Consider the following 288358-nt stretch of genomic DNA (forward strand, 5'->3'; position numbering starts at 1 on the left):
CCTGAAGGAAAACCAATTACACTAGACAGCCTTTCATACTAATTTCTAATTGAATAGTAAAATATTTGAGTTGTGATTACAACAGAATTACTATCCCTGAAACCTTCAGGTGTGTATCTATTAAAAGCACTTTCTTGCTGCAGGCATTTTCGTAAAATAGTATCAGCAAAGAACTCCTACAGTGAATGCATCCATGCATCTGTTAGTACTGTTGGTTTCACTCAGGAAAACTGTCTCCTCACACCACGGATTCAGACAGCATCTCTGATAGAAGGACTGCAGGCCTGATGTAACATCAGTGCACAAAATGCTGTACACAGAAATTGCTAGAAATATAAATGTTAAATTGGCAATGTATTATAAAAATACTGGTAGATCTCTAGCTGATATGATTTAGCTCTTAGAGAACTCACTATGGACTTCTATATTAAGGTGACACCAAGAAAATGCTAACATTTCAGTAATTTTTAAAGTTCTTTTTATCCTCTTTGGTATTTGTAACTGTAGTGAGCTTCAGTGTATCCAGCTCCAGCTTCTGTCAGGATTAAAAAGCTCCACAAAGCTCATTACAATTACGTGTATCAGTAAAGACTACAGTAACATCCATGCTAAAAAAGAAGTTATAAATTCCCTAGTGAGAGAGGTTAAACTGAAACCTTCAGCTCAAGGTCTTATTATGTACTATTACTCAGATAAACTCATCTGAGTATATCTGAATATATATTGTTGGAATGCTCAGTAATTAGAAACTTTTTAATAATTTTTACTCTTAAGAAGGGGGAAGAAAGACAGAGAAACTTTGATGTTCATCCACATGGGATTTCATAACTCTAATGGATCGATTTGGACCACTGTAATGACCCAGCGATACTGCATGACGTTTTGGTATGTCAGCTTTCGTAGAACAGCTTTTCCACACCTGTTCTTTATGTTACTGCCCACCTGATTTTTGGAATGAAAGCCTACTTCTGGACCCAAGTTACTTCCAAGGCGGTTGGATCTAAGCAACAGGTGGTTAGTGTCTGCCTCTGACCATCACAACTTGCTTTAAGGTTCTCTTTTCCCCTTTGGTCCTGTTCTTTAGATATAGGTTTATTTAGCTGTAGTAACCAAAACATTCTGCAAACAAAACTCTCACCTTCCAGATCACCTCAGTAGTTTATTTATACCTTTCTCTTAAATTTTCTATTTTGTACTGAGAGTAATTTGACACATAGTTTGCATCATAATTATAGAAAAGTCCAAATAGTTGTTTCCCTTTTTGATTATTATTTGTGTGTTTGTTAAGCAATCAAAATTATTCTAGGAGTCAGAAACATAAAAAAGACACAAACCCTTCCTCAGGGTAATCAGTGTGAGACACTTACAGAAAGAACCATTGACAGAGCAAAACCAGATCATTTATGATCTAATATGAAGCAAATCACCTTGATCTTTAATCTGAAAAATCAGAAATTTATATCAGATTTTTCAGCATATTATTGGACAAAATTCAATAAACTGAATCTTAGAAAATTACTTTTCAGTTCTGTCTGTTCCAAATCAAACTCTTACACAAGTGTTGGGTTATGATTCAAATGTTGTCATCTATAAGCAGAATTTCAGCTACATCTTATAAGGTTTTCTGATATCTCTTGTTATAGCTTTCCTGTTCACATACTCATTTTCTGATTTTTTTGGCAAAGCCATACTGTATTTTCTTTTTCCCCAATGAAATTAACATTGCATATGCTGCCATCATATTTGAAAATTTCTTGTGTGACCTTTTGTTATCTAGGTATATCTTACCTGCTTATATTTAAACTCCCTGAAGCAATGGTAAAGAATATCAGCCTCTTGCTCCTTTTCTTGAAGCAGACTGAGTCATCAATATCTTTTTTATATTTAATATATTAGCATAAATATCAATCATCCATTCCAGTTTTGGTAAAAGAACACTAATAATTGTCAAGAATTAAATGATTGCTTTATTCTTACAAATACCAAGAAGGTTCAAACCATCCGAGGTCCAAAATTGTTGTGTAGAAAAAAGGTTCTTTAATGTAAATTCCAGTACTCCAAAGAATGACATTCTGGGGTTTTTTCCATCACAGAAGACTGCCTGAAATGAATGACAGTTGCACTTAAGGTGACTTAGGTCTATAGTAGCTTGACTTAAGTGTCTCTAGTGAATAAGTTGACCAAGACTTCTGCCTTGTACTTTGAAAAGCAGGTGAATACAGAATTATCTCACTTCTGCATGCAGGTGTGCCAAGACAGTCTGTTAGATGACTGCATTACCTAAGCTATTAATATACTGGTAGATAACTGGAATTGGAAAGGCATAGGTTCTGACTGCTGTCCTGTGTAATTTCCGGTTTAAACAAATCACAAAATTGTGAGGGAGGAAAAGCAAAGAAATGGTGACATGAAGGCCAAAATTTCATATGAGACTTAAGTGTGTGGTTAGCCAGCCAGATCTGCTAGTCTTGGTTGTGTAGGTATCAGCCTGTTATCAAGTGGTAGTAACAGTTTGAGTGGTGTCCAGGGATAGGGCTTCAGTACTTCCCTTACGAATAGCAAACAGGTAATGGTCTGCACAAACCAGTTACTGACAAACACAACTGACCCACTGACTTCACACTGGATGTCCCAAACATGAAGGACACAACACACAAAAAGCCCCTAAAACTTTATTAAATATATACATACAATGAGTATTACTGCCTGTCTATGAGAACTTTTTATAATATTTTTGCCATCACACTTGAGGACAGTGAACACCAGAAATAGTAGGGGGTTGGTTGTTAGTGGCCTTGGGTGGTGTATCTGTTCAGCCTCAGCATTGCACTGGACACATGCTATGCCTGGAAAGCTATGGTAGAAAGCCCTCTATCAAATCCAGCTTTCAGGCATTCAAGGTGAATTTTGGAGCTGTGTGAATGAGCTCAAGCCTGTTTGGACACAGACGCATTTCCTCTCTAAATCCTGCAGTTCTGCCCTGTGCTGCCGGGAGCTAGGGTGTGACCTGACTGAATCTGGCACTTTCATATGTTTGCATCTTTTAGTGAAATTTATTTATTCCTTCCAATCAGTTTTTAAGAGAAAGTGTGAGAAGGGAGGAAAACACTGTGAATGGCTCTTCCAGTCCAAAAAAAGGAGGAAGACTGTATTTAAGTTTGGCCATGCTTAGAGCATCTCTAAGTGGATTACCTTAGACCTTGCTGATTGAGAAATGAAATGCTAGATCCAGCCCCAGGGCATTTCTGCCTTTGAATGTGTTTTTGTTATAGTTCATGGGTCAAACTCCTCTGAACACAAAGCTCCCAGGTTTCCCTGTCTTACATTAGTCCAATAGCTTTTTCTGTTCTGAACATAAATCTCTCCTTACCCATAACTCCAAATGTCCTCTAACATTTATAATGACAGATGTGCCACTACTCAGCAGCTTCCATATGTCCTTCCTCTCTCCTGGCAGGGCTCCCTTATGTCCCCCCCGTCTCCTGGCACAGCTCTGCTTTCAAGAGTTAGTATTCCTTTCACTTTTCTGTTTGTCATTTCCATTTCTCTCATCATTAATAAACATCTGTTGTTCAGGTTCTGTGATGCCCCATTAATCATCCAACTAAAGTTACCAGGTACAATTTTTTTTACTTAGATCAATTCTTTCCCCACTTTCTCTTGTGCTGTCACTTTGCGTTTGAAAAATACCTGCTATCTATAGATTATTCTAACCAAAGATTTTCTGCACTTTCATCAAATTGGAAGGTATGCAAGTATTAATGAAATACATAAGAAAGTTCTACCAGCCTTCACATTCATGACCTGAAGAAAATTCAGTTGGAAACCAAAAGATGTAGATTTAAAAGCTTTTAGAAATATTCTTCCAGGAGAAAAGTTGAAATGTAGTGAACAAGAACAGAATAATTTGTTTCCCTATTCTTGGTCTTCAGTCTGAAAGAAATTACTTCATTGAATTACAGACAGTTCTTTGTTCCTTTAGAAAATATCAGTTGTAGGCTTCCCATAGTATTAAAATTTAAAAAGGTCAGTTCCAAACAGGTGAATGATCTAATTCACCTAAGAATCTATAGTCTAATTTCGTACTTGTCTAGTACATAGTTTGATCCTGAATTGGAATTCCCTTTATCTGTCTGAATCTGCTTTGACTTCAATGGTAAAATGTCAGAAGCTGCCCCATTTTCATTAAAAATGTTTAAAATATGAGTAGATGAGTATAACATGCTAAGAATACTGTATTTAAATAATTTTTTTGTTTACCTACATCTGTTGGCGTCTTTCAGAGTTGGAGATACACAACTGCTTTTAGTAGTCAATCAAAGCATGTTAAAAATGCCTATAATGAAATATTTTATATCTCCAAGCTATTTAAGTCAAATCCAAAAGATTATGGTAATTACTTAAATTGTAGAAATAGTTAGGCTGTAGTCATTTTTGAGAATAATAGTTGTGCCCTGTTAATTTCTGAATACTAGTACTCAGCTGGTATTCCTGGTAAGAAACAAAAAAATGCTTAAAACTTTTTCTCATAAATTTCCATTTTTCAGTTGAACTGGAAGTCAAAACAATGTGCAAGGTTCATGCATTTTGTAGCCTTTTGAGTAATAAAGTGTAGTCCTTCCTTCCCATTTATTGACTTATTTACTATTAAAAGAATATATAGATGCCTTTATGAGCTAAATTTAATACAGATCAATTCTGTGTGCTGAATAAAGCTCAAATGTTATGCTGTCACCAGGAATATAATCTGCTCATGTGTGCCTGAACGTCCTTTCCCTAAGCATGAGTGCTCACAACTTGCAGCACCAACAAATTAATAGTCTGCAGTGCCTGTTCAAAGGGGAAGTCGAGACACATGAGTCACTTTCTATTGATTCAGGGATTGGGACTGCTAAATTGCTACCAATAAAGTAATTACCTAAAAACCTAGCAATCATGCTCTAAAATTTATCACTGTCTTTATGTAGCAAAACATCGCTTTTAAAAGACAGAAGAAAATTAATTCAAAATCTAGTGATGTTAAGATGGCAGTATGAAAGCCCTTTGAAATAATACATTATATAGGAAGAAGATATATTCATAATAGGTAAAAAGACTGTAATTTTTATGTATTTTATCTAAAATCACTAGGGAGAAAGGATTTAAAATATTGATTCATCTGTAGTATTATAAATCATATTACGATTCAAGAAAAAAACTTAAATTGGATCAATCCCAGACACAGTGTACTATTTAGTAAAGGTAAAATAGAGTCATCATTGACAAAATTTGTGGTTACTTAAATAATGTTTCTAATTTATCAGAAATGGTTGTGGGTTAATGAGGTGACAGTCAGATCTATTGTGTTATTTTTACCACTCCCACTCTACCGCAGAGGAAGCCCATGTCATTTCTCCTTCCTTTAACTGTCTTACAGCTATCTTACTGTTAGGGGTAGCAGAATAAGCCTGTAGGATCCTGCCATGATGTGACTACAAAATGACTTGCTCTTTCAGGCCACTATATTAACAAGGTGTCCTTCAGTTACTGATGTTATTTTGCTGCTTTGTTTTCTTGCTTCCCAATCTTACTGTATTTCTATAGAAGCAGAACTTGAAGGCCCACAGATACCTGCTGGAGATGTAATCCAACAGTTTAACCATGAAAGAAGCATCGCTTATATACATGATTTTATAGTGTTAATGCTTACTTTCAAACAGAATAGCATTCTCCTGAAGTTATTAAATGCAAAATCTCCCTCCTCAAATTAATCTCTAAGTAGGATGTACATCATCTGCTATTATGAAGGTTTTCAGATATTTGTGGTAGTTCCGTTGCCCCAGTAGTAAAACACCATTATGTCCTTGATACATTATCTTGTCTAGGGAAAAAATAGTCACAAAAGAATATGAGAATCAACCCCTAGTTTATGTTGAAAGGCCCTCTACACCACCATCCCCGCAAATGTAGCTCTGGGCTTATTCTTTCCCTCATCCCAAATATTATGTTGAGCCTTGCACAGGGTACCTTTGCCCTTCCTAAGGCTAAAAATTCCTCAGGGATATTTCTTCAGCCACCTTTCCATCTCCCCTGGCAGCCCCTCTCTGAGTTCCTTTGGCTGTAGCTCTGTGCGCTCTCTTGCTCTGAACCCCATCTCTAACCGTATTTAGGTTATCATACCCTAGGGGATCCCTCTCCCTCCAGAAACCAAATATTCTCCACTGGAGAGTTCTAGCATCAGCCCTTGGCTGTTTGTACATCATTGTTTTCAGTGCCCAGCCATGTATGTAACTCCAAGCACTCCCTCCCTTTAACTCTTATTCTCACCCTAGGCTGAGCCATAGGGAGCCAGGGACCTTTGTTTCATCCAGAAACACAGAACTAGTTATTTAAAAATTCCCAATTTCCTTTGACAGCATTTCTCTATCACTATTTCTTTTGTAGCTCTGGGCTTTCACTTTTTCTCAACCCTAAGCTGAGACACACAAGACACCCTTTGTCTTCCTCACTGCTTCCCAAAGAAGGGTCATTCTTGTGTACTTCGTTTTCCTCTCACAGCCCCTCTCTGGCTATTTTACATATGTAGCTGGGGGCTTTTTCTTTCTCTCACCACCTAATTGTAGGCTGAGGCATTGGTCAAATTCCCTGCTCCATCCAGGGACTAAACCAGCAGCAGCTCTAATGCTCCATAGCTTCTGGAGATCTTAATGGAGTATTTCGCAGTAAGCTTGTTTATGCATGTCTGTGTATAATGCATCAGTGTTACTAGAACAATGTGATAAAACCATGAATAATTCAGGGTATTTGCTATTAAGACAGTACTAAGAAAACAAAAAGATCTTACTATACTTTGGGGAGCTGAAAGTCTTTGTACATTTTTCCTACATGTCCCCCTGCCTCTTTTCGTTGTTGTTCAGCCTGCATTGTTAGAGAAACTCCCACTAAGATTCACCCTGCGCAAAAGCACGGTAATTCATTAGTGAAAGCTGTATTAATGGGAGCATGAATGGGAAGAGGGGTATGGAAACCTGTTAGATGTGACAAGTGACTACACATTACACATTGCTCCTACGTCTGCATCTTATGTTTGTATCACGTGTTGTCTTTGCTGTGTTGTTCATGACACTAGTAGCACAAAACGACAAAAATGTTAGTGAATTCTGTTGGGTTGGCCCCAATGTAGGAGCTGCCCCTTGATCCTGGGCAGAGAGACTGGATTTTACTTTTTGTATCACTGCTGTTTATGTAGGTTGTGTTTAAACCTGTCTCCCACTTCACCCCCAATACCTGCAGTTTGCCATTAAGATTGAACCAAGATACTTAGAAAACCTTACAGGGAAGGCTGGAAATATGTTTCATTCTCTAGAACAATTTCTTGTAAGGAGTTGACGTTGGACAGTCTTTGCCTTAGGTGAATGCTCTAGCCACAGTGACATTCATTTCTACAAGAGACTGTATTCTGAAAAATCTTGCCATTGCTTTTTATTTAGCTGGGAAGAAGGGCTTTAAGACCTGCACAGAGATAGAAATAACCAAGACATGCCCAGAAAATGGCAAGACTTAAGACATGTCCTCAGCACTGATATTGGCTGCCTCAGCTGAGGTATATGCACAGGGCACTTAGGGTTATGGAGTGCACTTGGGGAGCCAGGGGCCAAAATCACTCTACTAAATTAGGTTTCAAAGTTAAGAGCACAAACACTTTACATTCCATAAATTCTGAATCACCAAATGAAGGTGATCCAGAAATGCTTCTCTCTTTCCATTAACACACTGGAAGACTTTAATGATTATGCTTTTAACTCTGATATGCTTTAGGTGTGTGAGCCTAGAAGCCTGTCTCGTTGTAGAAAACCCTGTATAAAGTACTCAATAATAATTTATTTTTTTTAATAGGAAAAATTTTTTGTTGTTCTGTTGTTAAGAAAAAAATTACAATGGTAAGGAATTACTTCAAGATATAGTTGTTTTGAACTTCTCGTGCTTTAAAAATCATTAGCTAAGCTACTATGAATACAGTATTTTTCATAGGATTTCTGTGTAAAGAATGAGTTTTGAGGATGAAACATAACTTCCAGACATTTCCAAGAACTTCTGAAATGAAGAATTATATAGTGCTGAAAAATTGTACATTCACTCAAGAAGGTTTCTTTCAGGGAACATGGAATTTCTTCTGGGGGATGAAATGCCTATACTGACTAAACACTAAAACTTAAAAACACGGTTCTTTCTCTAGAGATCTGGGTCTAAACCCAAATTTATATAATCAGGTTAAAATGAGCTCAATCAACCTATTAAAAAAGCTCTGTTATTAAGACACCAAAAATAAATGGTCAGATTTTTCAATGCCTTTTCTGTCAAGTACAGAAGAGTGCTAGACCACTACCCTTGCACTTTGTTGAGACATAAAAGTTGTGGGTTGCTATACCTCTGGGCAGGAAGGAAATATATTTTTATTAAAATATAAAAATTATATTTAATATATATTATATTATTATTCATTATGTAATAATACAATATAATATGATAAATATTATTATTTTTGTATTATGTTATATTTATAATTTAAAAATTATGACAAATGATAAGTGACTATTGTATAAAGGGAGCTGCACTATCATCATTTAATGAAAAAAAAAATAATACCTGGTGCTATTTTTGTAGGGTTCATGTTCAGGCAACATGTTGGATTGGCCTAAGAGAGCCTTATGCATCTAAATATTGTATGATTCAATGGTTCTGCGATGACTGAGGTGGACCTGGGGAGGTGCAGAAGTATAACTTTGGACTCCTGGGGAACTGTAATGTAAAAAAAAAAAATATATATATATATATATATATAAATTCAACAGGGTTCTTTTGCTTGGGTACTCTGTCTAGGTCACTGAATACAGAAATGCTAGATTTCAGTCCTGAAGGGTATTTGGTATCTCTTAAGGTATTTTTTTTTTTTTATTGTTTTGTGACATGACAAAGTGTTAAGTACCAAAATAACCTGAATTGTCTTAATTTCTGCTGAAAGGTAATTACTCTGCTTGTGACTCTCAGGTGAGCTATGCAGAAATTACATAACAGCTTATATGGCTGATCAATGTAGCTGGTTTTCATCCTTTTGATTTTGGTTGGAGAAACAGTAAAGTGTGCACACACACACATGCAAAAAGAGGTTTCCTTAAATTTTAAAATCCTGGTCCCTTGGTTCCAGATCTAACTGATATAACTGGATAACACCTGAAAGAAGTGAAGAGAAGAGGACAAGTAAGGTATGATAGGACATGTCTGCGTTTGTGCAATAAATTTTATATGAATGAATTGCAGCAGAATCCTCACAGGGAACTCAAATCATCACCCCACGGACTGGGAAAGAGAATTCTCTATTCAATAGACAGAGGAACTAGGAACTCTTATGAAATCAAAAGCATTTCCATCACAATCTTTCCCCACCAGCTGTGCACAGGCTCATATGCATGTTTACACTCTTCTCATATATATGCATTAAAATCCAAAATCAATTCACAGATGTTACAATAATTACAGGGAATGACATGAGTTAGAGAATATCAGTGGTGATTTTTAAGAGTCTGTGTATAGTTATTTCTCTTTGGGGCACACTTTATGATTACCTAAAATGCTTTCTAGCCCTATTTTCTATGATTCTACAGTTAAATGCTATTCAAAGTATGTTCTAAAAAAATACAGATTTGTATATGCTTATTTAGATAGCATCTGACAAGTAGAAAAATCTGTGGATAATAGTACTCAATCATGTCTGAATTGCCCTGGTACTTAATGCAATGAGTACAACTATACGCACATAAGTACACAACAATATGGCACAATAAGTATATACAAATTAATGTTTTCAGACAGCTACAAATTTATACTTAAGCTGTTTGTGGCTGATTGATTTTATATATAACTTGATATTGTATATAAGATTTAATGAAAAGATTGGGGCTTTTTAGCTTTTACATATTTCTAACGGAGTACTTTCGTATGTTACATTTTATAGTATGAAGATGAGTACAAAGCACTGTTGTTTTAGCACAGTAGATGATGTAAGTGGAGTAGACTTATGTTACACTTTTTATTTTAAACAGTTAATGACCTAAGTTGAAACTTTAAATGATATTTTAAAAGATCAAGAAGAATCAAGCAGACCTGATCTTAATGCAAACTAGATGTACTTCAGAGAGGTCACTGAATTAATTACATCTGATTGACACCATCGAAAAAGCAAGTTATAAACCAAATTTGTGGATGAATTAAGTTTCAAAACTGTGAAGTGAGGTTCCTATTCTGTATAAAGTACGTCTCTAATATCGGTGCACTACTGTACCTAGAGCTGCTGTTGGGATTTTAGTCCTCTGTTTCAATAAGAAAAAGATCACTTCATTTTCTAATATCTTGCAATTGGTCTGTCTTCATTATACTAATGTTAGTGTACTAAGCTAGGAAATATATGTTTAGTTTACCTTAATTATAATGATGAAAATCATATTAACAGTCACATATATTAAAGTATCTTTCTTCTATTTCTGAACTTTGTTTTGTGCTCTTGAAGGTCTCATACCTTGTGACTCTTGGGAAACACTAGGGAGTTTTAACCAGTCAGGTTTTCTCTTCTAATAATTCCTGAAAGTAATATGAAGAAGTTACTCAAATGAACTGTTGATACCCCAACATCATACTAGCAGATTTTATAATGCAGCACATTCAAATAAATCTGTATATTATTGAATAGACATTTATATAAACAATCTTAGTACAGAAGAAAAATATTATATATTCTCATAGCTTCTCAATGCTAGTGGAGATAATGAGTCAGTACATTGTAGTATCTCATTGCCTTGGGTAATTTTTATTTCATCTCTGGCACCGATTGTAAGTGAAATGAGCTTGTTGTTTACATGTGAAACCATAATGTCATTTTTTCTGTATTATACCAAAAAGGAGTAAATTCCCAGTGGGTCATTGCTATTTAAAATCCTTTTATCATCATTTTGACATAGAAATTAAAGTTGAAATTCTAACTGGTCTGATTCCTGAAATTCCTGAAGGGAAGCCTTAGCTACAATTTACACATTTCAAGGTATAATTTTCAGGCTTTGACCTCTAGAATGATTTATTTCCTCTGTTAACTGATGAGGCATTCAGATGTGATGAGCTAGGTAGCTAGGGATGGGCTCCAGACAGAGGAGAAAACCTGTGTGCCAATTCTCTTACAGCTACTCAAGACAAAATGCACAAAAATGTGCGTTTGACCTACTGTTTTCTGCAGAGCAGAAGGGCTTTAAGAAAGCACCTCTACCCCTCTGAGATCCCAAAATTACTCCTTAGAGTAGGCTTCTGCAGCCATTCTTACAAAAAGATGATCAGGGCTTTCACTTCAAAATGTGGCAAAAGGAAAGAATAGTGGTGCTGCTGTTATAATTTGCGGTTGAAGCACTTGTCAGACAGGAGGTAAACTTGGTTCCTATGTTTCCCTGCCTTCTCTCTTGGATGACACTGCTTAGCACACAGCTCTGAGGGTAAGGCATCTCCTCTGTAATTGATGGGTGTGAATCTGCTCAGGTTGTGGAGAATCTAAGACCAACATTTTCTGAATGGCATTTTAGTTATTAGGATGAGGTCTTTTGGAAAGTTAGTGACTACAACTGCTTTTTACGTTGTACTTACTTGTTAGGTGCTGAGTGAGGAAAAAAAAAAAAGGTCAGCATTTAGAAGGAGAAAGAACAAGGTATTTTCTGCATACTTGTACTTCTCCTCTCTGATCACTGTTGGATGGCAACTAAACCCAGTATATATTCAAACTTTGATCTGTATGCTAAAATATATTTCAGTGGTATTTGGCTGTTGAAACTGTAAACTAGCAGGAAATACCAAACACTGCTGGAAAACTTCAGAAATAAAAGATGCTCTAGAATATGAGAGCTAGCAGCAGATACCAGAATACTAAATGAAGCAAGTAAAATCAACAGTTTCAACAGGAGGTGCGGAATTGACTAAACCCTGTGAAAGAATCAGGGTTTATATTTGCACATTAAACCTTAAACTGAATCTGTTTTCAAATTTTAAGTTATTGCTTTTCACATCTTATAACTGAAGCCTTGGCTTGAACATCTCTCAATATAAGCCCTGAAAACAACCAACCTATTCACATTCAGGTGGGTCCTGGAGGTGGGTCCTGCAGCTAGTCCAAGGGGTATTTAATCTAGGCACTTTTGTTCTCAGACTGTTACTAGCTAATTTTGCTTTGAATTATCTCCTATTCCCTACCAAACTTATTTACAGAGTAACAGTTTTCAATCTTCCAGTACTTGTCCACCTCTTGACCCAGTCTCAAATGTCTATAAAAGCACTACAAAAGCAATCCCCTTTAAAAAAAAAAAAAAAAAAATCACCTTCTTTTAAACAAACAAAGGCTGGTTGGAAAACTCACAAGTCACTTTTGTGTCCCTCCTCCACATAGGTAACTCAACCATAACTGATTGTGAGGACCCCTTGTAACCACTAAACGGTCTGTTAACCTGGTATTAAATTGAAGAGCAGAGAGAAACGTTGCTAATACACTAACAGTATTCGTTAGGTACTTGTGAAATGAATTTTACAGGTTAGAATCAAGGCTGAACATCACAGTATTTGGTTAATTATATGTAAAAATAATTTATTAAAAAGCAGTTTCAAATGCAATCTCAGAAATTCAGTTTTGTTTTCTTTATAACATTAATACAGATACAAAAGTAGCCAGGAGTATGGAAATGGAGTGGATGCCTACTGGGCAGAGTCTTCTGTTTCTCTGAGTGGGAGACATGAACAGGAAAAATCAGGAGCTTCTACAATACATTGAAGTAGCTATAAACTATTTGAATGGTACGGAATGAATAGCTACAATCAAGTTCCACATACTTAAATACAGAATGCTTGGAAAAAGAAAATGAGTTATTTTTTACTGCTTTGGAAAAGTATGTTAGTATGGTTTCAAAGTAATAATAAGGATGATATGACCTTTCATTTAATCCTTTGTGATCAAATATTGGTTGTGCTGCAATGCAGTAAATTACAAGGGAATATCTGACTTGCTTTTAGCCAATAGTCCGGTGTAGAAGAAAAATAGCTTCTATGAATGTGGATGGGAAGGATCCAAGTACTCCTTCAGGTGTGCTGAGCCTTGATTACATTTACCCCGGATACCAAGCTTGCTCCCAGGAGCTCTGACGGTGAGAAAATGTTCATTCTCCTAGGTTCCTGATACTTCTCTTTTCCTTTCTCATAGACTGTCTTCAAGCAGTTTTCCCTCATCTTCTAGATTGCTCCTCCCTTCTGAGCAGTCTCTGTAGATGTACCTGTTCCTTAATATCCTCAGTGAGGAGGGGATACAACAGCTTTTTCTCTGTTATGTGGTTTGAGCTCCCATCATATGGATCCTTTGTTACATGATATCATGCCTTTCCTTTGACAGGACCTTGTTTTCAATGTATGGGATGGATGGTGCTGTCTCGCTGGGATGCCTTTCAGCCATATGGTTTGCTACGCTATTAACATGAATCCCTAATCTTCACTTACTGTCCTCTGCTTAAAGCAGCCTTAAATGCAGGATGAAATGGTCATGGGGAGTGGTAATGAAGGAGGTTCTTCCCTTTGCTCTATTAACTATAGATCCTGAGAGATATTTAGAAAACTTGGAAAGGTACAGCAGAAGAGGAAGAAGTGTGTCAGAATGAATAAGAATTGCCCACAGAACTGGATCTCTCTTGGTCTCTGCTGCAAAATTCTTTTTATCTGTAGCTACTGACCTCCTGTTTGTTATTTTCACCCTGAATTTTTCAGACAACCAGCTGAGCTAAAGGGAACTCTCTGAGGGCTGCTTAAAGAACCTAGTATGATATTTTCCTGTATGTCTCCTGTAGTGTCACTTGTTTTTCTCCTTGTATATCACTTTTATTCAGTCTCAAATCTTGGGTAGACAATGTTACTTGGGTAGAATTTGAACAATTTGTGTGCTTGCATTTTCCCTCAAATCTCACTTGTGTAGACTGAGGAGTTTCTTTGTGTGCTTGGTACTTTTCAGGTTGTGGTAGCCCTTTCTTATCGGAAGTGTTGGACGTATTGCAAATATGCTAAGACGAAATACAGGGAGCATGCACACAGCATGAATTACACTGGAGGAGGGGTGATTAACAGCGAGAAATGTCCACAGTGTGAATGTCATACAAATGTGCAGTAGATAGTCTCCGGGACAGTTGTTCCCTGAAAAATCCTCCTCCTTTACAAATGACTTTCTCTATCACTGTGCACAGTGTCAGTAGATCTAATTCTTCCAGGATATGATTATTTATAATATGTCTCGAGGTTACAAGCAGAAATGCTGAGGCACATCTGATTTTGAGTGCTGGCTGTTCATACTGCCCTCCTATATTTAGTCAGTACTTTATGGCACAATTTATGAAATGAACATTCTATGCATTTTTAGATTTGGTTTTAGTGCGGGAAATGACATTATTTAAGAACTTTTAGTATGGATCTTTTTATTGTTATTTCTAGGTAAGCTATTAGCCTGTGTTCTGGATAGGAATTTTCAGCATTAGTTGAAATGTTAAAATACCTGTTCACTGGCTGAAGGATGCATTCAGGTATGTGTGACCACTGCAGTCTTTCTCACAGCAAATCCTTGTCCACTTGATACTCTCCTAAGTCACAATGGCATCAGCTTTGGTGTTACGTGAATCAAAGATTTTTTTATTGTAACATAGCAGTTGCTGCTCTCATTTATTCTTATTTTCAGGAACTGAAAGCTGCTAAAAATTCTTTTGCATATAATACAGTACATTTAAATATTTAGCCTGTAAAGAGAAGATTTCTGCAGGCTAAAATCTGTTCAGAGAGGGTATGTCTACTGGGCTTTGTGAATCTTTTCAGTCTACAATGCTTTTCTCATTCCTTCTCCCTTCCATACTTCTTCACTACTTGAGAAAGATGCTAGTCTTTTGGATCTATGTTAAACCAATCTGAATCAGACTCCTTAGCAGAAGCCAAATGTCTCTGGGGCTGCAAAAGTAAGAGCTCTGCTTTTATCTTGCTCCCTTCCTGGAGTATTAAAATATGTCTGTCACGATACCTAGTGATCTTTTTTCTAATTTTTTTCTTTTTAGGTCAATACATATATTTGAGGCAGAACATATATCTTTCTGTGTTTTGTATGTGGAACAGAAATGCATTTGTCTTACTAATCCAAGACAGTATGTTTTGCATACTAGAGATTCAATTCTCTAACATTGTGGTAAATGCACCTGCAAGTTTTTCCTTGTCTATACAAGTGGGAGTTGGAAGAAGTAGGTTAATTCTTAGCTCAGCAGTAGAAATTCCTGTACAATTTTAATGAGCCAGTTAACTTATTGAGCTCCAGTTTCCAAATATGTAAAACAGAATATTACTAACTGCCCATCTCAGATTCACTAACAATTTTTAAAGGCCATGTGATTTGGAATTGTTTTTTTCCAAAAGTACGTGTGACTAACAAAGCCTTTTGGAGAATTTATTGCTAAGTTGAGCTGACCTTTCTCACCTTAGTTATGTCTGTATTAGCAACAGTTCTACCTACAAAAAATTTGCGGAGTGAAACAGCTGGCACTGAGGGCCTCATATCCAGATGAAAAGGGTTTCTTTTGGACTAGCTTTAGTTTGATCCTATGGAGTGAATCGTTGGAATGCACTGAGCTCCTCACATCTTCTCTAGTTTCAACTGAAAGAAAAGCATTTATTTGCTCCAAGACAACTCCACAGTGTAACCTACAAACTAGGTATGGGTGGTTAGTACATTCAAAAGTACAATGCTGATGCAAACTAAAACACTAATGTAATTGCACCCTTAGCCTCTTGCAGGAGAATCATATTCAAATACAGCAGGTTTTTTCTCTGTTCTTGATGAAATCACAGTATAAATTCTACCCTCTAATAAAAAGATCTGATCCAGGGTATTTAGTTCTTTCGGACCAGTCAGAGCAGTCATCTGTGATAGCTCCCAACAGTCCCTCTCCCTCAAATTCCCAGCCTTGCTCTGGCAACAGATACTTTCTCTAAATCTTTTTAATGACAATTTTGAAAGAATTTTTTCTAAGTATTTCCATTTTTCCAGACTCTGCTTTTCTCTCTCTTCACTCCCTTAATTAGGTCATTATGATGTAAGTAAAAATCTTGTGCAGGACAGAAGTTTTAGTTGCTTTATAGCTCTGTGAAATATATAGGTGAAAATTCTCCTTTGGAGAAGACTAATGAATAAAGAATAAAAATCACTGCAGCTGCTTTTTTGAACACAGGGAAAGCAGTAGATCTTTAGGCTCCAACCTGGTGAAAAAGAAACAGAGAAGGGCCTCATAACTCTCATAATCATAATAAAGGCTGGGAGTGAGGCAGGGAAGACGACCAGTGATAAAATCCAGAATATGTCATTTGCAGACAATGATTCCCCCTCATCTGTGAGACCATTTTGTGAATACTTCCATGGGGATAATGAGGTAGGAATATGATATCTCACAGAAAATTTATGAAAGAGCTCTTGTCACACACACATGGAAAGGAACTGAAAAGTATATTCACATATTTCAGTCTGCCTGTCTTGAGTACTGACTAGAGTATAAAAGTATTCATCAGATTGCACTTGGGGTTTCAAAGTAGTCCAGATCTTGTGTTTGAAAAGGACAAAAATGTGTATGTGAAACTATACAGAAAATTACACTAGTAAATTTATATTTTATATATTATATATTATAGATTTTTATAAACTTTAAATAAAATGTTCTCAGTGATTAATCTCTTTAACTCCAGTTCTACCTCAGCCTTGGCAGGGTGCACATTGGTTTTCAAACAGGATCCATTCTAGTATCATAATGCAGAACAAAGTAAATCTGTTCGGTTTTAAGTAAAAAGCCAGCAGAATGTTCATATATCTGACTAAATAAATAAGTCTTTAAAATATTATTCATACATATTCCAATAGATCAAATAATAATAATAAAAGGCTTAAAGGACAGATATTTGTGTACACATATATATTTTAGTAATAGCACTGAACCTGGTTTTACAAAACACAGTTATAAGCAGTTATTCTGTCACTAGTGAAAAAAAAATTGGCCATCATGCCTTGCTTACTTGTCAGGTGCAATTTTATAAAGTTTATATGTTTGGCGCATAAACATGCCAATGAAATCTTCATATATATTCCTGTTAGAGAAAACATATGTAAAATTATTAGCACAACTGCATGGGTTCTTTAGGGGTAAATTTAAAAGAGTCTTAATCCTTGCACACACCTGGAATGGAAGGATTATCCTAAGGGATTTTTTCAGTGCTTCACTTTTTCATTTATTCATTCTAATCACCTAAAACAACTGTAGAGAGTGCAAGGAACTGTTTGAAAATGAAACAGGCTGCTAATGAAGATTGCCATCATTCATGTAATGGAAGCTGAAGTTGATATCTCAAGATCAGTTGATATGAATATAAATTATTGCAGTATCAAGTTTATTCTACAGTCAGCATAATATGAAAAAAGAATACAAAAATTTCCAAGCTTCAATACTTACAACTAAATTAATTCCATATTTAAATATCCTTCTAAAGTAAGATAAAATATGCAAGATGTTTAAAAGTTAATTTTCACTTAATATGCTTTTCAGGAAGAGCTAATAAGACCAGCAGGTTCAAACTTTGGAAACCTTTTTTTTAAATGCAATTAGATTATCTTTCTTCTTATATCTATCTCTTTTTAATGATGAAAAATCCCTGCAATTTGCTAGGAATCTTCCAAAAAATCATAACTCTACAGGTTCGATGAAAAATTATTAATACTTTTTTGAGAGATTTGACTAAGAGTAAGTTTAGCCTAATAAAAGGAATACTCCTTTTGCCTGAAAGCTAGCAGTCTGTGACTGTTCCCAGCCCCCACTTTTGAGCTAAGATATTGCTGGATGTGCTGCTTCACCAAAAGCCGTCTCTCCACAGTGTTAGTTGTGGTGGCTAACAAACTCCCTATAGAAGTCCATCCCTTCCAGGCATGGGTACTTGGCTTTATCAACGTGTAAGTGATTGTTTAGAGTCCATTCTTCCCATGAATGCACACCTGGCTTTCTTAACATTAGAATGATTTTCCTTACCTCTTTCCTTCCTTTGAAGCTGCATGTAAGTGGGGTGTCTGCAATCACTTAGCAGAGAACAGGGGAGCAGAAGGGGGAACCCTGCCCAAATGATCTCTTGCCACGATCACAGCTAACAAAGCTGCTGTCTGGCCTGTCTCAAATTATACTTGTATTACTTCACACTAGGAGTCATAAGGTTATTTCACATCGTTTCTTTAATTTAACATATTAGGTGATACATATGTGGACATCACCTGTGTGAGTGGCTTTTTAATCTCTTCAACAAGCCACAGACAGATTTATTAGAAACCGAGCAGTTGATAGTATATATATGAATACCATTAATTCAGTAAAGATCCTGAAATGCCAAGTTGCTCAGGTATTTGAGCATTCCAGCTGAAGAGGTTTATACCGCTTTGCAAAAAGTTATGCATGTACATTTGCATGAAGAGCACAACTTTGCAAAAACCTACAAATATAAGATCTTCTTGATACATATTAGTGCAACTGCATTGTCTAGAAAAAGCCTAGAAAATGGAACTTTGGATGCAAACATTGTCATTTATACAGCTTTACAAAGAAGCTGGATTCCACACCTTGTTTCCCTTCCTAGCAGGAAAAATTTTGGCAAATTTTATTGAAAGGGTAAAATGAAAATCATAATTTAGGTTGAACTTGGGAAAACTACAGCCATGAGAAGGAATTCCACTAATTAAAATCTAAATTTTTATCTTCAGGATATAAATGTCACTGGATAAAATAAATGTGCTTGTATTTGTTCTTAATTTCTTTGTTGATAAGAAGTACAAAATATTTTAATTCCTGATATAACTGGGGTAACAAACAAAGTGCAAGGTGTGGGTTGTATTGAATATTTTATATTAATATCATTGTTGCTGGTTGTGTATTCATATTCATTATCTCAACAAACAGGTGGAGATAGTGGTTTTTACATATTCCATACAAATACTCTTTGCTTTAGGTGGCAGCTGTGTTGTTGTAAGAGGAGGAGAAGAAAGGTGATAGCTCAGAATTGTAAACCATTTCTGTATACAAACCAATTGTATACAAACCAGAGTGTACACTGAGAAAGAAGAAAGCAGAGTGAATGAATCTGAATCTGCCTCTGCTTGGCCAAAATGAGATCATCACTTATATGGGTAATTAAAATTGTAAGAGTCTAAGATCATTTATGACCAGTAACCCTTACAGATTAGGTTCATGGATTCCATTAACATATAAATTGTTTTGCTCTTATCCTTTTGTATGCAAAAAGTTTATTTTGCCTTTCCAGCAAATACATTGCTTTTGTGACTCCTAGGAGAAGGAATTAGCATTATACCTTAGCACTTAGATGTGGACAAAGACATCAAGGACATTTGCATGGTGCTCCCAACACTGAAATAAAAGAAGCAGGACCAGGAAGGGATTAAAGTCACTTAGCAACAGGTATTGGGTATCGCAGAAGTGATCCACAGAAATTAGGTCATGGGATCTGAAAGCTGACATGTGCCTTGGGAAGAAATATCAGATTCAGTATTTGCAGCATAGCTGAGGGCTCCGTCTGTCCTGAAATGCTGGATCCCTGATGCTGACTTCTGGGACAGGACTCCAGTGAAAGGCCCTGCTTGAGTTAAATCATATTGGGTTTTTTCTATTTGGAAAACTTACCGGAAAAACAGTGCTTAGCCTGAATGCTAGCCTCTGAACGCCACTACATATATATTTTCTACAGTCAGCTGCTAATCTTTGCTGTAGCTAAGGGGAAGGTAGATCTTGAATTGGTCAGTTGAAGTTTTCTCCATAACTGAATCCAGCTCAGGCACCCCATGGGATCTGTGACTTGGAGATTAAAATGCTGGTTTTCTAACTAACAGTGCTTTAAGGAATGAGGTGTGAGGGCTGATGTGGTAAGCTTTGGGGAAGTGTTGCTTCTGGTAGGTGCTAATGTTTTCTACAAGGAAAAAGTACTGAAAAACTTCTAAAAGTAACTCTGGGAAAATCCAGAAATGTCACATTTTGCCATTGATTTCAGTTAGGCTTTAGTCGGGTCCCAGGAAATGCAGCATTACAATAATTCTCAGATGCCTCACATGCCCGAAACACAGTTTCTGGTATCTTTTGCAGGTTTTAAGCAACTTATAGATTAGATTATATTTAATCAGTAATACTGGTACTGCCTCAGTGTTTTCAGTAGAGCAGGTTGACACAGTTTAGTCCCAAGTATGTTACCTCTTCAAATGAGAGGTACTGCTGAAACTTCAGCTTTATTTCAATACAGCATAAGTATATTGTCTTGATAAATTTACACTGATATAAGCAGATTGTGACATGAAATATATGATAAATTTCAATGTTGTCTTGCACATTTAGGCAACACTTTCCCCTTCCTCCTGCTTTTGGAAGCTTTCCTGGTCTAAGGCTGGAGGAATTGCTGTCCAGTTCTACCTGCAGAGGGTAGTAACACAGAACATGTCAAAGTCAGTGTTACAGTTCATAAGCAAGCATTAATGTAGGCTGAAATAATGGTAAACTAGGTTTCCAAGACTGATTGCAAATTTTGATCAACTTCAGAAGTGAGTTGCCCTTTTAGTGATTTGAATAGATGAAAGGTGGAAGTTACTTAATAAACTGGTCAATGAAAAAAGTTGATCAACCATAACAGTAATTAATTCTTATTGGTCAAAGGCTATTTTCATCAATGTACCCACTAATAGGTAGACATTTTCAGGCTTATTTTACATAAAATGAGATTCGATGATCATAACGGTCCCATCTAATCTTCCATAAATCAGTGGGTAGAACTGTTCTCTTAATCAATTTTGTAAGAAAGAATCTCAATATACTTACAAATAAAATGGCTTTTAATCAGAAAACAACATCTTCCAATGCAACTTTCATTTCTGATGATGTGAATTTCAGTTGTTGGTGAAAGCAATGTAATACAAGATAATTTACCGTCCCTTTCTCTAAGCCTTTTTCTCTGCATCCACATGGTTCTCAATGCATTTTCAGTTTTGCTTCAAATGGGTTTCAAGTTCTCTTTTCAATACACACAGAAGATGTTCTGACTTCTTTACTATTTGCCAGCAGTCTTTCAGTGAGAGATCAGAAATATCTGTGCTAATTGATATGTAAGAAACATTTAAACTTTCCTTCTTTCTGGAAGACTTTCTCTTGCTTTCTCTTCTCCATGTCATTTTGCTGCTTTATCACACTTATTTTAAAGTTCCTCTCTCCCCCATGCCTGAACTCTCAAGTATTTATTATACATTGTCTTCTTTTCATCCAGAATGTTTCAATTTATATACCTGAGCAAAAAAAAGAGAAAGAATTATAGGTCCCATTGCTGTTGCACTTACAAAGGGCTGGAAGTTCAATAGATGCAGAATCACAACCACAAAGCATGAAAGTGATTGACATCCTACTCCAGCCACAGTAAATAATTTCCATTTAAAATAATTAATGTAAGTTCCCCACTGAAAAATCCAAGTAAATGAACAGGAAGAAAATTAATTGAAGAAACAGTGGTAAAAGATAGAGTGATGGAAGAGATTAAAAAAAATATTTTAAAAAATTCTCTTTTGTACAGTCAGGGACAGAAGAGAACATTGGATTAAATGCACAGTGTTGAAGTATTTTATATACACATTAAGAATTCTGTCTGTAGAGGATTAAACCAAAAACATTTATACTACTAAAGTAAACACAAAAGACATAACTGAAGTTACTGTAAAAGAGAAACATGAACCTATTTGGAGGAGATCTGACTTATGGGTTTTGTTATTTGTTTTGTTCATTTTATTATTCTGCCTTCCAAGGAATGTTTCTACATCTTATTTAAATATTGCTTACTGTAAAATCATAAATAACTTTCACTTTATTACCTATCTTGCAGGTAATAATTCTATAATTCACTGGAAAGAATGGGTCATCAGTTTGTAAAGATTTTCTTCTTTGCAGAGACCAGAAAATCAAAGACCTAAAAGACCAAATACCAAAGTAAAATGATTTCTGAGTCTGGGATTTTGGGGTTTTGGGTGTGAATGCTGGGGGATGTAGTTCCAGTAATCAGTTAGTATCCGACTTGGATGTGAAATATAGGGCATCAAAGTTTATGTATGAATTCAGTAGTCATAAAAATAGCAGTCTGAATTTATGCACAGCTTTTAATAGATGCTACAGGACAAATATTCAGCTATTATAAATCAGCCATGCTTGCTTTGGAACAAAACACATGCCAAAGCTGCAAGAAAAGGGTTAATTTGGTCTTGCTGTGGAGGATCTACAAGCTCCTGTGAGTTCAGTAACATGGTTTGAATACCTGTGAACAAAATGATTCAGATAGTCAGCTGGCCAAAAAGGGTATCAGATGAAAAATTATTGAGAGCAATTAGTTTATCATATGGACCAAAGCTGAAAAAAATCCATAGTCTCAGTGAGACTGGGGGACAAAACCCATGTTCTAAACTGAACAGGAGCCTTGAAGTACCAGCACCACTGATGATGGGATGCTCAGCCAGAAATTAAATAATGGGGGAGGAAACTAAATATTTCTAAGCAAATAAGGGATTTGAAGACTCTATATATGAAGTTATGAACATGCTGAATTCCAGGATATAAGTTACAAATTGCATTACTTTCTGATCATCTGTGGAAAAAAGACATTTTTTTTCTATTGCCTCTAGCAAGAGGCAGATGGAAATGTTACCTCCAAGAATGAAACGGAAGGTGAGCAGAAATATTTATAACGAAAACATGAAAACCTCACATTTATTTTGCTGATGGCAGAATCACAACACAAGCAAGCAAGATATCAGTCAAATTCAAAGATACTATGAGTTACAAACATCTGAGCATTGCTGTTGACTTCAGTGGGTGCAACACACTTAACGGGGTTTGAAATGGAACAAGTGGCATGCACACCTTTCTGTTTTCTTTTCATTGCTGCTGTTTGAATCACTTACCAATGAATATCACATTACACAATATAAATGCATATTTTACATTATGAATACATCATCAGTGAATTTAGTCTCATAATACTATGACAAAATGTTTTCTGTATTCAAATGTACAAAAGAATTTTGGGATGATATAGAATAGTGTTGCCTAAATTGTTTTTAAAAGATGAGGTAGGAGGCTGGAAAAATCTCTTGCTTGTTCTTTAGGATTAAATAGATATAATTTACCCCATAATACATATTTTGACCTACTTTATATTTTTCAAGGTAGAGTTTCCTGCCTTTATATTCATATACTCTATTCTTATAGTAGCTTTTTATTGTATTTCAAAAGAGCATTTTCTTACCTTGTGATATTAAAGGCTTTTTGCAATACAAATACCTGCATGCCCCTAAAATACTTTAAGGGATTTACTAACTGTGAAAGCCTTATCTCTTGTTTTAAAGCTTATGTTTTGTGGGGTTTTTTTGTGCGCTACCTACATAAGACTAAATGCATATAGGTCTGATTTTATAGAATTTAATGGGGTAAAATCAGCATTTATATTTTTTTTTTAGCATACACTAAAATTATTTCTGCATTTGATGGTATCAACAGATTTGTTATATAAAACTGTTTTACTTACTCAAGTTCAGATGTCCCAGTTTGCTCATAACCAGGAATCTTTCTCTATGCTGTGAGACTCAAGAAGCCTGAAAGGAAAGCACCTGCTGCCATCCTAATTTTGAGAAAATTGTTTATCCTATTGGAACCTATTCTAAAATAAGAATTGTTGAGAAAAAAAGACTCATGAAATTTAGAGGAATGAAGCTGGATTAATTAGCATTGATAATATACAGCTGTGGGCTGGCTTCAGGGGCGGTAGGTTGGTTGATGTAGACAAGGTGCAGCTGTGGCTGGTTAAATTAAGAGGTTGGGCAGGCAATGAGGGGAGAGCAGCCGAGGGAGAGAGAGGAGGAAGAAGCAGCAAAGAGGGAGTGAGCATGCACGTGTCCTGGATGAGGAGAGACTAGGAGAAGGCAGCAGAGGGACTGGCATGAAGAGTACGTTGGTATGTGGTGGTAATAGACTTTGTTGCAGCTTTGTAGTTTGGAGAGTACTGTGGCAATGAAAAACTGCTCTCAGGTCCTTCAATGAACAGATCTCCATTTGCAGTGTTTATATGCTAGTATAACAACTTTTATCACAGGGGTCCTCAAACTTTTTAAGCAGGGGGCTGGCGCGTGGATGAAGGGGCAGGCAGTCATCTGCGGCTGCTTGGTTCCCCCCCACCCCCGGTGGGGGGGGTGGGGGGTTCTGTAAGTACCAGGGGCCTGATTGAGGGCCCTGGGGGGTTGTATCCGGCCCGTGGGCTGTAGTTTGAGGACCCCTGATCTAGAACCATGTTATTTTAGCAGTGCCAATAAAGCCACAGACTTGTGTGTAAAACCCTGTGTAAATCATTTTTTGCATGAGCAGGAAAGATTTTGAGGCTGAATTCATCATTTAGTTGGAAGTGTTTATGTCCTACAGAGGAGCAAGCATTATGGTTTAGTGGATAATATTTTATATTTGCAACGTTCTTGTGAAACCTTCCAGTGCTTGCTGCAAGAAACAGATTATGGGATAGGATTAGGGTCTAAGTTTATATTTGCAGGGAAAAAGGTAACTTGAAGCCGTAGTGGCTAAGTCATCTTTATACAGATTTAGACATTATGCCTCCTGTACGCTTCCATGTGTAGAGTCTGTATAGCTTTTGCGCCTGAATGGAAGTGAACCTTATCCTTAGAGCAAAGAACTGAATATGAGTGAATGTTCTGTATGTTAGAAATGCTGGCACGCTTTGACTGTGCTAACATGGATTCATTGGATTTGTAACCCCAGTTTCAAGAATTATTTGAGAACTAATGCAGTTAAATTCATGAATGGATTTTAAAGGGTCTATTTTGATTTTTAGTTATTACAGTGAAAATAAAAAAAACCCTTACCCTGTCCTTCATCCCTGAAGCACCACAAAGCCTGACTTTTTCTGTGCATGCAGGTGTGAAGGGAAGCAGCAGATGATAGTATTGGGTTACTATTTAGATAAAGTAGTAGAGGAGTAGGTGTGAACAATCTGTGTTTACTTCTACCTAATTCCAGTGTTTGACATAAGTACAGGTGGAAAGAGCTTCACTGGATGAACACATTTGATTGAGAAGGCAACAAGTCACTGTGGACTCCTTTTAATCTTTGCTGGCAATAGCATGGGTATAAAAGGAAAAAGGATAGACTTAATATTTGTTAAGTGCTAAAGAGGGCTGGCATGACTTCATCCTTCAAATAGCGAAAGACTGCTTTAAAGTAAATCTCCCAGTTTCAGTAGCAAATCATGTTTTTAAATTCTCTGATAATGGATATGGTGTTCACTGGGAAATATAAGCAAGCCAGTCTTCCAGCTGGCAATGTGAGTGGATACTTCTGCCTAAAAAGTCATATATTGGATATTTTATTGACAGATTATTTTTACATATCTAGTAAATCAATACTTAGCTCTGAAGTTTTGAGCTATTGTATCTAAACCTAATAATATACCCTAAGTAATAATAAAACTTCTTGAGGTCCTGAGCTTTGAAGATATTAAATGCAGTCTATCCTACCTTGTCCTTTGTAATTGTTAAGCAGACACAGATTCTTCTTGTTTGTTCTTAAATACCCAGATCAAACCCTCCAGCCCTTTAATGTTTTTTCCTCTTTTTCCTGAATTCCCTCCACAATTTGGAGTTAGTGAGATGCCCTGCCCCCTCTTTCCTACACCTACACACTTGATATAAAGCTATGGAAAACTTCAGTGTTCAAATGCTGGCTGTCCTTTCTTCATATCTTAAAGAACTGAAGTTGGTATGTGTTTTGTGATCCAATAGCCTTCCAAGATATTCTGATTTTATTTTGTTTGCTATCAAAAGTTAAAAATGGCAAACTGAATGATACAGTCCTATGCGTGTTTGCACTTGGTAAACGATACAGGAAAAATTTAATCCAAAATCATATTTTTTTTAATTGCAATGTCCACTGCTACCTGTCGAGAGATGAGTTTGTTGCTTTTTTTTATTTTCCTTTCATGTAAAAGAGCATTCATTGGAATGTTCTATTCACAAAGGTGAATTATAAAATTTTAATTTGGAAAATTTAATATACAAATATTTTACATTACAGTCTTCAAGTATTTCTTCCTTGCCTGACAACTGTCTTGATTCTGTAAATGGGTCTGAATTACAACCAAGCATCTGAACAGTTTCAGCCTGTGAAAAGTTGACAGGCATGCTTGAATTTTAATCTGTATGTCCTATATTTTTCCAGTGAGCTTCATCAAAGCTGAGATACCACCAGCACTCTTTCAAATATTAATAAGCTAATACAATTTGTGATAATTTCGTCAGTGTTTGCTTGCCTTAATGCCTAGTAGCTTCATAGTTCTAGAATTACATATTATGTGTCATCTGCAAAGGTAAGAGGACCAGATTTTCCCAACATGTGAAAATAAAAAGTTTTCTTGCTTAACAGTGAGCATAATTCTGCTTTAATACCTTATCAATGGACACTGATAATATACTGCATGGAAAATCTACCTATTTTGTTTGTGCTTTCTCCATAACATTTTTTCAAAGATCAGATAATTAAGAGGGGGGTGGTGGTGGTGGGATATTTTATCAACTCATTAAATAGGTACATTAGCTATCTAGATGAAGCTCCTTCTGTGGTCAGTGGACAGAACTCAGTGGTCCCAAAGAACAACTAAGCATCTTCCAAAGGCCAGTGTAATTGTTGTAAGTCTCCTAAGCGTGCCGGGCTCTTTGCATTGAGTTTAGAATAACAAGATGTTGAATTTAGACTAGATGTGTAACTTTCAGAGTTTGATTCTGAGAGATCAATCCCATCCTCAGTCTAATAAATGGAATCTCCTACAGTCAGATGACTGAAGTGGTACAAAAATCTATTTGAAGACTGTCACTGAGATTGGCAGAAATTATACAATGAAACAATTTACAAAATTAAAAAAAAATGTTTACAGATATGGTGTGACCACAACCATTTAACTTCGTCCTTCTAAGTGTCCTCCCATCCCCCTCTCTTCCCTAATCACATAAAGAAAATGTTTTGGTTTTTTTTTTCATAAGGAAAGTCTCATGCCTAGAGCAAAATAAATACAAACGCACAAGTTTTCAGCGTAAAGGTGCTCAATGCAACCAGTAACACACAGACAACAGAAAGCACAGACTAGTTGTTGAGTACATAGACACAATAGGGTGTTCTAGTTGGCCACCATATTTGTTATTCTATACACATTCACTGTAGAGTCATAAGAGCATAGCATTCAAAAGTCCATTTTTACCTATTACTATCTCATGGTAGATTAGATACAACTACCATCAGCTGACCATATTTTTCTCTTTAAATAAGAATTATTTTTCCAGAGGCTCTTCTAATCTGTTTATCACCATTCTATATGAATTCCTCACAAACAACAGCAAGTTTATGTTCATAATGTCGCTGAAATAAGAATAAAAATGTTAGCAGGAGCAGATGCTGACAAAGTGTAATTGACGTCAGTATGGAGACTTCTATGTAGTTCAAGGGGATGGTGAACCTGACAGACCTTATGAAGGGGACACTTTGAGTTACATGCTGAAGTACCACTGACTATTGCAATTTGACAATATTATTATACATGTGTATAAGCACTTCACTGAATGCAGATGCGTATCACAGAGGACTGGCAAAGATGTGACATTCCCAAATGAATATCTCAGTCACAGAGTCATTCTTCTTCCTGCTTTGTTTGTTAGCTCTCCAGTGCAAAGTTTAGGATTAAAAAACCTGACTCCTTTAACCCAAAAAATACTCTGTATGCTGGTAGAAACATTTTATCTGACTAAAAATATGAGTTCATCAGATGCTATTGCCATTAATTGTGGTCTGAATTGATATTAATCATTCACAATGCCATGACAAAACCTAACAGAACTTTTCTACCTTTTCAGTTGTGCTGGTTTTGTCTGGGATAGAGTTAATTTTCTTCACAGTAGCTAGCGTGGGGTATGTCTTGGATTGTGCTGAAAGCAGTGCTGATAACACAGGGGTGTTTTAGTTACTGCTGAGCAGCACTGACACAGAGCCGATGCTTTTTCTGCCCCTCATCCCCCGCCAGCAGCGAGCTGCCTCGGGGGGGGTGTTGGGAGGGGGCACAGCTAGGACAGCTGATTCCAGCTGACCAAAGGGATATTCCATATCATATGGCATCATGCTCAGCATACAAAGCTGGGGGAAGAAGAAGGAAGGAGAGGATGTTCAGAGTTAGAGCATTTTGTCTTCCCGAGTAACTGTTATGTGTGCTGGAACCCTGCCTCCCTGGAGATGGCTGAACACCTGCCTGCCCATGGGGAGTGGTGAATGAATTCCTTGTTTTGCTTTGCTTGTGTGTGAAGCTTTTGCTTTACCTATCATATCTCAACCCATGAGTTTTCTCACTTTTACTCTTTTGATTATCTTTCCTATCCCACCACGGGGGAAGTGAGCAAGCGGCTGTGTGGTGCTTTGTGGCCTAGTGGCTGGGGTTACACCACAACATCAGTTAACGCATGATGTGAAAGAAGCAACATTTCCTATTAATCCAAATAAATGTTGCTGAATAGAAAACTTTTATTTACACCTTCCCTTAATTAATCCATAACAGATCTTTAACTCTGGTTTGCATCTGAGCCCCATGTTCAGTTGTGAGGACAGGGAGAGGAGGATAATTGAGCTTTTAAAGCCCCGAAGGGACATCAGTGTGATGTGTTAACCTAGGATTAAAATATGCCAGCTATTGGAACCGAAATCATTGTATGACAGTCTTCACATGTGAGGCCTCATGTGAGTCATGGGGGATGCACAGATGTGGACAATAACTTGTAAGGTGGAGAAAAGGACAGGGAATATCCACCTGCTGTGGCCTGCAGGCACAAAACCAAGGTCAGTAGCTTCAGAAATTTTCAAACCATGAGTGTGGTAGAGACATTTGGTCCAAGAACCAGACTGTATCTGTTCCAAAATAACCCTGTGAAATATGTGAAATACAAGTATGAGGAATTTGAGCACACAGTGTTTTAATCCACCAATATGCTCCTTTTGCATTGATTGGTAGTGCATAACGTATTCACGGTGTAGGTTGAAGCCTGCAGGAAGACAGTGGATATGTGTTGGGGGAAAATTTAAAAGGTTGTGTCCTTTCTGAGTTTCACACAGTGTAGCCTGAGACTTACTTGCAGTTTCTCACCAGCAGCATGTCCATACAAACCATCACAATTTTAAAAAAGGCCTTCCTGTGCACTGAATTTTTAACTCATATCAAACTGCAGAGAAATAACAATGTCAGAATACAAACAGTTATTTTTCTAGAAGGCATAGATTTATCAATTAGAAATAGTTACTTTGTCAGCCAAATTTTGAAACTGGGTATTAATCTATGAATTAGCTGCCTGTTGTCTGAGACTATGTATCAGTATGCAAATATGCATATTGCTAATCGATCTTTGTAGTTAAATTTAGATGATTACTTAAGGAAAAACTGTCACTTTCATTTAGTTTCCCCAAAGTTTTTGTCAGGGCTTTTATGGATCTCAGTCACCCTCGAGTGTTACCCAAGGTACATGAATGACTAAGACCTTACACCTGAATTTTTTTAAGTGTTGTTTAAAAAAAAAAAAAAAAAGCTAAAATGCATTGAAGACATGATTAACAAAACAAACTTGACTAGTTTCCTCTTTCACGATCCATGCGGCCTTCTTTTGTTTCAAAGTTGTTCCTTGACTTGTTTTACGTAAAAATACGCGCTATTAATGAATAAGTATTTTATGTTAGGTACTGCTTAGTCTACGTTTTCCCTCAGAGACTTCAGGCAAATTTGGGGGTAAATTTTTGTGGTAGCCCTTCCTGAGAAAACAATGATGGGATTTTTTTAAAGCTAAATATTCTATTGTGATGAACTGGTTTTACCTCTATAAATGTTAAAGGACGACCCTTTCTGGTTTAGAAAAGATGAAGTCACAGTAAATGTTTTCATAAGTAATTGAACTTCATTTACCAGGTAGAAATGCACTGCAGCAGTGATATTTACCACATCAGTGATTACAAGGCAATTATAAAATCACATCAGCTTATTAAAATTTATGAGAAATGTTATACATATATGTGATTTTTTTTAAAAGTATCACTGTAGCTGATAATTTTACAAAGTATGCAGTGAGAAAATCAACAAGTTATGCTTCTAGTAAAACCAGGAACATTAAAATTCTTCAAAAAAATTGTTGCTTACATTTTTTGAGTGAGAAATCACAGGAAATAACGTGCAATTAAACTGGGTTTTTTCCCACTAAAGCTGTAGTAACAGGATCGCTTAAGATCAAGGCCTTCCCTGAAAATAGTTCTGCATATTTCACATTTCCTTTAACAGTTTTCTAGCTACCACAACAACAGCAACATATAGTGATATACTTGTCTTTCTGGATTAGACTAAAATTTCACCTTCTAAAGTGTGCATCTATTTAGGTAGGCTTTCTTAATAAATTACTTGGGCTTCTCCATGATGTTAGATAAACTAAAATTATTTATTACTTCAAGTGTGGTTTATTTAAAATCTATTCATGCTCACAGGAATGTTTCTACTTACCTACACTGGCTTAGGACTTCAGTTAGCAAAGTTTTTGTGGTATTGTGGTTGTTAGAGGTTGCCTTACAGGGGTGAGGCTGCTGCATCTCTGCTCCCTGGTCTAGTTCATAGCGAGTCTAAGCATATGAGCCTGTGATTTTGTTTAGTGACTGTGCTGAAAAAAAAAAATTATTGCTGAAATATGTTAAAAAAGAACAATATTCAAAGTATGTCTAAAAATATTCTGCTATGTTTCTGTAAATGCACAAGTCCTTAGCCAAAGGGCAGAAATATTAGCAGTATTATCTAGTCAATATCCAGTGTGCTATATTTAAGTTTGGAGTAATTGTAATTATTCACAATATGTGACAAATATTGTACAAATTTAAATAACTAGCAAATTGAAGGAAGTTGTTTCCTACTAAAATTTCAAAAGCAGAAACAGCAGCTAAACTAAATACAATATTCTTTGAGATGACTGCTCAGATCTAATACGTAGCTAATTCAATTTTCATACAAAATTAAATATTAACTAGAGAAATTAACATAGAAAGTTCAGGAAAAAAGAGGGTGACATCTAACGGTTTCTTTTAAACTTACTGTTAAAGTTGTTGTTCACCCAAGCGTTATAAAGGTGACACCTTGTGGTGAGAAATAATATTGCGCCGGTATTCCTTAGCCACTGGATGACTGATTTTAAACTGTCTTTTCCATAATACAAATAGAATAACGTTATAATTGAATCACAGATTTGGCCAGTAATCTTTCACTCTGAAAGATACTCATTATGCATCATATCAATACTGTTTTAGATTCAAAGTGTCTTAATTCAAAAAAATTAAGCAGTATTCAAGATGGCCTTTTTTTTTTAACCTTGCTTTGGTGCTTTTGTAATAGTTCTGCAATAATTTTATAATAATAATTTTTGTAAGAATTTTATATTTTTACAGTACTACGTAGATTTAAACACCGCTCCTCAGATTCAGCTGAATGTTACACTTGCCCCTGATTTAGATGAACACAGAAAACCTGAGAATCACATTAAATGCATCTTCTCTATATAGATACCATGTGCACAAATACGCCCCTCCAAGGCAATACAGAGCACAGATCATGTAACTACATTTGCAACACACCCAGGATAAAATTATATCTGTGTGTCTGCCACCTTCCTTTTTTGTTAATGCATAGTTATTACAGTGGCTAAAAGGATAGTTCGGTGGTCTTAAATGATGTTGGGAAAAAGGGTAGCCAAACTATTGCATGTTTAAAGCTGCTCTCCTAGGAAGTCATTACAGCTGCACGGTGCTGAGCCTGAACTGATATGAGTCAGCTCCTTCTTTTTCTACAAAATATGGTCATAACTTATTTAGTAACCCTATTTAGTAAGAAATCTAATTCTTCAGCCTTCTTATTCTAGCTTTCAATCCAGCTTCAGCAATACTGATGTTTACTACAGATAAACCTACACATAAGCCATCATCCCCTCACTTTGCAGTAGCTCACAGCCTACCCATCTAGGTCTTGCAGTGTCCCACAATTAGAATAGCCTCTGCCAAACCCCAACTATTCAATTAATTTTGAGTATTGGCAGGAGGGACCATGTAAGTTTGAAGTAATTTTTTCTTATTCCCTTTAATTTAACAGTATGCTTAAATATGTTGACATAATATTTGCCATTGAATGTATGTTTGCTGCCCTGCATAAGTTATAACAGCTATGAGTGAAGATGCATGTTCCAACTGCTTTCTCCTCATTAGGCTCAGAGATTAAAGAAGTTGAGGGCTAGTGTGAGAGAAAAGTTGTTAAAAATAATTTAACAAATGGGTGATGAATTTCCCGGAGTAGGTGGCCAGATACCAGCCAGAAAGGTATTAATATTAGTTAAAGCAGTAGTTACATGAATTCCATCTTAATCATAGAATCATATAATCATTTAGGTTAGAAAAGTCCTTTGAGATCATCAAGTCCAACTGTTAACCCAGGACTGACAAGTCCACCAATAAACCGTGTCCCTAAGCACAGCATCTATATGTTTTGTAAGTAACCCCAGGGCTGGTGATTCCACCACCTCCCTGCACAGCCTGTTCCAATGCTTGGCCACCCTTTCAGTGAAAAAATGTTTCTTAATATCCAATCTAAACCGCCCCTGGTATGAAATGGTTTACTCGGGAAACAACGTGGAATAATTTAATTTGAAATATTGCATGATATCCAGACATTTATTAAAGGAGTAACTAAATTGTGACAGAATAATAATCATGGTTCTTACATTAAAAGGCTTTGTTCCACTGGAAGAAAAGATAAGAACACTGTAACAACCTACTGAAGAAACAAGACAAAAATGGATGAAGAAAGATCTTTTAAGGTTTACATAATTTCAGGAAAGGATTGATAAGGTTTTTACTTATACCTGAGGACCTTTTGTGGTATTCCAGTGCCACATTTGGTTTTAATACATGATTCTGTAGTTCTGTTTGAGAAATAATATCAAGAATATTTATGTTGCAGCATTGCACAGATAGTAGAATTAGTAATGCTATAGTAGGTGTAGATACTGATGACTATTTTGGCAAAATTCAACATTAAATATCACTTAATCCAATGAGCAGACAAAATTACAGGATGATATGACTGCTTATGCATTCATACAAATTAATTACAATGGAACAGTAGATGAAAGAAGATCTTTAAATCTGTGACATAAATTTTGGTGAAGTGAAAACTTACAAAGTAGTCAATTGTATATATGGTCACTCTGTAAAGTCATATCAGTTACTGTTTGAATGAGGGATTAGGCAGGTACAAGGGACTGTACACGTGGCTGCTGTGGAGCAGCTGATATGCTGGATTTCAGTGCATAATTTATACTTTAAATTTAATTAAACCCATTCCATGAGATTTTCAGTTTCACAAGGCAATCTTTCATTCATCGAGGGAACTAATTAGTAGAATCAACCAGCTAAAAAAGCTATAAAAATTGATAAAAGTATGAGGAGTCAGCATCTCAAGCAAAGGTGGTGTGGAGAGACCTTGTATAACTGGAGTTTAACCTAATGAATTATCACCTGTCAAGTGCCAAACAAGCTGATAACCTACATGGAACAGGAAAAGGATGTGATCACAGAAAAAATACTAGCTCTCAGAGGTAAGGGTAATATAAGAATTGCCAAGACTCAAGCAGAATTACATCCTGCCAAGATACCAAAATAAAGTAAAACAGCTTTTCTATTTTATATTAAAACAAAGACAAGCTGTCCACACCCAGTACCAGAGGAGTCCTATTCCTGCTACCCAAGGAGTGTCAAAACAGGCAGGTGTTGTGTAGGACAAAACCAAGTCAGTCAAGTCAACTTCCTAACAGTTAATGGTAGTGAAGCATCAATTTCATTGTGAAGTTGCAAAATCTGGGATAGGGTTCAAGGCTGTTACCTTCTCTTTATCCTGTGAACAGGCTTAGTGCCTCAAATCCTTTCCAAGGAAAAAAAATCCAGCCACACATTTGGAGAAGAGCCAGCACATCCATGAAAGGAATTGTCTTCACACCTGCTACTGACCTTTGCTTATATGAACTCCTAGTCTATTTGAGAAAGACTTCTCTGATCCAATACAGAAATTGAGTAAACAGCACAATTTTCAAGAACACCTAGTGGCTGCTACCATGGGAGCAGAGGAGCAAAGCAGCATCAAATCTTGACCTCTTTGAAGGTCAGTAAGTAAACATGATATAGCACTGTCATGAGGCAGATCTTAAGGCATACTTTGTATTGACTTTAAGCATTTCACTGGTTCAGCAAGGATCTCATATCAAGCCTGGCCAACAGCGCAGCTGGCAGGCAGGAAGCTGTATGGAGTGGTTGTGCTGTGGATAATAGCAAGGGCGAACACATACACACACACACAAATCAAACAAACGTAAATTCCTGATAATGCAGGCACTTCTTATATTATTCCTTCATCATCACAAAAGCAGTCACCAGTATCCATTCTGTATAATGATCTTAACATTTCTACTGATGGCTCCAGAACGGAACAGGAAAATTAGAAGTGGACTAATGGCAATCACCACTTATAAAATAACACTCCCAAGAAGAACTGGAGAAGACATAAATAATACAATTGAGGAAACGAGTACAGAGCTTCAAAGTACAAGGTGGTGCACTGGCAGATCAGGGAGGAGCAGCCTTGCCATCAAAACCTCCTAGCTGAGCACAGCAGCTGTAAGCATCTCTGTGCACTAATTAGTCATGGAGTGACTACTGATGAGATGCACTACAAAAAGGAAAGCTTAGGTATTTCAAACAGGTGAAGTATTTAGCAGTGCCATGGAAAATCTAGTTTAAGTCAGACAGATTTAAATAGTCCAGGCCTGATGAAATTTATTGTAGGACCTCATCCATTCTCTAAATATCCTTTTAATGTAGTTAGAGGATATCTATGAGAATCTTTGCAGGCTGGGCAATGTATCAAAGACTGGAGACGTCATGTCCTCTTTAAAAAGTGAGTATGGTTGTGGCTAGGTAGAAGACAGAATGTTGGTGTTTGGATTCTAGCTGTTGAAAAAACACAAAATAACCAAAATTTATGAGCCTTAAGAATTCTACAGGTAACAGATCCATGTTACTTTTCATGTACAAATTATGACAACTAGCTACTTCTTGTTTTAGGCTAACATGTTTACTGGATAACTGAACTGAGTATCTTTTGGTTATTTTCTAGTCCAGGTAACAAATGTGGCTTTGGTGGTCATTTAGTGGTTTGTCAGACAAGTTATATTTTCTCTAGTTGAATAGAACTAGATATTCCACCTTAAAGAAACTGATAATCTTGAGCTAGCATCAGTGCTATTTGGGGCTCAGATGACAAACCCTTTTCACTGTAGTTTTTAAGAGGTTTCTCTGGAAAAATCTCACTTTTCTATTTTTCCCTATAGGCTGATTTCTATTTTAGGTTATCAGCTGTGAATCATGCCTCCCAGATGATTCCCAGCATCTGTGTACTGTCTGTTCATAGAACATAGCAGATGCTTGTTTAGACCCTTAGAGGTGTGCTGTTATATGTTCTGCTACCAGACTAGCATTAGAAACAGTCTTTAAATATAACATTTGTACTTGCTCCTGGGAAAAAATTTCCATCTACGTATGTGGTTCAGGCAGCTGGTATACATGTTGGTTTGAAGCTCAAGATGCTAGTAGGTCAGACTGGGGTTCTTCTGCATGATTTCCAGTAACTTCAAAGGAACATGGTTAGTCACTTGAGAAAAAAGGACATTGGAAAGTTTCGATTAAATGTATTTAAATTATTTTCTTGCAAGGCACTCTCTACTTTGTGCTTTTAGTCCTGGAGATTTTGGCTGCTAAATAAAATAAAGTGCGTGCTGCCGCATAAGTTCTTCCCCAAGATGTTTTTCAGAGAATTTATAAACAATTATTTTTCAAATCGGATTTTGACAAGAGTATCATAAAGATCTCTAAAAAAAAATATCTTGGAAAATGTGCATGTGTAGGTAGTTTAATTGTAATCCTTGTAAAATAGGGTAGGGAAGAGGAAAGAGTACTGTGAAACTCAAAATCCAACTGTAAACCACTAGTAATATCCAACCAAACAGAGAAGGAATTTGTCTGGTGCTTGATAGTACCTTCTCTGTATCTTAATCTTAATTTCCTAATTATTGCACTTGAGCATACCCTGTTTGGCATTAATCTGGCTCACCGGTGAGGCCTGCTGCCTTAAGTAGCACTGGGCTATTTGAGTCTGAGTCAACAGAGCTGTCAGTAGCTCAGCTGTCTGTCAAAACAAATAGAAATGTGATCAAAATCCACTGATTGCTTCTTTTCCTCCTCCCCAAGTGTATTAACTTAATTAAAATAATCACAACAGCTAGAATAAAGCTGTAAGTGTGCTGCATCTTGTTGAAATAGCATTTGCATTAACAAACTGTTAGGAGAGGAGGTTGCAAAGTAAAGCCCTGCCAAAATTGGCAAGTTTCAGCAGGAAGGCCTTAGCACAAGCCAACACTGAAAGTGTGCATTACGATATTGTTTTAAAATAATGCTTGCTGTTTTCGTGTTGTACTTGTTCATAGTTAAGTTGCCTCTTAACAAGCAGCTATTCTATAGTTCAGCTTATTAATTTTATAGCCCATGTTCCCATGCTTTATTTATCATACCTTATTCAACACATGCCTCTAAACCAGCTATTTTTAGCTTCCTTTTTTATGAACGACTTCACTAGAGAATGTGTGTTTTGTGAATGATCACATACAATGGTAAAGGAAGAGCATGTTTTATGACTGTGGATCAGACACAAGGCCATTAGTGTCAAATCTACTTGGTGAAGGAATACTTAACTTGTGTTGTCTAGGATGTGAATTTTTTCAGAGTACGTGTATTCTGTAAATCCAAAATGGAAATCTCTTTGGCTTCAGGTGGATTTCTAGTTTTTGAGCAATCCCGCAACTTAACTGTGAATGTTATTCGGGCAACATAGAATGAACACAACCTAGAACAGTCTAGTCTAAATAAAATGGCTGGTATCATGTGAGAACCACTCTCAGATGCAAACAGATTCCAAAACTGGCAGTAAAACACTTTAAACAATGGGTTTATTGCTCTTTTCCAGCAAACTCCCACCTCATAGGGGTGCTCTATACCAACTACTGCAACAAAAAAACTTAACTTTATTGCCAGAAAAGCTCCAGCCTATTCCTTCTCCAGAACAACTTTGACAATTTGTCTCACTCTGTTTACATTCACAATTCTGCTCTTTAAGTTTTAATGTGATATTACTGTATCAGCTAAGAACAGCTGAACAGCAATAGACCGTATCTTCCTTGCAGCTAAGCACACTCAGCTAAAATGGGTGATTTGGGTCTGCTTTTGTGTTCCCCACAGCTTTAAGTGTTTAATCCAGCTGCTGGTTAGCTGCATGTGTTTCCTTTTGTGATTGCATTTCTCACGCATTTTACACACATAGAATTTCATACCACATTACCATTGTTGTTGGAACAGAAATTTACTTTTTATGTGTACAAGACGGAACTCCAAACATTTGTGTTCCTTCCTCCAAAGCATAGTTGTTCCAGACTTCAAAGAAAAGTTCATCAGAATTTGCTTTGTTCCCTAAATTCTTCAAAATTACTGTTATTTTTGCAATAGCAAAAGAATCTCTGAAATAGCTTGGCCAGACAATGCAGAATACCTTCAAATAGTACTTGTCGGTAGCAGAAATCTAGCAAGTAAAGTACCAGCTGGCACTGATATTAAAGCTTGGTGACTGCGATGAACTCTTATAATGAAGAGACCTGAGAGAACCTTAATGGCAAACAGCAGTATCAGTCTGAACTGTAACTTTTCGATGTTACAGCTGGTATTCAGATCTCACCTGCTGATGGAAACACTTTCTAAACTAGGACCTTTGACAAGCCAATGGCAGCTGGTGAATTAACTCAGCCTCCTGTGTGTGTGGCCCTAAACTTTCAATATCTTACTGCTGTCATCAGTTTTGTAACTTTAGAAAAATACTATTGCCCAGAAAATAAGATAAAAAGGTAGGAGTTAGGAAAATTAATGAAAATCCATTACAGGAGACAGGTACAGCTGCGTGCTGCAATTCCCGTGCAAGCCTTGCTTAGGCAAGCTGCCCAAGGTAAAGGTTGCAAAATGGCAGTAGAGCTGCTCACCCCTTCGTAAAGCCCAAGAAAACATTTGTACTGAGCCATGAGTCACTTCAGCAGATTGGTGTCAGGGCCCCGATTTTCCCAACTTTCTTGGGGGGTTGGATGCCTGGGCTCAGGGTCAACTTAGAAATAGTGCAACTGAGCGCCTTGAGAGAAGGAGCAAGCAGGCACGTCCCTGGAGGCTTGCTCCAAGCTGCTGTGCTAGGAAGAGTGAGCTGGGGCTCCCTCCTCCTTTTCTTCGGGCTGCTGAGACACTGATGGTGGATCCCTGCCTGAGCTGTGCTGCAGGGGCGTTGTGCCTGTGCTGGAGCTTGGCCCTGCTGTGCCACCACACAGTGGGCGGTGGGACAGGCCCTGGCTGGCAAGACCCTGCCCTGTCAACGCTGCTTCATGTATGCACGTGCATCTTTGGGGGAAAGTGTAGGGTGGGAGGGGTGTCTGTCATTTTTCCAGAAAAGCCTTTAATACCATGGACACGCAAATCTCAGTGAGTATAAAACTTTTTGCAGTTCTTATTTTATTTCACAGTTCTGAAATCACATTATGATATTTCATACTAAGCCAGCTGTGCTTTCCAAGCACACTTGAAAAATAAGTTTTTTTGCTCCAGTTCCTTTAGGTGTTTCTATTGCACCAACTTTAATAATCATAACAGATTAACTCACTGCTGCAGAATTATCGGTAGGATATATTGCTGAACCTCTCCCAAAGCTGTAGAAGCTGTACAAATTAATCAGTTTTATCAGCTCATGGCTCAACTTCAGGCTGTTAATAGCTTCACTTTCTGGCATGTTTCCATGCTGTGGATGAAATTGTTTCTGTAGTATTCATATGGCTGGAAATGCTACAAATCCTATGCTACTATGTCCATGTTTCAGTAGTGTTGACTTCCACTCTACATATTGCCTTGTACTGTGATTATATCTCCTAATTCACAGACAATAATTCTAATGGTTTATGAAAAGCCAAAATGTCTGTATAAAAGAGCGTATTTGCTTACTTCCCCTTAAAAATAGATCCAGATTGTGTTCATGGGTACAGCTTGTGGACATCCTCAAGGACATCGCCCACAGGAGGAGGAATGTCTGGGAAGTGCCATTACAGAGAAAAATACACTGGTAGCTCTGCTCTGTTCTAGGGACTGAGCGGTGGTGAAACAGAAAGGGGAAGTAAAATTCAGTCATATAGAGAAAATTATCTTTGAAATTACCATTTCCTTTGAAAAAGGAAACAGTAGTTTCACAAGGAATTTTAAAGCTGTATCTTCTACAAAAGAAAATTAATATACCTTTCCTTGAAGAAGTGAATTTCCAACATATGTTTCTATCTTCAGTTCATCAAAAACACAGATGTAAGTGTAGAACTGTAAATTATCTTTTTTCTACTGAGATATTTCAGCCCTCTAGGAGTGCTTACAGGCAACAGGATTCATGTCACACTTTCAGAAGATCCCTTCCAGTTCTGTTTCCTTCAGGAAGTTTTACTCCCTTTTAAAGTAATGGAAGGTAACTTTATCAAACTGAAAATGAAATATTTGAAAAGTTCTTCTAAAGCTCCATCTTTAATTAATAGTGAGACATTCACCTCCTAGGATCTGGCATTACTTTGTAACCAAGAAATACTCTGCAAACCTGTAAGTTTCTCAAAGTTGTTTGTTATTTCTGTGACAAGTAGCTCTACTCTCTCTCTGTCTATATATATATATAAAAATATAAATAAATATTAAAAATAAAAATATAGTTGACTATTCCCAAGAGCTCTCAAAGTCTGGAATCACACTGACTCTAGATTATACACTGAAGCCAGCGCACTTTATGTAGTTTAACACAATATACTCAGATTATGTTGCAGTGACTTACAATAAAACGTTAAAATATTTTTGTGGATGTAAATATTATTCTGTTAATTCTTATACCTAAAGGTTAAAGTAGGTTCTGGCAATTTAGGATGGGACCACCTCACATAAATGAGCTGGGATAGAATGGAGAGCATATCTTCTGATCTAGAAAAGGACAAATATACCTTTTACGAAATGCATATAGAGCAAGGTATTTCTTTGGTGGCCTAAAAGGCTCTTTTAGCTCAGAAAGATTTCTGGCCAGGAGACACTGTGACTTCATGACTTCCCAAGTAATGTTGGAATTAGGATTCCAGAACATACTCTTTCAGGTACAAGAGTTGGAGCGAAATCACATTTTTCTGTGTATATGTAACATTGGGAACCTACTACAATACTCACCTGTGGTGTTCTCCCAGTAGCTGTTCAGTGGTTAACCACCCTCACTTGCAAAGACATTGGTTTTTTCCTCTGGATTTTCCTGTGTTCATCTGCAGTGAATTAAACTGAAGGACTGTCTAAGGACTCTTCTAGCTGCTCAGCTTGACATCCTTTAAAATAAACAGAGCTGCTTGAGGCTTTTTTTTGTTACATATCTTACGTCTTCTATTTTTTATGAGTAATTCTTTTAGTGCTTCTTTCGTCCGTCATCCTTACAACTGTAGCTTACTCAGAATCAGGGCTTTGAGCTCAGCTTAGCACCATAGCAGCTTCTCCTACAGGGTATGGGAGCATTGCAATTGCATGTTTCCAGCCTGTCAGCCCCATGGAACAGCCTTGGAGTGATGACCTCTTTTCCTTGGCAGTCACCTTTGCACCCCCTTCTGTTGTTATCATAGGGACTAGGGTCTAGGTGTGTTTCTGTGAACTGCTCTTGTTCTTCATGTGTCAAGATCTCTGGGGAAATACTCAGCTGTTCAGGCTGATGGCAGATAAGAGACTGAGTTGTGTCTCCTTTACCCGAGTCCTGCCTGGGGAATCTCATACTCTTTCTTTTATAGCGTAAGAACAGCCTCCATGCTCTGCTCCTGAATGCGCATGTTACCGTACTGAATTTTTCCCTCAATTGAACCTGTTTTCCTTGAACATTCGTGGAGTCAACAATTAAATTTATCAGCATTGGCTGAACTATTTTTGTCCTTGGCTCTTTAAAAATGTAAATAAATGTAAAATTAGTGCCAGAAAAGCATGATGAAAGAAAAACAGCCACTTGGTGATATTCCCTTTTTACACTGGATGCTGAGATCTATTTTTTACTCAGCTGTTAATCCCATTAGTATCTGCCTTGATGATTTTTATCAACTGAATTTATAATTTCATAAAAATGATACCAACTTAATTTGACAAGATCTATTTTTCCATCTACCCATGTTGATTAGCAGTAATTATATTATCCTCCTTTAGCTGCTTATTACTTGAATCCCATATCAGGCTTTACATAATTACAACAATCTCTTAATACTGGCAGCATGAGGCCTTTCACTGATGACACTTAGATTATCTTCCCCATGATAATGCAAGGTGGGGTTTTTTCCCCTCTAAATATATCAGATAGATACTTAAATATCTATTTATCCTGTTCACTAAACTGTTATGATAGTGTGAACATAATAATGAACTAAATAATACCCTATCTCATGTTCTATTTGGTGAAAGGTTTGACCAGGAGATTCAGAATTACTTTAGTCTGCGTTGTAACTTCCTTGGAAACTTTGGGGCTTTTCATACTCAAAAATCTTTCTACAAGATTTCAGTACGTTCTCCTTTTATTTATTTATTGTTTTCCTCCCCTAAAAAAGGAATACATTCTAGGCCTTATTCTTTATTCCTGAGGATTCTTACATTGTTGTATTGGAAGTTACAACCTGAAAGAGTTGATGACTAGATTTTATGTAGCTTTTATGCAAGCACGTATTACCTAAGGAACAAAAGAGCCCTGCCTACTGCAAGGACTACAGCTCAAACTGACCCTTCATGAATATTTTTCAGATACATCTCCCAAAAAACCCAACTGGCCTTAAAGCAGGGTAGTAAGAGGAGGAGGGGGATAGAGGCCATCTTGAATAACAATCATTGCTTTCTGTCTTTTTTTTTTCCTAAGAATTAGAGGTCTATTATAGTTTCATTATTGACCTTCACATGCATTCAGTAGCTAGACTGTACTTTGAAAATTTGATTTTATTTGTCAAAAAATGTCAGGTCCCTGGTATGTTTTGCCTACAAAATACAGTTCAGTGAACATAGCTGTATCAACTATATGTTTAAAACCAAGAATTACCTATATTTTCACACCTACCTTAGGGAGGAAAATATTTTTCTATAGTTTTTGGTAAGCAGACATCCATTTGTGGCATTCAAAATACCAAAAGTACACTGTTAGCATTACACTGTGTAAAAAACACAGTTGAAGAACAAATTCATAAATAAAAGAACAAAATCAACTTGATATTTTTATCCTCTATTTACTTATTGGTATTAATTTGGTCCAACAATTGTATTGTTTAATTTCTAATTAATAGTTTGCAATGGCCTAGGTCCTCAGATGACTGAAGAACTGATATTCGAGTAAATTTAAACTCTGCTTCTGATTGTCTTTTGCTATAATTTTAATTATACAATATGATCAGTTTTGCTTTGTTTATCATGTTCTTTCATTAATTTTAACTAATGAAGTTATAGCATTTTTAACAGTAAGAAGCCTTTGAACACAGTGGAAAATCAGCATCTACAGGAAAAATGAAAGTCTTTGCAAGGTTCAGAGGTTCTAATTAGAAGGTTGAATCTAATACATCTCTTTCCCTTAGTGATATTGGATTTCATACAAAATTTATAAGATCTGAAAGGCCAAAATAAACATAAACCGCTTAATACTGAGTCTATAGATTGATGTCCCTTGACTTTAAGAGTATCTAGATTTACTTGAATGTACATCAGTTTATCAGGAACTTTGCTGCTGTTTCTGGAATACTACTTTCTTTTTCTGGACAACAACTTTATTTAATGTTTTTTCAGCTAATATTTAATATCCTTTTCTAAGTAGTTCCTTCCCTTTGGAAGATTCTCCTGGAAACTGACCTTTTTTTTCTGAGGTAAGTCTAAAGTATGTGGTTAAAGGGAAGAAAGACATCCATACTTCTGTCATGTGGCTGTCATTGGTCAAGCTGCTACTGTTTTCTCAAATTAAGAAAATAAGTGGGGTTTTGTTACTGCTATCTGGTTGCTGTATTTTTATCTGGAGGAAATAAATGTAATCTTTTCTATCACATTTGTATTCAATAAGAACTTTTTTAGCATTCTGTATTTCCATGAAATCTTTGAGAGGTATGTGTGAACAGGAGTTTGGGGTGAAGGTGAGAAATGTGAGTGCTCTAAGATAGTGATGCATACTGATTTTGAACTGAGAATGACATATATTCATGTTTTAGTGGTTAAAATTCTTTGTTCTTTAGTGGTTTGTTGCCATAGGATATTAAGTTGATAGCTAAGTTTCTCAAATGCAAAGACAGAACTCCTGTCTGATTGTAGATGCAAAAGACCTACAATTATATGTATGAAGCAAAAATGTAGAGCATGTTACAAAGAAGGAGCTGTGGGTTAGATATTTAGCTACTGGTGGAGCACAGTGATTGACATCATGTAGGGACATGACCCTAGATAAAAAGCCCTATGTATGTATCTGATAACAGAGTGGTTTTATATTCTCTCAAATATTACTTGGAAAGTTTTTTTTATTTTTTGTGAAATTGTTTTCAGAAGATGGTGGGTAGGGGTGCTAATCTTTCTAAATTCTGAATCCAGAGTAGCACATCTGTCTGGGATGCTTCAAAAGGGAAAATAAAAAAAAAAAAAGTCTATGACTGCTGGAATGTTTCGTATAGAAAGAGAGCTATGTAGTATTTAACACTTCTTTGGTTTTTTTGGTTTTTTGGGGTTTTTTTCCATGAAAAACTTCTAAAGGGAAGATGACTGGTAGGAAGAAAAAATATTTATTGAACTTTTGTAATGGCTGTTAAAGTCCAATATTGCATTTTAAGCTAACTGTATGTCATTGAATAACCCATGAAGCATCTTGAATCATCCTTCATATGTACCTTAAACATCCATTTAGCAGGCTGGCAGAATTCAGTGTACAGTGAGGATTCATTCCCATAGCAAGTGTTTGAACACTGTATAAAGATGCAAGGTAACTGCTGCTGAGTCATAGTGGTTCATGCATCTTATTAAATTCCACTGCAATATAAAGCAAGTTCAACTGGCTAAGCAACAGCATCATACCATGGAAAAATATCTGTATGTCAATGATGATGTTAAACTTTCCTATGTGTAGAAGTAGGGCTTCTAGAGCATATCACTCACTCTTCACAAGCAGCAGAAGGTTGAGCTGCTCAGTGAATATTTTCCAATGTCAGTCTTGGCATCCAGGGTAATTGCGACAGTGCTGAGAGATTAGGAGTGTTCAAAACGGGAATATTCTGTTTATACTGCATAAGAGCGGGCAATCAGTGCTCCAGACACAAGCTTTAGTTTATGCCCTTAAATAACAGTAGCAATGAGCTAAGAGCAACACTGTAGGAGAGATATTGTATATGGATGGGATCGTTATCTGGAGAAGCGTTGTCACTGCAGTTTCCAGTAAAGATGCTGTGTTTTCAAAGGGAAAATTCCAGGAAGAAGAAATTTTTTTCATAGGTAACACATTTGTAATCTACAGCCAGTGTCATATGGTGACCTGCTTACAATTGTCTGCCTTGTAAACATGTATGTTTAAATGAAGCTCTCAGCTAGTTTTTGAGACTGGTTTGAACAAGAGAATTTGAAGATACGCAAAATAGGGCTGAAGTCATTGTTACCATTCAAAAGAGGCAGAGTTAGACTTGCTCATGGAATTTTCCATAAAGCAGGTTCTTTTCTGCATGAACAAGGAAACTTATTACCCTAACTGCTTTGTTCATTTATCTCAAAAGAGAAGAATTTTTTGTTGTTCAGAATAAAAATGTAATAGAATTGCTCGGCTTAGATAAGATTTGAAATCTAAAAGGCTTCCTTTCAACATTCAAAAATTAAAATAGCAATAAAAAAAATTCTTATGCCTGAGCAGCTATTCCCCTCATTGTTGAAGTTCTGCATTTTATTTCTTTCTACCAAATATAACACTCGTGCATTGAATTCCATCGTACTTTTTCTTAGGTTCTGTTTTTTTATTTGATGTTGTGCTTATAACCTTTCCTGTCTTAGTGTCATCTACTTTTTTCAGAGTGTATTCTTTATTATGTATTTTACAACATTAATGAAAGTGTTTAATAGAATTTGATCCTTGATTGTTTTCTCCTCTTGCTCCCTGTCAGATTCCATTTGCTTCATCGACTTAGTTTGTGTTTAGTTTCCTTCTCGCCACAGGGATTTTTTTCCAAGTCTATTAATAACCCCTAGGCAGTTCCTTTTCTGCTGGGGACTCTCCTCTTTTTCTGAGCCCTCCTGGCTAGCTTTACATTAACACTCTACAGTGGAAGCTCCTTGTTCCACTTTATTTAGTTACAGTCATTTTTTTTATAGGGTAAATAAAGCATTTTGCGACAAGCATTCAAGCTGGAAGATGACAAAGCTAAGGTTTTACTGTCAGCTTTTACTCTGTTTTAAAGCATATAGAGTATTATGCAATCCTGATATGCAAAACCATACTGTTGTTTTTGTATTGGTTCTGTAAAGTGCAATGCAGGCAAAATGTTCAGGGAAGAAAAATCTGTGCAGCGCAGATGTTATGGACCAAATGCTAAAGGACAGTTATGATGGCATGACAGACAGTATACATTAATTTATTCCATGAGTAGTAACCCACTTCCCTGAGGGAAATGTTGAATTGAATGATAATATTTGCCTGGCTATGTAAGAGGGTGTACAAAATATAGTGTAGTTCAGCTTTGTTTTTAGAGTGTTTAAACCTACAGGTTCACTAAGGTTTTTTTGGAACTCAGGAACACCATAAATGCAACATAGGACCAATGATCTTCTGCTCTAATTTGACAGTGGCTATATCTGTTGCTCCAGGAAAAATTTGCTGTGGTATGTTGTGATGACATGTCTCCCTAATGCAAAGCTGTAGGTGGTACAGTTCATGCTCCAAAGCATGCCCTAATCATGTTCTAGGCTATTATATTTTACCCTAATATAACTCCAGATGATATTCTTATTCATGTGGACATCTTAGGCCTGTGGAGCTTCATTGTTATCTCTGGCAGAGTCTTATTGTGGCAATTACATTTAGGGTTGTTTTTCTCTCTTCCCTCCCTCCTCAATCTTTCCCTTAAAAAAAAAAAAAACCCCACAACAACTCTTCTGAAATGCTCCCTTCTTACTATCTCCTGGGTCATGAGTACATAAAAGAAATAAAAATGCTAGTTTACTTCTTGCAGTCACTAAATTTTTCAAGCTTCTAAGCAACATCATGGGAGTGCAAGCAAATATGATTCCAGCTTGCACAGGCACATGGAGTTTGCCCAGGCTCCCACTTATTGTTAAAGACTGAGATCAAGCTCCACAGCATTACCACTATCCTGTGAACATCAAGCTTGGATGGACAATGAGTTATCAGAAATGAGCACTTGGTCTTCAAGTACCAAGTGTTTTCAGTGCATGGAAAATCAAATTATAGAATCTTTAGATCTCCATTTTCTCAGATGATAGTGTATTTCAGTTTGGTTTGGTTTGAAGGTAAGTCACAAAACTGCTCTCTTGTTTTACAGCTTTGGAGTTGCTGTAATTCTGGCTAACTAGTAAGACTTGGAAAGGGTTTGTAGTATTTAAGATCCATGAAATACTGGTGGCTAAATTGCAAATGTAGCTTACAAAGAGAAATCTGTTGCAGAAAATAGTTGGCTCCAATCCCATCATAATTTTGAGCATAGTAAAAGGAAGGCTGCAACAGATTTTGAAACCCCAACAGCATCAAATATGAGCACATGAAGTAAGTCAGAATTGTACTTAGCAGACTATGAAGATTATTGCAAGTGGAAAAAATTGCCAGAATAAGCCTTCTGCTTTGGTTTCCAACCTAATTTGAAAAATTTCTTTTAAAATTTTTTGTCTTAGAAGTTACATGCTAAGATGTAAATTATTTTTTTCAGAGAAAAGGGGAGAACTGCATGCTTTTGCTTTGATTTATTTTTTTCTTGATTCAAAGTATAAAATTCTTGTGGAAGATAAATTCACCTACTTTCATAATATGCAGACATTTATGGCAACATACCATACATGTACGTTTTTTCCTCTTGCACTTCATTTTGTAACAAGAAGCCCTACTGCAGCCCACAGGGGGACTTAGAGGCCTGTGGAGATAAGACATTTTTAAACTCCTTATTGCAGTATAATATTATCATGGCAGAGAGGGGGGAAAAAACTCAACAAAACCCCCAACAACCTTGCCATCCCATTGCATGCTATTGTTCTTTTTGTACTTTAAAATCATTGTAACAACATGTTCTTCATTCATTCAAAAATGTTTGAAGCATGTCATGAAAACATGTTCTCAAGGTGTCTTTGCCTGTTACATGTAATGTGTGTTTTCTCTGACTCAAGTGCCTAGAAGACTGTAAAAAATTATCTTTCAAAGAATCAGCATTTTATTTGGTGTCATTAAGACCCTGTCCTGGTTCACAGCTCAGAGCAGCTGAACTGCACTGCAAGTGAAAGCATGTTCTGAGAGCTATTCCCAGTATTGCATACATTAAAAAAATAATAATTTATAATCAAGTACTTATAGCTTGCACGGTAACAACATCAACCATCCTCACGGCTACTGGGGATTGCAGATGTATGGTAGTATAACCACATCCTGTCCTCTCATGTCTATGAGCAACTGTAATCTAGCAGAGAGAGTAAAATAAATAAATGGATTATTCTCTTGGGAAATATTTCTTTCCGAGTCAGCTTTGCAAATTTAGTCTCGGGTTTTATTTACAACTGCAGTTTTTGCCAGGATAACCCTTATCAATAGACCACCCTCCAAAGAAGGTGCAGATGTTTTCTCTGCAGATGTTAATGCTCATTGGAATGGTCAGTTACATAAATATCCTTCCTGCAACTTGTGGAACCACAGTAATGATCCTTATAATGACTTGCAGATGCTTCTAGATTATTTTGTCTGACCATAGGTGACAGAAACTCTTCTCTTCCTCTTAAGAATCTCCCCTTACCCAACACATTCCACTGCTGAGCACAATACTGGACCCCTATTTAAGAAAGATCTGAAGTTTTTTTCCATTTCTGACATTTGAGCCTGTACCAAGCTGTTAACAAACCTATTATAACTGAGGTAGCATTAATAAATTGTGATCATTTTCCAGAATTAATTCATCTAAAAACATACTAGTTCCTTGTATTTAATTTAATCTTCTTGCCTTTTTTTTAAATCTTTAAAAATTTCAGACTAATATTCTATATAATTTTTAAATAGAGCTCTTACTCACCTGTTACTTTTGGGTAACAGAATGTTCATTTGCTGAATGAGTCTTCATATCCCAGACATATTTATTTATCATCATAATGGACTAATATTATAAATGTATGTGTTGAGTTAAAAAAAAAAAATCTTAAAAGCTAGCAGTAGAAGAATAAACTAGAGGTAGGTAATGTCTACTAAACTTGGCCTCAGATTTTAAGACTGCAGTTCTTATCCTTTTTTTAGGGTGCTGGATATGGAAATTTAGCGTAGCCAAATGATATAGAAACATCTACTGAGTCTTCTGTGCTTTTGAAGATTATTTCCATTCATGACCAGAATAGTGTCAACAAACAAGTTGTTAAAATGTTTCTGTAGTTCAGAAATAGTTGACAGAAATTGATAAATTTTCACAGAAAAGGACTGAGTCACATAAACCAAACTGGATCATGTTTCAGCCAAAGCACGCGTGTTCCTGTCCCTCTGGATGTCCCAGTAATAACGCTTTTGTTTTCTGCTCCTCACATTTCTACACAAAACTGCTATGGTTGGCTCTTAAACAGAGCTTTAATGTCTTTTACACAGAGTTTGGTCCTGGCCCTGACCCAGGTAAGTAGAGATCAAAAAATATTTGCAGGTAAATATCAATGATCCAAGAGGCCCAGCTTGAATGCAGTGAAGAAGGCATTCAAAGAAAAGGTGAAAGTGGAATGATGGTATCATTACCATCAGTTTCTATAGTGCCTGTTGATCAGTAGTTCAAATGAATTTTAGTAATTAAAAGCAGTTGAAAGTAGAGCATTATTCGATGGAAGCATGAACAGCTACACAATGTGAAACAGAGAAAAATATGCACGTAAATGTGTCCCAGCCTGTTCAGAATAAAGTGAAAATGTTTAGCTACCTTGAGTTTAAACTAGGGAAAAAACCAAAAATGTAAATGCAAATGCTACCTCTGAAAACTTGTAATTGAAACACTAGGGTAATTAACTGAAAACCTACCTTTTCCATTTTTTCTGCAGAGTAAAACTTTAACTTGATATAGAAATATAAACTGTAGTATAGAGAATTATGATGTTACTACTATTTGGATGAACTATAGGTGCTAATCTATAAATTTTAAAATAAAGAAGCTATTTTGTATAAAACAGATTTGTATGGCAGATTTGTATGTTGGTTAAAAGAAGCAAAGGGTTAAAACATTACCCCAGCTAAATCTATTAAACATAAAATAGCTGGAATAGCTTTGACAAGCTCATTAAAATTAATATGAACATTTCAAAGGGACAGACTGGCTGTCATAAATTATTCAGGAAAAGAAATTATGCTGTTCAACAAAGCATGTATTTTTTATGAAAATATAAGCACAATTTTAACTAGTAGCTAATTTCCATTTCACCCTGAATTACTAGTTTTATCTTCTTGGGGTTTCATAATAAAATCAGTTACAGTAAACACACCATGTATTACACCATTGTGGATCACTTAACTTTATTACATTGTGTAGCCATGGCTACCAGTCACTGGGAAAGAAAAGAGACTTAAGGTTTGACAGCAGTTTATTGTCAGCCAGGATACCATAAATCATATTAATTTTATACCTTTTTAGACATGAACTGAGGTTCTTGGTTGCTTGTCAGGTTTAGGTGTGTGTATGTGAGTCTCTGCATGTACACAGTACGTAATGTGACAAGGAGTGGCAGGAGCCTACTTGTAAAATGAGGTGGATTGAGCAACTGGTATAAAGGATACGATGATAATTCCTGCCCAGTCTCTACCTGTCTGTATAATCGAGGGACACCAAAATGGACAGAGAATTTATCTCCTTCTTACTTCAGTTCTCCACTGTTGAAGACTGCTGTTATAAAAAATTTCATGAACTTTAAGAACTACATTTTATAATGCTTTAGGTATTTTCCCCAATTAATCCTGCTGGAAAGTTGTGATGGTTAGGAAAGTACCTCATTCCCAATCTGTATTTATGTTTATGTTCAGGAACAGGTATTGTGTTTTATCTAACTGAAAATATTTGTTCAGATTTTAATTTTCTCTGGGTAGATCGACTTTTAAAGTTTCCTTTTAAAATCCCTTCTCTTTTTCCATGATCTTTTAACTATTCCTTCTTTGCAGAAGGGCTCAGCAAAGATTCAGCACTTTAAGTTCATTCCTTTTGAATATACATGAACAGAACCGTGCACCATGCTGCAGAGGAAGTCTCCTCAACCTCTTCCAGACAGGCATTGACAGTTTGCTGCCCCCCTCAGAAATATTTTCTCAGTATATGCTGAGATTGTAGATACTTTGACATGACAACAATTAGAAAAAATGTGAAGCTCCTGATTAAAACTCACAGCACTTATACAGTACGTAACAAATGAATAAAAATACTCAAAAGCGAAGCCTAAAGGCAGAATAAACTGAGTAGAAATGGTTCAGTAAACCCACAGTAGATCTGCTCACTTTGCATGTGGAGTCGATGTAGTTGCCCCTTTTGCCCTTCCTTGTTTTTTTCTAAACCATTCAGGTCTATGCACAGCTCTTGGCAACAGTTGTTTCTGGAAGATTACAGAAGATGCCCCCATAGTTAAAAAAAATAATAATAGCGGAAGACCTTCACTGTTTTACTTGCAGACTGAGAAAAATCTAAGACTTTTAGGAGTTTCTGTATGTGTAAACAGAGGGATGAGCTAAAGTATTTTTGAAATCATTTGGATTTAGTTTTAGAAGTACTATAAAATCTTTCATTGTATCAGCTTAACACTTGACAGATGTTCTCAGAAAAACTTCCAGATTTTTTTGTAGCATCTTGTTTTCCCTGAGGAATGACATTTTGTCAAAACTCCATAAGAAAAAAAAAAACCAACACCAAACATGGAGAACATAAATTGGCTATCTCCATTAGTAACTATTCATTTACCTCGAAAAGGTTACTAGTTTTTAAAAATGTTTGAAAATATATGAAACACGAACCTCTTCTGATGATGAGTTTCTTCAGTACAGAATACTTCCCTCTTTCTTTCTAGAAACAAAATACTCCAAAATATTTTTTAACATTTGATTCTATACCACTTCAACCTTTTTTTTATTCCTTTCCTTAACTCCTCAGGCACAGGCATGGACCTTAACAAAGTATTACTCTTAACACTTAAAAGAAAGCATTCCTATTTCTGATTGCATTATATCTGCAGTTTAGATTGTTTGCATGCCTTCACCTCAAAATACTCTGCAAGGGAGTAACTCATGAAGAAACAAGTAAGTAATGCAATCTTTCAGGAATTTCTATTCCATTGTCTTACCGAAGTGAGTTATTATATGTTGCTTTCAAGTTTGAAGATACTAGAAATAATATCTTTGTAGAAGCTCTTCTGCATCGTCTGCTGGTGAAATTGGCACTTGCAGTAGAAAGCTGGCATTGAATAATAATAATCATGTCTGGAGTCCTTCCAGTTCTATTAAGTTCTTTCAGATTCTGATATGTAATTAGTCTGCTCTGGTTATAATCTGACCTAAGGCCAAAATTAAAATAGGTGATAACATTTCTGGAAGTGATAGTATCAAAACTGGACTCCAAAATAGCGTGCAATGATGATAAAGATTATGTATGGATTTTGAAATATTTTAACAAGTTGAAGAGCCACAATTTTTTCATTTGGAAAGCTACAGCACAAAAGTTCTTAATGGTAACAACGATGTGGTAGGTGCTCAATGGATAAAAAAGGTCAGTGAGATCTAGGCATCTAAGACCCTGCATATGGATTTGGAAAATCTTCCATCAGGGGTGTATATCCACTGTGACATAAAGAATTTATATATGTAATGGGGAGTTCAAAAGCATGTGAATTTTTTTGAAAGACTAAGAATAGGGTTACCATAGTAATGATGAAGGGTTGTGTTTCACTTTGGCTAGAGATAAGGACAAAGTCTTGCACTTGCATACTCTATAATAGAATAATTTTTCTTATATTTATCATACTTTCATTGTTCAGGGAGAAAGGATGAAACATGGACTCTACTTTTCTATTCTTGCAAGCTTTACTATGATTTATTACAATGTTACAGTAGATCACTAATTCATAATAAGTCTTTTGTTAACCTCTAATAGTATATGAGAAAATTGTTTTCATATGAGTCTATTAACAATGGGAGCTCTTCAAATTGCCAGAGTAGAAATGAATTTTTATTAAAATAAGATTTTAATTAAGTAATAGAAGTATTAAGGCAATATTTTTCAGTTCATCAGACTCTTGTAACGATACTGGGTGTTCCAAAAAGTGAATTGGGTTTTTGGGAGGGGGGTTTATTTTATTTTATTTTTATTTTTTTCTGTAGATTATGTTGTAATGAGTGAGAAAGGCTTTTGAGTGTTTCCTGGGAGAAAATGAAATACAATATGAAGAATCAAACATAAAGTTGCACTTTCTATTTTAGAATTTCTCTAGTAATGATTCTTATTTTAATCATAATAATGATTCTTCTTTTCTGAGGACAAAGCAAGTCTATACATAGGGAAACTTTCCATTAAATTTTTTTTCAGCTCCTTAAAGTTCATTGTGTATTATATGATTCAACTCAGTTTCAGATCAGCTGAAATAGGTGTGTTTGTGCTTTTCCAAACATCTATGTTGTGTAGAATTATTAGGAGACCTCCTAAGTATTTCTTTAGAGCATCATGCAAGGACCTTGTTTCTACTGCATAGCTAATGGATAGGCAAAGCCATTAGAGAATATATTCTAGCATCTTCATGAAAAAGGAGACTCTGAAGGAGCCTCAGAACAGACTGGTACCTGGTGTGCAGTATTCAGACATATGTTCAAGCCCTTCTACTTAGGACCAGAGGAACTGCAGATAATGCATTTCTTTGTTTGACAACTTTTCTGAGCTGAATCAGAGATGCTCAATGACTTTTTGTTGTGTCTTAAGGTAAAGTGTAGAGATTGTATGGAAAGAAAGGAGTGATTTTGGCTGGGCTATTTTATGCCAGGTTCCTGAGTGCCTCTGCCCTTTCAGGGGTTTAGCTCACTGCGCTTAAGACCAGCTCACTGAAATGAGTCGTTGAGAATTGCTGAAAAGACCCCTTACTGGCGTTCCCCCACAGCTCTGCATGTGAGCTCTCCTCCAATTCACTTGGGAGTTTTTCAGGTGAGACTCTTGTGCTTGGAGATTGCCACAGATAGTTATTTCTATGAAAACAGTACCTCTTCCAGGACTATTGAAAGGATAAAATAACTCATTTTTGCAAGGGGCTTGGGTGAGATATTGATTAAATGCCATCATAATTTTTTTTAATTAAACCCATCTGTTGTATTCAACAGCTTACTGATCCTGCTTACTGAGCTCTATCTCCCTAAGAGAATTTGTATGCTAAATGTTGAATATGCAGAGTTTGCTTTATACCTTTGCACTTTGTCAATCTCAGAGACAGTTGGCAACCCATTCTGTAACAACGCCACAAAAGGAATACATGTTTTTCTTGCTTTTCTGTTTAACTGTCCAGCGTTTAAATAATTAGCTTCTGTATTCAGTCTGCCAAATTACAGTTGTCTAGGTGATTTCTTTATGAGCAATTCACTTCCTATCTTAGCTCTCTTTCTGTTCAGTTGCCTTCAGTGTTTAGCAGAAATATACAACGTCACCTTTTATTTAGGTATAGAAAACATACCCATTCTAAGCAATAGTTTTGCTCTCAGTCCAGCCTATTTTTACAGCTAGTAACACAGCACAGAAGCAGATTTGTCCCATACAGACCTACTTCTTTCCTACCTTTTGATTGCAGTTCAGTGAGTCTAAATCTCACTGAGAGAACCCTTTCATTTAGGAAACAATATTTGATTGAATGAAAGGCAAATGACAGCTTTGATTCTAGATAAGAAATTGGATGTTCCACAGCAATAATTCAGTCATACCAGCCTGTGACTGATATTTGCTATTCGGAAAGAAGCAGAGTAGTCAGATATTCTTCCTTCCATAAGGCTTGAGAGCCACCTTAGTGATATCTCCCTGCTCCTCCCTTTTTGACAAGGTCTCTTTAGATTCTGCTACATCTTGATTTTGATTTACTTTAGCCATAAAAATCTACATTTTGGGGTCTCATTGCTGCTGCTGGCATTGCACTGTTGAACAGAAGGCCACATTTTGGTCTGAAACCTGTCTTGTTTGAAGGTTTTGATTACAGCCTATGAACTTTAGAGGGGGAAGAATCTCTTCTCTGAAAAACAAATTAGGATAAAAAATTGTATCTGTATACAAACCTGTTGGCTGAGACCTAACATGAAGAGAAACATCCCATATTCCCTTTTCCTGCCAGGAGTCCCTGGGTTCAGGGAGACCTAGTCAAAGAAGGTACTTAATGGTTGGACTCAATGATCTTAAAGGCCTTTTTCAACCTAAATGATTCTATGACTCTGTGGCCTTCCGGTAGAGCAAAAGAAACAAAGTGGGCAAGCATAAGCATGTTTGTTTTGCCTGTGTTGTGTATATAATTTTTTGTTAAAATGTGTGTTTTAAATATGTTTTTCTTTAGTGAGCTGAGAAAGTCTGTGCTCGATGCTACCCATGCCCTTCCAAGAGATGAAATAACAAAAAAGTGGGAACAAAAGCTGTGAAGGCTACCTAGAACAGCTAGCAGGGAAAGCCCCAGGACAAGGCAGAATTGGTGGGAGATGAGGAGGGAGAGGAACAGAGGAAAAGCACATCATCAGCAAGCGCTCAGTTTTAGTGGGCCACAGCAAGACTAGTTGCTAGTTTCAGACTGTAAGTGAAAGTTACTGCAAGAAGAGAAAAATAACTAGCAGGTCTAAAGGTTACCTCCTCAGAGGAGAACATGAATTTTTATATTAAAAACTGTTGTTAATTTTTTAATCTGCCTTATTAGTCTTTTCCCAAACTTAATAAACTATATGGTTTATTTAGTCTCTTGATTAGTGTTTGCTACTAATAAAAATGACCTTTTAACATAAGCAGAATTAATATATTTTTACCATCCAATTAATTTAAAAAATAATCTCAAATTCCTAGGAAGAGGAGGCTGAACACAGTTGTTCCCGTTGTATAATTGCTACTGAAATGCCCACAGTTCTTGCTGCTTTTCACTAATGTTAATGATAATGTATAGTGGAGTATCCAGGTCTTTATAAATGGCTTTAGTTTTTAGTAGTGTTTTATTCACATATTTTTCAGCATGTGAAATACAGGTTTTATGGTTTTGTTAGACACAGAGGCCATCTTGTGGCAGAATTTTGGTAGTTGTATTTTTAAAAAAAAGTATTTTAATACTTTTAATTTAGATATAAAAATGAAGTCCAGTTTGTGGCAATATATCCAGTACTATCTGTAGTGCCATCATGCATTGAAGCATGATCATAATATGCATACATTCTGATAGTATCTGCTGAGCCATCATTCCCAAAGAGAAGGCACTGATGACAAAAGATCTGAAGATGTGAAGATGTGTTAGAGCACTGTGAAAAGTGTGATAAAGTTTTCCACTAATAAGAAGCCAGTTTACATTCAAAGAACATCTTTATTTATAGAAAAAAAAATAAAAAAGGAAAGGATGGTTATATCACAGTGAAGTGGTCAAATTCCTCATATATTCTGTTTTACAATTAAAAAAGTATAATCCTACAGAATGAGACATTGCTGACTAGATAATTCAAACTAATCAATGTTATTCCTATTTATATTTTCTTTTGCAAGGCAATTTTCTCAATTTTAGTTGTGATTCAGGAATATTCAATATATGAAAATAAAATATCCAGACTAACAATATGTATCACAAGTAAGATTTGCCAGGAAGACATACAAGATTTCTAAATAGTCTAAATACTAATAAATTCTAGATTAATAACTTCTAGATTTAGATCAATAATTAAAATTTGTATTATATTATTAAGGGTGTATGTGGGGGGGTGTGTGTGTGTGAAAGGGGAAAATAATTGGTTCATTGAATCCAGAAGAATAACAGTAAAAAATAACTATGTACAGGTGGACTTGATGAAAGAGCTTCATCTATTGCACATTGTTGGAGCATGAGGGAAATTGCATGGATGTGACAGCTGCGTAATCACAAATTGATAGTTATGTACGTAAATACCAAGCAGTCAGCTTTCTCCCAGAACTGTGATTCACTAGCTCTTGCCAGCTACTTTGGGCCTTTAACAGAAAAGTCAGTTAAGTACTTAGAGAAATTCTGGGTGTGTTGTATGCAGTGAATTGCAATGTAGCAGCAAGTAACAGAAGACTGCAAATTAGCATATTATCTCAGCAGAAACACAGTTATAAAAGTCCAAACCTGCTATTGCTCTGACTTTAAAAAGTTAGGTTGGTCAAACTTGGCATTCTGGAAAGAAACTAATGTTTAGATGTTAAAACACATGGCTAAGGAATGGCACAAATACATCTGGTTTATTATCTGTACCCTCAATATAAGAACTCGGTATAACGAAAAAAATTTCAAAGCAATACATTCTAAAACTTACATGAAGAAATACTCGTTTTTCCACATTTAATGGTAACCTGAAAAAAACCCATGACCATGATAGATTAAAGTAAGGCAACATAACCGGGTAAATTCTGGAAACAGATTAGATCTTCATATGCAGACCAGTCTATAATTCTTCATACCTGTATTTTCAATGTCTCATTTTTCCACAGAAGAAATGTTTACTTTTACCAAGCAAGGACATTGCTATTATATTTGGAGTTGCAAAGTAACACATGAAATAAGCAGGTTTATCCCTGACTGGTATCACTGTCACTTGTGCATCCAAAGATATCACAGAAATATTCACACCTTTCAACAGGAAAGAAGATAAACTGGGCTGTTAGTTGCCAGTGATTCTGTCAAGTGAACACTTTATTTTGCCACTTAAACCTAAGTTCTTCTGAAAGATCACTTCTGCCACTCTTCCGCAAATAGTGAGACAGGAGCTGGTGTTTATCAGCTGACCTTGGAAGGGTCTTTTTCCAGCAGCAGAGCAGCTCATAGATCTGGTGTGTTAAATTATCAGGGCACTTCAGCCTAACAAGCTGAAGTACGCTCCGCCGAACAGGTAAGCACAAAGCAAGCAATGATGTATTATCTTCTGCAAGCTCTTCTGCAAGCCAATATAGCAAGTTGTCCCATATGGCCTCTGAAAGGTAAAAATAAATAGATTAAGAACATTATTCTTCTGCTATGTAATTCTTTCTTTTGCAAAGCTTTCTAAAGCTGAAGGTTTAGTGAATGAACACCCCAACTAATTATGTTTTGTTGTTTGTTTGGTTTTTTTTTTTTAACTTTAATGGAAATACCATCTCTTCTTGTTTCTAATTCAATTTTTGGTAACTGCACCACAACATGAAGTCAATTAAGAACAGATTCAGCAATAATCTTTTGGAACTGCATGGGAAAAGCTAGCAATAAAATAAAAGGGTTTGGGCAATTCCTATAACTGATAAATCAGTTATACTGAAGCTTTCCAGTATGAACTGAATCTCCTTATACAGAAAATTATACGTTGTTCAAGCACCCCACCACCATATTATCTTTATTTGAATTTCCCAGTGAGCAGATCACTTTCTTTTTTCCTTGAATACCTTTTAATACATTAACTACTTTGGTTCTTGAACATGGCATTTAAAAATGTCAGTTACAGCTGAAACATATCTTGGCATTTAAAAAAAAATAATAGCAAATATAACTATAATTTTTATTTATATTAATATTTTAGGTATGTGTTCTTACCTGGTGAATCAGAAGAAATTCTTTTTGTGCTTCTTGGACGGTTGATCAACTTTTCTTGCTATCAAAGATATTGTGTTGAGGAAAGCAAAATTACTAAATGAGTAAGGGATGAGGCATAGGATATGGGAGTGGATTGCAGTAAATCAGCATTTGAGATTGGCTCTTCCTACATAGCAGATTTGTGTCATTATTGAAAACCAATTAACACCATCAGCAGGCATAAATCAGTATACAGTTATTAAAATAATGAAACTAAGTCTGTTTATACCAAATGGATGTTTATTTAATCTTTTATTAAAATGCTTATAATTTATGCAATTTTACAAATGTTTGATCAGTAGCATTATGTCATGAGTGGTGTATAAATGTGAGCATACAGAAAATCTGTATGGAATCCTTGTATATGAAGTGGATTCTAATTTTGAATACTGCATTAACTTTGCCTTGCTGTCTCTGTGTTGTTACTATAATTGTGTGCATATCGTACTGTTTCAGGAAAAATGAGACTTTCTAGGTATACAGTAGTTTTTGTTAGGTCTAGAAATCTTACTGTTTATAGCCATAATTATTCATTTTACATATTTCAACTTTTAATTAAAAATCACTAAAGATCAGAATTCAAAAGACAAGCTCCATTAGAAAGTATAGAATTTTTCCTATTTCTTCCTCTAGGCACTGGATTATTAAATATAATAATCAATATAATATATGGATATATAATATAAATATTCAGAATACTTTGTCCTTTTTCCCTATGACTGAGAAAGAGAAAATTCTTGTGGGCTTTACTGTTGTTTCCTACTCCACATAGAATAAGAAATTACTTCCATAAGCACTGAGCACAAGAAGAGATTAATTTGACATTCAGCAACTCTTTTTGTTAAAAGTTGTAATTGTCCTCTTTTAGTGGCCATGTTACTTTCCTCATGCACATTCATGTTTATGGCTGTTTATGCACAGCTTTCTCTGTGAGGCTTGCTCCAGGTTTATTCACTGAGCTTCTGTTTTCCATTTATGAATTAAAAGCATGAAACTCTGACTGGATAAATTATTCTCCTTTTCCTGCTGGGCATAGTTTGCCAGAGCCTTGCTGAGCTTATCTTAAATAGTTTTATAACACAGACTTTATATATTGTTCAGTATTTGGAGTATTTCATATGTACTGAGCTACACATCCAAAAGATCGATATAATCATAACTGTTTCTTATTCACCTGTGAACTGAACACCTTTTCATCAGGCCTGCACATCTTGGTAGGGGGGCTCAGTGTGCACAGGACGCACACACACACTGCTTGGCAGTGCAGAACCATCCTGTGCTGTGCTCATCTTGAGAGCTGAATGTGCCTCGTCTTAAGTGCTTATGCAGCAATTCTGTCACTGGGCCCGCCCTAGTGTGAAGATAGCATAACACGGCTAAAAAAATCCCTCGAAATAAAGGGAATATAAAGCTTTTCCACAAGGGGGCATTATTTTCCTTCCAAGACAGATTTGTTTGGCTTCGTTTGATTATGCATTTATATTTAAATTTATATTCATTCATTAATGAGAATTTAGCTCCTCAAAGGTCTGTATGAGATTTTCAAAGTTATTCTAGATGAACTCTATTACCCATGCATTGACTTTAATCTGAACGACTTTATGGTACTTAATGCTAAAATAGTAGTAAAAAATGGTAAGAATTGAAAATGAGTATTGTCTAGAAATAGTGTAATAATATAAAATGCATTAGATCTAAAACATTAAATCGGCCTTGAAATATCAAATATCTCTGGTGAAGCACTAAATTCACCCATGGTTCAGCTGCACTGGCATGTGGTCCTACTGTTCTTGTTCACAGCAAAAGTAAAATACTCAGCAGTCAAAGCAGTTTTCTAGTCTGGAAGGTGCTTCAATTAGCTAAGTGACTGACTTTCTGAAGCAGAGGATCACATGTTATTTTGCTGTTAGACAGTCACTAGACATAAAGCTTCAGTAAAATAGTAATTTGATAATGCTTGTATGTATTACAACAATCTCTTTTTGCAAAGCATTCTGATTTCAGGCAGTAATACTGCGGTGCCCTGTCAAATGGACTTCTCAGACATGACCAGACTCTAGTAGCATATCAAACAGGACAGGCAGAAAAGGAGAAATGAACCTTTTAAACTCTTTAACGCAGTTTCATATCAATACAACTGCTTTGAAATCAGTAGAAATATTACTGATATGCACACACATACTTGACATCATAACCTAATTCACTGTATTTAACTTGTGTTGAAAATAACAGATTTGACCAGCCGGTGTTTTCCAATGCTAAGGAAATGAAAACTCCACAAATAGGAATCATTAGTGAAGATCAGCTTACTTCTGTACAAGTCATATTTAAACTAAAACCTGATGTGAAAGGTTACATACAATGTAAACAAACACTGCTTTGACCACTGTCAGAAATATATTTGTAAGAGAGTGGATAACGTGGACACGTACATATAAAAAGTGTCTATAATCTACATTGTTACTGTTTTCTCTCCACAATTCAAGGGAAATTTAGGTGGCAATTTTACAGAAAAAAGTGAAAATGTAGTCAGAATGGTTGCCTTAAAAAGATTCAATGTGTTTTGTCACAGCCAAAACCAGACATTGTGGATTCGTGGATGATGGTTCTAACTTTACCGGGGGGGGGGGGGGGGGGGGGGGGGCAGGGGGGAAGGCCAAAAAAGCACCAACAATTTCATTTCGCTAAGAAAATTTCTATTGTTACTGGCAACACTGAGTGTCTGACCTCGTGTATACTAAAACTAATCTGTTAACGTGGTTAAACTAAACTTAAGATATTTGTTAACTCAACAGCATAGTAGAAATATAAATAGTTGTTTCTGTTCTTGCCCTACATTTACTGCTGGTTTAGAGATTTTATTCCCATATGAAATGCTTCCCCCAGCATACTGGGAGCAACTGAGAAGTCCATCAACAATGCTACAACTTAGAGTCAACTATTAAGACATGAGCGTCTTACTGTGATGTAGAGGAATGCAGCTGGGTTAATTAGCATTGATAATATACAGCTGTGGGTTGGCTGATTTAGATAAGGTGCAGCTGTGGCTGGTTCTGTTAAGTGGTTGAGAGCCAATGAAGAGAGAGCAGCTGAGGAAGAAGCAAAAGAAGAGAGAACACATGCCCTGGATGAGGTGGGATGAGAAGGCAGTAGAGGGACTAGCATGAAGAGTATGCTGGTATGAGATGGTAAAAGACCTTGTTGCAGTTGGCTAGTTTGGAGAGCGCAGTGACAATTGGTGCCCTGTGTGAGGTCCTTCAGATTATGAGACTGAGTGTAATGGGCAGTGACAGCAGTGAGGCTGTGCTGGGGGATGTTTGAAACAGTAATGGCAGTGACTCAATGTAGCGGAGACAGGTGGGGATAGCCTGTGATCCAGATCACGTTGGGATAGGTGGGAAGAGCCTGGGGATCTGGATCAGATACCGGGAAAGGTGAGCCTTTGGGGTTAAAAAGAAGAAAGCCTGACTGCTGTGGAGTTAAGAGACTGAGGGTAATGGGTGATAGTGGTGGAGTACACGGCCAGACGTGGCAGTAGCCCACAGTGGTGGCGGGTCCAGAGCAGGTCTGGCCAGACAGTGGCGATGGCCGTGCCAGAGGAAGGCATGGGAGCAGTGCGGTGCAGCGTGCGGCTCCCACTGTTGCTGCTGTTGCTCAGCCTGGTGGTATTCTTGCCAGTGTTTATGTGCTCATTGAAGGTGTCTCCAGTTGAAGAAGAAATGGGCCACCACAAGGATGTTAAGAAGTTTTTCAGTACACAGAATGATGTGTTAGCACTGTATTCTAGATCTGCTGCTGCTGAAAGCTCACTCAGGTTACTGTCCAGTGTGACCCGAGAGGTGAAAGGACAAGGCACTATAAGTTCATCACAACCCCCCTCTGAAGAAAACAAAATCCCAGGTGCTAAGAAAGGTGATCAACCTGCAGAAGCTGAAAAGCCCAAGATAAAAGTGAAGAAGGAATTCAGGGACAAGTTGTCCAAACTGTACGAAAAGTTTATTTGTAAAAAGTTTGTGATGGTTGGTAAAAAACATGAGGTATGAAATATTAAAAAGAAAAAAAAAAAAGGGGGGGATTTGTAGAGGAGTTATAGAGGACTGTATGAAAAATTTATTTGTAAAAGGGTTGTAATGACTGTTAAAAACATAAGGTATGAAATCTTTAAAAAAAAAAAGAGGAAGTGTAGAGGAATGCAGCTGGGTTAATTAGCATTGATAATATACAACTGGGGGTTGGCTTCAGGGGTGGTGGGTTGGCCAATGTAGATAAGGTGCAGCTGTGGCTGGTTAAGTGGTTGGGAGTCAATGAAGAGAGAGCAGCCGAGGAAGAAGCAGAGGGAAAAAGAAGCAGAAGAAAAGAGAACACATGCCCTGGATGAGGCGAGATGAGAAGGCAGCAGAGAGACTGATATGAAGAGTATGCTGGTATGACATGGTAAAAAACCTTGTTGCAGCTTGGTAGTTTGGAGAGTACTGTGACAACTGGAATTCTGCAAGCAGCTGTGTCGGTGTGCACAATACTATAAACAACCCAGAATTATCAATGAGTCAGATATGAATGCTAAGAGTCATGTTTTGATATGCTTGAGAGATTTGTGGCAGCTTAATCATTGTACTGTAGCAGTATACATGTGATAGAAACTAGCAAAATTGAAGGATCATCACTTGAGTGTGTGTCTATGCACGTGAATTTGGTCAGATGTATTTGGTGCTTTGGCAATATATATTAATAGCATCAGCATATGACTAACTATGGACAGTGCCAGTCTCTGTTCATGTTATATGTACTTTACTATATATACTTGTACTTTAATGAAGTGGTAAATAGAAGTTGTGTTTCACAGATGGCTAGTGCAGTTGTATAATTAGGGCAGTAAATGTCTCCCTAACTGTGTTTTCTCACCCAGTTTTAACTATTTCCTTCCATTTCTTTTATTCATTAGAAAGCTCACCTAAATGTGAAAATATATCTGATTCATGTATATTGACCAAATCGTGGATAGTAAAACCAGGATAAAAGTTACGTTGATTTTTATTGTCAGTGCTTTCATCACTGTTAATAATTTTAGAACATACAATAAGATACATTAAGTAATTAGAATTTCCATTTCATTGCTCTGTCATTAAATTGCATCTGAATCATTGTGTTTAATAGATGGTTCTGCCTTTCAGTCAATTTCTTTTCTAACTCAAACACATTTTTAACTGCTGCAAATATCCTGGGAAAATAAGTTCATGTTCTGATTATTTCTATGTGTAAAAAGTACGTTATTTTATATTACTGGTTGCACCTGCACTTACCAACATCATTGTTCTTATATCCTGATAAAGGGGATATAACAGTCCCTTTTTCAGTTTCTCTATAATATTAATATGTGCATATGATATTTCCACTTCTGTCAAAACTGCCTGAAGCATTATCAATGTACTGTCTCTCCACCTAGAACCACTATGTGCTTCTGATACCTTTCCTTCCCTTTCTTTCAAATCCTCTTTCTGAGTTCTGTGGCCACAACTGAAGAGTACAGTCATGATGTGAGCGCCTCATAGATATATGGCATAGTCTTGTTTTCGGTTTTGTTCTCTAATAATTTGGAAGTTTCTGCTTATATTTTTATTCTCTGCTGAATGCTCTGGAAGTTTTCAGAAAGCAACATAATTAAGATTTTTAATTTTTTTTGAGTGGTAATAGGTAATTTAGAGTCTATCAGTATAAAATCACTTATTGAACCTAAATTACCTAGTTTATTTTCTAGTTCAATATTCTGTGATTCTTCAGATAGCTTTAGTACTCTGATGACATTTCATAATGTCATCAGACATTTCACTTAATTATTCAAAAATTTCTGATGAATATGTTAAGTGTGGATCTGTGTAGGACTTTGCTAGTAACCATCTTCCCTTGGGAAAACCAGCTGCTTTTTCCTACTTTCTCTTATCTTTCAGCCAGCAAACAAGCCGAAAGAGAACATTTTTTTTTTTGTTTTTAAAATTTCTGTGAGTTTGTTCAGTATGGAATTCTTTACTTGGCTAGAAGAAGGTATGAAGAGCAAAAGAGTGAACAATGTTGTTATTTTGTGTTAATGAGTGTTACATATCATTAGATAGTAGTGTGGGTGAAATTCCCTTTTGCCTTGTGTATTTATATACCAATAGTAAGCTATGTTGTATTTAACTTACTAATTAGTCATGAAAGTCTAATAATCAGCGTCATTGCTGTTTTATAATTCTTCAAAAAGATTAAAATTGAACTAGCTAAATTATTAATGAATATTTCTTCTCTATTAAAACCCCCTTAATTTAGGTATTATCAATTTTAAATTATTACACTGCATGGAAGGAAGATAAATCATAAAGTAGGGTTCATCAACTATAGCAAAATATAACATTTTTTGTACTAAGATGACTTGCAACATAGGGGAAGATTTTATTTTGATGCTGTTCTTCATTCTATAGATTAGTATTTCAGTCCATGTTGGAAAATACAAATCACATCATGAAAAAGTTATCAACATGCAAATGTTTTCAAGCATTTTGATTGCTTTTTTTCCTAATATTTGCATTTAATGAAGATTGTGACTCCTTTGAAATGGACCTCCTAAAATATATTTACCAGAAGCAAAAGAAAAATAATTTGCAAGATGCTGTGGCACTTCTTTTCTGAAGTGGTACAATAATTCTGTCTCTCTAAGCAGACCTTTTGTGCATCAGACTTAGGTGCTCTATGCTTGAACTGGTTCAGATGAAAGTAGAGCCACTACTCAAAAAATAGATGTAAAGAAAATATTCCCAAAGGCTATCACTATTTGTTCCTAGGGTATGATTTAATTTCTAATTTACCAGCAATAATCATGTTATATAGCTCTTTCGTTTATTTCCATTTACATGAGTAGGCTGGGTGCTATTGTGTAGCCACATATAATATATATCCTCACACACTTATACAGACTTCCCAGACTTCAGGATCTGGGCCTCACTGAAAAAAGAGGGAACGTGGCCTCAAATTTAGTAGGAGAAAAGGGGTAGTCAGAAATTTATGTCCTGAAAAGTCTGAATAGAACTTTTAAGGACTAACATGTATAGTAATAGACCATATATACCAACCCAAATCTAAGACACTTGATAAGTACCTTTGTCGTTTAATACAAATGTAGTTCAATCATTTAAGTCTTATTCTTCTTATGAGTAAGATTAAATCAAGTGGAACAACAGGATGGAAGCTAGGCAGGTGGATGGAAGAGGACTAGCTGATGCCTAGGGTATGCTGCAGATTTTTTTATATATATTTTTTTAAATCATCTCACTGGACCTCAAGAGTTTGTATTTCCCTCTCTGTGAATACTGCACTTGGAATGCTCACCCTGTGGAAAAGCAAAGTGTTTGAAAGCATGTGATTTTAAAAAAAAAAAACCCTTACATTTTATACAGAGATTGTCACCGAAAGAAATATCCTCTTAAGATCTGCAGTTGTTACTTATTCTTAATTTTTAATTGGGAGAATGGAGATGAGAGAGAAATCAAGAGGTATGCTTATGAAATAAAAGATGTATTTGCAGGTGACAGCTTAATGAAGGGTGAAGTCAATTAAAATCAAAAAGAGAGAGATGCTACTGCTTGTCACTGGATATTTAGACCAAGAGTTACGGTACATATTTTGATATTAAAATGTATGTAAATTTGATAGCAGTAGTCTAGTGGCAGAATTCTGTACAACATAGGGGGCTGATACCTAGGCAACTTTGAAAAGATTACAAAGAGATTTCATTGCAGGAATATTAAAGATTAATTTATGCAGCAATGGCTTTCACCAGAGATGGAGATAAATGCCCATGTGGCTGTATTGTGGAGCCTTATCAGGCGTGATAGGAGAAAGAAAAGTTACATGAACCATCTAATGCTTTTACGTTTTGCAATTCTGCATTCCCAAGACAACGATACAGGAAATATACACCTTGTGAAACTTAAGTCATAATTTCTTAGGGCCATACTATTTAGGGAGAGCAAAAGGATGAAAAACTTCTGCTAAACATTTCTTTTCCATCTTCATGCTTGATGAGGGTCCCTCCCACCTGCTAAGAGAAATTCTGAGATGTTTGTACATTGCTGATGGACCAGAACTGCTCCATCAGAGATCCGTGTGTATCTGTAAGACCTAAATCATACCAAAATCCTCTTGCCTAATAAATATGTGGTAAGGGAAAAAGGAAAAGATCTCTAACATTATCAAGTGAGAAACCCACCTTTGGTAATGTTAGTGCTAATTTACACAGCGGAGATTGGTGTCGATATTCACCATATGGCAATGGCTGTTCCCATTTCTTTGTTATCATCTCTCTGGTAATTTTATAAAACACTGCTGTTCCTTTGTAATGAGGTGAACTGTGGTTACCGAATTCATCCACTTCTTTAATTTGGAGCTCCAGCCTGGGTTTTCTTTGTGAATGAAAAATTAGCCTGTAGACTTTTCCAAAATCTTTTCCATTCTCTGGAGTCCATAAAAAAAAAAAATAAAAAAATTACACAGTATTTAGATGTGTGCATTTAAAGCAATTCATTAGGGTCAGTCAAATAGTTATTCACATAATTCAGCTGTTCTTTATCACTGTTATTATTTTACATTGAACATCTGATGTTCAAACATTCCTGCCAGTCTGCTTCAGTAGTTCAAATGTCTTTATAATTTCATGATTTTTCTAAGCCCTTGAATTGTTGGCATAAGGAATAAGCAGTGAAGGCTGTGCTACAAGTTGAAAAGTAAGGAACACTGAAGGGAATGAAGTATGTAACACAGAGAAATAAAAATAAAATGGTGTTGCGAATAGAATTACAAGTATATGCTTTCTGGTTATTCAGGGTGGATATGTGTCTATCTGTAATGACAAAATTAATTGAGGCAGAGATTTACGTGCAACTTTAGGCATTGTAGTTCCGTTTTAATTGATACATCTATATATGCTACCTTTGCATATATGAGCAGGCATTCCTTGGGGGCTGTAGACTTCTCTTTTTGAAGAATAATCCTTTCTTTAGGGTAAATGAAATTTTCAGTTGGAGACTTTATGTAAAAAATGTTCAGAGACCCAAATATATACTTACATGTTCTTTCCAAAACTGACAGAATAGTCTATACATAATTTGGGGTGAAAATGTTTTTGAGGCTTCTTACCTCTTTTCTCTTTAAGCAAATCCCTGAATGGCGGCACCCACTGCATGGAATTTTTGAGGCTGCTGATTGAAACAGCAGAACAACTCTATCATCACCTCAATTCATAGTGCAACTCGCAAAAAGAAACATTTTGCCCTGGATTTCAATGTTTGATCTTCCTCACCTTAAGTGAAATTACACAGATAAAATATCGGAGTGTTTCTTTTTTGTCTGGAATCTTTTTAATTGCTATCAAATGTTCTTTATGTTAAAAAGCCAATGATGGAAACCTGCCCTTTTGAAATAAGAGATAAAATATCAGCTGTTTCTGAGGACCAAGTTTCACAGAATGGCAGAGGTTGGAAGAGATCTCTGAAGATCATCTTGTTGAACCCCCTTGTTCAAAGCAGGGTCACCTAAAGCAGGTTGCTCGGGATCTTGTTAAACTAGTACATTTTATTTTTCAGTTGTAGCAGTTTCCCATGTAGTTCTATGCGCTTAATTACAAGAAATAAAACACTGAAATAACTAAATGTGCTGTGATCAACCACAATCTACTTACGCTCCCATACAGTATTTCTGAATAGCTGAGGTAATTGTTAGTGTTCACCCCCATGCATGAATTATTGCTTACCTGAAGCAAAAATATTTCCTCTAAATCTAAAATGAACCTGCTCTCCTTCTCTTAATGGGAACTGCTGCGTAGGTTCTGGGGGACCAAAGTAGCCCCCTTCATGGAGTTTTTGAAGTTCACCGGCCAGTTCTTTGGATGCAGATAGCAAAACTACTATTTTGTATGGGTTTTCTCTTTTCCGATACAGTATCACATTAGCCATTGTGCTACAAAGACCTTTTTCTAGAGCCTGAGCAAAGAGGAGAAGATATGTGTTTTCCAAGAGGAGCGAAAGGCGAATGACCACAAAGCTGTATTAAAGAAAATAAAAAAGCAAGAAAATAAATAGCTCTATCTGAAATAATTTTATCAACTGCTAACAGTTTATTATGCAAAATAATACCGGGCTCAGTGTCCAACAGACCTTTTGCTACCTCCTTTTTATTCTCATTTCCAAGATATGAAAGGATGGAAATTTGCCTGTTTCTGTAATGTAGAGTATATTGACTCTCTACCAATTAATTCAAATAACATGAATTTTAGATGAAAGTAAAGGAATATTTCCTAATAAGTTCCAAAAAATATTATGGTTTTGTAGTTAGAGAGCTAAATCACATTTTCAAAGTAAGATTAATATCTGCATATCCTCTTTCAGGTTTGGTATATATTACATTGTGTACAGTCTATAGGAAAAGATATTTAAACAAATTTATATTTTCTGTAGTTAAGAGTAATAACTAAATGAACTTATACTGCAAAGTGGAAGAAAGAGATGCTGGCAAGCTAATAATTAATAGTGGATGATGTCTTAACTCTACTGATTTCCATTGATCCATATTCTTGGAAGTAAATATTTTAGTAAATAGAATTGTATTAAATTATTTATACGTTACCTTTCTAAATGCTCATTTAGTTCAAATGATACCAGCCCATTCCGTGCATTCTGGACAATAACATCATCGAACACCTTCCACCCCTCTTCTTTGTTTCTGTGACCTAATAATTTCAAAGTATCACTGGGATTCTCCCCATTTTTTCTCACAGAAGCACCCACAGCCCTGGAAAGCCAAGGAATTACAGGAAAAAATATAATGAAAAATAGATCCTGCAGAAGGAGTTAACTTTTATTTGTAGCTCTGCTTTCCCTTCTGCTTTTCTTGATGACTACGTGTGTTTTTCCCACCTTGCTGAAAAATCTGCATCTGGAACTGTAAGGTGATGCAATTGCTAAGAGTGATCTGCCTCTGCCCCACAACTCCCCAATCCTCTACAAAGAGGGAAGAAAGGAAAAAAGACAGGTTTCTTTCTAAATGAATCTAGCTTAATCTATTATGTACGGTAATTATTATGGATTGGTTTTGAGCCATTCATCAAGATTTAGATTCTTTAGAAGTAGGTATTGGGGAGGAAGAACACCAACCCACCTTTTCTTCCAGAAGTAAATATTGTTCAATGATCCCAAAGGATTTTAGAAAATAAGACGTGACTGCTATCCACTATATCTTTCAAGAGAGAAAATAAAAGAATCTTCTCTTCAAATCAGGTGATTACTTTGATATCACACTCAGAATCAAGCAACTATGGCATGACATTCTCTGGCTAATTTATCCTAATAAATGAAACGTGAAGTGCTTTTTTACAGAAGTCCATAGCTCTTACACACACCTCTCGGGTTTTTTTTAAAACTGGATGTGAATAACCCATTCACCTCAAGCATACACCCTATGTACAATCAAAAAATGAAAATACTTCAGACAGGACAGCCTAAGCTTTTCTCAAGCATACAGCATCAGCCTATGCACAGAGGAAAATATTGACATCATTTCTAAGGAATTTGTATAGAAATAAGCAATAGAGTGATGGTCTTTTCATGAATGTGCTTTGATTGTGAGTCTGAAGTGCCTTTTAGACTGGCATTAAGAACAGACAGATGCTGCAAGGGTGCTGCCACGCTATTAAATGCTTCTGGTGCAGGAGATGAAATCTGAATCTCCTATAGACTAACGTGGGCAACCTTCCCAAACCTGAAGTTTGTGATTAAGATGGATGTCTAGTCTAAGAGACCAGCCTGAGCGTGGAGCTCTTAAAAGCATAATCTGAGAAGTTTTTCAGAAATGGAAGGCTAGAACATTGTCTGCCTTCTCCATCTGTACCGTGCTTATTTCCAAAAAAATCATAATCTTGGCATATAGATGAATTTTGAAAAAGATAAATGTTTAGCACAGTAGGATTAAGCTAAGTCTTTAATGATGTAAAGCAGAGGCACCACAGAGCTAGTCCCTACCAAGAAATCCCACTAAGCCTCCCTGAACCTGGAGTTGCCCATGGTAGCAGAACTGGAATGACAACAATCAAATGGTAAGTTCAGATCATTGTTTTTCCTGCACGAGATGGTAAAAATATCTTTAATTTTGCTGACTTTCAAAACAAATGAGGTCAGCTTTGGCCTTTTTTTCCACCAAAATTTTTAGAAGTCCCCATGTTTTAACGCTTTTAAAAACAAAAGGCCTAAGATTTAGAAACTTTGTAGTGAGTGCTTTGGGAAAATCTGGGACTTTATCTAATGCAGCACTTACCACAAAACTGACCTACTCCAAACCATTGTGCCATACGTTTTGATTCAGGTAGCCATTAGAATGTGTAGAAGTAGAGATCAGAAAATTCAAAGGCCAGGGTAGCCAAACCACCGACTTGTAAAATGATCACAGCAGCTTTGAGACATGATTATTCTCTGTGTTCAGTGTTTGGTTCTGGTGAAAGTGGCCGAATGTTTCTTGCTGAAGAAAATACAGGCATTTTTCATCCTGGCTTCTGCTAGAAATATAGTGGTCAGCATATTTGAAGATTATGCATCAAATGCTATGTGAATTTCTTGGTGAAGCTGTAGCATGAGAATTGTGCAGATTTGCTCTAACACTGTTTCTTAAGTATAGCAGACTATTAAGGAACTAATGTATTTTTAATACAAAAAAAATTTAATCAGAAGTTGGTAAAATTAATTAATTTTGATGTTTTGAAAATTTGTAGTGAAATTGTTCTTACCGAGGATGGCATACTGTAGCAACCCGTTTTACTGTGGCACTAATGGCTCTTGCATGTTCTGTCTCATCTTGCCTCTTTTTTTCTGGGTTTGGAGGACAGGGTAGAGTAATAGTGACAGATCTGTTGAACGGTTGGGCTGAAGGATGCTGGACATAAACCAGTGCACTAGTGGATACCACTGAGTGGTACATATCGTATCTTGCTTTCAATGCTGAAACCAATGATGGTTCAACTGGCTGAATCTAAATATGGAAAGCAATTGTTCAATAGTTTTTAAATTAATAAATCTTTTCATACATGCTTGTTCTTTTACAACTTGATTTCTCTTTTGGAATTGGATCAGACTATCACAGAAGCATTAAGCCCCTCTCTGTAACCCAAGGAACAACCCTACAAAAGTATCAACACTTTATACAATGCATAACCAAGTGCTTTAGAGTCATCAAAAACTGGAACCTTTGCTGACTTAAAAATTTTGATTGTTTTGTTCCTGCTTGGAGTTCAAGTTTTGAAACTCCTGGGCTTCCTCAGATTTTGATAATTTTCTAAGATTTTTTGAATCTGTATTTTTTTTCACTGTTAATTTTACCTTCTCCGTACCTTAGAATCGATGTTTTTGTGGAGTAAGGGAGAAACACAGTATAACTGAAGAAAATTTTGAAATTATTCTCAGCCTAAGATTAAGAGGTGACAAAACCTTCTGTTGTACTGCCTAGTACCAATAATGAAGGTCAGGTGAGAAAAATTGCTCCATTAGCTTGAACACTGGGCCAAGCAGTTGAAGTCTGGCGTTGATGCTTATGTCATTATTGAAAACAACTATATTTTCTGAAGTGTATCAAAGAAAGGTAGGTGGTTTTTCTTTTGAGGTAGAGATGTTGTTGACTACTGATGATATTATGTGGTTTAAACAAAGTTGGCAGGAAACCATTTGCTGTGTGTACAGGATGTGGAGCTGCAACCACTTTTCATAGACTGAATAATGGAACAGGTTGCCCTTTAACATTATTGGCATTCTTGCTTCAGAACTGATCAGATAACAGACTTATAGAACAAGTATTGCATATTTCAAGCTCACCTTTAACTGCATGGGTGCTGGAGAACTGAATGTTTCTGGATGGTAACAGAAAGAGATTCTACAATCCATGCTCAGCTTTTTTGAAAGTCCTACCTTTGGAACAGTAAATGTTTCTTTCTTTAAGCATGACAACACAGAAAAAACACCCAGCTGATAAATTTTCACTTCCGCAAATGTTTCCTGTGTAAAGTAAATGTGGAGTTAGAGTACACTGGAGGAAAAGGAAGCTGTGTTCCACAGCAGATAAACATTTTGAGAAGACAACAGTATTCACAGAGTAAGGTGTGAAATGAAAATAAACTGAATATTATTGCCACTTGGGTGCCCAGGTATCTGATGATCTCTAGTTATCATATGATGTCATTAATATTCCAGGGTATGACTGGGATAAAATGAAACAAGCTCGTAAACTGGGTGATGAATCTGTCCCAATGCAATTCTGCATTTGAAAAAAGAACCATCCTATGTTTCTTTGAGATGGAGTTTGGACTCATACATGCAGAATTTTGTTACTTCCCTGTGATCTGAATGCAAAATAATTCCCCTTAAGTTTTTACTTTTAACAAATACTGAATCATATTATACTTGATTGAAAAAGTCATGAACCATTACTCAGTCATTAGTATTGTGGGATTAAGAACTAGCCTTAACATTACAAGTGAAAAAAAAAAAAAAAAAAAGACCTTGTTAAATACTAGGTTTCAAAGATAATTAGTTCTTGAGAAACTAGGAACAAAAGCTCAGTTTAACCCCACGTAGTGGGCAATATGGCTTAATAATGACAACTTCACTTGTCTAACTCCACAGAGGCTTAAATGGGAACCTGGAATGATGTTTTTACAATGTGTAGATGAGAGGTTACCAACCTTATGTTTTCCTTGGTATCCCTCCAAAGAAATAGGAGTTAAGTAGTGTGATTGAAAGTTCACATCAGTCAACTTCACCATAATCTCCCGATAACTTCCTCTGAAGCATGAAGTAAATGGGATTGCAATGTTGATAGGGAAAGGGATTGTTTTCTCATAATCAGAGCATTCAATACTGATGACATTGCTGACCAGCTCCTCAGAATCATCCACCACCAAGGAACTAGTGTCATTGACTATCTTACACTTCAGATTCTCCAGAGCAGTTGATGGGGCTTTAATAAAACAAGCTACTTCACATTTACTTTTACCACTCTCTTCCACTAGAAATCTGCAGAAGAAGAATATAAAATATTATTCTTTGTATTTTGGGTGGGGTGGCATCTTGTATTTTTAATTAAATAATTTACTATAGCGATGTGCTACACTAGCATAAGCATATCATTCATAAAAATATATGTTTATGAATAGATGGGAAAATCATGAAAATGCTTATGTTGAGCTTGTTTCAGAACAGCTTACAAATTATTATAAAACTGACTAATTGGGGTAATTTCCTACTGATTTCCAACTGTTTGGGAGTTACTGACTTTACTGGGTGTGACTCAGTCCCTCACTGTCAAAAAAAATGCAATCAAATAGAAAGTTACAGTTTACTTTAGACCAAATGGAAGATCTTCATTGCATGCTTAAGTTGTAAACTGCTATCAAGTGCATGACCAGCAGCTGTTCAATACATGCATATTGAGTTTCTGGGCCGCAGATGTTGGTAAGTGTGCTAATAAGCAATATTTATGTACATCTGTTTCTGAAAAGAATACATGCTTACTCTTTGCTCATCCAGTGCCTAGATTTCTGTACTTCTGAATCATTCATAGAAAGATTCACAGCAGTAAGATCACATGTTTGTTCTGAAGCTGTGAAGGTAATTAGGTCATTCCTAATAATCTCATGATTTGTTTCCATTTTACTGTCTTCCATTTGCTTTGTGAGTCTACGTTCTTCACTTTTGACCTGTTCTGAAGAGTCTTTGACTACTGAATTTTTTTCCTGTTCAAGAAGTTTTGTGACAGCCCTGTCATAAATGTCTTCCGCTGTCCCAGATAGAATGCCTTCCCCACTGCTCGTATGAGCATCTTGAAAAGTTGATTCTGGCGACTTTTCAGTAACAGAGCTACCTCCATGACGTTTATCCTTTCCACTGCACTCTTTTTTCTCTGTAACAGAGCTCATTAGTAGTCTGTGTTCACTGTGTTCTTTTTTCATTGGAGGTTCGCTGCCAATGTCCTGTTCTTGAGCAGATATATTTTCAACTAATGATGCAACAATGTCTTTTACCACTGTTACAGTTTCACTTGGCTGGATTTGATTAATATTTTGATTTTCCATCTTGTTCAAGGAAGGAGTTCTTTGGCATTGCTGACTGGGACTAGAAGATGTTTGCACAGAGTCTGTTGCTTCTCCTTCAGAACAATGCACTGTTTCTCTAGAAGCATTTTGAGCAGTCTGGATCTGAGAATCATCTTCTCTGCAGTGAGCAGCATAAAGTTTATTTTCTGCCACTTGAAGATGTGAGACTGTATTGATCAAATAAGCCTTCACTTCATGCAGATAATCTACAGTTCCATTGTACTCTAAGGCAAAAAAATAGGTAAACAATTGAATTTTGCTAAGAAAGCTAGCCAAAAATGTGAAAGCTCTTACACACGTACCTAATGAATTCTGCCTAATTCTGTAGTGCAATTCAATACATGAAGCACAATTTATTTCCTGGCTTTCATTTAGTGTTTTTGCATTTATTGCTATTCAATTTGAGTCAATTTCTGAAGAACTGCATTGAATGACAAGTATTTTTGTGTCCTTGTCCAAGTACAACTGTGTATTTGTCAAAGTACTATTGTGGCAACTTTAATGACCACCTTTCTAATGATCAGACACCAGCTAAATGCTTAATGACAATCCATCTAAAGCATGAAATTTGGACATAATAGTCAAATCCATTTAGGAAGAGCTTAAAAATTAAACAATAATTATATATATTTCCTAAAATTGAATGCTACAAGATTCTAACACATGGATGTCTTAACAAAGCTGTCATGCATGGGCTCAATATTAAACATGCTCAGCAGCTTTGAATTTTTGCTACAGAGAATTGAGGATAATATCAAAACACCAGCACATATATAATACTGAAGTTCAGCAGTTTGTATCTGTACCTATTATAGGAATGGTGGAAGTTGCTTGCGCATATAACTGAAAACACTTGGTGAAGAATGATGCACAAAAAGCACACAATCACTATGTGCCATTCATGTAAGGTTTTATCTTTAACCTATTTTGTGATCCCTCGTTTTTTTTTATCTAACACCTTTCTTAGGAATCCTTCCAGATACTACCTTCAAGGATTTCAGATGCATCACTTTCAGCTCTCCCCTCACCATACACTGTCAATCTCTGAAACTGGACCCATGTCTTCATTAGTTATGTATATTTCAAACCCCTTGGAAAATTGCTTTTTTATTTCTGTTTGCTGCATGAGATCCAGGAAAGCTTTGTTTTGCAGGCTAAATCCAGTGAGGGTCAGTAGAAATAAGAAAATGGCACAGAAGGAAAACACAGTATACTGTTTCATCAATGTGTCATGTTATACGATCTGGACAGGCCCTTCACTTTTATCCCTATTTGCAACTGATTAATCTAAACCTACAAAGAGTACAGTTCAGAATAAAGGTTGGTGTGGTTTTTTTGGTTGAATTTAGTCTAAAAATTATTCCTTTGTAATGATTTCCCAGTTCCCAAATGGCTTGTTATTGGATTTTGACTACATTTGTGGGGGGAGCAATCACATTTTTAAAATATTTTTCCACTGGTAGTTCAAAAAACAACGTAAGTTTATTCTAAGGTACTGCTGTTTTGCCAGGGACACTTTTGCAATAGTGAGAAGAACTTCTAAATAGCTTAACAAGACTGAGAAATATGAAACAAAAGGACTGGAAATGACATAGGTTCATTTGCATAAGAGGTTGTAAAAGACCACTTCCCAGCTTCACTATAAAGCAAAGTTCAAGCTTCGGCAAAACTACCAAAATTAACCTGTTTCCTCCCTGAATTTTGCATTCTCTGAAAAAAAAACCGAAACAAAAAAAACCAACCCAAACCCAATCATACAGCTCTTTAAGCTTCCCTAAAATCGAATTTGAAGATAATGGGGTCATTCAGAACAATGGCCTTTTCCTGCACTGTGAATGTGACTTTTCTAATACTGCAGTGCTTAAAGCCAAGCAAAGACATGGCCTTGTAACTTCACACTACCCAAGGAAAGACACTTTTTGCATTCTGTTACAAGGTTAACCTCAAAATAAGCCTTCTTTTAAGTTACCACCACCACCACCATCTCTTTTCTAACACTTTGCTTTCTGTACTAAGATGGCAGCAGTCCTTATCACTTTTATTGTCATCTTTTTAACGTTGTTACTTGTAGAGGCCTGTAGACTCGATATGGGTCTGCTGGCAGGGTGCTGGCACAGGGGGCTGCAGGGGCAGGCTCCGTGGTGCATGCCCACGCTGCACACAGCTGGTTCCAGCCAGCTCCGCAATGGTCCTACTGCCTGCAGGACTGACTTGAGCCTGTCAGCAAAGCTGGTGCTGCCTCTGTGAGCAGATACTTAAGAAAGGGCAAGAATACTGAAGAACAGTGAGGACTGAGGAAAAAAAGTGCGAGAAACAGCCCTGTGAACACCCAAAGTCAGAGGAGAAGAAAGGGGAGGTGCTCCAGGCATGGAGCAGAGGTTCCCTTGCAGCCCACGGAGACCAGGCTGGAGCAGGTATCTGCTTTGCAGCCTGTGGAGACCCTCACTGGAGCAGGCAGGCATTCCCTGAAGGAACTGCAGCTCGTGGAGAGCCCAGCTTTTCCTGACAGGACCTGTGGGAAGGATCCACAGTGCTGCATGAAACAGTGTGAGGAGTGAGTGGCAGAGCAGAGCTGTTAGGGATTGATTGACTGCTGCCCCATTTCCCTGCTAGAGGAGGTAGGAACGAAGGAACAAAGGTGAGCCTGGAAAAAAAGGAGGGGTGGGGGAAAGGTGGGGTTTGAATTTTTTCCCTTTGTTTTTTACTATCCAGATCTATTTCAATTGGAAAGAAATGAAATTATTTTTTTTCCCCTAAGTCAAGTCTATTTTGTCCATGATGGTAATGGTAAGTGATTTTCCTGTATTTATATTGACCCATGAGGTTTCCCATCTTATTTTCTCCACCTGTCCTGTTGAGGAAGGGGAGTAAGTTGCTGGGTGGGCATCTAGTGTCTAGCCAAGATAAACCCACTGAAGTATAATATACATAAAACTTTGAAAAAAATCCTTTTCGTTAATTTTATTTTATATATATTTTTTTCCTCACATCATGAGAATTATGAGTCTCATATTGAACCTTATGTAACAGACTAAAAAACAGTGTGATATTCTCAAAATATGAATTTGGTTTAACAAATTACCAAGTACTGAAATACTAAAAAATCAAAAGTAAGGTCCCCCAGTATCATCACACAGTAGAACTTAGCATCCAGTATACCCAGTCCATTCTGCTTACAGGTAAGTCCCTCCATACTTGCCTGGACTTGCAGTCAATTCCTTGTATTTGTCGTGCAAAGCACTCAGCAACTGCCAGGTGTCTTGAATACTTGCCGTAACATTCTCCAGATGCTGGCTGAGAGATCTGCTCAGCTGTTTTGTTAAAGACATCAGTCTAAGTGTGTACTCCATGATACCCTCATTATCCAGATCACTTTTCAGAAGCACATCTCTCACTAGCGAGTTCAGTTGCCAATTTTTTTCCAGGAGCTGGCCTGATTTGTCTGCAGTTGTAATCTTACCTTCAGCCATTTCCATGCTATGTTCAGAATATACTACTATAATTTCTTTTCTGCTCAAATACTTCCACACAGTGTTGTCCTTGGTAAAGACTACTACACCATTTAGTTTTTGTAGCCAAAGAGCATTTTAAAAAGTACTGTATTCCATACACTGACAAATCAAAGTCTAGCCCAGAAACTCTGAGTTGATGTTGACTATTAAAAAGTTACTAGGTGACAGAGAGGAGTGGCTGTCCTGTAACTACAGGCAAGGATTGCCAAGAGATGCCTCTGCACACCATGTACCTTTAAGGGAGGTTATGTAAACCTGTTGCGTTGCAGTGACTTAGGAGCTCTGAGCTTCACTTCAGTGGCTGTAAATGATCAGCACCCATGAACTCAAGCTTAATTGTGAATTCATAATTACATAGTCACCAACAATGAGGAAATGGTTTCACTGCAAGCTAACATTAAATGCTGTAGGTCACTTGATGCCGTTTTCTGACAACCGTATTTCATTTCTTGTAAAGATATGTGAAATAGGTGGGACAGGTCCAAGATGCTGTGCAGTCTAGGTGATGTACTTGAGCTATACGTAGGTTTCAGCAAGACAAGAATTGACAAATGTAATTCTGTGATTAGCAAAAATAGTTATTAGTAATAGACATCTGAGGAAACTTGCAGTGTTTTCCAGGGTGTGTTTATATAATGGGAAGAAACTTAAACAAAAAATAGTAACAGCTAAAACTTCAAATACCTAATGACTGAAATTTTGTTTGATGTTTTGGAAATTGAAAAGCAAACATGAGAAAAACATAAGCTTACTACATTTAACTGTGGCATCAAGAATTGACTATATGTGGTTCACAGGCAAAAAGCACTGTGCTCAGGAGTAGCCCTGTGAAAACAGCGCTGCTTTCGCAAGGGCTCACAGCTATGTTCTCCTGGAGGCAGCTTGGGAGGAAGCAGGGCCAGTGCCTGACAGGGCTCCTGTGCTGTTCTTGTCTTCAGAGGGTGGCATTTGAGTGCTGATACCTCAGTGATATTATCTGTGATGATTTGCATTTCACCCAGCAAGTTCAGGGAAAAAAGTCTCAATACAACAGCGATGAAAACAAGTGGGGGAACATCACTGATATTCTCTTTGCACTGTGCCATGCTAGCAGGGGAAGACAGGCCTGCAACCCTCATCAGCAGAGTTCAGTACTGGGCTAAATCTGAAGTGTCACATACAGCAAAATATTTTATAGTTTAAGAAATGTACAACACAAATCGTTGGTACAGTGGCTTTCCTACTAAATATTCCTTTTTATGACCCATTATAACTATAATTAATGCAGCTTTAAATAGCAATTAAAATGGCACTGTGATACAAAAGCACACTGAAAATTGCATCTAAGCTTTGCAAGAATTAATAAGGTAATGTCAGCAGAGTGCTTTGAAGATGTAAAGCACTGTATAAATGTTAAAATAACAATGAAAGAGATAAAGTGTCTTTAATCAAACGTACGAGCTGAAACCAGCTGTAATTATTAAATTCAAAAGGAAAGTTCCTTTTGACTCATTACAGTTTGCATGACCACAAAGGAAGTGTACTGCACAGCTAACACAAAAAGATGTGTGAATCATTAACCTATTTACCAGTTCTGATGGTCCAGCATCTCCACATTTTCCCAAATTATTCCTAGTAAAAAAGGATGTCTGAAAAGAACATATACTTTCATGTACAGAAAGTAAAAAAGTCATCTTCCTACCCAAAATTTTTGGGATGCATAAGTGAAAAAAAAAAAGATAAGATAGGCAAAAAGGCATTATTATATATACACTGTATAGTATTGCATAGACTAGCTTCTTGATTTGAATCCATATTGTTCCCCTAACCATAGTATAGCTGGATTTATCAGCTATGGATCTTTGTCAGTGTATGTATTTGCTTAGATTACTGCAGACTAAATCAATCAGTGATGAGCAGATGTGAGTTATGAAAAAAGATATTAGTTTGAATAAAGGTAAAAGAAGATCTGATTTTTAAGAAGTAACTTTTGTGTATGTGAAATAGATAGTAATAAATGGACCTGTTATCAGAATATGCTGTTCATTGAATGTTGTAGAACTTATGAGAAGCTACTTGTGGTTTAACCCCAGCAGCCAAACAAGCATCCGTTACACAGTGGGATTGGGGGAGAATTGGAAAAGTGAGAAAACTCATGGGCTGAAATAAAGACAGTTTAAAAGGTAAAGCAAAACCCATGCATGCAAGCAAAGCAAAACAAGGAATTCATTCACCACTCCCCATGGGCAGGCAGGTGTTCAGCCATCTCCAGGGAGGCAGGGTTCCAGCACACATAACAGTTACTCGGGAAGACAAAATGCTCTAACTCTGAACATCCTCCCCTTCCTTCTTCTTCCCCCAGCTTTATATGTTGAGCATGATGCCATATGATATGGAATATCCCTTTGGTCAGCTGGAATCAGCTGTCCTAGCTGTGCCCCCTCCCAACAGCCCCCCCCCAAGCAGCTCGCTGCTGGTGGGGGATGAGGGGCAGAAAAAGCATCGGCTCTGTGTCAGTGCTGCTCAGCAGTAACGAAAACACCCCTGTGTTATCAGCACTGCTTTCAGCACAATCCAAGACATACCCTACGCTAGCTACTGTGAAGAAAATTAACTCTATCCCAGACAAAACCAGGACAGTACTACAATATACTGTTATAAACACAGTTTTAGAAAATATGACAAGAACTGCTCTATACTAATGTTCTTTGCCATAAGCAAACTGTTTTGTTTGGTTTGGTTTGGTTTTGTTGGGATTTTTTTTAAAAGTTATTTATCTAGCTCCTGCTTCAGCTAATACATGCTAACTGTATAAATTCTCTATGCATATTCAAAATCAGGCATTAGTTTCAAAAATACATGTCTAAAACATTCAGTAGGAGAAGAAAAACTGTTCTGACTTTTTAATGGGTAGTTGAAACTATTTCAAGCCTTAGAGATAAAAAAGTTTATATTGGTCTTATCTGTAAAAGTGAGTGAAAATGCAAAAAACCAAGCATTGTAAAACTGTGAAGTACTACATGGTATAAAGGTCTGCAATTATAGTGTGGTCTGTATGAGAATTTATTATAGAGGTAATTAGGTAAGCTGCATTCTTACTGAAACAGTTACTACACAAGTGCTGCTGTTGGGAGACATTTGAATTATGAACACATGATGATATCTCAGACCTTGTGACACAAAATGAGGCAGTAATGGCCACTCAAATTACAGTTGACTCTTCCAGCTTTTTTACTCTTTACTGGTAGTAAAGAGAATGTATATTTAGGTTGTCTGATGATCAACAGTTGAAGGCCTTTACGTTCAGCTATTCATATAGCAAAAACATAGCTTTTGTTAAACAAAGATAGGTCCCACACTATTTTAATTTCAGTCCCAGCACTGGGCTATGAAAACCTGCGATTTATGATATTTTGCTACTAATTTCTCCTTACTGGAAGAATAGTGATAAATTATGTAGAGTGGAATTTCTTAATCTTTGATGCTGTTTAGTGGATAGTCTTATGATTTAAGTCTTTGAGAACAATCAGACATTTTTTACTTGATGCAGGTTCTTGCCCAGAGAGATCCAATCGTAGCAGTAGCTTTCAGGGCCCTGCATGCACCCATGGGCCTTCATGGCTCAGACCAGCCTCCCCGGGTGAGTGCGGGTGACTAGCTGGGCCATGTTTGAAGCTTGCTGAACAATGCAGATTGTAAAAGTAAATGTTGCTGAAATTAGTAAAATACAAGCAGAAAACATGAAGGGGAAAGAAAGTAGAGAATGTAAGTAATTCAGAAATATTACAGAAAAGTTACTGTATATTCTCAGAAAATACACTCTATACTGTATTAATATATAACTTTCAGTACACTGAAGAAAATAAAACACTGTAATAGATCACATACATGAAAGAGGAAGTCCTTTCAATGCAATATGGTAATGAACCTAGTACAAAGGTTATGTAAATAGAATTTATATCATACAGCTAATGCTGGAGTTTTACAACCACTTTAAGCTCATACTTTTGTTAAGTTATATTCATCCTGGATTTGTTATCTGAGATGGTTTACTATGCAGCACACCAGCTACAAAGAGGAGGTTGAGACAGTAGAAATAATCAGACTTGTTAAGGACAATATTACTCCATTCTCCAGCAGAGTCAACTTTAACAGTGAACTTTAACAGTGAAACTATAGCTAGATCTTTCAGCTTTTACAACAAAATCCTGAGCAAAAGAAAAAAAAAACCACACACACACATAGATGCAAATAAAACCAGTTCTGGGATATTGTATCAGAAGAAACTCACAGATTTGGCCACTGCGGATCCCCAGCCTGACTGGAAATCCCTGTCTGAAATGTATCCTTTAACAGAGAAAGAATCAGGCTCATAGTGGTAAAATGAAGACATAAGCTATTATGTTTACCATTAAAGATGGATACCAGATAATTAGCTTTACAATAACAGACTAACAGGATAAAATGAGACATGGGTGTCCTACAACCTGATTGGCAAAATAGGGCCCTATGCCTGGGTAGGTAATATAATGTACAGAGAGGAAAATAAAAATAATTAAGAGACAATGTGTAAGAAAAAGAAATGCAAGAACAATTATGATAGATGTAAAATTGTAACTAGGATGTATCTTTTCCAGTCTTGGGTTGCTTAATTTATTTATTTATTTTGTGTAAAAGAACTAATAACAAAAGAGCTGTGTACTCATACTCAAAGCTTAGTTCTGCATTGAGCTTTGCCTTTCTGAAGAGTGATTCTACTCTTCAGGAAAGCTATATAAGAAAAAAAAAAGAAAAAAAACCAAAGTGGGAAATCGGCTCTGTGCTTGATTTTGTTTTAAAGCAATTCCTATTCCCAAGTTACTTTCACTTTTAACTATATTCTGTAACTATTCAAAAAGTCCTTAAGGGTTTTCATGTTTGTATTAAATAGTGGCCTTAGATGTAGGAGAAACGAAATACCAAATTTAGATAAATAGGGATCAAAGTATGCATTTAAATTATGTTACTATTTAGCAGATGTACCTGTTCTTTTCAGAGTACCTTAACACTGTTGCAAGGCTGGTAACAAAGGGAGTGGACTTTGGTCTGCCAGGAAAGGAGATTAGACTGTATGATGCAGGCCCAGTAAGTTTTATCTTTATACTTTGTGTATAATGCAAAGTTCAGTATGTGCCAATGAATGCATTTTGATGCATCTGGTGATCTTTTCATATTTGAAAATATGTGTAATGTTTTTTCTTCCTGTCTCTGGTATTCTAAGGGCCAAGTGAGAAAATAACAATAGTACAAGAAAAACAAAGAAAGTGCTATAGGTATACTGTGCCATAGAAATTGTATTATATACTCATGTGAATGGTTCATTTAGCGCTCTACCATAGTGACCAGTGCTGAATGTTTTGAAGAAAGACATAATCCCTTTGAAATATATGATTATGAAATAATATGGTTAGAAAAGGTATATCTCTCCTAGTGTAGTCACAGTACTTGACACTAAGACATCTTAAGTACGAATCAGTGTGCATGAACCTCATATTAGGAAAGACAAAGCTCCAGAGTGTAGGGGAGAACAAAGTCTGAGCCTGCACTAAAGCCCAGTGTGGGGCCACCTATGTACCTATATTCACTTAAATGCAGCACGGTGATCTTGGCCTGAATTTGCCATTATATTTATGTTAGCTTCTGTGGAGCTTTCAGATAACAAATGTTCAGAAAACAAGCCACGCTCAGCTATGCTGGAGTAAAGCTAAAACACAAAACATGATGCTAGCTTTTTGTTTTGTTTTGTTTTCATTTCTGAGTCTGATCTATGCCAAACCACCCAGGCACAGCCTTTGGTTAGCTTTGTGATCTGGGTGGGGGGTGTGGTGTGGAATAAAAGCAGCTTATATTCTGTGTTCTCTTTCAGTTTAATTGTTGATAACTATTTGTAAGTAGTTTGAATAACATTCCATGGGAAAAAATAATCTTCTATGTACCGATCAAAGACAAAGACATTGCAGACTAGGACTTTATGAGTCCTTATCTTTGGAATGGTAAAAGGAACTTCTAGCCCACCTAATCTGTCCTTTACTACTTGAGCATAGACATACAAAACAGTAGGAGTCTAGGGGAAGATAAAAATATCAATATGTACTCTCACATACATATACTATATTATCCTGTTTACATTCTTTTACAGGAGATTGTCTTGATTTAGCTGAGAACCTACTAGGCCTGAAATCAAGCTTGAACTGTAATATGCATTTCCTGTATCTCTCTTTTGTGAAAGAAATACAAACCACTTTGCCTGGTGCTTCTCTTACAATGGACAATGCCTTGCAGGCACAAGAGAAGTGAGCTTTGATGACAAATATGAAGAAAAAGTGGGCTTTCCATAGCCACTGAAATACCCTAATCAGTTTTCATTAATTTTTTTTCATGCTCATTTAGACCATCAATGCACTGTAGAAATGGCAATGAATGGTTTTAACGCATTAATTTAAACTAGAATTTGCTTTATTTTTATTTTTATTTCGTTTTAATTTTGTTCTGTATGCAAGAACTGTGAAGGCCTCCAGGATTCTGAACATTCATAAACAAGTGATAAGATTTGTATTGCAGTAGCTGAACAAGTATGTAATTCGAATTCCATACCGGTGTGCATAAAGCAAAAAGATTTAGTCAAGGTTTTAGTCTTGCATAGATTGTTTTCTTCTTTGTGCATACAAAATTGAATTATCTTGAATCAGGCCTTTGTGTGATGCATTGGCTTTCCAATTATTATGTAAGGAAACTACAAGATTACCACAGTGCCTCTGAAATGTCAGAAGCTTGATTAACTGTTTACCTGGAGAAGATCATAATTTCCACAGCTGTTGTGCTTTTTGTCTAATTTTATAAGATTAAGAAATAACCTAATTATTACCTTTGGGAAAAAAGTTATTCTTGAAAGAAAAATGCTTTTTGATGTGATCAGCAGTTATATTTTGTAGTTATTAAACATGATTGATGTTGTTTTAATGTTAGTGTTTAATTATAGAAGAAAAACTCTAGGCTTTTCTATCTAATATTGAAGTGACACTTATCTAATTGCATTTTTAATTACATTTTTAGAAGGGAAAGGCTGTAGAAACATGACATGGAAAGTATTGTTTTCACTTGATGGTATTTCTTTTCCTAATGACAAAGTACTAGTCTCAGTTATACTGCTGTCCTCAACAGAATTAAACCTTCATTGCTCTTAAGAGATACCCTTGGTACAAAGTAATCCTTGAAGGAACAATGAAATTTTCTGAGTAGAAGGTGGTGAAAAAGATAGTGAGAACAATAACTACCTGGATATAGAATGGTGTGGTGTGACTAATTTCAGCAGAGCTTGCAACATGACCTGAGTATTTGAATGAGATTTCTTAAATGGCAATCTAATTCAAAACTGTAGGCACAATACTTATGCCATCCTTTCTTTACCTAAAATAACTAAGGTTCCTGGTACTTCCAGTACCACCTGGTACTCCCCAGGTGGCTTGTCTACTTTTAACTTTCATTTTAGCAGTTTATGTTTGAGTCTGTTTCTCAATTTGTTATTTCGAAAAGAGACTGAAATCTAAGGAAACCTTACGTGAAATTGAATGTATGTAGTAAAACTTCAAAGACTTGGCAGTTCTCGGCTTCTAACCACTTAATAACTTTACAAGAAACTATTCAAGGACAGAACAGGTATCTTCATTATGAATTTTCTATTAAAGTATTAACTGTATATACAGTAAGTCTGCAGTTTGGTCCCTTTAATAGCATCAGAATCCTGGGGAGTAAGCCAGTTATCATGAGTTTCTTTCTTTGGTTGGGCAGAAAGCAACAAGGAAACGAGAAAACAGAAGAGAGATAATGCATTTCACCAGACCCAATAATAGTATGAAATTGTGTTGAACTTTATACAATTTTAACAGTGATTGTACTTTGGAAATTTTTTTCCTTTAGAAATAGTTCTGTGATGTCTATTATGTTTCATTACTTTCCATGCCAAATTTGCTCAAGTAACAAGTAAAATGAAAGAGGGAAGTGTCTGAGACAGTGACCTTTAGATTAATAGCAGCTTTAAATGTGTCATATGTGGTTTCTGTAGTATGCAAGCAAACCAAGGCTCTGTAGGTAAAACCTTAATGATGTGTGATTCATTACAATTCAATGAACTGTGCAAAAGATGAATATTGAAAAAATTTTGCACTTTGATGTGCAGGAAGGTTCCTCAGAGGGATTTATTTTCAAGTAAGTTTAAGAATGCTCCATTACACTTCTCAAAGACGAGAGGAAGTTATGCCAAAATAAATAGGTACCCTAAATGAGAGCAATAGCAAAGAAATAAAAAGGCACTTACCACATGATTTGAAGCTGTATTTGTATTCAAAAGCAACTTGAAAATATAATGAGAGAAGTACTGGGATAAGGTCCAACAGCAAGCATAGCACTCTGAAAATGAAAGTGTTAAAGTTACCCCTCTAGATTTTCTAGTGACAGATTTCTTGGAGAAACCCTAAGCAGCAGCTAGAATGAGAGACTAATGCCAGGTATTTTCTAATTTTTTTTTTCTTGGTTAGATGCCTTTCATTTGAAGCAAGAGCTTAACCCGTCTGCCTTGCTGAAATAAATTTGCTGTTTTCATTTCTAGGCTTGTGAACTCAGGTGAATCTTATACATAGGACGTGCTTTTACTTCCCCTTAAGCAATGAATTCGAACAAAGCAGTACTGCAGACAAAATTCTCAGGTTGTCTGCAGATTGAAATGCATATCAGTGTATGTGAAAGTGGGGGATCACCAATCCATAGGGCTGTATTAACAGGTTTGGGCGCTGGCTCAAGACAGGACATGGAAAAGGTTAGTCCAGGGAAGTACTGTATTGTGTGCTTTGACAAAAGGCAGTAGATAGACTCGTTCATTTCTAGGGATATATTTTGTATTGCCATCTTTGCAGACACCCTCTGAGAGTGAGGTCAAGTTCAATGTTTCTGACTCGCCCATCACCGCTATAAGAGAGGTGTTTTTAGAGCAAACATTACTATTGGTTTGTAAGTGTTTTTGTTCTCAGACATAGAATCTTAGTTAATCTAAACAGCTTTTTGCCTTTAGAGGATTTTGCACGTGCAGCTGAGTGCAACATACAACACATAAGCCAGAAAACTCACTCTGACTTATTTGTCACCAGAATTGGTAAAGAAAAATATGTCAGTATATTGCAAAAGTAATCAGTATCACCTTGTTACACCAGCTTTATGTGAGTTGTTTCAGAAGTCACATACCAAAATAACTTAAAGGGATTACCTCATGAGTCCATCAGTAGTTTTAAGGAAAACAGACTGCATTAAGGTCAAACATATACCCATTAAAGGAAATAAGATGGCAAAATCCACAGTCATGTTGTCATGCCTGTAAAGAAGAACACCAACTAGTATAACTAATATTAACTAGTAAAGTGGTAGTCTAAAAATACAAATCCATTATATGGTACAGGGAACTACCTTATGATGCTTCTCAGAAATCAGACTGACTGTTATACAATTACATTAAAACACTGGGTATGGGTCAAACTGGCTTACAGGACTCAGTAAAAATTTAAGTTGGTGTCCAATGAGACATACAAAAGTAACTGAGTTATAATGCATTGAGTAACTGGCTGAGAGGAATCCCAAGGTCACATAAACAGCTGATAGCAAATGCAAAACCTGAACCTAGATATCTCAGCTCTTGTGCTTATTCTTAACTACAGTCCTGTCATTTTTCAAAAGCTTTGCAGCATTTTTGTCTTACTCTGGGTGCAATATGTTCCCTCCTGCTAGAACTCTGCTTGTGAAAATCATAATGCATGATTTAATTTCCTAGGTTAGTTTTCCTGATTATTTTATTAACAAGAATATTGATGCTATACTATAACAAGAGTAGTAAACTTCCAAAGACATAAGGCCTAGACACTAACTTGCTGGTTGTCTGAGCTGCAGCTAACATTTCATTGCTTATAACGCTTCAAAAGCTTCAAAAACTAAATGCATTTTACCTTCTCAACACCTTGAGAAGATTGGTAGATGAATTTTATTACCTCTGCTTTAAAAAGAAGCAAATGAGACTGAAAGGACTGGAGAAGGCCATGTTTAGAACTTGGACCTCACTGCCTTGGACTGTGTTCAGTGGGAATATGTGCTATTTTTATTGCAGAGGGAAATTATCTCATTAAAATTCACAAATAAATTCTGTGTATTTTTAGATAGCTGACAAACTTCATGTAAATATCAAAGATAATTTTTAGGCCATCCATAAAGGAAGGAGTAGCAGTTGTTTCCCCCAGTTTATATTATCAGCTTGCTGTTTATGCAGCTAGTTTCAGAGTTCTTAAATACAGTAAATATGCAGCAAGTAGAACTTATTATATACATAAATATGAAGCAAGTAATTTTAAAGACATGCACATGCAAAAATTACAATATTTGAAAATTGGAAAATAACTGACTAGTTTGAGTCAGTTACATTACTGGCTTAGTGAAGAATAAAAAATGTGGCAAACATCTACTTTGATTTATGACAAACCACACTGATAGGGTGTGGAAATCTGAGGGAGATTTGTGTTCTAAGGATCAGTTCCTGTACAGTTTAGATTATATTATTCCATCATCAGTTAAACACAGACTTACATGGTTATTCTTATGGACTGATACTATTAAAAGTAATCAGGCCAATATCAATTACTGGAAAACAAGGTTATTTTAAGCGTTTTTGTAACCATAAAGCTGAGCTGGAAGGGAGTCTTACCGTGTTCACTATCAATGACCTTCTTGTATGGTCAAATGTATTTTAGGATACAACAGGCCTTAATGTCTTCCAAAAGTCTTGCAACTTCTTTTCATAATTACTTCCTAAACTTAAATTTTATCTTCACATACTAAAAAAAAGTTACCTACCTAACATTTTTTCATGATGGAAATTATCAGCTAATAAAATCTCTGCAGTTTTCAAGCCTGACAGCAGATTTTCAAAACTCAAGAATACAAACAAGTCATAGAATAGCCTGTGCCTTATGTCGTATTTGAATTACAGTAGAATTGGCAAGGTGCAATTTTTGTGAATTTTTGGTTGTTGGTTTTTTTTTTTTACCATAATGGTAGAAAGCCGTTGTTCCATGCTCTGGCAAAGAACTATATGCTGTAGATAAACGAGAGACTTGAGAGCATTCTTAGAATCTGGTAAATTATGCTACTTTATTTCTAACAAAACCAGCATATACATTTGCCCGATACTGATAGTGTAATTTAGACATACACAAAAAGACAAGAAAAACACCTAATGCCCCCCAAAACCCAACATGGGAATTTCTTGACAGAGAAGAGCTCAAGGGTACTAATCAATGACCATACCTGAAGTCTGGTAGGAAAAAGAAATTCAGCCCAGCAAAAACTGTGGTTTTGCATGGCAAAGTAAAGCTACAAAAGATGCGGGTCTTTTGTTGTTTACAGTATCTGAACCATTCAAATATTTTAAGTTACTGTGGTTAAAATTCCTTTTCTTAGTCAGCATTCATTGGCATTCTTACTGTTCTGAAAGGAAACTAGGCTTAGCTGGAACTCTTAGGCAAATCTGTGATTGGATGACTCTGTGAGTCACTGGGTTACAATCCAGAAAGGCTATGACCGAAAAGGGTGTTAGTAAACTGACTGAATCACATCTGTGCACTGACTTGGTTTGGAAACATATGGGTCCCTTTGCAAACAACTGGGAATGACACTGAGCCAGACTTAGCAAAAACATGAATAAAAAGTCAAGCAAGAACATATCAAATTTATTTAGGTTATCTAAAGAGATGAGACCAAAAGTTTGCACTGGAGCAGGACTTTTTTGCCACAAAATTTGCTTGCATAATGCAAGTGTAGGAGGTAAAATTAACTGGTTTTTTTGTGGGGTTTTTTGGTTGTTTTTTTTTGTGGTTTTTTTTTTTTTTTTGTACACTGGTATTTAGGCATGTAATAATTAGGACTTGCAGCAGGATTTTCAGATACACTGACGGAATTGGTTCTGTAATGCTGAACTTCAAACTTCTAATTGTTTTAACTGGGAGCTGGAGAGTGAAAAAGCTGTTTACGTTCAAAATCGTGATCCTGAAACCTCACTTTACTGCCATAGCACCAACAGGTTTTAACAGCCTTACTATTAGTCAGGCTATCTGGTATGGCAGTATTTAGCATGTGGCAAGCAGCAGAAAGAACCTAGGTATGCTTGCTCCTAAACGAGCACTTTAATTACCGGCCTCTTTTTCCTCAGTAAACCTTCACTGCTGCAAGAGCAGCAGGCCTCAGGCTTCTGCCCCGACAGCATGGGCTTCCTGGGCCAAGGACATGCGTCCTTGGATTTAAATAGAAAAAAATCAGGACTGACACATCAAGAAGATGTGTATGTACATTGATCGTGTATATGAAAGTACTTTTTGGTCTTATTTTGTGTAACAAAAAGCTAGCTTCAGTTGCATGACTGTAATTCACACATGTAGGTGAGTTCCTAGAAGCGGGGAAGTTACATACGTTGCTGACAGTTTAGTAATTCTTTGAATTATTTATTTTTTTAGAAAAGCTGGCAATCCCTCAGCAGCTGTGCCGCTACTGTTAAGGCAATGCCGCTCCTTCGCACCTGGCCTGACCTGCCCTGAGCACCGCTCCGGCTGGTGCCAGAGATGGCCGGGAGCAGCCCGCTACCACACAGCCCGCCGCTTCCTAGCCAGGGGGACGCCCGCCGCCACCCCAGCTCGGGCTGCCGGAGAGGGCGCGGGCGCCTGCGAAGCGATGCGCTGGGGCAGTGAGCACTCCCAGAGCCGAAGCCTGCGGCTGCGAGCGCGCTCCCTCCCGGCTCCTCCAGAAATATGCTGCCCGACGAGCACGCCCTGAGCACCCGCCCCGGCGCGGAGCGGCAGCGCGGAAGGGCGCGGGGCGGCGGGCGCTCCCGCCCGCGCCCAGGTGGGGCCGCCTCCTGAGGGAGCGCCGCGGGCGCGGCTTGCCGCGGAGCAGCGCGGGGGTGGGGTGGGGTGGGGTGGGGTGTGGAGGCAGGAAGGAAGGAAGGAAAGAGAAAGAAATCAAGAAAGTGAGTGAGCGGAGAGACGGAGGGGGAACAGAGAGCTGAAGCCAGGTAAAAGCCCTGCTCTTCCCCTGCTGCTGTCTCCCCGTCCCCGGCTGCCTTTGGCCGGAGGTAAGCCAGCCTCGGCAGGGTGCGGCGTTTGCCAGGTAGAGGGCGAGGGCTGCCGGCCTGCTGCCCTGTGCTCGGCGGCCTGCGCCGGCGGCTCCCCGGGCCGGGCCGGGCTGTGAGCGCGGAGCTGCTCCGTGGGCCGGGCTCTGGGGCCCCGGTGCCGCCGGCAGCGCAGACCGCGCCGCTGGGGAGCGGCTTTAAAGTTACCGGCGGGTGCGGGGCGAGGCGGAGCAGTGTGGTACAGGGCATGGTTCTGAAGGGCATCAGGTACCGAAGTTGTAATCTTACAAGAAATAGCTCGTAGGCAGGTGGAAAATACGGCGTGTATTAATTTTTTCCCCCTCCTTCCTGATTTCTTTTTAGCTTAAGTTATTTTAACGGTCTGTATGTAAATGTCATACTAAGGAACAGTGCTTTATTATTTATTTTTTATTTATTTATTATTTGTTATTGTGCATCTGTTTGTGAGTTGGTTTTGCAAAGTTGGACGCAAGCAGACTTCTTGTTAGCTGCCAGTATATTTTTGGATTTTTTTTTAGCAGAAAATGCAGGAAGTTCACTTTGAGAAAGCCAGAGAGCCACCGGGATGTCCTAGATATAAGAGACCAAGTGAAGGATACAGCGACCCAGTGTTACCAGAGCAACTGGCTAAAGTGCACTCAGCCAATGCCTCCTTCAGCATGCTTATTCATGGCGTGTAGCTCCTTATTCCAGCAACTCTGCAAGTGGTTCCACTGGAATTACTTGCAGTATGAGGTTTGACTCTGAGGTAGAGAAAGTGGCTGAAGTTTTCTCTGGGAGAGAAGTGTTCTGAAATAGAAACAACAGCAAAGAAACATTTGGGCAGAGGATGTGATTAAAGGTATTTCGTAAACCATGCTTAGTAACTTCCTTGCATGTGGAAGGGGAACAGTTCTATCAGAATTGTTGCAATCGGTTATCTTGCTCTGAGTTGACCCAAATGTTAATTCATTAAGTAACCACTTTAAAAAGGTCATTTGAGATTTTTTATTTTTTTTTTGAGAACACAGTCGATATGCTGACTGTGTTATGTAGATTTTTGTAAAGATCTTTTAATGATCTACAACCATTTCCTAGTCCTGTTGTAGTGAGGTTTTGTTTTGGGTTTGTTACCTGTTTATTTGGATCTTAATCTAGTATGTGCTTTAGCAGAAGCCTGGAGCAAGCCTGAACTTGCTTGTATTTGTTGAACTGACTGCTTAAAGTGTGATTATCTTTCCATATGCTTCTAAGGGTTTGACACTTTCTTCAGGCTAGTATCTGTAGTAATCTTAAAGGCAAAAAAAAGTCTCACTTGGGAGTTTCTATATTCAACTATATCCTACTGGTCATACAATTCATTATTAAAAGTTTAACTGCTTGCTTGCTTCAACATAGATTTGTCTGTATTCCAATCAGTGTTATCTTGAAGACTTTTCAACTTGAAAGTCACAGAATGGAAGAATCATAAAATCAATTGCTGTGTCTTTTCAGAATATTAGATGCAGGTACTTACCTTCCATGTGAAGGAAAGATCCAGAAAGTTATGTATGTTTTTCTGTGCCAGTGCTGTCGTTTTTCTTTGGTGCTGTTTAGCTGTCATTTTTAGCAAAACAGAACGAACTGTTATGCTGCTCTAAGTTGTTGTACCTCATTATCTAAGCTCCTCCCATAAGATGGGAAAAGAACATGAAAATCAGTTTGAGCAGCACTGTGAGAAACATAAACTTCTATGAAATAAGTTGGATAAGGCTTGGGATGTGCAAGAGAAATTGCACAATTCCCCTGCCAAAACTTATTTTCTTGGAAGAAAAGACCAGATTTTTCCCTTGTATTGTTTTTTTTTTTTTTCCACACAGCAATTTAGATGCTTTACCCATATTTCTGTAAGTTGAATGGTAAAGTGTCTTCCAAGAAGCCTGATATTTTTATTTTTTTTTGTCCAACTCCTATAGCATTTTCCTGTCTTTAGTAACTATGTTGAATGATGCCTTTTGTCTTGGTTACTCTATATTGGAGAATGTAATAATACAGCAAGAATCAATTTTATTTAGGCAAGACCAAATTCCCTTCATTTTTTTTTTTCTTTTCTGATATTTATTTTTGTCAAATGCTGTAGGAAAAAAATCTACTTTGCCTTGCTGCTGAGAGAAGTTTTGTTTTACAGGGTATATGCAACCAAGAGCACTAATATTGAATACTGTTGGTTATTTATACTTGTTACAGTACAAATATGGATGTGAAAGTGACTATATGTAGATAAATGTGTATATATCATATATATGCACTACATCTCTAATGCTGTACAAACATTCTTCAGGGTTTCTTATGATGTATTCCACAATTAAAACTGTGGAGGAAATTACATTGTTTTAAATTGATATTAATTACATTGAAATAGATTAATCTGTTGAATAAGGTGATCCTTGAATTCTGCTTTTCTACATACTTCTTGAGCTTAAGCCTTTAGTAAGGATAAAATATTGCAAGAAACGATTCAGTATTCTAGCCTGCAGTACAAATATTCACCAGTGTGATTTGTTTATTTGTTTAGCTGTTTGTTACTTGAATGTTTGAGTAGTCAAACCAAAACAGGTGTCAGTATAACCCTTTGTTCAGACCCACAAAAAATGTGTGACTGAACTTATGGTAGCTAACCAGCTGTATAGCTAGGCTAGACCTATAGCATGTCTTTATAAATCTTGATGTATGCATTGACAGCTTCTGCTGTAGATTACTACAGAAAATGAAAATGGCTTGGGCTTCAACTTCTACTAGTTATGGCATTTATGGTCAAAGTGTCTTTCCAGAGAGCAGTTTCTTCCTTTCTCAGTCTGCTACGTTTCATTTGCAAAATATGCTGCAAAAAGTAATGCTTCTTGCAAATTTGGAAACAAAGTTTGTTCTGTGCTAGGTAATCCTCTGCATTGTTATCCTCTGCATTGTTATGTGGTTTATACAGACATGGGTTAGGATCCAAACAGCTGATAATACATGGCTATTTGAGTTCCTGAGTAACAATGCTGGAGACGTTCCAGAATGAGCTGTGTAGGCAAAGGTATTGCATGTAGAAGAAACAGCATTTAGATACTGAAAAGTGTGTGTAGGTGTGTGTGTATATATATATATTTATATAAGAAAATATTTGTAAATATACAACTGAAAGCTACTTTCCTGTGTCTTTTTGGTTACTGCTGAAGATGGAGGGGTTGCGAGAAAGATACTGTCTGAGAATAAAACAATAATACCTCAGAGAAAAAGCCAGACACTACCATGAAACCCAGAACTGCCACAGAAGGTGGAAATGGCTGAGATAACCAATTGCTAACTCCAACTTTAAAACTCATAGATTGATACATCGAGATCTACAAACCATTGTAGAGGTTTTGTATACTTGAACATGTGGGTTGTTTGGGATTGTTTTTTTGGTTGTTCTGTTGGTTTTTGGTTTGGGGTTTGTTTTTTTTTTTGGGGGGGGGAGGTGTTCAATAATGGGTATGTGAAATACTATTTTCTGGCACAGACAGTGCCTGTGTGATACTTTTTGCCCACTTTAGTAATTTCTGTAGCAATTATTTCTCATTCTGTACTCATAGTACATATTGAACTTCTTAAGAGAGTATGTATTTGTATTTTTTAGGGTTTAGAGATGGGTGGAGGCCCTACGTTCAACTTCTATGTCTAGAGGCTCGTTGAAAAGCTTGAGAAAATGCTGATGTCTGAAGTTTTCAGAGGAACGATGAGTGCTTAGATAAGTATGTAGGTTGGGAAAGGACAACGTTAACTTTAAAAGCTGATTGTTAATCAGTCTAGCTCAATCCAAGGTGTTTTGAATTTAAATGACTTGAGAATCTTTTGAGAAGGGTTAACTCTAACAAAGCTGATCTTTCTTGAGAGGTTGCTATCTGACTGGCCTACAGAGTCGTCTCTAAAAATTGTATGTATTGTATGTATTCATTTATTTGTATGAACTTTTTGTTCAAGATAAGTCACTTCTCAGACTTGTGCAGTGATCAAAGCTGATAAAAATATTGCCCCAAAAATGAAGTTAAAGTGATTAGCAAGAATCCAAAGACATATTTTAAATAACAGAACATTTATAGTAAGCGTGCTGTGTTCGTTTTTACATTTCCAGGAAAATGTAGGTTTGTTCATCTTTTTTTTCTTATTGTTATGTCTCTCACACACATATATATATGGTGTAAGTATAGAGAGGTTTTTTCCCTGTTCTTGATTGCCACTTTCTGAAAACATGGTAGTAATAAAGATATTTACAAAATCTTAGAAGAAAAGACTTCTAATGATTGAGTTAGTTATTTAGTCATTTATTTCATAATAAAGTACAATTACTGATAGCAGTGATAACGGTTGTACTCCATTCAGTATATGATTTTAAATTTAATTGCATGTGGCTTTGGGGAATGAGGAGGGGCATAGTTTTGTTTATGATTACTTTTCTGAAAAACAACTTAGTTACTCAAAAGACATTGGTGAAATCTTACAGGAAGAGGTTTTATCCTTTATTGGAGGAACTTATATGGTACAAAAGTAATCAACCTTTTAAGCTTCAATTCTTAGATCATAAGTAGTACCCTTCTTGCCAGGAAATATTTTGAAAAATAAGTATCATTACCCACTACCGTGGATATATTCTGGATATATGATTTATTTTCTTTCTAATCGTTGTTTAAGTCTTAACCTCTTCTACTGAAGCGGTTCTTTCTTTTCCAGGCTGCTTAAGGCTAGTACCTGCATGCCAGGACAGCTGCTACAGTCAGCAGGATTGCCTAAGGCCAAATTACCCTTTATGTGGGAAGAGGGAGGTGAAGAAACCTGCTGACTGCAGCTGATCTTAAACCTTCTTTAAAGAAATGTGATTTCAGGCTGTCTCAAACACCTTCAGAATAGTACCTTCGTTGTCTGCTTTGGATTTTGTAAATTGTGAATTTGGATATGGCCCTGAAGAAAGAACTCGAGATAGGTGGTAGAAACTGGACAGTGCCAAGAGCTGAGTTGGGAAATATTGAGGAAGAACTGTCATCGGCAATTAAGATGCCAAATGTCCCTACTGTGGAGTCCAGAACTTTCCTATGGGGTTATGCTAGTTTGTGGCCAAGAGAACTGCTTCCTTGACAGAGCTGAGAAGCTCAGTAGTTACCTGTTTCCTGTTTGCCTTTGTGACACTTCTCTGAAGGGCCTGATCTTGCAAGGTGTATTTTGATCACCTCCATAGCTTTCTGACTGTAGCTTTTTAAACAATTAAGGCACTTCCCAATCCCCCCACCCTCTGCTCAGAAACTATTCTACCTTTGTAAACTATTTTGTTGGTTACTGCACTTTTTCAGTTGGATGTTCAGTTGAAGAGGGCTTCAATTCACAGTTCACATAGAATGCTTTAGCTAGTCATTTTCACTTTCTCCCACTGAAAACATGTTTCTGTGCTAAAAAGAGTTTAAGGCTCATAAGTTAAGGGAGTAGAAGCCCTGCGCTGTAGTTAATTGGTGCTGGCATGGGAACAGGATAGCTTTAGGTTCCAGCTCTGTCCTAGATTGCTTTTTCTCCCCCTTATATCCAAATACTGTGTAATAAGTGTGTGTGTAGATAAGTGGTTTATCTCTTAACTGTTCATGTTAATGTTAACTACTAGGATTATATATTTTAAGATTCTATTACTTATGCTGACTTAAGACTTTGATTTCTATATTCTCTTTATAGAGGCCTAGATAAAAGGATGGAGAAGTTATGCAGTTTATGCCCTTTGAAATTTTCATATATAAGCAATTTAAAAATATTACTGTCCAAATGACAGGGAGCCTTTCAGAATTTTGTCCAAGATTAATGTGAATTTAGATGGGATTTTTTTTAAAATTATCTTTTTCATTTTCATAGGTTTGCAGTCTTTAAAAAAAAACCAAACATCAGTTCAAACTGAAGGAACCTGAGGAAGTGTCTTGAAGAAACTGATGTTCTCCGTTGGCTGGCTGATACCAAGTTTAAAGGGCTTTGTTGCTAGTGAATATGTATGCATCCTGACTATATTTCTACTTGACTGTGGGGTGGAATATTCGGAATGAAGCTGCCATCATGTCATCCACAGACAATGGCACTGATATTGAAGAATTCTTGGTCCACATAAACTTGGGGCAGTACCTTCCTAACTTTAAAGAGTATGGCTATAACATTGTGACAGACTGCATGGGAATAAATAACAGTATACTTCAGCAAATGGGAGTGTTGCCTACAGGACATCGCAGAAGAATTCTTAAGCAATTAGACACCACTTTTTCAAAAATGCAAGGAGGTTCTCTTTTGTGTGAAAATCTAAAATTCAAAGATTTGAAAGGTTCAGAAAAGCAGCAATATTTGTCCTCAGATCAGGAGTCTCCAATAAGCAATTCAAGTATAGACAGGACTAGCTTGATACCTGCAACATTGTCAGAACAGCTTAATAAAGCTTACATTGGTAACAAAAGATTTGATCTTGCAGAACAAAACTTATTAGAGGCAAATGACGATCGCTTTAAAAATTCAGATTTTTCTAGTTTATACCAGAATTCAGACAGAATGCTAAAAGCTATCCATCAAATTGGATGTATTAAGATGAATACTCAGCCAGATACATCACTGGAAGAAGCTGCTGCATACCAAGCTGATGAGCGCTTGACTGGCTGTTTGGCATTTCATGATCCTCCTACTTCGTTTGCTCATTCATGTGAGACAAAATACAATGAAAACAAACATCTCATGTTTTCAGATGAGGATGATTTATCTGATAGTGAGCCAAATTCTCCATTCTTTAAGTTTAAAGGAGAAATGATAGACAATGACTTATATGGTTCTTATGCACAAAACTGCATGAAAGTATTTCCAAGAGCAACCCGGTCTTTTATATTAAGGCATCGGCCCGTACCAGAAATTCCAGAATCAAGTGAAGTTCAAGCTTCATCAAGGTAACTGTTCTTTCTTTCTCATAAAGAATTGTTATCATTGTAGAAATTATGGTTTGGGGTTTCTTGCAGGTTTTTTCTGTTTGGGTTTTTTTGTGGACTTTCAACGCATGTGCTGTAGATACACTGGATTTGGTATAAATGTTGCCAAATAAATTGAAGGAGGATAAGCTTCAATGCAAATGAAAAGCACCAATGAGATTATAAAGGGAAATTTTAGAACAATGTTTCCTTATAACCTCCCCAGTCATCCTTGCGTCGACTTATTTTCAAAGAAAGGAATCTTTATTGCTTTAGGTATAATACTTACTAAAAACAACTATATCAAGCATTTTTAAAACTTAATCTGTATGCTGTTAAGATGGGGAAGAATAGAAATACATAAATGTTACAAAACCAAGATTGAAAAATAACAAAAAGTTGTTGAATCTCTTCCAAACCAAAACATTGCTAATAATATTAATTAGATATAGTTCGTGTTTCTGATGAAATTCTGATCTGTCAGAGGGAAATGGTGACAAAATAGTGTTTTCAAGAGTGCTAAACCTTCACCCTTAAGAATAAAAATCTGTTTTTATGATGAGACAACAATAATTGTAAACCACCAGTATTCAGTTTGTATCTTATAAATTTTACAGCTGTATCTTTCAAGGGATGCTGTTCTTGGAAAATAAATATTTATTATTTTATATATGTAACTTATAAGAAAGATCTAGGAAGTTTTACAGACCTTCACATGTTAATGTAGTTTTATCTAAAAAGTGGGGCAAAATTTAGTAAATCCTTCTTGTCTGTTTTGTGTATTGTATGGTGTAGCCACCCTGTAAACAAAGAAAGATGCATCTGATATGATTGTATGGATGGGCATAACAAGATGATTACACAAGAATCTTAAGTTCTAGCCTTAAAACACATAAAATTTATATGTAAATATAAACAGTTGTTGTTTTGAATTAGAATAGGACATTTATTTTGTAGAGGAGTTAACTACATTATCCTGTAGGTCTATAGCAAGGACTTTCTTCAAGATGGGTCTTAGATTAATTTTTAAATTGGTTGTCATTTAACTGTTAAATCAGCAAATGAATGCAACCAGTTTGTCATATTAGGAGTTGGCTTTTGCTCGTGTTTTCATGATAACAAAACCTTAGCTTTTAATGATGTTGTAGTATAAAAATATTCTTGAGGCATTCCATCAGGAAAAAAGTGGAAAAAGGGAGGGGGGGTTGTACAGGAGAGATGCGAGAGGTGTTCAGAGTTTATGTAATCTTTGTAAGGATAGTTCTCTGCAGCATTGGTGAGGATAGTATTGGATAGAGTCCTATAAAGTTTGTTATGATAAATTGCACTGGAAAGTTTGAATTTGTTTCAAAATACTCATGTGGTGTGGGTGTGGATTTTTCTTCCTTCAAAATGGTTGAGTTCATAGCTTGAATCCACAAATTAGTGAGTAGCACTTACTGTCTTGAATAAGAATTAGTTGTTGTAGCTTGTCTTGCAGAGCTATGATGGAATGTAAAGGAAAAGGTCTGATGTTAGAACTTAACTCCAGGCCTATCTTAATACAAGTAATATTGTTTGAACATTAAAAATAATAGGCACAGAATGTGCAGTTGATCATAATATTACAGGTTATGTAAATGAAGAATGTCTCCCCACAGACTGATTTGTAATATTTTTGGTTCTGTTAACTATATAATCTTTTACCTGTCATGCTGGTTAAGTGTCTTAAACAGAGAAGAAAAATCAATGCAAAGGCATATGCAAAGTTTTGTCAGCGTAGTCATATCCAAATCATTAGGTTGCACTTTTTAAAGTAAAAAAATATTATTTTTTTTAAACCACTAGCTATGCCTGGAAGGGACATGTCTGAGAATGTTTTGTATTTAGCTTGTCTTTCATCTCCATATCTCAGCGGTTAGAAACATCGTTAGCGAGTTTATACATGCCCTAAATACAGAGTTTTCCCAGCATTTATGTTTCTTTTAGATTACTGAAAGAAGTCAGTACTAAACGTTGTAATACAATTGTCTGATTGAACAGATGGAGCGGCAAAGATTCTTTGCAACAATTAAGATATTTTGTATGCCTTAAAAATTGTTTAATCAGTGTGTTTTACGTTGCCAAAAAAAATTGTGCTTATTGAAACTTCAGTATAATCGTCTTTAAGCGAGGAGTAGCTTTACATTAAGTTTGGTAGAGTGATTATTGCTACTTCATATAATAAAGCTATTCCTGCTGAGCTGAAATGGGAATCTCATCCTAAAAGATAACAATAGTTACTAAAAGAGTACTATTAACGTCCTTTGAGAAACAGTCATCCAGTAGAGAGTATATGCTATATTTATAATCTTCCCACCATTGAAGTAAATCCTTCAAATCAGAGTCTATTAGTGATTGATATGTGACTGGGTCATTACCCACCATTTTGATTTGCAACCTCCAACTTATTTTCTTCATCTTTATGCTCCAGTTATAACAATATGGAGATCTCGAAGGACAAGTAGCAGTTTGTCTGAGCAAGGTCAAGGTTAAACCAGAACTTAAACTTCACAGAAACATTCTTGATAACCTTGCTGAGTATTTTTTTTTAGAGGCAAAGAACTAATGCAGAACTTTAAAATAGCAGCTTGCAGCATCTTTAACATCAGGAAAGATCATGTCTGCCTTACAGAGCTGCATAGACAAACATCCTCAACTGACTTTTATTGATAGACCATAGTTTCATCTGTATTACGTTTTGTGAAGGCTTTTCCATAGAGGCAGAGAAATCCTGCTGAAATCTGGGAAACTCAGTGTTTCTTTCTAGTCATTCATGGATATTAGTCTTCAAATTTTTATGCAAGGAAATTATTTTCTCATGATCTCCTATGTGCAATCTGGCACAAAAAGTTCACAGGGTGAGTCTCCTTATGTCCCTTACCAGTGCTGTGACCGTGTCACTTTTAGTTACTAATGGTGTGCTTGCCTTGCTTGCAATTGTATTTGCTTCCCTGTGCCTCACTTGTGCTCCTGGTTCTTGCCTGTAACAAAACACAGCTGATAAGACGTTATAGCATTTTAGGAGTTGGAAATATTTTGGTTTTCTTTCTTCTTTGAAGTATATGTGGCATCACTGTAGTACTGAGGGGTGCAAATATTTTTTTCTTTAAAAAAGTGACAATTACACAGTGTTCTTGATAGTGGTGTCATTGTGCAGATTTTAGTAGTGTTTTTGGGTTATCAGTATTGAAGCGATGCATAGTTATGTCAGATTCTTGTCAGCTAGACTTTTCCTTCTTATGATGAGCTCTCTGTTGACGCAGAATTGGTAAAGATGACTTGAAAGATGTTTAAAAGCACTAGAATTATTAAGGGGATTGCAAATCATATTCTAAAGTTAAAATAATCTGCATCCAAAACATCTTTATTAGACTGTCATCACCCTTTCTGAGACAGTGCATTCTGTATTTAGGTGAGAAATCTTAAATTTTTAATGTGGTTCGCCAGTCGTGTTGTGGAACAGAACAAGAGTTAAACACAGAGGGTTGGAAGTTTCATGGTCAGTCTTGATACTTTTGGTCTAAGTGACTTCTTCCATTTACAGGCTTCAGTAAAAGCTTCTGTAAGACAAAATAGTGAAAGTAATGCAGTGGATGGAGCTAACTATTGATGTGCCTTTAGTGCAAGATTGAAGATAATAAGCATAGAGAGAGTTTTATATGCTTTGGATCATGTCATTTAGCAGTCACTCAAGTGAAATAGCTACTGTTGCATCATTCAGAGCAGCAATCTGTTCAAAGAAAAAGCTTAAGCAGATTTATGGCGTGCTAAACCTGTTTGTTATACAAGATTGCTACGCAGAAAATTTCAGACTGATGAACTCTATATGCTTTAGGTTTTTTCATATCCCTCAACTTTGCTGTATTCTTCAGAAGTGGGATTGCTCTGATTGTTCGTTAACAGAAACAACTAGATCAAAAGTAATTCTGGAGAACGAGCTGCATTTGGGGGAAAATATAAATGAATGAAATGAATATTGATCCTTGTGCTGAGCAGGCACTATTTGTTTTCTGCAGCTGGCAGATCCTATGGTTGAAACTTCTTGCTTGGTGCTGATACTGTTTAGACTCTCTTTCTTAACATATAAATGGTAAGATTGCTAATGAGGTGCCCAAGCTGGTGCTGCTGTGTCCCTCTGCTTGGTGTTCTGTCACACAAAACAAGTGTTTCAGGAGAGAAAAGCTGCTCTTCTTTTCCTATGGTCAAGCATCACAACTAATTTACCTCTGCAAGCAGTCCATGAATCTGACAGCACGCTGGAGCGCTTTTGACATGTTTGCATTATGGGAGGGTTAGGTCTTCAGACAGACAGAAAAGAAAACATGCTTTGAATGAGCTTGAAAACAAAAGCCTTGTTCATTGAAAACACTCAGCAGATGAAGGTTTTGAAGCACTGACTGCTTGCAGTGACCTCTCTCCCTCACTTTATTTGTGAGGTGACAGCAGTATATTGAATAAAACAGCTCAGCTCAGTCCAGTGCAAAGCTCTTGCCTTTCCAGTTTCTCAGTCTTTAGCAGGACCAGTCACTGCCTCATCACACCCTTTCATCCTGTTTATTCTTAAGGAAAGGGTGGTGGGGAACAGTATGCTGCCCGAGCCACATCCGGTACCTCTTAATATATGAAAATAGTGGGTCTTAATCTCCACAGTTGTTACAAAGCAATAATTTAATTGAAATTATTATTATGTATTTGTAGAATTGGCACTCTTTGTGATTGGCAGACTGCTTGCACTAACCTTCCTTTAAAGAGCAAAATTAATGATCATCTTTATCTGAAGAGATATTACATTTTGGAAATGGTTAAGGAAAGTCAGAGATTGGTGTGGATAAAAGATTTTTTTTTTACATCTTATTTGCTTCCAGAGAAGTCTTCAGTATTTTTCTGTTTTTTCCATCCAGGTATTCAGTTTGTACAATAACTAACTAGCTGTTCTATTGAGCATTAACAAATTATTACAATTTTATAGCTTGTACTGTATGTTGTTTGTTATACATTGTCATTCAAGCAGATATTCAAAGTAAACTTGTTTCATTTACTTTATATCTTGAAGTAGTTTTTACTTGACTTAAGTTAGAATAGAACTTTGTTCTCAAAAAATGACAAAATTTTTATTTCTGGTTGTGAGGATAAAGACTAATTTGCTTATTAGCAGGTTTTCTTGCCATGTATACGTACATGTAGGTACATAACAAAAAAAGAATATACACATCCTGAAAAAATGTGAATTTTAAAAAGGCAAGTCTTTGTAAACTGATTTTTAATTTTTTTCTTTCCTTCTGACTTTATCTTCACTCTTTGCTGTTACCCTTGTCCTCTTTTAAATCAATCTACCCTAAAATGAAGTCAATGGCTCACTGATTTACATAAGAAAACTGTGATTTTAAAACTTCTTTGAGTCAAAGCTGCTTAGCTGTATCTCTAATTTGTTTCAATGCTATTAATACCCTTAAAAAAATCCCAACCTAACAACAAAAAATATGGTCTGTTTTGAAAAAGTTAGATATGTGGGTTTTTTTAATAAGCATATCAGGTTCTTTATGACTAGATTAGTACAAATGCATGAAGTTAGTTGGCTAATGGAGCTTCAAATGATGTAACTACATCAATTTTAGTAAGATGTATGAAGAAACACAGACTTTTAAAGTATTTGCTGTGTACTTTTTGTAATTATACCTCGGGAGAGTAACAAATCATGTATGACAGCTAGGCTATGATCCACCATCACTGGCCAAACTCACCCTGTGTTTTCTAAAACCAGGATTTTACAATATCATTGAGGAACTTAATTGATATAACCTGGAAACACTTGAAATGTCAAGTAACTATAAACAGTGCAGCTTCTGTGTTGAATTTAACCTAATAATTTGTTTGGTGCAGGTTAATGCATGGGTTAAAAATGATATGAAATAGTTCATAAATGTATGCGTTCTGTTGTAGAGGAACATCAGCCTGTAATATGGAGTAATTCAACTTGGACTTCATGGGACAGTATTTCTAAAGTTTTGAATATAGCTAATCTTAAAAGAATAAAATTTCTCAGTATGTCAAGTGGGGAAACAAAAATTAGGAGTATTGATATTTTTGGTAAAACATACTTATCTTTGGTTTTAAGGATGGAGGACCTGTTAGAAAAACTTCAGGGATCTTGTATGGCATTTATCAGTCACTGGATATTCTATAAGGATGCAGTAGGATCCATAGCACTTATTTCAAGCAGAGAAAATGAAATTAAGAGGAAAAATTACTAACTATTGATGTTAACTGGGGAAATCAGAGCTTGGCTGCAAACAGCTCTAATACAGACTCCTGGAGTAGTAAAGATGGGTTAGAAATTTACTAATTCAAGCATATTTGTTCCTGTGTTGTTATTCTAAAGGTACTGTCTCAGCTTGAAATCTCAATAATAACAAAACAACAACAATAATTGAAAAAAAATAATGTGATTTTTAGGAGCATGATGAGTGCCACTATACATGAAATTGCTGAAATAATTAAGGGCCAACACAACATCAAGAATAAAATAATTTTTCTGTTGTGTGTGGGGACACATTCTTATCTATCTACAAAACATGCAGTGGTAGTCACAGGCAGTTGCAGTACAATGTCTTTTGTGTCTCAGATTGAAAACTTTCTGGAAAAAAATTGACCTTAGAAAATCAAAACTTTACAGCAGTTTTTTTCAGTGCTTGAGAGCCTGTTTTATCTGGTTTCCCATGCCCAGGCTTCCTTTGAGCTTAATGTTAAATTAGACTTTCATAGTACATTCTTCTTTAAATATAGTCATTGATATCTGTGTGAAGGAGAAGGGAAGGTAAAGGGTAGGGAAGAATGTGGAATCTCCATGCTTCCCAGCAATCTAAATGTATCATAAGGTCAATTCAAAACCAACGCACACACACAGAAAAACCCCAAACTCAAGATGAGTGCTAGAATCAGAAAAGTATTTAGTGTGAGAAAGGGAGAAAACCTCATTTTTAGGTGACTTTTAAATTAAATCAGAAATTTTCTCAAGACTTAAAATTGATTGTTTCTATATTTGTATATAATTTTAATAGCCTAACTGCATAAGATAATTTTGCTCCATTTCTGGGAAATTTCATTTAATGTTTTTATTCTGTGCTATGTTTTATTCAAGTTCCCTTCAGAAAAGAAGAAATGTGGATCCTGTAAATATTTCTTGCACTGGGAAGCAAATTTCACGAGACAGTGAGTCAAACATGCTAATATTTACTTCTTGAATACTGAGGAAAAAACCTTAGACATGAAGGTGTCTGAAATTAGTATAGATTTGCTTATTTTAAGAAATATCGGTCATCTGGAAGGTCTGGGGGAAAAAAAGTAATAGCAGAGCATTTAAGCACTTCTGCATTTTTACTTACTTTCTGTTTATGAACAAATATAATGAAAATCATAAAATCTACTCTTTAAACCTAATTTATTTTAGTATACTTTTTTAGGCTACAGTATTTTGAGTTTTCTAAGATTAGATTCAGATTTCTTAAGCAGACTTAGCTTTTTCTTGAATGTTACAAGACATGTATTCCTGAATAAGGCTGCTTAATTTGTTAGTTAGTGCTCATAGCTTCAGGAAATAACAGAAAATTAATCGTATTAAATAGTTTACTGGAAGAGTGTAGAAGACTTTTGCAGTCAGTTGTAAACAAAAGTTCTTTCATGCTCTAGAGGTGTGTCTTGTTTGAAGTTATGCATATTAATTTCAAGTGAATACTTGATGGCAAAATGAACATTGTGCACAAATGAGTTTTCATGTGTTTTGGGTTAGTTGTTGTGTGGGGTATTTTTTGTTGGTTATTTTTTTTGTGTTGTTGGTTTTTGTTTAAGTCAGAATAAAAGGACACTTTGGAGCTATTGCTCCTAAGAGTGTGCAACAGAAGTTTTGGTTTTTTAGCTTGATGCAGGGTGGGAAAGAAGAAAAATGCCTGTATGCAAGTAATAGTCAAATTACATAGTAATAATAGTAGTAGTGTCTGACTAGGTAGTGACTGAATGGGAAAACTGTCTGAAGTTCAGCTAGAAATGGGAAATTGTTTCTTGTTCTTCAAAATTCCTTCTGAGAAGGATGGAGATGATTTCGTTAGTACTTTAATAGAGCATTGATGTATGACTCTTTTTTCCTTTAAGACACTTCCACAGAAGAAAAGCCACCTATCATCTCTCCATATGGGGAAACCTTTATTTGTGACAACCCTGAAGATGCTAAGGTAAGTTGAGAAGTCTGGTTATAAATGGTCTGTCTTATTTTCAGTCTTCATATTATGTATATTATATAGCCCTTAAGGTGTTTTTTTTCCTCTGCTTCTTCAGTTCCCAGTACCTTTTCTGTCTTGTTAGGTACATGCAAAAGGTTTATACTGTAAATATTTGTGGACTAGTGATTCTTCTCAACTTTGAGATACACTTTGTACTGTTCAATACTAAAAAGAAGTTGTGGCGTGTGTTGGTTAGGTTTGGTGGGGTTTTTTATTATTATTATTATTATTTTGCTATTTTAAACAACATAGGATAGGTAACTGACAGTTTTCTTTTTCTTTTTTCAAATGCCCAGAGCTGCCATATCAAATATAAAAGTCAGTTACAGGCAATTGCAGTCTACCTTGATGCCTTCCTTTTACCCTCTTAGGTACAATGGTGTATTGTAATACTTTGTGCCTAAATGAGGTTAAGTGGTGGATAACCATTAGAATTGACTAGTAAAGGTGTAAAATAGCTTTTTGCGCTTCTGATAATTGTGGATCAAGACTGGACAACTCTACACAGGCTTATGTATGTCCTATGAAAGAAGTTTACATGTTAACTTAGGTGATCTAATGGTCACTTTTGGCCATACCCTTTTTTAATTCCTGCATATGAAAGTTCTCGGGACTTCTGATATTTTTCATACATCCCTTAAACTTCCTGTATACCCAGAAAGTCACTTTTGTTGTAGGATTCTCTGAAGAGAACAGTTTTGTTGGGGTCAGTTATGAATGATGTGAATGCCGCAGATGGCATGTGGACAGACTTCTTGAATCATGGGGAGATCTGGGAGGTAAATTAGCTTAGTGAGGCATCTGCCACATGGTGTGAATCCCAGCTCCTACTTCTGTCTCAGAAGGATACAGACCAGAAATCGTTGGTTCTGTAATTGCTTATACTTGTCCCATCTGATCTCAATCCAGACAGTTAGAGAAAACAGTAAATTATTCTTAGTTTCTGTCCTAGTCTTTGCTTTAATGTTTCACTTTTATAACTATTGTAAACTGTTGACTAAAATGAAAGCAATACAGACTGCAATTCAGAAAGCAAAACAGATGCCTAGGATTTTAATATGGTAGGAGTTTTTCAGTAGAGAATAAGTGGTTCAAATTTCATCTTCTAATGGGAGTGGTTTTAGAAGCATAAAAATCTTCTCTGGTTTTGGTTCTTTCTTTCCTCTGGAAATATGTTTTGTACTTTTTTTTGTTGACTTTTTAATGAGGTACACGTAAATTCATGTTGTTTCTCCTTCTAGTTTTGGTTATCTGCACACAAAAGTGAATTTTGAGCTTTCGTTTTCTTTCCTTGTGTACAGTCTTGTCTGTGACAGTTGCCTCTGCCAATGTCTTTAAAAATTCAGAATTTTAACATCTTTGTACTTAGTTCAATGGCATAAGCAGGTTTTCTAGAAGTTTCCTAGCCTTGTTACTACTTAACATCATTCTGTACATATCATTGAAATACTTGGTTGGAAAAAAGCATACCCAGGGAGGTTGTTGACAATCTTTCTTATCTTAAAAAGGTACAAAATACAAAAATATCATGCTGTTAAACTGGGTTAACTGCTTCAAATGAAATTGCTATTTTTGCTGATTTTATAATCATGATTAATGCAGTAATTATAAAATACTTTTCCTGATCTGAAGGTTTGGATTTTAATTATCATTTTCATGTAAGTGAACTGGGTTTTGAGATATATTTATCACATGCCTGTTGGAAACGTCATAGTTAATTTTAGTTCCATTAGAATTTAATTGCAGACAAAGGTCATCAAGAAGAACCATAAAACAAAGATGCTAAGATACATTTCACTTTCAGATTTTTTTCAGTAGTTATCAAGTATCCTGGGAACAAATAAAAGAAAGTTTACAGAATGCTGTAAAGTAGCTGAGATTTTAGGGCTTGTAACTGCTGCTTTATTTTAAAAGAAACCTCAAATGAGAATATAGTTTGTCTATAAACAAGAAAAATTAGCAAATTGTTATATTGACTGAAGTTTGTTCTAAGGGCTTATATACTATTACCCTTCTTCCTGTTTCATTGGTGTAAAAAAGAGAAGGCTTCTATAGGCTATTATAAAGGGATCGTCTGTAGAAATAGGTAGCAAGTCACTACAGACTGGAGGTAAGTAAGCATGAGAAAATAGTGAATTAAGGCTATAAAGAAAATATGTCTTTGAGTTGGGTTAAGAAGAAAGAACTAGAAGCAGAAACCTCTAAAGGGCAACCTGAAGAAGGAGCGTTTTTGTAAAGTATTGATTTTAAAATAACACAAATAAACCCCCAAATGTTTTAGACCTAATTTATTGTTGTGTCCAACTGAAGAATCTAGTATATTAGAATTCCTTCACAGAAAAACTGCATTGTAATGAGTTTAGACCTCCAGAGTAAAGGATTTGCTTTGTTTCTTGCTGTTGGCAGTCAGACTAAATTAAACATGCATATTGAGTTCATTAAGCTATGTGAGCTCCTAAGCATTGTTCTGCTGTGGAATGCTGGCCAGATTGCAAATCTTACCACTTTAAAATACTAAGGGTTCTTATTTTAGGAGGAGTTTATCTTTATGGACCTGTATAAAATTGTATTGCCAAACCGTAATTCAAGAATCAACCTGAGAACTGTGACATTAGCTTTAGTAGAAGACTAAGGTAGCATCTCTTAAAGGAAGATGCTTGTCCTGAATGGCGTTGAGTCTTTGTTTAATGTAGCTTCAGTCCTGATACTCTTCATGAAGCTCATGTTTTAGCATTCAGGTTTCCTGACTTGCTGTTGTGATCAGCAGGGCTACCTGTTACAAAAAGCTAAAACCAAAAATGTATCTCAATAACTTCCTGATTGAAAGTAGAGGATTTTTATACAGGGTTGCAAGTAGACAGTTCCATCTGTCTGGGATCCAGAAGCCAATTTCCCTTCTTAATGGTAGGTGCTTCCTGTCCAAAGAACAGTACATATTTGAGACAGTTTCTGTGTCATACATATATACACACCTATCTTTTAAGAAATACTTCTGTCTATAAAGATATCTGCAGGAGAAAAATGCTGCTGCTAACTTCTTTTGCATAATACCTTAGAGATCCCAGGAGGTGGAAGATGGGAGTTTTGTCTCATCTTGAATCTGAGCATCTTGCAGAGTAATTCTATAAACAACACACTGGAAATTCTTAGGATTTAATTTGGGTGAAATATACGTCTTTATGAGCAAATAGAACTCCCTGTCCCCAAAACCTGTCTTCATTTGTAGACTTCTAAATTTTAAAATCTACTGGCAATAGCAATGCATTTCTTGATTATTGCTTAGAAGTTCTCAGGCTCCCTGAATTCACTTGCCCAAATGTTGAAGATTGCTGAGCACAAGCAGGACATAGAACTATTATCATAAAGGTTCACGGGAGAGAGGAAGAGGTACTACCACATAGCTTCAGTGGGCATGGTTTGCAGTTGCATCTTGGTAAACAAATGAAGATAAAGGATATTGACCATTTTTAGTCTGAAGATGCTTCCTGGGTGATATTAGCCTCCTGACTGTTGCATAGAAGTGGGACACTGCCATTTCCCCTCTTTTGTGAGACTCAATCAATCCAAGCATTAGATAAGCAGTGGACAGGTTGCTTTTAAGTTTTCCATTTAGTTTGTTTGCAGATGTTTTGTTTTATAATGATTTTTTTTTTCTAATCCTTCATGCTACAACATTGTTAAGTGTGGTGTGTGGGTGGTGGCTGATCTTGGGTGAGTTTTTTTATTTGTTTGGGGTTTTTTTGGTTTGTGTTGTTTTTTTTTTTTTTTTATATGGATCTGGCTGGCAGAGGAAGGCAGACTGCTCACCTAGGTTTATTCTAGCAGCAAACTGTGATTTCCACAATTTGTACTGCAGTGTACAGCTTTGGGCTATGTGCCTTTTTTTTTTTTTAAGCTGGCCTTTTCCTGTTGCCAAGTTACAGCCTTCAAATACAAGATGAGGCACTGCTCTTCAGAAAACAAATAGCCACTGTTGCAAAAGTTTTTCCACTTTTTTCTGCTATCCTTCATGACATACACATCAAAGCCTGAATGAGTAATTTAAAAAGCTTCCATCAGAAAACACAAAGATGTTAATTTCACGTTGTTGGTTGTTTTTTTAAGGAAGAGAGAAAAGTATCAAGAAGCTTGGTATGCAGTATGACTGTCAGATCAAGTTTAGGAAGTGTGAAATGTAATGTTCTTGAACAGTGTTAACCTTGACATTTTGTATGCTGCAAGCAGTTTGTGATAAAGATTTCTAAACAAACACTAATAAATGTGCCTTTTAGGAAGAAGAGCTTGGCAAGAAAATGTGAGATATTTGGTGTGGTTGAGTTTAGTGTTACTGCAGGAATTTGAATTTACCATTATTTTATTTTTAGTATGCTCTGAAGGCTGTACAATTAATTCAGAGAAACATTGATATGAAAGATAGGCTACTAGTGGCAAGTCATAAATGGTATGCTTAACCTGCATGCAACATGTGGCTTTTGAGCTTAGAAAATTTCAGGGTAAAATATTCAGTTGTGCTTCAAGAAACATCAGAGCACTACTATTTCTATGCACTGAATTTCTTCATTTATTTGTTTATATCAGCTATTTTGGACTGTGCTCAAATGTTTTATCTATTATTATTAAAAATGGAAATACCAAAATTAACATTTCTTAGAATACTCTTGAAAACATGATCTTCCAAATGCACATTTGAAAATGCAGCAAAGAAAAGCTTTACTAGTTACGCTGTTGTTTGTGTGTGATTTATGTCTACGGTAGTTTAAACATCACTTACTACTTCAATACAAACGTTGATTATAATGTATTTCTTTTCTAGGAACTCCATGGAAATGAATTCCTGGCTTCTGAAAATAAATTGGATCTAGGAACAAATGAGGAGTATTCTTACAAGAATCTATGGTATTGAATACGAGTTATAGAGATATTCAAAATGCAAAGAGGAAACAATTATTTACTGATGTCACAAGTAGACCTCTATCTCTGAAGGCACAACCGTGACTGCATTTATTTATTTTTTTTTTCCCTATTTGAGCCTTTACCCCATGCTGTAGGAGGCGATGTTTGGCTCTGTGGCTGTCCCGAGACTTATGAAGGTTTAAGGCTCTTGTGTATTTAGAAGATGTCCCTCTTTTCCCCAGTCAGAACAAAGATGAAATAAGTTTTAGTTTTGTATGTCTGCTAGCTAACCATGCCTGAATACTCTCATACTCTACCTGCTTATTAGAAAAAAAAGCACAACCAAACGCAAACCTAAAACCCATTCTCTAGCCCTCTCATGAGGTAGTGGCTAGTGGTTTGATGAAACGGGAGCTAACGTGCTCTTTAACTCTCCTCTCTGTACTTGGCTTCTATTGAGGTGGGAGATGGAAGAGAGGTAATATTGCAAGTCCTCCAAAATATTAAAAAGAGTGAGGCTAGTTTTCTGCAGAGGGAGAATTAATTTTAAACTTCTATTCAGGCTTCTAAAGGAAGCAGCAAGTGTTACCTTGCTACTACTCCTGTTGAATGGAGAAAGTAGGATTCAGTATGGTCATAGTTACAAGATACATTGTCTTTAGCATGTCTGTGGTTATCAGAATGATTAAACAAGTTATAAACATGTTTATAATATCTTACCAATATTTGTTCTAATTAATAATTTTATATAGTTGTGCATTGTAGCAATATATGAAGAGTAAAATGCAATTTTTCTTTCTAGTTCCTTTAACAATCAGGAAGAGAAGACAAAGGAATTTGCAAAAAATGAATCACTGTCTCGGGAAAAGAAAGTAGTATCACCAGAAGAATCTGAAAGTGAATCTGTGTATTCTTTTGTGGAACAATGTTCTTTGCCTTTAAAGAAAAAGAAAAATAAAGCAAAAACATACTCAGCATCTTGTAGTAAGATACAATGTGGAGATTCAGATCGCTTGGTCAGTGAACAAATGCATTTTCAGCAATTTGATGGAGATCAAACTGTGATTGGAAATGAATCAATAACACCTTATGCTTGTTTTTATGGACCATCAGTAACGAAGGTTAAAGCAGGATGGCTGGATAAATTATCCCCTCAAGGGTATGGTATTTGCAGTGATTACTGTGTAATTGTGAGGATATATGTTTGCATGAGAGATGTTAAGTTCGTATTTGGTCACAGCTTACTATTAGTGGTGAGAAAGTGAACTAGTTTTGTTGCATAGGGCTTTTCTGAATTCTTAAGTTTTTAATGATGTTATCTATTCTAAAGTTTACTTTGGAGGTGCACTCAGGAAAAATATTTTTATTAAAAGTGTTCATCACCACTCATGAACTGCAGCAGAAAAATACGAAAAAAATTCCAATATGTACATTTTTGCTGATTTTCTGTGGGCCACAAGGTTAGTGAAAAGAAATTCTGATTCTGAAATACAACTTCACCAATATGTCCATGGATGTATAAATTAATAATTAGTGTGACTGGAGATCCTGTTGGTTTCAGAATTGTGTGTATAAATTGAGCTTTGGCTTTAGAAATGCATCTAGGCTGAATTTTCTCCTGGTTTAGTTTATTGACATGCTGAAGTTTGATGGGAGGAATCTAAGTCCAAGTCTTTCTTTAAGATTTGAAATAATGAAGAGATGAATACTATAGAGAACAGACTGTCTGCCACATTTGTAGGTAAAAGAAAATTAAAAATCCTTATGTTTAATTTCTGTTATTTTCAAAAGGTTTTAAAATTGTTTTATTTTAATCTACTTTAAATTCCAGGTTGTCTTAGGTTGTTTTAAAGAGCACTCTATTATTAGATCTTCCCTTCATAAATACTTGCAAACTGATGAAATTCTTCTTTCTCCTTAATAAACTGACTAAACTATTCTTCATTTTAAATTGTTCTGAATTCATTTTTGTATTGAAAGTGGCACAATTTTACTTTTAAAGTCTATTTCTGATCTTCACTATAACATCTAGAAATCAAACCTGTTAAACTTGTTAGCGCTGTAATACATCTAGTTTAATGTACTTCTAAGCCTTAGTACTTCAGTGTTCTTTGTTCTTAAGAATCTATGTTTAGCTACACTAAAAGGTGGTATTAAACTGTTTGGCCTTTCCTTTCATAATTTGTGGCTATAATAATCCATCACTACTCATCAACTAGTACAGCAATTAATTTTTTATTTCAATTTAGTGAAAAAGTTATAGAATTAAATTGGTTGAGAATACAGTCTGGTTTGAGCTCACTGGAAGGAGCTCTGTTGTATAGCAATTCCCCCCCCCCCCCTTTTTTTTTTTTTATTGTTCCTTTTTAAGAGTTCTGATTTAGGAACTTTTAATGTCTTTGGTTTTGGCTTCATTTGTGTTAATACAGTGATACATTGTTGAAGCTGAATAATAAGAAGGAATCAACCTATTTTGCCATCATGGAATCTTAATCTGCTCAAACATTTTTTTTTTTAATTTTTTTTTTCAAAGTTTCATTCACATTTATGGATTGCCATTTTTTACTTTTTCTAAAGAATCAAATAATAATTACACACAGAATCAAAAGACTTTTCCCCAGCATAACATGCATTTATATATCTATCTTTTTCAGAATTGTTAGTGTATTGGCTTCTCAGAGAGCTGCAGTTAGCTTTAACTTTTGTTTTATTTCACTTCTAGGACTTTTTTTAAACAGCACTTCCAGCAATTAGCTAACAGAGTGATAAAAAGTATAGTTCTTATTTCCAGTTGACTCACGCTATTTGAAGGAATAGAGTTGTGAACAAAGTGTGAATGCTTTAGATAAAGTACTGTATGAGAGTATATTATTTGAAAAAAGATGAGTCAACCACAAGGTTGATACTGATAGGACTGAATAGAACAGTTGCAGCAGGGTCATTAGCTTTGAGTCACTGATACTCCTTGGCTAAATTTCAAGGACTTCTTCCTAAGCGTGGTTTAAGGAATGCTGCATTTTTTGAGAAATGGTACTGTAAGAGAACCAAATATCTGAAGGTGTAAAGAAAGCAACCAAAAGAAAAAAAAATCTTTTTCATTCCTTAAAGCACTGTAATTTCTTATTTCAGTCCCTGCCAATTGGATGTTTCTTTCTGTTCTACTCCCTGTTAGCTGTGTGCGCGCACACCCATCCCCCCACCTTGCCTTGCCTTGCCTCTTCTCCTCCTTACAGAGCTCTCATTTACACCTGGCACTTCATATCTGCTCAGGGGAATGAGTATATACTATTTTCTTAAATTGCTACAAATCATGCATTTCAAGTACAGCTCCTCTTTTTAGTTCACTCTAAATGGTAAAGCCATTCAGTTTACTCACACTGTACATGGTGCTTAGGTTCACATTTTCTTCCCTGCATCATCTTGAAGTTTATTGACATTTTAATGGAAAATAGATTTTACATTGGCCTTTCCAGGTTATGAAAAATGATGATTTATTGTAGTCATATAATACAAGTTAATTAAGCCAGAGCTGCTATTTGATTAAAGTTTTGATAAACTATCACAGTCTACTAATCCTAAAGCAGAACACTCATTTAGCAGGAAAGGAAATAATGTTGGGAAAAGAGATGTTAGAGTGGGGTCTTGCTCTTGCTTAATTAACTTGTTTAACAGATTTTAGAACTGAAACTTTTATAGATGATAACTAATAGGCTGTCAACATTTTAAATGAGTATAATGGACTACTTCAGGTTCATGTAAAAATAATTTTTTAGGAGGTCCTTATAAAGCATGAGTTAACAGCAAACTGAAATAATCAAATGAGCCTCTCATTAATGATGTTCAGTTCATAACACAGACTGAAAATGAAATTTGATGTACTTGAGTGGTTTGGTGTGACTGTGATTTATTCATTGGCCAGGGAAGAGAGTTTTTGGGAGGTGTTGACTGGAGACACCATAACCTGTAAACAGAGGTGTTCTTCTTATAAACGTGGCAATGAAATGGTTATTTTAGTTTTTCAGTTTCTTTTTTGGAAAGTACCTTACAAAGCTTGTAATGCTTGAAGTATGCTCAGTGTTCAGAATATTCCTTTGTCTCCAACAAAAATAGTCAGTTCTCATCCTTGTTAATTTCAAGCAAAATTATACTATTGAAAGTTGTTTTTTTCCTCTGTCACTTCAGACGTGATCTAGAGCATACGGGGAGGCAATAGAGAAAAAGAAAACTGAATTGATTAATAATATGAAGATACCAATTTATAAAAGAAGTCTAGAAATACTGCACTTCTTGTTTCCAGATCTTTTTATTATATAAGAAATCAGCGTTCTCCTTTTGGAAAGAAATGATAGGGCTAAAATTTATTTTAATTTTCAAAATTTTTAAGCTGAAACACAGGAAGCTAAATATGATTTGACCTTTCTGTAACTTGTGCTTGGGACATTCTTAAAAGCCAGTGTTAGTTTGTGTTTATTATTTTAATTGTATTAATTTTTGTTTTACAGCAAACGTGTGTTTCAGAAGCGCTGGGTTAAGTTCGATGGAGACAGCATTTCGTATTACAATAATGAAAAGGTAAGTGACATGTTTTGTTCATGTTTGTGATGAAATGCATTTGTGTTAATACACACATTACCCTGAAGAAATTCAGAAATAAATGAATATTCATCTTGAATTAATTTTCAATTGCAAAGTACTAGGATGAGACATTATTAAATATTTTAAGGTGTCCTTGAGATCTTCATGTATTTTTGATGCTCTTGCTTTCTAAAAGGGCTTATATTCCTGACCTTTTCAGATAAGATATCATTAGCTCTTCTTACTTTATGGAAAGTGATGCTGCTGCATTCTGCAAAACAGAACAGGATCATGCAAAACACATTTAAGAGATGCAGTGTTATTTTGGTGGTCACAAAGTGTCTTGTCATAGGAACCCAGCATGTTTGGTTCCTGAGAGACATTAAATGTGGTATGAAAGTCCTTTTAAAAATCAACCCCCCACACACTTGTTTACTCGTTAAAATGTCTCTTTCCTGTTTGTCTTCTAGGAATAATCATATATCATTGGACTAGGTTATGTTTGAATGGGTCTTTTTAAAATCAGCATAGTACTACCATGTCAGTGGCTGTTCTTTGTTTCTGTACCTAGGGATTAAATCTTACTGAAACATTTGTGGACTCATGAGTTGTTTTGATTAAAGTAGTTCCCTTCTGATGTGTGATACAAAAATGGATTTTTAAATTGTGTTTTTCAACAAAATATGTATTCCTTTAGTGAAATTGAGATCTTAAAAAGACTTATTTGGCCTTTTGATACTATTTTTTCACAATAGAAACTACATTGGTGGTTTGTGTGTTTTTGGGGTTTTTTTGAGACCTATCTTTAAACACGTTTGTTGGGGTTTTTTTACCTTTTTTTTTATTATTTAATGCTGCAAAGCATTTCCTGTTGAAGCTTAACATTACATTAGGAACAAAATACAGTGTTAGGTAAAAGCTCCTGAGCAGTATATGCTGGGTGGTAGTAATCAATAAGTGGCCTGTAGATGCTTTATGATAATATGCACACTCTTAGCTCTATTTCAGCAGAAGATGAGGAGGGTAGAATTGAAGTAGGAAAAGACTAACTATTTCCTGAGGGGCCAGAGAAATTAAGAAGAACCTCAAAAAATTATTTACGTTGATCTGTATGCCTACTGATTAAGAACATGAAACAATTTGTTTTTACTTTTGTACTTTGCTTCACTCACAGTAGAAGACATGATTTTGTAGATGAAGGGAACAATACACTAACGTTTGGATTGCACTGACAAAAAATGTTAGCCCTTTGTGGTATTCATCCCAGGGTTTCAGAGGAGCAGAAAAGCAGGGTTAGTCATTAAGAAATACTTGAAAAATACAGTGTTTGGGATTTGCTTAACACTGTCTGTAGCATAATTAGGGAAAGAAATGCTAATAGAGAATTTTAAATCTTTTATCTGCACTGGGTTTGTTTTTTTTTTTTCCTTGAAGGCCACTGAAAAAGTTACTTGGAGGTCAGTTACTCTAGAATAGTACTTGTTATACATTTGCCTGTCATTGGAGATTCCAGAGATCTTCCCCTCTGCTCAGGGGAATATTTAGTGTTAGCTGATGCATAGGAAGCTACCAACTCTGCATCATCTGTTTAAAAGGTCTTTGTAACAGGTTAGCCTATCAGGAGCTTGCAAATGTCTTGGTCTGAAGGGTTTTTGGCTCACTTTTCCTGGAATCTGAGTACAAAATCTCACTGCTGGGATTGAAAGGGATGTTGGTTGGTCTGTGTGTGTATACAGTTTGACCAAATCTGGGTGTTTGACTTATTCACTTGGTGAGCCATGTACGCTAAGAACTTTGTGTGTCTGAGAACTGTGAGGCCTGAAGAAAATTTTTGGAACTGAGGCTTTGGTGAAACTCAGGACTAACCTGTAGATAGGAGGAAAACATAGTTGACTACCAATAGCTGTCAGTGCACAGTGGGATTGTGTTGGGTGAGCAGTGGTGTTACTGGGGAACTGAGTTTTTAGTACAGTGGTGGCTGCTGGATCACTACTCCCACAACCAGAGTATTCATATTGCCTGCTGGATGGATACCAGCATGGTCCTGCTGTTGCTTGTGTGTTGTTACCTTGACGTTGTGAGCAACTATTTGCAGAACTATCAAGACCTGCATGCAGCTCAGGAGCTGGTTCTGGTAAGACAAGGATAGTTACACAGTTCATTGCAAGGCAGCAGGTCCCTCCTAGTTACGTGGCTGGCTATATATATATATATTTAAATGGGGAAGTTGTTGTTTTAACTTTAGATCTTAATGGCAAGTTCCGTCTATTCTAGTGTGTTTATCCAAGGATGTTCTTACAAAGGCAAGCATGTTATAAAGAATTTGTTACACTTTTGGTTTCACATATCAGTTAAAAGTTCTCAAAAGGAAACCAATCCATACTTGGGTATTTTTATGATTATTACAAGCAGAGGAGGGTAGACTCTGTGAAATGAAACTGTTTATTTTACCCAGAAACTATAACAATATTAAATAGCTCTGTTTGTCATTCAAATTAGGAACTTGAGAGAGGAGTGAGATTCTCAAGAAAGGGAAGTGTGTGCTACAAGGCTAATGAAGAGTGAAACAAGTGGAGGATGGGGTGGGAAGACACAGAGGGCCGTATTCCGGAAAATGTGTATCTTGCCCATTTAAACGCTCTCTAAATGATTTAAACCTTAATTTTCTAAATATTTCTGTAACCTTGATCTAGTTGCATGTCAGCTTCTAAGCAACAGGGATCTTTACTTTGTATCTGCGTGTATGACAAAAAGTTTTCTGCAAACAGCATCTGACGTAGGAATGGTTTTTGTTTTAATCTGTGATTCTGCTAATTTCTTCTATGTTCATGTCCTGAGTAAGTTGATGTGGTCAGAGCAATATCTCGTGTGGTTTTGTCTTAACAGAATGTGGTTAACTGAAGTGAAAGGAAACCAAAGAGGGGAAGGTAGAACTGGAGAATTATTTTCAGCTACCCTGTAGGCACAGTGTTTGTTTCGAATTTCTTTCTACTTTTGGCAGGAGCGCACTGGTGCTCTAACATGTGCTTTATAGTAAGGCAAAAACTGCTGGTTATGTTGAAAGTTTTTATTTAAAAACATCTTAGGGTCACTGACAAATATGTTAGTGATTTAGGAAAAAGTCTTCGCTTTTCCTGTGGAAAACTTTGATATTTTGCTGTGTGATGTTGTGTATGTGCATAACAGACAACAAAATTTACTGCCAAACAGGTGAATCATTGTCATTCTTGAAATAGGTAAAATTTAATCTGTTGTGGAAGGAAAGCCAAAGCAGTGCGCTGGGAATGTTGGAAAACAAAACAGTGTTTTCCAGAATCTTTTAGTCCAATTCTAAAACACAACTATCAAGGAGTGATATTGGGCTGCATTTGAAAATAAAAGTTTTCATCAAAGCACTCAATATATATAAAAAATGTTTTTCTTTCCTCATGAGGAAGTTGTTCTGTCAGATTTTTTTGCAGCCCTAAAGCTAATGTACATATCTTAGTGACAGGAGTATCTGTAAGGTTCTTGGCTGTGTTTGTGTTTGTTTTCTGTATTATTCAATAATTCACCTAATTTCTAGTCTGGAGTGTTCCAAAGAGAGAAACTGTATCTTGATCAACAAGAGTTTTTTCACAGTAGGGATTATTTCTTGCATGCAAAAGGGAAGCTGCTGCAGAGGAAAGATTGAGAAATTGTTATGGTTTAAACTGTATTTGAAAATATGTATCCTTGAAGAACAAAGCTTTAAAAAGCATGATTGTTTAAATAGCAAAATCAAAATTATGCTGAGCTTAGAAGGAAACTAACTCTTATAGCAAATAAAATAGCTGTGACTTCCAGCAGTCTGAATTACTCTTACATTACCAAAAACAGCCAGTAGATGCCTGCAAACACCGTAATATAATTATATCTGAACACCTTTAGAAATACTATATGCAATATTTGCTTTGCCATTGTGAAGGATCAGTAGTCAACATAATATCCAACTTTATTAAAAAAATGTAAAATCTCTTCTAACAAATATAGCCACAAAGAAAATGGGTGTGCAATGCTAAGATATTTCTGAGTAACAGAGCAGTTCTTGGGTGTAATTGTAGTAATTTCATGTTTGCTTCAGCTGTATTTCAATATTTCTATTTGCTTAACTGCATTCACTGATGTATATTAGTCCCTAGAAGCGAAACAACATTGAGTGTGGATTTGGTGAAAATCAGTAGTATATTAACCTCAATAAACAGAAAAATGATCCTGTGTATCCTTCGTGCTTAGCATTCACAGTGGTTCCTTAAATTATTGTATAAAGTCTGTTATAATAATTTATAGTTTTGGAGGAAAGTTATTGCAGTACAAATTCTTTATGGGGAGCTCACCTTTGGACTATTACTGCATCTGGATCATAAATCTTAGCAGTATATCTGAATTGTCTTGGTCAGAAAACCAATTAATCAAAGCTTAGTGGGGACAGGAGCAGCAGCGTTAACTCTGGAATCCAGGAATTGTGCAGAAGTATTTCCAAGGTATTACATGTCTGCGGGAGCTTTCCTTTCCCTGTTCATCACTCCCCCACCCCCCAAATACTTATGTTAATTAGGTTAAAATACAAGAGACTTGGAAAAAGTACTTGCAGCAATTCCTTTTTCCTATTTTGCTTTAGTGTTCAGTTCAGTTGTCCTGATTCCTAGTTGCAAATCAGCAATTTTGGGGAAAATTTTGGATTACTGGTGATAAAATCAGTGAATTTACTTTTCTTATTGGCTAGCCACTGAAGGAGTGTGGGAGGAACGGAAAAATTCTTTGGAATTTTGTGCCAGGAGCAGGCACAATTTTTTTCCCTTGTCTGTTTCTATTCTACAAGTATAATAGTTACAGTTTTTTGAATTATGGTTCCGTGAAGATAGTCCATGTAATTTACTTTGGCATAAACTTGTAAATTTAGGAGAGTGTGATATTTTGCAATATTAGTGTCATGAGACAAATTATGAAGTGGTATCTCAAATATATGCATTCTATCTCACCATGGGACTTAACTCTATTTTAGAAGGATGCAGGTGTGCATAGACCCAGAACAGTGAATTTTGTGATGTGTAGGTCATGGTTTTCTAATTAATGCAGTTTTATTAATAGTGTGGTGAAATTTTAGGAGCACAGCCAGTGTATGTGAACTTCCTAAACATCATGGCAAGTAGTATTACCTCAGAGACATTTAACATTCCATGAGAGTTATTAACTATTTCTATGGCATTTTTATTATAGGAAGTGTTCTCAAAGGGAATAATACTGCTCTCTGCTATAGCAACAGTAAGAATTCACGGGGAGAATAAATTTGAAGTTGTCACATCCCATAGGACTTTTGTCTTCCGTGTGGATAAAGAAGGTAAGTAGAACATGTGTAATTCTAATGATTGTCAAAAAGCCATGTAATCACTGCTGATAAATTATGTTTGTGAAATATAACTTGTTACATTACCTGAAATATTTCTGGAATCCAGCTGTTTTGGGCTGATAAAGTGAAATTGGAGATAACTGTAAGCTTTGTAAGAACAACTGAAATTGTTAAGGAATAGTTTTTAAAAATATCAAAATGAGAATACTATTTTCCAACTCTTCTGCCTCCTCCCCCATCCTTCCCAAAGATGAATTTTTCTGGATGTTCCTCAGGTCTCACTAGCAGCTCTTATAGCCTGTATGCTCTCAGCCGTCTGCTCCGAGTCACTATTTGATATAAAATTGACAAAGAGCAAAATGAAGTTGATAGCTTGAATGTAATGCTGTGATCAAAGGAAATCTAGGTTTTTCTGTCTGTCTTTGTTTGCTGCCTTATGTGATATTTTCAGCCATATATTGATAGAGAATACAAATGAAAATTGTAGTAGGGAAATTAGTATGCCTTCTAATCTAATGCTTTATCAACCTACAGCTGTAATATGTGGAACCAATCAATGTCAGTGCATGTGTATAACTTATTTATGGAAACAATCAAATAAATAGAATACCTAGGAAAAAAAGATAGGCAATATGTATTTACAGAGGTACATGCCAGACCCGTTATAGCTAAGGGTCTGTCAGCATTTCCATTATCAAATCCCATTTTTATGGGTTATAGCTTGGTTGTAAATGTTTGCTGCAGGCTGTAACAGTAGTGCAGCATCAGTGAACAAATCCTTCTTATCAGGTTTGGCTCAAATCATTTCAGGCACTTTTATGCTCTTAGCTGACTTAAAAAGTATGTCTATTTTTATTATTTTTGCCTTTCTTTTCCAATTTTTTTTGGGGGGGGAGGGGTACCAATTGGAACATAGCCATCTTAGTGCAATACATTTTGTAGGGCTGTAATTTGCTTTATGGACCATTGACTTTGAATACTATAAAAATGTTAACAGCTTATACTGACTTATGAAATATATTCAGAGCAACCACTTTTTATACCTAAAATTGAGTTTTTATTTAGTATGTAACTATCTTTGGACATAGTGGCCTGAGCTGGATGTTGTATTCATAGTAAATTATGTAAATAACCCTGCTTGCTTTCTGTTATGTGCACAAACTGTTACTTGATACTACTCCTTCTGTGGATTTGTGGTTGGGAACTGTTCTGGGACTATTTGAAGGGTACTTACTTCTTTTCAAAGACCTTGGAATCAAGACTTTTATAAATATTTCATCCTGTGGACCTTATTTATTAACTTTTCTTTCTGTCTGCTGGAGTATCAAAATAAAGAATGCTATCAGTCTTCATTGGCCTGTGTCCCTTGGTACCAAAGTTGGTGTATATATATATTATATATCTAATTATATATCTAATATATAATCAGTGGATTGTAGTGCTTGTCTTGTTTACTTTCACTGCTCTGATTTATTGTTTTTTGGTATATCAAAATACACTATTTTTGGATTGATTTAAGTATCTGGAGGGAAAAACTATATAACGCTTTGGAAAGTTTGGGGGCATTTCAGGGCAAAAAATTGGTAGTTACGGGATAGCGATGAAATAGAGCATAATCTGCTCAGATGCAGTGAGATTTTGCTTAATTGAAGTGGAATACCATTAAAAAAAACCTTCTAGAGTAATTTGATGCCCTCAACTATACTAAAATATTCCAGTGGTCTTTTCACTTTTCAATGTACTTTCAAGGAGTGTGTTTTAAAAAAAAACTTCTAAGGGGAGCACTTGGATTGCCTTCCGTGTGCTAGTCTGTCAGGCTGCTATCTTCCTTTTCTTCAGACTATTTTCTGATGCTTAAATTTGTGTATTTGTTCTTTCTTGTTACACACATGACATTTATGAAGCAAGCACATTACTGATTTAATGGTGCTCTTTGCAGTGTTTGGCACTGATTGTGTCAACTTTACGTACACTGTGGATAGACCTTTTCTCCCCCCACCCCCCAGTATGTTTTACAGCCTGAACCTTCCAAATCAAAGAGTTGAAATATTCACGATGTTCCAATTGCGTGGGGCAAGTCTAATGCATTCAGAGTATTCAGCATTAAAATATATTGATCATAGTCTGGTGAAATATCTGAACAGTGAATGAGACAGTGGAAATTTATTACTTCACCTACCTGTGTTCGTGTATTTGTGAGATGTTAAATTAATAATGAATGCAATGATATTCAAACATGCATTTTCTTGATTATTCAGTACCCTTGACAATATCAAGCTTAACCACTACACCTTAATGGAATAGATTGTAAATTTCAAAATGTTGTTCCTTAAAAGCATGGCCAAACATAGAAAATGGCATTGGTGATGGCTTACTTCTTCAGTGACAGATGATATTTAGGCTCCCAGGTTTTTGCTTACATAACTTCTGTATTTCCCATTGATCTGGCTTCCAGAAGGTATAACATGCCACCTGTCTACCACCTCAGTCTTTAAGCTGTCTGGAATTAAGCATCTTAGAACTAGTAGTCACATTTTTAAGAATCTTGATAATCAGTTTGTCTAACTTCTGTTTGTTGATTGTTGGGAGTTAATTGAATGGCTGTCTTTGCTAACACATCCACTGACATGGTCTGTCATGTTATTTTTATGTACACCTCCTCTTCAAGGTGGATGTTCTCTCTGATAGCTATACCATCAACCAGCATAGCATAGTAGGAAGAACAGGAAAGCCAATGAGTGGAGAAGAATGAAGTTGCTGCTTAACCGTATGTCTTTGTCTCATTTTTTTCTTGTTTAGAAGAAAGGAATGCCTGGGTTAATACAATGCTCAATGCCTTGAAATCACAGTCTGATAATAACTCTCAGTCTCGAACTTCTGTCACCCCTGAGAAAAGTGGCTATCTTGAGCTGAAAGGATACAAAGCCAAAATTTTTATTCTACTTCAGGGGAATACTGTGTGGATCTGCAAAAATGAGCAGGTAAATTTTTCATATGCTTTTTGTGAATGAACGCTTATAAAGATGGTTTAACTAGTGAGTTGGAAATTGATGGCTCTGTGAATAGGTGAATTTCAATAGAAATGCATATCTCTTTTTATGTAGTACTTTATTGCTGCAATTCTCAAAGGCTTCAAAAAGCAGGTGAAGTATCATTATGTTGATTGTACAGTGGAAAAAATGAATATATAGTGAGGTGAAGTGAAAAGCCCTGAGTGTCACAACAGGTTAGTGGCAGGGCTGGGATTAATTCACTCTTAAAACATGTGCTATAAGCACTTTACTAAATCAGAAGGCTTATTTTGTGCATTGGTTTCACTGTCCTATAATACAGTCATCTGGAAAGTTTGCTATGCAGAAGTAGATTGTGTTATTTAAGTGATATTTCAGCTAAATGCTCAAAACTGATGTTTTTTGTGTTTTGAAGAACCTAGATAGGGCTGTTTCTCTTGTGCACTGTAAAATTTTAAACAAATCCAGTAGTAAAAAACATGAAGTAGGGCTATCATTTCAGGTCCCAAAATCTGAGGCTTTTTGTTATGTTTTGGGCATGACTATAGTATGGTATAAAGTAGTTGGCTGTGTGTTGTGGTTTAACCCCAGCTGGCAACAAAGCACTTTTGTAATCAACTTTATTCTCACCCTAAATCCAAAACCACAGCACTGCACCAGCTACTAGGAAGGAAGTTAACTCTGTCACAGCTGAAACCAGGACACTGTGGAACTCTTTAGGATGCTGTAGATGGGGGTAAATGGGGATAATGGGGTTCAGTGAATGAGTGAATGACTCTGTGAGCTAGTGGAAGAAAATATCTATTGCAGGACATTAAATGGAAGGTGGTGTTTCTGCCTGAGGAAACTGAGGAGCCATGATTAGCTGGAACCTGGGAGGGCATTTGGGGGAGGTGGTGTTATGTGCTTGCCTTGTTCTCATTTTCCCTCAGATCTGCATACAGACAAACTCCTCTTTCAAATGTGAATGGTGTCTCAGTAAGACTTGTCATTTTGGAGTTGTTCTCACTTCCTCTCCTGTTATCCTCTTTAAGTGTGAAATTATTTAGATGGGCTTGAGGGACCACATAATGTTCAATAGTAGATGTTACTATTCTTTCCCAGAGTATGTCAGGAAATTTGAGACTCAGAAAGACCTTTGTTTTTTCTTTTCACTTACTGTATTCCAAGGAAGTTTTACTTGTCAGGCACATTCTTTGAGGTCACTCAACAACCAACTAACCAAAAACATTGTATTGAGTTTGAATGGCAAGGTTTTGAGGGGTGGGAGGGAGGAGGGCTACAAGGGTGGCTTCTATGAGAAGCTGCCAGAAGCTTCACGTATGTCTGATGGAGCCAATGCCAGCCAGCTTTAAGACGGATCTGCCACTGACCAGGGCAGAGTCGCTTAGCAACGGTGGTAGCACCTCTGGAATAGCATATTTAAGAAGGGGGTGGGGGGTGGAGGTGTGGTGGGGGGGTGGGGGTGGTGGGTGGTGGAAATCCTGTACAACAGCAACTGCAGCTGGAGAGAGGAGCATATGTGAGAGAAACAACTCAGCAGACAGCAAAAGTCAGTGAAGAAACAGGGGGAGGAGGTGCTCCAGGTGCCAGTGCTCTGTAGGGTTCCCCGGCAGCCCATGCTGAAGCCCATGGTGAGGCAGGCTGTACCCCTGCAGCCCATGGAGGTTAACAATGGAGCAGATATCCACCTGCAGGCCGGGGAGGACCCCATGCCAAAGCAGGTGGATGCCTGAAGGAGGCTGTAATCCCACAGGAAGCCCATGCTGGAGTAGACTGCTGGCAGGGCCTGTGGATCTGTGGAGAGAGGAGCCCAGGCTTGAGCACGTTTGCTGGTAGGACTTGTGACCCCATGTGGGACCCACACCAGAGCAGTTCAAGAACAACTGTAGCCTGTGGGAAGGACTCACATTAGAGAAGTTCGTGAAGGACTGTCTCCTGTGGAAGGGACCCCACACTGGAGCAAGGGAAGAGTTTGAGGAGTCCTCCCACTGAGCAGGAAGGATTGACAGAAAACTTGTAATGAACTGACTGCAGCCTCCATTCCCCAGTACTGCTGTGGGGGGAGAAGGTAGAGAAAACTGGAAGTGAAGTTAAGCCTGGGAAGAAGGGAGGGGTGGTGTGAAGATGTTTTTAAGATTTGGTTTTATTTTCATTACCTTACTTTGACTTGATTGGTAATAAATTAATTTCCTAAGGTCAAGTCTGTTTTGCCCATGATGGTAATTGGTGAGTGATCTCTGCCTGCCCTTATCTCGACCTATGAGCCTTTCATTATATTTGGTCTCTCCTGTCCAGCTGAGGAGGGGAGCGACAGAGCAGCTTTGGTGGGCACCTGGTGTTTAGCCAGGGTCAAATGTGACGCAGTTTGTGGATTTATGCTGATTTGTAGCTATAACAAAACTCCAGAAATGATTTTGACATGTAGTATTTTACCAGAAGTGTATTGGCTACATGTATTTCAATTTAAGCCTGCAGCATGTGTTTTGCTGAATGAGCACCATGGAGAGAAGCTGGTTTTCATAGTTGAGCGTAGTACTCTTCAACTATACTGAAATTCTCAGTCTTGATTACTGTAACAAATAGGTGACCTGCCAATTTGTTTATTTAAGTAAAGATTAGAGCTAGAGGTCTTTAAGGAGGAACAAACCCAAAAGACAAATGCCATCCCCCCACCCTGAGACCCTGTACTTCACTGAGGTTCTTTCATGTCATTCCAGTAGAAAGAATGAAGTCAACCAACTTAGTTTACAGTCTCTGCCTGTGGGATCACCCACACTGTGTTACAGTGCTCAATGTTACTGTTCTGTTATGGGGTTTCTAGGTATTTCATCAGTGGGAATCCCTGGAATGGGTTTTCATCAATGAGAGTCCTGTCTTTGTGGAAGCAGTTTGTAATGAGCTGCTTTTACCTTCAGAATCAATACTGTATTCATCTTACGCCCCTGAATACATTTTAATGCTCCCTTATGGCTTTTCTGAGCTTCTTGATTAAGGGACAAATGTGGTACTTCAATGAGATATACACACTTGTGGAGGAATTTCTCTTCCAGTGATAGGTCATCTGAAACTAGCTAAGTCCCTCTTGAGTGTCTTTGTACCAGGCATCCATTTCTTGCTTTCTTTCTTACTCTACCTGCATGTAACTATTGGGAGCATTTCTCTTGCTTCAAGTACTCCTTTGATCTTTCTCTGTTGATGTGGGACACCCCCAGCTATGCCCACTGTGCTGAGTCAGTTTTCCTGACTGTGTATGTTGATACAAAACTGTTCCAGAGCCCTTCACTTTTCAATTATGAATATCTAAGATAATCAACTGCTCTCCCCCCTCCCCCCCCCCCCCCCCCCAAGTAAATTTCCTTTCTTACAGTTTTTTTTAGATTATTATTTTGTGTGTGCACGGGTGTGTTGGTTCTATTGCTTGTGCAGCTGTATGGCAAGTTGCATCGGCTCTGCCCTTTCAACATCATTGATTTCAGATTTGCTTTAGCTGATCACGAAAGCACACCCTTACATAGCCTTTCGAAAAGATATTTATTCCCTTCTGCTACATGGATGCTCTGCAGAGATCACGGACTGCTGTGCAGCAGAAGGCAAACCAGAATCAAGCCCTGAAACAGAATGAAGGTTAGATATGCTGCAGCCTGTCAGCTCCTTCTGTGTGTATGAATATTACAAACAATGGTGCAAACCCAGCTTCTTCCCAAAGCTTATTTACTTAAAACCAAAAATATCAAATGGTCCTAAGAGGTTTCATTTTAGATCTTCCATTTGAACGATGTCTCTTTAGGTGATTTCTGGCTATTTGGGATTTGAAAGAAATAGCTTCTGTCATTAAGCTTTCATAGTCTGTAATTCTTCTCTTGGTACCTCTTGTGTTTTATTTTCAAGCTGAAAACCGAATTATTTTTACCGCAGCACTGAAGAAAACCCCAGTAATACAGGGTTAATCCATTAGAGGGCTCTATTGCTCTAAAAATCTTTCCCATCGTAAGTTTGCACTTTAGCCAGTAATTACCAGGCAAATATGTCTAGGGCTGTCCTCAAATCCTGTTCATATTTGAATTCACATCCATACTAGAACGACTCCCAGAGAGACTTAGAGGGTTTAGTATAATTGCAGTGCTAAAAGACACCTATTTAGACTTCTTATAACGTCAAAATGAGATCAGATCAAGCTGATTCATTGATTTCTCTTAAACTTGATAAAGGAGAGTCCACTGTTACTTTAAAAGATTTTTCTTCATTCTCAGAAGTGGAGAGGATCCTAAGCCAAATGCCAAATCCTAACATAACCACCATGAACTTCTTGAAGTTTAGATTGAGATCAGAACATCATGTCTCCGGCCCATTTCTAGTTAAAAAGTGATTGGTTTAGCTTGAGCTTCTGGCAGTGATATAGTGCTATTATGAAACCATCAATTTCTTTGACTCTCCATGTAGTGTGAATTTCTTAAACTTCCTCTCTGGAGCAAAAGTGAAAAATAGATCGTACAGAATCAATTTGTTCAACCTGCAACTTGCTGAAATTCCCATTTCTATTTCAAAATCATTCGTGCTCAAATAAAAACATGTCATCTGATCCTTCCTGACAGCTTAAATGTTGGCTTGAAATGTCAGTCTGCTGTGATGGTGTCAGTGATAACCTCCCCTCTGTGGCCATCACAAGGGCTCTGACAGATGCTTGCCTGGTCTGCTAGAATATACCCTCTTCGTTAGGGTATATTTAAGATTCACTGGCATCTAATGTCAGGGAGGGCCTAGTTGTCACAGTGTTTGCACTAGAATTTGGCTTTGGTAGAGAGAATTCAGGATCCTCTTTGTTACTGCTTTGGGTGGTTTTGAGATAGATGCATCTAACTGGGATATTTGAGGAAACTTTGCCAAATATAAAGACTGGGAAATGGTATGTATGGCTGTGCACCATAATTATTTCTGACTTTTGTTCTCCATGCGTGACTCCAAGTTAAATCTTGAATAGTGACGAGTATTGTCTCTGTTATGTACAAGCAGTAGTATCCATTTCTTATTGAAAATCTCGTTTCATGTTGGCTCAATGCTCTTACTTATTTCAAAGGGGGTTTTGTTTTTTCAAAGACTGAAATGATTTGCTCTGTGGCAGATGGAAATGTTTATTCATGTTGAGTGAACTGGTAAGAGAGTGCCTAGTAATTTTCATTTCCTCTCTAATGCTAATGGTGCATTTAAAGCAGAACTGGACAACATGAAAAGATGTATTACAGGAAATTATATTAAAGACTTAGAAGATGGCAAAGGGTATGATAATGTAGAGAACCGATAAGAGGATAGATGGAAGGACAAGTCAAAGATGATGCTTGAGCTTGATGTTCTGAAGGAGAAGTGATGCGAATGTCAGTGGAGGGAAGTGGAAGGGATGTGTGCATTTATCTCTGTGTGCGTAAGAACAGAGATGTGTTCTTGTCTCTTAAGAAACACAGGCTCAAAGGGGAGTGAGTGCTTTGAGCAACATGATCTAGTAAAACATGTCCCTGTCCATGGAGGGGAATTGGACTAGATGATCTTTAAAAGTCCCTTCCAACCCAAACTGTTCTATGATTGTGTGAAATACAGTGCCAGAGATGATGTGGTTGGGATTCAGGGGCAGACTTAGAAGTCTGTGACTTTTTTGGTATGTAGAAATGGGAATTTATAATGAACCTTTGCAAGGGGATTGTTCATTAGGAACCGTTCAGTTTTTCCCTGGAGAAAATGTAATCCTGATTAATAATCGTGATCATGATGGAAGAGATAGAGAAACCCTTAAAAAAATTAAGTAAAGAATCTATTAAGTACAGTAGAAAGTGTCTAACAATGGAAGGTGGACAGAGAAGAATACTTAAATGAAGGTCTGAAGATGAGTAGTAATTGTCATGCTAAGGCAGCATGAGAAAGCCTTTTTAATGTATTTAGACTCTGTTGTATCATTGTGATAATATCTGTGAATAGGAAATGAGTCCAAGGTGATGGCAACAGCAATATGACAGAGGGGTTGAAGTGTTTGGGAGGGGAATTGAATGTAGGTTGAGTAGAAAGCAAATTAGTTGCTTAAAGATTTTGAGATCTAATGAGGAACCCTGAGCAAAACAACTGACTGTTTTGGAAAGGAAGACAGATGGAAAAAAGAGGCAGGGAATCAAAGGCAACAAAAGACAGTGGGAGGTGGAATGGGAAGACTTTTTGAGATAGTTGATAGGTGGTAAGTGAGAGGAAAGTGCCTGATAAGCACTCGGGTGGGGCAGTGGAAGGTGGAATTCCTGAGTATAAGAGAACAAGAAACTTTATCATCAGTGTCCTGTTCCCCATCTCCCATCCTTGCCCCACCCCACCACTCCGAGAACACTTGTCCTTTTGGAGATTTTATGGTGATAAGCTGTTTGTAATTATAACTGGGAAGCTCTCTAAAGAAAGAGTTCTCTACTCGATTGCTGGTGCAGACTAAGATCAAACACATTTACATGAATGAGCCTGGCCTGGAACACCTTAAATAGGTGGATGTGATACAAAAAGAAATGAATGTTTGTCCTCCTTTGTCCTTGTTTGGTTCATTTGGTATTTACTTCAGAATGATACAATTCTGTAGCAAGATGTTAAAAAACTAAAACAAAAGAACCCCAAAATATATTGGAGAAGGAAAGATTAATATGAGTAAGTGTTTTAAGATCAAATATACTGGTACACTGGTGGAAGCAAATGATCTAGTCTCTTTTAAGTACAGTAGATTAAGGTCATATTCCTAATTTTGCAGCACTCCTTGGCAAGAAATTAATTCCAATCTTCCACACTAAAAATCATGGCAAAGATCGATTGCTGTGCATGACATCAGAAACAATTAAACAGGAAATAACTCAAATTCTGTAAGAAAGCTTGAAAACTTGTTTTTTGCTTGCTGTTCAATACAAAATCAGCGATTGCAGGTACTTATGTTGAGTGGAGAAAAGGTTTGTTGTTGTTCTGACTGTTTCCTCAGTTTTAAACGAATTGCACATCTACTCCGAAAAAGATTAAAAAATGGATTTTAAAAAAGTAAGGTAGTTGAATCAGACAAGAAAAGTGTCAGTGACCACCTTTACAGGGAAGATCTACATTTTACATTCAAAAATAATGTTGTGGCACGTTGTTCTAGATTGTTGAAGATATTATTAAAAAGCATGGAAAAAAGCATTAACAGGAATTTTATCAAGTAAAAATTAAAAACGTAGGTTAAGCTCTTCTATGAGCAGTTAAACTTTGGCTCTATGAGGATTTTATATTTCTTGTTCATTTTTTTTAATGCTATTAAGATCTCATTGAGATGTAAGTACACCTAAAGCAATCATGAAACATGGCAGAAAGCCTAATGCTTCCACAATGATCTAAAGCTTCATGATTAATTTGATTTGGGGTGGAGGGTAGGGAAGGAGGAAGGGAAATGACAAGGTTACCAGCTTCTCAGTAATGCTCAGCCAAGCTTTCTGGATGAGTAATATGTATACAGCCAGTGACCTTGATTATGTAAAAATTAACAGTGAAGACAAGTAGTTTGAATATTATGAAGAAAAAAGATTTTCCAGAGTTTCACAGCATATGTGTAAGCAATTGAAGAAGGTTTTAATCTACTTGTCATACGGTTATAACACTGTTAATGCAGTATTGGGGAAATCCATTTTTCTCTATCGCTACTGGAATTACCTGAGAGCATTATCCTTCACTATGCATGTTACTGCATTTAAGAACTACTATCTTGGCCTCAGTCCCATGGTAAAATAATCTATTGGATGAAAAGCCCTATATATAGGAAGCAGAGCATCATTATGTGTACTTTACTTTATAATAGTAGACCAGGTCTGCATTTTTACTTTATAATAGTAGACCAGGTCTGCATTTTGTTTTTTTTAGTTTAAATCACATGAACAAGTTATTTCTGCATTCAGTGAGCCTGAAAGATTGTATAATCAGCATGTGTGCGTATATCTGTATGCATACACTTAAGTAAAGTTTTCTTTTTTCTGAGTGCAACAAGGTTTGAGATGACAAACTGAAAAAAAAAAGTGGTGGTTTGGTTTTTTTTTTTTCAAGAATACTTAGATCTTTCTACTTTCAATAGCTCAATATACTATGGAATTAAATGCAGCTAGAATGCTATTTTGGACCTAGTTGATTCCTGATTAATTGTAGACATATTGGTTGGTTCTCATACATGCTGAAAAACTACTCAGTAGCTCTGGTTTGTTTTTTCTCCTATAAATTGAGGGCAATGTAAAACATGTTTTTCCTGTTACTTCTATTCATTTGCTGCGTTTGGCTCAAAAGTAATTTTAAACATACCAGTGGCAACACTGATTACATTTTTTGCCTCAGCCTGTGTCCTTTACTTCAGGTATTAAACTAATTAGCACAGCTGAAATACTAATATTTTTGTAAAATTATAAAGCTGTTACAACAGTGAAGAGCAGAGCATTTTTGAGACAGTGTGGACAACATATCCTTGCTGAAGTGTTCATTCCACAAAGTTAAAGATAGGTACAAACATATGTTATGATAGTGTATGTGAATTCAATTTCTTAATTAATTACAAATACCATGATATGCCATTGCAAATTTTTAATTATTTAGCATATATCTTCTGCTATTGACTTGCCATTTTCTAAATCTGTTATAACTCAATTAACTAAATGCATTTTATTAATTTAATCTTTAATTGGTGTGACAGAGCTCAGACAAGCAATGTCACAAAAGGATATATTATTTTTTTTGGTACATTGTCTATATGATAAAGAGTTAAGTTGTATGGATATCCTTTTCTGAAAGCTAAACTTTAACAGAGAGGTGGGGCTATTCTTTTGTCCAGTTGGAAGTTGAAAAGCTAATCTATGACAATGATGATTAGATGGACACTGGCAGTTATATTATGATGATCAAAATGTTCTCCTTGGTTGCAATACTAAATGAAATCCTGCATGCACCAGCAGGAGACCAAAGAGTATTTGTGTCATCATTAATGTGCTTTATATCTAACACTGTAATGTCTAGACACCCAAGCACTTAAAAGCAGGTGATTGATCATAATGTATTAAGTTTTACAGTAGCTGAACAAGCTGGAAAAGCACAGTGTTCATAAAGAAAACCTGTTTTGGCATTCATGATCTCCAATGTTACTTTGTGGTGATTTTCAAGATTGGGTAGTCTTGTTACCGAAATCTCGGAATGAAGAACTTATCGACACCAATGTGATGTAGATAAGCAGACACTTCTTTATTGACAGCTGGGTGCGTGAGCGAGTCCTCTCGCTATCAATGCGCACCAAGTCGCAAAATTAAGACACCATATATAGAACTTATTCATACATATTCATTAAGTATTCATGCATAACCATGATGTTTCCTGTAGATCATTAACATATTCTCCTCCTATATCCGATTCTGCGCAGTAGAGCTTAGAAAGGTCTAGAAATGGGTCTGGGGTACGATTTGGGTAGGTGGTATATGAGTCGGTGGTCGCGATCTCCCCCTGCCGGAATTACCTTTTACTAAAGTTCACGGTTTCTTGGCAGGTAACCACAAGCTGTTCCAGTCGACTCTCCCCAGTTTCCATTCATCTCATATTCTGACATTTCAATACACCTTCTACATACAGAAGACTGGTCAAATACAAAGAAACCTTTCAAACCCTAAAGTTATTACCTAAGTTTTAACAATGGTTCTAGCCCATTCTTCTAGCTGTGGTACAGGATGTACAGAGGATCTCATAGCAGCTTTTACTGTGCAACGATAAGTTTCATTAAAATATATTTCTTAACCTTCTATATTTCTATTCTATAAAATAATTTTATAAAATCAAATAATCAAATAAAGTCAATCAATCTTAACTTATTAGCAAATCTATAACAGTCTCATTTCAGTCTCTGTTGGAGTTCATCAGGGTAAGGACCACTGGAATGTAAGATGCCCAGAATTTGTAGTTAATTCTCCCTTTTATTTTTTCACTTTATAGTCTTTCACCCCCCCATTTTTTTTGTTACAAGCAACTGATTGAACAGTGGACCCGTGCTCCAGAACTGTTGTCTTCTGCCCAGCATGCACTAGAGTTGTGAACAGTGTTGTTGCTGGCAGTGGAGAGAACAGATTGGAATTACTAATGGACTACTAAAATAATTAGGCCATTTGAGTTTTTATCAGTTATGCAAAGTGGGTGCTTTAAAATAAGCATTGTAAAGATGCTCCTTATAATACTGAGAACTTCAATATCATTGTAGCTTAAGTGACATTTTAATTTTTTGGACCTCAAATAAATTGTTTTTTTTGTTTTTTTCTGGTTTCTTTACGTTGTTTGGCACAGTATGACATTGTTCAGGTAATAAGAAGACATTATTTTCCTTACTCCACTGTTTTATATCTACAAATTTTATTCTAGACAAATGCACTATCCTTAAAGCAAACGGAAGGGACTTCATCTTTTACAACATAATAAGAATGTGGGGAGTACCCCAGTGTGCGGTCTTGGCAATAATTTCTGTCCCTGATAAATAAATTGCTAGGCCAACAAATTTGTACTTAATCAGCTCAAGCTGAATTATTGCCTCATGAAATACTGCAATGTCATTGTTATTAAATGAGATTATCCCTTTTAAATATTTTGCATGCAAAATACTACCTTGTAAGAGATGACATGTTTTAAAACTCATTCATTAAAAATCAATATCTTACAGATATTTCAAGAAAACTTCACTCAAAAGTTATTTCCATCTCAGCATGTAGGTCAGACCCGGGCTAGAGATCCACCAGAGTGATTAATGTCTAACACTTTTAAAGAAACGCTTGAACTATATGACTGAATTGTAGCATTACCTTCACTTAGTTGCCAAAACAATTGGCAATGGTGGAGGACCATGTAAACAGGGCTGGGCAGTGGTTGAAAAGGAAAATATATTCAATTCATAACAGAGGAGATGGAAAGGAATGATTCAGGAAATAAAAGATGAAAGTAATCTTGCTAGGTTTTTTTCAAGTGACACCTGGTGACATTAGTATGTTTTGAGCATTTCAAACAACTTGTAGTTGGTTGGGCTGGGTGTTTTTTTTTTTTTTCATCTTTTGTGGGGCCTTTATGTTGTACTTTTGCAATATTTCCAATAAAATTAGCTTTGAAAGAAAAAAAAACCCACAAGTTGAGCCAAAGAATGCAACGGCCAAGGAGTGTGTTTTACTCATGGAGATAAAACACTTTAATTATTGACTTTGACAATCCTTTTGGGGATTGTGATATCTAATATTTAATTGAGTATTACAGCTTTTGTCAATTTATTTGTTTAAGGTGAGTTAAGATACTAAAAAAAAAAAAAAAAAAAGGTAGGTAATGCTGGCCATTGGATATGACTCCCCTTTGATTATAGCACAATTATTGTCTCTTTCTCGTACCGTCCAATGTTTTCAAATTGTACAGGTTTCTATACTCCAAATCTAAGCAAAGAGGAGTCTATGTCCACTGTATTGCATTTGTCCACGTTTATACATGTCTACAGTCTTAAGTCCCGTATGCAGAGCTGTGTTAGAGATACATGAGTGTGGTTTGGAAAAGGTCTTGGAGCAGAGTGGCTTCATTGGTATAATTAATGTGGCTTTGTATACTGCTTCCTGTTCCACAATCAGCCCATCTGGCACTTGTTTGAGAGGCTCCGCAGGACATTGTGTGCTGATGAGAGGTGTGATGTTTTTTCCAGCCAAGGGCTGTAATTCCTTGCCATGGGGTCATAAAGAAGTTCAAAGGCAGATAAAATGACAGCAGTCAGCAACAGCAGCTCGGTTCCTGCAACACAGGAGTAATTGCAGCCCATTATTACAATTGACTGTCGTTTCTCTCCCCTGAAGGAACTGAGCAGCTGCCAATTTACTGGGCTGCAAGGAAACTGATGAGGCAGGAGATGGGGGTCATAACAAAAGTTGAAGAACTGATCAAGGCAAAATTCATTAGTTCTGAGTAGCCATAAGAGGAGACAGTGCTGACTGGTCATTACTGATACACAGGTGGGAGATGGATTCTGACTTCCAGGTTGGTTTGTTTCACCTTGCAGTTCTTTTTTTCACAAAGAAGTGAGGGCGGTTCTAGCATCTATTGTTTTAATTCCTTTAAAACAAACCACCCAGAAGAGGTGCCTTCTGGTTTTGTGTGATTTATCAAGAAAGAAATAATTTGCATAAAATATGCATAGACCCATAAGCTGTTTGTGTGTTTTCTGTGTGCTCTGTAATGTTCCTGTGGGTTAGGTATTTACAGGTTTCTCACTTTCTTTCTACAGCTAAAAAAGGATGATATATAATTAGGTTTGTCTTTTCCATTTTATTTAATGGCAATGTGCAGTTGGTAAAACTTAGAAGCCTGATTTGAGGATGATCTTGGGTACTTGGACTTGCTTATGGTAAATCTGTACAATTTTAGATGTGAAAGTTGTATGTCTTAATTAGTTTTCTCAGCAATATATGTTAATGCAGAAATAAAAGGGTTGCATCTACATAAAGCTCTGTTTTGAAGGCTCTATCTTTTTCTTACTTCTGTCACTGATGAGCTATGGAATATCAGAAACATATCTCTTAATATATGCAGGTGAAGTTGTACTGGAATTTTACAGGGAGAAATAAAAATAAAGGTTAATAGAGTGCACTGTAGGTACAAAAGTAGAGGATGTTATCTCATCACAGTTCTGCATGATTCTGTGGTGCTGACTGTTCAGGTCTTCTAATTGTGTGGCTCTTTCATCTGCAGAGCTATATTTCATTCTCCTATGCTACTTACAGATGTATTTTAAAATTAACCTTAAGAGGCATGTGCAGATTTTGTTCTAGCTGTTTGTCCTTCTAAATGGAAAAGTTAAAGATGCATTTGCAGTATATACAGGACAGTTTAGGAAAGCTGTTGCTTGTAGGGTCTAAACATAAATACCTGGGGTTAATCTCCAGCTCTGTGAATGTCAGTTGGAGCTTTGCCATTAATATGAGAGTTGCCTGTTTTTCATTTTAGTCCAGTATTTTGTTTCATTCCCGAATTCTTGTTCATCCTAGTTGCTTAAATGGCATGGCCGTGGTGGGTTAATATACCTTCTTCTAACTTCCATGTGTTTGCAGATTGCAGCTGCCCATTCTTGCAAATATAGGATTTTTTTGAGGATTTTCAATTCTCAAAAATCATTGTAGCATGTTACAAGCCTTCCCACCCACAATTGGTACAAAATGCTGCTGCTGGCTTTCTGAATATCCTGAAATTGAGCAATTTTATAATTCTAGTTCTAATTTACTGTTTGTAAGATTCTCTTTTACAGTGTTACCTTGATTAAGCCTTTGCAGTTTTGATGCAATTTCTCTGTAGTGAGATGCACCTGCATACCTTCAGTTATGAGCCAGAACAGGTTTTTCATAGCTGTGCTTTACCGTGACATGAAGCAGGTTCAGTTTGCTGGTGTCTAGGTCAGGATGTTGCTGTTAAATGAGCATGTGAGTCAGTGCTTCATATATATATATATATATTCATCACTTTCCATGTACACGTTGCCACTGTAGGTGCTGTTCTTTACTAACCTCTGATCTGAATGTAGTAGTATGTATATGTTTCAAAATAATTTTTATTTTTTATTGTTGTGTGATTTTTGAAGGCTGTTCTAACAGAACATTGAGGAAACAAATTTGTAAACTTGCAAAATGTCAGTGAAGCCTCTATTTGCTACATTAGAGTTTATTAATGGTTTTAGAATAACAGTTTCAGTAGCGATCAAAGCCTGTTGCTCACTCCAAGAATGTGCTGTGAAACAGTTAATATTGCTGTTGGCAAGTTTTGCTTTTTTAGTCTTTTGTTAAATTCAGATGGGAAAGATTTATTTCTTCCTTGTATAAGGAGATAGATAGGAGTGAAACCTGAGAAGTGAAAAGAATACAGCAGACAGGTGGAATCATTACTTTACAAGGGAGCCACGTTTCTGTAGCTTATTCTGGGTCCTACCAGACCTTCCTGTATTGTTTGTTTTGTGACAATGGGTAGCTCAGTCAAACAAACAAAAGATAAATGTAGAAACGTAAGCGGAGATAATTTGTTAATGATCATGTAAATTTGAGTGTTCTTTCTACCAACTAGTTCTTTAGTTAGTAACAGAGTATTAAGGTTATTTGAAAGGAGTATGTTGTGGGGTTTTTTTGTTGTTCTTTTTAGGATTGGGGATTTTTTATTTTTTTTTTTTACTTTCAATTTGTCATAGTATTTTCTTTAGAGTATTGTTGCTCTGTATTTATGCAAACAGTTCATAGTCTTCTGTTGGATGTTAGCCTTTGCTTCTCATTAGCAGAAAATAATTTCATTGTAAGCTTGAATTTACTTGATTGTTGTATAAGGTGTTTCTAGCTCATAATTTTGAGTTTTGGCAGACTGATATTAATAAAAAATTATAAAGACTGTTGTGTTAATTAAGACAAAGGTATTTAGATTCAGTAAGGCTATACTAATTCTAGACCCAATGCTGAAACATGAGCATAGTGTAGATGTTTTAGAGCTGGATTACCTTGTTTTATTTTTGACTATCACAAAAATACTTGAATAGCTTCTCTGTAATTGTATGGGGTCATTCTTTGAGTTGTGAATGCCTTTGGTTAAATTGTGTAGCTGTGATGGTTGCCCTTCTTAGCTTTAACTGTTAAATCAAAGCTAAAAAACCCACAACCCACTAAAAACTAATAGCAATGGCCTTTATATGAACTCATAATAAAATGTATTTATGATGGATTTACTAGTTCAGTAAACTAAGCATTTAATATTCTAACCATTTCATTATTTAAGTAGGGAAAAATAGATTGGTTATTTGTGAAGGGCATTGATTTGTGAAACTTTCTTTTACATATTTACTTTACTTTAATACTAACAATGTTTTCTTTATGTGGAATCACTACCTTCATGACATAAAGCCTATAGGCAAATATGAAAATGAATAGCTGCTAAGCAGTAGCTCTGTGTATGTCCATTAGTCTTTTTGCTGTATAAAAAATCAAAATACTTTCTGTGCATTCATCAGCTATTTTCATCTTTTTTTGTCTCATAAAGACACATTATTATGTGTGAATCTGAAGCCAGCGGAAGAAAATATTTTTCTTTAAAAACAAAAACACTGCCCCTCCAAAAAAACCCACCACCACCAAAAAAAAAAACCCAAACCAACCCAAACCAAAAACCCCACTCCACTCTATTTTTGGTTGATCTGAATGTAAGGAGGATGTCTTCCCGGGAGAGAAAATACTGAAATGACTGACTGGGTTAAGAAATATTCCTGCTTATCAAAAGCAACTGTGCAGCATTGCTGTTGTCGTGATATCAGCCCTCTCTTGGTCCAGGTGCAGAAGAATGTACGGCAAAACTGTTTGTGCTGCTGTCCCTTCACTGTTTTAGAATAAATATGACAGAAGTGGGAAGAATTCACTAATCATACTTCAGCCTCTTTAGGTTTCTGATTCTATGCGTTTGGTGGGAAGTTGCTGCTTTACACTGGTTTCTAGAAAATGCCTGTACTTCCATGGAGTCTAAGGCATGTTCTTCAAAGTTATTGGGCATGCATGTACACACTCAAAATATAGTTCTTCTACTAAATATGTATTTGTGTCTTTCACAAGAAGAAAATTTATTTTGCTAATTTGGTTTAGATGTTAAAAAGTTTCTGAATTTCAAATTTTAAACAAGTCTGAAATTTGATGGGGTTTAATGCCTCCTTTCTGCGAGGGTGTTTCGTAAATGCAAGAGAATTTATACCATCTGGCCAAAAGCTTTTGTGTGGGTCTGTACTTTCCTTAACTTAAATATTCCTCTGAAAATTGAAGATCATAATGTCACTTGTTAAAGTGAAACTTTTCATGTTTTTGTGAGCAGCAGGTGTCTAAACCCTAGCTGGAAAAAAGTACTGTTAGCACAATGCACAGCTTTTGATAATTAATTAAAACACTCCTAATAAGGTTTTATGTGTGTGTGTATTTTGCTGCAATCTGCATCATCTCAGAAGGGCCATTCAGTTTGGTAGCATCAAATCAAAACTGTTAGTTTTATTGACATCAACAGGGAAATCCTGTAGTGACCCAGTTATGATAAAATGGGGTATGTTTGGAATATAGGGTATTTGGAAAGCCATAGATGCGCCCCCCCCCCCCCCTTTTTTTTTTTTAAGATGTGAAAATGTCCATCATAGTTAATTCTATTTGGATGGCACTTTAAAAAGTGTTGAAACAGTATTTTTTCCTGTTTATTCCACTTTTTTCTTTTTTCTTTTGTTCCTGGGTTTTGGGTTTTTTTGGTAATTAATTGTCCCTTGTAAATATTTTGAATTTTGCAGATGACTTGGAGGTTAGTTTCATGAGTTTAAAAAAAAAAAAAAAAAAGCTTTGGAAAACTTTCTCCATCAGAAATTGTTACTTTTGCTAATCCTTGTTGAAAGAGAAATTATGAAATTTTTTTACTTGTGAAATATGATATCATAGAATTAAATTTTATTTTACTAAAGTAGGAGGTAGTAAATAAAATAAGAAGTTTTTATATATACAGTGAGGACTGATTGTTTTAGCACCTTCCTGTTTGCAGACAATAAGTAAAAAGCTTTGTGCTTGGTCAATGAAACTTTTTACTCGTCAATGTCATTTTTTGTTTTTCTTCACAGGCAAATTTGGAGGAAAACAGGAGCTCCATTATTTGGAGGTTTTCTTGGTTCATTAGGGGATCTTTGCCAGTGCGGGTATCATACCAGTTTTCTCTATTGTCCAGTGACAACTGTACAAAATGGTCTATGAAGTAGTTAATCAATTTTGCATGACCACTATTCTAAATTGTAAAATATCATAAAAATGCTCATAATCTGTCCTTACTCTAGGAGTCCAAACACTTTGCTAGCAGTTTGTCTAGACTAAGATGTGAATTCAGAAAACCGTAACTGTACATGGTACTTTTCAAATACACAGATCCTTCTAGTGTCCGGAGAACAGTTTTGATAAATCTTCCAAGAGAGTCTCTGTTGTGAAGCACTTCCAAGGAATAGTCCAGGTGGCTACTTAAAATTTTAATAGTAATATCTATGTTTAAAAATGTTCTTATATCATCAACAGGTGCTCTGGGTGCTCATTACAGGGGAAGTGTTTAAAACTGGTGAGTTTTAAATGGTGGCTGTAGTTGGCTATACCTGTTTCAGCTAAGTGGGGAAAAAATACCACAGGCAGGTGGAAGGGTTAAACAATAGAAGTGAGGAAAATTGCGGCATGGCCAGGTAATAATAGGTTTCACATATGTTAAAATGGCATCCCTTTGGGTTGAAAAATGTGTGAAGTGAGTAACAAGAAATGAACTCTGAAACGGAATGAATTTCCATGTATTACAAGTTTTGTATCTTAAGGAACACAATTGTCTGTTTTAATACAAGGCGATGTTATAAATGGCTATTGGAATAAGAGTAAAGGTGAAAACCTTGAATATAAGCTGTACTTGCTCATGACAGGCTTTGAATTTTATTTACATGTTTGTTTAGCTACACGATCTTTATGTCATCTCTTGATGTTTCATGAAGCAGCAGAAGATCATAGTCCAGGCAGGCTGCAGTTGCTGCAGCCTCGCTAGCTAATATGATGCTGATTTCGGAACGAGCTCCATGCTGCAGAGGAGCCTTGCTGGAAGGGCGTTACCATAATTGTTCAAATTGAAGCTTTGTCTGCATTTGTCTTTCATGTTGGGGGGTTGGCAACAAAGAGAGTAGTTTTGTCTCTTGCATGATATCCGTCAGGGTGTTTGGGAAGATAACAAGGCAGGTTTTGTATGTATTGTTACCACCTTGCTTTTGATGCTTGATTCTGTCTTGCATGCTTCAGATGTGAGACTGCTGCTTTCCTAGTATGTTGAGTGACAAGAAAAAGAATGCACGTGCAGGCAGAATGGAGTATGGCATGAGTCACACTTTCTGTGCTGCAGCTGAACTCTGAGTTGTAGAACAGTTGAAGAATTCAGTCCTTTCAGTATTTTTCTACAGCAGCAATGCAAATTACTATGGTACCTTTAAGTCTTGAACTCTGCTTTCCAGTAATAGCTTTAAACTGCTTTGTGTTTAAAAAGTACAGCTTTATGTAGAATTTCCTTACAGTGATTTAACAGCTCATGCAAATTGTTTCAGAAATAACAAAAAGGTTATTGGACCATCACTAGATGGCACACATACAAATTATTTGTAATGGCAAGATTTTTTTCTCCTTTCTGTTGTCATCTTTTTGCTTCATTGTTGAGGACTAAGAAATTGAAGCTTTTAATTTATGTATGTATGTGTTTGTAGCTATTGTCTTTGAACATTGCTTTCCAGATTGTATCATCTTGTCTTCGTTTACTGTGATGATACACTAAAGTCTTTCCTTCTGGGACTGGAGAGGAGGGGGTTGGGGTTAAGAGTCTGTGTCCTCTGCTCTGACTTACATTCCTTAAATCTTGTTAAGACCTGAAGTACTCAGTGGCTGCTATTATGTTGAATTTGACTGAAGCCAAGCATCTATCTAGAGTGAAAACTTACTTGGAGTTAGGTAGGGAGACAGATGCTCCTGTGATTATGTAAACTTCAGTTTTTGGGAGAACGTAGCTAAAAACTTGTGAAAATCTAGAGAAGATCTGTGCAAAATAACGTTACCACAATTACAGATGTGTGTACCCACACTAAAAATGGGAAAACTGGGCTTATTTCTAAACACTTAATTTCACACAATTAAAACATACAATTAAATATTGTGCAGTAGATGCTATAATGTGCTATTTTCTTCCACAGGATTACTACCTAATTCAGTGCATTGTTTATGTGGTAACTGATAATTTTAATTTCTTTTCACCGAGTAACCTGTGCCTTTTATTATTATACACTGTTGAAAAGTGCTTTACAGAATGAATCCTTCACCATTAGAGGAACGTTCTGTGAGGAAATGGTCAGCAGTTGCTGTATGTGGCTATTTGAGGAACAGGGATTATTTTTCATCAGCTCCTGTTAGGTAAAGGAGCACGATTCTCTCATATGACCACACAGTTCTGAGAAACAAAATGAATTATTCAAATATCTATATATTTTCCATTCTCTGTTTTCTCTCTCTTTTAGGAGGGTGGTTGGGAAGAAATATTTTTTTGTCAAACTATACCTGCTCAAAATACTGCTTTCATAGGTCTTGACTTAAATTCCAGCTGCTCAGCAGTTCTGCAAATCAAACCCTAGAGCAGAAAGGCAGGGAATGAAACAGGTACAGTGAAATGACTGTATGGTAAGGCTTTTGATTTCCACTGAGTAGAAACTGGCAAAGGCAAAGATAAGAGCTAACTCTCCAGAATAGTATTCGGTCACTTTAATTATGTGATCCTCCTTTTTTTAAATTTATTTTTATTTTGTATTTTGCAGCCTATACAGGAAGGGGGCTTTCATCTTCATGTGTTCTAGATCCATTCCATACAACAAACAAGGCATGGGCCTAATGGTGCATAATCAAGTGATTTAAAATTGTATTGATACTGCAAAATACACAGACATAGCTGCTGAAGTGAGGATGCTGAATTACTTCTGTAGTAAGTGAATAGAGAGATTTGTAATTTACATGAAAAGTAACATCTAAGGTTGTAACTACCTTAGAGTGTTGGTCAGGAATGCGGTTTTGAAACAAATCTTTTGGTTGTCCCCACTTTTTATGTATTGGCTTTCATGATAGAGCCATCTCAAAGTACATGTACTAGATCTTCTTATAATATAGGGATGTGGAGTGGGATGTGCTCCAGTAGTATAACCAATACACTCCACTACAAACAAGCCTACTGCATGGCACTGACTAGTTTGCTCTCTTCCTTCTTTTTAACCTCCAAATTTATGGATATCAGGTTGTCATTATAAAATGTTTTGCAATAATAGCCTGAATCATTTTCAAGTGGTTCTATTATAGAATGTAGGAGTTTTGCTTACCTAAGTAAAGAACCTAAAATTGATGATGTAACTACCTCACATATAACAGATGAGCACGAAGGTACAGATTTACCATGCACAGAAAATTTGAATTCTAGCATCTCTTTACTCATCCGTGCTTGAGTTGGCAAACTCCGTGTTCTTTTAACATCATTTTGTGTGTGTGTGTGATCATGTACTATATGCTTCACTACAGTTTCATTTTGAGATCTCATTAGGAAGACTGTAAGAGAGAGTATATATGTCTTCAACTTGTGGCAGTTTTTATTCCAATCTGTGATATGTAACTATCACCTAAAATCTGTATTACAAGATTTTAGGCTGTGATGAGGGATGTAAGTCTCTAAAGATTTGAAAATCATGATGAAAGGTGACTGGGGAGGCTAAGCCTAAGTATAGTTTAAAAGGAGAGGAAATCAATCTGAACTTTTGGAGAATTAGTATCATCAAAGCACTTTCCGCATTACTAGTCACTGTTTCTCAAACTCTAATAAATAAATATGTCTTAATTTTTCATTAACACGGAAACAAATTTTTCCCACCTTTCTGTTGCAGAAATTAGCCTTCTTTAATAAATAGCTGGAAAAGCTGAAGTATATACCTCCAATTAAGTTGGAAAGAAGAGAAACTATGATCGCTTTATCTGAAGGATTCTGGTTACTGGCTTTTAATCTCCCAGGAATTATTTGGTTGTTTGAAGGGAATCAAATACCATGGGGCTAGAATGATGGAAAAGTCTAAATCATGTTAAATTGTTAAGGGAATTCTCAGATCTCTCAGAAATAAGTCTTAGTATAATTGTCACAAACTGTTGTGGTAGTGTCCCCAAAGTAAACCTAAACAGCTATTGCAAGTAGCAAAGGTAAATTCAAGGAGACAGGTAAGGTAGTATTTTGGAACTCTGATCAGAGATACTGTGATTTAGGGTCAAGTACCTTCTGTGTATGGGCAGTAGGACAAGAGTAGTGTCATAAATATGGATGGATCTTTTGTAAATTAGTGGTAGGATGTAAGGAAAGATGAATGGTAAAAAAAAAAAAGTATGTGTGTATATATAAACACACATACATATACATACATATCTGTGTGTGTATATGTATGTGTGTATGTTAGTATATTCTTGTTGTATTAGCTTGTTCCTCTTACTATTATTGGAGCATTGTTATATGTGTGTGTGTGCATGCACACCCTTAAATACTGCATGACCTCAGGATCTGATAGCTAAGGACAGAAAAGCAAAGGGATCATGATCTCTTAATTCACAGGAAAGAAACTGATATGTGGTAAGAATGCTCAGCTGATGCAGCAATTTCCAAAAACACTATTCTTCCAGCATACACCAGTACTATTTCTGTATTTCACAGTTCTGTACTTTCTGTACTTCAAAATATACCACAAATATATACTTACACATGTATGTGTATGTAGAAATATATTCTCTTGAAATCATGGCAGCAATTTTCCTTTTTAATTGCTGTTGCTGTTATCCCCACATTCCTCCAGGAAGAAACTAAGAGGAAAATTACAGACTGATTTTTCTAATGTGAAACAGTTAGTTAACCTTTAAAATAAAACTTGGAATTTATTTCCCAGAATTTTTATGAGGGGTAAGGGTAAACTTATAATTGTGGGTGGTTGGTTTTTTTTTTTATCAACTTTGTATACTGTGGAAATAATATTACACAGCACATCTGAAGACACTATTATAACTGCTAAAACAGTGAAAGTTGAGGAACACAAGCAGCAGTTCTAGAACTCCTGTGTTCAGATAAATTTGGTTTGACTAAACCAACAAGAATGCTATCCCATCTGTTACTAGTGCAAAACTGAGTGGACGGGGAGAAAATAAGAAAGAAAAATGATTACATTTTCCAGGGAGAAGGAGAGTAGTTTTGTAGCAAAGGTGTGTTCATTAACTGAGTGCCACAAGATTAATCCTCTGATTATTTTTAAGTATTCCATAGAGAAAGATGCCTAGGCCAGTCTTTTTAAGACGATATAGCAAAAGTTATGTGTTCAGCAACTCTGAAAATTAGACTTGTTTAGATGTAGCTGCATGATTGGAAACATAATATAGTAGGTCAAAAGATAAAAAGAAATCAGAATCCTTTATTCATACATGTACTTAAGTTTTCCTTAACCTTGGTGTTTATTTCTGTCTGTAAAACAGTGGTAATGTATTAGGAAAGGTATGAGACTAATTTTGAAGCTCCTTGAATTTCATCCAGAATAAAATCGAAGAAAGGTTAGTAAAGCCTGTCTCAGGGTAGCTTTTGCCTATGAAAAGATAATATATAACAGAGAAAGCAATTTTGTACAGTAATAGCACTTTATAGATACACATTAAAGGTGTGTTTAAAAAAAATGTTATATGATTTCACAGTTTATATACAGATGACAGGTTTTCATAGGCTATGTCTTTTTCAGACAGGGGTGGTAATGACAGCAGGGCTCACACATTGTAATCATTCCTCCTTCAGGAAGGAACAGCAGCTTACCAAAAGCCTGTTCTCATCTTACAGTTAACTACTTTCCACTACTAGTATTTTTAGCCTTCAGTTAACTGTACTGTTTAGTGAATACTTTTTATTAAGTCTGTAAAGAATTGGTTTGTTTTAAAAAGGTCTTATTGTCAACCCATTTTTCAACTTTTCTTCAAATTTGTGAAGACAGTATAAATGTTGACATTTAAGACACATCTATATTTAAAAAAAAAACAAACAACAAACCAAACCCAACCAACTCTGTCTTCTCTGTGCATTTTTGAGTTGTAAACTTTTCTTTGTTTGTCAGAAAGTCTAACACAGTTTAATCTACCTGAAACAATGAGCTTTCACTCTGTAGAACCAAGATGATTCTTATTCTGAAAAGATACTGCTTGGTCTTGCTCTCAGTACATTTTGTGTAGTGCTTGAATGGCCCTATTGTCCTTTTGTGCACTCAAAGTGAATGAATTTATCTTTCGAAGTGGAGCATTTCTTTCTTCCCTGTACCAATTTCCACTTCTGTTTCTGAAGGAGAGAACAAGACTGCACTCCTGAAAGCATGTAATTCTGAACCTTTAAAATTAGATTCCAGTGTACCTGTCGCTCACAAAACTTGTTTTATGCCAAGTGTTGTACAGTTACCACAGAGTTGGTTTGGACTATTATGGAAATAACTTTAATGTACCAATGAAATTGGTTAATTTGCCACCATTTTCAGTTCTGAACAGTATATTCCTCACTTCTAATTTCTTGACCTTTCTGACATTCTTTACACTGAAATTCAGTACTGTAAGTTCTTATGCACTTGCTGAATTTAAAACAGAATAGTTACTATCTCATCAGTGAGATTGTTCATACGCTAGGTATGTGTGCAAATTTTGGAGGGTTGGTGCTCTAGCTAAAGGTAAAGACTTTCAATTTGATGCATTTAATTTCTAGAGTGCTTTCTTAGTTCTGCATTGTTAAGTTCAGTGCAATGAAGTTTGTGTCTCTCTTCACGGACATAAATGTGTGCGCTCTTTGGCCTGCAGGGTGCTTCCATGCAGCCTGCTCCCTTTTTGCTTTAAGGAAATTGGGTGCAGTTAGCTGTTTGAAGGCATAAAAAGGAAGAGAACTGAAGAGAATATCAGATAGACAATTTCAAGAAGGAACAGTATGGAATAGGTAGATGAGTGCAGTTTAATTATTGTTTTTCTCTAACATCATGTAATGAAATTCTCAGTTATCAGGCAAAAAGAACCCCAACGTACATCCACAAAATTAACTGCTTTTTTTGCACGTAGTATTTCGGAACTGTGTGAAGTAGGATGCTGCAGAGGCCTCAAAGCATGAATTTGTTTAAATTCCTTGAGGATGTGGCTGTCAATGAGTAAATATGAAGGCTTTGTTGCAGCTGTTCAGGGACCTTCTGTGCTGGAAGTCCATGGATTGCTGGAAGCTTATTTGCGAAGATGAGAATGTACCTTTTCTTATGTACATTCTTTTTATGACAGTTGCCAGTAGCAAATGCTTAAAGCGAAGCTACTGTACTAGGTGAACTTTTGATCTGGCTCAATATGGTAGTTATTATTTCAGCCATCTTCATTACTCATCATTTACCTTCAGTAAACTCTTCTGGATTGAAGAGTATATTGAACTCCTATATACCATGGCTTCTGGCAGTCATTCAGCTTTTATTTAATAAACAATGCGTTGCACTCTTGTTCATGTAGAAGTATAGTCTCATTACCTGTCCTTTAAAAATCAAGACTTCTTAAGGAAAACTATTTGAAATAATTAAAACCAACAAATGAAACATGCATCCAGTTTATATCTCAGATGGGCAAACCATTTAATTCCAGAAAGTTATAGTTTTTTTCTTGTTTTTATTTTGCTCGTTTGATTTAAGATACTGCTGTTAACAGAAACAAAAATTTAGTATATTTCTATCATGAGAATCATGAACAACCATAGGTTTAAGGAAGAATTGTATACATATTTCATTTTGTTAAAACAGTCTGTCTGAAGGCAGGCAAAACTGCTGCCAATTGGAAGGATTTAGATGTATAAACATCATTTAATAACTAAAACATGTTTTAAGCCAGATACCTCTGTAGTGTTTTGGATACACATTTCTGAAGCAATCTGTTTTTTTCTTTTATTAATAGTTAGAGTGTGCATTTTTTTTTCTCCTACCAATCAAATAAGGTCATTCTAGCAATTAGAAGCATAGTTTTTGGGCAAAAGTTAGTACAGGTTTATTTATCTATTAATGGATTAGGAGGAGCTTGCATGTTGTAGCCAAAATGTGTATTACTGACCTTGGATTTTTGGACCATGCTGATTTAATTTTCTATGCATGTTTGATTTTTGAATGATAAAATCCTGAACTTTTCTTGCTTTTCCCCTAGGATTTTAAGACAGGATTTGGTATCACTTTAATCCCTATGAACGTGGCAAATGTAAAACAAGTGGATCGGACTGCAAAGCAATCTTTTGAAATAATTACTCCTTATAAAACCTTTAGGTAAGAACTTTAACATTTACATTAAAAAAATGCAAATAACTAATGCACTGAAGAAATACTTTTACAGTGACTTATCTAGTTTGGATGGAAAGGTAGTGTTTTTATTAAGAATGCTCAGCATTTTATCTATGAAAAGGATTTTCTTCCCTTTGTTTAGCTGTGTGCTTCATCTGTTACCTTCCTGACTAGATATCCTATGCCCACAGATTCATATTTTTATGTAGCCTTGTTTGTTCATTCTGTGCAAAGGCAGAAAAAAAAAAGTCACTTTAACAACTTGACTCCATTTTAAAGAATAATGAAATGCAGGAGTGAAATAATGCTGCATCTATTTAATATTAAGCATTTTATTTGAAAAGAAAAGAATCACTAATATGCCATCCCTTGTAGAAATTCTCTATTGAAATCAGTAGAAAGTTTCACTTTGGCTGATGCTATGACTTGTAATGATTTTTAAGAAAATAAAAATAAAAGACTTTTAAGTGTTGTAGAGTTTCTTAAATTTAATCTCAGTAATGCCAAAGAAGAAACCACTTTTTTCTCCTGGGCTTGCTAAATGTTAGCAACGAATTTCCCATCAATCTCAGTTGACTAGAGTAGTAGGTAAATTAGCCTTGATCAGTGATTTGAATCTGTGGCTAGTTGATAGCTGGTTCTTTGACTTTCTCTAAGCCATATATCACCAAGTTGATGTTTGCTTATTATTACTTAGATTTTTCGAAAAGATCTATTTAAATGAAAAGCATTTTTGGCTGTTGTAGATAGCAATTTCGTTTTACTCCTCAGTAAGCCTCTGTGTTTCCTTAGGTCATTCTATGCTTTTGTTAAAATTCAGGCTTTAAGTTTCGTATGAGGTAATGTAAAAAGATTGAAAGTAACTTAGGAATGTAACTTGAACGTTATAAAAGCTATGTAGTTCATGCTAGTATTGGTTGTATTGAAAACTGAACACCGAAACGGAGTTTTCACTGACTAAAAATACAAAATAATACATTCCATCTTAGTATTTATATCTGTGTAGAGGAAGATTTTTTTTGACTGATATCTGGTGTAAATGTAATAAATAAGAGAGACTACAGACTATGTTTAATTGGGCTTTAAAATAAAGATCAATAACATGGAAAAGTCAATTGTTTCAGCTTTACAGCAGAGTCGGAAAGAGAGAAACAAGACTGGATTGAAACACTGCAGCAATCAATAGCAGAAACTCTGTCTGATTATGAAGTAGCTGAGAAGATTTGGTTCAATGAGTCCAACAGGAGCTGTGCTGACTGTAAAGCTCCCGGTCCTGACTGGGCATCCATCAATCTCTGTGTTGTCATTTGTAAGAAGTGTGCAGGTAGAGTAATTAATGACAGGCTGTGTGGGTTCTACAAAATGTCATATTTGCATACCTGTGTATGTCCTTTAATTGGCTTTTTTCACTTTTACAGCACCATCCTTGTGAAATTTTTGACAAACAAAAAGTGAACATAACATTTTATTTTTTTTTTCTTTAATACCAAGGTCATCCTTATTCTAAGGCACTTTCATGCTTAAATGACAGGTCTGTAAGGTGGTTGGTTTCCCTCAGATGAATAATCCTTCACGATGAGTGGAAATTAAGAAACACTAGCACTTCCTGGGAAATGGCTGGCTTTTGCAAGGCTGGATGCCAAAGGATAACAATTTTCAGTGTATAAATTTGGGATATTAATTCTGTTACATCAGGGCATATTTTACTGCCAATAGGGATAACTCTTTCAGATACTACTAAAAATCTAATTCTGGTATGTTTTATATTTAAATACGTGCTTAAGCAGTAGGTTCAAGGAAATAGCTTATAACTTCAGGCTTTCTTTCAAAACAAAACCTCCCAAAAGTATGCTACATCAGCCAGCCTACTTTATTTATTCATTATTATCAAATGCAATTCACTTCTTTTTTTCTTTTGATTTTTGGGGGGTTTGGTGCTTGTATATTCAATTGTAAAACCCAGTCTTTTTTAATAATAGCAGTTAGAATAAATCTGTCGTCTATTTTTTTTTTTGCTACCTCAGCAGAAGAGAAACCCAGTTTAAGTGCTTTAGTTAAATGAAAATACTCTTGAATTTTCAGGACAGCACAGATCTTTAGGACCAAGAGATTCAAAGGTCCGGAGTCTAAAAATGGATGCCAGCATTTGGAGCAATGAACTTATTGAGGTATATTGTGATATTCAAACTCTTTTTTTTTTTTTCCAATCTTGAAAACTACTGTATGAATAGGAGCTATTTATTTCTCTGTTCACAGGAAAGCTGAGCATGTAACTGCTAAATAACATGCTGCTGTTGTGGTAAACTTGATGTTTCCAGGAATAACCTACCTTTGTGTCATTCATTGGTTTTGATATCTGTACAATTTCCCTTTGTATTTCTCAAAGCATCTATTTTTTGGGGGGAAAAAAATAAAATGCTTTTGCAGAGCAATCATGATGGGGCAATATTGGGAAGAAGAAAAGAAAGGAGACTTCTGCCTACCAGTTTAGTTGCTTGGGGTGTTAGAAAGTGGTGGTGATAAAGAGGATCGAGTCACCAATGTTTTCTTTAAAACATATGCTAGTCTTCTCTAATCTTTTATTGGTATTTTCTAGTATGTATTGAAATATTACAACTGGTTAGTCTTGTAAAGCTTAGTTGATATTGATAGTAAATGATGACTACAGACTTTATTTTTCATTTATAGATGACCATAGACACTGACTGAGAGAGGCTTCTGTCTCCCGCAGGCAATTTCCTTTTCTTTAATAACTTCCTTTTTCAACTTTTAGCAGCTAAAAAATTATTTAGGGGCTAGCTTCATATCCTTTGTGCTATTTTGCTTATTTTTTTCTTGTACCTCATCCAGCTGTTTATTATCATTGGAAATAAAAGAGCAAACAGTTTTTGGGCAGGAAATCTTCCTCCAGATGAAGAGCTGCATATGGATGCCCCTGCAGAAAAAAGGATAGCATTCATTACACAAAAATATAAAGAGGGAAAATTCAGGAAAGTACCTTTTCCCTACAAAACCAAGGAACAGTTGAATAAGGTAATGCTAGAATGGGTAAGCCCATGCCATACCTTTTATATTCTATCGGATGTGTGCAATTTGTTCATTGTGTTAAACTGGTGAGAAATAAATTCAGAATACTGAGTGACGTTCTCACAGAGCTGAATAAGGGTTGTTTTGGAGCCTTTACAGGAGTAATTTCATGATTTTTTTTTTTAGTTCCTATTTTTTCCACTTTGTTTGTTTGTAAAAGTTTATGGTACCTGTATGGTGCCTGTAATAATGTCTTTCAGAGCTATTAATGCATGTGGATCTTTTTTTTTTTTTTTGTTCATTTCAAATGCACGCTGTAGAGATGCAAATTCCCAATTCACTTCTTTATTTTGATATCTTATATGTCTGAAATATAACACTCGAATACATTAGATGATTTAGTGTTATCAATGGTGAAAGCAGAAAATTAGTAAAACCTGTGTTTTACAGGTTTGATTTTTCTGAAGTCTGTGTTTTTTGTTGGGGAGGAGGGGAAGGGTGCCTGTCAATTACTCATTTAACTACTGGGAAAAAATATCAGACATAATGGTCAGATTCTCTGCAGAGACATGAAATTACCATGTAATAAGGTGGTCATTGCCAGTAATTCTAGAATGTTTACTGAACTGTCTGCCCTGTCATCTTGTGCCTACTAGATGCTTATATATTTCTTAGAGCAGCTGGATTTTAGAGTAGTACTCTTTTTGAGTTGAGTGGTTTCTGCTGTAATTTCAGAAAAACTCATTAATTAATTAAATAAATATGCATTTAATAATAGAATTTTTTATGGAATTGATTTCTGTAATTGTGTTAGCTACTTCTGGTATTATGGGTTTGGACCAACATTTTGAAAGAAAAAAACCCCAAGGTTAGTTATGTTCATCTGTCTTTGTGTATACAAACATGAAAGGGACTGATGTTTTATGATGTGTGTGGTGAGATCTTTAAAACTCAAGGATGATCAAGTATGAAGATACCCTAAAGAATAGCTGCCTTATTGACTGTGACCATTGTTTTGAAAAAACGCCTATGTGTTTCAGTTTGTTTCCTAGTAATGGAGTTTAAGGATCAAATCTTGTCCCTTTGGTTGAACTTTTGAGGTCCGAAATAGTAAGATTTTTTGTTTAGTAGTTTGGTGTGTGCAGGAAAACTGGGAATTCTTCACATAAATAACAAGTTTCCCCTCCAGTTTCATTAGTTCACGTTATCCTTCCCATATAAGACTTGTGGCAGCAACACCTTATGGGGCTTGGTTGATGGGCTTTTTTTTTTTTTGTTGTTGTTGTTGCCACTTTTATTTCTAGGTTCAGATCACACTTCATGATTCCTACTACTTCTCAATGTTTATGGTCTTTGAAAATGCATGGGAGCTATACTGGAGGTGAAAGAATTTGCATCTAAATTACACAAACTTGTTGCCAATAACTTTCTAATTCAGACAGACTTCTTATTTTCCCTCTGTGATAAGGCCCTGTGTGCTGCTGTAGTCAAACAAGATGTGCTAGAAACTCTGATGTTGCTGTTTAGTGGGGCTGATGCTATGTGTGCCACTGGAGACCCCGTTTACAGTACTCCATACTTACTAGCCAAGAAAGCTGGACAAAGACTGCAAATGGAATTCCTGTACCATAATAAGTTCTCAGGTAGGATACGTTATCTTTGTTTTCATCTTCTAATTTTTATTGAGCCAAGGGGAAGGAAGGAAGGAATTCAGAAGAAAAATTGGCATTAAGTTGAACAACAGTGGTGTAGTAGAGGGGGAGTTGTGATGTTCTTAATTGTATTTCAGCAGGCAGTGTATATAATTGTGTACAAGTTACTTTTTTTTTTTTTGCTCAGACATCAAGTTTAAGACTTAAAAAAAGCCAGTGGTAACCCACAGACCTCATACCCTTATTTATAACACGAAAGAAAAATGTCACCTGCTCTGCCAAAATTATCAGGCTTCTACCAGAAAAAAACGGCTATTAGCAGTTAACATGTATGTGAAGTATTTGTCTGGGGCTTTGCTTTTTCTTAAACATTATTTAAGTTGATATCTACCCCTACTGCGCACAGACCTACCTGTATTTTCACAAACCCTGCTCACAGAATAAAACCCATCTCTTGAACTTGTCATATGATCTATCCCAGCAAACTATCTGTTTTTCAGATCACAACTTCTGTTACAGCTTGTTGCAGTATGTGACTGTTACGAGGCTCTTGGGAACAGAAAACTATTCTTAAAAATACATAAATAAATACATTTTTGAGTATAGATGTGCCTGAGCTTAAATTTTAAAAGGACTGCACAATATCTGAAGTAGTCTGAGTGTGAAAGTTCACACACAGACTTACACAGGAAAAAATTAGCCATGCTATACTGCAGCCAACATTGTGGACATACTCCTGGACCAACTTTCCATTGCCTCATGCCATTCTGCAAAGTAACACCACATAGGCTGAACAACAAAAGTTTTAGTGGGAAATGCAGGAATGATTTAGAGCTCCTAGAGCAAGCCTGGTGCCTTCAGTTCTGCCTTAGCATTGCTTGGTCACAAGTAACAGGCACTAGATCTATAGGATGTGGAGCTTAGCCACTGTGCAAACACACACCTATGGGTTTTTTGCTGCTGTGCTCTCAAGTGGTCCTACAACTATAGAAAGATTTGCTTGTCTGTCTCTGTCTCTTCTACTTTTAGCCTTCTAGCCAGGGCAGCATCACAATGTGCTGGTGGCTAAATTTTGTTCTCTTCAGAGAAAGGGAGGTCATTGCAGGTTGACAGTGATTCTCCAAATCATTGTCTGTCTGCTGCCAAAGATGGTGGTAAACTTCTAGATCAGCCCTCAAGAGAAACAATTCCCTTCTGCTGAAGTATGTTATGTAAGGGATAAAAATAAAACCTTAGTACACCAGACAATGTTTTTTTTAGATTACATTGGCAAGCAGTGGTAGACAGTGCCAATGTTGTCACAAATATGAACCAAAGTTGTGTGTGTGTGTGATGGATATGTAAGTTTAATTATAAAAATAAATCAAACAGATGTATCTGTGTTGTAGTAAAGATATTGTAGAGAAACTACATAACTACAGATATGCGGTTAGAAAGATCAGTGGAGAAATGGTTATAACTAATATAACTGAAGTTCTGCGTGTTACTTAACCCTTTGTCTTTCAATAGATTTCCCAAACTACGATACTTGTTTTAAAAGTGAATTCTCTGAAGATTCTTCACATTCCATCTTTCTTTGTGAATTCCTATACAAAGTTTCTTCAAATACTGCTAAGCTTCTTACAGAGAAGAAGCTAAAAGAAGGTATTTCAATTGTACTTTATGCATTTGAATAATACATGAATTGTATGGTTTGAATGAATTTGATTCTTTTTAACTTCTTGCATTACTTTTTAAAAGATAAGATGTCTTTGATAATGACATATCCTCTTTTGATTCGGTAGACCTCTTTCAGATAAAGTACTTGATTGTCTTCATCTCTTTATTCAGTGGTTGATGGAGAAAGAAAACTGAAATACAGAAAAATTACTCAGTTAAGAACAGTTGTTGATAAATAAAAAAGTTTAAAATGCTTCTCACTGTAATTATATTTAGATGAATACTACTAACTGCCAAAAAGTATTTTCTATCTAAAATGCTAATATTCCAAAAATCATGTAGGAGTATCACTGACTTTTTAGTAAGAGTCCAAATGGTTAACAACTAGGATATTTCTCAAGCTAACAAATTTTAAAAAGTATTCAGAGTAGAAATGAACACTTCCAACAACTTTACCACAAATTGAGCTTTGTGGGATGAAAATAGTAGATATACATTGTCTTCTGTCATATTTTTATTTTGAGAGAGATATGTTATCATATAGTTTGCTTAGCTTTATTTTTTTCTTTTTTCTCCCCAGTTGTGTTCCTATATTTTTCTCCCATCTAAACAAACCACCGATGCAGATTTTTTAAATCTGGGATAATTTATGATTGAGTTTATTGCTCCTAAAATCTTCATATGGCATCCTGTGTTAGTATATACATAATTTTTGTATGATTATGTCCATAGTCTCATGGTGTATTCCTTTAAGATCCTTAGTGGACATTAAAGTATATTAAAGCACATAACTCCTATTTGAATGTGCTTTTGGAGAATCTGTATGTTAGTGTGGGTCCAAATTTTTGAGAGCATTGAGTCATTGAAAAAACTAATGCCTGATCACAGGCAATTCCCAGCAACTTGGCAGTTGTTATGTGACAGAGAACTGCAGCTGAACAGGACTTTCTTGAGGATTGTTCTGAAGCTGCACTGAGCTTATTCAGAAAAGGAAGGAGTAACTGCAAACCTCACTACTACTTGCTCTAAGCGCAGAGCTTGTCTTCTGTGCTGTGGGTATCTGTATCTATCTTCAGAAAAAAACCTCCAATTTAAACAAAACACAAAAAGACCCCAATAAGAGAAACAGCAGATGCAAGGCAATACTACTGATCTCTTCTAACATAATGGTATGTTAGAAGTGCAGTATGTTTGTAAATACCTGTATAGATTGAAGATTTAGCTATAAATGCTCACAGAATGTCTTCTGTAGTACTTTTTGGGGAGATGCAGTGAGAGTGAGCATCATTAGTAGAATGCCTTAAAATATTGATGAAGAAAGCCCTCCGACAAGAAGAAGCTGAATTGTGGCTGTCTTCCATCATAAGTTTTTAGTGGACAGAAATGAGTGCTTTGAAACCTTGTGGTCTATTGCTTAGCATTGCACTGAATACCTAGAGGAATATGCAGTAAATGGAAAGGAACCAGATTTCCCTGAGCTCAGGTTTTGGCCTCTGAAATTGTGATAGTGTAGAGTGTAGATGTTCTGCTGTTTGGTTTTTAAGGGGTGTGGTTTTGTTTTGGTTTTGCATTAATATTGAATTACCCACGTGTCTGTCAAGACTCACGTTTCTGGGATGGGTGCTTTACAGATACATAAGAAGATAGGTTTCCCTGCCCATTTGGAGTTCAAGAAGACAAATGGGACAAGAAAGGAAGATGTAATAATACCATCCTTTCAACAACAATAAAAAAACCCTGCGATTCTAAATTAGAAACAGCTCTTGCCTGAGGGGTCTAATATATCTCTGCCATGCGTGAGAAGTATTATGACAAAAGGTTTTTTTGCTGTTTAGAACATAAAACACATAACTTTTTTCCCTTCCGTATTTTTTCCCTATATCAAGAACTGTTTCTACCTTTATAAAGTCTCATTAACATGAAGTAATAATGAATATGTGTATTGCAGATTGTTTGGAATAGGTGGTAATATTTTTTTTTCTTCTTCTTATGGTCATTAGAAAATAATTTGATGGTTAGAGTTCTAACGTGTGGGAGATACAGTTTCAGTTCCATCCTCCACCTGTAAAGATACATATAAGAAGGTCACATTACCCAAAAAAGTGACCTAGCTGTTTAGTTCTAGAGAAGAGAAGTAAGCTTTCCTGTTGAAGCAGGTTCTGATTTGGCTGCAAACTAATTGAGTTCTTAGTCCAGAGAGGGAGCATCATTGTCTGACTGGGGATTACAGCACTTGTCTAAATTTTGGGCCCTGTCCCAAAGTACATTGGGCTTTTGATGTGCTGATTTCTTTTTTTTTTTTTTTAATGCTGTTTGTGGGAAGGGCTGAAAGCCAGAATCCTGTTAAGCTGTCTAACCATTACACTAGAGTTAAGTTCTTCCTCAGCGTTAGAGGCAGTTGTCAGCCTTGCCTATACTGCCAAGGCCTGAAAATTGAAGTGCTGTGTTTGTTGTCACAGAAGACTGTTATCCTTTTGTCAGCTGTGCTCTAATTGTAAAAGGACACTCAAGAAATCATTCAGTGCTGTGAGTTGAACTCAAATTTTGTAACAACCAGGTGGAACATTTTTCAGGTGGAATGGTTTTTCATTATGTCCATTTCAGATAATGCAGGAGAAAGTAAGCTAACTTTGTGTGGACTTCCCATTATAGCAGCACTAGTGGTTTCAGCAGGGGTGCATAACTTTTGAGGGAAGTTATTAATTAACAGCTGTTGATCAGCAGGAAGAGAACTCAAATGTTGGTGCTATTCTCATGTATTGGATCAAAAAGCAAAGATTAGAGGTTTAGTGGCTCAGGCTTGATTTTTTGCTTTTGTTTTTAGTGTAAAAGCTTTTATGGAGCCCTGTTAAAGGCCTTGACTTTCCAAAATCATCTTCAAGAATTGTAACAGTTTAATGAATATTGAAGCAGTCAGCTATTTTGTAGAATAGGCTTTGGGGGATGGGAGGGGGAAAGCTTGGGTACAAAAACTCCTAAACAGTTGCGGCCTCCAAGTTTAGTGCTTAACTCCTGCAAACATATACATTTTCAAACCCTGTATCTTAGGTTTATTTAACTATTTAGACAGAAAATAGAACTAGATAGCAAGTAACATGATACTAATAAATACTAATAAAGTAATGCCAAGATATTGATAAAACATGTATCAATCATATAGCCAGTAACAGAAAAACTAATTGGATGAAATATCAGATAACATACTAAGTATTGGCTAACTGCAACCGCAGTTTGGTTTTTTGTTTGATTTTGTATTTTTCCAGAGCTGTTTTACCAAACTCTCACAAACACTTCACTGGAATATTTGCGGCTATATAGGAAAATACAGGAATTTTTAAGACGGTAGAAATAGAGTATTTTCTCTTAGGACCTGCTTATCTGCAGTGGTGGGGATAGATGTACCTCAAATTACATTCTAAAAACTAGATGTAAGCTAGAATGAATGCATGAATATTTTGAGTAGCAAATAGTCATTAACAGGCGATGTCATGTTCTGTATTCATACTTTATGTTCCTAAGAGGGAGCAGACATTTGGTCTTACTTAAAAGTATTCTTTGCATATTTGCTCTGCAGATTTTTTTTCCCTTCACCTTGTATTTTTTTTTTTTTTTTGGCAAAGTATAGATGGCAATTACTAGATACTCCAGTATATCTGAATCAAAGTTACTTAAGTAGAGAATTCTTAACTAGGTAATTTACCCATGCTTAGCAACTGTAAATTGTAACATGTTGAAAGTACCCTTAAAAATTTAGCATCCTGTGAACTACAGTGTTGCTAAATGAATTTACCCTTGCCAAGTATGTATGTGAATAGCAACAAGAGAAATCACCAGTTCATTCTAATGTGAACATGCCATCCTGAAATGGTTATAGCTACATCCTGTCTACAAAGTGTCCATTTATGTTCCGCTGTATACAGGAATAAATCTGGTACAATTTCATTATTATCTGACACTTGGGCCAGCAGTAGGAAAGAATTGAGCTCAACCAGTAATATACCTGCGGAGGGTTGTTCTGTTAGTTTTTTGTTCTTCAGTTTGAAATCCTCTACTATTTTGGTAGTATATTTTAAAAAAATATAATAATAATGTTAAATAACACAACTTCTGGTAATATTTTTTTGTGTTTTCTAGTAGTCTGCAATGGATACAAGTTCTGGCATGTATGACATTGTTTTTTCTAGACTATTTGGAAGGCTTAAATTGTTTTTCTTGGTCTTGTGATGGTGGACACTCAAGCATTCCCAAACAATGCAAGACAGATTGACTTGGTTTTGGACACTAGTTCCAGTAACATGAAAGAAAGAGTAGCCCTTTCTTGTTACTGGATACTATGGTTCACTCACTCATTTTGCTAACAGCTCTTGTCAGAGTACATTGTTGTTGTAGCTTTCAGTGTTTCTAACTTTGTAGGGTGTTTTCTTTTTGCTTACTTAACTCTTTCCTGCTAAACATGTAACATGGTGGTGTGTGCTAGCTCTTCCCCAATTGAGTTACACAGCAAGTGAAGTAAAAGCCTTATACAATGCTAAAGTAAACTTACGAAAAGATTTAATATACTCATAAAGTAAAAATAAATGTGTTAAATATGAAATACTATTTTCTTAAATTACCATGTGCTAGAGTTTTGGTAGGTTAAGTAGTATCAGCACAGACATTGAATTCCTGGCCCACTGAAGTCAGTGAGACTGTGATTTCATCATAAATGTATTATTGTTACAACCAAGCTATTATCATTTGAGGCAAACTCTATGGGAAGAGGTAATTTTTATTATTATTATGCCAACTGACTTTTCTATTATTTCATTAATTGCAGATTGCAACAGAAGATGGTGCACTTTGGAAAGTGGCTTTCTGAGCTACTATGAAAATGACAAAACTACCACACCTAGCGGTATGATTGACATCAATGAAGTTATCTGTCTTGTAGTGCACAAGTCAGACCTCTTTTCAAACAGAGGGTAGGTTTCCAAATGAATATTTCAATAAATAAACTTGGCTATTTCAAAGATTTTTATTCTGCGCTTTTAGAGCTGTGAATTTGTTCCTGAATTTTGAATATGCAATTTAGTGGAAAAGAGCTGAATTATTTTATGTTGACATCAAGAAATAAGTGCCAAGTGGTATTTGGGGATTCTTTGATATATTTTTTTAATTTGTTTATAGTGATATAATGAAAATGTTAGGATAATTTAAAAGGGCAGCATAACTTAGATACATCTGTTTCTTATTAAAACGGTAATGCGTATTCTCAGTGCTTAAAATGTTACATGATGATAAACTGAACAATTAATACTTACATTTCTTTCTGGGATTGACCTCTGCCTCAAGCCAAAACTTCCTTTGTTTGCTCCTGATAATAATGCAGCAGATTGGAGTTCTCCACAATGCTTTCAGTTTTGGTCACAGATCTGTTGGTCTTTGAAATCCATTCTTTGTTCTGCAGCTCAGAACGACAGTGTAAGGGTTGAACATTGTGTTAGTTTGAAGATAACAACTTTTTTATGGTCTTGTTTGTCTTTTTTAACTCTCTTGAATCTCATTTGTACTTTAAAAAAAACAAATAGAGATTCACCTAAATCTGACTTGTGTACCAGTGATACTTGATTTCTTTAGGGCAACATTTTTGTTTAGACCATACTTTGGATCTGTCTAACAAATTCCATAACAATTCCCTTTAAAATTTCTTCGTGTGGGTGTAGGTAAAATAACAAGATCTTTCTACAGTATAATACTGTAATGCTTGTAGTTACAAAGCAAAAGTGTCTGCAAAGAAAACAGTCTGTACAATAAGATTCTGGAAAAGATAATGGGAAGAAAGGACTTTACAGGGCATTGAGAGAGGAGAAATCCTGAAACATGATGATGTCTCAACGTACTATAAAATACAGTGGAGATAGCCTTTGCTATTCTGCAGTAGCATAGCTTTGTGGTATCCAGAAAAAAAAAGAAAAATAGCACTTTCTTCTGTTATCGAATATAACCTATTGCTTTGCTACAGCTGCAAACAGTTCCACTTCAGGATAACACCAAAATTAAAAACATATTTGCTGAATAGTTCACTTTTAGGGATTGATTTATCTCCTGCTGTGCTTCACCTGCAATTGGGTGGTTTTATGAGAAACTTCCCTAAATCTGGTATTTCCTGTAGTGAAACAATCACTCCTTAAAATGTCTATTCCATTAGTCAGAATTAAGTATTTGCATATAATTTTCAAAATGGTTATTGAAAATGAGAGAACTGACTTATGTTCTGTTCTTCAGATTTAGACAAATCTCGGTCTCCAGCATTGAAAGTTAAAAGCATACTCCATCTATTTGGATTCTAGGGAGAGATTACAGATGAAATCACACTTTAAATTATCATTCACTAATTTAGAAGTTAAAGACTGATCCTAAGTCCAAGAAGGTACTGACTTTCCAAATTCCACGCCACTTTCAACTGATTTACTTTTTCTTCTATTATTATCGTTATTTGTCAGTTAAAAGTAGAAAAGCAGGGTCCATCTCTTTAAATAATGATACACTTTTTTCAAAGGAAAAAAACCAAGACCCTCCTCTCAAACTTTTAAGAAGTTCTTGAGCTACAGCAACTTGAAAGGGTAGTCATAAACATGACAGAATCAAACTCTTCTTGATAGTGGCAGGTGATACGTAGAGTGGCAGTGACCACATATTTCACCCTAGGAGGTTCAGGCTGGATGATAGGAAAAGCCTCTTCATTAAAGGGTGGTGGAGAACAGGAACAAGTGGCTGAGAGAAATAGTAGTCTCCATCCTTGAAGGTTTTCTAGGCTTTTCATTGCTGTTCTGATCTATAGTTAGTGATACTCTCACTTAGAGCAGGAGATTAAATCAAGTGACATCTAAAAGTCCCATTGAACCAACATTTCTATGATTTTGTGCTAACTTGTTTTCAACTTCCCATTCAATGAGTTGGTCTGCTTATATTAAAACTAAACTGAATGCTTTGTGTGAATCCAAAAAATATATTTGCTGAAATCACACGAACTTGAAAAAACCAAAAAAAATTTCCCTGTGATTTTTAATGAATATATGTAAACATTTTTTATTAATTTCAGAATTATTGAAAAAACTATTATGCAGTAGCATCAAAACATGTATTACTGACCTGAAAAGTACTTTATGTTGTGTTATAAAATACTCTGTTATTAGTCGGGTTGTACTTGTAAGATTGGAGGAGAAATGCAGATGGATTCCATTCCATAGGTATGAAAAAATAAGAGAGGGAAATGGGACTCTTGTGCCTACTGTTATGAAGTCTAAATACAGCTGGCTTTTTCCTCATGCTTCCTTTAGGGACATCTTTACTTTTGAAATCTACTTAATGTCAGAACGTGTTTTTCTGTTTGGAGCTGAAACTGCATATTCACAAAGAAAATGGACTTGGGCAATAGCTAAGGTAATACTGATAATTATTTTTTCCAGTTAGGCCAGGAACCTTTGCACAAAGAATAAAGTGTCATTGTTAGCTTCAAATCCTCTGAGAAGCCATTCTTGATGAATACTGATCCATCCTGTTTGTAAAGGTTTCTTGTGCAGCAGGAAGAAATAACTTCTGTGATTTAATGTTTGAAACAAAATAATAAAATAAAATGGAAAGGAAATTGAAGCGACATTTTCATGCCAACTTTAAGAATATATTAAAGGTGCTCTAGTATAAAGACATATATGAATTTATTTCAGCTAAATTGTTTATGGTTGCAATTCTATTATTTTACTTGCTCAAACAGAATTTGCAAAACAGTACTGTAATTTATACGGTACCAATTGCTAGTAGTCACATTACTAATTAAATCAGTTGTATTTCAAAAAGCAAAAATGTGTGAATTGTAGAGTATGAATGGAAAAAATGTTATACTTTTTTGTATTTTAAATTTAGTTTATATGAGATCATGAATGATCAATCTGAAAGTCTTGTATTTTTTTTACTGTGGCTTTCATCCTTGAATCTTATAGATTTGCAATATCTTGATTTGTTTTTTTTTAGGGGAAGAGGGTTTTTTTTCTTCATCTGACTCACCCCATTTTCTTTGGTAGCATTTTGTTCCCCCTGTGGCTGAATGCTTATTAGAGAGAAACTGTGACCTGATAGGCCAGCTGTACTACAAAGATTGCCATAACCTGGATCAGTGGAGAAAAGGCTGGTTTGCTATAGAGAAGTCGAGCCTTTATTTTTGTCTTGAGATGGAGAATGCTGAAGAAGATTCCATATATTTAAGGAGGCTGCAAGAACTAAGTAAGAATTTTACTTAACATCTATCAGGAAATAACTCTACAGAATCAATTCACTTCTAAGGACATTTCTATTACATTTTACAGACATAAACATCAGGGAGCTCAGTAACTATTCTTTTGCATCAGCCAGATGCCTTCCTGACTCTCCTCTAAATATAGAGTTGGTAAAGTTCTGTATTGGATTGTTCTTTTCCTACTTATTGGCACACACTAGAAAGACACCACCCTTTCCAGCTTCATAATGAACGAAGACAATTTTTGTTCCAGTTGCAGCAGTATCTTTTTTTACAAGAGTACTGAATTGAATAATGATATATAACCTTTTGGGATTATTGTCTCATATTTTTGACAGGGCAGAAATACTCACTGCAAAGTGTGTTCTTGAGATGATTGACAAGGCCTAGTTTTAAAATACTCAAAAATGGAAAAATTATAATTCTCTTGGAAAACTATTTCACAGACTAATAGACTTTTCTTTTTCTCTGGTACTAAAAATATTCTTTGCTTAATAGTATGATGTGGAAATATAAGAATATTATACAAATGGCCTATGACCAATTTTATATCATTGTTTGTAGTTATGCTCTGAATCCTCTTTAAGCATTTCTGCTCTACTTTTTTTATATATTGAACAAACCACTATCTTATGTAGGAAAGTAATAAAAAATCTCAAATTATTTTTAAAGTAACACAGAGAAGCTAATTTAGCTGTTTATTGATGATCCTCTTTCTAAATGCTGTCAGGTTGTGGACTGTTTTACAGGAAATTGCCTAAATGCCATTGGGCTTTCTACTATTTGTTTACTTCAACCTTACATTTGCTGTAAATAACTCTGTAAAGGTTATTTAATCAGCAATATTTTTATGCATCTAGCTATCATTTAACTTATGAATACTTTTTGATCTTGATTCAGCATTAGAAGGTTAGGGAGTAGGAGAACTGTTTCTATAATTGCTCTTACCATAATCATGTAAGCATTCAAAATTTGTGTGTATCTCAACTATAGAAATGAAACATACATCTAGCTTTTGGTTGCAAATTGGTTTTGCTTGGGTTTTGATTCTTAAATTTGATTATTTGTAAAATGAAGTTGTATTTCTTGAAAATATTATATAGCCATACTCTGATATCTTTTCTTTGATTTCTGGTTTCCCCAAAATAGATCTGATCCACTACTAAGCCTGAATCATATAACTGAAAGTTGCCGAATCTGAAAATGCCAAAAGATGGAAGTATAGTGACTTACCTGATATTTGACTCAGTAAATGTAAATGAGGCCAGGAGTATGTGTGATACAAAAACATTATACAACATGCATCAAAATGTGCCTATTAAGCTTCATTAATATTCAGGACTTTACTGTCTCTCGGAATTAATTGAGATAAGATGTGGATTATATGAGACCTAAGCTTTGAAAAAATAAGCTTTTCAGAATTTTGATTTAGTAAACAGGTCACATTATATTTACTGTTTTTAATATCGTGCACAGTATAGTCTTACAAGCGCTATTACTGAAAACTATCCAGATGTATTTTCTGTATTATGTATAATGTAGGTGTTTTGCAGAGTGCTTTTTTAGCAGGAATAGCGTAAGGCAACATCAAGAAGGGTGGCAATGAAATCTGCAGTGTAACATATAACTTTTGTTACATTTTTGTAACTATCTGTAGCCATTAGGGTGCAAGTAAATTAATGGATTAAAAACCCCCGCTTACTTCTGAATCATTATGTCATTTAAAACTTCTAAATACAAGTTTAATTTTAGTATAATAAAACGCTGTAGCATTTTTTCACATTCAAAAGTACCTGTTTAACTTTTCTTTATATCATTCTGTATTCTTTTTCTTGTCAATGTTGAGTGTATTTTGTGGAATTTTGTTTCTTATTGTCAAGAGCATTCTTTATTTGAAATGTTTAAGAATTCCATGTTCCTTTTGCCACTGAAGATCATTTTGAAAAAAACATATCTGTATGTGCATACATGTATGTTTGTCTATATTACGTGTGTCTGTGTAGATCACAATGTGTGTATGTTTTGTTTTCAGCAATCAGTAGTGTGATGCAAAATGGAGAGAAAATAGACGTCTTGCTGCTCGTTGAAAAAGGAAGGTAAGGTTCCCATCTGAATAAAGCTTTGATCTGCTTTTACATTGATGTCTTAGAATTCTTGCTGATCAGTCATGGAGCTTTTTCACTTGCGCTTGCTATAGAGAGAGTAAATTTGGAGACTTTTTAAAGGAGGGAAAGTCTTTATGTATTAATTACATTTTATGTCTGCGTCAGGAAATGCTAACAAGTACTGCTTAATTAAAAGCAGTTTTCCCACTGAGAAAGTTATTCCCAGTCAGATTAGCCTGCCAATAATGCTTTCTTCAAAAGGACCTAACTTTTTTTATCCTGTAAAGAAAGAGTACCTCTTTGGAACATTTACCACTTGCTTCTCAATTTTTTTTTGTCACTCTTATGTCCAAGAATTCTGTCTCTCAGTCTGCATAGGTCAGGACTGAAACGATATGTATGAGTACTCTGGGTAGTTTTATTGTACTGTCTGATCTCGGTTAACAACATACCAGCTAGAATAAAAGCATATTTGTGAATCATATTTCAGACGTGACCCATATTTGCTTCCAGCTAAATAATGTTCTGCTGACATGATTGCCAAATATAGTGATATGGAAGGTTGAAACCTGAAGTGAGGTAGGGTATTTCTGCTTCATATATGGGCACAAATTTAAAAATGAAGGTTAAATTATTGAAAATAATTCTTACTTTGTAATAGGTTGTTGGTTAGTTTGTGGTTTTTTTAATTCAGTGTTAGATTATTAGATAAATGTCTGTGTAAGAAGTGGTGCAGTGTTTACACAATCTTCTAAACAGCCAATAATAGGTTAATAAAGGAATATTGGTTTTCTTTTTGTTGGGGAAACAAAAAAAACACCACACAGATACCTTTGACATCTATTCAGAGTTGGAGAAATTCATTGTAGCTTGTGTGTTCTGAATTTTAACTCCCCCTAAGATACTGTTTAATTTCCAGGCTTCAATAAGATGATGCAGATTAGAAACAAACATTTTTCCTGTTGTGGTGGGGTTTTTTTGGGTTGTTGTTTTTTTTTTTTCCTGAAGCAGCATACTGAAAGATTCAGCATTAAGTAAGCTGCTTATACCAACCAGGGAACCAGAGGTACCCTATTCAAGGTGCAGTCCAATAGATGGATAGAAACTTTGCATCTAATTTCATAGGTAGCAGTGCTGAGCAACACTTCTAGTTCCAAGTCAGCTTTTATTATTTCTTTCATTATAATATTTCTTTCAAGTGAGGGTAAGTTTTCCCTGAATTGCTTTAGTAGTTTAATGGAATTTCTGAACTATTTGAGAATAATTTCAACAAGGGCACTGAGTGAATTATGGTGGCCATGAATATGTTTTAGTTTTTCTTCACTGAAGTCTGCCATAAAGAATTTAAATGCATAGTGTTTACATTATCTTTACCATTAAAAGCCATATGGGTACCTAAACTTTGGCATAGTGACTCTTTGCTAAGGATGTTACCTCACAAATATCCAGGTGTTCAGCACAGTTGCATGATATTGCATCTTGCAGTGCTAAGAAATTTAATGTGTGTCTGTGGAAAATGGTTAAGTATAAAATCACATTTATCTTTAGATTAAATGATCGTAAATGGAAACAAAACTAGAAATCCTCCTTTTGCTCCTCCAGACCTGAGATAAATGAATTTGATGTCATCAGCATCAACAAAATTATATATGATAGGTTCTATATTTTCCCATTTTGTCTGTTATTTTATAGCAGTGCGTGTCTAATGACAACATTGGCATAGATTAATCACTTGGAAGAGACCCTATATATACTTACCTATTGAAAACTTCACGTTAATTTGTTAGTCACTTAAAAGCTGAATAAACATTAAAATCCAGAAAAACAGTATTGTAAGAATGAAACAAAACAAGTAAGATTTTTCCAGAATTATGAAAAGATTTTTTTTGGGGGGGAGAAACCCCAAAGCAAAACAAAAACCCAAACCAAACATTCCTCTTTACATAAAGAAGTAAATGTGGCCAGTGTCATATAACAGCTTGCTAAATTTTGTTAGAAGAAACTATGAAAATACCTTGAGTATTTTCCTAATGAATCTCATACTGTTCTGTTGGTTTTGTTACTGACTTCAAACTAACTTCCTGTTACTTATAAATACTTAAGCCTTTTTTCCAAGTCTCGGTCATTGAGTTGTTTAATTAGGGAAAATCATACATTACATGTATCATATACCTTTCTCTTTGACACTTTTTCTGTTGACTGCTGTAAGCAGATGTTACAAACAGACAAAAACTTCAAGTCTTACTGCTCAAATAATTATAATGTTACAAATCTGTGAATTCTGGACTTCTAAAAAGTGCTTATTCAATGTATATGTATGTTAAATTCATGGGGTACATAAATATAACATTCATCTGATCCATAAGTACTCAGAGGAAGAGTTTACAATTGATTTTGGGCTGGAAGATGTAGATTCTTTCCAGCTTGTATAAAATACAAGAATTCAGACAGAATACTGCCAAAAGGCATGTGAGATTTGTCTGAAGCGTCTTAGATGTGAACACAATCCACTCCCACGCACCCCCTTCTTTTTTTCCCACCTCTTCCTCTACCCAGTTTTCTACTTGGCACCTTGCTATTAATTTATGCTCTATCTGACAAAGAAGGCTAACCGCTCTGAAATAAGTGGTAATCATACTATACATTGCAAAGTAATAGCACATCATGAGAGGTTGAACCAGGCTAAAACATTTTCAAAGCAACAAAACTGTTTCTCTTTTGAAGATTGTTGTTCTTGAAGCTCGCTCTACTTGCTACATTTTCACAATAATCCTAGCCTTTTTCTAACTCTAGATTATTATTTTTTTTTCAGGTCTCAAAGATATTTCATGTTTGTCTTTGGGTACCTTTGCTAAAGTAAATTAGAGAGGAACACACTCCCTTTTTTAGCACCTACTGAAATTTTATTGCACTCTGATCTCTTTTGGAATGTATGTCCAACATGTTAGAACTATCTGCAACCCATCTGGAAATCCTGACTTCTTACAACACTGTTTTCTTATGCCATAATCAGATGGTCATTTGCTTCCTTGTATGTTCCACTTCTGTAGTTAAAATGCTTCTTGCCTTCTTGCTAGAAGCCGTCTAGATTTCTATGTCTGACGCTTCCCTCTGTCACATAGATGTCCTCTTGTTTGTTCTGTATTAAGTTTGGGGTTTTTTCTCTCATTGATCTCTCCTATATATTTGTAAAATTCTTGAAATGACTGGTGATACTCTTGTTGCCATCCAAACAGAAATTACATAGCAGATAGGTGAAGGAGGTACTCCTGTGTAGTTCAACAGAGGGATCTGTACACTGAAGAGAGGAAAGGTGACTGAAAACAACTTTATACAGTAATTTTAAAATATATCTTCTATATATAAAATTTAACACAAAATTTCTAATGCCATGCTTTAAGGAAGAACATTTGTGCAGACCATTCATTATAAAATATTTCTTCTTTTCTGTAATCATTTAAGCTCCCTCTTAAGTGTCTGTGAATATTTTTGACCATAATGTAATCCAGATGGTGTTTTTTTCCCCTGTTACACTTCTTTTGTAGTTAGCTCTTTCTTATTATAGATAATAAACCTTCCCTACATAGTTGCACAATTTCTTTGTGCTGGTGATTCATTAATTACAATACTTTCTTCTTAGCCCTTTGATAACAGCAGTAAGATTTCTTGTAAAATGCAGTTATGAGCACAAAATTCAGAATCCAGAAATAATCTAAATGCAAGACTCATATGAGGGGAAGGACTTGTGCTTCCAATATTATGTGCTGGATGTGAGACCCTGAATATACTTTGAAAAAATATTGCTAACCTTTGTTATATATCTGTAATTATTAGTGGAATTTCCATGCTTTAGTTGCAGTTTGATTATTCATATATGATTTCATAGCAATGCATACCTTTTTAGTACCTCTGTTTTCAGACATGTAGATTATCAGAATCACTTGAAAATTGCTGGAGGGCACTGTGTTGTGCTAATGTCTGTTTCTCACCATTCCTCCCCCCAACCCTTACCACAGAATCACTTAGTATTGCTGCTTTCCCAGTGCAGTGTTGTGCAACAAAGCATACAGATGTGGTTAAGCTGGTAGGTTTTGCAAGATGGGTTAAAGATAAGCCTTTGCACTGTTGTGGATGAAGTGTGCTCACATAAGTTTGTCTGACTGCTGGTGCAGAAGGATGTGATGGTATTCCACAATAAAGCTGAAAAGTTAATAGTAGCTTCCTTGATGTTGAGACTAGGTGTTCTTGGACTGCTGCAGTCATTCATGCTAATTCAATTGCATCAATTCACTAAGGCAGAAATCTACATTGGCAGGCCTTCTTGTTTGAGTACTTAAATTATTAATTTCTTGCGTGTGACTCTATGTCATTTTAACAGAGCAAAACCTCACCATTATTCACCACATAGTCACTATTGCTAATTATTTGTTGTGAAGTGTGTGTTCTTTTATCGGTTTTTTGAACTGGAAGGTACAGAATTGATATTGTAGGAATGCATTTTGGTTCAGTCTGTGCAAAGTAGTTGTTAGTAGGCATGATAGGTAAATCTACTTTGTAAACATTGCAGTAAAAATTGTTTCAAGCATGTAACTTCTATAAGCTGAGAAGTATTCTTGACATTCAGTTGCTCAGTTTTATGGTGCATGGGATATCAGTACACTTCAGCCTGTGTTTATATGCTTAGTCTTAAATCCTTGCATTTATTATAAGTTCATATTTTGATAATAGCAAGTAGTTCAATGAGAAATACGTATATTTGTTATTGCTACTGTCTCTGAAAACTGTGTGGAAGAGATGATAACATTGATGTGAAAAGGAGAAGCTAGATCTGCAAAACTGTCTCTATTATTTGATGAAGTTATGTTGAAGATTTCTGCTGTGCTTTGAGGAAAGTTCTGCTTATCTGCTGGTAACTATTTCCCCTTTCCTTTTGATACAACCTTCCAGGTTCACAGAGATCAACAGTTTCCAAGTAGCAAAAAAATGTTCTTAAGTTTGGCTGAAAGTGTTAAAATTAGAAGGAATGCTTACACTTCTTATTCATACATTGTTGTATGTTTTTGTGATTTAAATGTATCCTAAGTGTGCGCTCTCTCTTTGACAAAAATACTGTGGTTTGAGATAAGCTTTCTAAGGCACTTCCACAGCAAACTGGCTGAATTTTGAACTGTGTCTGGTACTGCTTTCATTTCCTTTTCTTCCTTCTTTTATTCTATGATATTGTAGTAAATGCTGAAAGTGCTTCTTTGACTTATCTTTTTTTTTAGATGACTGCTCTAGAGACTTGACTGGGCAAAGTTAATAATTTTTTGGAGAACAATTAGTCGTCTTCCCTGAACAATCCAAATTCTGCAATTGCAGCAAGATTTTTCACATTTGAATTTTTTACCAGCAACTTCTCTTTCATCACTGTGTTGGTGCTATAGGACTGCTGCCTAAACAGATACCCCATTTTCTTTGTTAATTACTAAGTACCCTCTTCCTCTGAATTTAACTCAACAGCTTTTCAAATCTTAGAAAATAATGAGAACATCATCTCTTGGTAGTTCTGATACGTTTTTTTTTTCTATTGTGATACATTGAGGAGAAGATGGGAAGATCCATAGAATACAAAATGGTCTTTTTCACAGTTTACTTAATTCATATGTCACGTCAGGTGATTGACAGGCACGTGATTTAGACTTTCATATCTCTGTGAAAAAATACAGATAAGTTTAAATTAACTTTGAAGTTCAATTCACTACTATATATCCTCTATTCTCCTCTGGTACTGATTCACTGATATACAGCAGAGTTGCCCTTTCCTTGTTTAGAAGTAATAATATTTCCACTTTACAGTATGTTGCTTCCTGTTCATATCATAATTCTTTAGATAACAAAAAATAATGTGTTGAGGTTTCTATTTATCCTTTTGCATAATACCATAATGTGAATCTTGCTGTTCTGCAAGGAAAATGAAAACACAATAATATGCATATACGGGTGCATGTCTTGTGTTGGGAAGCAACATAAATCTTTTATAAATCATAGTCCTAAACTCTGCTGGTCTGTGAATAATAGTACTAACGGAACAGTGTTAACATGTGCTGTCAGACTCTTTTCAACTAATTTCAAACTGTTTCATTTCCTGTCATATATAGCTACAGTGATACCAGAGGATTTCAGGGTGATGTGCTGTTTGGGAGTCATTGGTTGAGAACCAGCCATGCAGGATATCTGTTCTGACAAGTCTTCAGAAAATATTTGAATGCATTGAATTAGGCACACTCATTTTGCTGTAAAAACTTGAGACCTTCACGCAAATTATTGGTGGCTCTTAATGAAAGAGAGAGGCTGACTGTTTCTATTAGCCAGGCTTGTGTGGTAGTTAATATGACTTTCAAAGTCATGAAGTAGAGGCTTTTTAAAAAGGGTCTTCGGAAAGATGACATATTTTAGTGTTTCCTATTCTGTTGCTGAATGGCTAAGTCTGTATGGTGGATCCTGAGAATACTTCAGATCCTGGGTCTGTGTGCATACATTGACTGCATACTCAATTTCTGTTGAGATATGAATGCTACAACAGAGATGTTTATAAAAGCAAAATTTAAAAATGCTAACAAAAAATACTGAAATTAAATATTCCATCATGATATAAAATGCTTTGGGTTTTTTCCTAAACAAAATAATCAAAGTTAATGTTTGCTTTTAAATTGATGAAAGTCTTTTCATAGAAGTCCAGTAGAACATTTTGACTTTTCCTACTAAGCAAATAAACTGTCATTAAAGAAAACGTATCCCTCATGTTTCTTTAGTGGAAGACAAAGAGTATATGTAGAAAAGTTTGCTTGCTATTTTAACACTTGAAACATTTGTTTATGACATATATGCATGTGGGTGGACATAAACCATTAAACCTTTCAATTTTGGAATTTTCTCTTAGAAGCTAACCTATCGGGGTTAAACAGGGGATTATTGTAACATATTTAAATAATAAAATCAGAACAGCACCATGCTTTTAGATAAACATGTAATTAAAGTGTTGCATTAACTTATTCTACCTCAAATCTTAGTTTTTTCATATGTTTCTTAGCTTTGTGATTTCCTGAGGGTGATCATTTCAATACATGTGAAGGGGGGAAGTTCAGTATGTCTCAGCTCCTCTACAGAAGGGAGGGTGCGTGGGTGGTTAAAAGTTGTCTCTGAGTCTGTTTTCTACTTAACTGTGACTTGGACTTATGAGTGCATGGTGTAGGAGCAAGACTGAAGAAGAGTAATGAAAGCAGCTGATTGACATTTTAAAAGGCCTGTTTGTGGATCTTCTTTCATTTATTGTGATACTGCTATTAAAGTGTAGTTGGAAAAAAAAAAAAAAAAAGTACTGTAACAATAGGTCACTACCACAGCTTGTATGTGGTGGAAAGTGCCTTGATATCTTAGTCTAAGTATTTCTAACTTTTTCCAGACATCTGCTATGTTGCTGTTGTACAATAACATCAGTTTTCTATTTCTTTCCTGCATTCAAAATATTTTTATACTTTTCAGAACGCTCTACATCCATGGCCATACAAAGCTGGATTTCATGGTCTGGTATAGTGCAATTGAAAAAGCAGCAGGCACAGATGGTAATGCATTACAAGACCAGCAGCTCAGCAAAAATGATGTTCCTATTATAGTGAACAGCTGTATAGCATTTGTTACACAGTATGGTAAGTATAGTGGATTTTATTAAACCTAAGATAATTTTTGTGTAATACCTAAGCCCCCACACCATCTGATCTTACTTGAATGGGTTTACATATTTCCTAAAGTAAAACCTTGTTAGCCTTGTTCTTTGATGTGATGGTGAAGTATCCTGTCACACATCTGAGTATTGGCAATTTGGGGAAATACAACTTGGTAGATGCCCTTTATAGACACCTTCCTATTTAAAAAATTGTTTTCCTGGTGTAGCACAGTCTTGGGGTCCAGTACCTCGGAGCAGAACACCTCAGTCCTGAAAATAAGCTATGTGAACGAGGAAAGGCTATGGCCTGGACTGGTCAGCCCATATTCAGGGAAACTGATGCTAACTGTGGAGCCATGTTCAGTCTTAAGGCTGCTGTTTTTTCAGTGTCATAGCCTAAGGGCATATAGTCAGTTACCATTTGTTTAAGTAAATTTTGCCAACATAACTTTCTATAGCATTAGATCATATGCAGACGATATCTGTCCTTTTAACTACTACAAATTCATCACTTTTACTTGTGAAATGCTAGATACATATCAACCCTGTACAAATCCGTCTTTGGGATAAATGTGTCTGCAACCTCTGTCAGTATGAGACCACCTAATTTATATTTCAGTGTTTGAAGTTTAAATAACTTTTGACAAACAATACATTATGGTAAATAGCTGTGTCTGGGTTACAACTATTGCCTAAAGCCAAGAAGAAAGAAGTTTTCCCTAAATTACTTTCTAATCATTAGTGTGAACTCTTAGAATAATTCATGTTGCTATTTCACGTGCTGAAATGTTGTTAAAGCAGGGTAGTTATGTCTGCCACTCAGAGCAATCATACGTGTATGTCCTAAATTAAAATTCCATTTCCTAATGTCTTTTAAATAAGTTAGATCTTTATTGAAAAATGTAGTTTTTTCAGGATCAGCACTACTGGGTGTTAAAATACTCATTTTAAAGCTGAAGAAATGAGTTAAAATACTCATTTGGAAGCTGAAGAAAAAAATATACATATTTTTGTGTCATCATGATAAAGTTTGTCTCTAGTTGTGGTCCATAGATGGCAGACACTCTCGGGCCCCACAGCGGTTCCTGACAGTAAAAACACAAAGGCAGTATCAAATGATAGTGCTTGTGGGCGTTACAGGAAAGGTGAATTGCAAGAACATAAAATGTGTTTTCATTTTTGAGAGAGTACTTAATTTGACAGGTACGTAAGAAAAGCAGGGTTTTATATAAATTGTGATTCTCTTTCAAAAAATGTGGGGAATGCAGGAAGCAGCTCTACCAAGAGAAACAACTGGACTGCAAATCTATGCCAAACTTCCACACCTTTAAAAAAAAAAAAATATATATTTTTGGCTACTTGTGCAGTAATTGAAGGTAGTTTTGACTGTGGTTTAGACTGTGAATCTTTTAAGTTGGCTTTGCACTTTAATGGTTTTAATTGCTAAATGCATGAATACTGGCTGTCTGATGTCTTCCTGAACATGAGAAAAACCACAAAAAAGACTAATTTCTACTAATCCTGAGGCTTTTGAGAATGAAGTGTTTCAGATTGTATAAATATAATACTTTACCGAGTCCTAAGTTGAGTTGATCAGTAGGGTAATAAAATAGCAGGAGGTTTGCTTATGAAAGCAGCAGTGTTTCATGTGTAATAAAATACCGTTCATAAAAAGCTTCTTTCCTTGACTGTATCTTTTGAAACTTTTGTTTTAGGAAGTCCTGAAGAGATCTGGGCACTTGAATTGCCTGTAAAGTATTCCTGAAATTGTGATCCCAGGCTTGCTTAAGACTATGATGTGCATTTTTGCAAAGAGATATGGCTGGGTGTAAGCAGACTTGGCAGTGTTTTTACTAACAAAGTGAGTGTGTGCAAAAGGTCAGAGAGATTTTAGTAGGAAATACAGTGTGTTTGACAGCCAGATATGCTTTCCATATAATAACATCTAGAATTTTTGAATTCTCAATTTGACATTTATTTATTTTTTTTCCGTCCTGTATTGCTGTAACAGGTTTAGGTAGCAAGCAGATCTACCTGAAGAATGGGGATTCTTCCAAAGTGGCTGAACTGCTGGAAAGTTTCAAAAAAGATGCAAGGAGCGTTAAACTAAGAGCAGGAAAACATCAGCTTGAAGATGTAACTGATGTGTTGAAAAGTTTTCTTTCTCAAATAGATGATGCGCTTCTCACAAAAGAACTTTATCCATTCTGGATCTCTGCATTAGGTAATGTATTAAAAAACACTTGATACAAGAAAGGTTGTATGTACATTTTCAGTATCAGATTTGAAGGGATTGTTAATTGCTTGCCCGATATTCACCTATGTTATTTGATAATTGGCAAAACAATTGTAGTGAGGAAAATAAATATGTTTAGTTTGGCTGCAATAGCTTATGTTAATCAGAGATTATTTTATCACCTTTAAGTGAACCATAATAATAATAACAACTAGTGATATTTCCTTAACAATGTGAGTAAATAGTAGACCAATGTTGCACTGTGTCGTAGTTGGATCAGCCAAGGTAATAAGTGATGATTAATATTTTATGGAAGCATTGGTGGTAGGATTCAAGAAATAGACATATGTTAGAGTAGGAAAAAGATAGTGTACTCTGTCTTTTGACCATATGTAGAAGTTTAGCTCAAAAGTGGTAAAATGTTGATGCTATCATCCACATGATAATTAAATGGCAGTCTTGCTGCTTAAATTCTTAAAATATCTTTTATGTACATCCACACAAAGTTATGTGTATTAACAACTGAAACTTGTTAACAGCTGTTACTTGTTTTTTGTTTCCTTAGAAATATTAATTTATTTTGAAAGAAAATTTAAATAATTTCATCCCAAACTGTAACCTGTGATGTCTTTAAAACATGAAGATGCATGTCTCTGTATGATTGAAAACAGATCCATGAAATCACTAATATGTTAATTAGTAATTCATTTTTTTTAGTGTTTTTTATAGTGTTCTTACAAAACAGCTATATTTCAATTTGTTTCTATTTTGCAGTATTTACAGTCTGCAAAAAACACTCCCTCATAAACCGTGCTATAAATTGCAGATGATGCATAGCAATTAAAGATGCATAGGAAAAGCTAAGATAGAACATTAATTTCTGTATTCATGCATTGAAATCATGCATATTTACTTTGTGGCAAGCTTAGTCTTTAAATAAGTTATTAAAAGCATATTCCTTTCTGCTTTTGCCTAAGTTCAAATTTGTGGAGATTGTTTTAATATAAACAACTGGAAGTCTGAGAAACTCAGGTATGAATATTACACATTTTTGACCTTTAACCTCAATTTCAACAAACCAGCAGAAAGAATATTAAGAATTTATTCACTTAACACAAGATTCCTCTCATGTTATCAGAAATCAGAAAAAGTTGTATCTGTAGCAGTTTAAATTTGTTAGCTCTTTTGTGAAAGAGAGTTAACTCTTGCTGTTAAGGTGTTAAGAGAGATTTAACTTGCTGATTTGTACATGGGGCTAAAATTCTGCTTCAGCTTTACAGCAGAGAATCATGTCTTGTTATAGTTAAGTGACAGTAGAAGTACTTGTGGGAAGACTAAAACACTGAAGAAGATAAGAGTATAAGATGTTTAAACTGGGTTTCTTGTTGTGTGTTGATTTTTCTTCTTCCAATTACTGAAGTAATCAAAACATAGTGCAGTAGTTAGTGGAGAGTGCTAGCAACCAGCTGGAATAGATGAGAGTTCTTTTGCTTTTTCTTTTCAGAAAATTGAGAGAAGCAAGGGATTAAGAAGAAAAAGCTGAATAAGTAAAGACAGAAAAGTTACATTAACTTTGCTCATGCCCTGAGCAGGATTGTGCTCTGTAGTGTCTATGCAGCATGGGGAGGCAGAGTGAACTTGAAGGTCGAGAGCTGTGGCTGTGTTTCAGATACTGTAATTCCCAAGACTGGAATTGCTATCATGGGCTTTGCCACTGCTGTGCTATGTAACTTTGTAGCACTTACCACCCCTTCCTGTTTCCTCTCCTCTTACCAGTCTTACGCATTTGGATCTTTAAACTACTTAGGGCCTTGCAACACTTTTTTCCAATAAAAGTTAAAGAGATGAAAAGATCTTTTCCTTTCTTATCTCTGGGAACGTTTCTTAGAAGTACATTTGTACTTGTGCACACACAGATGCATTCACACATATACATGCACAAACTACAGATTAAATATCCTCTGAGAGGAAATGGAATTGCTATCCTGAGATTTAGTCTTAAACTGTAGCAAATAGTGCTTGAATATAGAACTAGCCCTCTTTATTGCTGATGCTGTTTCACTAAACTGGTATAGACTTTGTTAATAGTATATCGTTAGTATTGCTTTTATGAAGAGGAGATTGACTGGGCAAATTGCAGTTGTAAATGACTAGAGCTGCCAATATAGTTAATGAGAATTGCTATTGGTTTTTTGTGTGCATTTTAATTAATGCTCAGTTATGATTATTTTCTGGCAGATACACAAAATGAAAAGGAACGTGTGAAGAAGTATGGAACTTTTATTCGGACACTTCCACCAGTCAGTAGGGCAACTTTGGCTGCTTTAATTGAACATCTTTACAGGTCAATACAAATGATGCACTGTAGCAGAGGAATTCTTGTAATGTGTTCTCAGCATAACTCTACCATGTAGCTTGTTACATTAACTAGTAAGCATCAAAAGCTTACCTAGTTGTGCTGATTAATTATATTTGATTCCCTATAATTTATAATGTGGTTTTTCTTTTGTTGTGTTTTTAGTAGTAGCTATCTGTAAATATCAATGGCATGGAGCAGCTTTACAGCAAGAGAGGGCTGCCAGTGTAGGGTGATTTTTGATGTAGTTTCTTTAGACAAACTCGTTTTACCCCAGTCTGCTAGTCTTCCAGAGGATTGTTTCAAATCATTCTTGAAATTACAAGATTTTTCAGGGAAAATGTCCTTCTTCACAATCTGTATTGTACATAATAACTTTGACAATTAGCTACCCTGTTTTTCATCAATGCTTCATTTTGCAACTGAGATAGTGGTAGAGAATATCCAAAATATAAACTTGTTTAAGCAGCAAAGGTCGTGTCTTATTCCTTGATCAAATAAGCAGCAGCAAATGTGAGAAAATGTGTGACTTGGATGATTCTGCAGTGTCATGGTTAAACAGTAATGGTCTATGTTATATTATCTATTGAAGAAGTCAAATTATATTCCTGGTAAATTGTAGTAGGTAGAGCATGTGTAGAATCGTTTCTTTGCAGGATATTGTGTTCGAACCTCACAATACATAACCATGTACATAGCAGATGTTCTTTTAAAAACTATTTAGATGTTTATTAAATTGATTGGTGCCATTATTGGGATAAATATTGTAGTAAGTGTCATGTTTAATTATGTCTCCAAACATATCCAGATTAGACGTAGTAGTATGATGTTATATCTGTTCTGAAAGTAGTTTGAATTTATGTTTATAACAGTGAAAATTCTGTGATACTTTAAAAGATCTGTGTCTAAAAGAGGACACATTATGTAAACAACAGAACTGATATGAAAACTTTACTATAGGTATAGAAACTAAGAAGGATCTCATTCCTTTCCACATTGTGTTTGATGTTAGATCATAAGTTTGTAGGATATACTTACATAACATAATATAGCAAATATTTAATGTTGGTGCAGCATCATCTTGAGTGCTATGTGCAGTTCTGGGCCCCACAGTTTAAGGATGTTCAGGTCCTTGAATGCATCCAGAGGAGGGCAACAAAGCGGGTGAAAGGGCTGGAAGGAGCATCCTGTGAGGAGCAGCTGAGGACTTTGGGCTTGTCTAGTTTGGAGCAAAGGAGGCTGAGGGGCAACCTCATTGCTCTCTACAGCTTCCCAAGGAGGGGAAATGGAGAGCAAGGTGCTGATCTCTTCTCCCTGGTATCTAATGATAGGATGCATGGGAATGGTTCAAAGCTGCATCCAGGGAGATTCAGATTTGATATTAGGAAACATTTCTTCACCGAGAGGGTGGCCAAACACTGGAACAGGCTTCCTAGATGGGTGGTCAGTGCCCCAGGCCTGGCAATGTTTAAGAGGCATTTGGACAGTGTCCTTAATAACATGCTTTAATTTTTGGTCAGACCTTAAGTGATTAGGCAGGCAGACTAGATGATTGTTGTAGGTCCCTTCCAACTGAACTATTCTATTCTATGCTATTTTTATTCTATTATAATTCTGGTATCGCTTGAGATACAGATAGAAAGTACAAGATTTCATTTTTGTAAGGAGTTGTGAGGTAAAGAATATAAAGAAGTATAAAAAAGAATAAATAATACTAGGTTTTTTTCATTGCATTTAATGTAGTTATTCTTTTGAAATGCACTCTGTATTCTTAAAAGGAGCCTCAGACAATTAAAGGAACAATGAAACACTCTAAATAGGTTTATTTTTTCCTTCAACAGGGTGCAAAAGTGTTCTGAAATCAACCATATGAACCCTCACAATCTCGCCATGGTGTTTTCCTCATGCTTATTTCAAACAAAAGGCCAAACTAGCGAAGAAGTCAATGTAATTGAAGATCTAATTAAAAATTATGTGCAACTTTTTGATGTAGGTATCTTTTATAGAAAAGTGTCCTAATTGCTGAGCTGTTAGAAATGCTAAAACATCAAAGTCTTGTTAAAGATGATCTTGCTATTAGTTACGCTATCTGAGGATTTGCAGGGCTTTTGAACATTCAGTTGACACTGTTCTTTGTCTGCTTTAAGTTTTATTTCCCAGCTAGTTTAGCCTGTGTAGGAAAGACTATTTATAGGCTTGCTGTGAGCTACTGTTTTCCAAAATGGTGCTCATTCTTCTTGCTGACACCAGCGTACCAATTTAAAGAAAATTTTAAGAATATGACTATTAAAAACAATACTCTATTCAAATTTTGTGGGCCTGATCAGAACTGAAGCATGGAAGAATTCTGTGTTCTCAGTCTCTGACCTGTGGTTATGGTAAAGACTAGAAGGGTTCCTTAGGCCTAGAAACAACATTAATTCCAACTGGATAGAAAAGATACTACTAGCAACAATTTGTATTAGCCATTTTGGTTTAGAGTTTACTGTGCCACTATAACATTGTTTGGCAATTTTTCATGGAGTCGTCTCTCTTCTATTATGTATTTGGTAAAGTTTATAGTAATGAGTCCCTTCAATGAAGTGTTGTTTCTGACTGATAGGACATTTTGCATAGCTGCTTCTATAATAATGTGATTAACAGTATTGTTAATTGTAACAAGGTATTACTGCTACATTATTATTTATGATTTACTACTGTTAGATGTAAACATTCCTCAATATTTATATTTGTATTTATATTAGTTTATTACATCAAATTAGTCTTTGCTATTTTATGTTGTAATTTTTATACTTGCTCCCTTATTAATTGATCAAAAATTATCTATTTTAAACAGATAAATGAAGACCAGGTCAAACAAATGGATATAGAGAATAGCTTTATTACTAGGTGGAAAGACACTCAAGTAAGTGGCAAGTATCAACTACTATGCAAACAATTTTAACAAGACTATTTTTTTGTTCATAGGTGTTTATACCTAGATTTCTAAATGTAAATTTCTAAGTTTGTATAGTGATCAGTGTCGTTAACTGCAGAACTGAGGAAAATGAAATTAAATAAAAGAGGAGGCATAAACTAATAAAGCAAAACAGTTCTGTGTAAAGCATGCTGTAGAATTATGTTCTGGCCTGAGTAACGGGATAACTTACATGTTGTTACATACTTTTACTATGCTTCATAAATTGTACTAGAAGGAAATGGTCAACATTTGCAAATGTGAAAGTGATGATCTATCTTTTTTAAATTTTAAACATGCATATTAAATACATTCAAGTGTATATTAATACTTCTATTTCATGAGCTTTGGGTATACATGGTCTCTTCTTCATTAGAGTTTCACCATCCCTTTGAGTTTAAAGCATCTGAATCTTTGGCCACATCCTGTTCTGTGACCATCTCTAGAACTGGAAAGCACAAATATTATTTGGAAAAGCTTCAGACACATACTAACAGTCAAACTGAACTTTGTGTTACACTATGAGAAAATTGAATATCTTAGGCCATTTATCATCTTGAGTTACAGTTTTACCTGTAATAACTTTTGAATAACTTCAGAGTGGTATGAAACAGCAAAGTGATAGCATGTTTTACTGTCTGAATGGAATCTGTGTACGTTCCTAATTAAAGCAAAAATTGCTAAATTTCATACTACAAAGGTGGTTTAATTAGAAGAACTAAAATGAAATGTAGGGAGCTTAAAAGCTTTTTCAGAAATCTAGAGCAGTGGAGGAGAAGCTTCCAGTGATTTTGAAGTTTACAGAGCTTTAGAAACTAATAGAAAGGTAGTAAAAAAAATCTGTAATGCTTTGTCTGTTGGATGCCTTTCCCCTTCTAGCAACAGCTTTGTGGTACCTTATAAGCCATCATTAAGAAGATAGGCTTTTGCAAATACATGCTGAAATTGCATGCTCTGTTAATTGCTATCTGGAGTCTTATTTTAAAGGAATCTCATATTCCTTTATTGTCTGGGCCAGAGTGGCATGTAGCTTTCTGACCATAATGACCTACTGTGAATGTGCATATAGAAGGTAGAATGTAGATTTCCTCCTTTTGGTGCCCAGTGGGGAGTGACCAAGTTACTGGGAAACTTTTTAAAGTTGATTTCTACTGTCTGTCTTGCAGAATGCAAACATCTGCCTTGGTAATGGCAAGAAAAACACCCCAAATTTGATATCTCTAAGAGCATTCTTCAAGGCAGAAGCTGAAGTATCTTTAATGGAATTTATTAATTCTGGGGTTCATGAAAAGGACCTTATTGAGATTAGAGAATAAAATTATGAAGCCTAAGATCCTGAAAATGGAGAGACTTTAAAATATTTTCTGTGGGTTTAGAACCAAAAAAATACTTGGTACAGCTGTTACACTATTAACAATTTCCAAGCAACTCTGGGAAGCTGTAATGATTAAATGTTTGTAATACCTTCTGGAAAAATTAGGGAGATATGAGTGGAGTTTCATGAGTAGAGAAAGAGATAGTGGAGACATTCTGATTAGATAGGGAGAAAAAAGTAGAAAGGAAACTGAAAGGCTGTTGATGTATTGAATAATATAGTAGCAACTGCTGGCCAAGTGGGTTTGTCTAAAACTGAAGAAAAATATAGAGAAGACCCAAATAAAGTGGTGGTTTTCTGTATTTTTCCACCCCAGATACCACTATGAGATCACCCTTATCAGGTGTATCTAACTTAGAAGGATGCCTGTTGAAGAAAGAGAGAAACTTTCTTTTGTTTCCCTTGGACTCTCCATGTTTTTGGGAGGTGGAGTTATAGCTGTTCCTTGGGCAGCCTGTTCTATTGCTTGACCACCTTTTCAGTGAAAACATTTTTCCTAAAATCGAATTTAAACCGTACCTTTTGTAACTTGAGGCCATTTCCTCTTGTCCTGTCACTTGCTACCTGGGAGAAGACGCCTACCCCCACCTGCCTACAGCCTCCTTTCAGGGAGCTGTAGAGAGCAATAAAGTCCCCCCTGAGCCTCCTCCAGACTAAACAACCCCATCTGCCTCAGTGGCTCATCATAAGACTTGTTCTCTAGATCCTTCGTCAGATTTGTTGCCCTTCTCTGGACATGCTGCAACACCTTTACATCCCTCTTGCAGTGAGGGGCTCAAAACCGAACACAGTATTTGAGGTGCAGCCTACCAGTGCAGAGTACAGGGGGACAATCACTGCCGTAGTCCTGCTGGCCACACTATTTCAGGTACAAACCAGGATGCTATTGACCTTCTTGGCCACCTGGACACACTGCTGGCTGATATTCAGCCAGCTGTCAGCCAGCACCCCCAGGTCCTTTTCCTCCAGGCAGCTTTTCAGCCACTCTTCCCCAGGCCTGTATGACTGTTTTGACCCCAGTGCAGGACCTGACACTTCTTGTTGAATCTCATACAATTGGCCTTGGCCAGCCAGCCAGCTTTTAACCCAGTATAGAATACACCCGTCCAAGCCATGAGCAGCCAGTGTCTCCAGGAGAATGCTGTGGGAGATGGTGTCAAAGGCTTTAATAAAGTCCAGGGTAGACAACATCCACAGCCTTTCCCTCATCCACTGGGCAGGTCATTTTGTTGTGGACATCACGTTTGTCAAGCAGGATCTGCCTTTCATAAACCCATGCTGGCTGGGCCTGATGCCCCAGTTGTCCTGCACATGCTGCTTGATGGTGCTCTGAACAACCTGTTCTATAACCTTCCCCAAGCACTGAAGTCAGGCTGAAATATCTGTGGTTTTAGTGTGGTACAGCTTTATTAGCTGCAGTGGAGTCTATTATTTCCTTTGTATCTGATTCTACCCCTTCACATTCCTTCCACAACTTTGCAATCACGTGGAATAATTTAAAGCCTATCTGTCTTGGATGGCACTGTCTTGGAAATGAGAATTCAAATCACTGGATTTAACAGTGGGCTCATTCAGAGTGTATCCTGAATGAGTTTAATGATTAGATGGGTTGAGGTGCTCGGCTTTACCGAGGTGGTACCAGTCCTAAGTAAAAAAGAAACTTTAGGAACCAGGAATGTTTTTATAGAAAAGGGTAATTTGTTGGGTACCCATGTATGTAGGTGATTGTTTTGAGGATTGCTGTTGTGAGATTAAACACAGAAAAATCTGTTAAGATCTTCAGCAATGCAAAAAGAGACTAATGTGCCCAAGCATTTCGGATTTCCATATGACCTGTTATATAAACAAAGGAAAAATGTATCAGAAATAACTGTGTACTAGAAAATTTCAATATGAAAAGGAGACAGAAAGAATTATTATTAATGAAAAAATATTGTAGTAAATTACCACCTTTTCCACTCTGTCCTAGAAATATATTACTATTAAGACCTATTCAGATATTTTGCTGTATATTATTTGTATTGTGTGGGCAAAATGGATTTGCACTATAAATTGTGTACTTTGGTGTATGGCTTTGTTCTTTAATATAGACTTGAATGGCATAAAAAGGAAAATAGTATACAGAATGATACAGATTCCCTGTTTACCAAAGAGGACGATGATCTCAACTTAAAGCTGTGGTTGATTTTCTTCTCCCTGTAAAGAAAATAAGCAGTGTAAAAGTCTTAGAACAAACTTGGTCATTGGGGCATTTTAAAATTGTATCTGAAGTGATTCCAGATTCCTACTTGGAAAACATTAATTCTTAATACTCAGTGCATGTACGCACAACCTGTTACAAGGAAAATGTTAACTGAGCTGCTGGATTTTATTAATTAATCTCTGTCAATACTGTATCTGAAAACATCATGAAATGCTGCATTTGAGTTATAAAATATTTTTGGATCTTATCAAATCATTGGTATATTCAGTCTGTACAGCACTTCCTGGAAAAGGAGCCACGAGAAGTCAAGATAGAAAATAATAACTCAGGAGATCTTTGTCTGGGAGCACTTGCTCCAGAGATAACAGCTTTTTTCGTTTTAGCTTTCTAAACAAGCAATGGACATGGAATCAAAACTTCTACTTTTTAATGATTGATAAATTGAAGTTTGAACTGCTTTTAAGGAATAGGGATGGACTGTATTCTCTCTGTTGTCAGCCTATTACCCCTTGAATATAACAATTGAGGAACTGATTCCTCAAGAGCCTGACTGTCATTTGTGGCAATTTGATTGTGACTATGAGCATTTTTCCCCTCTGAATTAAGCTGTGGAACATTTTTTGCCAGTTGCCAATTTTTCTGTAGCAGACATGATTAATGTAACTAGTGTTTCAGTTTGAAGATAAATTCTTCCTAAACTCCGTGTGCACATAACATGTAAAATGCATGGATGTCTAATGCCTGGAACCACTTTAATGCAGCAGGGAGTAATTCTGATCAAAGATGGTACACTTGCTGTTATTTCTAAGTATTTACTGCCTGAAGCCCACTGATTAAAAAAGTTTTTTCTAGGTGGTTGCAAGGATGTTTTGAAATTTTATATGTAATTTTCTCTCTGGAAGAATTCAACATTTCCCTAACTGTGCATGATGTTGCCAAAAGGTTTTGCTGGGGGAAAACATTAGAGCCAGACCTGAACTAACATGAAGTGCTTTTGTAAAAGATCAACCTTCCTCTTTGTTATATTTTACATTTATGACTTCTGTCATGAGTCTGAAGTGCATATTACTCATAATTTCGAAGACTGGATTGTATAGATGCCTACACTTTATATTTTACCAGGGTTATCCATATAAATGACATTTAAACCACTGCTGTTAAGTCCAGTCTAGCATGTGATGCACTCATTAACACTATGTAAAGAATAGCCAGACCTCAGCCAATTGTTACGAGCTGTATTTGCTGAACAGACCAGAAATGGGATAAACATTTTCAAAACAGAAACAGTGGTTAGTTGGAATGGTGTAGCTTTAACTTCATATCTTTCATTATTTCAGTGAAGGAAAAGGGTATGCTGAAACAGATTATTTTTCAGCTGCTCCCTCTCTCAGTAGCTACCATCATTCAGCCTGTAAGCGCCTTGCTAGACCATGCACATGGGAGACGTGCATATGCAGACCATGTAGCATGGAGACTGGACTTCAGGCTCATGCAGGAGAGGTAGCTCTTTGAGAACAGTTTTGGATGTGCTTCCATGACTATTAAAAGTGATGACATGGTGCGGACCGAGTGATGTAACAGCATAGGTAACTGGCAGCTTTGGCCTCAAGCAGCTACAATTAAGAATTGTGTGTAAGAATCCTTTCCATTTAACATCTGATAGTGTGACATTATTGCATCAAAACATGTGCACATTTTTTGTGGGAAAATCAGTGATGTGGGTGTTTAATACATTTGAGTATATAGGTTGCTATAGTACTATTATCACCAGGCTGGTGATGCAAAGTGTTCACAGAATAACTGAACCATATTTCTGCTTAAGGCCTGGAAGTTCTTATGTCTGAAACATTACTTAAGTTCCATTCCAGGTGGCACTTCATTAGCCGCTCTTCATTTTCTGTCCACCACATACTTACACCAGCTGTTTCTGTTTGCTGCTGTAATTTACATCACATTTTCTTTCTGTACAGTTGTTTACATGAGCCCAGTGGAAATCAAATGTCAGCTTCATTCTTATTTCCAACCCTTTTCTGTAATATCATCTGAAAAGCAAATTTTAAAACTAAATGAGCTTTTTTGAGTCTGTGCCACTATAATTAAGCAGCTTTCTTCAAAGTAGCTTTGTAATGTTTTTCCTCACAAATGTTTCCATTAGTTTTCTATTCTCAGAGGCTAAACTAACTTTTAAGTCACCATTTTTCAGAATGTTAATGCTCTTTATAATTGAGTGCTGACATTTATTTTTCTATAGAAATGTAGGTTTAGCTTCTTTAAATTAGTCAAAATGTGTCCCAAAGCTTGCCTGTTTCTATCATTTTCTCTATATCTTATTCTGTATATAATGCAGGTTTTTTACTTAACCTCTTCCTCTGTTTGTAGTAATGCATGAACAAGTAGCATCACTATGAATACTGTTCTCAAAATTAAGACACAAATTGTTTATTAATTCTTTATGTTGGCTTATTAATAAAAGGGTACACCTGAAAGGTCTAGTTTTCTGCCTTATTTTTTCTTCCTATGCTCTGATCATCACCGTGTGTTTAGTTTTAGAAAGTAGTTTTCGTACTGGGATGAATTACCGTCTTTTGAAGATGCTTATGATTATGCTGCAAGGGAATTAGAGCAGACAAAATGTGAGACATTTTTAACTGTAAAACAACTTCTCACATACAAAGAAAATTTTATTGCCATAGATGAGCAAATCTAGTAATGGAAAATACTAAATTCCTTCTCATGGATCAGCTTTTTCTCCCTGATCATAAAATATTGGATTCCAGTTTTTTTGTAAGTTTCATATTGTTAGACATTCTGAAATTATATTTGTTGGTATTGAATGTGTGAAACATATTATGTCATACATTCGCTTTATCACCTAATTATTCCATGTTAGCACTGTACACAAAGTTTAGATATCTCTCCAACAAATTTGAGGAGCTATACTTAACAAAGGTTGAGATCAAAAGCATTTATTTTGATTGTTTTTTAAAGTATGTAATGACAAGTTTTTGTTGTGATTAGTGATCACAAATACAGTCTGCATAATAATGGATTTTGATTATATGGATATGTACATTTGGCTATATGACTGAAATATTCTGTTACTTGTAATTTTTCCTCCCATTTATGATTAGCTCATTTTAGTTTGGGGTTCCTGTCCTGTCCTTTTTCATGATTTTAAATTGTATTCATCTTTTTTGGCTCTGAAGTGAGCCTGGCTACCATCTAAATCAACATTATGGTTCTGGCAGTTTGAGATACTAAGGTAAATTTATGTCTTAGATTTTGCAGTCTTAAATATAAATTTAAAATTTCCACTTATTACATCTCCCCAAGTTTTCCTGTCGTTGAAAGTATATTTGTAAAGTGTGTTCATTTCTTTTGATATGGTTCTCTTGTATTTAGTCAGGGTTTGGATTTTCCTCCTGAGTCTGTGAATAGTGTTTGTTTCCTTACACTAGTCAAATAAAAGCAAAGGTAGTGCAGGTTTTCCGATTAGAGTCAACATTTGGACTATTTTTGTAGATGAGTGGGGAAAAAAAAAATTGAGTTCAGTAGGTTCTAGCACATCTACTAGATAATGATTATACTTCTCATACTTAAAAGGATGTTTGAATATTTTTAAGAGTCTAATTTTGTTTTCATTGCTTTGTTTTAGGTTTCCCAGGCTGGAGATTTGCTTATTGAAGTTTATGTGGAAAGAAAGGAGCCAGACTGTAGTATTATAATCAGGGTTAGTGTATAAAAGTGCTACAGTGTTTTTACTAAGCATTTTCTCATGAAGTATATCAAATTTATTTTCATATGTTTTATATAATTATATAATGAAAGTATAAATTTATATGTATCACTATTCTTTTAAATATTTTTTCTTACTTTGCTCTCTTGCCTAAATTTTGTAAAAACTGATTATTATGCATTTTTAAGGAGAATGTTATCATGGAGTTTTATAGGGGAGATATCCTTCTTTGGTTTTACTGCAGTATACAGTGGTATAAATTCTTGCAGCTTTATGGGTGCAACACGCAAGAACATGAACAAGTACACAGTGATTGCTGGCATTATTTAATGGTTCAAAGCCATTTAAATGACCTTCCTCATGATTTTTCTTTTTGCCGGTGGCTATCAGCTATCCTTGAGTGCTAAGAAACCAAAGCTTGTTATTTACTATAATTGAGATTTTTCAGCCTTGTATCTGATAGTGTATTTTAAATGCACTCATCTCCATGTAGTAATGCTTTGTTGTTTGGAGGATGAGGAAAAAATAATCCATTTCTGTAGCGAGAAAGGATATTGTTAAGAAAGAAATAGAAAATTTAGGGCAATGCTTTTTTTTTTTTATGTTATACCTCTGTTTTCTTTTTGTTCTGATTAGCATATGATTCTCAAACACTTTTTTGTACATGTACATGGTATACATAGATACACGCATACATACACATAAGACATGCTTTTTTAAATAGGAATAAAAATGGGAGTGTGCACTGTTAAGATAGAAGAATCGTTTTTCTGTAATATTTACCTTTCCATACCCAAGAAAACATCTCAAGGCTTTTTCTTTTTTTATTTTCTCTCTAATTTTTAAAGGGTAGACAAAAGGCATTTCAAGTCACCAAGTTACCACTCAGCTAAAAATTACAGCTTAGAGTTTATGGAACAAAATATGGGAAGCATGCTACAGTCTGACAAATAATTTAGGTTTTCCAACTATATCTGCAGCTTTTTTTTTTTTCCTTTTTAAGTCAATTGCAGGGAGCAAGATTTTGAAAAAATAAATCAGAAATTAGTAATTGTAGTATATTGTTAGCTGACTCAATTTGTATTACAGGTATCACCTTTGATGGAAGCAGAAGAATTAACTAATGATGTCTTAGGAATTAAAAACATTACTCCCAACAAAGATGATATCTGGGCTGCTTTTGAAGTACTTGAAAATGGAGAACTAGGTTAGTGACACTTAATTTTATGCATGTTCATCAATATTTTTTTTTTATTTTTCAATATATAACATAATCAAAAGCTTAGTTAAAGAGTTACTGAAAATCTTATAGAAACAAAACAAAAATTAACCTTCATGCCATTGTTATACGTTTTGTTGCTGAGGCATCTGAGTGATTTCTTTCTATGCTTTGCCAGAAATAACGTGGAGAATTGTTTTAATATGCTTATAAATTGAGGGCTGAAAAACTGTTCTTTACTCTGCTTTGCAGTTCATGAGTGATCAGCTATGGAAAAGTAGGCCTTGCCAATCAGTGTCAAAGAAGAAACTCATTTTCATTAGAGAGTCAGCAGTTCATTTTATAAGGAATAATGTTTTTCAGACAATGAAATGAGAAAATGCATGTAATTTTTAGGGGAAAGGATCTTTTTTGTTATTATTTAGTCAATTATTTTATATGTATAAATGAAAAAGGCATAATCCTGTGTGTAATTATGTGTTTATGGCAAGAGACATTATGGTGTGTCTAGCAGAATCTTGAAACTTTTGTTTTAAATATGGTTCTGCTGCCAACAAGAACAAATGCCACATGATCACAATATTCATGAACTGTAAAGAGGTTTTAAACTTAGGAGTGCTTTTTTGCATGCTGGAGCTTGTGCTTTATTATTAGAGATACTTAAAATAACATAAATAATTGAGGGTTTTTTCAGTGAGTTAGTATTCAAAACACAACATTTTCATCTGATTGTTGAAGAATACATGGGGGACAAATACAGTTTTAGTAAAAGGCAATGTCTATTTGCACTTCATAGTAAGTTACTGCTTTTACTATTTTTGTGTTACAGAAGTGGACTATGGACTAGTTTATTTCTGTAGTGAAGATGTGTATTTTCAAGTTAAGGAATAAAAAAAGTATTAAAAAAAGTGGAGAAAACTGAGATTACTAAGTGTTCCAAGAATGTTTGAATAGTTTTGTTGTACTTGCTTTTCAGATGTATTTACAATAATCTTTTCAGATTTACTGATATTCCTGATATACTTAGCCTTGACCTTCGCAGTATCAATAACAAGAATGGAACTGCATTCTTCCTTTTGACTTAAAATAAATGATCCTGATCCCTCCTTGCACCTTGCAGTTTTGTGGTGATGCTGTGTAGAATTGTAATAGAGTTCTTTTCCAGATTCATAGATGTGGGTGCCAAATGACAAAGAGTGCTAGCATCTATTATCTTTAGAAGAGTCCTGGTAACTCCTACAAGTACTCTAGAAATCCTATTTCTTTTGACTGAGCAATGGAAAAATTTGAAGAGGGAATTTTATTTTCTTAGACTTGATATATAACACTTACAGGCAAATGAAGACTAAACTAGATATGGCCAAGAGAACATAAAAGTAAATAAAAAAGATAGATCTCACATCAACTCCATGAGGTATTTTGGTGCAACAAATCTAGTATTGTAGTGTGGGCTAGAAATGTTGTCTGAACTAATGACTATAGAAGATCAGAAGAAATTAGCTTAGAGCGCGACACTACAGGCCTTACATAGGACAATAAATATTGGCAAGAGATTAGTGTATCCCATTGAAACAAGAGTTCACAATTCAAAGTAGAAATGTCATACCAGTGTTTTACAATGAAAACAAACAAGAAAAAGCAAAGTAAATACAGTTCTAATTCAACATCTGGCTCCAATCAGTAGACACTACGTTGATGAAATGTCTGCTTCATGGCCTCCTTACTGGAAGAATCAATGCATGAGCACAGGTGAACAGAATTAATAATGTTGAAAAATAAAAATAATGGATGTAGTAAGAGGCACTTGATTTGGGAAGACTCCTGTAAAGCTATGTCTGAATCTAGATTTTCAAAAGGCTGAAACACAGAGGAAAAATATAGTCCTGTGCAGTCTTTGGTCCAAATGTGACACTAAAGAAATTGAAAACTACTTGAATCTTTGCTCCTGCAAGTCGATCTTACTAGCATCATTTAATAAACGACATGGAACATTACATAATCTAAGGCATTTACAAATAAGTTGAGATACTGACAAGTCATGACGGAAACAAATTTTGCTTGTTTCAAATGTTACATTAGTGATCACAGTGTGTTTCTGACAGAAATGAATTTTCTGCTTGTGTTTCCACCGTGGTCTGGTGCCTGTTAGTGCATGGTGATATTCAGTTTATTACACTCAATCCTGAAGTTTTATGAGAGTTGTTCTACTTTTTAAGATATACTGCCATGAAAACGAACCCTGAGAAGGCAAGAAAATTAGAATTTTGTATTTTCTGAAAAGTAATTTTCTTGTGATTGTTGGTGTTGTTTAAGGTGAAAATGACTGGGTTTGGATGTTTACCAGCATATAATGACCTAAGTAAAAGGGTAATTGGACATGTGTGTTGACTGCTTGCTGTTCAAGATACTAAAATTGCAATATTAAAAATAAGCTAAATTATTTGTATATGGAAAAGTTGAAGTAATTGTTAATTTTATCTAACATAATGCAGAATGTTCAATACCATATGGTTTTACAAAATAGGGTGTATATATATAATTTTTTTTTAGTAATTTGTGCTTGATGGATAGTTTGTAAATGAGGTGTGTTGCCAGTAAAATATCTAATGCATTTCAGCATGATGATTTATGTACCGTGTAATCCATGATGACAGGTGGTCTTAAGTGTAACTATAAATAAAACAGTAGGTGTTGACTCTGGGAGTGCTGGTATTCTAGGAAGATATGGTGATTTGCCAGTGTTTCCTGCCTTTGATTTGTAAAGTTCTTCGCCTTAAAAGGGATTTTTCCCTTTTGTACAAAGGCGGCAAGTTGTTTTAACTTTATCACATTGGTGTCCAGAGTTTCCCAAAAGTTGAAAAGAAATTTTAAAAGTTTGACCTTTTAAAACAAAGTGGCCAGAAGAAATGGTGCTATAAAGTAGGGATTGAGCTGCTGTCTGCAGAATGTAAGCGAGTACTATAACAAGTTTACAGGTAAGGTAGGTTTTTTGCATCCGAAAACAGCAGTAGGTTTTGGTTTTTTTTCTGTCACTTAAATGTGTTATTTGTGGCTGCTGCTTTCTTGAAGCTCTGGTGTTCAGGTGTTCAGGAAAATATGTTCTGCTACAGCATAGTGCTGGACAGTCCCAAAGCAGCTGTTGACATTTCATATTCATCTATGCTAGCAGAAATGAAAAATGAGATTATGGCTGCATACTTTTCCGTTCAGTACTCAAGAGGCACAGGGCTATACTGCTTGACCCAACATGACACTGTCACACAGGTGTGACTTGCCAGGAGCTGTACCCAGTTCTTCTCAAGACCTGACCCACATAAGTTGGTATGCAAATGGGAACTCTGAACTTTTGGAAAAATCTCTCTTTGGAGATAAAATGACATTTAGATTCGCTGCTGTACATTTTAGCCCGCAAAGCCACTATTTTTGTGCTTTCATGAATTATAGTAGTTGCTTACTGCTAAGCAGGTGAAAGCCTTCAGGCATGTGTGTGAAGGAAGGATTAATAGAGAGTGGAACTGTACAGTCTCCTTTCCATCCACATCAGTGTTGCCTTGTGTGTTACCTTAGGCTGTGTTGCAGTGCATGTCCCACTCCGACATCTGCTGGATCTGGTAATGTGAATTTGGGGAGTATTTGCAAGATCTTCCCTTCTTTCATTTGGTATATGAACTGGGTTTGTATGGAATTCTGTCTGGACTTTCTTATCACCGCAGTTTTTCAGTCTTGCGAAAGGGTCTCAGTTTCTCCTTCAGGATGGATGACATCTTTGAACAAATGTATGTGTGAGTAACCAAAGTGTTGAAGTGCACACATACAGTCTAGTCACGCCTTCATCTATTGGTATTTTATTCTTGCTGTAATGTTTGTATGAGGTTGAAATATAAAAAATGCGAGTTGGGAATTCCTCAACCACAGCAACAGGGGGAAGACCTACTAAAACCATGTATTTTCCCCTTCTAATGAAAGGAATGTAACGAAACCAAGAGTCTGTCTCAGTTTGCTTTGATCATTAACCGACAGTGTAATCTATACCAGTTTGTCGGCTTGGGGTTTTTTTGCCCACTGCTCCAAATTCTTTGGTTTTTGATTGCTGAGAATCGGTAGCTATGATGGTTCATTTTTGTATTGAGCCTAGGCCAGTGAGGCCCAGAATAGCTGCAGGCATTAGTTCTGTTTGGTCATATTTAGGTATGCCCTGTGATAGTTCCTAACTTTTGTATTTAGTTTGAATACAGTGTTTTAGTCTCTTTACACAATAAATTATTCTTAACTAATTACAAAAGTCACTGAACATTTGACTACTGCTTATTTAATTTGACATTCATGACCTGTGCATACTGCCATCAAAGATGTTGCTGCAGAAAGGTAATGAAGTGCCTAATTGTCTTATTTTGAAAACAGTGTTTTTCTTCTATGTCTCAAAGTGAATGAGACAGTGTTGTGTATATGCTTGTGTAACTGCTAAGGGCCTCCAGTCTTGGTGTGTGGGTTGTTGTTTTTTCTTTCAACATTGTTTTGTTTTTGTTTTTCCCTCTGGTATTTTTTAGAGCGCCCTCTGCATTATACAGAGAATGTACTAGAACAAGTTCTTCACTGGAGTTCACTACCAGAGCCTGGCACTGCATATCTGATAATAAAGAGATTTCTAACAGCAGACATGATAAAACTCTACAGTGGTATGTGTCTTTTTCAATACGTAGGTATTTGATGGGGGGACATGAAGATGGCAATTCTTTTATAGCTTTTTCACTGGGGCAAATTGTCCCAGAACATCTGAATTACTACTACTTTACAAAAGTTACTAATTTACTGAAGGTTGTAAGGACTTCCTTTTAAAACATAGAAATTCTACATGCTTTTGTTTCCTGATACTACAAGCTCTCCCATTTGAACATAATAGTATACAGAAACACTGCATTCAGTTCACAGTTTGTGAATTTCTGCTGTGAAGCTTGAGACTATTCTTTTATCCATAATGCAGTTCTGCACAGTCTTTCCACATATATACTACATATAGTGTCTCTCTGTGGAATTTACATATAATTATTACATTATATATAAAACATATAATTGGGACATAATTATGTAAGTATGCTATATACTAATAATGATTTCTGTTACATAATCCGATGCCTTCAAACTGCAAAGGTAATTTGAATGACTCAAGGAACTGAATGACTTGGAGAACGTGTGGCCTTTAAAAAGGATGAGGAATTTACATCTGACACTTGAAAGGAAACATAGCTCAAACATGTAGTGGAAAAATATGATTTACAAGCTGCCCCAGTCTTTTTTTTTTTTTTTAACCTGGATTTAAGTCTCCTGTGTAATAATACAAAGTATTTGTTTTGAGGGAAGCAGGAATTTAGAACTTAAACGTGTCCAAAATGTACTGTCTTGTTTTCAAGCAGTTGAGGTCATGTATGCTGTCACTGTAAAACATTCAAAGGTGACACGTGATATCTAGTTTAATGCCCATCTGATTTTATCTAATATGTAATCTTTTCTTTTCCTTTCTTGCCCATACACAGATATTAATCTCTCCATCTCTATTTCTCTTCTGTCTTGATTTCATCAAGTTATGCTATTATGCTTATTAATAGCCTTCTCTCATCATAATTTATTCCTGTGAAAGCGTAGTCCGCAAATATGAACCAACCTTAACAAGTGGCTATTCATGACTTTTATGTTTGAGTCTCACTATCTCTAAACATGTCATAGCAGATAGTGTATAGAGAGAAGTGTCCTACTTCGCTAACACCTTGATATATGAACTCCCATCACCTCACTCATTATGTGCTGAGGTATAATCAGAAAGTGCAATGGGTCATAAGGACTGTGTGAACCGCTGCTCTGAGAAACATTTAAGAATAAGGCTAGTGTCAATTTACAAAATGTAGTACTATTTTACAGGGAGCTCTTCCATTTGCCCTCCTTCTCTCCTCATTTCTACATCCATTTGTTCTCCATGCCCATCACAGTTGATTGCATCAATTAGATACAGTTTAACCTTAGTCTAGACGCACTGGGTTTTGACTGAATGTTTACATGTACTGGCACTTTTTTTTTGTTAAAACCTTATTAAATAAGTGATACTGATTTTTGTAGTGCCTTGAAGGGAATAATCTCTGCGATATTGCAGACTTATAGTATTGATCTCTGCAAACTCTACATGGCAGAGTAATTGTGTATTACAAAATATTTTCTTGAGAGTAGAATTGCCATTTTAAGGAACTTTTATATAGTGAACATACTTTAATTTCTAAAACATTACCTTTTCTAACTGAATCTTGTTATAATAAAATAATTTTTAAAATAAACACAGGTCTTTAGTAATATCTTAAGAGTTTGAGGCCACTTTTAGTTTGTAAATTTACTCTGAAACATTAGCAATACTGGGGAGCAAGTTAAGTAGCTTCAGCAAAGCAGTGTATATATTAAGTGCAGGCAAAGATGCGCAGAAAATCTGCACCATTCATCCACTTTTTGTAGTTACAGGAATCTGTGTTTATTGTTTCTATTTCTATCTTACATCTGTACACACTGTTAAACAAGTGAGCAGCTATTTCAGGACAAAAAGATACAGGTTTTCTTAGATAAATGTTGTACTTCCATCACTAGATAGTGTCAGAGTGAGAGATACAGGATGAGGTCATTGGGGAAGGGTTCCTCCCAGTGTCTAGAGGAGGAGGCAGCTGCGGTTATGCTGGGGCTCTCCATCTCACAAGTGCACAGGAAATAACTGCTGGCTTGAAGGAAGGGAAGACCTTAATGTTTTCAGTCTTTTATGCTCTGTACATGGATAGTTCCTTCTCATTGCGTAGTAGGGCTGAGGCCAGATGTCCAACCACTACAATTTGAAGTATGGATCTTTGACAGTGTATTCAGCTTATACAAATGGACAGCTGTGGGTGGATGGATGTCCTTCTTTGCAGGAAAATTAATACGGTTGCAATCATGTTTATAACTGAATTCCATTAATTTCCCTTGGTTCTCTGATTTTTCTTGGAATCTTACAGAGTAAATTACAATATTCCTGACCTTTGTTTCCTGTTAATGTTACCTCAGAGAAAAGTGTCATCAGTACTTTTCTCCTTTTTCTACCTGAGACTTTAATGATGTTTGAAATAATGTTGATTCAATAGTGAGCTAAAGGAACAAATGTATTAGCTTCATTTCATGTTGGCAACTTACCATTTCCTTCCACATCAGTGCAACTTCTCCCATGTTCCTTATGCACAGCACATTCTCCTTTTTCATAGTTATTATTCTCATTCTAATTTTGTCCATTTTAAACTAATTTCTCATGTTGTACAATATCAAACATTGTATTAAGGTTTATTTTCTCTTGTCTAGAAATCAACTTTCCTTTCCAAGGAAAAAAGGTGTTAGTTTATTTGTATTGATATGTTTCAGTAAATTTATGGTGAGTTTTCCACTTTTAGTTATTCTCTCCTGACAATTTATTCCATACCTTATAATGCTGGTTGCAGGAGCACTCTTTCAAGTGCTATTCAGAAGGGCAAAGTGTGCATTATATTTTGGATTAAAAGATACTCATTACAGCTTAGTTCCATTTCAAGACCCTTTTTCTTCTCCTTACCTGAAAATTTCCCACATTGAAGTTTTGTTTGTTAGAAAAATATGAGGGAATAGATTCACTGTAAAGTATTTGTATATAGGTCCTTGAAGTTTTATCAGTGGAGCGTTGTATAATTTGAGTGGGAAGTATTGATTTCTGAGAGCAAGGGCTATTATCCAGAGATGTTCTTTGAAATGCAAACTTCTAAACCATAGGTGGATCAATCTTGAATGGATTTGAGTGCATCTAGTTCCTAGTAGTTGTGAAGTTCTAGAAAGCTTTGAATGTTTTGCAAAGTTTGTGTCTGGAAAAAAATTCTGATTAGGAAACATCTGGATTATTTTAGATTTACTGTAGGAAATACTGGCCTCTAAAAAATATAGAATATCATCAGTTTAGAGGATTATTAGTTTTCCTCTTTCAGGCTTTTCTAAGACCTTTGTGAGTATCAAGTGTTTTATAGATTTGCTATCATGAAAAAAAAAAATTCTAAACGTCACAGCATCCTTATGTTGAGAGCTATGTGCAGAAATTTAAAGTCTTCCAATTTAGTACAGACATGGAAGTATCCTGCTACTTTAATTTGGTGGTGGGGGGGGAAGCTTCTGATTGTGTGGATAAGGATTCATATTGTATTCAGAAGATTAAATAAATATTCGTAATTCTTATTGGCAAAGAGGGGATACGTTAGTGTTGCTTTTTTTTAACTGTGCGTGTATATTTGCATTTAGCAATGAGGCAATCTAACTTCTGATTTTTATTGTTGAAAAGTATTGATTCTGGCTTTAGATTCTATCTTAAACTAATGAAAACACTGAGAGACTTTCTTTTGAGATTTTCCTTTTCATGGCAAGCATGCTGGTTAGAATATAGTTGGTTTTATCTGATGAAATCAAAGAATTTTATTATCTTCTTAATTTCCATTCTTTTTTATAAATGTTTTTCATAACTTCAGTTTGTAGTAACATATAAAGCAAGACATAATTAGATTCACAATTTTTAATTATCTTCTTTTTGCAGATAATTAGGGTTAGTAGGAAGAATAATTTAATTCCAACTCTTAAAGCAGCAGTTTTTCAGCCAGTATGGAAGATGGGATTGAGATACAACTTTTCTAGTTAGTCCCAAATTCTCTCTACACCATACAAATGATAGTTGAATTTGACATTGATTTTTGAAACATAATGTAACAGGGGTTTTTGTATGCTTTTTAAAGTGTATTTGTGTAATTGGATGTTTGAGACTTGATATCACTTATGTACTTTTTGTGCATGCACAACCATGCATCTAATGCATTAATACTTTTTTCACTATTAAAATATTGGGGCTCTTTCTCAGTCACGTGTGGAATAACTAATTACAGGTTATTAAAAAAAAAGAACAAAAATATATATAACTGAAATATAGGTAGTTGAAAACAGTACTGTGCAACATATGTGTATTAAACCCTGTGTTTTATGGTCATTAGTGATGCTTCATGCAAGTTCTTAATTCTCCCTTGGCACTTTTTATACTTGCTTTGTGCACATCATGCAGTACTTGAAGATATTGACTGTTCATTTAGCAGAATGTATGAAAAAGGAAAAAATACATAATATTGATTAGTACATGTTACAGCAAGTGTTGCTTCCAAAGCATGACTATTGGTGTAGTTAGCTGTGACTGTGTAATATTTTTTTTAATTGTGAAGAGTGATATGCAGTGGAATTTGGTCTTTTCTGTATTCCTGTGTTTCCTGACCAAGTGAAAATGTATTTTATGTTACTTTTTACTGTTGATTTATTTAAAACATTTTATTCTTATTCATTTAAGATTATATTGTATGCTGCTGCTTAACAATAGAGTTTTGTTATCAGGTGCTCAAATCGTAAGTGGAATTATAGTGAAAATGCCAGTTGAGCCGTTGTGTAAGGATGCTATTCTCCATATACCACATATTCCTTTTACACCACAGTTTTATTTATTATCTTGAAATGAATATATGATAAGAACAAGTGGTATCATTCTGGGACTCCTAAAGAAAGAATTTCAATATTTCCTAATTAAGTGAATGAGTTACAGGCAATACCTACATTTAGCAAAAGAAAATGGGTGGTGAAAGCCAAAATACAATGTAAGTAGTAGGCCTGTAATGTTTGGGATAAAGGAATTATTATCCCTCTTCAAAGTAAAATAGTATTGATTAGAATGGAGAAGAGTTAATCTCCTGTCTAGCTGCTCTCTCTTCACCCTGGCAGTCTGCTTCCAGCACTAGATACCCAAGGAGAAAAGAATACTTCAGAATTCTGCTAAATTCTATGCTCTTAAATAAAGACTTCATAAGGTGCGAGTAGGATTTTTTTTTTTTTTCTTTTATTGTTCCTTACTTTGTTAAAGTGCTGGTTTGGCTTTTGAGTTTATATGCATGAGTCATATCAGCATGGTAATTTGTGGTCAGACATTTTTATTATTTGAAAGTGGACTTGCTGGGAAAAGCTGATAAACTAGGTGTTTTTTTCAAAAAACAACAACAAAACATATATTGAGCAGAATAGGAAAACAGCTAGAAGTGGTTGTGCAGTAGTTTATATGTACTAGTAATATACTTTTGTATTATTTTATTTAGAATTTTAAATTGAGGATGTACTGAAAAATCTAGTGTATAACATTGAAAACCTTCAATGGTTCTGGTTGTTCTTTTATTAAAAACTTTTTCAGTACAAAGTTAAATGCTTTATAGAGCTGACTGCAAAGGTTTTGCATGTGTTTGCGGTCTTTTGTGTGTTGGCTTTTTAAAATTACTTTTACCAAATATATTTGTGTTTCTGTGTGTATTTTGACTCAAACAGAAAAATGTAGACAGACTCATGACAAACTCAGATTTTTACAGAATATTTTTTCCTCTGAAGCACAGAGATTAAAAATATCCATGTCATGCTTTTGGATTTAACTGCACATTCTATTCTGAATAGAATCTTTTAATTAAAGTGTGTTGATGGATTCTTTTCATGTTATCTTAAAAGTGAAACAGAAGACATTTCCTCCCCCCATTAATTAAAATCATAATGTGTCAATATTCAAAAATAGCTTTCTTATTAATAAATAATATATAAATATATAGTATGTATTTACTGTAATATGTAATTATATGTATTCATATATTATATATAACATTATAACAAATCAGTGGAATTGTAATTTCAGGCTTTTGATAAACAGTAATACTAGGGGTACTTAAACTAGCATCTTCTGGCTTTGTCAAATCTAACAAAATGCTTTTTTATTTTCTTGATAGAGAAAAATGATAAAGGTAGCATGAAAGCAGGCAATCTGAAGTACAAAGAAGAACCATCAAAACTACTGTCTGGAAACAAGTTTCAAGAGCGTTATTTTGTGTTACGGGAAGGAAACTTGCTTCTTTATAAGGATGTGAAGGTACAACAGACAAACTGTTCACCAAACTCTTAAACACTCACTTAAGCTTTCTGTTTTGTACAAATAAAAAAAAAAAAAAAAAAAAAAAAAAAGGCAAACAGATAAAAATTTCTGATATTAAATGGCAACTTCTAGAGTCTGGGGGTGAAGTACAAGATTTTTATCTTACAATTTCCCAGAGGCTTTGGTGAAAGGAGTTTGTGTCAGTTGCTTATTTAGCTATTGTAATTATGCATTACTATAAGCTTTAGATAATATAAAACTCCCAGTGTTTAGGAATGCCTACAGCTTGTGTGGTGATTAAGATTTTTTTGAAAGCCTACTGTGGAGAGTAGTAATAGAGAGTATGGAACTTAAGCGAGCTGCATTTTTTCTTGGTGTCTCACACAAAGCCTTTAGAAATTACAAGCAACAGGGCTCTTCTGTCTACAACTGTCATGATAGAAGACATTACAGGAAACAGTAAGTCTCAATACCCTAGAGAAATCTTGCCCTGCTTCCCAACAACAGTTTTTGTATGTATTCTGTCCTCCAAAAACTAGTATGGATAATTAGATAGGCCTCAGGATTCCACAGAAGCAAATCTAAGCATACTTAATAGCATGGTGGGTTCAGTTTTAAGTATTTCATGAGAGTTTTCTTTAGAGTGTTTTTGGGTGTACACAGCTGGTATTAAAGTATATATAAATAATATGCATCATGAACTATGTTTTCATTTTAGTTCGGATAATTTCTGGTTTTTAAAAAATCTCTTTAAGTTCTTTTATTTTTGCTGACTGCTGGTTTTGCCCATCCAGCAAATATAGATGTATAATTTTTGAGCTTCATAAAGTACTTCTTTAAAAGATAGATCCATTGCTCAATTAAGCTAATGCAAAAGAAATACTGTGTCTTCTTGTGCTACTGTGGATAAAATCTTAATTAGAATGACCCGACAATGTCAAAAATAGTGTCTCATAATTTAGTGCTAAAACTCAAATTGGCACATATGTGAGAATAAATTAATAAGTCCATAACACCTTAATTAGTATCTTGGAAAGAGTTTATGATTGTTTTGTTACACTACTTTATAATCTGCTTTTTTTTAAGCCACTCTGATTTACAAAACATTAAATTCCCTATCTCTGGTGCAGTTTTGAACAGTGTTACTTTTAAATGGATTTACATTTGTTTTTTAAAAAAGTGAATGGAAATACCATCCTGACAAAATATTGTGTATCAGTTTGGTGTATTTTCTTTTGAAAGATGTTCGTCTATCACTAATAATCTTGGTTAAATTTCAGTCATATTTAGAATTTAATAGTAGGAAAGCTTGATATTGCAGATGAAAATAATGTTTATTAAAACTGCATGTAGTATTGAATTTATAAATTCTCATTAACAGGAAATTAAGTTTGTGGTGGAGATACATTCTTTTAATTGTTTTCTCTCATTCAAGAGCAATTATCAAAAAAAGTGAAAAGTTTCCATGATACTGTATGTTAAATCGCAATATTGTGCTAATTGACTGAAATATCATACCACTTTTAACGTACTGCTGTTAAGAGATAGTCACACACAGATAAAAGGCTTAAGATACAATTTTGTGAGAAGTATACTGTTATTTAACCAAACAGTATGTTTTGTAGGTTTTTTTGGTTGGTTTTTTTTTCATCCTGCCAGTACCCTTGCTTTGAGCAGGAAGTTACAAAGTTACACAAGAATACCAACCATACAACTGTTATGTGTGGTTTTTGTTTGTTTTTTTTTCCTAAATGCCATCTCAGATTGTGTCTCCTTTTTTCCCCATACTGGAGCGGTAGAGGTTGAAAGCTGTAGAAGGAGAAATTAAGACTCCAGGACAGTTAACGCTGTGAAGTAGCTTTATGTATTAGGATCATAATATTTTTTTTAAATTGTGGGTTTTTTCTAAATAGAAGGCTAAACCACTTGTCCTATAAGTACTAAAGGGATATTAGTGTGTTGTATTAGATGTTAGTTGTGTTCTATAGTAGAATAGTGTACATGAGAATTGTATTGTCTCCTTTCAGCGTTTCATACTCTAGGGACCTTCAGTTCTCATACCTAGTGTTGGGTATATGTCTCTTGTAGGTTGGCTAGAGGTCATTCAAGAAGGAACAAGGAGGGAAGAAACCTCTAGTCCAACTTCTTGTTCACAATAGCTAGCAAGTGAGATCAGAACAGGCTGTTCAGGGCTTGATGCAGTTAAGTCTTGAAAACCATGGAGGGTGGGATGGCACAATCTCTCTGGGCAGTCTGTTGCAGTACCTGACTGTCCTCATGAAAGAAAGTTTGTCCTTATATCTAATCATCTTCTCACAATGTGAAGAGCCTCACTTGGTCTTCTTGGATAACTTCCCTGTAGGTGCTGGGGTGCTGCTGTTAGGTCGGCCTCTCCTCACAGGGCAAGTGCTCCAGCCCCCAGCCAGTTTGGTGGGCCATTGCTGAACTCACTCCAGATTATTGATTCTCTTCTTTGTATTGGGGGGCTCAGAACTACATGCAGGACTGTAGACGTAGTCTCACAAGTGCTGAGGAGAGGAGGAAAGTCACTCTTCTTGACAAACTAGCTGTGTTTCTACCAACACAGCCCAGAAGACCTTCTTTGCTGCCCGGGCACACTGCTGGCTTATGCCCAGCTTGCCGTCTACCAGCACCCTCAGGTGCTTCTTAGTAGAGCTGCTCCCCAGTCTGTGTCATTGCAAGGTGTTTTTTTCTCCTTCCCCAGAGCAGGACTTGGTAATTATCATTGTTGAATTTCATAAGATTCCTGTAGGCCCATTTCTTTGTTCAGTTTAGGTCCCTCTGGAAGTCAGCCCTGCCCCCAAGCATATTGACTGGTTGTTTTGCAAACTTGGTGATTGACTCCTTCAGGTCATTGATGAAGATGTTAAAAAGGACAGGTCTCAGGATAGGCCCCTGCAGTACTCCCCTTGTCATAGATCAGCAGTTAGAGTATGTCTGAGATGTTGTCACCATCTAAGTCTGATTGTGTAACTAGCTTTTTACTGGTATAGATGTCTACCCATCCAGACCAGCTTTGTTAGAAGGATAATGTGGGAGACGGTGTGAGAAGCCTTGGGGTAAGTGGCATCCACTACTCCTTTATTATCCACAAATCCAGTCATTTTATTGTAGAAATCTATCACGTTGGCTATGCTGCATGCTCCTAGTAGAACCTTCTCTTCCATGTGCTCAGAAACATGCTCCAAGAAAACTCACTCCAGGATTTTTCCAGGGACTGAAATAAGACTGACAAGCAACTAGCTCTTAAAGTTGTCTTTTCAGCCTTTGTTGAGGATGGATGCGATGTTTTTCTTTTTCCAGTTATCAGCAGTTGTCCCTGATCTCTGACACTTCCAAGATGACACAGCGCAACCTTTCCAGGATGTCAGCCAGCACACTTAGAACCCTATCTGATCCAATGGACTTGCATGACTTAAATTCTCTCAGGTCTTTTCTGACTCAATCCAGTGCTCCTCTAGTGCAGTCATTATTCTTTTCTTCGAACCCTGTCTGTAACCATAGAGGCCTACGAGACCTTGCTGGTGCAAAGACTGATGCAAAGAAGATATTGTTACCTTAGCCTTACCTGTGTCTCCTGTTGCTAATTCACCCTCCCTGTCCAGCAAAGAGTCTACATTTTCCTGGTTCAGCATTTTACTACTAAGGTACCAGTGTAGAAGCTCTTCATGTTGCCCTTGATGTCCATAGTAGATCTCAATTCCAAATGAGCTTTGGCTTGCCTAACACTGTATCTACATGTCCTGGGCAGTGTTTCTAAACCTTTTCCTTTATAGTCTGTCCCTTCTTCCACTGCCTGTATACTGCCTTGGAGCTCCACCATGAGCTACCTATTTACCTGGGCTTGTTCACCTGAGCATTGGGATAAACTATTGGTTTTGGAGAATGCTATCCTTAAAGACCTGCCAGCTTTCCTGAGCTCCTTTGCCCTTCAGAGTTGCCTCCTCCATGGACACCCACCTATCGATTATCAATTCCTTGAATAAGCCAAATATTGCTCTTCTAATCTCCATTGTCTTTCATCTTTTTTTGTCTTCAGGATCTTGAGTTCTACCATTTCATGGTAACTATGGCCAATACTACCATTGATTATCATGTCCCTGACCCATTCATTCTTGTCTGTGAATAGCAGATATAAGCTGTGCATCATCCCTTGTTGGTGCATCCAGTATTCGTGTCAAGAGGTTATCTCTGACAACCTCCAGAAACTGGCCGGATTATTTATGTCCCAATGTGTTGTTCTTCCAGAAGACACCAAGGAGAGGAAAGCTCTGCCTTCCCCATCCCCTGCCCTGTAAGAGTCAGGAACTGTTATTCAGAGACTTGATTGTTTAAAGTCTTCATCTGTTTTTTTTTTTCATTCTGATTAGGTGATCTGAAGCAAATATGATGATATTGTCTATCCCAAGGAAGGGCTTCTTTAGCAGAGGGCAACCCCACTCCTCATCTTCCATGTCTCTTTCAAAAGAGCTTGTGTCCATATATTAAAACACTGCAGTTTTGTGAATTGTACCACCACATCTTCATTATTCTAGTTGTGTTACATTTTTTGTAATTTCATGTGGACCTCAAGTTCTTAATTAGACTCTTTCCAGTCATAGTTATTAGCATACTTTGTTCATGGGGAAAAAAAAGAGAGAAAAATCACCATGATCTGTTAGAAAAGAAGGGCCCGTGAAAGAAGCCTAACTGTGAACACAGTTATGTGGCATTCCCTCTTTTGCACATTCCTGATACAATAATTAGAATCTTATTTTATTTGCAGGCTAGCAAACCTGAAAAAGTGTTGCCTGTCAATTCCCTGAAGCTTTATCTTGGAGTGAAAAAGAAAATGAAGCCACCAACAATGTAAGAATAGAAAATAAAATAAGTTAAACACTGTGTTGCAAGGTACTTGTAGTATCATCAACAAAGGAGAACATAAAACATTGTGGAACAAGGAAAAGTCAAGAAGCCAATTGAAGTATGCTGAATTAAATTAACCTCTATAATAATACTTGTTCTTTTTCTATCTCTGGGTTTGTGTTACATGTTAACTCTTCTGTGCTAGGAAATTACTTTATTGATTGGCTTTTCTTAATCTTAAGTGTATTATCTCTTGTGGATATGTTTGCTGCTAGCTCGCTCAGTTTTGTAGTATGTGTCCTGCATTTCATTGGTGAACATACCTTCTTTGCACCAAGAAAAAACAGAGAAGAGAAAACGAGCTAGTCATGGCCTTTAGTGATAGTTCTTGTTGTTCAGTAGAAGATTTTCCTTTTTCAGGATCTGTTATTTTGATGTTTCTTCTAGCTGAAGTTTACAGTGCCCTTTACAAACATTGGTGACTATGTCTCTGGAAAAGAGCAGTGAAAAGTGACACCTGTTTTTCTCAGATGTTTCCAGTATTTGTTTGGTCAAAGCTTTGGGAACACCAAGGCAATGTACATAGGATCCTATCCTAAGGGGATTCTAGGTTGGCTGTAGCCTTTAAACAGATCTGCTTGAACTTCTCCTTTACAGTTGGCACATCAAAACATCCCCCAAAGGTCTATAAATTTCAAAGCTTAGTTGTGTTAGAGAAAATGTTTGTTGGTTGGGTTTTTTCTTTGAGTTAAACACAGAATGAGTAGGCGATTAGTCCAAAACAGGAATAAAAAGATTATGCAAATGAGTCTTTGCAGGTAAGTTCTTTCCTTGAGGTTTATTTTCAGTCTACTTTCTAAAGCAGTCTCTTCTGGATCTCCAGGAATATCTGTGCTTCTTTTACCTCAGAGGCTTTATTGTGCACCTACTCCCTTTTTTTTTTTTTTTTTTTTTTTTTTTTTTCAGAAATTTTTAAATCTCTGTAAACTCATGTGATACCTTCTGTTTACACTGCAAGCATATGTCTCTTCCCTCTGTAACTTTCACACTGTAGTAGTCTCTTCACAGGGCACCATCTTGAAGTTTTACTTCTAGCAGCTTTCAGAAAGTACAGCCACAGCCAAAATGAGGCAAATAGCCATCATTTGCAGGGCTTGGCTGTAACCCTTTGTCCAGAACAGAATGTTTGTGAATCAACTGTGAGAAAATGGGAAAAATTCATCATGAAATCCACAATTTCATTATAGATTTGCAGTACACATTTAAACTTTAATTTTATGCTTTTTTCTCCACTTAAAGGCACTATATAAGGTAATGAATCTCTGCAGTTTAAGAACTATGTCTCTGTGTAGAGTTTCTGGAAGTAATTTCTGAAAATTTTATTTGTTTCAGCTGGGGACTTGCAGTATTTTCTGAAAAGCTCCAGTGGTAAGTAAACATGACACACGATTGGTTTAACTTCAGTGTTTAATATTTGTTGAAATGTTAAATTTCAAAATAAGAATGTTTGAAAACTAATTGGTAATATTTTGCTTGCATGTTGACTTTTTGCTTTTCTTAATTAACTGAAGTCTTAATTCATAAGTTTTGGTAATCTTTTGGGGTTAGTTATCTGTCTTCCTTCTGTGGCCATAGAGCAAGCAATTATCATAAATTTAGATTGATCAATTTTAAACCTATAGACATGCTTTAAATGAAGCACATGCATTGTGTTCAAAGTAGGGTAAAATGACAATTTGAAGTACTTATGTTTTCCTATCTTTTTCTGGGAGTGTTAATAATAAACAGCATTCATAAATGAGTGTAAGCACTGTTTGAAGGTGTTTAGAAGCCTATTCCTCAATATGTTTAACTGCAACAGGAGTTTTCCTTGGTTTCCTTGTTAATTATATATTGCATTCTAGGTACATATGTTGTGATGGACAAGATGTGCAGATGGAGTGGATGATCAGCATTTTTACTGCACAGGTACTAGTCTGATCAAAGAGATTTAACTCACTGCTGTTACAGAAATCCCGTTAAACCATTATATGTATGTGTTATGGATATGTCATAGGTAAAGTTGCAATGCCATTAAAGTTTCTGGAATACTCAATGTAATGAAACTGCAAAAAAGATAGATCTTAGTGTATGAAGACTGTCATTTTCATATGAAAGCTGAGTGCTTTGAGATTAGAGGATAACAACATTAGATTCTGGCATTTATTTTATTTTTTTTCCTGCTGTGTTGTAAAGAAGCTGGTTAAAGAAAGAAAACTAATTTCCTTTGTGGTAATAAACCTCTTCGGGCCAAAATTCTGGCCATTGACCTAAAGGGTCTGTCTGCGTGCCACACTGCCTGAGTGCTATCTCTCTGCTCACTAGTTTGGATGCTGCATGCAAAGTAGTTGTGAAAGAAGGGTGTCTTGTTTAAAAACATTGTGGTGTAAACTAGCCCTGTTGAAGTGCTGTGCCAATACAAATGTTTTTCTCTGGTATCCAGGTTAGTTAACAATGACAATTCAATGTATCGGATAGGCATTATCCTAAATTAAGTAATCTTCTGCTTGCTAACTAGATTGTAAGTAAGGAGGATTTACATTTGTGCTATGTAACATGTCCTTGCAAATGGAACTTAATATTTACATAGGAGGAAGTAGGAGTAAGAGAAACGGGAGTAATTCAACCTGACAGGAGGCTGGAATGTAGTTCAAAGTTTCAAAAGGATTTTGTATTTGTGTCAGATTTTTCTTGCCTCTCCCATAATGTTCCAGGAACTTTGGGGAATATCACTGTGAATAAACATCAGTAGATTTATGTATTGCGTAAAGTGGCCTAGACATAGGGTGTTGTAATACATACTTCTTAGAGGCTTTCTAAATCAGAATCTGACCTTTATATAATGCATGCCTTGTAAGTAAGACTTCCAAACTTTTGTCTTATTCAGTCAGCTCCTTTAGCTGAAGTAACTATTGTAGTTTCTATGGAAACAGCCACCAGTCCTGGCATACATCTCATGGGCATAAAATGAGTGGTGTCACAACAAATAGGCTCAGAGGTTATCAATATAGGCTACTTAGAAATAACTCATACAAGCTTGGTAACTGTTGAAGTACTTCTGATGTAAAATCACAGGGGCAATCTATTAGCATTCTGATCAGGTAGTGTACGATGTAGAATGTTGCTTTGACAATATAGATAAAAACCTGGGAGATACTGCTCAATGTTCAGGATATTTTTTCTAACAAAAAAATCTAAAGCATTTCACATGCATTTAATTAAAAAAAAAATGTATGAATTAATACTATTGTTGGGGTTTTTTTTAACTTCATTCCAATGAATGATCAGTACAATGAATTAGCAGTACTAATGAGCAACATTGGGAGGTTTTTTTAGTTTTGGGGGTTTTTGGCACTTTTTTACGGATTTGGGTTTTTTTGTTTAATCAGCATTCTTGACATTGGTAAAGTGAGTCTGAATTACATGATAAATGAAGTGCTAATGATGCAGACTTGCTGGATTGTTCTTATTACAGTCTACTGCTTTAGATATAATTTACAGTGAAAATCTCCTTGGAAATGCAATGGTTGATATTGCTAAAGCTTAAGATAAGATCTCCAACTGGTTTGTATCATTCAGCAGCAGACAATTATTATGACAGTATTCCATCTGTAAACCAGAAAACTGTACTTGTCAACTGAAGTTATTTCTAGTTAAAATCTTCTTTAGGGAAGACAGCTTGTCTTTTACCTGATCTGTTATCACAGTATTTGAACACCTTTATGTTAGAGAGTCTGCAGGCAGCACATTTTCAGTGGAGTAGCTTAAATAACAAATTGAAAAATACTGTAAAGTAGGTTTTGAAGTGTTAAAACATTGACATTTCATGATCCAGTGCAATTAGGAGGGAGATGAATCTGTTACTGTGCTCCTCAGTGCTTGAGCAGAATAAGACTTTATCGGTAAGTAATAATGCTAAGATAGTAGTACTATTGTTATTTTTCCCCCTTGTTTTCTGATGTTTATTCCTGTAGTATAAATAATGCAGAGAATATAAATAGCAAAGTATAGGTGGTACTACTGTAATCTAGTAACAAGGGTATTTTTCATACAGAAAATCAAGTTAGCCTGGAGGTTATTCATCTTGTACTTCAAACTGGTAAATATTAAGAGGGTTTGAAGGAGGACCATTGTTCATTTCAGTTGTGTATGCAAAATCATTCTGGAAAGTATGGCTGAAACTGGATTCCTGAATTCTAGAAGAGTTTTGTACAAAATCACTTAATAGCATACATAGCATACAGGTGGAAGTAATTAATTGATATGAAGATGGACACAACAATAGTCTCCCAGTTCCATTGCCTTTGATCAACTAGAGAGGTACATTATATTACCATGAGCTGCAGTTGAGCAGATAGGTCAAAACTATGAATAAATACATTTATTATGTGGCCTAATACATTGCTAGTATTTCTGATGTACTTTCCAAAAGTTCTATTTTAAGAAATGCTACATACACAAGAGGGAAATCAGGCTGCTTAACTGACAGGGAGTTTCCTTAAGCTTGCTGAGAATTAAGGGAGGCAGTTTCCTTCAGAAGCTGACTTAAAAGTTTCTCACTCACTTCTTTAATTGTATATGTTTCTTGTATCTTGGTCCACAGTGAATTGATTTTTGTTGGCAAGACCTGCTTTTTCAGATATCTTCAATCTTTCATTGGAAGAAAATGTTTTTAATGTTCACTGAGGAGAACTCATAATAGGCTTTTACATCACGCTGGTCAGCACTACGTGTGAGAATTTTTTACTCTGTGAAGATGTGAACGTATAAAATACTTTTTCTAATTTTGAAATTGGGGCTTCTGGTTTCTGGACTGCTTTTCTAAGTCAGTAGTCACTGATTGTGATAGTTTGTTAATAGTAAAGCAGTTTTTATTTGCAGACTATCTGCAAGTATGATCACAGCTCCACAAATGGATTTTTGTATACAGCCTTGAAGAGACTTCATGGATTAGGAAGGCTGAATAGCATTAAAAAAAAAAAAAAAAGAAAAAAAAATTACTCTGAAGATCCTGACAGCTGTGGAAAGAAATTTGTTACAGATTTGAACAGTGTCACAGAATTGTTTAGTTTGGAAGAGAGCTCTGGGGATCATCTAGTCAAATCCCTCTGTTCAAAGCAGGGTCAGCTAGAGCAGGTTGCTTGGGGCTGTGTCCAGTCAGGTTTGAATAATTGGAGACTCCACAACCTTTCTTGGGAGTTTATTCTGGTGTTTAACCACTCCCACAGTAAAAAAGGGTTGGTTTTTTTTCCCGTGTTCATACAGAATTTGTTTCCTGTTTCTTATGACTGATTCTTTGGGTTAGTATTTTTCTGGTATTTCCACAAAGTGGTCTCAGGTTTTAGTAGGGCTCCTTTGCACTTCTGGCTGGCCGGTTCCTTTGGAGTTTTTCTAATTTAGCTTTGTGCGCTCTTCTTCAAGCATTAGAAACTGTTCTGTAGGCCTTGTACACTGTCTTTGATTCACAGAATCTCATGTTGAAGCTTTCTTCAGGAAAATACTGTTATGCTACCTTGTCCTCAGAGCTATCCTTCTGGTTACCATTAAGGAAGACTCTGTCAGCTTCCAGCACAAGTGTTCAAATTTCTAGCTGTGAAATTCTACATGATCTGGTAATGAATGTTCATTACAGACCTCTTAACAGAAAGAGGTTTTCATATTTTGTTTGAAATATTCAGTTATTTTTTTTCCTTCCCTTCTCTTCCCAGTCATGTTTTTCACTCAGAATGAGGATTCACACTTTGGAGTTCTCTCCAAAACTGACATGTTTTCGCTTGAGATCTACTGAAACTATTGTGGAAGGCAGATCTGTTTATCTGTAGGTTGTGTTTTTAGAGCATTCAGAATGTAAAGCTGATTCCTTTTGGATAACACAGGTTATTGTAGCTTAAGCAGCAGTTTTCTCCTAAATTATTAATATATTGAAATTATAATATTGAAACACTCATTTACAGATTGGGTTCATTTTATTTTATTTAAGAAACTTCTATTTGGACTCCTGAAAGCATGTTTATGTGGAATTTTGAAATTGTGAATCAAGTAAATTTGTGCATCTTGTTTGTTATTTTCCTAAAGATAATTGATATTATCTTAGAAGATAATTGGAATTATAATATGGAGGGAAAATGTTTGATACATGAAAACTGTATAGAGATATTTTGGCTCTGTTCACTCAATATTGCACATCACATATAAAATACTAACGTAATTTTAAGCTCTGTAGTGTTTTCAAACTTTGGCCCCAAAAAGAGGGCATGGAGATGTGCAATAGATAGCTTTTTCCGAGAGTTTTACATACAAAAGGATGTTGTGTATTTATGAAATGCCACACCCAAATAAAGAATCATTTTGTTCTTCAGCATGCAGATATATGGCCACCTGCTGGAAAAGCAAGAAAACAGTCTATAACTAAAAGTCCAAAGATCGGAGGCTTACCACTAATTCCTATTCACCAGAAGAACACTTGTAAAATCAGAGGGAGTACAGAAGTAAGTGGGACTTGAACTTGGTGTAGAAATTCTAAAATGCAATGCTATACTTGTAAATAGTTCAGTAATAACGAACTCTTTAGAGCTGGAAAAATATAAAATGTAGATGTTCTTATTATCAATATCCTTTTCATTGTTTTGTCATTAACGGAACAATTAAGAGAAAGTAATGTAAAAAACCATTACGTGACCTAAACTTGAGTCACCTCTTAGGCTGTTCAGTAAATCAATAGTGGATTTTTATTTGTTTGGGGGTGGGGTTTTTTTTAAGCAATGATTGTTCATTAGAAGTAAATAGGACTTTTACCTAGAAATAGAATGCACATTATCACAGTGCACTTTATTACAATTTTATTTTAATAAGTTCCTTAAAAAATGTCCTATGTGTGAATTTTACCATATCTTTTCTGTCTAAAACAGGGGTCCTCAAACTATGGCCCATGGGCCGGATACGGCCCCCCAGGGTCCTCAATCCAGCCCCCGGTATTTACAGAACCCCCCTGCCCCCCCCGCCGGGGGCTGGGGAGGTGAAACCAAGCAGCCGCAGATGACTGCCTGCCACTTCATCCGCGCGCCGGCCCCCTGGTTAAAAAGTTTGAGGACCCCTGGACTAAAAGAACTGCACTGTTTTAGTGTTTTAGTTGTCTGCTTTGCAAATGTAATGGAAAAGCTCAGATGGAACTAACTGTGATACATTAAATTGTAATTATTACTAGTCTCAAAGAAGAACAAGAGGGTTTAGTTACAACTCTGTGAAGAGACTGAGCTGTGTCACTGCATTATGTGCACTAGTGATATGTCTCAACCTTATCTTGTTAGCTTGAGATGAATTTCTGGTATCCACGTAAAGATACTAATGCCTGTGGGGAGGACTGACTTGCATTACTTCCAGCTGAGAAGAAGCAGGGATAGTGGAAACCTACCACTTTTCCCTGTTCTGCTTGGGAAAAATAGTGGTAACTAATCTGAATGCAGCAGAGAATAAGTGTTGAAACAGGAGAGCTTGGTCCTTTGTATGCAGTATTATTTCTTGCATGTTTTAGAAGATTTTTGAAGGGATGTAGATAATATGGTAGCTGTTATCACCACTTACAGAGACAGTGGTTCAGGTATAGATTGGTGAAGCTGGCTCAGTTCCATAGCAAACCAAAAGTAAAGGTAGAAGTACTGCTTTATCTAAAAGGCAACTCCATCCCTCTGTTGTTACGCTTTCTTCAGGCATTTCTGCTCTGCCTTACCAAATGGGTATAATACAGTGTGAATGTGATTTTGGTTTTCCTGTTTTGTTTAATTTGTCCTTTCATTTTAACTGTCTCCCAGGAAGTATTTTTGCAGTTCTCTGATAAGTTCCTTCTAATGTTTGCATTTTAAAACTTCTTTGATGAAAGTAAATCATAGGTTTTGTCATTCAAGAGACATAACTCATGTCTCTTACCTGTTCTTTACGCAGGTACAGTTGAGATCTCTAAAACATTCTTTGAGATTACTACAAATTCAGACATTTTAGGGTAAAGGCTTTATTGGATTTTGAGCTTCCTGATTTAAAATCCTTAATACCTTATAGTACTAGAATTAATATTTTATTAGTGTTTTTGTTGATAATGTGCTTAATTGGGAAGGACTGTAATATTTTGTATACTGCCATTTAAAGGAATTCTGCATTGTAACTTAAAAGTAGAAGATCACAGTCTTCATTATTTATGCCATAACTAGATCCAGAGAAGTTTTATGCAGAGGGTATTTGCATATTTTAGGAAGGTTGACATAAAATTATTTAAAGTGGAAAATAAAAACACACTTTTTTTTTTTACATGGACAGTCAAATCTAGAATGAACGGTAAAATAGTGGTAGAAAGTAAGTATATGATATGGTTTATGAAGGAAAAATATTGTACAGCAGCGTAGTCATTAAGCAGTAGATACCTATTTAGAGAACATGCCTTCAGTCTTTCCATGGATTTGTAGTACTTCACCAGCAAGCCAAAATATCTCCATTTTAAAGCATTGGAAAGTAATAACAGGAGCAAGCATTTTCTGAAAGATGCTGGTTTGTAGAAAAACATAGGTCTGTTTACAGGTCAATGTGTAAACCTGTAATAGAAATGCGATCAAAGTTATCTTCATATAGGCAGGAAAAAAGACTGAAAGTTTTCCAAACGCTGGAAGAAGTGGCATCTTTGTGATATGAAAATAAGGGGCAGTGGGGGGACACAACTTGAAGATAACCAGAAACAAACAAGTTTAATATTAATGATCTATGCTAAAACAAAGCAGTTTTATTGTGTGCTAACAAGATAAATGTATAATACAGAAAGTTTGAAAACACTGTGTGACTATAGAGTCCTTCTGATAACAAGTAGATCAAAAGATTTCTGTTGTTTCTGTACCACTTGTTGCATGCATGGATAGTGCATTTAAAATATGCATATTTCTCATATAGAATCTTACATTTCTGTATATCTGCAGTAAATCTGTAATTTTATTTCAAAATATGGGAAGACTGAGGATTAAGGAATACTGACTTACAATAGGATATACCTGTGCAGCATTTTGAAAGGAACAGTATGTCATGGGGATAATGGAGGCTGCAAATAGAGTTGCTCCACATGTTTTTGCTGGTGATGTTCAGAAAACAAAAAAGAAAATGTTAGATGTCCATATTATTATCAACTTATTTACCAATTACTTGATTAAGGGGCTGAAATTTTGAGGCATACTGCTGCTTCTAACACAATTTTTTTGTTGGTTTTTTTGCATCAGAGGTTACTGGGAGAGAAGTATGAGTCCAGCAGTATAATTTACAGCATGTGACTAAGCAGGAGATCAAATACTAAGAAATAATATTATTAAGAAATTTGATGTGCAGCCTTGTTCACACATGATTTTGGTATGTTATTTATAAAGGAAACTGTTAGTACTCCAAATTGAACAACAGAATTTCGCTCCATCAATTGAATATTCTTACAGTGCTGGGAATTAGGATTTCTCTATATACTGAATCTACTTTAAAACTTGAGAATGTTGAGTAGAGGTCTGTGTTAAGGGGCTGAATGCCATAATACAAGGCTGTTTCAGAGAAGTGGTCAACCTTTAAATTTGAGTGGTTTTTTTGATCTGTTCTTACTTTGATTATATAAAAGGCTTCTCCCATACCCAGTTTAGCAGGAGAACTATACTGATTTAAAAAATGTAGTTGGTATTTTTCTTCTCAAGAGTTGAAAAATTGAAATATGATGTAAAAAATTCTGTAAATAGAAGATTGTTGTTCCTGACAATTTCACAAGTAATTCATATCTTAGTTTGCTGAGTAATAGTGACCAGCTTGGAGTGTGTTACTGTGTTTTCTGAAAGGTACTGCATGACAATTTGCATTCCATATAGTGCGTGTATGTTATCACAGATAGGCCTTTTATTATTTTATTAATTGAACTGGTGATAATCTCACTGTTTTACTGTTCATGAGAGAATGTTACTGGAAATGGAAAGAAATTATCTTAAATGGAAAATTACAGCTTTTTCAAATACTTAGCAAAGCCCCCCCCCCCCCCCCCCCCATTCTTGAGTCATTGGAACAGTTCTTCAGTTGCCTTGAACTTTTTTTGCTGAACACATTAAATATTAGGATGCTTCTTCCTGGATTAGGTGATAGCAAGAGATTCTAAACTGATAGCAGTTGTTACTGATGGCAGTAGAATTTAAAAGAGTCTTCAGGCAAGCTAAAATCTGCTCCATAGCAGGCACCAGTGGTAACACATGTAGCAGTATGAAGTCTTGCATGCATTGTTGTTCTGGGACTGATTTTTTTTTAATATCATGGCTACTGGTGCTTCGTTATTAAGGGAAAGTTTTCATTCTTGGTGAATGCAAATATTCACCAAGGCTGCAAATACCAGCCTCCTTAATGCTGAAAGTGATATCAATAAAATAAACCCTTTATCTGCTCTTTTAAAAATTGTGATTTACATAATCTAAATGTTTGTTTCTTTTATTATTGAGCAGATGCTAGCTCAGGTGAAATTTCAAGAGACTGCACTGATTTATACTGTATTTTGTAACGTAAACTCATTTAATATTTACTGTTTTTCTTCTTACATGGCAGCTAATTTGCTGCATCAACGTTTTGTATTGGGCTTATATTTGCTGTCCTCATGAAGAAAGAAATGCCACTGTAAAACATACAAGGCAAATAAGAATGGCAGAGGAATTTATTGTACCCTGTCTGCTCAGTTGATGTGGCAGTAGGCAGATCATTCTTGTTGTGGAAGAGCCTCACAGCTCTCAAAGAAAATGAGGTCCTTGAATTCTTCCTTCATGTATGATGTCTTTGTTGACTATTAGAAGATACTTAAAACTGAGGGAGACTGGTTCTTTTCATCTTTCCTGTATGACACTTGTTCAGTTTGGCTGGATTTTTATGGAATCAGTCATCCATAGTTTTTGAGCAAGTTGTCTCCTGGAATCTTAATACCTCATATATGTTAAAGCAAACCTGAAAAAATATTCAGACACTAAAGAGAAGCTAATTTAGGTACATCCACATGAATGTTTTAGTGAGGATCAGGGCTGTACTTTAAGAGCAAATGTTCCCATTTTCTGTGTTTTGCTTCGTATTGTGGAGTGGTTCTGGATCATGTGAAATTGGTTTGCTTTCAGATGGAACTGAAGCTGAAGACTTTCTGCAGGAGCATATCTAATGCACTGCAGCCAAAAATAGACCTTCTGTCAGTAGGAGAAAACTAAAAGTAGTCTGAAGTGTATATAAATGAAAGAAAAAAAAAAAAAAGCAGCCCTGAAATAGTGTTAGTGTGGACGTCAAATTCTCAGCACTTTCACTGTACAGATGCGCTCCTAATGGGCCACACCAGTCACAAATTTAGATGCAGCATTTGATTTAACTTTCATCTCCTACAGTTTAAGAACTTGAAAACAGCCCACCGATACGGAACAGTTGCATTGCCATCAGTTTGTTGTTTTATCTGAATTCCCAGTATGTTTACTTAAAATTGCTAGCCAAAATTTGAAAAAGCAGACAGTTTTTATCAGGTAGTACTGAACAGCTGCTGAAAATGTTTATGTGATCATGTAAAGTTATATTTTGCACATTCATGTAGCTCAGTCATTAAGATCAAAATTGCAATATTTTTAGTTGTATTTGTTCAATTTAAGAATTCTGAATTTTTAAGAGTATATGGAACTGCTGTAAAACATTAAAACAGTCTGCTGTGGTAGAATGAAAAATTGCGAGTATATGAAAATTAATGTCTTCATTGACATGGTGCATTTAATTGAAAGATTTATGTAATTTTCAGAAGTATCACTAATTAAGAAAATATGCTTACTAAATGTAATAGCACCAATTGTGTGAATTGAAAACTATTAACTCTGCTGTCTCCGGTCTTGAATAAAATTGATTTTTCTTTTAAACTGTTATGTGAAACTAATGAGAAAAATTGCAATCTAAATATCACTGAATACTCTGTGAATGTGAATGATCTTATTTCTCTTTGCTTGTTTGCTCAGAATATAGAACTGCACTCTGGAAAACCAAAATTCAGTGAGCATCATGAAAATGAATTTCTGGAAGAAAGAAAAAATTGGAAAGAAAAAGCTTCTATTGTGGCACAATGTTTGGAACGGAAGGAGGAGAAAGTCCGAAATCATGCAAAAACACATTGGAACTCAGTCTCTGCTGAGGATGTAGGTGCAGGGATGACTGACCTACATGGAAAACCACATAAGGCACTGAAGAAAAATAAGAACAAAACAAAGAAAACTACTTTGGAATTAGATAACAAATTGCCATCAAATGTTATTCAGGAACTAAATACAGTGCTGCAGAAGAACAGAGTACTTCCTGATGAAACCTCTAGCTGATTTCCTGAGTCTGAAGTTTATATATGTATATATGTGTGTGTGTGTATATATATATATATATATGCGCGTGTATATGTATTTTCTGGAAAAAAGTAGTCGGGTTTGATGCATGCAGTTGTACAGTGCAGAGGAAATATAATTTGTTTATATGCAGCTGTTAATTTTGTACGTGCTTATGCCACATGCTATAATTTAAGACTGAACTGAGAAAGCTGATTATATAAAACTCCAGAAATTTGGAGGTTTTTCCTGCACAGTGCAATGACATCAGGGTTTTGTTAATTATTTTTTGTTGCAGATCTTGTTTGATATAATAATTCTAAGCTTTTCCTCTGTTTATATTGTGTACCATCTTGTAAGTACTAGAGAGATATTTTTGGAAAGAAGACAAGATATACAATGATATTGGTATTGTTGGCCTGCAATATTTTTAATTGTCTAACACTATAAAAATTAGTAACATCTGCTTTGAAAAGTGATTTTTCATGTATTTTTTTTAATTTAAAAATTAAATTAGTGTCTGCTCCCACAGATTTGTCCTCTGACAGAGCATGTGAAAGAATCAAAAGGGAGAGGAAGGTAATAGATAAGACAATGTATTCGTTCTTGTATCTTAGAACTGTGTCTATATGGTGTACATCTGATTAAAACATCTAAGCAGTGAGAGAGAATACTGAGGATGACAAAAAGAAGTCTTCAAAGCAACATTTAATTTAAAAGGGTATATGAATTGGAAGAGTAGCATCATCTCTTTCTGCCAATGGGCTGAAGTAATTTTATAAACAGACATTGGGTAGCTCAGGGTGACAGAGGCAGACGTCTCTATTGCTGTTTGGATAAAGCTTGCTTGGTTCTGACAAAGCTGCCGGCATCTGATGAATATTTAATATTCACATGAGAAATTAAGTTCCTTAAGAAAAAATGGTCCCCACACAAGCATATCTGTCAGAAGTTTATTAACTCACTCAATTAAGAAGTGCCAGTTACTAAATGGGTGAGATTAACCCCTCCCTTTACCATGAGGACAAAGGTGAGCAGTGTGCTTTTTGCAGGGACTAGGAAATCCCTGTACTACACCTGTAGCACAGCTCTTACTCCGAGTGTGAGGAGAGTCCCAAGGTTGAGACAACAGGCTCATTTGCTGCATTCTGAGTATGTAGGTAGCAGTTTCTGGAGATATATGATATACTATCATCCTGCCACTACTTTGGTTTTTAAGCCCTGAGTTCCTTACATTTAAAAATCAGAAAATGGCTTCAAAACAAAACCTCTGTGAGCAATGAAACTATTTGGTTTTCTTAAGTTGTTTTGTGAATCTCACCTTTATTTATCCCATGGGATTGCCACCTTCCTCTCTCACAGCATATCCCAGTTTTCACTTTGTCCCATAACAGCTGAATGGGCAAAAGGCACCGCTGTGCTGAGGCTGTTTCCAGGTGTTGCAGATGCTACCTGGTTAAGCAGCAGGATCAACAGAGCAGAGAGCTAATGAGCTCATGCTGCACCTTTGCTTCAGGGGAGGCATTAATAACAGCATCTGCTTTATTTTGCTGCTGTCCCTTTTGTGGGCTGTTTAACCACTCTGCCACAGATTTTCACTAGCCTTTGGTGTTCCTCAAGTTCGATTGGAATTGGCCAGAGCTCTTAGGGTAGAAGAGAGAATTTTAAACTATTTCTTGCTTATTGGAAGCTGTTTTAAATAATCTCTTAATTCCTTAAATTTAATTTTTCCTCTGAAATTTTATCAGCATCAATTGATTTTTTATTAACATAGTTTTCAGGATGATTTATGTTGCTGAATTTCTGCCCATACTTCCCATAAGTATGACTACTTATCCCCTCTTCTGGTTTTGTTATTCACAGGTGCCGTAATATTTCTTACATCATTTACTTCTATTCTTGATTGCATCGAGCAGCTTAATTGGAAAAATAATTTGTTTGACTGAAGAAATTAGACAAATTAAATAATGTATCTGGCAATTCTGCTAGGAAGTATAGGGAAAACTAGGTCAAACTCCAATATCTTTTAGTGGTTTGTGTTTATTCTTCTGGAGTGGAGCACGGACAAAGCAAGTTTAGTCTTCCAGACTTTGCACTTACCGTATTTGACCAATTGTTAAATCTGAAACAAGTTTGTAGATTTTAATTTTCCAAGTGCACTGTTGACTCTTTTGCTACATATAATTTTTAATTGATCCTTCTTCTAATTTATTGAGGCCCTGGCTCAAGAAAGCATATAATCCTGAACTTAAATCGTATTGACTAAAGAGGCTGCTTAATGTAATAAGCACATTCTTAAATGCCAATTTGAATTGGGGCCTTATGCCATCAGGAGAAATTACTGTCTGAGGCGGGACCTGAATGTACTGTTTACAGTTGTACTTTTATTTGAAAATATTTTTCAGTATTGAGTTACAGTTCCTGTATTTATCTTTTTATTGGGTTCTTAAAAATGACATTCACCTTACTGCTGAAAGCTTCATGCATCATTTAAGCTCCTACACTAATGGAATAAATGGAGCAATGGAAGGGTTTTGTGCGTTGAAGTGAATATGCCCATGAAGAAAATGTGTTGTGTATTTTTATTGGATCTAAGAACTACAGAAATATTTGTTCTGTTTCAAAGGTCTATCACAGATAAAGTATCTGTATGGCTGCTGTTAAAAGGCCCTAAAAATCAAGAAGAAAAATGTTTATTAAAATATGTTTAAATTTGGCTTTGTATGTATATGTACACAAATACATTATATATGGATATATATGCTTGCAGATAGGTGCACATCCACAGAGAGACACTGAATGGTGAGGGTTAACTCAAGGACAACTCATTTGGGAAAGAAGAAATTTTGCAATTAGTTGTTTCAAATAGGTATCAAAGTTTTGAACCAATTATCTTGACGTAATGTTGCACTACACATTTCAGATTGATTTAAGATCTGCGTAATAAATGTGTTTTGTTGCAATACTTTAATGACTGCTGGTCTCTTATTGTCCCTGTGCCATGTTGTGGACTGGTAAAGGAAGTATAATTTTCAGATAATAAATGGTAATTATTTGAATAAATGCAGCTTCTCAAAAATAGGCAATGCATTTTTTCAGAAGAAAATTACATGAATAAATTAGAGAAAAGACTTCTGTATGTCTTTCCATATGAAAGGTGTTGATTAACCTGTTAAGTGTTTATTTTCTGATCTGCAAAATGAAGTTAAAAGAGACATAGGTATTTTATGTATGGGTTCATAACAGTGGGAAGACTAGGATTAAAATCTCAGTAAATCTCAGATTCATCGTTACCTTGTTAGATTTGTGCAACCATTGTAGGTGTAAAGCTGACATGTAAGCATTGCTTGTGCTAATTGTTTTTAACACAGTGCCTCTTTGCTCTTTATGTGTGGGTTTTTCACATTTATTAGGATGGGGGAGGGAAACAACACAAAACATGAAATAAAATATGAGCTGGAATCTCCTTGTTTTCTTTTCTTTGTTTGCTGAGCTGAATATTGGCTACTATTTTGGAAATTTTCTTTGAAACTGATCTTTTTCTGAGATACTTTTTTTGGGCTCCCAGTTCAAAGGAGCAGTGTGATAACAGGTTTTGTGCCCCAGTGGAGACTGCTTTAACGTGGGGTTGATTTTGCCATTTGAGATCTACAGAACATGTTCATGCAGAGCTTACCTTTAATGCATTACTCAGGTTAAGACAACAATTTCTGTGTTATAAGGTTTTGCAAATGTTATTCAAGAATTTGTCTGGTGGGGGAAGGATATCCCCAAATATTTCTTCAGTTAGTGGGGAGGGCTTGGCCATATTGTTGATTTTTATTTCTTCATTGTGAAGAGCTCTGCACTGTTGTGCCTAAAGCGAGTTGTTAGGATGTTAATGGCTGGTTGCCAGAAGCACCCCTGGGTGCTTCCACTATCACCTACAGGAGCAGTTTTGGACTACTCTGCAGGTACAGGTTTATCAGAGAGTAAAAGTTACGGGAATCTTATCTCACTGCTATGATTCTTCTTTCCCCTGATACAGTGCCAGCACAGTTTGTGTTCCTATGAGTGCTGCCAGGTTACCACCAGCTCCACATCTCAAGTTCTAGATTAAGGAGTCTGGGGAAAAAACACTCTCTGCTGTGTATGGTGGTGGTGCCTGCAGGAGCCGGAAAATAGAGGGATATGTGTCTTACTGGCTGAGGCACTTTATTATGAGCCTAGCCTGTCATATCACCTTTCTGATTTTTAAAACCTGTTTTCCAGTGCAGGCTGTTTCAATGGGAAAGAATTGGTTATCAGACTGTTGCTGGCATCTGAATTAATTTCAGTTGTGCCTGAGTCCAAATGGAAATGAATTAAAAAAAAAAGAAAAAAAAAAACCAACAAAACCACAACTATTGACTCAAGTCCTAGTTGTGAGCATAGCATGCTGTAAAAACATTCAATCTTGGCTACTTAAGGCAAATCTGAAGTTCCGATGTTAGATTAGGAAACCTCAACTGCATATGTGTGAGGTAGAAACAGATTACCTTGATGGATGGATGTAATGTATTCCAAGTGGAACTGTTTGAAAAAGCATGTACTAGCTTGCAAAACTGAGGCTACTGCAGCCAGATTGACTAGGAAGATTCAGAATGCTTGGATATATTCTATACAGTACAGTAGACCCACCAGAAGTATTCTCTGCACTGTCAAAAAAAAAGAAGCCTTTGTCAAACTTTATGGGTTTTGAGGTTAGATTATTCTCTATAAAAAAAGGCAGGAAGCCTTGCAAAGTTTTCTGCATGGTTCACGCTAGATTTGGATGTTGTAATGCTTTACTTGCAACTCCACTGCAAACGGGATCCATCTGGAGTTCAGTTAAGGGGGAAAAGGGTCCTGCTATTTTAATTTTTGCCACTGCTGTAGTTTAACTGTCTATTTGTTGTCTTTGCTGAAATTTCTTTGAGAATATTCCTGTTATGCTTTGCTGTTCCTGTTTTACTAAAAGATCACAGCTATCTGTGATATTGAAGAGGAAGAAAGATATGGATGTTAATATACAGTTGCAGTAGGCAATTTTATCTTCCTACATACTTGTACTCTTGCACTGCAGTTCAGATTTTTGAGGTGATTTAGTACTTGCTTAGCCTACCTGACCTAACTTGAGCCCGTTCTGCTTTTTGTTGTAGACTCTGGAACATCCTAATCTTTAGGTTGTCTTTCATACAGCTCCCATTCTGCTCATTGGCTTGACGTGGTTTTGTTCTGCTTTTCTAATTTGACTCAAACTTTAGCCATCCTTTCTGTTTATATCCCATGACATCTCTGACTCTTGACTTTGTCTTGGTTTACAGGTGGTATGTGCATTATGGGCAAGCCTGTTATATCAAGCTTGCCTTAACCTTCATCTTAAATCCTGGTACAGATCTTCTCAGTGTTTCCCTATAGATAAAAGGATTTTGCTGAACTGGCAAAGAGACATAGAGGTTTAGATGTTGATAAAAAGGTGTTACAAAATTCTGTAACCCATTTCTACAAATGCCCCTGAAGGTTTTCTACATATTTGCATTTGTAGTCCTCAGCAAATCAAAAGGCAAGCGAAAGCAAATGTACTCTGTTTGCTTTTTAAATTGTTTTAGTTCAGTGCCTGAATGATCCTATAATATTTTGGCCTGGTAATAAAGAATGCAATTTCTTGTATATTATACTGGTTACATAAACAGTAAAGGCTTTTATTTCAAAATTTCATTAGCAGTGGTTTGTCCATTACCACAGATTGCTTAAGAACTAACAGGTCTAAATAAATTAAGGTTTACTGTATATATTATTTTTGTGACTTGTCAATTTCTTATCATTGACGTTTCCAATATGTTTTATTTAAAAGCTGGTAATGTGTCTGCATTTAACCAGTTTTTCTTTATACATCTATTTAAATTACAGCAAGATGGATATATAATTTCTTCAAATCTGCTTTCGACATTAGTCTTTAGTTTATTGTGTCTCAGTAGTTTACACTTGTGATTGGTGTCCAGCACTTAAGTTCATTTTCAGGATTGAGGATTTTTTTCTGCTGTTTGCTCATTCATCTTATATATTGGAACTGTTCAAGCTCATAAACTGCATGTAACAATCCTAAGGTCTTCCAAGCTGTTCTAGGTAAAACATTTTTCACATGAGGATCTTCACAGGTTTTCCTTCAAGTGGAAACCAGGCTTCATGGGAGATTACAAAACTTCCGTGTAGAACATGTCTTGGAGTCTTGGTTAAATCTCCAAATGAAACAGTACATTTTATCCATATCCTGGACATTCTTGGTTTAGTTCCCTTTCACTTTTTGATCTTGTATAGCACGGCTTAGACAGGTAAATGAATTTTGAAAATGTTGACATAGGATCTGTTCTAAGAACTAGTGTATGGAAAAAGAAACAGGAAATATCTGTAAAACAGCAAGTAATTGCACCATTAGCTTAAGTTTTACTCATTAAATAGCAAAATAAAAGTAAATTCAGTTTCATTGTTTTTTTCCTCCCAGGTTTTGAAGTTCTCACTAGCTTGAACTTTCTATGACTTTTCGATATTAGTAACTGAGTTTCATTTAGAAAGCTTATCCTCAAAGACTTAAATTTTGATAGAGAATTTACTAAATGCAAACTATATTTTAAAGACCTTTTATAAAGGTTTGGTTTCCTAAAAACTAGCTAAATCACAGCAGCATTACCTTGTTTAGTTTTCCTGAGTGGTAGTTCTTGGATAAATACATATCCTGTGATGATTATTCATCTTTTTTAATGTCAGTGATGAAAAAAAAATTCCATAGTTTCCTATATATGACTGAATTAGTCTAAAATGCACATTTCTTATATTTACCGTTTACTATTGGAATTTGTCAAAACAACCTGACAGCATTTAGGGAAAATATTGCTATTGAAATTCCACAGCCATGAATATGCTGCTTGCTTGAATAATACAACCTTGATTTGTTATAGCCAATGATGTAGTAGTTGTTACAGGGAATCTGATGCTTCTGCAGTTAGCAGTTCATTTATCTTCAGTTCAGCCTCTTGTGGCCATCTCCTTTTTCTCTAGACTCCTTGCCTTTCAAAAAAAGACATTAGTTTAGAATTCCAAATGTACAGCCAGAGATTAATCTTGAAAATTCTATTAAAAAAACCCCAACCCTCACATAAAATAACCCTCCTCCTTAATGTGTTTGCATAAGCTTCCTATATTAAATGATTTTTGAGAGGCATTATAACAAAACAAAGGGATGACACCCATGCTGAAATACAAATCAGTTCTGCAGTAGGTGAATGCTGTTTGCCTTAGAATAGTTCACCCCATCAGGTGAATTAGGGTCATCAAGCAAATATTTGTGAATCAAGTTCAGAAGTCATTGGCAAGAAACTGCGCCTGTGTCTTGCTGAGGACTTCAAAGATGAATATTCTCTCCATAGTTTCACCAAATTTTTTATTTCAGTTGTTATAGAAAAGCCTCAAATGTAGCTCAGGGAAGTGGAATTCAGGAGTTTCTCTGATTATCTTCTGGCTTGTGGACACTGTAGTCCAGGCTTAGCCTTTGTTGGTATGCACCTGGTCATGTTATTTACTGATTGTTGCAAATCATTTCTCTGCTGTAGCTTTTGAAAATTTCATTTTTAGAACAGCTGATCTGCAGAGTTCTATCCTACAATTTGTCTGTTAAGCCTAGAACACAGAACTAGGACAATACAGGTGAAAACCCCTGCTGTATAAAGAACAAAGTGGTTTTCCACCTTTAAGCGTACACTGCGGCCTGTACCTGAGATTTTCACTCCTGAGAGGTATCAAAACACATATCTTCTCTGTAAATGCTCTTTGCTGGAGTTCATTTTCATACTGGATGTTTTAGTGAAGACTGATGAAACCTGTAGCCAAATAACATTTTTGTGGAACTAACCTGATTTCTTTCCTTGATATATTCTGGAATGAGCGTCCACATTTTAAATGGACAAAATTTATAGTAAAATTTATAGTTAACTGTAACGGAGTGTGAGGGTGAATACTCTTTTTGGATGCTTATATTAAATAGAATCTTCCTCTTCACAAGTACTGGAGTTTTCATACGGTTTGGGGTTTTTGGACACCAGAAACCTCTTTTTTTTTTTTTTTTCTTTTTTTTCCCCCTGGAATCAGAACTATTTGCCATAGATTCTTGGGGAAAAAAATCCTGTCTAGATTCATATTTTACCATTAATTCTTAACTTCTTTTGGAGTCAACTAAGTTAATTGACAACTGACTGAACTATGAGAAAGCTACACCACGCAGACACCTAACATGTTCAGTTAGGTGTGTGTACATTTTATGCTGTTGAAAAAAGTGTCATGTTCCACTTCTGAAGTTCCTTTTTAAGACCAAATATTTGTTCTTGTGTTCCCTGACATTTGTGTACATTTTATTTTCAGTTGCAGAACTCCATATTCCAGTGGAAAATAAAAATTTCTCATCAAACTAGTTTTGGTGTTTTCCTAAACATTTACAGGTGAAGGAGGAGTGCCTCTGAAAAGAGGTTTCAGGATATGGTGATCGGCTGGTTTGACAGCAGCAGAAGTTCCCCAAGAAGTCAAATCTGTGCCTTCATTTTGCTCTCATCTACAATTTGGTTCAGGCCCCCAAAGGTTAATGTCCAGTACATTAGGTATGTTATAATTGAACTCTTGAGAAGCAAAACGTTAATGAACTGTCTTCCCTTTGGAAGTAAACTGTAGGTTTCTTATTACTAGCACTGCCAGCATTCTTGATCTTATTGTCTAATCGACACAATGTCTCTCTCCTGGTGTCTCTAATTTTATATAATTAATGTGCATGTAAAATGAAACTTGTAAATATTTTGTGCTCATATAACACATGCTGAATAATGTAAACAAGCTATTGTAAGTTGCTTATTTTTTCCCCTTGTAGTTTCTTGATCTCAGAATTTTGCATTAATGTGGAGCTGTGAAGGAGAAAAGTGCCAGGCAGCTCACCTTGTTGAAGCATGTAACCCAGAAACAATGAAAACATTCTAAACAGCAGAAAGATCATTTAGGTTCTTTTTGTTTGTTTTTCCTATACAAAAGCAGTCTAGTGAATAATAGATTGCAGAATTTTCAACTCATATATATCAGACTGTTTTACAAATACACATCTCAACTGATGGTTTTTAACAGCTAAATGTTTTGCATATGAACTTCATGGCTACTTATCAAGGCAAAACAGGTCCATACTTGTAAGTAATATCTAATGAAATTATGAAGTATAGGATATAAGATTAAAAACAATGAGAAGTTGTCTAGCTTGTTGAAACTACATTGTGCAACTCTACCAAGAGGAAACACTCTTTTCAGTTTTAAGTATTGGTTGAGTTTCCAGAAATGAAATATCATGTCACAAACCAGAAATCTCTTTTACAGCCACTGCTTGTACTATACAATGTATTTAATGGAAATCAGATAGTCTTCATTTTTTCTTGTTGAAGTTAGAAAGGGCTTGCTCATCAGAATTCTGTAACAGTTCTCTTTTTCCATCTCTTCATTTATCACCTATCACTGGAAATTGCATGAAAGTTGAATCTAGGTCCATGCAACAATCTGGCAGCTAGGATGCCTTATTCTGATAGTTTCCCACACTGATTCAAATGAAAATTAGTTTTAAAATAGAGAAAAAAATAAGTAAATTAGAATTCAAGTTAATTGAAAGAAAACTTATAGAGTCCTGACTACAACAAAGCTGCCTGTAAGTGTAAATAAATGGTAGTCTGGTCTTACATGTGTATTATAAAATTGAAGAAAATGGTTGTCTATCAAACTGGTGACACACACTTTGGTGCTTGTAGGTGCAAATTTGTGAATGAAAATATTTAGTCATTGCACTTCCCTTTGCAGCTTATCAAGTATCTCTAATGCTACTGCCTCTACTGCTGCTGTTAGTTGGTACATATGTGTGTATTAAATATATTTCAAAGCTGCTGTCATCACCTCGTGGTTAACCTGAAGGCAGGTTTGCTGGTCCAAGCCAAGTGGATTGCATCCCCATGGAATGCCAACCTGATCTCAGCACTGGCCCCATTTTGCCCTTTCTCCAAGCTCCACCTTCATATGCTTTGTTAGGACTACAGGGAGAGAAGACCCTCTTGTCCCTTTGATCCATTTCTACTGTCAGAGTAAATTAGGACCTCTCTATTCTACCCAGACTGGAAAGTGGTCACACAGCTGAGTTAACAAAACTGGTGGGAACATTACAGGGGACAAACACTAGCAATGATAGTTTTAAAACAGTAACACAGAGATGAGTTACAAGTGCTTCCACTCTCTGTTCATAGTATGTTGAATTTCTTCAACATACAATGAGTCAAGGATATAACTCATGGTTTTAGTCCCACAGAGATTTTTGTTGACCTATGGGTAACATAGAGATAGAAAGTGTTAACCATCATGAATGGATTATTTTGTTATTAAGGACATGAGAAGAACTAAATATATTAAAACAAATCCCTCTCCCTCACCTTAAATTTGCCTGCCTGCAAATCTGTGGCTGTTTGTGAAATACTTTAAAAGAAATTTTGTTCTACAGAAATTTGGTCTTAATTCTCCATGAGCATTAAGTCCTGTCCTAAAGGGTTATAGAAGAATCACTAATTATCTAGCAGTCGAACAAAAAAACTATTTCAATGTTTTCTAGATTATAATTCAATATTTAAAGTTTAATGAAACAAATATTTAAGTAATTTTCTAAAAATGTGCATTTTCAGGGTGTTTTCTTCAAACAGGTAAATCAGCACAGATCAGATATTAGATCTAAATGAAAGTCCAATATTCTCATTTACAAAAATGAGATAATCTTCATTATAGACATACAAGTGTCAAATAATTTCATGTTCATCAAAAAAAAACTTTGTATGTTAAATTGCAATAAATTACAGTAGCATTGTATTAAAACCAGTTCAAGAGAAAAATGAAATGGAATTCATAAATAAACCTTTTTTACTTCATCCTAGCAATGTAATTTGAAGACCTGATGCTAATGTATTTTAAGCTGGGAAGTTGATAGGGGGTTTTTTGGACTTGGGTTGTGGTTGTTTGGGGTTTTTTTTACTGTATTATAGTTGTGCTAAAGCACATTCATCTTTTCTAGTGCTTTACAGTGGCCTAATACGAGTAAGGCTTGAATGTAGAACAATTTGGATAGGAAGCAATACATCATCAGGGATAAAAATGATGAGTTTGCCTTTGGAAGGCATTATAGTGAAGGACTGAAGCTGATGCATATTGCTGTATGCTGGTTATCTAATGAACATTTTCACCTTTGTCTGCAACTTCCAAACCTTAAAGGAAGGCTTATGTAAAATTATGAAGGGCTGTTTCAACTGTATGAAGTTACTGCCAAGAATCAACTGATCTTTATGGTGAAGCATTATTTAAAAATTAATTTTATTAACTTTGTGCTGCAGAGGTAGAGTTCAGGATAAGTGAGACACTTGGAAATTTAGGCTTTCAAACAGTTCATTTCTTTTATACTGAATGTCCTGGTTTTAACTCCAGGTAAGAAAGATTTTTTTTAGAATTAGAACATGGGCGATCTGCTCCTGTACAACAGAAGATAATTTTATTTCCTAGATTTCTCTGCTATAAAGTAAACAATAACAAATGCAGATAAGCAGAGGTCATCTGCTGCTAATATGAGCACTATAGAGTTTATCCATTTCCCACAACAAATCTAGACACTAAACAGAGTTAATATTTTCTTTCTCTGGTTTTTTCTTTAATACTATGGCACTATTGTAAGCAAATACCCTTTCCAACTATTGAATTTCTCTGTCTCAAAAAGGGTTAATGGATGAGATGATTATGTCAAGTTTTGAGCTGAAGGGGATTCAGCTGTTATAAAACCAAGCAATATTACCGTCGTCCCTCACCCCTTGAGAAAATCAGTAAGTACAGTAAGTAAAAAAACAGTTTAATATTCTATAACCTTAAAATTGATAGCAAGGTGTTTAAAATATTTTAGAAAAAATATGCCTAAACTTATCCTTTTATACTAGCACTGTATTGCTTCACATGTAATCTCATTGTTCCACATACATTGGCAAATATTCCTTAAGTGCAGAGAAGGCTTGTAAACTTCTAGAAATACTGGTGCATGCAATATTTTCAGATAATTATAGTGCAACTGCTTGCAGATTTCCAGCTACAGATTGCACTGTGCATTCAGGCTATGGTCATATTTAATACATCACAGGCATAAAATTTGTACTTTGCTAAGTCTTCTATACAAAGAGGTTTTCATCTAGTTTTACTTTATAAGTAATGAATGAAGGTGAGATAATGATGTCCTACCATGATCAGGTGTACTAGCAAGGGTGACTCATCAATCCTAGCTCGCTCCTGCAGAAAGTAACATCTTGCATAATTTCACAGTCAAAGAGAAACGCTGCACTATATACAATCTTTCAGCACACTTCCATTTTAATATTACTTTCAATACAAATTAAAAAAGGAGACTTTTTTGGCAAATGAACAGTTTTGCCTTATTAATGCTGAGTGGAAAAGAGAGGAAAAACAGCTATTGACGAGTGAAGATATGTATGCCACCATATGGATTCTAATGCTTTAATTATATTTTTCTCTTTCTTTTTATGGCAACTTTCAGTGATAATAATTTTTCAACTAATTAAAGACCAGCTGCTACTTAGCAAGCTAGGCACCCAATTAGGAATCCAGAACCTGGTAAACAACCTTTACTGCCAGCCAGCTAGCTGAATCACCTCCTGTCACTGGCATGGAAGTTTTTTTGTAGTTGTTGTTTTATAAATACACATTTTAGTCATATTGACTGGCACTGCTGAGTGCTTTTCCTTGAGACTAGCACAAAAATCTGACATCACGTTCACTTTTTTGCAAAGGAGCCTGCAAAACCTTGTGGTTGTTGTTTTTTTAATTTTGGGTTTTTAAAAAATTTTACTAGCAATTAAAAGACTTTTTTTAAAAAAGGTTTACTGAACAGACAAGCAGATAAATTTCCTGGATGCAGGAAGCAGTTTGCCTACAGCAACTTCCTGCTACTTAATGACGTTTAGAGAAATTATGTTGTTATTTCAGATTGAAGTCTAATTTTTCCATGCAGTGTACACTCCAGATGAATGTGGTCCACGTCTATTCTGCCTAGAGTTGTAAAGTAAATAAATAATCCATATATGTATTGTCGAGACTTTTTTTATAGAAATCTTTCGGACCAGCAGTCATGAAAAAAAAAGATCTGTGAAACTTGTCCTGACTGGTTTTGTTCACTGATCGCTCTGAAATACACATTTGGTTATGAATTTACTGGTAGAGACAATGAGAAATGGAAAAGAAATCTGTAAACGACAGAATCGCTTAGGTTAACCAAAGCTAGAAAAAGCTGAGTGCAAGTTCAGGTGCACAGTTTTAGGTAAGTGTAAGGTGGTTCATGCTGAAAGGCACAGGTTGAATGATGTGTATGTATTGCAGCAAGCCACTTCCTAGGCCACTCAGGAAACAGATAAAACCTTGTGATTCTTATTACAACACCAAATCTAATAGACACCCTTGCTCAAAAAGACAAAAATGTTAGTATGTATCAAAACAAAATGAGAAAAGAGGTGGCTACAAAATGAAGTTTGCAGCTTTTCTGTGGGTCTTGTGCATGCTTAACTAATGCTGAGAGGGGAAAAAGTGGCAACAGAGCTAAGGGAGGAGTTCAGGCATTTTCCAAGTGTGAAACACATGGAGAGTCTTGGGTGATCTAAGTTAAAAAGCAAGTGAAGGGAAGTGATTGTAAAGTAACAAAAAGAGAATTTCCATAGGCTTGATATATGAAGATTTGTATTTAATAGTTTTAGTGATGAGAAATTAGTCATGTTTTCACAGCAGACTGACAGCTCCAGGTGTTAGAGAAAGTCTCGTATACAAATGACAGCCAGTTCCTGTGGCAGCTTCTGCTTTTTTGACTTTGTTCTGGCTTTGCAGGTTTGTCTGCACAGGAGAAGAAAGGTAAGCTTCATTCCCATGGAATAAGAAGTAGATCTTTCAATAGAAATATACCACCAGTAAGTTTTGAAATTACTGGGGGGAAAAAAAGAAAGAAAAAAAGGTGGTTGTATCTAGTAATATAGATGCTCTTGTGTGGTTTTATTGGGAATGGTAGATTCTAGTGGCAGGATAAAGAAATGTTACGAAGTTGCAGGGCCAGTGATGACAATCACAGTCACAAATGTGAGATCAGGCTAGTTTCCCAGGCTCAGATTTTCAGCTAAATCCTCTTCTTATGACTGATTATCATAATCTTACCCCACATTTATGTCCATTCCTTCCTCCTAAGTTTCCTCAAGAACATCCAAGATGACCTGCTGTTAATATATTCTCCCTGCTCCTGCCACGGTAATGGTTAATTTTGCACTGCTGTACCCACCTCTTCTGCTAGTCTTGATTAAAATGACAGAATTACAAGCAGAATAACTCCATTTGTGCTTCTCAGAAACCACCTGGAACCAAGGAGTCTCTTTTGCTGTGTCTGAGAACTGGGTGATCAGCACCATGCAACAATCAGTGCCCTAATCCTTATGCTGTCCAAGCCAGTAGGTATTTTAGCCTATGCCTCCACTGAAAGCCCAAGCTTTTGTTATGCTGCTGAGTTTTTTTGGAACCTTGTTCAATAGCAACAGAATGAAGAAGAAAAAAAAACCAAAAACCTGTGGTAAAGAACTGGTATTGTGAGTATAGTTTTCCCTTTGTGCTTTAAGTTGTTTCTGTGAATCTGGGAGCAGAGATGGTGATAGTAACAGTGGAGTATACCCTCGCCATTACACTAACATCATGAAGTCACACTGAAAATGAACTGCTGGTTAGAAGGTCTATTTCTCATAGGATTATGCGGAGACTGAGATCAAGGTCATCAGAGCTGGGATTGAGGCTTCTCAAAGACATTTTGACAGCATTCTTTTCTGAACATCTTTTGCCAACGATGTTCTTTTAACCCAAATAAAAGAATTCTGAGCTTTTGTGAGATGTTCATAGCATTAGTGGTACTGAGTATTGTGAATGCTAAGCAGCTGTTTTGCAAAGTTAAATAGCTTGGCCATTTTCCAATTTCTTTTTTGAAGAATTGATGAGCTTAGTGTACTTTATGGATGGTCTGCCAGTAACATTTAATTTTGTTCCTTTTCTTTTCCTTCTCCTAAGCCAAATGAAAAAAAGTTTAAAATGGTATCTAAGTTCTATGCTCTCAATTTCAATAGGTGGTAAAAAGAACATATAAGCATTAGGTATTTCAATGTATTGTTGATTTATTTGATTACAAATAAAATTAATTTATCTCTTCTTTCTCCTATCTACCCAAAGTGACCATATAAGATTGAAAGTGTGCATTTGTTTGCCTCTGACAGCCATTGTTTAATTTTGTTATTTTATCTGTGGGTAGTCTTTCCACTTAGGAGTAGGATTTATTTTTATTATTAGTTACATTGTGTTTTTACCCACAAATGTCAGTCTTAGTGTTCTAGAATATGTGCAAATACATGGCATGGGGGGGGGGGGGGGGGGTTTGCTGGTGGTAGTGGTGGAAAAATCAGTAGTAATGTGTATTGAAAGGTGAATTCTGCACTACAGAAATGCTGAAGTTGCTCTCTAATAGAGGGAGAACTAGGCAAGTCAAATGCAGTCAATTTACTGGTATTAAGACAGTTAACTCCTATTGATTTTTAAATACCTCTAATGTGGGACCATAGAGTTGAAAGGGGCCTCCTGCATCACTATGTCCCGCTTCCTAAAACTACTCAGGGGCAGGAATCCAAAACAAATCCAAATCCCCAGGCTGGGATTGAAGAGGCTACAGTTTCATTTGGAGCCACAAATGCTAATTAATCATCAATATTATTAGTATTTGTTTTGTTCTTTTAGACAGATCTTGATGAATGCACAAGTACCTTTACTCATTATTTTTCCAGAAGAGAGCAGGGATTACCAGCCTGCAACAGGTAAGGAAGACAGCCTGGGTAAGATTCTGGAAATGTGTTATTGCTGCTCGATTTTTTAAATTAACAGGGTACAAGATTTGCTTTAGACCCTCAGGGAGGATATTTGAAAATATGTTATTTAGACCTAATGCCTGCTTCTTCATCTTGACTTAGTGAACGCTTCACCAGGAAATGCCTTCCTAGTAACTATTCTTGAAGGACCTCTTAACCTAAGCTGCAATTTGGGTGTAACAGCTCTGGACAGATAAGCTCCCTTTCTTTCTACTAAACCTCTGAAGAGTGTTCGCAAAATGCACAATATTGTTCCTTTGCTCAAGTACAAGTAATGTTATCCTTTCCAAGATTAAATTATTTTCATGTATTTTAGGCATCTTAGTTTGGATGATGTAACTTTCATTCTTACTGTATTTCAGTGGGAACAAAGCTACATCAGTAATCAGTACTTTATGGTGCATCTCCGAGGACTAGAGTAGCCTGCAAATCATTTAAGGCAGAAGAACAGAATACAAAAATCATAATTTATTGCTAGGAATTCAAGGATGAACCTTGAGTATCTTTACTGCTTTTATATTCGCACATTATTTTTGTTATTTTTCCACAGCAGAAAAGTATGTTTGATTTTCTAATGATAACAGTGACTTAATCCATTAATCTTTGACTTTCTAATAATAAAACAATGCTTTCTTTTCAGTTTCAAAGAAAGTTTTATAGTCTACTTTTCTAAAAAAAAAGCAACAACAAAAAAACCCTCTAAAGAATGTTAAATCATTAGAAAAAGAAACCAAGCATGGTCTACCAAGAAAATTGTCCTTCTGTTGCAAAATACATCTATTCTAGAAAAAATTAAGGGAAAGGAGTTCTAATTTAAGTCTTGGTGGAAGTTCAACATTTGCATTTTAATAGGAATATTTAAGCAAGTATTCTTTCATTATGGGATCATAAACTGTGCATTTTGGTATAAAGATAGGATGAAGGCATAAAAGAAGCTATGGGTTCCTAGAATTTGAAAAGGTGTGGAACATTCATGATTCTTCCTCCAAATACCAGTGCTACTAGAAGTTCATACCTGGTATAAAGCAAACAAAACACCCAAGAAATACTAAACAAAGGAAGAACTCTTCTGCTTTGACATGTATTAGTCAGGAAAAATTCTCTCTTTGGTTGTTGCTCTTTTAACACACACAAGTGACAAACGTTTAGTACATCTGTTCAGCTGACAATAAAGCTTTGTCATTGTGATGACAAACGAAAAAGGATTGGATTAATTTAGTTATAAAGAGATTTACATTTTGCTGTTTCTGACTTGTCTCCACAAGACTGATGAATTAGAAATAATAATTCCTTCTGAAGCCACCATTGTAGAATGAGGTAGAAAAATTCCACTCACTGAAATATGTATCATATATCTGGCAGGTAAACCCAAAGAAAATTCCTTCTGTTATTAACTAAACTCAACAAGTTTTATAAGATGTATGGTCTTTTTATGTCACTGGGGCACAGGAACTCTACTATGTTGTTGAGTACCATACCTTGACCATTCTTTTTTCTCTGACGTGCTTTGGAGCATTTAGTGGTGGAAGGGTTGATGTTGCAATCAGTGTAAGATTCTTCAAGTTTTCATGTTTTTAGAATGACATAGAGGGAGGTAATTAGAGCTTTACAAAGTACACTAAACAGTGGCAAAGTGATTCACTTGTTTTCTTAACTGTTGCTTTCCATGTAATACGCGTTGAGTAGTTTATAGTCTGGATTTTATGCAGTATCACACTTATGCAAAAGTCACTGGTACACAAGCTTAGTGATAACGTCAATGTCTGATGGATCATTTCCTAAACACTCAGGTAACAGTAAAAGTTCAACACAATTGAAAAGTGAACTACAGATCACAGGATCTGAAGAGAAAAGAGGAGGAAAGTATTTCAGAAGCATAAAGTCATCACTGAAACAAAATGACAAAAAAGGCTTGTGGAAATATAAATGGTTGTTTTCAAATGTACTGATAACTGTGAAATATCTCCTTGTGCTTTCCAAAGATGGTCAGATGTGACAGCAATTTAATAAGAATCAGAAATTTTCACCTGCTGGCTTTACTCTTTGAGTCAGTCTGTCTGCAGAAACCCACACACTTACCAGATATTAAGGCACCATAGCAGTCTAAAAATGGCATGCTATATTAAAAAAAAAAAAAGTTCAGAGATTCAAGAAATTATGCATTTCATGGTTGTTTAAAAAAAAAAAAAAAAAACAAAAAATGAACAAACCCACAAAGGTCAATTAGCTTCAGCAATATAAATGACTTCTGTTTCAAGTTCTCTGACATGTCTGCACTTTTATCTATAGCATGTTTTTGTCAAATGGTGGCATTTTTATCTCTTCTCGCAATGCAGTTGGTCTTTCAATATACAGTAATTGCACAGCTGGGTCCACAAATTATTGTGCTTGGTGAAAATATGCAAGCATCACAGCCTTGGTTGTGTACGTGTTGTGGTGCTGACTGACAGCCTCAAAAGCACAGCTTACAGCTAAGTACCTCTAGAGGGGTCCCGAGATAGTTAAAGGGTTATGACCCTATTACTTTTCCCTAAACAGTTGTTTTTCTCTTACAGTATTTTTCTTCTGAGTTTATTTCCCTCCCTTCATTTTTTTTTATCGAGTGTCACCATTTTTTATCTCTCATTAAATATTTCCGTGCCTATTTATGTGTTTTCCATTAAAACTTCCTCCCCTATTTTTTTGCTTACTTTCTGACTCCTTTCAGTCTCTACTGTCATTGTCTCAAAAGCAAAATCTGAGACCTGTTTGCTCCTGTGTGAAGAACAGTGGTGATATCCTGCTCCAGGACAGAGTTTTAAGCTATGAATTCAAGGTATCCCTTGAGCCCTAAATCATCAGCATCAAGAAAGGCATTATTCCAAACACAGCCCCATCCTTTGCATGTCTTGTTCTTTGCTGTATGGTTTAGTTTCTTTATATTGTCCACTCAGTTAAATTATAAGCCTTATTGGATGTATTTCCTTCGGTTTCCAAAATCATAGCTTTTGAGCCCTGCCTTGCTCTTTCCCAACATTAAATCTCACTGTTGTCAGTGTGCAGTAGGAACTGGTACTTTAAATTTAAATTTTAAAGGAATTGATACCTATTCTGGCATATGTAAGTGCATTGATTGGTGTTTGTGGGAGGGAGGAGAGGTTAAATACCAATGATCTGATGCAAACTAGGAATATTTTTTGTTTTTCTGTGAGGTGTAACACTAAGCCACTTGCGTGTATAGTAGCTCATGTAGGCAGAACACCATACTGAGAAAATACAGGTGTGTCTGTTGCTCTCAAGAAATGGTTAAATAACACGTATAGTTTACTTTGTCTGTTCCTGCCAGTTTTCAGAGATGAAAGCTACTGAAGTCTGAATGTGGCCCTTTGGGATGAAATCCTGGTTCCACCGAAGTTGGCTGAAGTTCATGCATTGACCTAATCAGGGACCTAATTTTGACTTCGACTTTATATGTGTCCAGGAAGAGTGAAAAAGTAGTTTCAATCTAATCTGTGTGATCAGGAAGTGTACTGTCTTTTCTGCAGCTGGAATAAACCACAGATAGAAAGTGTGAAAGGACGAATCAGTAGGATAAGTTAATGAATACAGCATGTGTAATATCAGCACAATATGATATAATTTACATGAATTTATGATATGAACAAAGGCCACAGAGCTTTTTCAGTTGCTCTTTCAGCTATATTATAAGGAAATGCCTAAGAACAAAGAAAATGTCTTTGTAAGGCTTTACTGAATCCTCTTCAACATCTACTGAAGTGTGTGGCAAACAAGTTGTCCAACAGTATTGAATATTGATAATGAGAAAATGGAATCAAACTTAAAGTTCATTAAATCCAACTTTATATTTGCAATTATTTTGTATACATTTATGTGTATATATAATATATAGGTGTGTATAAATATACACACACATGCATGTACGTACATATGCACAGACATATCCCTCAAAAGAAAAATAAATTAACCCCCCCTTTTGGTCCCAAAGCCAACTCCGTGCAGCAAAGCACATGGTGAAGTTATGTAGGCACGGTTGGGGTTTTTTTCATCTCATGAAAGACCTGAAAGTTAAATTCCTTATTTGGTCATTCTTGACCTCATATTTGTTTAAGCAGGATGGCCTTAATCTGAAGGAAATACATTGGTTTTGTTTTTTTTGTCTTCAGCTTTTTGAAAGCAAGTCCATTTTTTCAAGAACACACATTTGCTTTGAGAGATGCAAATGCAGATTGAGTCAACCAAGAAGGCAAGGGGACAGAAATTTACTATTATTCATTCAAGTAAGTGATGTGAATAGTACAGGGACTGTACATTTTGGTGTGGTGTTTCCCCCTTCTAAAGGCCATTGCATTGCTGGAATGTGACACTGAGTTATGTTAAGCTTATGATCCAATGCAACTACCTGATACTTTTCTATAGGATGGTTATTTGGCTTGTCATTTTCCACTTTAGTGTGAAAGATTTAAAAATACAAGCACTGTTTAGCTTCAAGAGAGAACTGAGCAGGGCAATAACTGTGTCAGAATACCAATGCAGCTACTGCAAAGTAATGAAGAAAAATCTGTTATTTCCATTTATGACAGAACAAGAAATACTAGGCTAAATTGAAGCACCTATGATTCAGTTCAGCGGTAAGGAAATTTAACAGACACTTGAGGCACAACATGTTGCCTGAAGAGTTTATGGAGTCTCTGAGTACAGGTACAACATGGCCTATAAGGAATTAAATAGCTGAGAGTGATCCTGCATTGGAAAGGCACTAGGTTATCTTTCCAGCTCCATTCTGGTGCTATGTATGGACATAATGTTGCTATTATATACCATGGTCTAAAGATGAAAAGACTTCAGTGGTGCTCAAATCCAAAAGGAAGCATACCTGTAGTGTGCAGCAAAAGGAAAAAATAACTATTTATTTGTACTTTTAGCTTCTTTCCACATTATTTTTAACACCACAAAAGAATGAGGTAAAGAAAGAGTTGCCAAAGGAAGTATCTTGAGGTAGAGGATACCAGGAAAAATAGATGTATAATAAAATAAATTGATAAAAGCAATGTGTTTTGTAATTTGGTAATTTGCGCGGTTTTTTATTCTGTATTTAAAATTATTCATTTAATAGTATTTACACGTAATTCATGAAGTAGAGGTAAAATTTGTGATCATTTTTCTAGTATTCAAAACTCCAGAGCTTCTGGCATGTTTTGGTGGGGTAGGTCAGTCATGTATTTTCTTCTGGTTTTGATTAGATAGCTTAACTTTAAGAATCAGCATAATTTTCATGCCATTCATGGCATTTTTCATGCAATTTTTAGCATAATTTTTATGCTAACGCCAAGATTTGTTCTTGTCAGTGATTTTTTCATATACGTGTTAAATTACTTGTGCTTAACTACTACTGCTGTGAACTTGAGCATACTGGCCAAGGACACCAATAAAGGAAAATTTATATTTACTTTGATAAAAATTTTTAGGAAGAGTTTTTTGCATGTCTTTAGGTGCCCATAAGGTTTTGGTTTGCTTTGGTTTGCTTTTTGTTAAACTTTGTTGTACTTGAAAAAAATTGAACTTGGCTTTCAGTTAGAAGAAAATAACTTTATTGCTTTGAGAGACTTCTCATTTTAATTTGGGGTTTTGGCTTGTACAATAAAAATTGTGTTAATAGTATTCATAAAACACCATCCACATGATTTTGTAAGGACTAGTACTCTGTTGAAAGCAATGAATTTAAACAGAGCTGTATTTACATCCGCTTTTCTAAATATTTATACCACGTTTATATTCTCATTCACTGAGTGCTTGCAAATAGATCTGCCAAGCACCAAAAATCAGAAATGATAGATGAGATACCTTTTAAGATCTAGCCAACAGATGTGAGTTCAGTGATGCTACTGATTAAATTAAAACAAAACAAAACAAAACAAACCCAAAAACCTAACAAACAAAACCAACAAAACCAAAACACAAAACCCACAAGGCAAAGCAGTAGTAAGGTTCATATAATAAACACAGGAATGGATAGAGTATAACTAATTTCTCTTTCTCCCATTAGAGGTGTAAAACTATTAACCCACTTACAAGGATAATCCTCTTGAACATATATTAATTTCTGGTCATGATCTTCTCGTGTATTACTTCAGAACTACTAGAAAACATGATAATTTGAAACAAAATTAATTTGGCATTTCAGAATGGGGTAACCTGTTTTAGAAGTTTTATTATTACCAGCAAGGAGATGTTTATTTTCAAGTGTCATGCTTTCCTGCAAATTGGCAAAACAGAGGAGAAAATGGCAAGTTAAGCACAGGTATATACTGAGAAACTGAAATAAAATAAACTGTCTCTGCTCCTCCTTCCTCACACTGTTTACCTGCTCCACGTGGGGTCCTGCCCATGGGACAGTCCTTCACAAACTGCTCCAACATGGGTCCTACCCACTGGCTGCCATTCAAGAGCTGCTCCAGCGTGTGTCCTTACTACAGGGTGCAGTTCACCTGCTCTGGGGTGGGTCCCTCCCCGGGCTGCAGGTGGGTATCTGCTCCACCGTTAGCCTCCATGGGCTGAGGGGCACAGCCTGCCCCGCCGTGGGCTTCACCATGGGCTGCCGGGGAATCTCTGCTCCAGTGCCTGGAGCACCTCCTCCTCTTCCTTCTTCATGGAATTCTCCTGGGTATCTGCAGGGCTGTTTCTCATTTTTCTTCTCTCTGCTTTCCCCACAGCTGCCATGCAGTGTTGTCTGAGGAGCCCAGCTGTGCCCTGCAGTGGGGTCTGTTAGAACTGGCTGGAACCGGTTGTGTCCCCCCTCCCCCCCCCCCCCCAAGCAGCCCTGGCTGCCCCTCACAGAGGCCACCCCAGCTGCCAGCGCCTGGGCACCCATGCCGGGTAAGTGCCCCCTGACCCACAAGGGCCAGGGCCTCGTAGGAAGGAACGAGTGTGCATCCCACCAGCCTTCGGCTCTGAAATGACAAATCCCCAGGTGGCTTTCAAGCCCGTATGTCAGATAAGTTTGGCCCTACAGTTCATTTTTTGTAATTCCTTGTTTTCATTGGGGCTGCCTAACAATTTAATGTTAAAATATGTTTATTATTTCCGGGTGGGACCTTCATTTTTTTATCAATACTGTATAATGCCACGGAGAGGTGAGAAACCAGTGCGGTTTCTTTGGCACTTGCAGACCACTGGTTTGTTCCCTGGTCAGATCTCAGCTAGATGCTCAAACGTCTCACTACCAGCCTGGCTGGGTGTAGGCTGCCTTCTGAGGCGTGAGAGGATGTGGAGTCCTTTTTCAACACCCGAGGTTATTCTGTTCCCGTTGAATTGGGATTATACTCAGTATTCTATTGTTTCATTATAATTTTATGCTGAATAGTTTACAGGTTCAGCACAGCGCTACCAGAAAATGCTGAAAACCAGTGTTTCCAATTCATAATTAGAGGAGAATGTGAACTACAGTCAGAGATTTAAATAAAATATTTGGAAGGTGCTGCATTGCGATGTCTGTGAAATCACTTTCAGGCTCTTTAAAAGCAGGTTTTTCACTGAGTTTCTGTTTGGATTTCATGCAAAGCATGTTCGTTTATCTACCAATGAATCCTAATGAGGAGCCTTTCAGGTTTTGTGATGCACAAAAGATTTCTGCAGAAACCAAAGGCCCTCACATACAAATCCTTTCTTACCTTGTTTCAGTGGTGGCTCCTCTGATACCAGGAAATGAATTTTTCACATCTGACTCCTCAAAGCAGTTGCTAGCTTAGTAATAACATTTCAGCACCTGCAAATGCCTTATTAGAAACACTTTCATGATTCCCCTGCACTCCTGCACCAAGACTCACTTGCTGCAAAAATCTTCAGGATTTTCTCTGCAGTCAATTTTACACTATGTAACCCAATCTAGCTAGAATATTCCCATTTGTATAACAATACAGACCTGAACTTTCTGTAAATTTTAAAATATCCATAGGGATTAAAATAAAATTATATTATTGGTACAGTAGGAAATAATATTCCCAAGTGTATTTAACAGACCACCATTTCATTCAATAGGAGTGAACATATTTATTTTGACTGGTGCTATATTTACACCTACTTTTTTGCTTTTGAAAAGGTTGTGCTTGTTTTATTTAATGATACTATGGCAATATAAGAGTTCAGATGAATTCTAAAAGAGATATGACTGATATTTCTATAGATTTAATTGATAATGTAATTCAAGTTTAACCTTTTATCATAGTTTGTATCAGATTTATTTCCATCATAGTCCAAGTATTTGCATGATACTTGATATATTTTTTGGATATTTGATGCCATCTTGAGAAATTTCTATTGGCTTCCACCATGTATTCAATGAAAAGAAATGAAAGAAATAAAAACCAATACCCCCCCCAAAAAAAACCAACCAAAAAAATTCATAAAATAATTCCTTTCCTCTGCAGATATACTCCATCAATATGGGTGTTAAAATTCTGTAATATAAATTCTAGTGTAGGTATGTAAATCCTGCTAAAACAATTTTCATGGTGTATACAAAGTACCTGCCTCAAAACAGAATATCATGACTGGTTAACTGATTTGGAAAAAAAGACAAAAGATATTCTGTGAAGTACAGATGAAAAATGTTTGGTTCTGTACAGTTTAGGTAGTAGAAAAACATTTTCTCTGTATCTGCCAAATCGAGAACTTCACTGAAAGTATTAATATTTTAAGTAAAATTCTATCATTAACAAGGCAGAGAAACTTGATGTCGTTTTGTGTGGTTTTTGGTTGGGTTTTTTTGTTTGTTGGTTGGTTTTTTTTGGTTTTTGTTTTTTTAATGCAAAGAGAGTAACTATGTGAGTACTTGTGTGATTCAAAACCCAGGAATCCCACTTTCCTTTTAACACCTTTATTCTAGTGTATTCATATTTCTGTATTGAATTATAATTACCTCTCTACGCTTGTCATTGTTGTTGATGTCATTTACTTTTAGGTAGGTTTGAATCCCTCTAGGGTGAAAAGCAATTCAGATTATCCTCTTCCCAGGCAAAAATGAATGGTAAATAAAGTTATTTGTATCACCACTCTTCTGCACCTGAATTGAGGTACCTTTGTGTGACTTTAATATGCTGCTGAAGCTACATGCAGTATTAGGATTTCACATGAACAGCTGTTTCTAACATTTCCAATTTGGCTAGCAAGAAGTACTTTTTATCAGTCTATAGGTCACTTCAGATGCCATTTTTGGTGTCCAAGGTTATGCTGAATATTGCTATAGGAAAGACCATTCCACATCTCCTAAGCCCAGCTGCAGCCACTGCCTTGTAGCTTCAATACATTTCCTTGTCAGAAGGAGACCTGGGCAGGTTATGTTGCTTGCTTCTCTACTTCTGCACAAAAAGCCTCCTAGGAGCAGGAGCATTAATGTACTTTACAGAAGTGGTAGTTTGCATAGCCTGTAAACTGCCATGTTGAAGTGCACATTGGAAGATGAGAGTAGATGCAGCCTAACTCTCCTTGTGCATTGCAGATTGCCCTTATGCATCTCATGGTTCTAACACTAGAGTCCTCCTAGAGCTGAGCTGCTGGTAATATACTGTGCTGACTAATTTTGTGGCATTTATGTGGCATATATACATCAGCATCTAATTTACTGCAACTTGAACATATCAAAGATCATGGCAGATTTAGGATTTCTACCTGAATTTTTAAGAATAAGAACTCAAAACTACAAATATCCTTTCTGTATGTATTTGTGCACATATGGGGGGTTCCTTTATTTGGGGGAAAAAAGAAAAAAAATCCTTTCATGCCTTACATATTAGCTGCGTTCATCCAAATTTGAACAGTAAATCTCTAAGCCTGCTGCTTGGTGGACTTGAGTTTACTGCTAAGTAAGGTAGCCACTTCTTAACTGATACTTGCTTAGTCAAGGAGATGAAGAGCTCAGGTCTGGTAAAGGAGAATCTCTGAAAATAGATTATTTGAAAAATAATAACATGTTGAGGCAATTATTACCCATATTTTGGCTTACAGGCAGAAAAAGTACATAGCCAGTAGAGAAAAGAATAATAAAAATCAACAATTTTATGTGCTGAAGAAAAGTTAAGGAGGTATAGAACTAGTCAGATGATTTCCAGGGTGGTAAGTCCTATCAGTTTTAATTAAAGTGAAATAATTTATATAATAACCTGTGGGAAAACAGCCGAGTAATCCCATTGTGTACATTTTACACTTTAAATAGGTCCCTAATATAGTGGTTTCTAAGCTTTGAGATCATTACTCTGTATAGTCCGGTGATTTAAACATTGATCTGATCTGTAACACAGCTGAGTGCACAGCCTCTGACAAAGCTGAACGGCTCTTTTTGACTAGGTGACAGGGGAAGAGATAACAAACTACAATAACAGAACATGAATATTTTCAGTTCAGCTCTAACTTCTGCAGTAATGACACTGAATATCTGTTGGTCACGTTCATTTTCTACAAGACCTTAACTCTAACTGGAATAATGTTTAAGTGGCATAGGAGTAAAAGAAAGCAAAGCCACCTTTTAATATATGAAAGCTAGTAGGATAAAGTGATGTGGTCCATTAGGTCTTAGAGATTGAAGTATGCAGCTCCTTGTTTCTCTGTCAAATGAAAATATCCTTCTAATCTTTCCTATTCTGGTTAATATAAAAAATTATTTGAATAGTTTGCAAATACAATCGAGGTGGTCATGTTTTAGAAGTGGTATGCAATGTATGCCAGGGACTTGGAGATCTAAGTGCTAAGGTGAATAAATATGAAATACAAATTGTTTACTGAAGAATAAGCTGTGAATGCAAGGAATTTTGGTGAATGCTGCAAATAGTAAAGGGAAAGTATAGAAACATAAAGGATTTCTGCAAGCTTTACAAGGTAAGGACTTCTTTTTACCTTTGAGAATATTTTGCATTGCTTGAGTGATTGTTCTCTGGGTGCCTCTGCTTGATGAATTGATTCAGCACATCCCAACTATCATCTTTCTTTTTTCTACACACTCAGTCCTAATAGATTTTCATTAGTAACTGAAGGTTTTTTGGTGTTAGTTGTGCTTGGAAAGTGCGATTTAGGAGAGGATCACATTCCAGAGCATGGCCAATGGCATATGATAATTGGGTAATAAAACATGGGTCTGTCAGTAGGAATATAAATACTGCCAGATATAATTGCCATTCCCTGTTTTTACAGTCCTTCGGTAAGCCTGTGGAAGTGGAGCAGCTAATATGCCTCCGAAAAAGATTCTTTTTTAATGCACTTCATTATTGTTTAGGTTTTATAATGCTTAGCTGGGGACTAAGATGGTTCTTTAAAGTATTCCCTGGTCCTGTGGGAGGATAGAAGCAAGATGGCTGTTTTTATTTAGGTCTAAATTTCATAGTTTCTGATAGTCAATGGTTTATGTGCTGGATGTACATCTACATAGCCGTTCATATCTGAGCCTCTTCTCCAGTGATCAGGTATGAGTGCTAGCATATAATTTATGCTTCAAAGTGGAACTCTTGAACAAATAACTCAGTAGATATTAAATAAAAATTCCATAAGTCAATAATAACCAATATCAACAACAACTGAGTAAAAAAATAACAATTCCTGAATTCAGCAATTCCACAGCAGTAAACCCCATCTCCTTAGAAATTTGTGTCTTCTGTATTTCCCACACTCCCATTATGATATAGCCAGCTGTCTCCAGGTCCACAATGTATTTATTCTTCCTCACCAATTCCCTCTGGTAATACTTCTGGATCCTGCTCATGTTCTTTGGCCCATCTCACTGAATCACCAGGCACTTGCTGCTCCTTACAGCACAGAATCCCTCACCCTCTAGGTCCTCTAGTTTGGATAAAGCCTTTGAAATTCTTCTGTCAGACAGAATCAGACTGGAAAACAAGATCAACAAGGTGTGAAGAGGAGAGGGAAAGAAAAGAAAGAATAATATCACAAGAACTTAATTTCCTGAGGAAACAAGGTTAAAACAGAGTGCACATCACCTTTGTATTAGATTTACTTGATACTCTGTACAATTTCTTTTCAAGGAACTGGTCAAAAATGAAAAGAGGGCTGAAAAGCTTATGCATGAGAGCACTTTCAAAGACTATCCCCTAAACATTTTTTAAGAGAAACCAAGAGATTGCACAGAAAATTCAAAAGAAGATCCTGCATCAACAGATTTTCAAAGCAGAAATGTCTCAGGATACTCACATTTCAAAATATGATCTCATTTTCATAATCACAATCAGGTTCCCCCATAATACCTATTTCAGGCTTTTGTTGAAGAATATCAAAAGGTACATAACCAAGAATAACATTTATACGTAATAAATTACCTGATAACGTATCCCTTTGGGTAGTGACCTGAAGGGAATCGTGAGATGATACAGTAAGTAACAAACTTAGTAAATAGTACAGTAAGTAGAAAATTTAACTTTTATGATCTTCAGGTATTTTAAAGCCCTCTTTTGGAGGAGAGATAAACAAGATGCTGATATTCATTTCATATTTATATCACCAGATAATGTCCTCTATAACTCTACAACACGAGATGATGCCCATTTAAAATTTGCTTAGTCTATATGGTAGAAAGTCATTCACCAATATCAACTTGAGTTTTTCAATAATAGATATTAAAAACACAAACAAAGCACAATAGCATTTTATATTGTATGAAACTTTTTCTATCTGATCAATAATGTATTCCTTCTTAATTATTCAATATTATTTAGTGAAAATTTTATGCCTACTGGAATATTAATATGATACAACAAGTGTAAATACTCCCATTTTAATTAAAATACTTTAGCAAAAGTTGGATGAGAAAGTTTTGATGTATTGATAGTCGTGGCAAAGCAAAGCAATCCATTGAAGTGAAATATAAAGACAAGCAACTAAAAAACTAAGGAATTGCAGGAACATTATAAGTCATATACTTTATTTTTTGCTTTCAAACTCTATGTATATACAAATGATATAACTAAAACATTCTAAAATAATCTGGTTTTCTATTTATTTTTCCTGTGCTATCTATAACTTTTCTGTTTCTGGGAGCTTTTAGAAATGGAAGATGCTTCTATTTAGTGCTGTAGAATAACAATCTTAGATCTCCAGGAAATCAGATTTTCTTTTAGCTAAAAAGGTTCATTCCAGCTGGAAAATATTCCAGATGAGGTATTCCTGCCAGAACCATGAAAGTATTAACAAGCTCCTGGATACCATGTAAGAGTGATTATATCATTGGGCAAAGAACCTTCACAGTGCGGAGGTACTCCACATCCATTGTAGGCTTCAGATTGTGCAGTCCTGGATTCACTGATCTCAATAGTCAAAAGGTCTTCTGAAGGGAACCTCACTGTGTATCGCTTCTACTGTAGGTAGCTGACTATAGCTGCCCATGGTACCTGGGCAAACATGGAGCAAGGAAAGGGAGAAAGAAATGGCAAAGAAATTCTCCAAAAGGAGCCATGGAAAATTTTGCAGAATATTTTAGATTTCCAATTCATGGTAATACTGTTACATACTTACTTGGCAACAAAAAAAAAAACCCCAACCAAACCAAACCAACAGCCTCTCTCTCCCCAAAACCTAACTAAATAATACTGCAGCATGGGAAATAAGGTAAGTTTATGAGATAAAGAAACCTCAGATATTTAATGAATACTGTTAAATATGTGAACTTGTACTGTCCTTGGAGTAATAATCTCAGAAAAACTGGAAATTTATCTGGCCAAGTGATGCTTTCAATAAAGTATGAAGTGAACTAAAGCATAATGAATCTGCACCTCTCAACGCTGAGGCTGCCTCTGTGAGGACTACCTCGGGTAGTGCTGCATCCCATCAAATCATCCCACGTTGACATTAGTGCCATGTGTGGCTGTTCTCAGGGTTAATGCATATGCTCAAGTTACTTTACTCAATGGGACCTACAGCAGTGTGAAAATATGAAAGGAGAAAGAAGGGATAAATTAATTAGAAAGGAGATAACAATCACATAAACAAAAGCTGGGAGGAAAAAATAGATTGTACTCAATTTGCCCTTTCACTATTCAAATATATTGCTGTTCTGTTGCTAGAAATGGCCCTTTTCACTATAGCAGCACCTTATCTTCACAGCTTCATGTTTCAAACTGTCAAAATATAATAGGCCTTACTAAAAAAGATGATGCTTAAAAACCAGAATAAAATAAAGCAAAAAGAAAATGGATATTTCTCTCTGACAGACACAATACTGGGGGCAAAGCAAAAACCAAACCAACTTAAAATAGCAGTTATGAACAATGCTGTAAACAGTTCAGAGATATCGTAAGTAGGGTAGGCTGAGCTGTCCTAAGCATGGGATGCCCTCTGTCAGACCACATAACTTGGATACGCCCACACTTGGACGGGGGTAGGTTTGCTAATTCAGATCTGTCCTTAATTTGTTACAACATTTCATACAATTTCTTTTTAATTTTTATCCCAGATATTTTTGTTGTTGTTGTTCTTCAAGATATGCATATAAACAAACTATTGGAAAAAAAGATAATAAGCTATAAAAAGACAGCTGTATAGGACACCAATCTAATAAGTCAGACCAATGGCCCATGTAGCCTGCCTCTTGTAGTGTCAAAAAAAAGTGATGTTATTTAGAGAACAAAGACAGTACCTGCAGCCATCCTCAGGGGACATCAGTTCTGCCTCATCTCTATCCTGGACAGAAACTATCGTGCCTTAACTCTTTGTTTGCTACATTTTAGCCAGCTTCCAACTCATGAAATGATCTTTCCTGCATTCAAAGTCTATGAGCATGGCAGCTCGGTTCCTGTCAAAGCTTTTGCTGTGGGATCTTCTCAAATGCTTCTGAAAAATCCAAATACTTTATTTCCACTGAATCCTTTTTATCCATGCATGTATTTACATGCTCATAAAGTGTCTCAAGGTTGGTGAGGCAGTGTTGTCCTTCACAAAATCTATACTGATTCTAGAGCTCTTCTTCATTATAAATTCTTCCCTTTTACCAGAGATGGTAGTCAGATTTACTGGTTTACAGTTTCCAGAAACCCCATCCAGATCTTAGGACAAGAAAAATTGCTGCAAACCATTCCTTTTCATTTATTTATTTGTTTTACAGGAAAGATTTAAGACATATTTAAGGGTTTGCAACATTGTACTCATGTGTTGCATTGAAGTCTTTCCAAGCACCACTACACCTGAGGTGAAAAGGAGAAAAAAGAAGAGTGGGAAAGGGGAAAAAAATTCTTTTTAATACCCTCTGAATAAGTTTCCCTATTTTTAATACAGTGCTTATGGAAAAATTAACAGTGACAACTCTTGTACAAGGTCAGTAGAGCTACTGTCTGTTGTCATTAAGGTTTAAGTTCATAAATACTATAATTATAGTTAGCAGTAAGTGATATGAGCAGGAAGCATATCCGCTTGTTCAAATCCTGCAGTGTTTGCCTATGCGGGAAACCCTGAGAATTCTAATTTTAAGGCTTTGAGTGACCTCTAAGATAGGAAAGTAGAGCTGTTTGTTACAAAGGGAAGCACAATACTGTAATTACTTTTTATGCCAGTGTCAGCATCTTTAATAAGTATCTGCACTCTCCTCAGCATGTGTACTAAAACTGGTGCAGTGTAGAATAAAATTGGCACTACTTTGTCCTGCTTTCTCCTTTCTGTTAAAATTGTACAGCTAAAACTGAGATAAAGATGCTATTTTCTAACTAATGAGTAGAAAAGGTGGTTATTTTATTTATTTGCAGCATTATTCCATACTTTACACAAGACCCATCAGGAACAGATCTTGTCTTTTTGTGGAGTGCTTATCTGATAGCTGTGCAAAACAGGTGAAATACAACATTGGGTCTAATGTTTTTTTTTTTTTCCTGTTCTCTCGATACTTGGTAAAATCCTATTCTACAAGTATTGACCTCCTTTTTCCTTTCATACTGTATAAATGAGAAACATGATAAGTTAAACTCAGAATAACTATTCCTAATTTCAGTCTCAGAGTTTGTTGCTTCTGTTTCAACCTGTAGAATCACTTATGTGACCCTAATCTTGTCTCCTTATTCCTGTTTCCCCTTTTCATTTAACCTTTTCAGAAAAATCTCATCTTCTTTTAAGCCTTGCTTTCTCTTGGGTCTTAGGCTGTCACAACTCTAGCAGCACTACAGCCTCAATAGCCGTGGTCGTGGATGGCAAAACCAGTAGCAGTTAATTTGAAGGAGTTTCTGAATAAGTGATCAAATACATTCACACACTGATCATTTAGTTTCTCCTTTTCAGGGTACAGGCCATAGGTCATCCTCAACTTTCCACCTGCAATAAAGCATACATTTTAGAAAATAATCAGTCTTGATTTTTAAATTGCCAACAGAAACCTATGTAACCTGTTCTAATTACTTCCCCTCACAGTTAAAAATGTGTACCTGATTAAAAGGCTGAGTTTGTCTAACTTCAGCTGCTAGCCGTAGGATCTTGCTATGCTGCCAGCTGCTAGGCTGAAAGCTCATTGTCAGTACCATTATCGATTTAATTGATCTTTTACTGCTGTTTCAAGATTAGGCTCTCAACTGGCATTTCTAACCATGTGGTAGAGCCATGTGAAACATGACTCACTGCAGCCAACCATTTGTGGCATGACTTTCCCCCAGCATTGTCTTGGAAAACTGGTTGTGCAAAAAAGGTGCAACTAGAATGAGAATGGATAAGTCTGGTCTGCCAGTGTTTAACTCCTACGTTGCTCATGCTTTGCACAAGTGTAAGTGACTAAGTGAAGTACATGCAGTGGAAAATCAGATCCACTGGAAGTTTTGCCTAGGTGCTGGAAAGCATGAATTTAAATTCTGAACAGCTGTCTCCTTTAACCATATTCCTGCTGCCTTTTTGTTTACTATTTACAAATATTCATGTGAACATATTATTGTTCCCAAGGGTGTTTGGGGAAGAGCTATTCTGTTCCATATAGACACATGTATTTGCATGCAAAGAAATATTTTATGTATATATTATATATTATAGATTTTATTATGTATGTGCATAATTATATATATTATATTATTACATCTATATTATATATAGATGTAATATTGTCTGCAATAAAGATACTAATAAGTCCTTGTATTTTTCCATTTTAAAGCACTTCAAGCAACCAATCAGGGAACAGAAACAAGCTCTGTTAGATGACCATTGGCAAGCCCTGAATAGTGGCAAACAACTGAAGCCAAAAATGTTTTAGGATTTTTTGGCTCTCTGTCAAATAGTTCTAAATAATAAGCATTTTTGCAGAAATAAATCTTTGTTTACTGAACAGAACTCACTACAGAACTTGTTTACTATGAATAATTTGCTCATTTGTTCCAAAAGACAAAATTGGTTTTATCCACTTCTGATACTGGAAGAATGCTATTAACCATCTAAAGCTGGTCTTTAGAACAGTCTTGGCTTTCACATTTTGAAGTGTGCTTGCTTTCTGTGCTCCTGCAGCGTGCAATCTTATCTCTTCAGGTCATCGCTTCCATTCACTGAGGTGCTGGGAGTAGAGCAGGTAATAGTGCTTGAACAGATAAAATACATTCTCAGTACCTCTGTTAAAATATTAGGACTGCTGGTCAGGAGTGCTCAGACTTGTTCAGGAATTTTCAGTTCACAGATGAAAGTACAAACTATTTGATACCGGTGCACATGATGACATCTTTGATGGGTACAATAAAGTCTTTCTGCTACGCTTGTGAGTAGCTGCAGGAATATATTTACAGCTCAGTGACTGAATTTGCAATCTGTTTCTCTTTCCATTTACAGCATGAAAAGTGGTGTAATATTTGTTTCTGTTTTAAGAAGTCAGTGGTCTGATAAACATCTTTTTCCTTTCAAGTGGGAACAGAGAGAGCAGAAGATGTTCCCTAAATATCTATTTTAGAGAACCCTAAATTGCATGTGATTAACTTTCTATCAAATTAATAGGCCATCCTTTGTGAAGTAGACACATTTATAGCCCTGCAAAATGTGGGGAGATATTTCTCTAATTTGCCCATTAGCTCTTCTTTTGTGGAAATCTATTTTTCACTGCCCGGAGATTTTAAATATTTCCCAGAACTATTTTAGAAACTGGACAGACCTCATTGTCTTCCTCTTGAATTTTCTACTCTGAAACTGGTTCTGGTGATGAACAAATGTACTTTGTATGCTCTTGGCACCACCAGTAACAGCTTCAAACTAGAAATTAATTTTTAAACACCAGGCTTCTGTAACCACTGCACTGCTATTAAGCTCCCTGGCACAATCTTTAGTTTTATTCAGTCAGAGTTGATGATAGTTTTTTGGGGTTTTTTTTCCAATTTTTTTAAGCTCTATTTTATGGTGCACGTTACCTTTCCCCCCAAATTAATATTTAACTCAAAGTATATTGGAAAATAAAACCCCAGGCATATTAAAGGTGCATATGCCTGGTCAAGTTAGAGATTTCAATTTATCCGCAAATAATAGAATTTCAGTTTGGCTCAGCTGCTTACACCTTGGTGGAAAAACAGTGTATTGACAATTTTTTGCTCTTTTCAGTGGCTGTTGTGCTGTAAAAAAAGGCTGCAACATCGGCAGGCCCAGGAATCTGCAACCTTTTAAAGGAGATTCTTGAAAAGGTAAAGCCAGCTGCATCTCCCAAAGTTTGCCCCTGGCTATCTGAAGGAAAGACAGTAAACTGGAACATCCATTGCCAGCCTGGCCGTTCTAGCCATCTTCTAAAAATGATCCTTGGGGTCGTGACTATTTTGATTGACATCAAAAATACAGGTGAAGATCTCTGATATGTAGCAGAAGACGGATGAAGCTTATGAAGCTCAGATAGGAATTGGGGAGCATACATTTCAAACATACACCTTTCCATCCCTCTGGGACCAATGCTGAATAGAGATCAGGTTACCTAAGCATCAAAGTTACAATTTGTTTTGTAATCTTAAATTCAGCAGTGTGCCCAGGTGGCCAAGAAGGCAAATAGCATCCTGGCTTGTACCTGAAATAGTGTGGCCAGCAGGACTAGGGCAGCGATTGTCCCCCTGTACTCAGCACTGGTAGGCTGCACCTGTAATCCTGTGTTCAGGTTTGGACCCCTCACCTCAAGAGGGACATTGAGGTGCTGGACTGTGTCCAGAGAAGGGCAGTGAAGCTGGTGAAGGGTCTGGAACACAAACCTTATGAGGAGCAGCTGAGGGAACTGGGGTTGTTTAGCCTGGAGGAGGCTCAGGGGGGACTTTATTGCTCTCTACAGCTCCCTGAAAGGAGGCTGTAGGCAGGTGAGGGTAGGCCTCTTCTCGTACAATAGCAAGTGACAGGACAAGAGGAAACAGCCTCAAGTTACACCAGGTATGGTTTAGGTTGGATATTAGGAAAAATGCTTTCACTGAAAGTGTGGTCAAGCATTGGAACAGGCTGCCCAGGGAGGGGTGGAATCACCATCCCTGGAGGTGTTTGAAAAACACGTAGATGAGGTGCTTAGGGACATGGTTTAGTGATGGACCTGGCAAACCTGGGTTGATGGTTGGACTTGATGTTTTCAAAGGTATTTTCCAACCTGATGATTCTGTGTCTGAAAGAAAAAGAATTAAACACTTCCCTTATGATTCCAGAGGGTAGAAACCTAATGCTTATAGCAAGCAAAATAACCATGCAAATAATTCTAGGGGGTTTTGTCCCCTCTTTTTTTGTGTGTGGTGTCATTTCAACTGCTACAAATTATACCACTAGACTGAATGAACATGACATAACTGAAGATTTAAATATGAACCTGGGCTGATTAAACTGCATGCTTATGTGGAAAGTGCAGGTGCTATCAGTAGCATATTGAACTTCCTTAAATCAGTGTGTCCAACCTTTGTGCTAACATAGCCCAACAAGGACTGTGCTGTTACTAAAAATATTCACCTCTCTCAGCCTTGTTGATTTTAACTTCTTAAATTTCCTGTGACTGTAAGGGTGTTCTCGGTAAGTCATGGCTTGCTTTGAAAGTCTAAAACACAATGCTCATTTATATTTCATGTAAATATGCAGAAAAAAAGCTTCTTGCAACTTGGAATACTAAGGGATGAATGAAATTCTGTCCCTGCTGACATCAACAGCTGTTCTGCTTCTGAAAGTAGTCTGGGTTAGATTTCATCCTCGTCAATGAAAAAGAAAAGATGTTTTCTTTGACTTCACCGGGCTCCAAAAATTAAGAAAGTTATGTACAAAAATCCTACCAGCTTTGTGTTTTAAGTTCCAGGGTATTTACCTTTTTTAGCATTAGTTTGGATGGGATTATTGTTTTCTGAAAATAAACAAAACTGGAAACTGTAAGTGAAAATACAGAGCATACAAAATAATTTTTAAAGAATTTTTGGAGGTGTTATGGAAGCTCAAATATTTCTATTTTATTGTCTGCCTTCTGAATACTGGCCTTTAATTGCAGCACTTTGCTACTAGTAAAGCGAGGTCTTTCCTGTATGTTATTATTGTTTCTGCTGGAGAGTGAGTAAACAACAGTATGACACTTTAGCAGCTGCTATATGGTCTAGATATTTCATTTATATTTTAATTATTCTATGAGCATTTTTTTATTCCAGTATACCAGGTAAAACATTCATCAGGTGTGATATTAAAATAAAGGGGTATTTTCATTCTTTATTTCTCTACTGTCAGGTGATCCTTCACTTTGTATATTTAAATTTCTTGTCCGTCCATAATGTGGGTTTTTTTTTCATCTGATAGGTAACAACAACCTTCAAGAAGGTGTTTTGCCTTTATGTTGCTAATACAGACTATCACATTCAGTTTTTTAAAGGAATTTATATGAAATATATGTATTTTTATATAATAATAATAAAACTAGAAAAGCATTATTGACCTAGTATTGTATCAATACTACTTTTAATGCTAAAGCAGGTTCCAGAGGTTTTGAGTCCAGCTTTTATGGTCTTGAATTTTTTATTCCAACACCAGCACTCAAGGAAGGTTTAGTTCACACACATCAATGGTTTTAATGCAGCAAACCTTTCAACTGAATCTAAGACATAAAAATTCTTTAGCTTGCTTGGGAGGCTTATTCAACATTGTGAACTTCAGCTCAGCTGAATCACAATGTGACAATGCAAAGCAGCCTACAGAAAACTGAATTAAAAATATAAATAAAAAATCAGAGCTGAAGCCATTGTGGAAAATTTCCTCACTGTAGAAACAAAATGTTGGAATGCGTGAAAAAGTTATTGTTCGATGAAGAATATCATAGTTCCCTTTTTCCAATTTATTCTGAAATGTAATGAAAGCTGAAAAATATAGAGCCTACTGTTTTTCTGGGGTAAGACTAAATAAATGCACTTGTGAACTCCTGGGGTTCTTTCTTTGCGCTATCATTGATTTGCTAGGAGGTCACTCAGTCGTCTGAGTTTGTGTCTTGTGATCAAGGTATGAAGACTATTGTATTTGAAAAGCAATTCATTATTCTGCATGTTTACTTTTCTATCTTGCCTATCATTTTAGTGATGATTACAGCATCTTCAAAGCATTGAATACTTGCTTAAAAACATGTGTGTGAAAACAATATTTAATTCTCTATTTCCAGCCATAAAGCCACTTAAAAATAGATTAATCTACAGAACATGGACCAATTGGGCTGGAGGGCTGGAGAAAGAGTATGACTCACCAGGAGAGGAAGTACTTGCTTTAGTGAATACACAGTTATTACTGAAGTTGTGAAGCATTCTATGTAGCCATATTCTTGAAGCTCACTTCCTTTGTTGCAGAAGGAGGGCTTAGTGTACAACACTGTCTTTCATAGTGAGGCAAGTACCAGAGCTTTAGTTTCCACTAAATGGCTGACAGGCAAAGGGAGAAATGGTCACAGCGAAAGGTACACCCCACTGGATAACACCAATGTGCTCCCAGAAAGAGCATCTGAAAGGAAGAGACGGTATACAGTGGTTTATAAAAGACTCAGTCATCTGGCAATTAGCTGAATCTGTGACTTGTGAGGACTGTAAGTTTTTTTGTCCTACCTTTTGCAAAAGTGGTGTACAAGGAACCTGTGTACATCATTTGAACTTAAGAAATTACCTGAGGTTGAGATCCATGCAACAGGATGAGAGAAAAGATTTGGGAAGAGAATTCAGAAGCTCTTGGAAAGAAGTATGAAGACCATGATTATTACAATCGCATTTTCTAAAATTTTCCCTACACAGGACAATGGAAAAGAGAGCACTGCAGGGCTATGAAATGAGAGCAGATGCTTCCTATTCCCCACTCATTGATCCTCCCTCCTCAAACAAAACATTTTCTGTAGTGTCTGAGAAAGAAGAAAGTTATCCTGAGCAAAAACCCCATGAGTTTTCTTCCCACTGGTGTACGTATATGGCTACAAGAGTAGATTTTGTTGGACTGTTATAACACGATTTTCGATTGCTTGTGTGTTTGTGCCCAGAAACTAAGATTTCGCTGTAGATCATGTAAGTTGTATTGAGTTACTGAAAATTAAATACTTTTTTCAATTAAACCCTGCATGTTTTTACTTGATGCATGTCACTGAGACAAAATCTAGTATAAAATTTGCTCTGTTCTATCAAAATGGCAGAGTTAAATGTTACTAAATATCAGTGGTAAAGTGTCTTCTATTTGTGGGTAAAAAGACTTGTCAAGTGGGTGATGACAAGAACAAGATATCTGAGTACATAAGAATGCCTCTACCGAGGATTGCATTAAGTGATATTTTTTGTAAAATAAGACTGTGAGTTCCATTTCCTTTGTCCAGCAAATAATGCAGATATGTTCCTGTCATATAGCTGGTATGGAACAGTATTAATAACAAGAAGCTTGTCAGTTAGTGAAATCTGCTAATGTGTCTGAAGCACAGGAATAACATGCACAAATGAGCTCTTTCTAATTTTATATATGTAATTGCTATAACAGTAATAGCAAAGTATATGAAAATACCCATATTCTTATTGTAAAGCAATCTCTCTGCAAAACGTAAGAAAAGAATTTTTCCTGTTATCTTTTTTTTTAATGTTTTCTTTAATCTCCATCTTAAATTTAAATTTATTGTAATTAAAATATTGTACTGTAAAGAATGGTTCATCGTTTTGAGGGTCTGACTCTGCTTTTGTATTTTTTTCTGTAGGTTTTCTTATTAAATTTATGCCAAAAATCCTGAACTGATCCTCAGACATTTTCCAACGGCCTTCATTTGCTGCAATACAGCAAGCAAGATTTAAGGTCCACTCTTCCTGAACAATTCCATTGTGGTTGTTCTATTACTTTTACATCTTTCTTTCTCTTAAGAGCCAATAATGAGCCTCATTCATTATTCTCCATTTATATTTGTATTAAGTGTTATTTTTCTTGTGTAAAGCGGTTATGAATTGAAATGTAATCTTCTCCTTTCCAGTCGGCAGAGGAGAGTCGCCATGGGTAAATGCTTTGTTTATGTCAAATACCAGCTAGCTGCTAGATTTTTATTTGCCAGTAATAACTGGGACAACAGTGTTTCTGGGGTGACGGACTATAGCTGTAAAATATTCTTTTGGAAGAAGTGATCACATTTCTCAGCCATGGAAAACTATAATATAAGGTCAAGGAGGTTTCAGAAGGTCATGGATGCTGTTTCACCAAGCTACAAAGGAGCTGATAAAGCAGACTGTTGGTCTGGCAGAAATGCTTCCCACAGGGAAGTGTTAATCAGACTATCCTTGGCAGGTAGAAGGGCAGTGGAGAGAATGCTTGGAGGAGAGTCTCTCCTTGGAATGGTAACATCATAAAACCTTTTGATTTTCAAGTTTTAAATATGAAAGCAACTAGCCTTTTTGTAGAAAGTACTCTGGAATATATATCTTTCAACAGAGATTTGTATTTTGTTAGAACTTTTTATTAAGAAACTATTTAGCATTTAATCTTATATCCATGCCATAGAATTCTGTTCTTACCATCTGTCAAGCAGTAATAGATTCTGAGTTCTTGCAAGTCACTTTTTTGGTCGCAAGAATCTGGATATCTTCTTAGCCTGCCTTGTTGTGTTCGTGTTCCCACTTCTGAAAAGAAGGAACACAAAATACTCAGGCAACCCTACTTTTTAGGAATCTCAGCCAGAACACTAGAAGCTGCTTCACAGAAAGCAGTGGTACCTCCAAAACTGATTGGTGTAGAGATGGAAAGGCAGACAGCATTTTTTTCGTAGTTTTAAGCTGTCTTTTAAGTAGTAAATACTTCATTTAGGTAACAGTACTATACTGTTTTCTAAAAAAAAACCAAGAGTGTGTGACTGAACTTGAAAGTCCCACTGGAAGAGAATATTCATAGGAAAATGTTAGAAAATCTATTGGAAACCTTTCCTTAGCATCATCTTGTTAACAAAGCTATAGTTAGAAGAAAACAAGTGGTGTGTGGGGGTGTTCAGCTTTCAAACGCATCTGTACATTTTAGAAAACCTGATTTTTCTGGGGATTAGGCCACCTGCTCTGCAGTTTTGATCCTTCCAGTAGTAGACTTATGTGTTTTTTCACTTTCAGTTCAAAGTTTGGGTTCTGGTTTTCAACACTGGATTTTCAGTTACAGTTTTTATGCTTTACCATCAATGCTACACTACTTAATTGCTTATGAGGGCAGTGATTCAACAAATATTGTTTATCAGTCTGAGCAGGATAGTGTTTACATTCTTTGGATAATAAATGATCCAAGGAGAGTGAGACATGTTTATGCATATACTTATATGGTGATTTGTACGTATATCACTAGTCCTGTGGGGAAAAAGTGATTAACTTCATCTTAATGAAACAGAGACCGTGTTGTCATATAGCAAGTGAAACTCCTATCTACAACATCAGCAGGAAAAAATCCTGGTAATGAATAGCCTGAAAACTACAGGTAGAATAATTTAGATATTATTCCTTCCCTCATATACCATATGAGAACACACTTCAGTTAACCTTACCCCAGGCCTTTGAAAGAAAAGTCTCGATTTAAATATGGAGCCTTTTTCTTCTGTTTCAGTTAATCCTGCCTACTAACCTTAACACAAGCTTGTGCCTGGAAGAATTTGCAGTCCTTTTGTGTTGATTCACTGGCAAGATTAAGGCTTAAGAAGAAGAAATGTGAGTGCAACCGCATAGATAATTGCTTGCTAGAAGTAATGTGTGTGCTCATTGTTAGATAATGGAATCTTACTAAAATATTAATAATATAATATTAAAGTTAGTATAACACCGTGTTACATATAAGCACTACTTAAACTTGAAAGCTTTCACAGGATTATGCCAAGATGCCATTTTGTCTTTATTAATTGCCTTCATTTTCCTTTCACATTGGCTGCATGTTACTTTTAGCATGAACTAGTAGAAGTCTGTCTGAAACCTATATAAAACTGGTATTTGCAAACATAATGTGCTGCACTGTTCATATGAAAATACATTAGTAAAAGAAAAAAAAAACCCCACAGCAAGCCAGTATTTGGCTTGATCCTATTAAACTACAGTTGGCTAAGAGCTATTCGTTACATGCAGAAAACATGAGAGACAAAAGCGCCGGGAAATGCAGCTTTAGTAAAAGCATCGCTGTGGGAAAAGCGTTGGCCACTGGGTGTCACCGTTGATCTATGCAGTTTTATACAAAATACTTACTTTGGCAGTACAAATGTTCCTTGTCCCATGAACAGCAGGTGCTCTCTTAACTGTTTGAACATCCCTACAGAGAAGAGTAGTGTCTGATTATTGAAGAAGACTTCTTTTTTTTTTTTTTTTTTTTTTTTTTCCTTTTTGCCTCTGGTGAGAGCTCTCTCTTCCCTACATTTGCTGTTAACCTCACCGAAGACATATAAAAGAATGGAATACTGGAACTGAGTTTGAAACTGGATTTAGTAGGTGTTTTATGTAGAGGTTGCATGTATGGTGATCTGATGAATTTCAAAACTAGTCGAGTCAAAGCTAAAAAGGAAAGAGACTTTTACATATTATGCTCTATGATAACAGTGTTTGCTAAGTTTTGTGGTATTGCAAACACATGCCCTAATTTTATCAGACCTCTTTCTGCCGCTGTTTGGAGCATGGCACACACAAACAGCAGGGGGAACCCAGAACAGTGAAGTTTCCCATATACAAAATAACACTGAATATGTAATGTACTATGTAAAAAAGGAGAAACAGATTCCTCCTTTTTCCCTGGATTTTTTAATAGAATGAATATTTTTTATTGTCATTACCTTGTAAGACTGAAAACAAATGAAATGGCAGTACTATGAAGTTACTTCATATGGATGATGCCAAATATACTTCCTATTTTGACCTTCCTCAATGACTTTGACATTTTCTCCTTAATCAGACTTCTGGGAATTTTCTCTTGTTCAAGTATCGTATTTTTCTCCCAAGTTAAAGCCTTCTGTTTGTGCCCTCAGGATAACTGAAATTGTTAATGAGTTTTACATGCCTGTGAATTGGAAGGTTGATTTTCAGGGTTCTACTATAGAACTCAAAAGTCATAAATTCATAGAAGTACTCACAGCAAACAACTGACTATTCAGTGGCATTCACTTTTTTTAGGGCTTCCCACTTAAAATCATCATCAGGGCATAATGCAATCTTTTCCAGACAAACCCAGAATTCATGACAAGTAGAAAAAAGATGTATGTTCAGACGGTCAATAAATTTTACATCTAGGAACAATTCAGGCAAATTATATCCTTACCTCTTTTGAACCTAGTTGTCTGCTAGCTTGATCAGCTCAAAAATGCACTAAAATCATATGTGAAGACAGGACTGATTTTTATGAAATAACTGTTAGGTACTTTAAGGATGCTAAAGTACATATCTCAGAAACCTGCATACATCAAATGTTTGAACTGGCAAATTTATTTATATGTGTCCTGTTCCTTTCAGCATGGTTATGTGCACTAAACTGGAAAACACATTGGGGATAGTTTGTAAACTCTTACATTTCTTTTGCAGCATACCTAATGGTCAGAAGAAATAATAATGCAACTGGCATTTTTCTAGTCTAATAGAACTCTTTTTCCTTTCCCTTTTCCTATTCCCAAATCCCAGGATTGTACATCATCTTATTGTTTTACGTGTTGTGTCATTTTTTTAAAGATATGAAAACCTAAATAATACAATTCAAAAAGTTATTTAAAAAACAAGAGTATTTATTTCTTTTGTTCTTTCTCTTTCATTCTTTTTCTTTCTCTCTCTCTGTCTCTCTTCATTAACTTTTTTAAACACCAGAAGATTGGATCACTGTATAATCTCCATAAATCTGAATCCACCTTCTTAATATAAATAACAATAGGTAGAACTTTACAAGAGAGTATGAGCTGTTATGAAGCTACGGCTGACCATTTCTATATGGTGCACTGTGTTGTGAGCTGTTCTTCAGAGAAATATTCCTACAAAGTGACATAACCATGCAAACCTTGCATTTTCCCAGTGCTTTCAGTCTGAAGGTTTGTCAGTTTCAGTGATGTTACTTAAAGGAGGGCTGTGGGTAGAGTATCTCCAAGTAGAATTTCTAAATTGTAACTAAGGAGTAATCAAAGTGTTCTTTTGATTTAAAAATTACCTTCAGTGTTTTGTTGGAGATCCATAATTAGTTTTGTTTTCATTCATTTTTTTGTGTGTTTTTAGTGTATTTTGAAAAAATAGAAGTGTCAAAAGGGCCATGTACTTATTTTTATGTATACAGCATAGTTTCTCCTGTTTAGACAAATCAAATATCCAGTCTTTGAAAATGTACTAATACCAGGGCTGCCAGTAAACAACAGATGTAGCAAATATATTAAAAAAAATAGTTTCCAACCAGCATATTTGTTTAGCAGTGTTACAAAAGGAGACTAATTTACTGTTGAGAGAGTTCAAAGAGGTAAGAATATGAAAAATAAAAACCCCTGAAGCAAAACTGGGAAGATATGAATGAATTTTCATCACAGAAAAGCTTGAAATAATACAGTTAGAAATCAGTACCAATGGGCTAAAAAAGAGAAGACTATGAACTGATAACTTTTACTGAAATTATCATTTATACAAGTTGCCTGTGACTAAGGAGATTTTTGGGAATTGTTCAAAATATTAGAGCTGGATAATGTGGTAACTGATGATACATGGAAAAGACATAAAAATATTTATGCTAGTGCAATGCTCAAAAAAGAAAAGGACCTCGTATCTCCAGGAAAAAGTGATGATTTCTGAGTTAATTATGGTTTAACAGAAGTGTAGTGCTCCTGCTGAAACCTGAACCAGTATGAGAGAGATGTTTATGAAGTTACAGATCTTAGAAAACAACATGGTATCAGTATTTTGCTTATTACTACCTTGGTTTTTAGATTTGGTTTGTCATTTTGTTTTGGAAAAGGGAGGATAAAGAGAAATGTGAAAGAATATCTAAAGAAGGAAAAGTAATTATACAGTGAAGATACTGTTTGGGGAATTCCAAGTCCTCTGACACAACTTTTCTCAGAGAACTAGGAATTCTGGAGTGATTCAATGTCTCCAGCTGCAAAATTAAGAAGGTACTTCAGAGATGAAGGTAATAAACATGCTGGTGTGTCTTTACAAACAAGAAGAAATGTTGTGGAGTAATGGATAACATAGAGCATTAGCATGTGGTTTTATCTTTTAGTTATATATTGTACAATACCAACAAAGCAGAAAATATAATACATAAAATTATTTTCCTACAGAATATAGTAATTAATAATTTGTACTTAGGCAATACTTTTTGGCTGAAGACAAAAAGTAGATTTAACCCAGTTTATATTTGGGAAAAATTACCAGAGGAAGGTTAATTTACCTTCTGAAAGTAATTAAAAAAAAACAACCCCAAACTCCAAACAAAAAACCCCCACAAATCTGAACTTAATTATCAAATTCTTTTATGGAGCAAATTATTCTGCATCATTGGCTTGCTCTTAGCTTGCAGTAATTCATATACATTTATAAGTGTGAGGATAACAGAAACATTGCCACTGGTTATTAATATTACAGAAGATATATAAGATTTAAGATGAAGTATAAAATAATAATCCTCTGTCTTAAAATACGAGATCAAAAATCTCCTTGCTGGATATGATTGTATATTAGACTGAGTATTTCAGTTTTTAATATTGTTTTCTTATGAAGTTGTCTTGACATCTACCAGGACAAGTTAATAACAGCTGCAATGATAATTCCTTTGTAGTTACAGGACAGGACAGAAACCAAAGGAGTTGATTGATTCATCCAGGCCATGAACTCCAAAGGACAACCTGTCATTGTTGTTTCTATGGCAGATTAAGTTGCTAAACCACTGTTCATCATATCTGAAAAGTCCTGGCACGCTGGTGAAGTTCCTACTGGCTGGAATAAAGGTAACTCCCATTTTTAAAAAAGTAAAAAAGAACAGCCAGGGAAGTACAGGACATTCAGTCTCACCTCTGTGCCTGGCAAGGTCATGGAGCAGATTGTCCAGGAAAGTATGCTAAGGCACATGGAAAAGAGACAGGTAACAGGTTGACAGCCAACATGGCTTCGCTAAGGTCAAATCATGCCTGACAAAGTTGGTGGCCTTCTACAATGGGGTTACAACACTGGTGAATAATGGACTTGTGCAGAACATTTGATACTGCCCTGCACAACATCCTTGGCTCTGAAATGTAAAGACATGGATTTGATCGGTGGTGGCCAACTCAGTGGATAGGGAATTGGCTGGATGGTTGCACTCAAAGCATTGCAGTGAATGGCTCAATGTCCAGGTGGAGACCAGTGATGAGTGGTGTCCCTCAGAGGTCTGTACTGGGACCATTATTATTTAACATCTTTGTTGGCAACTTAGAGAATGGGGTTGAGTGCACTCTCAGCCAGTTTGCAGATGACACCAAGCTGAGTGGTGTGGTTGATACTGTAGGGAAGGGATGCTACCCAGAGGGACCTTGGCAGGGTAGAGAGGTGGGCCCATTCAAACCTCATGAGGTTCAACTCACGCAAAGTCCTGCAACCGAGTTGGGGCAATCCCAAACATGGGTACAGGCTAGGCAATGAGTGGATTGAGAGCAGCTCTGTGGAGAAGGACTTGGAGGTATTGGTTGATGAAAAACTAAACATGAGTCAGAAATATGCACTCACAGCCCAGAAAGCCAATCATATCTTGTGCTGCATGAAAATACATGTAAGCAGCAGGCTGAAGGAGGTGATTTTCACTCTCTACTTAGCTGTTGTGAGGCTCCACCTTGAATACTGTGTTCAGCTCTGGGGCTCCAGCATAAGGAAGACATGGACCTGCTCAAGCGGGTCCCAAGTAAGGCCATGAAGATGATCAAGGGGCTGGAGCACCTTCCCTGTGAGAACAGTCTGAGAGAAGTTGTTTAGCCTAGAGAAGAGAAGGCTCTGGGGAGACCTCATAGCAGCCTTCCAGTACTTAAAAGGGCCCTACAGAAAAGATCTGGAGGGACTCTTTATCAGGGAGCGTAGGGGTAAGGTTTTTAAACTGAAAGATGATTTAGATTAGATGTCAGTAAAAAATTCTTTACTGTGAGAGTGATGAGACGCTGGAACAGGTTACCCAGAGAAGTTGTGGATGCCCCATCCCTGGAAGGGTTCAAGGCCAGGCTGGATGGGGCTTTGGGCACCCTAGTCTAGTGGAATGTGTCCCTGCTCATGGCGAGGGGTTGGAATCAGATGATCTTTAAAGGTCCCTTTCATTCTATGTCCCAATCCATTCTATGATTCTGTGTTCCTTATCTTAGGTCTAAGGAATGAAGCAGCCTGTGAAATGAGCAAATGTTGTTTTATTTTCCTTGGAAACCTCAAATATTAGAGAAACAACAGCAGATAGCTAGAAATATGATCCCTATTTCATATGAACTTAATTTACTGGGGTTTGGACTCTATGAATTAGAATTTGGCAGTGAGATTTTAAGATTTTAATTACTTTATGGTTTCTTGGTTTATGCTTCAAGCACACACATGAGGTCTTAGGAAAGATACTAAATTGCTTAGGCTGTTGGAAATAGGAAAAAAATAATGCTAAAAAATCTACCAAAATTACAAGTAGACTATCCTGTTCAAATATACCAAAGGATAAACTTTTGGTTTTCTTCTTTTCAATTCCAAAATAATATGTCTACCAGTTCCTTTTCTACTTGCATTGCAGGGTAAGGTCTAAAATACAGGAAAATATATTAAGCAAACAAACAAACAAAAAGATATAAGCTTTCAAACCCTTGAAATAGGTAACTGGAAATATGTTCAGTTTAAATACCTGAAGATTACTTGGATGGTAGATTTAAAATTATGCAAGATTATAGTATTTTACCACTGCAACTAGATCAATATTGGGGTCATGGTGGAGGTGGGGAAGGCTTTGGGATAAGTAGATGCTACAGTTTCAGTCTGAACAGTCCCAGAAGCTATCTACTAATGAAAAATAAGATCTATACCTAACCTGATGTGAAGGGGAAGGAGGTTTTATAGAATGTAAAACATAACTCACATGGAAACACACACTGGAAACAATTTTTCTCACTGTTAATAAAAGAAAAATCACTGTGTTTCTGCAAGTTACAACTATAACAATTGTCAAACTACTAACTAGGTTAGAAAATTTTCAGTATTCTCTTCCTCTGGGTGGAAAATGAGTTTGATAAGACTGTGCTGTTCTCTCTGCTTTTGTCATTTATTGTGCATGGATATGGATTTTCTGGTTGGGAAGAAGAGGTGCACATGCAACAAATAGCTGGACAACTGCAGCACTGCTGCTCTCTTGATATTCTCTTTAAAATCTACCCCAAATAAAAGCAAACAATCTGCTCTTATCTACTTTTCTATTAGTAACAAACCACCTGAACAATTTTTCTGCATATGTCATCTTAAAACATGCCAGTATTTGTAATACAATCAATCTATAGCAACTTAAAATCTGTATGAACCTTTTATTGGCCCTTGTGAGTTATATAAAATTGTTATTTAACTGTATTGTAGCCTTAGAATTTTGCAAATTCCACACAGATTTTAAATGTAATTAATATGTTGCAAATGTATTGATCCAAGTTTTAAAATTAAGATGTCAGTAATAAACCTATGCCACTAAATTTCCACAGTACAAAGAAATGCTGGTTGAAGATGAGGACCCATAGGCCTGCAATGGAAAGCCTCACTGATCTTTTATTGTTTTGTTGTCTCCAATGATATTAAAATCTTTGCTAAAAAATTAGTATCAATATGTCAGGAAATGTTCAAAAGTGTTGTGATCCTTGAAGAAGTTGGATGAGTGAAAAAGTTTCTGAAGAGGTCTGTCTGTGTCTCCCCTGCCTTTGATGCTGAAATAGTTTCTAAAGCAAGGAAAATAACATGAGATCTTGTAGAAGATCCATTCATCCACTCTAGACATATTAGCCTTGGTTTATGAATTTGGTTGTGTACATGGTCAGCTGCTTCTTTCTGTTCTGTGGGTATAAAATCTATTTTCTCCTTAAGCTTTTGTCCTACATAGATAATTTAAGCGATATTCATTGTTCCATATTGTGGATCTAAGTCAAGATTGCTCGGGTGAAAAATAGTGTATCGCATTTGAGTGTAGGAAAACTGCACAATGTCACTTCAAAATAGATAGACCTGCTAGTTAGACCTGTAAGAGGTAATGCCTGAAGGATGTTGGAGGGGTGAGAGGCCAGTCTGGATACTGTCACAGGTAGAAATTTCAGCTGCTCTGTGGAACTGTTCGGTAAGATTATTTTTTTCTGACCAGGAGAAGAATTACATTTTTAATGTGAATTTCACATTAAAAGGAACATCCAATCTTCTATAGGATTTCAGTTTATTAGTAAGTCAACATTGGTACTAACTCCAGATCCTGTCTCATTCATATATAAAGATTTTTCCTTAACTTGTCAAAATGAAGGCTTAAAGCATGAGGATTCTTAGACCACTGGTCAAACTGAAAGTTGGAATTATTATTTCACAAGACAGGTTGTGTTGAAATCTCCCCTTTGTCAAAATCTCCAAATTCATAATTTCCTTCAGTCTAAAATCTAATTCTACTTTCAAGAAAACTGTCAGAAAACCTTCCCTTACATTAGGCAGTGATTTTTTTAAAGTAACTATTCAGAATATAAGTATAAAATGCCCATTGAACTGAACTGTCCAAAACTCAGCTATTGACATATTGCAGTCCATCTTTCTTAACAAACCCAGGCAAATGCATAAAATATGAAATTGCCTCAACCTGAAATTAAAGTTTAACTGGGGAAATAAAAATGAGCCACTTTTTTCCTGAATTCTGAAGCATGGCAGTGCTCTTACCTTAGAAAATGGCTCTCAGTCACTACCCTGTAGTAATCACTAGGGATTTCTGCAATTTATTTGTGTACACCTTATTTTACCCATAACTCACTCATTCACATGTAGTAACATATGCTGACCAGACCAAGACATTTTCTTTTTGAACTATATCAACAATGCTTAAATATGCTTTTGTCAGATAAGTATCTGTAACCCAGTCACTGGGACCTTATTTCAATATTTCTCTTGAGACCAAAACTAAACCCCCCCATTTTTCTGAAATCTAAGTGCTTCATTCTCACATGGGTTTCTCTTCAGCCTGTCAGCCTAAACTATCTGAGAGACTGTATACCTTTGCTCTTTCTGCAGTGACTATTAGCTTCAGTTACAGCAGCGTTAGGCCAATGCTTAGTGGTTTTGAAAATCCTTTTTGAAGGGAATTTCACTCCATCTGATCGATCCACCTTTATGACAAAGGACTGGCTTCAAACACTGTAGTTAACCCTCTTCAGTTGTACGTGTGATCACTGAAACAATGAGAACATTATACATTGATGTAGAAAAAGCATTTGACTCCATTGAATGGTCCTGCATTATTTTACCTTCTTTAAAAGGTTCTGTTTGGGAGTGAATAAAATTAAATGGGTAAAGCTCCTGTATATTTGAAAGCATAGTTTAGATCAGTTATGCTTTTTCTAACAAAACCTGTTAGCTTTGCTTCAGTTGCTCTAGAATTTCTTTCTGAGTGTCTGTCAGAAGATTCAAAGGGTGTCATTTTGCTGATACTGCCAACCATACTTTTCTACAAAAAGACAATTTGCTCAGCTGCTACCCCAGAAAACTCTGACCTTTCACAAATGCACCTAATTGATTGGTAGAATGATTTGCTAGGTGATACAACATGCAAAACTCACTTAATGCCTGCTTGCTTCCTCAATTAAATAGATTTTGTAGGTAGGATATATTAATAGTAATATTGTCAATAGGTAGCTATGCTATCAGATTTCTTTGCAAAAACTGTGTCATTAGAGAGCACATTCTGTCACTATCACTTTTTCTAATGCTTCTCTTAATTCTTTGTTCAACTAAAACCAAAGCCTATGGAATATGGGCAAAGAGGAAAATTTTGTCTGAGACAGGGGGTGGGGAGGAGTGATGCAGAATATGGAGGGTGAAAAGAAGTGATGAATATGAGGAGGAAAGGGAAAGTACAGAAAGACCAACCAAAAGAAAAAAATAAGCATAAAGCATTATGTTACCTGAATACCACTGTCATAGAAGCTTGAAATGATACAGAAAGAAATTTGTTTATGCTAGCAGAGGCCACGACAGCAATGAGGAAAGCTCAAGTGTTTTGGGAGAAAAAAACTTTCAACCACCTGGTGAAATCATGAAGACTGAAATGTGTTTGAGGACTATAGAGAAATACTCTTTTCTTTCCAAATTTGTGGGCAAAATTTTTGGTGACTACCACTGTAATTTGCTGCTCTAACACCATAGAATGAGCAGGGGACAGGGCCATTAATCTTGTGCATTGAAAAAAAAAAAAAAAAAGTAATGTTTTCTGGTGGCTATGTGAGTCATTATTTTTGCTTTTTCACAGCATTAATTTTTTTTCTGAAGGAGCTGGCAACAAATTTTGCCACATAAGGATAAAACAAAGTTAGTAAAAATAAACTCTTGAAAGAAACAATCTCCTCATGAGTTAAAACTGTGATTTATTTAAAATTTAATGAAATGGTTTTTCAATGTATTTGTTGTATTTTGTCACAGCAGCAAGGGTATACATAATTTATATCTTGTTTATAAGCCTAACAAATGTGTTTTCCAGAGATAAGGGGTCTGTTTCTAATACCAGTTATTCTTTGCATAGCAGAACTTTTCTAAAAGGTTTATGAACATTACTTATGATTATTTGTTGATGCTCCTACTTTTTCTAATTGTAGCCCCTGCCTTGCATGCCAGAAATTGTAATGCTTATTCACTTCATTTGATGATCAGTGATGATCAACTTCCCTTCAGATAATTCCACAGACCAGCAGGGAATTCAGCATCCTGACACTGGCCTGTAGATGTACAACTCTGTTAAGTAAGGAACTCCAATACTTAATTAGTTTACAGATATTTAGGTATCAAAAGTCTGGGCACAAGATATTTGTTACTGAATTTGCCCTGACATGTTTAGCTTTGTATCCCAGTAGTCTGCAATCTAATCTAACACATCACAAGTCCAAAGGCCAAAAGGCTTTTATCAAATTGAACTATGTGGACTCTTTTAGCTAGGTTTCTTAAAGGGCTTAATTTCTTCTTAAGCATTGTAATGAAGTGCCGTATTTTAAGGAGAACTAGCACTGAGAACTGAGCTCTTGGAAACACACATGCTAGTGCTTGTTGGGCAGATTAAACTGGGTAAATCATGGAGGAAATCTTGGCCCCACTGAATTTAGCAGCAAAAATACTTTTGATTTCAGTGAAGTCAGGATTTCACGCAGCAGAAAGGAAGCATTTTTAAAAGCATTTTCTTGAAGTTCAGTCTGTGCTTCTTATTGGGAGAAACAAGTTGTTGATTAGTATAATGTTATCACCCTTTTTTTCTTTCTCTGCTCAGCAGTGAAATAACACTCTCTGATAGAAAAATAGGTTTTAGAATTATCACTCAGGGAAATGAATGGAGGACTTGCATACTGCAGTCCTCAATCCGCTTTTGTTGCGGGATGAACTGTCACCTCTCACAGGCACCACAGCGTGCATTTCCTTTTGCAGTGTTTTCTTCACTAAGATAGATTCCCAAGTGTAGATCTTTCTTCCAAATGAGAGTTTATACTGCGGTTACATGGACAGGATCTGATTTACCACACTGCTGGGAGCTAAGTTGAAGTGACCCCAGGTTGCAAGATGCCCTCTTTGTAATCTGCAAAATCAACCTCTACAGAGACAAGTGGCCTTGAGAACAGATATGAAGTTTGTCTGTATTCTCTCTTATTTTTCAGGTTTCTATGTCCAAAGCTGGTTTAGCAGTCTGCTTTCTAGTCCTTGATGATTATAAACAAGCCTCTGTGTATGCCTCCAGGTGATTTTTCCTTGAACAGAGCTGTTACCATTGGAACAAGTTATGCTTTCTGACTGAGAGAGTGGGGTATTGGATTTGGACCCAGAAGGGGAGAAAAAACGTTATTTTTCCTTTTCTGTCACTGAGCTTCTCTTTGAACTTGGGCAAATTAGTTCACTTCAATAATTTCCCCAACGTGCAGAAAGGGAGGAATGCTTCTTTAGAAAAAAACTGCTGGTTCTTAGGTTACCTCAGGTAAAGCTGTGACAGAACATGTTCTGGCTGAAACACTGAAGTGTATAGAAGAAGAAGTGACATTTCTTGGAGACAACAGTAACAGAGGAGATGTACAGGTAGTAGTTCTTGTCCTTGACACTGACTGCAGATAATCTGGAAAAAGTCACACATTCTTTTAGTGTTTTAGTTTCCAGGAACATTCCTCTATTAAAACACCGTGTTGGGAGGACAAATTAATTAACTTTTGAGAGGCATTCATCTACTACAGAGACTGAAAATAGGAGATTTCTCTTTTGTTCTCACAAATCAGAGGTACTCCATGGCAGCATCTAGTCTATGAAGTAAGGTGCAGTACAAGTGAGAAGCAGGGCAAGAGTTCTCTTGTCATCATTCTCTCACAGAGCAATCCTCAGTAGGCTAAAGTACCGTCAGAAATTATAGCTGAAAATGAACTGCCCCAGTAAATATGAAGGTATCATCTAGGGTAAAAGAACATGCATCCAAGCCTTTTCGAGAAACAAAGCTTTGGTTTTTAAATAGCCATGAGTTGAATAAATGTCTTATTTACATATGAAATTTGTAGCTATTTAGACATTTTAAAAATTGTAATGGAAAACAAAAACATATTTCCAATGGGAAGCAAATGATCAGCAAAACAAGCAGTGATGAAAATTCAAGGAAATAATGGAAAAGTATAAATAATGGATCTCAAAGATTAGCTAGGGAGCTAGTGATTACATGATGTAATTCTGGTTTTGATCCAATTAGCAAAATTTGTGATGTGTTATTTGTTTCAATTAAGAGGATAAATTCATGATGCAAACCTGTATGTATACAATGAAAGCATACCCATTTGTGATTTTCTGTACATAGCAGATTTCGAACAGCAGAAATGTTTCTGTTCCAAATTTCAAATGTCTTTTATCTAGTCAGGCCACCATTTCACAAAATTGGTTTGTCTGTTTCCACCATTCACTGAAAGTCAGTTTCTTTGTGTTTCTGCTGTTTTTTACCTTTCACACTGCTATAAAATTGTAAAATTAATTACCCACCTAAGGTATTATCATTGATATCTAAGTATTAAAGCATTATTAGAGTGCTAGGAAGCCTGCGACCCAAGTATGCAAAGGATCTAGGCTGGCTGTCCCCACAGTGGTTTGCTGCTGCACGGTACAATATGAAGGGATCTGGATGTCATGAGCTGTGTTTTCCATATGCACTGCTTGTAGGGTTGCTCTAATTCCAAGCACAGGAGAGTACCTGGGTGAAGCCTTCCTCCAGGTCAGGGGGTGGGTGGGATACTGGCACGTGGATTCATTTAATACGTTCAGTCTCCATGAGCCAGCGATGCTGCTCCAGAGCATGGGCGTCACACACATCTGAATGTGTGGTGGTGCATTGACAGTGTTTATGATGGGTCAATTCCAGCTTGAGAACAGACCTGGATAGCTGTAGACTAACCTGGTCCTGTCACAAATCCTGTTGCTTGGATGTTAGTGCTGCAGCAAAAAGTGTGTGCGTGTAGGGAGGCTGTTTGTCAGCAGAAGAGGACTTGTGCCAGGTTACCCTGTTCTTTGGGAGCTGCTCAGAACTGTGCTGCCAGAAATTATAGCTGAAAATGAACTGCCCCAGTAAATATGAAGGTATCATCTAGGGTAAAAGAACATGCATCCAAGCCTTTTCGAGAAACGAGGCTTTGTTTTTAAAATAGCCGTGAGTTGAATAAGTATCTGATTTACATGAGAAATCTGTAGCTGTTTAGACATTTTTAAAATTGTAATGGAAAACAAAAACATATCTCCAATGAGGGAATATGCCTTCCTTGTCAGGGCAGCTCTGGCAGCACCATGCGGGGCCAAGGCCATGGCCGGTGCAGCAGGGCTGTGTGCATGGCACCGGCGGTCCCCAGGTCAGTGCTGGCTGACCCGGCGCGTTCACATTTTTTCAGTTATCACCATCGAACCACTCCCTGACTTAACCAAGAAGGACCATCATGTTCAAAAGCTTCTGCAAATACCAAAACAACCCAGAAGAGAAATACTGCAAGGCTGCAACAATGCTTATGTGAAAACTGGCTGCAGCAGTTTCTCAAATGACTCTTGATTTAGTAAGAGCAAATTACTCATGTTTTGCTAAAAGGGTTTTAAAAACCAGTGGAGGATTTTAGACATTCTGCTAATTTTTTCTTGGTATTACAGACACCAACATAAATCCTCTGCTAAGACTGCCTGTGCTTTCCCCTGGCTGCAGAGGGTTGCTTAGCAACCTCCTTGGTTTAGTCACGTGATAGAAGTACTAGGCTGCCAAAAAAGTTCACATTAAAATTATAGAAATAGGAGGGAGGGCTGTACTTTTCGCTTACAGAGTATACCTTTTAAAATGACTGACTAGATAAAAAGAAAGGTAGATTTTAATAACCCAAAAATATTGGCTTTACTTTGCCTAGATACTTGAGGTGTAAACATTCAGTGAACCCCAAATTCCAAGCAATTAGTTTTGAATTTTTTTTCAGACAAATCCACTCCAGACTTCCAGTGTTCAGAACAGCACTCCGCTGGTTGCATTACAGTGCAATCTCCCTTGATAACAGGATAAAATTGCATGTCTCTGCAAAGAGAATTAATGGAATTGTGACATTTACTGAACACATAAAGTATTTTAACAGTCAGAAATATGTGACTTTGTAAAAGACTTCAGTTTTTAAATGTCAAATTGTCTTTAAAGCAGAAAGATTTTCTGAAGTCTATTTGGATTCCTAATACAAAACTTAGAACATTAGCTTTTTTTTTTAGAACAGATTTTTTTCTTCAGAGAGTTGGTACAGCCTCCATCACAGATCTTTTGAGCCAGTTTTACTGCCTGTCAGATGTAACCCCACAGAATTTCAGCCAGCAAGGGTTAAGGTCTGGTTTTCCAAGCTCACATCAGATGAAGAATTCTTGATGCTTTTTCTTTTAACTATGTTAAATATGACACCTTTTTTCCCCACAGAAAGTTAAATTCATATGTTTATGAAGAACTTGGATTAAAATTCTCGCTTTAGTGTAAATAAAGACGTTTTAGTGTACATAGAGACAGAGAAAGGAAAACACATTAACATAACAGATCTGAATCAAACTTCCTTTGCTGAAAAACCTAAATTCTAATGGAGAATTGGAGCAATAGCATGATATTTATGATTGAAGTTGTTCAAACAAATAGTTTCATAAATAATGTTAATATTATATTGGGGGTTGTATGTACTATATTTTGGGTAGGTACAGCCACATTGTGACTTCTTCATGTTTTGGGGAAAATTCCTTCCACATTTGAAGATATCAGCAAAGTAAAAAAAGACTCTGATGGACGTGTTGATTTGCTGTTACATTATATAAACTTTTAAAATGGAAATTCATATAGCTAGGCTGGTGCCTCCATTACCTGGTACAATTTTATTGTTAATTTACAGGTGTTATCTTATTCTTTTCCGTACCCTAACCCCCATTACTGAGCAACAGCTCAGTGCTTCTGGCTTGTGCTGATACCTATTCTGTTGGAAGCAGACTATAATCATTACCTTGCTTTTCCTGGTAGGAATATTTTTCCTTTCCTTACCTTCATTACTCTCAGCTAGCCAGTTCCCTTTGTCCTTGTTTCTGCCACTTCTCTGTTGGAATAAGAATGTATTTGCTTGGCTGGTGAAAGTGTGTGAACTACTGTCCTAAGCAATGCCTTGCACCTGCTGCTGAGCCTACTTTGAATTTCCAGATAGGTATGTATTTTCCAGACACATATAATCTCTTATTTAATGGGGTATTACAGCATCACTATTTTCCCCTTGCAAATGTACGTCTGTGCTTTTTAAAAATTTAACATCGAGGTCTCCTTTTGCAAAAAAAATCTAATCTCTGAAATCTCTGAGAGGCAATTCTGATACACAGGAAGACAAAGTGAAAGCTAACAACAAGGTTTTATAAACATATGCATTCATTTGTTATCTGAGGCAAGGAGGACTAGTTACAAGGCAGGAATAACCCAGCAGCTTTATGAGATACTGTTTTCTTTTTGCTTTTGCACAGAAAGACCCCTCTGAGTTGCTCTGCAGGATCAAATATGATAACAGAAGATAGGTAATCCCCTGACTTCTAATTTCTTTTTCATACTTTAAGTAGGCAAGCTATGGCATGGATAGTAAGATGATTATCTGTGCTTTAGGAACACCGAGGAAAATATATATATTTCCTGTAAGCTTTATGCCACCTGAGATTCAACCAATATGTTTTGTTTAGTTAGCATAATATTGATGATTAGAGTAAGAATGGGATACAACTATTACTTTGCCAGTGGGTGAATTTTAATGGTCTGCAGAACGTGCAAAGTTTTTTATTAAGACTACCTAAAGCTATAATGTGAATTGCTGCCTATTAGTTCAGCTTTATCCTTCACAAAGACATTGAGGAGAACTGAATGAGTGTTTAAAAGGACAGGACTTGTTTGTTGTCTCACAATCCAGGGAAGATATACCTCTGAGGAAATAACGTGAGAGCAGACTCAGCTTTTCAATTCATGAAGTTAAAGAAAGCTTTGTCAGAACAGTGTGGAAATTTACAACACTCCACTGAATATATTGGAAGGGGCTGGAGGGGAGGGGAGGAAGAGTGTATACATCACTGACATACTTCATCACTTCACATACAGACATCACATTCAATTAAGTATAAAGCTCTCCGTCAACAAGCTTGACACGTACATCTAGGGACTGTCAGCAATCCCCCAAAATCAATATTCAAGTTATGATAGACTGACAGCTTACCAGCTGAGTGAGTGTCCCCTGATTTTACCGATTCTTACCTCAGAACAGTGCAAAGTCCTTGTATCATGAACACAGAGACATAATCAACTAAGGGATATGGCTGAGTATAAACCAAAAGTCAATAATTCACACAGCGTTAAAAAAAATAGTTAATAAATTTTAGATCATCAAGAAATTAAAATATAACGCTGGTAAGAAAAACTTTCCATGTAGAATTAAATCAACATAGACCTAGGAATAATTTACCAGTATTGCCATGTTTATTTTGATTTTTCTTTTTCTGAGATATAAGAACACAAAGGCACTATAACTACAGCAGAAAAGGCCAATGGGGTGGCTAGTTTGAAAATTGCATCTTTGACAATGACCAATATTGTATGAATGAGATGAAGGTTAATCATGCTACCACTGAACTACCACTCTTTTTAAGTGTAGCTCAATAGGTGTACAGTATATCTATAAAAGGAGCATATATAACTCATCATTTCTAATGTTAATTTTGCCACTGCTTTAGAATGTTTTAGGGAATGACAGCCTTATGTTCAGGACTCTTCACACTATATGAGTAGTCTAATGGAAGCATGTACATAGTGGACTTTATGCTGAGTAGAATGAACTGGCCTCTAAACATTAAATATTTTTTTGTGAATATAAGCTCCAGAATGAGTCCTTATTGCCTTATTTTGGCAATTTGGTCCTACTTCAAAATACACATCAATAATAGCAATCATTTTCATTTGGCAAGTCTGAAATTGCAATATGGGGTATTTCTGCTGTCATACAACTGACCCATTTAACAGCATCTTTGGTATTCAAATATGATTTTAAAGTGTTCATGGGAGATGCACAAAAGCATCTTTATGCAGTAGCACAAAAAGGTCTGATATGTGTTATGTATCATCTTTACATGGCAAATGGCTCAGATGTAACACCTACTGCCTTAAAAATATCTGCAGTCACTGAATGGTCGAGATTAGAAGGGATGCATTGAGATCATTTAGTCTAAACCCCCTACTCAAGCTAGAACAGGTTGCCCAGAAACATGTGCAGATGCATTTTGGATAACTTCACAGATGGGGATTTCACACCTTCTCTGAGCAACCTGTCCCAGTGTTTTACTCCCCTCACAGTAAAACAGTGTTTTCTTGTGTTCAGATTGATTTTCATATTTTTTTATTTGTGCTGTCAGTGGGCACTACTGAGAAGAGTCAGGGTCAGTCTTCATTCCCTCTCATCACATTTTTGTACACCTGGATAAGATCCCCCTAAGCCTTTTCTTCTCCATGCTGAATAGTCCCAGGTCTGTCTTCTGATTCCTTGCCATTTCATATAATTTGCAAATTTGCTAAAGGTAGTGTCCCATAGTCCAGCTTATTAATGAAGAGGTTGAACAGTATTGGTCCCAATATCAACACCTGAGGTACACCGCTAGTGGTCTGCATCTAACTGGACTTTGTACCACTGGTTAAAAGCCTCTGGGCTCAGCTGTTCAGCTAATTTTCAGTCACCCCACTGCGCGCTCACATAACCTGTACTTTTATCAGTTTGTCTAAGAGAATGTTATGGGAGATAGTGTTAAATGCCTTACTACAGTCAAAATAACACCCACTCCTCTCATTCACCAAGTTAGTCACCTGTTTGTAGAAGGCTAAGAGGTTGGTCAAGCATGATTTCCCCTTCATAATTCTATGCAGACTACTCCTGATCACCTTGTCCTTCATGTGTTTGGAAATGCTTTTCAGGAGGATTATCTCCAGCACCTTCCCAGATACTGAGGTGAGGCTGATCAGTCTGTATGTCTCCAGTTCTTCCTTCTTGCCTTTTTTGAAGATAGGAGTGACATTTGCTCTCTTCCAGCCTTCCAGAACCTCTCCCAGTCACCATAACTTCAAAGCTAATCAAGAGTGACCCCACAACATCATCAGACAAGTCCTTCAGCGCTTATAGGTGCAACCTCTCAGACCCCATGAGCATATTTATGTACATCCGGTTTGTTTAAGTGCTCCCTGACCAGTTATCCTCAAGCAGGTGTAGGTCTTCTTTGTACCAGACTTTCCTCTGCTTTCAGGGGTCTGGGATTCCTGAAGGTTGGTCTAACCACTGAAGACTGAGGCAAAGAAGGCATTGAATACCTTGGCCTTTTCTGTTTTATTTATCCGTAGTTCCTTCACTCCATTCAGCAGCAGACCCATGTTTTCGCTTGAATCCCTTTTACTGTTTACACACTCAGGAACCCTTTCCTATTGCCCTTCATATCCCTTGCCAGATTCTTGTCTTTTTTAACTTCACCTCTGCACAATGGGACAGCAACTCTATACTCCTTCTGGGGTACCTGCTCCTGCTTCCAACCTTTGCACACTTCTTTTTATATCTGAGTTAAAGCAGGACATCCTTTCTAGCCATGCAGGCCTCCTGATGCCTTTGCTTGATTTCCTGCTTGTTGGGACAAACCTTTCTAGAGGTTGGAGGATCATAGCTCTTGCAGCCTTTTTATGCCCAGGGCCATATGCCTTAGGATCCTTCCAAGCAGATCTCTGAAGAGGTGGAAGTGTCTTCTTTTGAAATCCATGGTTGCGGTCCTGCTTTTTTATTCCTGATCCTGAACAAGCAAGGATGCCTCCAGCTTTTATATCCATGACTTAGTTCTTCTTTTTATGGGGTCCAGCAGAGCACCCTTCCTTGTTGGCTACTCAGTAACCTGTGTCAGGAGAATGTTGTCAGTGCAGTCTGGAAGTCTCCTAGATTGGGTGACCCCTGCTGCATCGTCCTTCCAGCAGATATCAGGGTAGTTAAATTCCCCATAAGGACCAGGGCTATTACTGTGAGGCTTCTTCCAGTTGTTTGACAAGACCTCATCTACCTTGCCTTTCTGATCAGAACGTTTATAGCAGATACTTACTACAACACTCATAAGCCCTCAACTGGCTCCTGACCTGTCCCAAGGTAGAGGTCCATGTACGCTGGTTGCCTTTTCACAGGAAGTGCAGCACGCCCTCCTCACCTTCCCAGACTGTCCTTCCAAAAAACCTGTGGCCGTCCATCCATCCATTGCAGCACTCCAATCACGAGTATTACTGTTCCATGACTCCCTAATGCCAATGAGATCTTGTCACAGTAATGGCACAGACTTCTGACTCCTGTTTTTCTTCAAATTCCATGTTGTGTGCATTACTGAAGAGACCCTTCAGAAAGGCACCCAACCATGCTGATTCTCCAGTACAGGCTTGAGTATGTTCTCCATGAGGCTGGTTTGCGCGCACATCTATCTCTGTATGCCTACACCTAAGTTAATTCCACTTCAGCTCCATTGTGTTGATTGCTTTGTCCTTTCTGTTCCCATCACCCCAGAGCCTTGGCTTGCCTACTGTATCCATGACTTCCTTGCTTGTTGAGGAACCAATCCTTCATCCATCACTAATATGCTATAGGTATACTACAGCGATCCTTATATAATATAAAAATTATGTACACTATTTGGATGATCTTGAAACATATAATTTGACAATCCTTCAGATTCTATTTTCACTGTGAATTTACTGTTAGGTTGATGAATTTGGAAGAGAATGAGGAATAGCTTTGGTTTTTTGTGTTTCAAAGCAAAAGTTTTACCATTAAATTAGTAGATGTGCCTTGTTTTGGGGTGGTTTTGTTTTAAACACTGGTGTTGTAAAATGCTCTTCAGAAGGAGGCTTTCAAAACTGAAATAGAATTTAGAAAATTGTTTTAAGTGATACCTAAAGATTTTCCAGAAAGATTAATTAGGAGTATTGCTGGTATTTTGATTCAAACATAATTTTGTTCTAATGTACTTTGTGGAGAAATAGAAAACATTATAAATAGTGTTTCAGGAGGGACTTTCTTTGAGAGTAAAGAATGTCTTCACAACAGTGATTATAATAAGTGAAATCCTTCAAAATATTTTCACAGTCTTCTGCAGAAAACATGTTACTTGAACATTTAACTTTTATAGACCTCTCCCATGTGTTCTATTCATGATCGAAATATGATGCCAGGTTCAAGAGTTATTGCACCAAGTTCAGCTATCTAGACAGAAATTTGGACTGAGAAAGAAAAATAATATTCAGAGATGATAATATTTGGTTTCTGATCATGCATCCACTTTAAACCCATTAGAAGCAAGAAAAGCCTATTGGATGTACAAAAGTACAAAGTACACAGGAGCAATAAGGCAAAATGAAGTGACAATTTCTTGATATATCAGTATTTGGTTATCAAGAACTATTTCAAATATTGTTTTTTAAATAATAAAATATGTAGAATCATTTGTTATTTTATTTTGTATTCTAGTCATTGTAATTCCTTGTAACTGTTTGCCATAAACTGGCTAATCTTTATTTTTCACATTTTTTCCTGTACTAAGTAGAATTTTGCTGTTGCTTGTTGCTACACTGTTGAACTGAGACTGCAGCTTCTTTCATTAACGCATTGCATAGTCTTTATTTACATGGACTCATGATGCAGATCCAAATGTCTATACGTATATACAAGATGATATATAGAAAATACCTGTATTCTTTTTCTAATGCAGATTTTAATGAGAAAATAGCACAAAGAAACATCTGCTTTTCCTAAGTATTATTTCACTCTTCAATAAACTGACATTTGTTACATTTGTCACCTACAGAGGAATAAAGCCTATATTTGATTGTCTCCAGTAAAGTCTTTAAAAGAAAATGTTTTTCTTGCACTGTTCTAGGATCCTGCTAATTTAGCAGCCAGAAGGAGTTTTATGGTCTAAAAAGATGCAAGCATATTTACTAGAGAGACTTCAGGAACACAAATTTGTAAACATTTTGTACTCACTTAAGCTTAGAAGGAACAAAATGTACTCTAACAAATAAAGCTTTTAAAATGTTCACTGAACATAGCTCCTTGAAATTTTCAATAAGGCAGCTGCTCCAATGTAATATTCAACCAAATAGAATAAGTCAGATTTACTGAATGCTATTTTAAATTGAAAGCAGAAAGGAGATTTTTTTTTTCTTACGAAGTTAAAGACAGATACACAAAATAAATTTTCAAGGTCAAACAGCAAGTGAATTGCTGAACTGGATATAGAGTCCAGATTTCCTGCCACGCAGACTTGCATATCATATAATAAATCACAATAAAGCTGAGCTCATTAGTTTGAAATTATTAGTGCTGTACCTTTTACTAATAAAATCTGCTTCATTTTTGGGTCAAGATGTGAAGGTTGACATTGTGATGGAAATTTGTTTCAGACAGCAGATCAGAATGAAAAATCAGATGAAGTCTTCTTTAAACAACTCGGAAGTCTCTGGCTGTTACAGTGGGACTGTGCCCTCCCTGGCGTATTCTGGAAGGGCAACACAGCAAGGCATAAGGAACCCAGAAGATTTCTGGAGGATATCAGAGATAACTTCTCAACACAGGTACTGGATAGCCTAAGGGGTGATGCACAGATGAATCTGCTATTCACAGACAGGGAAGAACTGATCAGGGATAGAAGAAATAATGGTAGTGTTGGCTATAATGACCATGAAACAGTGGAGTTAGAGATCCTGAGGTGAATGAAGAAAATACGTAGCAGAGGACCGATGCTCAAATTTAAGACAGCAACTTTCAGATTACTCATGGAACTTCCCTTCCTCTCCTCCCTCTTCCCCCCCCTCCACTTCCTCTTCTCCTTCCCCTCTTCCCCTTCCCCTAGAAATGGCTCCACACCATGAGTGGAAGTAGCTGGAATTGCATGGTGGGTGTAAAACTGGAACACTGATAACAGACTAGCAAACCAGGGCATCTGAGCCTGTGAAGGATCTTTTCCAGACAGATTTTTTTCAACACGTGCTTCTTCTGGTACTGTGTTTAGCTTAATCTCATTTGATGGTTTCCTCTAGTTTTGAGATTCTGTTTATACCGGAGACTTCTATAGACACTCTAAACTACAGTTCGTTTGACTAACACAGGCAATGCCTTAATTGTTCCTATTCTCATCCATGGCTAAAGGAAGGCTAATATAATAAACTTAGCATACAGATATCTAATATTAAGTAAGATAAATCCCATCAGTATAAGATAAGATTAAGTTGGGCTTGGGAATTACTTGTTTTGCTCTGAATGGTACTGTTCTTACACTTAAAGATGATATCCTCAAACATTCTTACAATAAATATTGTATTTAAACTTTGATGATAATTTATAGGAAGCCAAGCTCTCAGTAATTCCTGAGGCTGCTCCTTTCTAACAGTGCGTATTTCGCCTAGTATTTCTTTACTGCAATCCCATCTCAGTCATGCTTTATAAGGACCATGTTCTTTCTCATATCAATGCATCCTTCTAGGACATGGTGATAAGAGCAAAATGTAACAATATAATTTCCTACCATACAGATGGAAGAAAGTGCTAAGCTAGGAAAATAATATGAACCCTATCATGGGGTAAGGGAGAGTTAGCAAAATCAGATTAGTCTTGCCTAGACCCAAAAATAGAAGCAAATAGCATCATACATACATCAAATGTGTCTTGTATTAATCTCTCCATACATAGCCTACAGAAGGAAGCTACAGGCTGTTGGGAACAGTGTAGAGCACATCTGGAATATGTGATCATTGTTTTTTAACTTTTTTTAACTGGAACCTTCTTTCAGACTTTGAAAGTACTTGTGTGGAGGCAAAACAACCTTTTTCTTCCATGTGGACCTACACAAAGGCTTGCATAATCAAAGCCAGGAATGGCTTTTCTTTATCCTGTAGTTGCCAATTTGCATAACAGCAGTGGTTGTATGGAAGTCTTGACACACAAAAAAATCCATTCATTAACATTCAGAATACACCTGCACACTGCTTGAGTATATTTTGGGGTTTTTTTCTCTAATGCTGCACCTGTACATATACTACTTTCTTTTTCACCAGTGGCTTTTTGGCATAATAGTAAAGCAATGGAAATATTACCTTTGTGATAGAAAATGAGTGGACACTGTATTTTGTCAGAGGCAGAAAATACTGGCCCTGTGTTAGGAGACAAGAAAAAAAGAAGTACAACATGGTGAAACAGTAGGTTCCAGCTCACTGGAGCCCACTGTGTTGTATACTTGAAAGGCTTTAGGAATACTAAAATAAAAAAATAAACATAACCATGTTTGGGAAACTCAGAATAGGAACAGCTGATGTCCTTATCACCTCTCATTTAAATCTTCAGAGGCAGGACTTTTTAGTTCCTTGCCAATAACTTGTTTATTTCCAGGCATTTTTATATTGTCTTTTTCTTCCCTCCAAATGTAAATGTTTGTAAAGAAATATTGCTGATGGATGGTGAATGGGTCCCACAGCAATGAGTTTTCAGCCCTTGCTCTTTCATCATGTTTTGTTTAACTACAGAAACCTAAATTCATCTTCCTGCTGTGAACAAATGTTTCTGCTCATATTGCTTGAATTTTGGCAGTGATCGTATGAAACAGGAGACTGAGGTCATATGCAGAAATGATCAAGAGGCTTTTAGGCTCTCTTTAATGGTCTGGCTTAAAAGCAGTAACCTTTTAGATCCTTTGCCAGTTCCTAAGCATGGAAGTTAGAACAAATAGCACTCCCTTGAATTTGAGTTAATTTTCTGCAAATGTCTCATTTACATGCAGATTTAGCCATGAAGGTTACTGCAACATTTGCTATATTTTGCACCTCTTCTGAACTGTGGCTTCACCATTTAAATGGGATGCCAAAAGATTTCTTCCTTCATCTAAATGAAATCAGTAACTTCACTAAAAAGTGAAAGCATATAGTGGTAGAGAGAGAGAAACAGGTTGTAAGATCATGTTACTGTAAAAAGCCGGAGATTAGTTGATGCACTTGAGTCATATGTGGTAATAAACTATGCACAGGCTGCATAAAAATTAATAGCATATGTGAGTAATATGTAGAGAATTGAGTGATATGTATATGGAACAAAAATTCAAAGGGAGTCTGACTCATTTGGGTGCAATCATAAAACTTCTTTGCAACAGCACCAAAGGTACAAAATCATGTAGCTTATTTAATACATTAAACTAAAACCTCAACTAGACAAGGATGTGGTGGTTGTAATGCATTAAGCAAATTGTTTTTTTTCCCCCAAGAAATAACAAAGTGAGAATGCACTTGAGTCACAAATAACTGTACATTTGGTTTACTAATCTTGGACAAAACTTGAAGGAACTGAGGAGAACTGATCAGGATGCTCAGCTGTATGTAGTGCTAGAAGCTTACATTTATTTAAGTGCGTTCTTCAGTTGCAGAGATCTCCAGTATCTAAGGAAGAAGAGCACAGGCAGTGTGCCTGTGGTTGTAGTTGGTGGGTTGTAGTTACAGTAGTTGATTGCAGCAAGGGTGTCTCTATTATATAGTGCGGGTACTGGCTTGGAGGTGTAGCCTCACTGATTTTTTGAGATGCGAAATTCATGAGTAAGACTCCTGGCTATTCCAACTCCATTAGAAATGATTAGGTAGGAACTACTTTTGCCATTATTAGTGAAAGCAACATGAGAAAGACTGCTTACCTGGGATAAACAGAGTCAAAGGATAAAAAAGTGGTTATGCAGGGGCAGGGTTAGGCTGTTTGTGTCCCGTATGAATGTTCAAGATGAAATACATGTTCACCATGTTGGAAGAATTTTAATTGTAAATCACCATGCTTTATTTGTTTTACAACTTGAAAAAGAAGGTGTGATATCTGCAGGTTTCTCTTTTTGCTGATTTTCTCATAGAATTTGCAGGCTTGCTTATAGGAAATATACACTCTTAATATAATTTCCTTTCCCCTTCCAAGTAATTTGTGACGTGACCAAAACAAGGTGCTTGATTAGTATCATGCCTTTAAAACACACTTTTGTTAGCAGTAATTTAGGGGATGATTCAGCTTGCACTGGATAGCAATGATAAACAAATGCCCAACTAGCTAGGAAGAAGGGTTCTGTGTGTATGTGAGGGGCTAATCTTGCAAGGCTGTTCTTTAATGTGAAAGCAGTCAAGGATATTCTGCCTGTGGCAAGGTCATGCAATGGAGCTGAATTTCTTTTCTGTGATAAGGGAAGACATTTACTGAGCATTAGAACAAGTGGATGAGGGTAGGGGGATATTTTGATGGACACTTTCAAGTATATTTAGAATTCATGCCTGCAAAGATTTGCAATAGCTGCATGATATATCTAGAGAGTATCCATACAGAAACTGAATCACAGTCAACAGTGGCCAGGTCCCCAGTATCAAAATATCAGGCGAGAATTCTTGGATCCTTGCATATATTTTAGGTTTAGAGGTTGTTTAAAACAGTATAGGGTGGAAGCTGTCTTATAAAAAGATAAAAAGCCTTACAAAAAGTGAAGTAAAATGGAGGAAGGAGAAATTTAGGAAATATACATATTGGTGCAATGTACAGAAACATGGTTAGGAGATGGGCAGTTTGCTTTATGTAACACAGTGAAGGAAGGTCAGTATATTACACGTAGGATGATAAGAGGTCATGGTGTAACACTAGGAACAAGCTTGACTTTGGCAAATTACAGGCTTGTTAAGCATTGTTTGTTTCTAAATTCACTGTTATATGGGATTTATAAAAGTGAACTAAAAATATTTCTCTTGCTGTGCAGAGGCTTGTCTTGTGGTATCAGCAGTCTCTGTGACACTAAAGAAGAAATCTGACAAGTACCCTTTATCTCTACAGGATGCATTAGGAAAGTAGATTTGAGGAAAGGGAAGGAGGGATGTCACGATTTTTCTCATGCTTCTGTTGTCATGATCACATTTTAAAGCTGTTCTCATTATTGCTTTCTCCTTCTTAAGGCAGAGTAGGAATTTGGCCACTATTTGTTTGTGTTCCTGATCTGTTGGCTGTGACATATTAAAGGCACTATTAGAAAAATGAAACTGTTCTTGTTGGATATTTTACAGTTGTATTTGTGGAGTTGTTTGATTGCTGTCTGCAGCTGAAGTATAGCAGAGGCATTGCTCCTCATTATAGTAGTGATAGTCTGAATTGGGTCAGCCTGAATGCTGCAGGGCTACATGGACTACCGAGCAGAATAAAATGCTGCTAAATCTGGTTGGGAAGGATAGAATAAATGGGTTATGTATATTTGACTTATGGGCTGCAAATGTGTACGCAAGCCTAAATACAAGCAATGAACTCATAGTAAAGTATTTTTACACTGACTTTCTACATAGCTTGTGATAGCTCACTGTGCATCTGGATTACCTTTATCTTGCTATTTTGAAATATGCTTAGAAATAAGGAAAGGAAGAAAAAAGCATAGTTGGTGGAATATTTGTGACTGGATTCATAAAGTAGCCTAATTGCAATGATGCTATTTCAGATAAAATATTAAAAATTAGGTACTTCGAGCCTCCTAAAGATTGTGTGAATAGAGAGGTAACTGCCTAAGGTTGGGATCAAACCAGACAGTCTTCATCAGGTAGAAGAAAAAAGCTAAGTAGGTTGTCTAATGATAGCCAACAGAAAATACTGAGAATACAGCTGGGTTTTTCTTCTCCAAAGTCCGGACATTTTGTAGAGTCAGGATTGACTCCATGGCTTTTCCTCACCAAGCAAACAAACAAATCCCAAAATCCAGACAGGAAATCGTTCTTTTGAGTTTATTGCTAACGCTTGGCTAACTTACCTGGCAGGAAACAGGACTGGGTTTCTAGAATTTTTCTGTGCATTTCAGAAGTCCTTTGTAGTCTGGTTGACTTTATGTTCCAAGAAACTGGTCTAGACAATCAGTTACGCTTTTCCTCAGCTTCTTTTCTGTCAATGAACTCTGAATCCATTTATGTATATAATAGAAAGGATGGAGACTATTTTTTTCTTCCTTTTCAAAACCAGCCTATTGCTTTCTTGCTAAGGCATGTAAGTGGAATTTAGGATTTGATCTTCCTTATGAAAGCAACTGGATCTGGGTCTTCCACAACATACATGATTCTATGAAGCACAGGGCTATGGAAGAAGGGACACAGACCATACTGCCAGGCTCCTTTCAGAGAAAATAATAGTTTCTATCACTGTTTAGAAATTTCTTTTCAAGGTATCCTGAACTGGTAGGCACACTTTGAAAGCCTTTGCTAGATTACTTTCCTCAGGATTCTGCTGAAGGATTGTTTAATTTCAGAGTGACAGTGTTTTGTTCTATCAATAGTGAAATGGTTCTACATATATATACATAAAGGCAGAGTTCAGGCAGAACAGTTTCTAGTTAAAATTGAGCAGTATATGTTGATAAGCTGCAACTCAGTTAAATATCAGTTGTTGAAATGGATCATGATTCTGATCTGAAATCTTTTGTTAGAGTCATAACTGCCACTATTATTTTTTTGACTATCAGAGAAAACATTACTCACTGGTTTGTCTTTTGCAATTTTATTTTTTCAAGATCTCCCAGTTTTGGGTAGTTTCTCCTTTTTGACAACCTTAGTGTTTGTTAGTTGAGGTAAACACAACTAAAATAAATTGTTTCACTATCATACCTTAATGCTTATTGAATAATAATGAGATGCTGAATCCAGAAAGATATTAGCTTCCATGGCAGTGAATACAAATGGTCAAGTCACAGAATCACAGAATGATCAGGGTTGGAAGGGACCTCCAGAGATCATCTAGTACAACCCCCTGCTAAAGCACATTATCCTAGAGCAGGTTGCACAGAGTCTCATCCAGGTGGGTTTTGAATGTCTCCAGAGAAGGAGACTCCCCATTCTCTCCAGGCAACCTGTTCCTTCACCTTCTGTTCTATCACCTTCAAAGTAAAGAAGTTCTTCCTCATACTCAGATGGAATTTCCTGTGTTTCAGTTTGTGCTGGTGGCCCCAGCCTCTTGGCACCTGCCCTGAAGGTGTTTATATGTATTGACAATGTCCCTTCTCAGTCTCCTCCAGGTTAAACAGGCTTAGCTCTCTCAGCCTTTCCTCCTAAAGGAGATGTTCCAGTCTCCTAATCATCTTCATAGCCCTCTACTGGACCCTCTCCAGTGTTTCTTTTGAACTGGGGAGCCTAGAACAGGACACAGTAGTCCAAGTGCACCCTCATCAGGGCAAAGTAGAAATCACCTCCCTCGACCTGCTGGCTACACTCCTAACACACCCCAGGATGCCATTGGCCTTCCTGGCCACCAGGGCACACTGCTGGCTCATGGGCAACTTGTTGTCCCCCAGAACTCCCAGGTCCTTCTCTGCAGAGCTGCCTTTCAGCTGGTCAGCCCCTAGCCCATACTGCTGCATGGCGTTATTCCTCCCCAGGTGCAGGACCCTACACTCACCTTTGTTGAACTTCATCAGGTTCCTCTCCATCCAAATCTCTACCCTATCCAAGTCTTAGTGAATGGCAGTGCAGCCTTCTGGGGTATCATCCACTGCTCCCAGTTTTGTATGATTGGCAAACTTGCTGAGGAGACACTCTGTCCCCTCATCCAGGTCATGGATGAATAAGTTGAACAGGACTGGACCCAGTGCTGACCCCTAGGGAGCACTGCCAGCTACAGGCCTCCAGCTGGACTCTGTGCCACTTATCACAACCATCTGAGCTCTGCCATTCAGCCAGTTCTCAATCCACCTCCCTGTCCACTCATCTAACCCACACTGCCTGAGCTTGCCTGTGAGGATGCTATAGGTGGCAATGTCAAAAGTCTTCCTGAAGTCAAGATAGACAACATCCACCACTCTCCCCTCATCTACCCAGCCAATCATTCCATCATAGAAAGTTATTAGGTTAGTCAGGAATTATTTCCCCTTGGTAAATCCATGTTGTCTGCTCCTGACAACATTCTTTTCTTTCCACATGATTAGAGATGGTATCCAAGATGAGCTGTTCCAACACTTTCCAGGGATGGAGGTGAGGCTAACAAGCCTGTAGTTTCCCAGGTTCTCCTTCTTGCCTTTTTGAGGACTGGAGTGACACTGGCTTTCCTTCAGTCCTCAGGCACC

The 288358-nt window shown here is 36.2% G+C and overlaps 2 protein-coding genes and 1 long non-coding RNA gene across 6 annotated transcripts in view; 2 read left to right on the forward strand and 1 right to left on the reverse strand.

The window, feature by feature from the left end:
• The window catches only part of LOC114014803 (uncharacterized), a 17042-nt gene extending 16175 nt beyond the window's left edge, over positions 1-867 (forward strand). The window contains exon 3 of the long non-coding RNA XR_003558436.2: positions 775-867. This is a non-coding gene — a long non-coding RNA (uncharacterized LOC114014803). The remainder of the gene's footprint in view (positions 1-774) is intronic.
• Positions 868-57493: 56626 nt separating this feature from the next.
• DTHD1 (death domain containing 1) lies at positions 57494-78065 on the reverse strand. Its single transcript, XM_055698394.1, has 10 exons — positions 77767-78065; positions 74009-74911; positions 73180-73510; positions 72314-72493; positions 71236-71477; positions 69087-69251; positions 68215-68504; positions 66676-66920; positions 58398-58455; positions 57494-57804 (listed from the first exon to the last, which is right to left on the reverse strand). Exons 1-10 carry the CDS (start codon positions 78063-78065, stop codon positions 57515-57517), a joined length of 3003 nt encoding a protein of 1000 aa, XP_055554369.1. The 3' UTR covers positions 57494-57514.
• A 13049-nt stretch (positions 78066-91114) lies between these two features.
• On the forward strand, positions 91115-221081 carry ARAP2 (ArfGAP with RhoGAP domain, ankyrin repeat and PH domain 2). Of its 4 annotated transcripts, none has more exons than XM_055712889.1 (33): positions 91115-91212; positions 97159-98219; positions 105397-105467; positions 106404-106483; positions 111345-111427; positions 112227-112583; positions 115927-115996; positions 121238-121358; positions 124167-124348; positions 149218-149333; positions 150473-150672; positions 151431-151516; positions 152199-152381; positions 153844-154018; positions 155537-155671; positions 160503-160647; positions 163006-163108; positions 163747-163945; positions 165991-166054; positions 173588-173751; positions 175780-175992; positions 178243-178348; positions 180202-180349; positions 181197-181265; positions 188550-188624; positions 189720-189837; positions 194397-194525; positions 200706-200845; positions 205635-205717; positions 207107-207142; positions 207619-207682; positions 212113-212241; positions 217762-221081. In XM_055712889.1, exons 2-33 carry the CDS (start codon positions 97354-97356, stop codon positions 218113-218115), a joined length of 5064 nt encoding a protein of 1687 aa, XP_055568864.1. In that variant the 5' UTR covers positions 91115-91212; positions 97159-97353; the 3' UTR covers positions 218116-221081. The 4 variants fall into 4 exon arrangements, 3 of the variants coding, with proteins under 3 accessions (XP_055568864.1, XP_055568858.1, XP_055568871.1); XM_055712883.1 differs by having other exon boundaries at positions 91135-91272; XM_055712896.1 differs by lacking the exon at positions 91115-91212 and adding an exon at positions 92004-92131.
• Positions 221082-288358: the final 67277 nt, after the last annotated feature.

This window comes from Falco cherrug, chromosome 1 (genome assembly GCF_023634085.1).
Source record: "Falco cherrug isolate bFalChe1 chromosome 1, bFalChe1.pri, whole genome shotgun sequence".
Taxonomy (NCBI): domain Eukaryota; kingdom Metazoa; phylum Chordata; class Aves; order Falconiformes; family Falconidae; genus Falco; species Falco cherrug.

Coding starts and splice junctions, on each gene's coding strand:
- DTHD1 (XM_055698394.1), bottom strand. CDS start 78,065: ATGGAAATGGCTGAAGGTAAGATTACAACTGCAGACAAATCAGGCCAG. Junction 71,478..72,313: donor CAGCACCCATGCAGTTAAAG/GTGAGCTTGAAA, acceptor TTCCATATTTAG/ATTCAGCCAGTTGAACCATC. Junction 69,252..71,235: donor GCTACAGTATGCCATCCTCG/GTAAGAACAATT, acceptor TTGGCTTTCCAG/GGCTGTGGGTGCTTCTGTGA.
- ARAP2 (XM_055712889.1), top strand. CDS start 97,354: ATGTCATCCACAGACAATGGCACTGATATTGAAGAATTCTTGGTCCAC. Junction 150,673..151,430: donor CATTTGTAAGAAGTGTGCAG/GTAGAGTAATTA, acceptor TTGAATTTTCAG/GACAGCACAGATCTTTAGGA. Junction 178,349..180,201: donor TTAATTGAACATCTTTACAG/GTCAATACAAAT, acceptor TTCCTTCAACAG/GGTGCAAAAGTGTTCTGAAA.